Here is a 248,253-nt window from a genome sequence, read left to right on the forward strand (position 1 = left end):
TCTTTTTACTTAAAGTTTTCCCTATGGTTGGACAGTTAGGTTTCTTTAATTTTATTGTTCTAAATTATGCCATAGTAAATATTTTGGTGCACGAATCTTGATCTGCATTATTATTATTATTATTATTATTATTATGCTATGACCGTTAGCTAGGTGAGAAACTAGTGAGTCAAAGGATAAGGACATTTCAAGTCTTAAGATGTCTAAGTTGCTTCTAGAAAAATTTCTTGACATGGGAGTGGCCTGATCAGATCCATGATTTTTACAGATAACTCAGGTTGCAGAATCTAGGGAATGGATAATTAGAATTTGAACTGAACTATGGCAATGGATATTGAGAGGGTGTGGATATAGAGATGGGAATGGAGTTTGGAAATATTTCTAAAATAGTGTAGAAAGGAGTTGGTAACTGGGTATGGAAGATGAAAAACAGCAAGGAACTAAAGACAAATGCCTAGCTTTCCAGCTCCCCTAACTGGAGGAATACCAATGTTGTTAAAACAGAAAAAGAAGATGGCGGAGGGAGATGGGGGCTGGGTGGCTCAATTAATTGAGCATCTGACTCTTGTTTTCTGCTTAGGTCATGATCTCACAGTTTGTGAGATCAAGCCTTGCATCGGGCTCTGCGCTGACAGCACAGAACCTGCTTGGGATTCTCTCTCTGTCCCTCTCTCTCTCTGCCCATGCCCTGCCTTCTCTCTCTCTCTCAGGAAAAAATAAACATTAAAAAAAAGAAGATGGCAAGGTGCGTACAAGTGTAGAAGACAATTTGGTTGGAGACTTATTTTACTTCAATTATATACCAGTTTTTAGAGGCTTTAGGTGAAATCTAGCCAAGTATTTGAAATATGGTTGCTGATGGACAAAATCTGTTGCTTTGGCATCTGGGCCTATCTGTAGAATTGTTTTAGAGGAGGGTATTTGGGTGGCAATCTGTTAGAAAAAGTTTTGTCTCAAAGATGCGTTTATTTACCAGACACCTGTTATTTTTCAAAAATTTAGATTGCATGTGTATTTAGTTACGTAAGTGGATGTTGGGTAATACTAAAGCAACAAGTCAACCCTGGGTAGCCACTGCTGGCTTCCATTCCTTCTTATTCTGGTAATAATGACTTCAATTTTCCTTGGGAGCATTAACCCTCTCCCATTCTCCCCTCCTATGGTTTTAGCACACTTGGCACTACTCTATGGATCCAGGTGTTGGGCACGTATCTAAACTCAGCCAATCGGAGCCAATGAGGCTGAAGTCTAGGAGTTTCCAGGGGAACTGAAAAAAAAAAAAAAGCTCTTTCCATAGGGACTGCTAAGGGAATATGTTGTAGAATTGGAGCTGTTGGCAGCTATTTTGCTTGTCTGGTAATGGAGTCAACCCAAAGGAAAACAGAACAGATGACCTGGCTCCAAACACGTCACTTGAGCCCTAAGATCCAAATGCATTGATGCCAGTTACAGTTTCAGTCCTATGTGGCATTAAGATTCCTTTTCTTAAGCCATTTTGAGTGGGTTTCTGTCATATACAGCCACAGAAGTGCTGACAAATATGGTATAGGGGATCAGAAGAAGGTTCCAGTTTTCAAAAGTTTCAACAATCAAGATAAAACTAAGAAGAATCCTATTGTGACTACACAAGTGTTCTCTTTTATATTTAGTGGCTGAAAAGTATGTATGGAATGTCTACTGTAGAGCCAGGCACTGTGTTAGGCTCTATACATACAGGTTAATTATAGGTTAATTAAAGGTTAATTATACAGGTTAATTAAAGGTATAGTTACAGAAATATATTTATTACAGCTTATTAAAATATGAAAACAATTCATAAATGGGCTGAATTAGCTAGCGACGATTAACATAAATTTTGACTTCTGTATTTTGTATATTTTGCCTTATATTTCTTTTGTAAACCCGAGGGTAGTTCAAATCATTAGCCAGCAAGTAATTTGTTGTTTACTTTAATTTTAGAAATATTTCAAATATTTGGAATATAAAGCTCCATACTAAGAACTCAAGTTTTGTGACGTAGATTACCAAAGGGCATGGGAGCTTTTATTTAAAATGTTTAATAAATGTCCACTTGTTGATGTATAGAGTTTTGGGGGTCGGTCTTTCTCTTGCATTCTTATTTGTAGTACCTTCAAAAGGTACTGATGGTGTGGCATCTTATCTAGTAATACAAGCTTGATTGAGCTTTATGATGTGATATTAGTGAAAACAGATTATATAAAGTTGTAGGAGTAAGAACTAATCAGGTTTGGGTTTTTTCCTGTAATATCCATGAAGGTTTTTTTTTTTTTTTTTTAGCCATCTTTGTGCCTCAACTGTCTCTTTTGGTCTTCAGTTGTCAGTTGAGGATGCTTTAATTAAGAATGTTTTTGGGGTGCCTGGGTGGTGCAGTCGGTTAAGCGTCCGACTTCAGCCAGGTCACGATCTCGCGGTCCGTGAGTTCGAGCCCCGCGTCAGGCTCTGGGCTGATGGCTCAGAGCCTGGAGCCTGTTTCCGATTCTGTGTCCCCTCTCTCTCTGCCCCTCCCCCGTTCATGCTCTGTCTCTCTGTCCCCCCAAAAAATAAATAAACGTTGAAAAAAAAATTAAAAAAAAAAAGAATGTTTTTGCTTCACACTCCACCCTTGGGGTCGTTAAAAATTGTTACGGAAAATATGATAATGGAAAAATAAATTATTTAAATCTGTTATTAATATGAGTATTTAAATATGTAACACGGGATCCATAAGACATTGTACTGAAAAATCTGAATCAGAACAAAGTACTTCTTATTCTTCACCATGCTGCATCTCATAAAAATTACATAGAACTAGCAATTGATGTACCACAAATATAGAGCAAGAAAATATTTCGTCTTTTCTAAGTTCACTGCTTAAATTTAGATAATCAGCAAGTTTTTCTTTTTCTCAACAGGGGTTTTCAGGGAACTCACTAGTGAGTTAGCAAACATATTCCTAAGAAAAAGACAAAAACCAAAAAACAAATACAGGCGATAAAGAGAAATTGTATGTGCCTTTGTCCAGAGAACCTCATAGAGGACTTTTTATGGCTTCAGAGCTACTTCTCAGGCCTGAGTTCTCTTTTCTTTCCAGCAGGTGCTCAATCTGAATTCCTCTTCTCTTTCTGCTGAGATTGTTGTTATCTGAGTCAAAAACAAGCTGTGAAGTGAGGCTCATTTCCCCCCAAGCTTGCTCACCACCCCCTTTTAATTTTTGGCTGCTCCTGGAAATTAGGACAAGGGCCCATTTCATTACAAAAGTTTTATAGCTAATCACTCTGAGAATAACAAAAATAACAAGCTTGAGGACTTCTGAAAGCTCAGAAACTTTATGAAGTCCTTACAGTGTTTCTTTCCTGCATCACACTCCCTCACTACCCTATACATATCGTGAAATACAGGGGATTTGATTTTTACTTCCAACCTTTCTGGGGGAGTTCACAAATCTGCTCAACCTTCAGAATTTACTTTTCATGAACTTTATGTAAATTCCTTGCTCTGAGATGGTGTTTCCCTGCCTGTATACTAGAAGTCACAACCAAAAGGTGGAAAGGTATCTCTTGTCTCAAGTTGGTAATTTGCATCTTTGAAGAAGCGGAGGAAGCAGGTAACATCCATTCCAAGGTACAGGTACCCTATAGGAAACACCTTTGTGTAGACACATTTCTTGAAAGGATACTAGTTTATTATAGTTCTTGTCAGATTTTCAAGTTTTGGTATTTCCCCGGGAAACCGAAACTGATTTTTTTAGACATAGAGGACTCATATTAGTATGAGTATTTTTTGTTATAAACCTTGTGGCTATCATCCTGCACTTAAAACCTTTAAAAGTATGGATTTCAAATTATTTTTACAAGTATTGTAATCCTGTGAGAAGGGGGGGGCACTTAGAAAACTGAGTAGGAGAGGAACTGACATAGTGAGGAATTCATTGCTTCCAGTGTTTTTGTTTCAGTCACATTCTCCATTATCACAATACTCAAGCCATCTTACTTCACCATTGCTACAATGCAAGAAATATCAACAGTTTATTGGTATGCAAAATAGGAACTAAAAAATAAATTCAGGTACCATAGCTATTTATTAAGAAATCGGACCTAGTGTGTCATTTTATGATCTACATCAGTTTTAAGGTCACCTGCACAAATAAGAAAATGTACACTTAGAGAGTCAGGTTTTATCTCCAATGTCTGGTATAGTGAGCAGCGTGAAGCAGTAAGAAACAAACAACACGCGCGCGCGCGTACACGCGCTAAGTACCAGGGAAAAAATGAGATTAGCATCCTGGGGTTGATCCTCCCAGGCAAAGACCTAGCCCAGACAGGGCCTTTGGAGACAGGCGCTTCCCCTACTCCCAGTAGTAGGAGGCGGAGGGTCGCCAACGGTCCGCGCGGGGTCTGGGCAGCTTCGCAAGGGCTCAGCGCGTGAAGGAGGCTGGGGAAGCTCGGGTGCTAGTCGCTGGGGAAGAGCGACCCGGCTGAGGTCCCCCGGAGCTAGCGGTGCCCTTACGGTCCCCAGCTGAGAAGGGCGGGGCGAAACGGGCGCGGGCGGCGACGGCGGCGGCGGCGGCGGGGGGCGGGGCCGCGCGAGGCCGCGCCGCCGCTTTTCTCAGCTCGGGGTCGCGCGGCGCGGGCCCGCCGGGCTGGGGAAAGAGGCCGCGGCCGGGCGCGAACGCGGCAGGTGACCCGGGCGGGGAGCAGGCTGCGCGGGCGGCTGCTGAGGAGTGAAGGCGGGGGGCGGAACCTCGCTCGGCTCCGCTCACAGCCTGGGCGCTGCGGGCTGCGGAGACGAGCCGAGCTGAGGCGGGAGAAGGGCGCGAGACACCCCACTTGACGGCCGGCGGCGCCCGCGGCCCTCAGAATGTTCCGCGAGGCGAGGGTTCTCCTCCCGCCCGTGGGCTGAGGCGGCGGCGGCAGAGGCCAGAAGGAGCGACATGCACCTGTCCGGCGCGGCTTAGAGGTCGCGGCAGGCGGGAAGTCCCGGCCGCCAGCGGGAGGGCTTTCTTGGCCGGGCCGCGGCCGCCTGCCGCTGCCGCGGGCCCAAGCCGGAGCGGCGGGGTGGGCGCCCCGACATGGCGGCCCGGAGCGCCCCGAACTGCCACCTGCGACTCGAGTGGGTGTACGGCTACCGGGGCCACCAGTGCCGCAACAACCTCTACTACACGGCGGCCAAGGAGATCGTGTACTTCGTGGCCGGCGTCGGCGTGGTGTACAGCCCGCGGGAGCACCGGCAGAAGTTCTACCGGGGCCACAGCGACGACATCATCAGGTACGGGGGAGGGGGGCGGCCGTCGCCCGTGCGACCCGCTCGCGGAGTTGGCACTTGCGCGTCATTCCGGGTGCGGTGACCCGCTGCTGCAGGGAGCATCACCCCGGACGGAAACCCACCAGTGTCTTGTCCCGGATCCACCCTGGTGACACCCGGCGAACCCCTTTCCGTCTCGGTGTTCTAGAGTCTCTCCCTTGCGTCGGTGCGGAGACACCGGGCGTTCGGTTTTATGGCTTTGTGCCCTTCTCCCTCCTTCGAATTTATGAAAACTGCAAAAAGGTTATTTTGGTAGCGGTTTACTCCTTTAAATCCCGTCAGAGATTTCTTATTAAACGAATTCCGAAAGGGCCCGGGAGAAATCCTTTACCTAACGGGAAACTGATAAAGAAAGGCACCGCAAGCTGTGGGCTCTAAAATACTGGTCCTGGGAAGCGCCCCCAGTAGCATCCAGGAGGGCACTCACCTCCTGGCCATAATGATTAGTTCGGGTTTCACTGCCTCCTGTTATCAGATAGAAGAGAAACCCCGGCAGCCTTCAGGTGATTCATTGGAAATTAAAAATCTGCACACCTAAGGGCACTTTGGTAGGGGTTCAGCTGAACAAGCAGCTGAAAGTGAGTCTACTGATTTCCAATTCTCATTTCCTCTCAAGGACTCCTAAATAGATTTAGTGTTTTTTATTTAAATCACTTTTTTTTTTTTTGCATTGTAATTCTGTTTTCAATGCTTGTTTACATTTTAGTGAGCCGGTATATTTGAAATGTAATTTCCAATCAGTGTCTCCGCAGGACTTTTCCGACAAAGTTAAAAGCTGCAGAAATTCTCCTAGGCCATCGGTTATGCTTCAAGCACAGCATTTTTGTCCTTGACAGGAGAATACCTTTTAAAAGATTCTGGGAATGTGTTTGTGGGCTGCTGCTTGGTTTTTTTGTTTTTTTTTTTTGTTTTTGTTTTTGTTTTTTGTTGTTGTTGTTGTTTTTAAACAAGAGATTCTGTGATTTGACTTGGTTACTAAGTTATACTCCCTTCTTTATGTTCCACAGGATTTAAATCGGGCATTTGAAATCCAGTAGCTTGGTTTGATGTTTTGTAGGCAAGATGCTCTGGCACTTGAATTCTGTAAATAACAGAGTTGTACTGCTAGTTTGCGTGTCTGTGCCTGTGTGGTTTGTAAATGGGAAAAGGGGGCCTAAAGGTAGAGCAAGATGTAGTAAAGATAAGGAGAGCAGAAATTGACATTCTGGAATAGGGAATGAGGTGGTATTTTTGTTCGTTGGTTGTGATTCACCTCAAGAGTAGAATTTGCCCCCAGTTCTTTGTCGTTTTCCCTAATAGTTTCCGCTTTCTCTCTTTTTTCTTGTGTTAGGTCCCTCGCAATACAGGGGAGGGTAGCTTTACTCAGCTGAAGCAGCCTCAGCTGAAGCCCTCTTCCAGATAGTATGTTTGTTGGGTTGAATTCAGTAGGTGTGATGGGTGTGAAGGATTTTGAGGTCTTCTCAGGGTGCACTTCTATTGTTTTTACTTCTTGGTAGTTGAGAGAAGGATGGTACTAAGGCCTTCTGAGACTAGATATGGTTTATTTGACGGGGATAAATGATGTTGTGTTTATCCTGCAGCAATTAAAGCTATATTATATGTCACACTGCTTGAGTTTTTATAATTGTGTTTCAGTAAACATATATATATGACTAATTTTTGCCATAAATGGATGCATGCTTATGATTTTATGCAAATGATTCATCCTTAAAATAATTTCTAACAAGAAGGTTTCCCCAAAAATTGCAGTGGGGTACTAAAATCTGAATCATGTAGTATCTTGAAATTGGTGGCGTATATTTAATACAGTATCAAGATTATAACGTAAACATCAGTGAATGAAAGGGCTCTGGAAATTTTATTTCAGCCAGTAATGACACAAATCATTCTTGTGAAATAGATCCAACAGATTTTCAAACCTTTCAATTTGTTTTCAATTCAATGTTTGAAGTAGAAGTATAGAAACTACTCCAGTAACTTTTTAATTATGTCATAGCAGAAAATGTAATACTCATAAATGTGACACATGGTGGAAAACAATGTTCCTGCAAAGTTAGGTTTAGTAATAAAAAAGCCAATACTGTTTTTACCATGTTTTGTTTCCATATTTGGTTGAAACTTGTGTAGAATTTATTGGTCAACTAGGACTTAGTCTGGGTCTAAGATTATTCCAGAATGAGCAGATTGTTCTTCTTAGATTTTGAAAACGTAGGTGCTATAGTAATTGTAAAGACTGGTTCATGACCAGTCTGTCATGTGCTAACCAGTTCTCTTACCATTTTACTACATCTAGTATGGCCAGTGGTGGTGCCATGTGACTTGTCTGATTTTATCTGTGTTGCTTGTAATTGTCTTCTTTTTGCCATATCTCTATATATACTTCTCTGGTAATTTATTCTTTAGTTGTATTTATTTTAGTACTACAGATTTATGTAGAAATTCATTTCACTGTCAGAAATCATATAGGAGGGGCACCTGACTGGCTCAGGCAGAAGAACATGCGACTTTTGATCTCAGGGTTGTAAGTTTGAGCTCCACGCTGGGTGTAGAGATTACCTAAAAATAAAATCTTAAAAAAAAATAATACAGGAATTTTAAGGTCACTTTTTCTTTCTTTTTTTTCCCTCCCTACTGTGTCTCAAGTTAAAATGATAATGATAAAATTCTCCAGCTGTTAACTGTTTATTACAGGTTTAAATTATAAAATAAAATAATTATAAAATATTCTAGACTACTGCCAGTTTTAGCACAAGAAGCACATCTATAGCTTGGTCTATATTTTGAAACTTTTCCCAGTTGTCTTCCCAAAGGATGAAATGACTTTAAAATTTTATTTTGCTAGTTACTTCCCAACACTTTTTGTCACGTTTGTTCTTGAAATGAATATTATTGACAGTTTTCAAATCACTTATCACCAGTGAAGACCACTCACTGATGGACTATAGTTCGCATGGTGCATTTTGTTACTTGATTCTGGTTTTCTTGTGCACATGAGCCTCCACATTGAACAGCCTATGCCCATTGTTTGTATTTTTCTAGGTACAGAATTGAAGTTTTTTTTTTTTCCTAAACATGGTGAAAGTATCTCACAAGGTGATGATGAGACCAAATTACATAATGCATCCGAAATACTTTGAAGGGAGTACCATATTATATGGTTGCAGGTTAGAATGATAATTATTCATTGCTTCTAGGTATGACTTTTTTTTTCTTTAGACAAAATGAAAGGTGTAGTAGCTCCTTCCTTCAATTGTGGTAGGTGGTGTCCTTAAGAAAGCAAACTGACCAACTGTGACCAATAAGAACCTGGTGAGTGAGGAGAAGCCTGGCCTTAAAGCTTTCCCTCCCAAATGGTGGCTGAGCAGTGGACTCTGATGGATTGGGAAGGTGGGGGGGTGGTGGGGAGGGGAGAGAAAAGGAAAAACTGATCAAGCCTCACCGTAATCTAGTAAAAGTAGATAACAGCTCTGTATTTATGGTATAGAAATTGAATTTATTCAGGGTGCCTGGATGGCTAAATTGGTTAAGCTTTCGATTCTTGACTTAAGCTCAGGTCACGATCTCAGGGTTTGTGAAATTGATCCCCACATGGAGCTGAATGCTGACAGTGCAGAGCCTGCTTGGGATTCTCTCTCTCCTCTCTCTCTCTGTCTCAAAATAAATAAACATTAAAAAAAAGAAATTAAATAATACAAGTTAAATTCTTGTTGGAAAAGCAGTTCAGAATGTCTGATCATTTTATGGTGGATCAGGGTTTTTTTTGTACCTTTACATGGGTTTAAGATACAACTTTTTAAGGTCAGGAAGGAATTACTACAAATGTACCTGTTGTCTGCTTATGTGTTTTCAGATATACGGTCAATATTTCTCAAACCAGGCTGATTATCAGAATCCTTTAAAGAGCTTTTTGCCAATTTTTTAGACTTTTCCTTAGGTGCACTAAGTCAGAATCCTCTATATATAGTTGGAGCCCGGAAATCTTTTTAAAGTGCCCCAGATAATCCTGTTTGGGAAGCAAACTGCCAGTCTGTATCCTAAAACATGTATGACTGGAATTCTCAACAAATAAGCAATTTGAAAAATGAGTATAAACCCTCCCTTCAAAGCTGGTACCATAATTTTCTTAAGCATTGTGTAATATTTAGAAGCAGTAATTCCAAAAATATTAGAATGTATACAGAATATACACTAGAATATATACAGGACATAAAATATCCCTGTGTTTAAGTTACTAGAATTTGGTGTTTAACTTTCACAGACAGTATGATGATTCTATTCTGCAAGATTTCATGTTCTGTCTCTGAATATAAAAATATTTATGGTTGTTTTACAAATACTGCATGGTTTAAGGGATAACATTAAGAGATGTTTTCAGAGAAAGGTGAAATTATCTGGGGGCACCTGGGTGGCTCAGTCAGTTGAGTGTCTGACTTTGGCTCAGGGCATGATCCCACAGTTCGTGAGTTCAAGCCCTGCATTGGGCTCTGTGCTGACAGCACGGAGACTGGAGCTTGCTTTTGAGTTCTGTGTCTCCCTCTGTCTCTGTGCCCCTCCCCTGCTCACGCTCTCTCTCTCTCTCTCAAAAATTAAAAAAAAAACATGAAAAAAAATTAAAAAGAATTATCTGGAATAACAGTTCAAGATATCATAAATGTAAATTAAATGTATTTTTATTGTTTACTTAAAGGAAAAGTCAGATTTTTAGGTTTGCATTATAATAACTATTGTTTTATAATGCCTCATTGAATATGCAGGGAACTAACAAAATATATTTTGGATATAAATTAAGGAAAACATGGAATAATAAATTCTTAGAACTATTAAGAACTTACTGTTCAAGGCCTTTTCACACCTCAAAGAAATACAGGTTTCCTCTGCTATCTTGAAAGTAGCATGTTCCTATGAAACCTTTTATAAGCCAGAATGACATAAAGTGAAGAAGCAGTCACCATTCATTTATATGGAAAAATTTTTGTGCATTCCTAGATCCCAAAAATAACTTCTCTTTGCTTTTCTGAAGCAAAGAGAATAACTTCTCTGCTTTTCTGTGCTTGGGACACATCTTGCTAATGGATGCACAAGATAAATTAAGATATAAAGCACAAATGCTCCCAGTCACAGTTCAGAACTATGACAGCTTGATGCTAGGATGCTGAATGTAGTTCCAAGCAAGGAGCTTGGTGGAGCCACTCTCCCTGGTTGGGGTACATGCTCTGTAACAGCTTGCAGTAAAACAAACACTGAATGCTGTTTTGCTTCTTGCCTTTTTTGTAAAAGCTAAACTCCTTTTCGGATTTCTTCAGTTAGCGGAAACAGGTACTAGTGTAGGTCTTTTGTGAGAGAGAGGTGGTGTAATATGAACTTTCAAAAAGCGGGAGTACCTGTATTTATTGAGCATTAGTTTTGTGTAAAGGTCCTGTCTTAAGATAGTCAGAGTTTAAAGACAGAGTCAATTAAAGAATTACTTAAAATACTATGTGTACTAGGGGTAGCATTGTTGTACCTGTAATCTGGTATGCACATGGGGACATAACAGTTCACAGTGATGTTTCCTAGTGAATATATTACCTAAACTGGGTCTTTAAGGAAAACAGGAGGACATGTCATCAGAAGAAATGAGTGAAGGTGTAGCATTATGGAAATAGGTAATATCATGTACAGTGGTCTCGTGTTAAGAGAGAATATTTGAAAGAGTATTTGTACTCGCTATCTTTAGTTCTTTTTCTGCCATTCAGTCCTGGCTCTTTGTTTCACTGTAGCAGCTCTTGTCAGGGTCACCAATGATGTCTACATTGCCACATTCAGTGGCTGGTTCTCTGTTCTCAACTTTTGATTTATCATCATCATTTGTCACAGTTGGTCACTCTCACCTCTTAAGACACTTTCTTCAGTGGCATTTGGGACACATCTTAGTGTAGACATAGGTATTTCTTGGTTTACTTATTCTTTCAGCAAATATTTATTGAGTACCTGTTATTTGCCAGGGACTATTCTTTTTTTTAAATGTTTATTTATTATTTTTGAGAGAGAGAGCACGAGCAGGGGAGGGGCGCGCGCGCGCACACACACACACACACACAGAATCTGAAGCAGGCTCTAGGCTCTGAGCTGTCAGCAAAGAGCCCAACATGGGGCTTGAACCCAGGAAGCATGAGATCATGACCTGAGCAGAAGTCAAACATTTAACCGACTGAGCCACCCAGGTGCCCCTAGGCTCTGTATTTTAACATTCTCAGGTAGTATGTGAACATATTAAAATTTGAAAAGCGTGCTCTAGATCATTGGTTTTCAAAGTGTGTTCCTTTAACCAGCAGCATTAGCCTCACCTGAAAACTTGTTAGAACTACAGATTCTCAGGCTTCATTCTTACCTAATCAGGAACTTTAGGTAAGACTCAGCAGTCCATTTTAGTCACGTCCAGATGATACTGATGTAGTTTAAGTTTGAAAACACTGCTCTAGATTCCTGATTCTCAGCCCTGGCTGCATATTAGAATCACTTGGACAGTCAAAAAACAAAGCAAACATAATAAAACCACCAATGACTGAGTCTCATCCCTGCAAATTCTGATTAATTTGTTTAGGATAGCTCCGAAGTATAGTTTCTTTGTTGTTGTTTGCTTCTGTTTAAAAATTTTAAGCTTCCCAGATGATTCTAATGCAACCAGAGTTGAAAACCACTGTTCTAGGGGCGCCTGGGTGGCGCAGTCGGTTGAGCGTCCGACTTCAGCCAGGTCACGATCTCGCGGTCCGTGAGTTTGAGCCCCGCGTCAGGCTCTGGGCTGATGGCTCAGAGCCTGGAGCCTGTTTCAGATTCTGTGTCTCCCTCTCTCTCTGCCCCTCCCCCGTTCATGCTCTGTCTCTCTCTGTCCCCCAAAAAATAAATAAACGTTGAAAAAAAAAAGTTAAAAAAAAAAGAAAACCACAGTTCTAAATATAGTAGTAATCCATGTTTAGCTGGTGGGCTAGGGAGTCAACCTGAAAAAACTTAAGGTCTGGTCAGATTTATTCACTTACTATTATGTATCATATAACGATGTGGATAATTTGCTAGATATTGAATTCCCTTTAAAAACTTCAGACCTCTTCACTCTTACCATTACTATTTAACATAGTGCTGGAAGTCTTAGCCACAGCAATCAGACAACAGAAAGAAACAGAAAGCATCCAGTTGGGCAGGGAAGGAGTCAAACTTTGACTATTTGGAGACAACGTGATACTCTATATAGAAAACCCAAAAGACTCCATCAAAAAATTGCTAAAACTAATAGTTGAATTCAGCAAAGTTGCAGGATATAAAATCAGTTTGCAGAAATCTGTTACATTTCAATAAATCAATAACAAAGTAGCAGAAAAAGAAATCAAGGAATTGATCCCATTTGCAGTTGCACCAAAAACAGTAATACCTAGGAATAAACCTAACTAAAGAGGTAAAAGATCTGTACTCCGAATTCAGCAAAGTCGCAGTATATAAACTCAATGTACAGAAATCTGTGGCATTTCTATACATCAATAATGAAGCAACAGGAAGAGAAATCAAGGAATTTATCCCATTTACAGTTGCACCAAAACCCATAAAATACCTAGGAATAAACTTAACCAGAGAGATAAAAGATCTGTACGCTGAAAAATAAAGAAAGCTTATGAAAGAATAGAAGACACAAAGGAATGGAAAAACATTCCAGGCTCATGGGTTGGAAGAATAAATATTGTTAATATGCCAATACTACCCAATGCAATTCCTATTAAAATAACTCCAGCATTCTTCACTGGAATTCACCAGAATTCTTCACAGAGCTAGAACAAAAAATTTTTAAATTTGTATGAAACCAGAAAAGACTCGGAATAGCCAAAATTATGTTAAAAAGAAAACTAAAGCTGGAGGCATCTCAATTCTGGACTTAAAGCTGTATTACAAAACTGTAATCATCAACACAGTATGGTACTGGCAGAAAAACAGACACATAGATCAATGGAACAAAATAGAGAACCCAGAAATGGACCCACAAATGTATGGCCAACTAATCTTTGACAAAGCAGGAAGGAATATCCAATGGAAAAAGGCAGTCTCTTTAGCAAATGGTGTCAGGGAAAACTGGATGGAAATGTGCAGAGGAATGAAAATGGATCGCTGTCTTACACCATATACAAAAATAAATTGAAAATGGATGAAAGACCTATGTATGAGAAAAGAAACTACCAAAACCCTAGAGGAGAACACAGGCAACAACCTCTTTAACCTCGTCTGGAACAACTTCTTACAAGACATGTCACTGAAGTCAAGGGAAACAAAAGCAAACATGAAGCATTGGGACTTCCTCAAGATAAAAAGCCTCTGCACAGCAAAGGAAACAGTCAACAAAACCAAAAGGCAGCCTATGGAATAGAAAATCTTTGTAAATGACATATTGGATAAAGGTTTAGCCTCCAAGACCTATAAAGAACTTATCAAATTCAACACCCAGAAAACAAATAACCCAGTTAAGAAATGGGCAGAAGACATCAATAGACAATTTTCCAAAGAAGACATCCAGATGGCCAACAGACACATGAAAAGATGCTCGACACCACTTATCATCAGGGAAATACAAATCAAAACCACAAGGAGATACACCTTATACCTGTAAGAGTGGCTGAAATTAACTCAAGAAACAGCAGGTGTTGGTGAGGATGAAGAGAAAGGGGAACTCTCTTACACTGTTGGTAGAAATCCAAACTGGTGCAGACCCTCTGGAGAACAGTGTGGAGTTTCCTCAAAGTTAAAGATAGAACTACCCTATGATCCAGCAATTGCACTATTAAGTATTTATACAAAGGATACAAAAGTACATATTTGAAGGGGCATTTGCCCCCGATTGTTTATAGCAGCATGATCAACAATAGCCAAACTATGGAGAGAGCCCAAGAGTCCACTGACTGATGGATAAAGAAGATGTGGCATATATATAAAATGGAATATTACTCAGCCATTGAAAGAATGAAATCTTGCCATTTGCGATGATATGGAGCTAGAATGCATTATGCTAAGTGAAATAAGTCAGTCAGAGAAAGAGAAATAACATACGACTTAAGTCATGTGTAATTTAAGAAACAAAATAGATGAAGGGTGCCTGGGTGGCTCAGTCGGTTAAGCGTCCAACTTCGACTGAAGTCATGATCTCACGGCTCATGGGTCTGAGTCCTGCATCAGGCTCTGTGCTGACAGCTCAGAGCCTGGAGCCTGCTTCAGATTTCTGTATCTCCCTCTCCCCCTCCCCTGTTCATGCTCTGTCTCTCAAAAATAAATAACATTAAAAAAAACAACAGATGAACAAATGGGAAGGCGGGGAAGAGGAGAAAGGAAAACAAACCACCAGAGACCCTTAGAGGACTACAGTAGAGAACAAACTGACGGTTGATGGAGCAAATTGGGAGGGAGATGGACTAGATGGTGATGGTTATTAAGGAGGTCACTTGTGATGAGCTGGGTGTTGTATGTAAGTGATGAATCCACTGAATTCTCCTGAAACCAATATTGCACTGTATGTTAACCAAAATTTAAATTAAAAAACAAAAGAAAACAAAAAAACTCCTGACTTGTTGCCTAAGGACCTCCCATGCTGGACAGTATAAATCTGTATGTTTGGAGATTACCAAAAAAAAAAAAAAAAAAAAAAAAATCCTCAGTATGGTTTTCTGTTTATTGATGGATCTGGTCAGTATCATCAGGGACTTAAAACATTAAAAGGAAGATATCATACATCATCAGTTCAGAAAAATGCTCACTCACTGGGGACCTGAAAGCTTCACTTAATGGGCAAAGTTATGTGCATCCTGGATGTATCAAGATGATGTATCAGATGGTGATTTCAACAGACTCCAGGAATAGTTGCAGTGGGTCTGCCTGAGTAATTTGGGCCATGGAAAGACCAAGATTGTCCACTAATAAATTCCATTTTGGAGTCAGAATCTGCACTCAGAAATAAACCAAATATTTTAATATTTGATAGGACATATAACTACATCAAAAGGACAGATCATCCCTACCCTGTGAAATTCTAAAGTGGATGTATTTGCATAGACAGTTCAGATAGCACAATAGGTACATGTCCAGTCAGAAAAGTAGTGGAATGCTGTGTTTTGAAGGGCTTGAGACCACATGTTGCTGTTAACCAAGCATAAAGCAGCCACTAAAGAGCAGTCAGACTGGCTTCAGTCTGTAAGGCCAGCAAGTTCTGCATTGTGTCTCAGCATGGATCAGTATTCTGAGGCAGCATAGCACACTGGCAAGGGGTTACACCTAACCAGCATAAACAAGCTGCTTTGGTTACTGTGGTATCTGTTCTAATTACAGGTAGATCATGGCATCACCATATTGGCCAAAGACTGCAAGAATGGGTACAAAGGCCTTCATAGCTCCTGGATTTCCTATCTAAAGTATTACCATCTGTTGGCCAGTGTGATTTAAAGGTGAATTGGATTGTTAAAACGTCAAGTGAAATATAGTGCCTGTCTTAAGACACTGGCATGCATATCCATCTGAGGTAGTAAGCATAGGGGAAAAACACTAACTTCTTGGTGTTGGTTGAGTACTAGAATGAGGGGATAGGCATGGGACAAAAGATTGGAGTCCATACGCAGGCTCAATTCATTATAACACCACAAAATTCTTAATTTATTTTTCTTCTGGGATGGACAGCTCATAATGTTGGATTGGCAAACAGGAAGTTCTGATTGTAGGAGTTGTTAACTCAGATTTCACTCTAAAAGTTACCTTGTTATTCACAACTGGGGGGAGAATATCTGGTTTTACTTTAATCCAGAGGCTGGGGAAAATAGGGATAAAGCAGAGAGACAGATGGGACATGAAGTGAGAATTCTGGATTATAACATTGCTATGGATGGATGGTGTCAACATCTTGACGGAGCCCAAAAAAGGGAGAGATCATTGTCATGGATGCTTAAAAGCATGGAATATGAGGCATAACAGAGAGTACCTGATTGAAATTAAAGAACCAGAAATAAATTGTTGGCAAGAGAAGTGTACATAGCCTATTCCCCAAATCAGAAGAACTGAGCTGTGCAGGTTCCTTGTCAAGGAAATGCTCCTGCTCTTCCTGTGAATCATGTACCTAGTTCACCTCCAACAAAGAGGACAACCATTTTCTGCTTCAAATCCATTGGAATCTCTTTTCAGTTCTGTGGGAGACTGACTTTCTTAGGAGATACAGTACTAGACACCACTGCCTCCGGTGGGGAAGCTCTCATTACATATTTATTTCAGTCTGTGGAGCATAATTAAAATTGCCACAGGCAGTTGCTCTTAAGAATTTTTCAGTTTTTGCTTGGAATGATGTTGCTCGTGATATTATTTAAATTAGCCACAAGATGATGATGTAACCAAGTCTAACCACCTCAGTGTCCATATTTTTACAGGTGGTTGATCAGGGTGCAAGGCATAATACCCAACCAGGAGTGGAAAGTGAAAGGCCATTCTAAGTCTTGTAACATAGGTGATGACTAACTACAGACTCTATAGATTAGTCATCATTACTTGGTTGCAGTGTGACTTTTCTAATTATTAGTTAACTTGTGGATAATGTTATTTAGCAAAGGTGGCACTACTAGCATGGTAAGAAATATTACCGGTAACCTGGATGTTAGATTCAGATGGCATGCACTTGGAAAGGGTAATATTTGTAACCCCGAAGAGACTGTGTAAGAGAGTGAGGGTGACTTGATAAGGAGTATGAGAGGGGCACCTGGGTGGCTTAGTTGGTTAAACATCCAACTCTTGATGTCAACTCAGGTCAGGATCTCACAGGTTGTGAGAGCAAGCCCTTTGTTGGGCTCTATACTTAGTGTGGAGCCTGCTTGGGATTCTCTCCCTCTGCCTCCCTCCCTCCTTCCCTCCGTCTCCCTCCCTCCCTCCGTCTCCCTCCCTCGCCTCTCTCCTTTCTCCTTTCTTCTCTCTCCTTCTGCCCCTCCCCTGCTCACACACACTTTCTGTCACTCTCAAAATAATAAACTTAAAAAATCAGAGTATGAGAGGCTTGGTAGGCGCCCCCCTCAACGAGTTGTTGTTATGTTTTTAAAATTAGTGATATACACTATAGAATACAATTATAAGAAATTGAAAGGTGTAGAAAAATATTTACCCACATCTTGTAATCTGGAGATAATACTACTGTGTTTTATTATTTTTTTTAAGTTTATTTTGACAGAGGGAGAGAGCGAGCCAACGAGAGGCAAAGGGAGAGAGAGAATCCCAAGCAGGCTCCATGTTGTCAGTGCAGAGCCCAACGTACGGCTTGATCCCAGGAACTGTGAGATCGTGACCTGAGCCAAAATCAAGAGTCAGATGCTCAACTGACTGAGCCACCCAGGCGCCCCTAATATGTGTTTTAAATTGGCACCCCAATTTATTTCTGGTTCTTTAATTTCAATCAGGTACTCTCTGTTATGCCTCATATTCCATGCTTTTAAGCATCCATGACAATGATCTCTCCCTTTTTTGGGCTCCGTCAAGATGTTGACACCATCCATCCATAGCAATGTTATAATCCAGAATTCTCACTTCATGTCCCATCTGTCTCTCTGCTTTATCCCTATTTTCCCCAGCCTCTGGATTAAAGTAAAACCAGATATTCTCCCCCCAGTTGTGAATAACAAGGTAACTTTTAGAGTGAAATCTGAGTTAACAACTCCTACAATCAGAACTTCCTGTTTGCCAATCCAACATTATGAGCTATCCATCCCAGAAGAAAAATAAATTAAGAATTTTGTGGTGTTATAAGCCTTTTTTTTTTTTTTTTTGGTAAGCTCTATGCTCAATGTGGGGCTTAAACTCATGACCCCGAGATCAAGAGTCACATGTTGTACTGACTGAGCCAGCCAGGTGCCCCTTCTTTTAAGCCTTTTAGATACATATATTCCTTTTTAAAAAGTCTTTGTGTTTTTAGAGCAGTTTTAGGTTTGCATCAAAATTGAAAGGAAGGTACAAATTTCTCATATATTCCCTGCCCCACACATGCATAGCCTCCCCAATATCCACATCACTCACCAGAATGGTACACTTTTTACCAAGGATGAATATACATTGACACATCATAATCACCCCAAATCCATGGTTTACCTTAGGGTTCACTCTTGGTGTTATATATTCTATGGGTTTGGACAAAAATGTACAGTGACATCCGTCATTATAATAACATATTTTCACTGCCGTAAAAATACTCTGTGCTCTGCCTGTTCACTCCCTAGCTCTACCACGCACAACAGGTAACGTTTTGCCTTTTCCAGAATGTCATGTAGTTGGAATCATACAGTACGTAACCTTTTCAGATGGACTTCTGTCATTTAGTAATATGCATTTAAGTCTCCTTCATGTGTTTTCATGGCTTGATAGCTCATTTCTTTTTAGTGCTAAGTATTCCATTGTCTGGACGTACCATTTATCCATCCGCCTACTGAAGGACATCTTCCAAGCTTTGGCAACAGTGAATAAAGCTCCTGCAAACATCTATGTGTAGGTGTTTGGGTAGACAAAAGTTTTTAACTATTTTGGGTAAACACTAAGGAACACAATTGCTGGATTATATGTCAACAGTATGTTTAGTTTTGTAAGAAACCATCAAACTGTCTTCCAAAGTTGTACAATTTTTGCATTCCCACCAGCAATGTATGAAAGTCTCTGTTGCTCATCCTCCTCAGCATTTGGTATTGTCAGCGTTCTGGATTTTGGCCATTCTAATAGACATGTAGTGGTGTCTTGTGATTTGCATTTCCCTGATGACATGATGTGAAGCATCTTTTCATATGCTTATTTGCCATCTGTATATCTTCGTTGATGAGGGGTATGTTAAGGTCTATGGCCTACCTTCTCTGACATTACCGAGTCTGCTTTGGATTCTCTCCTTCCCTCTCTTTCTGAACCTCTCCCCTGCTCGCGTGCTCTTTCTCTCTCAAAATAAATGAATAAACTTAAGGGGATAAAAAAGGTCTTTGGCCTAATTAGTAATTGAGTTCTTTATTTTCTTATTGTTGAATTTTAAGAGGTCTTTTAGATAAGAGTTCTTATCAGATGTGTCTTTTGCAAATGTTTTCTCCCCATCTGTGGCTTGTCTTCACATATTTTTGACATTGTCTTTCACAGAGCAGAAGTTTTTTATTTTAAGTAAGTCCAGTTTATCAATTATTACTTCATCTGTCACGTATATGGTGGTGTATCTAAAAAGGCATCACCATAACTGAGGTCATCTAGGTATTTTCCCATGTTTTTTTCTAGTAATTTTATAGTTTTATGTTTTGTATTTAGGTCTATTATCCATTTTAAGTTAATTTTTGTGAAGGATGTAAGGTCTTTGTTTAGATTCACTTTTTGCATGTAGTTGTCCATTTGTTCTAGCATTATTTGTTGAACAGACTTTCTTTTTCTATTGTTTTGCTTTTGCTCCTTTCTCAAATACCAGTTGATTATATTTATGAGGGTCTGTTTCTGAGCTGTCTCATCTATAAGTGTTTTTGAGTTCCACTATATGTTCAGCAATATACTAGGCAATATGTGGAATACAACTTAACTGTAATATTGACTCCAAGAATACTAGGAAAATACTCATGCTTTCTTTCTCATTAAGAAAATTGGAGGGCACCTGGGTGGCTCAGTTGGCTAAACGTCTTTCAGCCCATGGTTTGTGAGTTCGAGCCCCATGCTGGGCTCTGTGCTAACAGTGTGAAGCCAGCTGGGATTCTGTTACTTCCTCTCTCTCTGCCCCTCCCCTGCTCACCCTCTCTGTTTCTCTGTCTCTCTCTCAAAATAAATAAACTTTAAAAAAAAATTTTTTTAAAAGAAAGAAAAAAAATTTGGAGTTGGTCTGGACTGAGAATCCAGATGCCCAGGGTATAATGTAGCAGCAAAATAAGTTCCAAGGCCTACAGCTCTTTCATTCAGATGTTTCCATCTGTGCAGTTGCAGATTTCCAACATCCTTTTTCAGATCCATGACAAGGTTATTCTAGCAGAGAAAGAACACTGCATTGGGAGACAACCTGGGTTCTAGTCCTGACTATCATTAACTAGTACGGAAACATTAACCAGAAGATATTGAAGCTGGAGAACTTGTTGTGGAGTTCACATTTTTTGTAGGCAGCTGCACAGCCAGGGTCAAAGAACATTAGCACAGTGGAGTCATGTATTTTCATCTGCTTACCTGGTATGCCCAGCTTAGCTCTAAGCCCAGCTCTAAGCTGGCAAACAGACCCACTCATTGGGGCGGCTTTATCTCAATATAAATAGGCTTCTAGTAACAATAAAGGTGGTTCAGATTTCTGTCTGTTCCTTATATTATGTGGTCTGAGATGAAAGTACCTGCAGCCATGAGTAGAAATCCATTTTTAGTATTTTGTCATTTACGGATTCTTTATTTTTTAATGCTACACTCCAGGCAATAAATCTTTGTGAGGAGGGAAAGTTCCTTAGCTGTTTAGTAATGCTGATGAATTTGATTGCTTGGAAATTAGTATATGAACAGTGAATTAAGGATGTGAGATTGTTAAAAGTAGTCTAAGGTTAATTACTTATGGGGGTGTTGGTACAAATAGGAGTTGTGATTATGGTAGATATTCCAGAATAAATCTACATTGTCACTTCAAAAAAAAAAAAATTGGGGGGCGCCTGGGTGGCGCAGTCGGTTAAGCGTCCGACTTCAGCCAGGTCACGATCTCGCGGTCCGGGAGTTCAAGCCCCGCGTCAGGCTCTGGGCTGACGGCTCAGAGCCTGGAGCCTGTTTCCGATTCTGTGTCTCCCTCTCTCTCTGCCCCTCGCCCGTTCATGCTCTGTCTCTCTCTGTCCCAAAAATAAATAAACGTAGAAAAAAAAAATTAAAAAAAAAAAAATTGGAACCATCAGAACTGTCAGATTTTACCTACCCATCAGCAGTACATCCCGCTCCTATCTCATAGTAATCTCTCCATGTGTGAATGAGATCCTGCTCCAGATCTCATTGCCTGCTCCAGAGTTTCTCCCTGGTCACCTATATCAGTATTGTTGATGATTCTTCTAAGTTGATTCCTGTTAGCACATAAAATATGCTTAAAAGATAGTCTTTTCAAGAAACAATATTAAAAACAAATGAATATCCACATGGGGAAAAAAATGAACCTCACCATATACAAAATGTAAGTCAAATTAGGTTATATACCTTAAACACCAAAGGTAACACTATAAAATTTCTATTAAAAAAGTATAGGAAATAGGGCATAAAAAGGATAACGTAAGGAAAATTATAAATAAATAATATAAAATTGTAATAAAATTAGTGTAAATAAATAATATAGAATTAAAACTTTAGACTTTCAGGTAACTGAAGACAGTGGTGGGTATGTAGTAAGTAACCTTCCAGAGTGTCATCCCCAAATAATTCAAAATCACTTCACAAGTATGCAGTTTCTATGCAAAGCCCTAGCCTTGCCATTACTTAAGCAGAGAATACCAAAACTGTAAAATAACTGTAAGTAAAAAGAGAAAAACAAATTCTACCTACAGTTTTATAAGCTCTTTCCTCCTTATCACTGAGCTCTGAGCAGGGAGCACCTTAACCAAAAACAAACAAAAAACAACAAAAACCTATGAAAGCAGTATCTTGATTGAATACTGTAAGAATAAAAACAAAAAGAACTATAGATAATGCTATAACCTAGTTAGTAAAATTGTTTCCTACAGGGCTAGCAATTCTGAAACAACTTTGTGTATATCATACTTAAATAGACTTGAGGTTATGAAAGACTAATTTCTCACTCTTGGAAGAAGTTATACATAAAGGAAGAAGTCTTCAGTGAACCCTGTGGTTTTGGATTAGAATCAGATGTATCAATATGAACTCATGGTTTTTAGATATATACACCCAAAGATACATAATATAGCCATGTGTATATACATGGGTTAGTACACTACATATATTTCTCAGTTCTGTCTGCAGCCTAGAAGGAATAACACTCCAATAACAATGGCCACCTCTGCTGCCCAGATCTTGTTCTCTAAATACCATTTGCCAATAAAAGGCTTCCTAGAGAAGCAGTTAATTACAGGGCTGGAGCAGGAAAAATGCTAGATGAGCCTGGAATATATTGTGGTTCCTCAAAGTAGGTCAATGCAAAACAGATGTTGGCTTGTTGAAAAAATAAGGGAGCCAACCTGAAGGATCTCCTGAAGGTCAAAGATGCAACAATTTGAGCTACAAGCTAAATAATGATAGTACTGAATTTTAACCCATCGAATAAAACAAGACTATCAAACAGCAGACCCTGGGCTAAATATGGCCTGCCATCTATTTTTGTAAATAAAGTTTTATTGGAAAACAGACATGACTATTTGTTTTTGCAGCCTTTTTTTTTTTTTAATAGTCCCTCTAAGGAACCCTTTTAGGTATTTTTTTCTTAATTGCCCCAACCCACCACAAAATTTTATTACCACAGATATACTATATATCAATTTATGTACCATATATGTATCTATACTTTCTTCATAAAAAGAGTAAGACCCACAAGAACCAGTTCTTAACCCCATGGAAGTGATGTTGCTCCCAATGAGAATGCATGGTTTACATATCATCAATGGCTGATTTGGAATTATAACCATAAAGTTGAGTAGCTGTAACAGAGGTTGTATGGCAGGCAAAGCTTAAAGTATTTACTGTCTGTCACTTTACAGAAAAAAAATTGTTATTAAAATACCCATGGGGGCATCTGGGTGGTTCAGTTGGTTAAGCATCTGGCTCTTGATTTCGGCTCAGCCCATGATCTCACAGTTTGTGGTTTCGAGCCCCACATTGGGCTCTATGCCGACAGCACAGAACCTGGTTGGGGTTCTCTGTCTCCGTCTTTCTCTGCCCTTGCCCTGTTTACTCTCTATTTCTCTCTCAAAAATGAATAAACATTTTTTAAAAATCTTAAAATTCCCATGAATTCAACTGTATAAACAATGGATTAAATAAAAGAGAGGGGTGCCTGGGTGGTTTAGTTGGTTGAGCATCTGACCTTTGATTTCCACTCAGGTCATGATCTTGCGGTTCGTGGGGTGGAGCCCTGAGTTGGGCTCTGTGCTGATAGCACGGTGGAGCCTGCTTGGGATTCTGTCTTTCTTTCTCTCTCTGCCTCTACCCTGCTTTCACATGCACTCTCTCTCTCAAAATAAATAAATAAACTTTAAGAGAGAAAATATAGTTCTTCCTATGGCCAAAATAAAGACAAGAATTAAGTGTTTGTGAGGATGTGAAGAAAAAAGAACTTTTGTGCACTATTGGTGGGAGCATAAATTAGCCACTGTGAAAACAGTATGGAAGATTCCTCAAAAAATTAAAAATAGAAATACCATATGATCCAGTAATTCCAGTAGTAGGTATTTACCCAAAGAAAACAAAAATTCTAAGAGATATACAAAACCCTATGTTTATTACAGCATTATTTACAGTAGCCAGTATGGAAGTAACCTAAGTGTCCATTGATAGATGAATGGATAAGGAAGATGTAGTATATTTACACACACACACAGACTATACTATACAGCTATAAAAAAGGATGAGATCTTGCTACTTGCAGAAACATGGATGGACCTAGAGGGTATTATGCTTTTTTTTTTTTTTAATGTTTGCTTATTTTTGCCAGAGAGAGAGTCAGAACATGAACAGGGGAGGGGCAGAGAGAGAGGGAGACACAGAATCTGAAGCAGGCTCCAGGCTCTGAGCTGTCAGCACAGGGCCCAACGTGGGGCTTGAACTCACCAACCTTGAGATCATGACCTGAACTGAAACCAAGAGTTGGATGCTTAACTGACTGAGCCACCCAGGTGTTATGCTAAATGAAATAAATCAGACTGAGAAAGACAAATACCATATGATTTCACCCATGTGAAGCATAAAAAACAAAGCAAATGAACAAAAAGCAGAACCAGACCTAAAAATACAGAGAATAAACTGATGGTTGCCAAAGGAAAAAGAGGTAGGGGGGTAGGCATACTAGGTGAGAGGGAATGAGGGATACAGGCTTCCAGTTATGGATAAGTCATGGGAATAAAAGACACAGTATAGGGAATATAGCCAATGATACTATAATAGTGTTGTATGGTGACAGATGGTAGCTACACTTGTGGTGAGCATAGCATAACATATAGAGAAGTTGAAACACTATATTGTACACTTGAAACTAATGTAACATTGTATGTCAACTATACTCAAAAAATTAAAAATTAAAATTAAAAAACTTTCCTTACGGTAGAATTCCAATCAATAAATGTAGAAGAAAAGAGGAAATAGGAGGATCGCATAAGGCAAATAGTACAGTAGCAACTGTTTCAGGCAAGGCCTAGCAGTGGATGCTAAAATTAGTGAATGAACGTTTGAGGAGAAACAGGATCTGCATGGAGTCAAAGCATCTCCCCTAAAATACATATTGACAACAAAGAGAAGCTTTGTAGTAACCTTACAGTGGAAAAACGTGGCAAGCACCAGCTTATCTAAGGAATTGAGGTAAACATCATCAGTAATAATGCATATTGACATCCTTGATATGATGAACTAAGAAGAACAAATACAATTTTTGTGGTATACTTGCCAAAAATGCATGATCTCACTCCAATTAAGGAAAAATGTGTTACAAATCCAAATTGAGGGACATTTTACAAAATAAGTGATTAGTACTCTTCAAAAGTATAGCATCATATATTCTCTCTCACTCTCTCCCTCTCTCAAAATAAATAAACATTTTTTTAAAAAGACTTTAGGAGCACCTGGGTGGCTCGGTCGGTTAGGCGTCCGAGTTCGGCTCAGGTCACAACCTCATGGTCCGTGAGTTCGAGCCCCGAATCGGGCTCTGTGCTGACAGCTCGGAGCCTGGAGCCTGCTTCGGATTCTGTGTCTCCCTCTCTCTCTGCCCCTCCCCCGCTCATGCTCTGTCTCTCTCTGTCTCAGAAATAAATAAACGTTAAAAAAAAAAATTTAAAAAGACTTTAAAAAAAAAGGGGCGCCTGGGTAGCTCATTCAGTTGAGCATCCAACTCTTGGTTTCTGCTCGGGTCATGGTCTCACTGTTCATGGGATGGAGCTTCAGATTGGGCTCTGTGCTGATAGCACAGAACCTGCTTGGGACTCACTCACTCCCTCTCTCTTCCCCTCCCCTACTGGCTTGCACTCACGTGTGTGCGTTCTCTGTCTCTCAAAATAAATAAACATTAAAAAAAAAAGGCTTTCAAAAGTATACCATCATGAAAGACAATCAAAGAAACTGTTACAGAGATTGAAGTTGCTAATGAGAATTAAATGCAACTATCCTACCCTGGATAGGATCTTGAAACAGAAAAACTTCAGTGAGAAAACTGGTGAATTTTGAATAAGTAGTTTAGAGGGGGTACTAATGTTAATTTCCTCTTTCTTATTGTACCAAGATTATACTAGAGCAGTGGGGTGAGGGATTTAAGAGAACTGTTTATACTATTTTTGCAACTTTTTGATGAATCTAATTAGTCTAAAATAAAAAGTCTCAACAATTTTTAAATCTTTTGGGGCACCTGGGTGGCTCAGTCGGTTAGACATCCAACTTCAGCTCAGGTCATGATCTCGCGGTTTGTGGGTTCAAGCACCATGTGGGGCTCTGTGCAGACAGCTAGGAGCCTGGAGCCTGCCTTAGGTTCTGTGTCTCCCTTTCTCTCTGCTCCTACCCCACTCATGCTCTCGCTCTGTCTCTCAAAAATAAATAAACATTAACAAAAAATTTTTAAAAATTAAAATCTTTTGCTGTTTAAAAGATACCATTAAGAAAATGAAGACAGTCCCCAAACTGGGAAACACAGTTCCAAAACATATGTTTGAGAAAAGAATTGTATCCAGAATATATCAAGAACTCTTACAATGCAGTAATAGGACAACAGACCAATTAAAAAATAGACCAAATGCTTTTTGCCCAGAGTCCGACCCAATTGTAGGAAGAGCACGACAGTGTCCAGAGGCTCATACTCTGGACTTTCTAGTCATAGTACGATGAAGTAGAGCCCCTGGGAGATTGAGAGTTGGGGGAGTTTATGGAGAGCAGGGAGATCTCATAAAGTTACATTTGATGTCCTAGACTCTTACGCTGCACATGGTTGGAACTAATTAGAAACAGCGTATCAAAGGCTTTGAAAACTGAACTATAATCATCCAGCTTCCAAATTGGCCCCTGTGGTGTGTACATGTGGTAATACTACAAAGGCTTTAAAAGTTAAACTAACGTTGGGACCATAGAAGGAGAACTGGGACATGTGCCCTGAACCTAACCAGAGTGCTTGCCTGCTGAAACACAGCATTCTCTAGAGGATTTTAACAGGGCCCAGGGTTTATAGCACAGTATCCCAAATGTCCAGGATATAATCCAAAATGATCACACAAAAAATTAGGAAATTCTGAAGAACTTATAAAAGACAGGGGGCGCCTGAGTGGTGCAGTCGGTTAAGCGTCCGACTTCAGCCAGGTCACGATCTCGCGGTCTGGGAGTTCGAGCCCCGCGTCGGGCTCTGGGCTGATGGCTCAGAGCTTGGAGCCTGTTTCCGATCCTGTGTCTCCCTCTCTCTCTGCCCCTCCCCCGTTCATGCTCTGTCTCTCTCTGTCCCAAAAATAAATAAACGTTGAAAAAAAAAATTTAAAAAGACAGTAGTTATCAGCCCCACAATGAAGTAAGTGTTGGAATTATCAAAGAATTTAGAGCAGTTGTTATAACTATATGCCGTGAAGTAAACGGGAATGTTCTTGAAACAAATGAAATGTTTTAAGTTCTCAGCAAGGAAATAGAAGCTGTAGAAAAATGGAATATTTTTGGTGAAGTTTTGGGGTGGTGGGGGTCTGGAGCCAATGACCAAGAAAGAATTCTTGAGACTTCTTTGGTGCAAAAAGGTGATTTTATTAAAGCACGGGGACAGGACTCTGGGCAGGAAGTACGCACTGCAAGTGTGGGAGGTGACCGTTTTTTGTGGGGGGAGGTAGGAGATAAAGTCAAGAGGGAGTTTCCAAAGAGACTTTCACGTGCTAAAGACTTACTAGAGGCCTAGCTATTGTCAAACTAAGGTTGTTTTTCCCTCTAGCAAAGCATTAACATTAAAATAGTAGGGAGTTCCTGGACTTTAGGACACTGATGGCCTTTTTCTGGTAAACTGTTGGAGACTTATTTGTTTTTTGTCATTTCCTGTTTTTGGGTAGCTGGGAGCTACTGATCAATTTAGGAAGTAATGTCATTTTAACAAAATTGCAGTATTACAATATTATATATAACATGTTGTAATTATATTACAGTGTATCTTTCCACTTATTTAGATCTTTTAAAAATGAACGATGTTTTGTACTTTTCAGTGTACAAGTCTTGTACTTTTTTGCTAAATTTATTCCTAAATGTTTTGTTGTTTTTGATGCTATCATAAGTGAAATTGTTTTCTTAACTTAATTTTCAGATTGTTCATTGCTAGTGTATAGAAATATAATTGCTATTTTATATTGACCTTATATCCTACCACATTGCTTATTAACTCTACTTGGGATTTATTTTGTTGTTGTTTGTGGATTCCTTAGGATTTTCTTTATACGAGATTATATCATCTATAAGTAGAGATAGTTTTACTTCTTCCTTTTGTTTCTTGTTCTTGCCTAATTGTCCTGTTCAGAATATCCAGTATCATGTTGAATGGAAGTGACAAGAGGTGACATCCTTGTCTCCTTCCTGTACTTAGAGGGGAAACTTTCAGGCTTTCACCATTAAATGTGATAATAGCTGTGGGTTTTCATAGATTCCCCTTTATCAAGTTGAGTAAGTTCTCTTTAATTCATAGTTTGTTGTGTATTTTTATCACAAAAGGGGTTGGGTTTTTGTCATATGCGTCTTCTGTGTCTATTGAGATTAATGTATATGGGTTTGTATTTGTTTTACTTTTCTATTTTTTTTAGGATTGATTTTTATTCTATTACTATGATATATTGGTTGACTTTTATATGTTGAGCCAACCTTCCATTCCTACTTATCTTCCCTCCCTCTGGTTACTCATTTAGTATTCCCTGACTTGATGAATACCATCTAAGCCATCCAGATGCTCAAGCCAGAAGCCCAAGAGTCATCTTAGACCTTTCTTTCCCCCCACTCACTACATCCAATCAGTTGATTCTGTCCTAATACCCTCCTAACTTTTCCCACTTTCAACTCCTCCTTGACTCTGAGGCCAGGAGTGATTTTTTTTCTCCTAATGATGAATCTCATAACCTAAATCTATTTGTAGAAAAATTTATGAAGGAGAAATTTGTATTTACTTCGTGCCTCCTGCTAATGTACATAAACCATTACCAACTGTTTGGTCTTTGTCTTGTTTTTAAAGACTCAGACTACTTTCTGTGAACTATGGGTGACTTTTCTGTTTTTTGAAATGATATTCGTGCTATAGTAACCAAAACTATGGTATTGGTATAAAAACAGACACATAGATGGGGCGCCTGGGTGGCGCAGTCGGTTAAGCGTCCGACTTCAGCCAGGTCACGATCTCGCGGTCCGTGAGTTCGAGCCCCGCGTCAGGCTCTGGGCGGATGGCTCGGAGCCTGGAGCCTGTTTCCGATTCTGTGTCTCCCTCTCTCTCTGCCCCTCCCCCGTTCATGCTCTGTCTCTCTCTGTCCCCAAAATAAATAAAAACGTTGAAAAAAAAAATTTAAAAACAGATACATAGATCAGTGACGCAAAATTGAGAGCCCAGGAATAAACCCACACATGTATGGACATTTAGTTTATGGCAGTGGAGCCAAGAGCATAAAATGGAGAAAGGACAGTCTCTTCAAAAGATGGTGTTGGGAAAACTGGACAGCCACATGCGAAAGAATGAAACTAGACCACTATCTTACGGTGTACCCCAAAATTAACTCAAAATGGATTTAAAACTTGAACGTAAGACCTGAAACCATAAAGCTTCTAGAAGAAAACAGGTGGCAAGATCCTTGACATCAGTCTTAGCAATGTATTTGTGGATCTAACTCCAAAGACAAGGGAATCAAAGGCAAAAGTAAACAAATTGAGGGACACTTGGGTGGCTCAGCTGGTTAAGTGTCTGACTTTGGCTCAGGTCATGATCTTGTGGTTTGTGACTTCCAGCCTGCATCGGGCTCTGTGCTGACAGCTTGGAGCCTGGAGCCTGCTTAGGATTCTGTGTCTCCTCTCTCTCTGCCCCTTCCCTGCTAGTGCGCTCGCGCTCTCTCTCTCTCTCTCTCTCTGTCTCAAAAATAAATAAACCTTAAAAAAAAAACATATTGAAATACATCAAACTAAAAAGCCTCTGCATAGTGAAAGAAACCATCATCAAAAGGAAAAGGCAACCTACTAAATGGGAGAAGATATTTGCAAATTACATATTTGCCAAGGGGTTAATATCCAAAATATATTAAAAAATTCCTACAACTTAACAAAAAACAGCTCAAATAAAAAAATGACCAGAGGATCTGCATAGACATTTTTCTAAAGGAGACCTATAAATGGCTAACAGACACATGAAAACATGTTCAGCATCACTAATTATTAGGGAAATGCAAACCAAAACTATAATAAGATATCACCTCATATGGGTTAGATTGGCTGTCATCAAAATGACAAGAAATAACAAGTGTTGGAGAGGGTGTGGAGAAACAGGAGCCCTCATATGTAAATGAAACCCTGGGAATATAAATTAGTGCAGCTGCTGTGTAAAACACTATGGTTATTCCTCAAAAAGTTGAGAATAGAGCTGCCATACTATCCAACAGTCCCACTACTGGACATTTATCTGAACATGAAAACATTAATACAAGAAGATATATGCAGCCTGATGTTCATTACAACATTATTTACAATAGTCAAGATATGGAAACAACCTAAATATGCATCAGTGGATGAATGGATAAGGAAGGTGTGGTATATAGACATTATGGAATACTATTCAGCCATAAAAAAGAATGAAATCAGATGTTGACAACATGGATGGACCATGAGGGTATTAAGTGAACTAAGTCAGAAGGAGAAAGTAAAAAATAGTATTACTTCACTCATATGTGGAATCTAAAAAAATAAAATATAACAAATAAAAACAAACTCATAGACACAAACAGATTGGTGGTTACTACAAGGGTAGGCAGTTGAGGGGTGGGTGAAGTGGGTGAAGGGAGTCAAATGTATGGTAATAGATGATAACTAGACTTTTGGAGGTGATCACTTTGAGATGAACACAGATATTTAATTAAAATGTTATATAATTAAAACTTATATACCAATTTTACTTCAATTAAAAATGGGGTTTATAATTTATTACCATAGGAGTGTTACTAAGTGCTATTTTTGGATGCTAAGATTTTGTGTAATGTCATGTAATAAAAGAGTAAAATAGGAGAGAGGGCTTAAAAACAGATGAATACCAAAAGAGAAAGTGGCATGTGGTAAGGCTGCTACTAATTTGTTGCTGTGGTGCAATTGATCCATTGTGAGAATTCTTTTCTTGCAAAGTTTACACACATTATATCATATTACAGAGATTTTGAAGTCTATCATCATCTGGTCATAACATACATATACTAGTCAAGTAATAACTCAGTATGGATTTTTGTAGAAGTTATTTTATTTTATTTACAAAATTTTTTAATATTTATTTTTGAAAGAGAAGGAACATGAGCGGGGGTGGGGGGGCAGAGAGAGAGGGAGACACAGAATCAGAGGCAGGCTCCAGGCTCTGAGCTGTCAGCACAGAGTTCTGAAGCGGGGCTCGAACTCAACAAACTGTGAGATCTTGACCCGAGCTGAGGTTTGACACTTAACCAACTGAGCCACCCAGGCGCCCCTAGAAGTTACTTTAATTTTTTTTTTTTTTGACATTTACTTGTTTTTGAGAGACGAAGTGAGACAGAGCATGAGTGAGGGAGGGGTAGAGAGAGAAGGAGACACAGAATCCCAAGCAGGCTCCAGGCTCTGAGCAAGCATTCAGCACAGAGCCTGACGCGGGGCTCGACCTCACAAACCATGAGATCATGACCTGAGCTGAAGTTGGACACTTAACTGACTGAGCCACCCAGGCACCCCCACTAGAAGTTATTTTAAATCCAAATTATATTAAATGGATAAAGTCTAAATTTTGCATTTGTATATATAAAGTTTATGTATATCAAATATAAAAGCTCTATAAACAGTTTTAAGCCAGTTTATTTATTTATTTTGCAGCCTTGCATTGCATCCTGAACGAGTATTGGTAGCAACGGGACAAGTTGGGAAAGAGCCTTATATCTGTGTTTGGGATTCATACACTGTGCAGACCATATCAATTCTAAAGGATGCTCATACACATGGTATAGCTTGTTTAGCATTCGACTTAGACGGGCAGGTATGTGATTTTTTTTCTCTTTTTCTAAACTACATCTTATAAACGTGTACTATAAGAAATGATTGCAAATCTATAAATATTAAATTGGAAAGCAATTGATGAAAAGTACCTGTTTGTTCAAGGGTGGAAGTACATCGGGTGGATAGTTGATGAATATAAGAAAAATAAGAACAATAAGTGGCCTTTATTTCACATATCACAAACTTTTTAATTGAATTAATACTATTATAAAAGCCAAAGAGATTCTGACTCAGTAGAATATTACCTAATTGTCCTAGAAATTTTACATATAACTTTTCCAGGTAGTGTATGTTGATAAGACAGATGAAAGACGTCTTAGGAAGACATTTTAGGAAAACTAAGTCTCTCTAAGTAGAGCTGTATACATTTTAATTTTCAGTTATTTTAAAGGTTTCTGTTGAAGTTACATTTTTTATTGAAAATAAGGAGGTTGTTCCTATAAGAGCTATTTTTATACAAAATCAAAGTTGAAAACAAAGGATATAATTATCAGTTCCCAAATTATCATCTACTTCTAGTGAATGATTATTTTAAAAAATTAAACAGGCCAAGAACTTTTTTATGGTGTTTTCATGGAACTTGTTATACCTAAAACATATTTAAGAAGTGGTAAGAAGTTGAATTTTGCAGGTATGGTTAATTTGTAGTCTTTAACAGTTTTATGTTAAAATTAGACTTTAACAGTCATTTTAACTTTTAGAAAGATTTTAGTTGCCTGCTTTTCAGTTCATAAAATTAATTTTATAGGTTGAGATTTTATAAAAACAGATCACATTATGTTTTGTTCTCTTGAAAATGACAGATATTTTATTTATAACTAAGGAATAGCTTCTTTGAGTAGCATAGATTAATATGCCTTTCTGTTAAGAGTCTGTTAAGAGATCTTTAAGACTTAATTGGAACCTTTCATTTGGGGAAAAATGTGCTTCTAGGTTTAACATTAGTATTGTAGCAGTGATTGGCAATTACAGAACCTTAATTCATGTCCTGTTATGCTATTTTTCAAGTCCCTTACTGTCCTCATATCAATTTTATTTTCTTTTTTAAAAGGAAGAGAATTACTCTTAACCTATCTCTTGGGAGATTAAATTTTATGAAACAAACGTACATGGATTTTTTTTTTAGTCATTTACTAAAGGTGTTATGAAGTCCACGATGTATTAACTATAAGTATCTGTATTCTTTCAACATAGATGTTTTCTTCCTAATTTTGAAATTGCTCTTTCTAAATGTTATGTGTTGCATTGCTGAGGAATTTCTTTTGTGTATATAAGGAGAAGTCATGCCCATAGCTCTTCCTAGTTGAAAGCCTTTAATTTTGCTTATTTTGTAGAACTTATAAGAAAAGCCTTTGGTACATGTATTTTATTATCACAAATCTTCATGAGGATGTGTTACTTAAAAGTTTAAGCTTATAAAAAACATAATAATAGCTAAAAGTTACTGAGCACATACTAAGTACCAGGCATTGTGCTGAGCCTGCATTATCTTATTTAATCCTCACAGCAACCCTATGAAATAGATACTATTATTATCTCTATTTTACAGATAAAGAAACTGAGACTTAGAGAGGTTAAATAACTTGCCCCAGGTTACACAGCTAGTAAATGGAGCCAGAGCGGAAACCCAGGTCAGTCACACTCCAAAGCTCATGTTTTTAATCACAATGCTCTCCTGCCTCCCAAACATGGAACTTAGGAAGTAGTTATTTATATTTCAGAAGAAATTCAGCCATCTTAAAAACAATTAAAGCTTATAAGGAACTGCTGCCGACTAAAGATTAAGTTAAGAAGAGTATCTCTGAAATTCTATTGAGAAAATGCCTTAGTTAAAAAATATATTTGAGAATATATTCACTAATATCTGAACTGTTTATGAGCTATCAACTAGGAAATAATTGTGATTTTTGCATTTTATAATAGTGCTCTATTAAGATTTATCCAATGAATTTCCCTGTTAACAGTAATGCTGAATATTATTTTCCCAGAGGCTTTCTTCTAAATGGACTGAATATCCACTCTGACACCAGAAGTCTGCCTTACTGAGAATAATTAGGGCCTGAAAAGTCTGTTTCTTTTTTTTTTTTTTTAATTTTTTTTTCAACGTTTTTATTTATTTTTGGGACAGAGAGAGACAGAGCATGAACGGGGGAGGGGCAGAGAGAGAGGGAGACACAGAATCGGAAACAGGCTCCAGGCTCCGAGCCATCAGCCCAGAGCCTGACGCGGGGCTCGAACTCATGGACCGCGAGATCGTGACCTGGCTGAAGTCGGACGCTTAACCGACTGCGCCACCCAGGCGCCCCCTGAAAAGTCTGTTTCTATAACGCACATCAAACAGGGACTAAAATTTCTAAGTGGGAGGAAGGGAAATTTGATACTTTATCTTGCAAATACAACAGTACACTGCAAAAACATTTCTCATGTTGAACAAAATCTAAGCTGTAGTTACAGCTCTGGTGATTTACAGAATGAACTAAGAATAAAGCATTAGTTTTTAACTTAATTTTGTCAATTATATGATGGTACAAAATAAAAGGCTTTAGTGTACCTTAGCCTTTTGGCACATGATTATCAAGAGAGTAATTTTTGCAAAAATATTAGGGGAGGTCACTGGTTTTTCCAAGTGCCTTTTAGCAGTCTCTTGCTAACTTGACATATCTCAAGTGCCTATTGTATTATTCTTGTATTCTTATTTCTCTGCCAGATCCTAATTTCTCATGATTTTATGTAGATTTTACCAGTATTTATTCCATCAAGTCCTGCCTCTCTTGCAAAATTTGTGATTTTACTTTGTGACATTGTGATCATTAGTTCTTGTGTAATGAACATTGAGACCACAAGGACCCACATACTAACATCTTTTAAGTATAATTGTTTGTTATTTGAATATGGTTTACAGTTGCAGGAACTCATGGGATGCGTCTCGCTGTGTCTGTTAGGATAGTTTTCTTATTTGAGCATTGAGTGCACTAGAATCTTTTAGTAAATCCAGTTCAGTTAATGGACACAACTAAGATTTTGTTGGGATCAAGGAGAAATTCGAGAAGCTGGTTTTCTTTTTCCCTTTCTGACTTTTACTTCTTAATTAAAGGTGCCTTTCCTTCTGTCTGCTTCTTAAATGTCAGTGTTCTTTAGGAATCTGTGGCCTTCTTTTCTTTTTACTTATTCTCTCTAGGTGATCATCTAGAGCCATGATTTTAATGTCCATGTCAGTTAACAGTGAGGCCCCAGCTTCTCTCCTCAACTCCAGATACCGCCCCCCATCCCTGCCAAATGTCATACAAATATACTATGTATGATACCTTTAAAACTGAATCTCTCTTTATTCCAACTCTCTTAAAAGACAAAGTTGACCCTTTCTCTGGCTTTGGCCTGCTTCTCCAGCCTTGTCTCTGGCCACTTTCCAGTTGGCACTCCTCCCCTCAGCTACCCTGAATTAGGCTTTTTCCTGAAGGCACCATGATCTCTCTAATCTTGCTGTCCTTTGGTCTGAAAGGCACTCTTACTTTTCTACCCAACTCTTACATGGTTAAAGCGTTACTTTTACTGGAAAACTTTATCTTCTTCCTCACCTACCCAGGCTGGGTAAATGTGAGAAAACATGATACAGTAAAAAATGATAGAAAGCTAGGAGAGGAAGCAGTATGGGCTTGGTTATTTCTCTCTTATCCTCTCTGCTGTTGCTTAACCTGTGCTGAGGGAGGTTGATTTTGGCCATGTTAAGTTTATCAGGGCTACAGAGGAAGTGCTCCCAGATCTCCTTTTTTTTCACTGTCTGTACAGAGCTGGATGCTTCGAGGCTCTATGGAGATACATGGAGTTTTAAAGCTTTTGGCCCATTGTGGTTTGCTTTGTGTGTAGGATGAGCCAAGTCAGAAGAAGCATCAATAGAATGGGCAGTCCCCCTCTGACTATTCCTCACTTTATATTTGTTTTGTGAAATTTTAATCTCTACACAGTAGGTAGATTTCTTTTAGCTAGATATTTACTGATACCCTGTAATTCCCAAGACTCTCAGGAAAAGTAAGTCCTCTCCTCTTGTTCCCTTGGTCTTTCTGCCAGAGTGATTTGATGGAGAGCCACAACAAACTATGTACTGTATCTTTTCATGGGAGCCATTCATTCTGCCCATTTGAGGGTTTAAATAGTAATTCTACTTTGCAGAATTTGTTTCTGAGTATTAGATGGCATTTCTCATTCAGACAGGTAGAGGGCATAGGTTCTTAAAGCTAGTTATGGTTGTGGTAAATTAACAATGATGATGATAACAAACATTTATGTAACATTAACCACATATTAACTTTTTTGTGTATGTATATATGTTAATTCTCATAGTAACCCTATGAAACACTTTTATTATTCCCACTTAATAGGTGAGGAAACTGCGGTTCAGAGAGGCTACATAACTGCTGAAAGTAATCTAATTAATTAATGAGAGATGGAGCTGATGTTCAAACCTAGGTAGTCTGATACCAGAATCTATGCTTTAAATCAGAGGTTAGTAAACTGGTGCACTTTCTGTAACAACTCAGTAAATATTTAAGCCTTGTAGACCATACACAACGGTCTCTGTTGCCACTCCTCAGCCCTGCATTGTGGTAGGAAAGCAGTCATGGGCAGCTTGTAAAAGAATGGGTATGGCTGCACTCCAGTAAAATTTTATTTACAAAAACAGGATTCAGGAAGGATTTGGCCTGAGGGTTGTAGTTTGCTGACCCCTGCTTCTAACCCAGGGCAAAAAATCTGTGTTGTGGGCTGATCCTTGTGATTTCTTCTTTATCCCTTTCAGTTACTTCCAAGTGTATTGTTAATTTGCACACATTTGGAGGATTTTCTGCACAACTTTCTGTTACTCTAATTTCTGTTTTTGTCAGAGAACATACTCTGTATTTTAGGGTTTTTTTATTTGGTTAGGCTTATTTTGTGATTCAGAATTTTGTGATCTTCATGAAGTTTCATGTGCACTTGGAAAGGATGTGAAAAAAATATATTCTGTTTCCTTTCTTTCCTTCTGTTTACTGTACTGTCTTCATTCATTTTACTTATATGTATTTTGCAAATCTCATAATAACTATTGTTATTTTTGCCTTAAACAGTTTAAAAAGAAAATTAAAAATAAAAGTCTTATTTACATATTTACCATTTGGACGCTTAATTCACAGGTGTATCATTTCTGTCTGGCTGAAGTAATTTCCATTATCATATCTTCTAGTGCAGGTCTCACCTTCTGTTTACTTGAAAAAGCCTATTTTGACCCAATTTTCCAAAGGTAATTTTGCTAGGTATACTGTTCTATGTTGCCTTTTTTCCTCCTTAGAATTTTTGAAGAGGTTATTCATTGTCATCTGACTTGTATAGCTTTAGATGAGAAATCTAGAATAACTTTTTTAATCTTTGTTCCTCCATACTAAAATTGTCTTTTTTTCTGACTGCTTTTAAGATTTTTCTCTTTAGCACTGGTTTTAGCAATTTGATTACCATTTGTGTTGATGTATGTTTTCTCTGTGTGTGTGATTATTCTGCTGGGAGTTTATTGAACTTCTTAGATTTGCTGGGTTTATGAGTTTCATCACATTTAGAAAATTTTAGCCATCATTTCTCTGATTTTATATTTTCTTTGCCTCCATCTTCTCCTTTTGGAACTACAGTTACCTGTATACTAGACCACTTGATGTTTTTCTAAAGTTAGCTGAGGCACCATCAATTTTTTTCCTTTTTTTTTTCTGTGCTTTATTTTGAATCATTTCTCTTGCTGTATCTGTAAGTTCATCTATCTTTTCTTAATTTTCTAAATTGCTGTTAATCCTATGGTGTGAATTTTTATTTCACATAATTCAACATTTATTTTTACAAGTTATGTATGTTCTTTCAAATCTTCCATTTCTCTTTTTATTCTTTGTATGTTTTAAAATAATTCTTGGGGCACCTGGGTGGCTCAGTTGATTAAGCATCCGACTACGGCTCACAGTTTGTGAGTTCAAGCCCCACATCGGGCTCTGTGCTGACAGCTTGGAGCCTGGAGCTTGCTTTGGATTCTGTGTCTCCCACTCTCTCTCTGCCCCTCCCCCACTTGAATTCTGTGTGTATGCTTGTGTGTGTCTCTCTCTCTCAAAAATAAATAGGGGCGCCTGGGTGGCGCAGTCGGTTAAGCGTCCGACTTCAGCCAGGTCACGATCTCGCGGTCCGTGAGTTCGAGCCCCGCATCAGGCTCTGGGCTGATGGCTCGGAGCCTGGAGCCTGTTTCCGATTCTGTGTCTCCCTCTCTCTCTGCCCCTCCCCCGTTCATGCTCTGTCTCTCTCTGTCCCAAAATAAATAAAAAACGTTGAAAAAAAATTTAAAAAAATAAAATAAAATAAACATTACAAAATTTTTAAAAATAATAAAAATAATTCTTGAGCATCCTGAACATTTTCATTTTAATAGCGAATGTCTCCTAATTTTAATCATTTCTGTGATTCTTGGGTCTGCTTCTATTAACTGATTTTTCTCCTGGTTATTCATCACATTTTCTTCTTTGTTCACATGTCCAATAATTTTTTTTATTGGATGCTGGACACTATATGTGTTATATTCTGAATTCTGGATTTTGTTGTATTCCTTTAAAGTATTTTGCACATTAAAAAAAAATAAAGTATTTTGTACATTGTTCTGGCAGGTAGTGCAATTCCTTGTGAATAAGTTGAATCCTTGTGAAAGCTTGCTTTCAAGCTTTTTGGGGGGCAGGGCTAGAGTAGCTTTTCCTCTAGGACTACTGGTTTAACTTTGCCACTAAGGTGCAACTCTTCTGGGATCCCTACTGAATACCTAGTGAATTCAAAGAGTTATCTCCATTCTGGCTATTGGGAACTTGAGTGATCCTGACCCTTTATGATCTCTGGGAATTTTTTGGCTGTAGCTCCCCAGTAATTGCTTTTTGTCCACAATTTGTTCTTTGCATGGCCTCACGGATTTCACCCTGGGCATGAAAAGATTGGTGTTCTCAAGGGGACCCATAAACAAATTTTCTGGAGCTCTTTCTCTGCTCTGCAAATCCTAGCCATGACATCTGAACTCTAGGCTTGCTCTGTCTTCTCAAATCAGCAAGTCTGCTGGGCCCTGTTTGGATTCTACCTTTCTGTGCTATAATATGGAAATTGCCTCCTAGATGAAGGCTAGGGCAAGTACACGTCTCACCTTGTTTGTTTCTCCCCCTTTGAGAGTTCACAGTGCTTCACTTCCTGTTTTGAATGTCTGAAAATGTTTGTTTTTGCACACTTGTGTAGTTTCTGGTTGTTTATGGCAGGGGGGCAGGTTCAGACCCTGATACTTCTCCATGGCTGGAATTCCATCTCTCACGTTTCTTAACCTCTCTCACACTTTCCATCTTGCTAGCTCCTCTTTTTAACTCTGTATCTTCATCTCCCTCTACTTGCCTATGTAACTCTTCCACTGAGTTTTAAATTTTATTTATTTTATTTTTCATTTCTAGAAATTCCATTCGCTTCTTCAGATATGCTTGGATACTTTTTATAGTCTCCTATTCCTTCTTCATATGAAGATATTTTGAAGCCTTAATTTTATATCTGTTCACCTGATAATTCCAATGTCTGATGTTTTATAGGACTGATTTTGCTATTTGTCTTGATTTGCTGATTCTTACTTGTTGTTTCTTATTTCCCATGGTTATGGGGGTTAGAGGTGTTTATTGAATTGCTACTTGTAGGAATTCTTTGAGGGATGGATTGAAGTGTCAGTTCTCCAGATGGGATTTATATTCACCTGTGTTTGCTACATTGTTGAAGATGCCTGAAGACTGCAACCCTTAGGGCCACTCTGAATGAAATTTTCCGCTTGAGGGGTTTATGATTAATGTGGAGTTAGGCCCTACAACCAGATGAAAGCTGCTTATATCTATCCATTTGCCAGGAGGTTTCTCTTCCCCTTCATGCATGCCACCTCTTTTTTAAAAAGGGCTGGGGTGCCTGGGTAGCTCAGTCGGCTAAGCGCCCATCTCTTGATTTTGTCTCAGGTCATGATCTCACAGTTCCTGAATTTGAGTCCTGTGTCAGGCTCCATGCTGATAGCAGGGAGCCTGCTTGGGATAGTCAGTCATTCATTCATTCATTCATTCTCTCTCAAAATAAATAAATAAACTTTAAAAACAGGGGAGGGATGCTTTCTTGTTTTCCCTTTCTCTGAGCAGTTCACTGCTTTAGATATCTGAAATTCAAATCTATACCTTGGGTTGGCCCTAAACCTTATCTCCCTCCCATTCTTGTTCAGTCTACAGAACAAACATCAGGCTTACTAAGAGTTAGCTGGTGCCTTTAGAGTAAAGTGGATGTGGGAGCTTTCTTACCTTCCAGGATTCCTATGTGAAATCACTTTGTTTTTGTTCCAGATTTCTTAATTCCTTGACAGCTCAGCAGTGCATTTAAAAAGATGTTTTTACATTTTATCTAGCATTTTTAGTTTTTGGCAGGAGAGATGTTTTAGGGTATTTTGTCAGTGCTACTGTTAGAATGGAAGTCTCTCTTCTGTTTCTTAATGTGAAGAACTACGCATATGTGAATATTAACAAGATGAAATACATCCAGCCCTTCTCTATTAGGTCTATAAAACATAAATGTGTAAGTTTTGATGTTTTGATGCCCACGAGTAGAATTTGTTTATAATTTGCTTCCTTTTTGATTTGTTTGCTTTTTATTCCCTCATGGACTTCTTGGATATAATTCAGCGCTTGGTTTCAGTTGGACTTGATTCAAAGAATGCAGTTTGTGTTTGGGATTGGAAAAGGGGAAAAATGTTATCTATGGCCCCTGGCCACACAGACAGAGTAAGTATTCTCCTTTGGGGTTTCCACTGGGTACTGGATGGGGGAAAAGCCAGAGGAGAGCCAGAGGATTTTGTGTTTCTGTACTTTGTTATTGCCAGGTAGTTCATATGTAACTAATAATTTAAAGTACAACTGTAAATACTCAAAAAATTTTAGAACGTATATGTATTGTAGTACTCAAAAATATGACTCAGTATGCATAGTGTTAGCGCTAAACTTTTAACCATTGTTTGCTTCAGGATAAATGATGAATGGTTCATGCCTATGGTCTATTTAGTATGGTTTATCACTAATTTGTTATGTATATATCACAAAGTGAAAAATGATATGTATGTGTGAATTTGAAATTATGTATTCATATTAAAAATCTTAGAGACCTAACATTTTTTACTTTGGAAACTTGTTAAAAATACATTCCTTGTTCTAAGCTATATAAAGTTAATCATAAAAAATACTTTGTAGTCAACTTTTTAAATTTACTTTTATAAACATACATCAAAAACGTTGTTATAAGCCTTGTAAAATGTCTCATTTGTGTGTGTGTGTGTGTGTGTGTGTGTGTGTGTGTGTGTGTGTGTAGTAAAATTATGACCTGAAGCAGCACAGGAGATATAGTGTTTGATTCTCTTGAGGGGGTGGGGGCGGGGGTGGAATCTATGAATGAATCTATAAAAGTAGCATAGAAAATTTTGTGTGTATTTGCATTTTGGAAAATAAACTTGTCTTTTAGCAGATTCTCAAAAGGGCCTGTTACACACTCACAAACACAATTTAGATAATTATTAAAGTGTAACAGATCAGATTTGTATATTTTAATTAGGTAATTGCATATTCTGACTTAAAGCATTACACACTTTGGATTTAGTAAATAGAGTATTATGAAGAATGGTGCTGTTGGAATTTTTAAAGTATTTTTGTAGTTAGTATTTAAAGTTGCATCAATATGGTTTTCATATAATCTGTGTATGGTGACTTGTTAAACATTAATTTATAAGATGTAATCATTATTACTGAAGAATATAATTTTATACATTTTTAAAGGTAATAAGCATCTTAGGTGATTATGCAGGGTGTTAAAAGAAACATGGTGAAGAGTAACAGAATTGTTTTTTTCTGCTATGAAATTATTTTTCAAGAGCTTTTCTTTTGTTATTAAAGTACATGTTTCTATTGCATATTTTCAGCTGGGTTTTTTGTCATTTGCTATTATAACAAAAATGGTTATAATTTTGGTTAGAATTTAGAATTTTGGCAATCTTAGACAAGAACAAAGCCTGAGATCTCCAAATTTTAAGTATAAGGTAATTTTGTTTGACCCATAAACAATAAAGAAAGCTAAAAAATAAAAACAATTTTCACTGTGAAATAAATATTTGGATTCTTTAAGTAGTTTTGTATGGTAGAAAACTATAAAAACATTCCCTATTTCAATTGCTTAAAAAAGTTCTCGGGGCACCTGGGTGGCTGAGTTGGTTAAGCATCTGGTTCTTGATTTCAGCTCAGGTTGTGATCTCACAGTCAGTGAGATTGAGCCCTGCGTTGGGCTTTGTACTGACAGTGTGGAGCCTGCTTGAGATTCTCTCTCCTTTCTCTCTGCCCTGCCCTCTCTCTCTCTTTCTCTCAAAATAAGCAAACATTAAAAAAAGTTCTCTGTTTCTAGCTGTGTTAAGTGTACATTCCATTCATTATGTTTTCTGTGCAGAAATTATGTAGGTACTTGCCTCATGCCCTAGTTCTGTTGAACATTCTTGCGACTTACGAAATTTTTTATTTTTTTTAATGTTTACTTATTTTTTTAGAGAAAGTGAGAGAGGGAGAGAGGTGGAGAGAGAGGGAGAATCCCAAGTAGGTTCTTTGCTGTCAGCCCAGAGCCTGACACAGGGCTCCATCTCAGAAACCATGAGACCATGAGCATGGCTGAAATCTAGAGTCAGAAACCTAACCGACTGAGCCACTCACATGCCCCTGGACCAGATTTTTTAAAAAATTAAAAAGAGGCATTAATTTTCACTTCACTAGTTGTTTCATAAAGTTCATAGAAGCTAAGAAATAATTTTTTATTAATATTTTATTTTTATTTCAAATTTTTAAATTCTACTTAATATATATGGTAAAATTGGTTTCAGGAGTAGAATTTAGCAATTCATCACTTACATATAACATCCAGTGCTCCTCACAGCACCCATTACCCTTTTGGCCCATCCCTCACCCATTTCCCCTCTAGCAACCCTAAGTTTGTTCTACATAGTAAAGAGTCTTCTATGATTTGCTTCCCTCTCTTTTTTTCCCCCTTTCCCCTATGTTCATGTTTTGTTTCTTAAATTCCACATATGAGTGAAACCATATGGCATGTCTTTATTTAAGAAATAATTTTTGTTCATATCATTTACATATTTATTTCTCATGAGATTGTGAAGTGTGGGATTCTGATTATTATTCATTGAGGAATATTGTTTTATGATAGGTAGGGTGTTGGGGCATTTGGTCTTTTGGATGGATTCTTAAGTGATTCTGAAAATAAGTATTTTAACCATGAATCTGATTTGTTTACAGATATTTGATATCTCTTGGGACTTGTACCAGCCAAATAAACTTGTCAGCTGTGGTGTAAAACATATCAAGGTACTAGAAAGGTCTTGTTTTATAATAATAAGTCATGTATACTTACTCTCTGCCCCTAAGTACTCACCACACTATTTACAATTTAGGGGAGTCTTAGGATTTTGACAGTACTTATTTTTAAAATGTCAACATTTTTAACGTTCTGTTGTTCAACCTAACAGGCATTTACTGTGTCATTACTGTGTGTGAGGCACTGTAAGGAGTATAGGTATGAGTAGGGAATGAATAAAACACTTTCCATAAAGAAATTTATAGTCTAGTGAAGTAGGTTTTACTACATCCATCTTGTTTTCTCATGTTTCACCTACAGAGTAAAATGTGAGCATAGGAAGCCAAGCAAAGGAAGAGATTTCCTGCACAGAGATAAGTTGGTGTGACGGAAGCAGCATGGACAGAGTTGGCTTTGCCACTTACCAGCTTAGCTGTTTGACCCGGGATGAGTCATGTAGCCTCACTGAGCTTTTTTCACATCTTAAAAATATGGCTGCTGTTATGTTATATAATCTATATAATCCTTGTAGATTGGATTAAGTAAGGCAGTGTTTATTCAAGTGCTTGTCAGTTCCTAGCACATAGCACCTGGTCATCTTTCTGACAGTATTATCTTTTCCTCTCTCTATATTTACTCTTTGATTTGACCTCACCCTTTGGTAGCCACTGTTTATTATGCTTATGAAAGCTCTGAATTTTGTTTTATAATTATAGTTCAGGTTTTGAAGCCCATATAGTCAGTGGTGATATTCATTCTTATGTTTACAATTACTTTTAAATCCCTGGTGCACATTGGAAATACTTGCTTCTTCCCCTCTCTGATATAACAGTTCCTTACAACAGTTAATTCCTAGTAAGTAAGGTTCTGTGTTTACATCCTTTCTTTTGGTATGCTTACTCCATCTGCATTTTCTCCAAAGCATCTTTAGCTGCCACTGCAATTCTGGTTTTGATATTCTGGTACTGATTTGATAATGAGTAGTATTAAGTCTTTATTTCTTTAACAGATACTCAGCAAAAGTCTTTATGCTAGATTTAAGGTAGAAATCTAGCATAGATTTGTACCTTACTGCAAGGGTAGTACAAATACTGCAAAGGTAGACATTTTTGTCTTTTTCATCTGTGATGAACAAGATGGTGTTTGTTATTCTTGATATAAAATGCTTAATAAATTATTGGCAAATTAATAAACATTACTGTTTTGTATTATAAATAAAACTGAAAGTTCCATTTTCAGGTATTAAACACATGATTCTTCTGAATTAAACTATATTTTTACTGAGTGACATTTCTTTTCTTGTAGTTGAGTCAATGGAAATTATGGTAGATGTCTTTACAGGCAGTACACGTGAGGAAACAAAGTCCCAAAGATGATCTAGAACTTCACTGGCCAGTACAGTAGCAACTAGCTACATGTAGCTATTTAAGTTAATTAAAGTTAAATAAAGTTTAATCACTTCTTCTGTCACCCCAGTCATCACATTTCAAATGCTTAAGACCCACATGTATCCAGTGGTTACTCTATGGGACAATGTGTGTGTGTGTGTGTGTGTGTGTGTGTGTGTGTATATATATATATATATATGTATAGAGAAAGAATATTTTCATCATCGTGGAAAGTTCTGTTAGCTAGCATTGATCTGGATTATAGAACATGAGTGCTTTACTCTGAGCATCAAAAATTTTGGATACCTGGGTTTGACTCTCTGGAGATTCTGTCTCAGTTTATCTCTGTGGGGGCCCAGCATACTATGTTTTATCATTTCTCTCAGGTGAGGTCTCATGTGCAGCCAAATTTGAGAATCACTCCTAGATGAAAATAAATAGTAGGTTGAAATAGGGATTTGCTGATAGGAAGAGAACCAGCTATCCTTGTGCAAAGGGATCATGGGGCTTTTAGAATGAAAAATCATAAAAATTCATTGATTAAAGCATTCATTATTGAATGGATAAGCATCATAATTTTTTGAGGCTTCAGGTTTTTTTTTTTTTAATTTTTTTTTTAACGTTTATTTATTCTTGAGACAGAGAGACAGAGCATGAACGGGGGAGGGTCAGAGAGAGGGAGACAGAATCCAAAACAGGCTCCAGGCTCTGAGCTGTCAGCACAGCTGTCAACACAGAGCCTGACGCGGGGCTCGAACCCACGGACCGCGAGATCATGACCTGAGCCGAAGTCGGCCGCTCAACCGACTGAGCCACCCAGGCGCACCGAGGCTTTGGGTTTTAAACTAAGATCTTTAGGTCTTAAAATAAGATCTCAACAGATGAGGGGAGATGTTTAAGTATGTAACAATCAATGTTATTTTAAGTGGTAATTTACTTACTATAAAGTTGAATTTATTCTCTGGGCCAAATTTCTTTATGCAAAACTATTTATTCTGTATATCAATGCCCTAATCCATTTTTGTTTATTTCTTTCTACACACTATTAAAATTTACCTGAATTCACATAAAAGAATAAAAACCTTGGTCATGAAGATTTATGTTTGACTTCCCATTTTCTCCTAAGAATGAACTCATTATTCCAAATGTGTATCTTTTAAGCTTTACAAGTAAAAGAATTGCTCAGCTTTGAAAATATCAGTGAGAACACCATTTTCCCCCCATCTTTACTAACTTCATCAAAAATTGGACGTTAGGTTGGTCCTCTTTCCTAAGAGTGTCTGATGTCTTATCTTCATTTTCATTGCTAACCCATAGCCAAGTCTTTCAATGTCTGAGTTTCATGTAAATTTTTTTCAGAAACCGAAGGGGGGAAGCATAGCCTATTTTTAAAATAATCTAGTTCACCCCCCTTATTCTTACAGATAAGGATTGAAACCAGTGGCTTATCAGCTATAATATAGCTATTGACAACACTAGGATGAGGATGTGAACATTTGAAAGCTAATGTTTCATAAGGGAATTTCTTAGGTAATTTTTAGTCTGCTAATCTAATATAGCTTCAAAGTACTAGAAATATTTTACTTTATTTTATAAGCATTCTTTGGTAATTTGATTATACTGTGTACCTTTTAGTTCTGGAGTTTATGTGGAAATGCTCTGACCCCAAAACGAGGGGTCTTTGGTAAAACTGGTGACCTTCAGACAATTTTGTGCCTGGCCTGTGCAAGGGATGAATTAACATATTCTGGTGCACTTAATGGGGATATATATGTTTGGAAAGGAATCAATCTTATAAGGACAATACAAGGAGCCCATACTGTAAGTATATTTAAATATTTTAAACACTTTTCGATAACTGCTTACCTTCTTGTCGTAGAGCAAAAGATTATGTAATGTAGCAGACTTTCTAGTCAATTCAGTTACTTGAAAAATGTTGTTCTAACTGAATTAGCCTGTTTTCAAGATTTCAGTGAAGAAGTGTTATGCAATTAGACATGTAGATATTTATTAAATTAGTATAATTACTACCTTGTTCAAGCCATTGCTCTGGTATTTGTATCTTCCTCAGAGTATTATTGATAAAAAGCTTATTAAATTCAACAGTAAAAGTATTCTAGATTAACTACAACAGAATAAAGCTAGAACTCTTGTGGGTAATATTCTAGAAAAAATATACCTTTTTAATTTTATTATTATTATTTCATTAAGTGAGTGAGTGGCAACGGAATTTAATTTTTGTAATTCCTGAGATTTTCATATAGAAAAGTTATCAAACTGGGAAAAAATCTGTTGTTAAAACTTTTTAGTGTTTTTTGGATTAGGGATTTTTAGCAGTTGGGTCCCTCACATAATGAAGGGACCTAGAGAGCACAGAGCTGCCCCATGGTGAGCAGTAAGATCTCAAGTAGAAAAGTTATTAAATGTATTTATATGAACCACGATAAATATATAATATGTTACATATTAAATACATTAAAGAACTACTTAGAACAGGACTTGCTTTAAGCAAAAGACCAGAAATATCAGATTCTTTTGCACAAAGGTTGTGGCAACTTACATTTTCATCATCAGTATATAAAAATACCAGTTTGCTCTTCATATTCCTCAGTGCAGGATTTAACCACTGTTGTAAATTTTTGCTTGTTTTCTGGGTGACAAGTAGTAACTTCTTGTTTTGATTTTGTTTCCTAAATATATGTAATTTCATATATTTGTTGACTGCTTGAAATTCCTTTTCTATTAATTGGTTTTTCTTACCCTTTGCTCTTTTTTGTTATTTTTGTCCGTGGATTTTCTTTATTCATTTGTATGTTAGGGTATTAACCTTTCAGTGGTCATACACATTGCAGATATTTCCCCGATCTGTTTGCCTTTGCTTATGATATCTTTTGTCATATGAAAAATTTGTTTTCCTTTATGGCTTATGGGTAAACTTCCTTGCATAAAAGGTCTTTCATAGCTCAAAGTTATATAAATGTTCTTTTGACTCTTTTCTAACATTTATTTCTCACATTTAGAATGTAATGTCTACAATTCATTTTTATACGTGGTATAAGGTTTAACTTTATATATGTCTCTATATGTCCATATCATTGGTCATATATTGTACATAGATACATGTATACATAGATTTATTTCTAGATTTTCATTTGTGTTTTCTGTTGTATTTGTTGATTGCTGTCATACCAAAATCTTTTAAAGTGGGTTTCTGCCTACATTACAGATTTTCTTAAAGAGTACATATTGTTAAATTATTTTATTTTCTCCGCTAGGCAGGAATTTTTAGTATGAATGCTTGTGAAGAAGGCTTTGCTACTGGTGGCAGAGATGGCTGTATTCGCCTTTGGGATTTAACTTTTAAACCGATTACTGTGATTGATCTCAGGGAAACAGACCAGGGATACAAAGGTAATAACAAATGTGTCACTACTAGACAAATTCTAAATGTACCAAGGATTGTCTGTTTCTTTTAGTAAATATAAATGTAGATTTTATAAATATAAATGATATTTAAATTTGCCCGTTCCTACTGTATAGATTTAATTGATCTCCTTTTATTGAAGAGGAGAGTTTGCCTGAAGACAGTCTAGGTTTACTATTATGACATGGATTCTTGTATATGTCTAATGCTTATTAAAATGGGATTTACAGGGGCGCCTGGGTGGCGCAGTCGGTTAAGCGTCCGACTTCAGCCAGGTCACGATCTCGCAGTCCGTGAGTTCGAGCCCCGCGTCAGGCTCTGGGCTGATGGCTCAGAGCCTGGAGCCTGTTTCCGATTCTGTGTCTCCCTCTCTCTCTGCTCCTCCCCCGTTCATGCTCTGTCTCTCTCTGTCCCAAAAATAAATAAAAACGTTGAAAAAAAAATTTTTAAATGGGATTTACAGAGAGATGGGATAAGGGCTTGCTTAGGTAACCTTGGATTTTGAAAATATTTATCTGTTAGAATGCTAAATATAACTATTTAGCAAACTGTTGAAAATAAAACGTGTTGAGGGTTGAGGAAAGTTTTGTTCAATTGAGAGATTTTTTTCTTCTTTAGGGACTTAAAAAATTGATGTATTAAAACAGTCTTTCACAATAAAAATAAAAGTTTTATTCACTAGAGCGGTACTTAGGATTGGAAGTTGCAGAAGTCTATGGTTAAGCCTTATTTCAGTCAACTTACTAGGTGGGTGACCTTGGGCTACATATTTAATCTCCTCCATAAGTGAGAATAAGACTGTCTCCTAGGATTAAATGAGCTAATTTAATATGTATAAAATGTTTAGAAGACTGTCTGGCACATAATAATCATCTAGTAAATGTTAACTGTTACACTATTTTCATTCTGTTTTGTTGAGCATTATTGTACCTTAAAGTTTGCAAAATAATTTGACACTTTGTCCTATTTGACCTTTACAAGAACATTGTAAAGTTCACAGTATCTTTATGTTGGCCACATGATACAGATGAGAAAGTAGAGAAACACTAGCTTTCCTAAGGTTATAAAAGGGATTGTGGAATATACAGAAAAAGTAGAAGTCTCTCTTTTTTTTTTTTTTTTTTTTTTTTTTTTAATTTTTTTTTTTTTTCAACGTTTATTTATTTTTGGGACAGAGAGAGACAGAGCATGAACGGGGGAGGGGCAGAGAGAGAGAGGGAGACACAGAACCGGAAACAGGCTCCAGGCTCTGAGCCATCAGCCCAGAGCCCGACGCGGGGCTCGAACTCACGGACCGCGAGATCGTGACCTGGCTGAAGTCGGACGCTTAACCGACTGCGCCACCCAGGCGCCCCTAGAAGTCTCTCTTTTTAATGCTTTAGTGAACAGATGGAAGAAATGAAATATAGACACATGAAAAGTCAGATTATTATACAGAGAAAAATAGTACAATTACTTTGTCGTTCCTGCTTAATTAATTTTGAGATGGCTGAAGAAGTGGTCAGACTATGGAGTTGTCTATGAGGAAGAAGAACGTATGTCTTGAAGGATGGATAGAAATTAGGCATATAGGAAGAGAGAACTATCATTACAGATAGCAAACAAAATGGATAATTGAAGACAATGTGTAGATCAAAGACTTGGAGATTTCTTTTGTCTTACATCTAAGGGGTAAAAGGTACAAAAATTAAATTGATTTAGCAGATCGGCATTATGTTATTACAGCACTGATCTTAAATACAATTTACTTTTGACTAGGTTTGTCTGTGAGGAGTGTTTGCTGGCGAGGTGACCACATTCTAGTTGGAACACAGGACAGTGAAATTTTCGAAATTGTGGTGCATGAAAGGAATAAACCTTTCCTAATTATGCAAGGGCATTGTGAAGGTGAACTTTGGGCACTTGCTGTTCATCCTACAAAACCTTTGGCTGTGACTGGAAGTGACGATCGTTCAGTCAGGTAAGCAGATCATAGCATAATTGCATAGGCTGGAATTTTTCCTTAGAAAAACATAAAAACTTCATAAAAATACTTTGATTTAAATATTAACAGCTTACAGTATACAACTGAACATAATTAATTGGTATTTAATAGAATAAACAACTTACAAGATTTCTTTTCTCTTGATAACATAAGTTGAAGATTGTTCCATGTCAACATGTTCACAGATATCTCTGTCTTTTTAATAGTCATATAATATCCCACTGCATGGATATACTGTAATTTATTCAACTAAACTATTTTTTTAATTAAAATAGAGTTGACATATAGTATTACATTAGTTTCAGGTGTATAACATAATGATTCAACAATTATATACTTTACAAAATGCTGACCACAATGAGTATAGTTATTATCTGTCATCACCAAAGTTATTACAATATTGACTATACTCCTTATGCTGTTCTTTTCATCTTGTGACTTATTTTATAACTGAAAGTTTGTACCTCTTAATCTCCTTCCCTTACTTTTCCCATTTCTCCATCCTCCGCCACTCTGACAACCACGTTTGTTCTCTGTATTTATGAATCTGGGTTTTTTTTGTTTGTTTTTTAGATTACATATATAAGAGAAATCATATGGTATTTGCTTTTCCTGACTTAATTTGACTTAGTTTAATATCCTCTAGGTCCATTCATGTTGTTGGAAATGGCAAGATTTCATTCTTTTTTTATGGCCAATTCCATTTTGTATATATACCATACCTTGTTTATCCATTAATCTATTTTTTTTCTTTCCAAGATTTTATTTAAATTCCAGTTAGTTAACGTGTAGTACTGGTTCCAGGAGTTGAATTTAGTGATTCATCACTTACATATAACACCCACTGCTCATCACAACAATTGTCTTCCTTTATCCATCAACCATTTAGCCCATTGCCCTACGGACCTCCCACCCCCCACCAGCCAACCCTCAGTTTGTACTCTATAGTTAAGAGTCTCTTAGGGTTTGTCTCCCTCTCTTCCCCCCTTCCACCTCCCCTATGTTCATCTGTTTTGCTTCTTAAATTCCACATATGAGTGAAATCATATGGTATTTGTCTTTCTCTAACTGACTTATTTCACTTAGCATAATACACTTTAGTTCTATCCATGTCATTGCAAATGGCAAGATTTTATTCTTTTTGATGGGCTGAATAATATTCCAGAGAGTGTGTGTGTGTTTATGTGTGTGTGTGTGTACACGCACACACGCGTGTGTACACATCTTCTCTTCTTTAGCCATTCATCAATGGACATTTGGGCTCTTTCTATAATTTGGCCATTGTTGATAGTGCTGCTATAAACATTGGGATGCATGTACCTCTTCTAGTCAGTATGTTTGTATCCCTTGGGTAAATTCCTAGTAGTTCAATTGCTGGATTGTAGGGTAGTTCTATCTTTAACTTTCTGAGGAACCTCCAGAGCACTGTTGTCCACAGTGTCTGCACCAGTTTGCATTCCCACAAACAGTGTAAGGTTCCCCTTTCTCTGCATCCTTGCCAACATCTATTGTTTTCTGAGTTGTTAATTTTAGCCATTCTGACTGGTGTGAGGTAGTATTGATTTGTGGTTTGATTTGTATTTCCCTGATGATGAGTGATGTTGAACATTTTTTCACGTGTCTGTTAGTCATTTGAATGCCTTCTTTGGAGAACTGTCTCTTCATGTCTTTTGCCCATTTCTTCACTGGATTTTTTTTTTTTTTTGAGTGTTGAGTTTGGTAAGTTCTTTACAGATCTGGGATACTAGCCCTTTATCCAATATGTCATTTGGAAATATCTTTTTCCCTGTTATAGGTTGCCTTTTAGTTTTACTGATTGTTTCCTTTGCTTTTCAGAAACTTCTTATCTTGAAGAAGTCCCAACAGTTCATTTTTGCTTTTGTTTCCCTTGCCTATGGAGATGTGTCTAATAAGAAGTAGCTATGGCCAAAGTCAAAGAAGTTGGTGCCTGTGTTCTCCTCTAGGATTTTGATGGTTTCCTTTCGCACATTTAGGTCTTTCACCATCTTTTTTTTTTTTAATTTTTTTTTTTTAATGTTTATTTTTGAGACAGAGAGAGAGCATGAACGGGGGAGGGTCAGAGAAAGAGGGAGACACAGAATCTGAAACAGGCTCCAGGCTCTGAGCCATCAGCACAGAGCCCGACGCGGGGCTCGAACTCATGGACCGCGAGATCGTGACCTGAGCCGAAGTCGGCCGCTTAACCGACTGAGCCACCCAGGCGCCCCAGGTCTTTCACCATCTTGAGTTTGTTTTTGTGAATGGTATAAAAAAGGGGTTCTGTTTCATTCTTATGCATGTTGCTGTCTAGTTTTCCGAATACCATTTGGAAAAAGACTGACTTTTTTCCATTGGATATTCTTTATTGCCTCATCAAAGATTTGTTGACCATATACTTGTGGGTCTATTTCTGTGTTCTCTATTCTGTTCCCTTGATCTATGTGTCTATTTTTGTGCCAGTACCATACTGTCTTTATGATTACAGCTTTGTAATACAGCTTGAAGTCTGGAATAGTGATGCCTCCCACTTTTCTTTTTCAGTATTGATGTAGCTATTCAAGGTTTCTGGTTCCGTACAAATTTTAGAATTATTTGTTCTAGCTTTGTGAAGAATGCTGGTGTTATGTTGATAGAGATTGCATTGAATGCATAGATTGCTTTGGGTAGTATAGACATTTTAACAGTATTTGTTCTTCCAATCCATAGCATGGAATGTTTTTCCTTTTCTTTGTGTCTTCTTCAATTTCTTTCATAAGTGTTTCATAAGTGTAGTTTTCAGACTAAAGATCTACCTGTTTGGTTAGTAATATTCTTAGGTATCTTATAGTTTTTGGTACAGTTGTAAATGGGATAGAGGGATGCCTCAGTGGCTCAGTTGGTTAAGTGTCTGACTTCATCTCGGGTCTGGTCTTACAGTGTGTGAGTTCAAGCCCCACATTGGACTTCACATTGATGGTGTGGAGTCTGCATGGGATTCTCTCTCCCATTCTCTGTCCTTTCCCCACTCCCATGCCCTTTTTCAAATAACTAATCTTTAAAAAAGTGAATGGGGGGGCGCCTGGGTGGCGCAGTCGGTTAAGCGTCCGACTTCAGCCAGGTCACGATCTCGCGGTCCGGGAGTTCGAGCCCCGCGTCGGGCTCTGGGCTGATGGCTCAGAGCCTGGAGCCTGTTTCCGACTCTGTGACTCCCTCTCTCTCTGCCCCTCCCCCGTTCATGCTCTGTCTCTCTCTGTCCCAAAAATGAATAAACGTTGAAAAAAAAAAAAAATTAAAAAAAAAAAAAAAGAATCATTGTTCTAAAAAAAAAAATAAATAAAAAAGTGAATGGGATCGATTCCTTGGTTTCTGTTTCTGCTGCTTCGTTACTGGTGTATAGAAATGCAGCAGTTTCTATACGTTGATTTTATATCCTGCGACTCTGCTGAATTCATGTGCCATTTCTAGCAGTTTTTTGATGGAGTCTTTTGCATTTTCCATGTAGAGTACCATGGCATCTGTGAAGAGTAGAAGTTTGACTTTTTCTTTGCCAATTTTATACATTAGTATGTTGATGAGTACTTAAGATTGTTTCCATATCTTGGCTGTTATAAATAATGCAGCAATGAACATGGGAATATATGTATATTGTTGAATTATTGGTTTTGGTTTTTTGAGTCAGTACCCAGAAGTGCAGTTACTGGCTTATATGGTATTAATATTAATTTTGGGGGAACTATCCATATTGCTTCCTTATTGGCTGTACCAATTTACCCTCCCACCAGTAAGACACAAGAGTTCCTTCTGTCCACATCCTCACTAAGACTTGTTATTTCTTGTCATTAGACACTAGCCATTCTGACAAGGGTGAGGTGATTATGTTATTGTGGTTTTGATTTGCATTTCCCTGATGATGAGTGATGCTGACCATCTTTCCATGTGTCTGTTGGCCATCTGCAAGTCTTCTCTGGGAAAATGTCTATTTAGGTCTTCTGTCCAGCTTTAAATTGGATTTCTTTTGGTGTTGAGTTATATGAATTCTTTATATTTTTAAAATATTAACCCCTTATTGGATATATCTTTTATAAATATTTCCTCCCATTCAGTAGGTTGCCTTTTTGTTTTGTTGATGGCTTCACTGTGCAAAAGCTTTTTTGATGTAGTCCCAATTGTTTATTTTTTGTTTTTATTTTTGCTTCCCTTGCCTGAGGAGACAGATCCAGAAAAATATTGCTAAGGCTGATGTCCAAGGCCAAATTTACTTCCTGTGTTTTCTTTTCAGAGTTTTATGGTTTCAGGTTTTATATTTGGCCTTTAATACATTTTGAGCTAATTTTTGTATACAGTAGAAAAAGTGGTCCAGTTCTCAGTAAGTTCATCCAGTCTTCACTCAAGTCTGGTGAACATCCTTATGAGCATTAGTTTGAACTCTTTATCAGGTAGATTGCTTTCTTCCATTTTGTTTAGTTCTTTTTCTGAGGTTTTGTCTTAACTCTTTCATTTTGGGACATATTCATCCTTTGTCTCCTCATTTTGTCTGACCTGAGTTTATTTGTGTGTATTAGGTAGTTGAGCTACGTTTCCTGATTTTTCCTGATCTACATAGTGACCTTATGTAGAAGGTGTCCTTCAGGGCCCAGTAGTGCAGTCCCTCCCAGTCACCAGAACCAGACCCAGAAGTGTCCCCTGTGTGAGCCATGTGCACCCTGTTATTGTGATTGGGCCACAGTTGATCTGGGAATGCTGTTTGGGTGGGGCTGCCTCCCCTTTTCTGATGCAAGAGTCATTTTGGAGGGGTGGTTGTCTGGCCTAGGCTCCCCACCAGGTGTGGCAGGGTGGTTGTCACTTTGGGGAGACATCAGCCCTGGCTGAGGCTGCTCACCAGGAATGGTGGAGTAGGAGTCACTTCATCGGGGCACCTACAGGAGCAGGTAAGTTGGGTGAGGTGAGTCCACAGGGGAACCCTGCTGCAGGGCAAGGGGTGCTAGCAAGATAGATACAGAGTATCAGGCTGAAGGAGAGCAAGAAGATGGTACTCGCTAGCACTTCTATTCCCAGAGAAAGCTTCTACAGATTCCTGCCCCTCCAGCACGCACCCTAAAATTAGTCAGTAAATCTCTTTCAGATATAAATAAACCCCGGTGCTTTTCAAACTGCTACTTCTGTGCTGGGTCTCTGACCAAGTGATGAAGTGTGCTGGTCCCTTGCAGAGCAAAGTCTTAATTCCCTGTAGCCATCTGACTCTCCTGGAGTAAAGTCTTGCTGATTTTCAAAGCTGATGGAATTAAGCCCCACTTACTTTCAAAGCCAGATGTTATAGGAACTCATCTTTCTACCACACATACCAAGGGCCTGGGGTACTTGATATGGGGCTTGATCCCCTTGGTCCTCAGGGTGGATCTCTGTACCTGGAATATCCCTCCTGCTTGTAGTTTGTTGTGCTGGGGGTGTGGTACCCAACTATGTCTCTGCTCCCCCTACCATTCCCGTTTTGACTGCTACTTTATGTCTTTAGCCATAGTCAATCTGTCCTGTTAATCTTCAGGTTATCTTCAGAGTGAATTGTATTACATGTAGCTGTTGCCTCCATGTATACATGTGAGGAGGTAAGCTTAGGATCCTTCTACCATCTTCCTAGTCCATTATTGATGAGAATTTAGGTTCTTCCAGTTTTGTGCTATTAAATACAGTGCTTGCAATGAATGTCCTTTTACTATGCTATTTTGTACATGTGTAAACATGCATATCTCTGTGGAACTTCTTAGTGTTCAAATGATGTATGCATTTTAAATTTTGATAGATAATGTCTTATATAGAGACAATAACCATTTATATACCTGTGTATACAATAAACAGAAGAGATAATGTATTAAAATACAGTGAGTGTGCAAGTTAGCCAAATCCAGAATGTGGGGAGCTCTGAAAGGCAAATACTTAGTTTCTTCAATAACTTAAGAATAAAAAGGGGGGAGGGAGGAAGGAAGCTACAGAAAAAGATTTAAAGGACATATCAACAACTGTAGTATATGGACCTTCCTTGGAGCCTAACTCTAAGGATCCAAAGGAATGCTGTGTGAAAACATATGTATATAACCGTATATATGCCATATAACGTATGGCAGTGCCTGTTTTCCCATACCCGTGGCAGCACTAATTATCCCAAAAGGTATGAAATGATCTTTTGTTATGCTGTGAAAACACTCATTTCTCTCATATTGAGAGGTGTTGAGTATGTTTACTTATGTTTAGAGGACATTTGTATTTCCTTTTCTCTGACCTGTCTGTTCAAGTTCTTTGCCTATTTTCTATTAGCTCATTGGTTTTTCTCTAATTACTTTAAAATATCTCACATCTGTCTATATTTGAAAGAAATTAGCAGATGGTCTATGATAGTGGTTCTCAAAGTGTGGTTCTTGGACTAGCAGCATCAATATTCCTTATAAGAAATGCAAATTCTCATGTCTTAACCAGGACCTGATATCAGAAATTTGTGGTTTAACTTGGGGTGCCTGGTTGTTGATATGTCCGTTAAATCTTTTTCTGTAGCTTCCATCCTCCCTCCCCCTTTTTATTCTTAAGTTATTTGTTGAAGAAACTAAGTATTCACCTTCCAGAGCTCCCCACATTCTGGATTTGGCCAACTTGCACACTCACTGTATTTTAATACATTCTCTCTTCCCTTTATTGTATAAACTGATAAGTAGGTCTAGAGATTTGACGAGATGCAGTTACAAATTTTAACCAAGAATATTTCCTAGATGGTAACGTGTATCCCTGTTTGGTGGTATCTAATGTGTATTCTCTTTTTTAAATCATTTTAGCAGCCATTGATGGTTATTATCTACTTCACTGTTTCTGAACCTTTTTTGAATTGTTTTCCTAATGAGAATTTTTAGATATTTTTTCCCCAGATTATACCCCCTTCATGTGAAATTTTAACACCACAAAAAGTACATCTCTGTTTTTGTATTTTGGCCCATTAGAGAGCCACAAACCATTATACTATTTAAAATTTTCATCCCTAAGGACTAATTTTTAGCCCCCTTGGGAACCTTCTTACACTCTTGGTGGGAATGCAAACTGGTGCAGCCACTGTAGAAAACAGTATGGCATTTCCTTAAAAAGTTAAAAATAGAACTACCCTATGACCCAGCAATTGTACTACTAGGTATTTATCCAAAGGATACAAAAATACTGATTTGAAGGGACGCATGCGCTCCAATGTCTGTAGCAGCACTGTCAACAATAGGCAAATTATGGAAAGAGCCAAAATGTTCATCTGATAAATGGATAGAGAAGATATGGTATATACACAAACGTGCGTGCGTGCACACCAATATTATTGAGCCATCAAAAGGAATGAAATCTTGCCATTTGCAATGATGTGGGTGGAGCTAGAGTGCATTATGTGAAGCAAAACAAGTCAGAGAAAGACAAATACTATATGATTTCACTCATGTGGAATTTAAGAAAAAAAACAGATGAACATAGAGGAAGGAGGAAAAAAGGGAAAAAAGAGAGGGAGGCAAACCATATATGTTTCATATATGGTATTTTAACTTCATCACTCATAGTCATTAGTTAGGTATCCTATCTCTATAAAAAGAATTTCTCCTCATCAACTATTTGGTTATCTTGGGTATAATTTGTACAAGAAAACAGGAAAGTGCTTAATTCTTTCTCATTTACTAGTTTAAAACATTGTTGGTTCCCTGGAATCCTTTGTGTAATCTATTCACATTTCTTATCATTTTTTGTAGGATTGTAGATTATTTCCTCCTTTATAGTTAGCAGTTTTTTATATGTTATAGATATTAACTGTTTCTGATGTAAGTTGAAAATAATTTTCACCAATTTGTTACTTGCTTTTTACTTTGCTTAGGTTTTTTGCCACACAAATGGTTTTTTTTTGTTATTTTATGAACTGAACAATATTTTCTTTTATGATTTCTGAGTTTTCTACCATCGAGAAATCTGCAAAGTTAAAAAAGTTTTCAGTATATGCTTCTGTGTTTTAATGGCTTTATTTTGTATGTTTAACTGCTAACCTGTGTAAAATTTACTTCAGTATAAGAAATAAAGTGGAATATGCAACCTAATCTTTCTAGATAACAGTGTTAATCCATCCTGTTTTTTGCTGTCATTGCGCTACTCAGTTCTCTGTGGATGGGAAATGCCATAGCTCTGTGTCCACCTGGAAATTTAGTGTGGGATTACACTTACCCATGTGCTTTGTTAGGAACTATCTTAGAATTCATTTTAGGAGAACTGCTATTACCAGTTGCATAGCTGTTGGAAAAAAGGCAGCTTGTCCTTTAGAAGTAATTGCTCAGTCTTTGGTTTCTGTTTTGTTGGGGAAGTTATTGGGAAGGATCTCTTGCATTGAAAACAACTAAAAATGTTGGTTAAAATGTAAAATCTTCAAGGAATAGTCAAGATATTAAAGAACTATTATCCAAATTGTGAAAGAAAATGGGAATTTAGGAGCACAAGCAGGCCAATGCCACTTTGCCTTGAGGGCATTTGTCTTCCTTTGACTGAACTTGACCTTTGTAGCTTTCTCCTAGGGCATGGGGGCAGATGTCAAGACCCAGGGCCCGTTCAAAAAGAATGAAATCTTGCCATTTGCAATGAAGTGGATGGAGCTAGAATGTTTTATGCTAAGTGAAATAAGTTAGAGAAAGACAGATCCCATATGATTTCACTCATATACGGAATTTAAGAAACAAAACGTTATGAACATAGGGGAAGGGAAGGCAAAATAAGATAAAAACAGGAGGCAAATCATAAGAGGTTCGTAAATACAGAGAATAAACTGAGGGTTGCTGGAGAGGTGGTGGGTAGGGGGATGGGCTAAATGGGTGATGGGCATTAAGGAGGACACTTGTTGGCATGAACACTGGGTGTTATATATAAGGGATGAATCACTAGGTTCTACTCCTGAAACCAGTACTACACTGTATGTTAACTAACTTGAGTTTAAATAAATACATTTAAAAAAAGAAAAAGAAAAAAAACCTCAAGGCACACCCATGGAATGTAGGCCAGCATACTCTGCTAAAACACCTCTGAAAAAAATATCCCCTGTAATTTGTGTGGGAATAGAGATCTTGTTTCAAGTTTTGATAGCACAGGAAGAGTAGTATAATGCTGCTTGATGATGTTATTCAAACAACATTAGTTATTGTCAAAATAACTTTACCATGGTATAAGTTTTACATAAAATTGCTTCTTTTACATTGTAACTTTAGATTGAATTCATTAAGAAACAGCATCAAATCTTCAGTGAAAGCTAATTTCCAAAGCTGTTAAGTTTTTATAATAGTAATTGAGGGCATTTCTGGTTCTGAAAAATTTCATTCTAGACTCTGAGATCAAAATAGCATAATAATACTTTACCACTGTTAATTAAGCCATTAACTGCTGTGTGGTACAGCAAGTCAGGATTTTGAGCTTCTGTTCCTGACAAAACTTCAGAACTATTGGTTCAAAACATGATTCAGTTTTTTTTGTTGTTTTGTTTGCAAAATACTTGCTAAAGAATAATATAGTGAGGGGTGCCTGGGTGGCTCAGGTTGCTCAGTTGAACATCTGACTTTTGGTTTGGTGATTCTCACGACATGGGATCAAGCCATGCCTCCAGCTCCGCACTCAAAGCACAGAGCCTGCTTGGGATATTCTCTCTCTCTCTCTCTCTCTCAAAATAAATAAACTTAAAAAAAACAGTGAATAATTGTAGGCTTTTTGAACAAAACCTTACATTTTAATAGGCTTTGTAAGTTTGCCATGGCTGTTTTTTTCTATCCATGTTTTTCAGCCCCATCTAATGCCACTTTACATTGTATTGGTTTAGTGCTTTTTCACTTACGTCTTTGAAAATATTCTAGCTTGTAGTTGTTCCACACCGACTAGTGACAGAAACTAATTTTTCATTGCTTCAAACTTGGCATTGACTCTTCAAATAAATAACCGAGTAGTATTGTTAACATCTGTTGACTCACCAGAATTCAGGGAAACCACTGAACATTGTTTGTCTTGTTTTTAGTTAACTGTTGGTGGTTTTTCCAACACCTTCAACTCTTTGAGAAACTCTTCTGACCTAAAAGCTAATAACCTTAAATTTATTTTCTCTGGACACATTTCTTTAGCCACTGCAATTTAAAATAATATAATTAATCCATTACCAAGAAACAGCTTTCCTTGTTTGGCTAACAGGCCACTTAGAAACTTAACTTTTGTTGACATCACATTTTAATTTTTAAATTTGAATTTTTCTAATCATTGCTTTCCTGTGAGTCAAAGATACCGTGATGAGTACTTAGTCCAGTAATGTTAATCTGTATTTGTGTTTTTTTAGAGCAGCTATAGTGTTATTGCATAATACAGTGCTGTACCATCTAAATCAGTAACGATATAATTCATGCTCCACTGTGCCTTAAAAATGCAACCTGTGAAGTTCACTTTTCTCTTTTTCTTCTTGTTTTGACACAATAGGTATATGTGATTAATACACCTAGCACTGAAATTCTGTCAGCTTGTAACTCTGTCACTGCAATTTGTAGTGCATGGAAGGGGCAGTACAAAGTGATATGAACATCACATACCATCTGCCGTTCCTTTGGCAACAACTCCACTCTGCCTCTGCAGTATGAAAGCAATCATGTAAACAAAAAGTGTGGCTGTGTTTCCATGAAACTTGATTTACAGACACTGAAATTTGAATTTCCTAGAATTCTCTCATATCTCAAAACGTTGTCATTTAAAATTTTTGTCCCAACCATTTAAAAATGTAAAAACCATTCTTACCTTTCCAGACTGTACAAAAACAGACAGTGGTCCTGGTTTGGCCCACAGGCTGTGGTTTGCTGACCCTTGTGGTAGAGCATAAAGTCTTTGGTAAATATAATTGTTATTGAAATACTGAAAGTTTTCCTTTGGAATCAGGAAGAAGACAGTGATGTCGACTTTCACCATTATATTTGTCACCATTATATTCAGCTGTAGACTAGAAATCTTTGTCAGCACAGTAAGGCTATATCTGTGTAATATATTTATATAAAGATATTTGGTTTGGAATGGAAGAAACAACTGTCATTTGCTGATGTTATGATTATATATGTATAAAATCAAGAAAATGCAGAGAAATTATTGGAATTAAAAAGATAGTTTAACAAATTTCCTAGCTATAAAAGCAATATACAAAATCATTTTTCCTATAAAACATCAACAAATAGAATGTTTAAAAAAAAAAAAACTGCTCAGGGGAAGAGAAGGCACACACCAGTCTGGCTGTGGCCCCAGCGGTGGGCTCAGGCAGACATCAGGTCTGACTGCGGCCCTGCCCACCAACGTAAATTATTCAAGACAGCACAGGGGAAGTGACCCGCAGTCCCGCACCGCTCCAGGGACTATCCAAAATGACGAAACGGAAGAATTCCCCTCAGAAAAACGTCAAGGAAATAACAACAGCTAACGAACTGATCAAAAATGTGTGAATTTAGAATAATAGTCATAAAATTAATTGCTGGGCTTGAAAACAGTATAAAGGACAGCAGAGAATCTCTTGCTACAGAGATCAAGGGACTAAGGAACAGCCAGGAGGAGCTAAAAAATGCGATCAATGAACTGCAAAATAAAATGGAGACAACTATGGCTCGGATTGAAGAGGAAGAGGAGAGAATAGGTGAACTAGAAGATAAAATTATGGACAAAGAAGAAGCTGAGAAAAAGATAAAAAAATCCAGGAGTACAAGGGGAAAATTAGAGAACTAAGTGATGCACTAAAGAGAAATAATCTACGCATAATTGATATTCCAGAGGAGGAAGAGAGACGGAAAGGTGCTGAAGGTGTACTTGAAGAAATAATAGCTGAGAACTTCCCTGATCTGGGGAAGGAAAAAGGCATTGAAATCCAAGAGGCACAGAGAACTCCCTTCAGACGTAACTTGAATCGATCTTCTGCACGACATATCATAGTGAAACTGGCAAAATACAAGGATAAAGAGAAAATTCTGAAAGCAGCTAGAGATAAATGTGCTCTAACATAAAGGGAGACCTATAAGACTCATGACTGATTTCTCTACTGAAACTTGGCAAGCCAGAAAGGAATGTCAGGAGATCTTCAATGTGATGAACAGAAAAAATATGCAGCTGAGAATCCTTTATCCAGCAAGTCTGTCATTTAGAATAGAAGGAGAGATAAAGGTCTTCCCAAACAAACAAAAACTGAAGGAATTCGTCACCACTAAACCAGCCCTACAAGAGATCCTAAGGGGGATCCTGTGAGACAGAGTACCAGAGACATCGCTACAAACATAAAACCTACGGACATCACAATGACTCTAAACCCATATCTTTCTGTAATAACACTGAATGTAAATGGACTAAATGAGCCAACCAAAAGACATAGGGTATCAGAATGGATAAAAAAACAAGACCCATCTATTTGCTGTCTACAAGACACTCATTTTAGACCTGAGGACACCTTCAGATTGAGAGTGAGGGGATGGAGAACTATTTGTCATGCCACTGGAAGTCAAAAGAAAGCTGGAGTAGCCATACTTAGACAAACTAGACTTTAAATCAAAGGCTGTAACAAGAGATGAAGAAGGGCATTATATAATAATCACAGGGTCTATCCATCAGGAAGAGCTAACAGTTATAAATGTCTATGCGCTGAATACAGGAGCCCCCAAGTATATAAAACAATTACTCACAAACATAAGCAACCTTATTGAGAAGAATGTGGTAATTGCAGGGGACTTTAACACTCCACTTACAGAAATGGGATAGATCATCTAGACACACGGTCAATAAAGAAACAAGGGCCCTGAATGATACATTGGATCAGATGGACTTGACAGATATAGTTAGAACTCTGCATCCCAAAGCAACAGAATATACTTTCTTCTCGAGTGCACATGGAACATTCTCCAAGATAGATCACATACTGGATCACAAAACAGCCCTTCATAAGTATACAAGAATTGACATCATACCATGCATACTTTCAGACCACAATGGGATGAAGCTTGAAATCAACCACAGGAAAAAGTCTGGAAAACCTCCAAAAGCATGGAGGTTAAAGAACACCCTACTAAAGAATGAATGGGTCAACCAGGCAATTAGAGAAGAAATTAAAAAATATATGGAAACAAATGAAAATGAAAATACAACAATCCAAACGCTTTGGGATGCAGCGAAGGCAGTCCTGAGAGGAAAATACATTGCAATCCAGGCCTATCTCAAGAAACAAAAAATCCCAAATACAAAATCTAACAGCACACCTAAAGGAAATAGAAGCAGAACAGCAAAGGCAGCCTAAACCCAGCAGAAGAAGAGAAATAATAAAGATCAGAGCAGAAATAAACAATATAGAATCTAAAAAAAACTGTAGAGCAGATCAACGAAACCAAGAGTTGGTTTTTTGAAAAAATAAACAAAATTGATAAATCTCTAGCCAGGCTTCTCAAAAAGAAAAGGGAGATGACCCAAATAGATAAAATCATGAATGAAAATGGAATTATTACAACCAATCCCTCAGAGATACAAGCAATTATCAGGGAATACTATGAAAAATTATATGCCAACAAACTGGACAACCTGGAAGAAATGGACAAATTCCTAAACACCCACACGCTTCCAAAACTCAATCAGGAGGAAATAGAAAGCTTGAACAGACCCATAACCAGCAAAGAAATTGAATCAGTCATCAAAAATCTCCCAACAAATAAGAGTCCAGGACCAGATGGCTTCCCCGGGGAGTTCTACCAGACGTTTAAAGCAGAGATAATACCTATCCTTCTCAAGCTATTCCAAAAAATAGAAAGGGAAGGAAAACTTCCAGACTCATTCTATGAAGCCAGTATTACTTTGATTCCTAAACCAGAGACCCAGTGAAAAAAGAGAACTACAGGCCAATATCCCTGATGAATATGGATGCAAAAATTCTCAATAAGATACTAGCAAACCGAATTCAACAGAATATAAAAAGAAATATTCACCATGATCAAGTGGGATTCATTCCTGGGATGTAGGGCTGGTTCAACATTTGCAAATCAATCAATGTGATACATCACATTAATAAAAGAAAAGATAAGAACCATATGATCCTGTCAATCGATGCAGAAAAGGCCTTTGATAAAATTCAGCAACGTTTCTTAATAAAAACCCTCGAGAAAATCGGGACAGAAGGAACATACCTAAAGATCATAAAAGCCATTTATGAAAAGCCCACAGCTAACATCATCCTCAATGGGGAAAAACTGAGAGCTTTTTCCCTGAGATCAGGAACACAACAGGGATGCCCACTCTCACCGCTGTTGTTTAACATAGTGTTGGAAGTTCTAGCATCAGCAATCAGACAACAAAAGGAAATCAAAGGCATCAAAATTGGCAAAGATGAAGTCAAGCTTTCACTTTTTGCAGATGACATGATATTATACATGGAAAATCCGATAGACTCCACCAGAAGTCTGCTAGAACTGATACATGAATTCAGCAAAGTTGCAGGATACAAAATCAATGTACAGAAATCAGTTGCATTCTTATACACTAATAATGAAGCAACAGAAAGACAAATAAAGAAACTGATCCCATTCACAATTGCACCAAGAAGCATAAAATACCTAGGAATAAATCTAACCAAAGATGTACAAGATCTGTATGCTGAAAACTATAGAAAGCTTATGAAGGAAATTGAAGAAGATATAAAGAAATGGAAAAACATTCCGTGCTCATGGTTTGGAAGAATAAATATTGTCAAAATGTCAATACTACCCAAAGCTATCTACACATTCAATGCAATCCCAATGAAAACTGCAGCAGCATTCTTCTCGAAACTAGAACAAGCAATCCTAAAATTCATATGGAACCACAAAAGGCCCTGAATAGCCAAAGTAATTTTGAAGAAGAAGACCAAAGCAGGAGGCATCACAATCCCAGACTTTAGCCTCTACTACAAAGCTGTAATCATCAAGACAGCATGGTACTGGCACAAAAACAGACACATAGACCAATGGAATAGAATAGAAACCCCAGAACTAGACCCACAAACGTATGGCCAACTCATCTTTGACAAAGCAGGAAAGAACATCCAATGGAAAAAAGACAGTCTCTTTAACAAATGGTGCTGGGAGAACTGGACAGCAACATGCAGAAGATTGAAACTAGACCACTTTCTCACACCATTCACAAAAATAAACTCAAAATGGATAAAGGACCTGAATGTGAGACAGGAAACCATCAAAACCCTAGAGGAGAAAGCAGGAAAAGACCTCTCTGACCTCAGCCGTAGCAATTTCTTACTTGACACATCCCCAAAGGCAAGGGAATTAAAAGCAAAAATGAACTACTGGGACCTTATGAAGATAAAAAGCTTCTGCACAGCAAAGGAAACAACCAACAAAACTGAAAGGCAACCAACGGAATGGGAAAAGATATTTGCAAATGACGTATCGGACAAAGGGCTAGTATCCAAAATCTATAAAGAGCTCACCAAACTCCACACCCGAAAAACAAATAATCCAGTGAAGAAATGGGCAGAAAACATGAATAGACACTTCTCTAAAGAAGACATCCGGATGGCCAACAGGCACATGAAAAGATGCTCAACGTCGCTCCTCATCAGGGAAATACAAATCAAAACCACACTCAGATATCACCTCACGCCAGTCAGAGTGGCCAAAATGAACAAATCAGGAGACTATAGGTGCTGGCGAGGATGTGGAGAAACGGGAACCCTCTTGCACTGTTGGTGGGAATGCAAATTGGTGCAGCCACTCTGGAAAACAGTGTGGAGGTTCCTCAAAAAATTAAAAATAGACCTACCCTATGACCCAGCAATAGCACTGCTAGGAATTTACCCAAGGGATACAGGAGTACTGATGCATAGGGGCACTTGTACCCCAATGTTTATAGCAGCACTCTCAACAATAGCCAAATGATGGAAAGAGCCTAAATGTCCATCAACTGATGAATGGATAAAGAAATTGTGGTGTATATACACAATGGAGTACTACGTGGCAATGAGAAAGCATGAAATATGGCCCTTTGTAGCAACATGGATGGAACTGGAGAGTGTGATGCTAAGTGAAATAAGCCATACAGAGAAAGACAGATACTATATGGTTTCACTCTTATGTGGATCCTGAGAAACTTAACAGAAACCCATGGGGGAGGGGAAGGAAAAAAAAAAAAGGTTAGAGTGGAAGAGAGCCAAAGCATAAGAGACTCTTAAAAACTGAGAACAAACTGAAGGTTGATGGGGGGTGGGGGCGGAGGGTGGGTGATGGGTATTGAGGAGGGCACCTTTTGGGATGAGCACTGGGTGTTGTATGGAAACCAATTTGACAATAAACTTCATATATTGAAAAAAAAAACACTGCTCTAAAAACACTTAAAAAATCTAGTTTTGCTGATCTTTTCCTAACCTCTTGGGGTAGATTTCTGTTCATTAAATTGTAGCATTTGTTTTTACAATATCTGTATTTAAAGTTCCTCCTAAGTACTATTTCAGCTGAATCCCACAAGTTTTAATATGAAACATTTTATTATAACTTGAAAATATTAACTAATTTTCATTTGTATTTTTTCTTTGAATCCCACAAGTTTTGATATGAAACATTTTATTATAACTTGAAAATATTAACTAATTTTCATTTCTATTTTTTCTTTGTCCTTTAGGTTATTTAGAAGTATAATTCTTAATTTTTCAAACAATGGCCTTTTCTACTTACCCATTATAGATTTCTAACATTAGAGTCTGGAACAGACTCTGAATTTGCATAGTCTTAAATGTTACTCTTAAGTTTAAAGATTATAGGGACGCCTGGGTGGCTCAGTTGGTTAAGTGGCCGACTTCGGCTGGATCATGATCTCGCGGTTTGTGAGTTCGAGCCCCGTGTCGGGCTCTGTGCAGACAGTTTGGAGCCTGGAGCCTGCCTCGGATTCTGTGTCTCCCTCTCTCTCTGCTGCTCCCCTGCTCATGCTCTATTTCTCTCTGTCTCTCAAAAATAAATGTTTAAAAAAAATTTTAAGACTATATATATAGTATATACCGTATACCGCTATACCACACGCACGCACGCACCCCTTATATATACCATATGTATGTATGTGTATATGTATATCTACATGTGTGGGTGTGTGTATCCCCTTTGATCAGAGTAGAAATCATCTACCTAAAATGAATGATTGGAAAAACTTGATGTCATTACAATTGGAATTCTTATCTTTTAAAATATGAACAGTATTCCTATTTTCATAAATAAGATCTCCTTCTGACAAAGCAAAGTGTTAAAATTCTAGATTCATATTACTTAAAATGAGATGATTATTTCTAATCAAAATCTTTTCATAGAGTTTTTTTAAGCACACAGTGGTTAATTACTCTTTTAATTAAATGTTACAGGATATGGAGTCTAATAGATCATGCACTAATAGCAAGGTGTAATATGGAAGAACCAATTCGTTGTGCAGCTGTAAATGTAGATGGAATCCATCTTGCCCTTGGAATGAAGGATGGCTCATTCACTGTACTTAGAGTAAGGTATGATATTGGAGTAGAAATAAAAACAGTAATTTTTTTTAAGTGAGACTATATAATACTCATTGTTTTTACCCATTTCCTTTCCTCCCTCCCTTCTTATTAATATATATACACATACACACATATATATCAGATATTACTTTTATTGAATATTAAGTATATTAATAAAAATGGCTTTGTCAGAAAGTGGTTAACTCAAAAACCTTGGTTTTAGGGGTTAAGAATGTTTAGTGAATTAATGGCTAAAATTTTGAGCTACAAATTTGGGTTTTGACTTCCATTCCTTGGTAGTATTGATTTTCAGTAGTGATCCTCTGCCATTACTGGTGGGTGGGGGGTAGCCTTGGGGCAGTTAAAAATGGGTGAAATGTTTTTTGTTATTTGTAGCTTTATTCTTTGAAAAAAAATGCCTACTTTTTTTTTGTTTGCATCATTAGAAAAGTTGAAAGAATTTGTTAAAGCAGTTAACATCCTGTGTTGAATTGTAGTTATGGTGCATTCAACTGAATTCTATATAGCTATTAAAAACTTTGCTGTAGATCCATGTGTGTTCATAAGCATATATACTTACAGAATCCTTCTCCTTAGCCTAGTGAGTGGTAGGACCACCTTTTTAGTTGCCCAGTCCAGAAATCATTAATTCATTTCTCTCTTTTGCCTCCCTTGTGTAGTTAATCACAGAGTTCTGGAGAATCTACTTCCTGAGTAGTCTTCAAATTAATCTGCTTCCTCCCATTCTCACCATTGTACTCTTGTATGGGCTTCTGCAATCTCCTAACTGGATTGGTGCGATAGTGTCTCAGCAGGTCTCCTTACCTCCTGTTTTGCTTCTTTCAAGACTTTTTCTTATTCACTCTTCAGTTCACTATTTTGAAACACATTTGTTTGCAGTCCTCCTCTTCCTAAAATACGATAAAAGCTTAGCACTGTCCTTAAGTGGAAGTTCATAATCCTTAACATAGCCAGTAGTGCCCATCTCCAGCCTGTTTCTTTCTACCTCAGTCTCTTTCTTTCAACTGTATAAAACATCTTTTGCTTCTTCAGGTACCTCGTGTTCTCTTGTACTTCTGTTTCTTTTTTCTTTTTCTTTCTTTTTTTTTTTTTTTTTTTTTTTTTTTTGTACTTCTCCGTTTCTCTAGACACTGACTCTTTTCTGGGACAGATTTTTACAATGAGATATGGTAAGATTTTTCTCTTGTACTGCCTTTTAAATTGTGATAAAATATGTGTAATATAAAATTTACCATCTTAACCATATTTCAAAATTCAATGGCATTAAGTACATTTACATTGTTTTGCAACCAAGAATTTGAGATGCTTGGAAAATGTCTAAGAGTTCCTCTTGTTTAGCTTGTATGCATTAAAAATAGTGATTATTTTTGTTAATTGTACATTTATTTCACCTTTCAATTATTTGCAAGTAACTGGGTGAATAAGTTCTTATTTCTAATAAGTCAATGTTTAAGCAACTGAGTCCAACATTGCTGACAGGATCACTGGAGTGGTGATTATGACTGCTGCATGCCTTTGTAGTTTAACCACAAAACTTTAACTCAATATTCTTCTTCTTTTTTTTTTTACTTTCTATAATTTATTTATTTTTATAATTTACATCCAAGTTAGTTAGCACATGGTGCAACAGTGATTTCAGAAGTAGATTCCTTAAGCCCCTTACCCATTTAGCCCATTCCCCCCCCACAACCCCTCCAGCAACTCTCATTTTGTTCTCTAAGAGTGTCTTATGTTTTGTCCCCCTCCCTGTTTTTATATTATTTTTGTTTTTTATTATTTTGCTTCCCTTATGTTCATCTGTTTTGTATCTTAAAAGTCTTCATATGAGTGAAGTCATATGTCTTTTTCTAATTTCGCTTAGCATAATACCTTCTAGTCCCATCCACGTAGTTGCAAATGGCAAGATTTCATTCTTTTTGATTGCTGAGTAATACTCCATTGTATATATATACCACATCATCTTTATCCATTCATCCATTGATGGACATTTGAGCTCTTTCCATACTTTGGCTATTGTTGTAACTCAATATTCTTAATCCTAAATTCACCTGGTCACTGTTTCTTCTTGGTTTGTGGTATATATTCTCTATACCATAAAGCAAAATTCATTAAGTGTAGCTGTACTAACGTACCCTCATATTATGACTGGAGGAATATTGAATAGATTTGAATCTAACGCACTGGTTATTATTACTATTTTTTTTTTCAGTAGGCTCCAGGCCCAGCATGGAGCCCAATGTGGGGCTTGAACTCACGACCCTGAGATCAAAACCTGAGCTGAGATCGAGAGTTGGATGCGTTTAACCAACTGAGCCATCCAAGGTTCCCCCTAATACACTGATCCTTTTTTATTTAAAAAAAATTTTTTTTATTAGAGAACGAACACCTGCATGAGAGCATGTGCACAAGAGTGCGTGGGCGAATAGGGGAGAGGGGCAGAGGGGAAGAGAGAGAATCTTAAGCAGGCTCTATGCCCAGCATGGATCCCCATGCAAGGTTTGATCCCATGACCCTGGGATCATGACCTGAGCTGAAATCAAGAGTCGAATGCTCAACCAACTGAGCCGTGCAGGCACCCCCACACTGATTCTTAAATTGAGGTACAAGGTGATGTGCCAGCACAAAGTTACATAACTTCTAGAGCATCTCTTCCTTGTGATAAAAACTGTTACCAATTTTATATTAAAATAAACATTAATATCGTGGAATTAAATGAAAAAAGTGCAAATATTTTTAAAATTAGAAGATATATACATGTAAAACTTTGACTTATGGTGGGCTGCATGGTGTGATGCACAGCAGACTCCTCAGAGGCACTCATTCATTCTCATGAATAGTTAGGAAGACTTTAGAGGAAGAGCTTGATAAGCACAGTTAACAAATTTCCTGGGGGATAGAATAAAGTTTCTTGCAGGGTATGGAGTAGGCTTTGGTTGTAAAAACATTGTCATTTTAGATTCTGCCAGTGGCTAGCCATTTGTCTCTTTCTGACCATGTCTCTACCACATTATGTCAACCTTATAAGGATTAGGATAGGGGTTGCCTGGGTAGTTCAGTCGGTTAAGTGTACAACTCTTGATTTCGGCTCAGGTCACCATCTCATGGTTTGTGGGATCGAGTCCCCGGTCTGGCTCTGCACTGACAGCACAGAGCCTGCTTGGGATTCTCTCTCTCTCTCTCTCTCTCTTTCTCTCTTTCTCTCTTTCTCTTTCTCTCTTTCTGTCTCTCCCCTGCTCATGCTGGCACATTCTCTTTTCTCTTTCTCACAAAATAAATAAAATAAACTTTAAAAAAGAAAAAAAAGAAAAAAGCTTTTGCTAACACTACCCTGTCTCTAAGGCCAGGAAACATCAGTCTTCATCTAGGTTGATACTCAGCAGTATTTGGCCCCCTTAACCACCCCCTCCTTTTCAAAACATCCTCTTCCCAGACCTTGAATGTTAATTCTCTTTCACTTTTCAGCCTACTTCTCCTGCTTCCATTTTCTTTATAGGCTCATTATCTTCTGCCTACCAGTAGGTATTGGAGGACATCAAAGTTCATGCCTAGGCTTGTTGTTCTTCTTACTGTGTTTTCTCCCTTAGATAGTCTTATCCTGCCTCCAGTTTCAGTTTCCAGCCGTAGCCTGATGGTTCCAAATACGTTCCAAGTTCTCACTCTCATCTCTCCTCTGAACTCCAGCTGTGTATTTCCAGTTGTTTATTTAAAATCACTTGGATGTCTCAGAGGCATCTGCAATACAGTGTGTCCCAAACTAAAACTCAGTTATAAGGTATCATTGAAAAAATTGTTTAACTTTACTGGTTGAAATGGTCATTAATTGGGAAGAATTTGTACTGTATTAAAAAAGCTCGAAGAGGTTAAAATAAAAATAATTAGCGGTGCCTATATAAAGATATACATTCAAGTGTCTTACTGAATACAAATCAATTCCTCTTTTCCTTATTTCTTGAATGTAATTTTGCACATTTGTCTGATTATAAAAATTTATTTGAAAATCAGTGTTTGTAATTAAGCATTTTTCATAAACTCAGTATTTCCAAGGAACTTCATCATAAAAATCTGTGATTTTATTTCCTTTATTGTATGAAAATTTAGTATGAATCTTTAAACTACCTTAAAGTAATTAAAAAACTAAAATTCAGCATTTTCTTCTACTTCCAGCATATTTGGTCCTCTTATATTTCTGTTCAACAAAGTAATTATTCCTGAATTAATATTTGTATCATTTATATTTGTTTTATAATTTATAAATACTTGATAAGCCTCATAGTCATTTTAGACACATTTGAAAACTGAACTGATTCTCAAATGACTTGTTTTCATGTGGTCTCATTTTTTCTTTACAGAGATATGACCGAAGTTGTACATATTAAAGACAGGAAGGAGGCAATTCATGAGTTAAAATATTCCCCAGATGGAACTTACCTTGCTGTTGGATGCAATGACAGCTCAGTTGATATCTATGGCGTTGCGCAACGTTATAAAAAGTTTGGGGAATGTGTTGGGTCGCTTAGTTTCATCACTCATCTTGACTGGTCCTCAGATAGTAGATATTTACAGACAAATGATGGAAATGGTAAAAGACTTTTTTATAGGATGCCAGGTAAAAGTTTCTAATAAATTAATATTATTATTTATGGATTTTTAGTACCTGTAAAATATTTTAGAATTTGATGAGAAATAGAGTATAAAATACATTTGATTACAGGAAATTAAAGAAGATCTGAGCTCATGTTTCAGGCATTATGATCTTTTCCATCAGGCTGCCCTATTGAAATCTTTTTGGTTCTTCATTAAAACTTCTTTGCTTGGAGGATCTAAAACCTACTTGATGTTGAATTCCGTGCTATGTGAGGAGTATTTGGTAAAGTCCTACTCTGTGTTAGAAAGTCAAAGTGCCATTTTTATGGGTGGAACTAATTAAATATAATTGCTAACAATGCCTGACCATAAATTGTTTGGGTTTTTTTTGTGGTTACCTCAAATAAATTTTGTAAATATCCATTCTATAGCTAAAACCCTAAATTTGAGAGAGTTTCCACCAAAGATTTGTAAAAGAGAGCAACCATCAAAATGTTATCTCTCAGTACCTCAGTTAGTTGGATGCTTAATGAATTAGTCACTATTTCCCAACAACTTATTTAATAAAACTAGCTGCATAATTAAATTAATGCCTCTCCCTAAAAGTTTTTTTTATTACCAGTGTGTGTGTAATTAGGACCAAATCCTAACGTCCTGATCCCTAATATAAATGTATTACTCCCTGGCCATCCTTCCTTCATGGTCCTTCAGTTTTCTTTTTTTCTCTCAACCACGTATATTCTTAGGTTTCTCATTTAAAAGCTGATTTGCCACTTTCTTACAGCTTTTACTTGTTCTTCTGACTTACAGTGTTGTGACTAATCTGGCATGATTTTAGTAGGATTAATGTTTATTCTCCACTTGAGCGAACCTGCTAAGCTACATCAGAATCAAATCTGTGTGTCTCTAATTTGGGTAGTGGCTTTTTAAATAATTTCCTTTCGTTTAGTTTTCTTCTCTCCTTACCGTATTCACCTACCTATTCATGCTACTCTCCTTTAACTGTAGTGCGAAGAAATTTTGGAGTTTACCATGTTATCAGTATAATTTATGCTTGAGAAAAAATAAAATGAAATAACTTCTTAAATTAAGACTATTATTTATTTTTAGGAGGAAAAGAAGTGACAAACAAAGAAGAAATAAAAGGTGTTCATTGGGCTTCATGGACATGTGTTTCAGGCCTTGAAGTAAATGGAATTTGGCCCAAATATTCAGATATCAATGATATAAATTCAGTAGATGGAAATTATATTGGCCAAGTTTTAGTTACAGCTGATGACTATGGAATTATAAAATTATTCCGATATCCTTGTTTAAGAAAAGGTATTTTTTTCTTTCAAAATACTATTAAGTAGCTCGTCTGTTATAAAAGACTTTTAGGAGCACCTGGGTGGCTTAGTCAGTTAAGCATATGACTCTCAGTTCGTCTCAGGTCACGATTCATGGTCCTGTGAGTTCGAGCTTTGTGTCAGGCTCTGCGCTGACAGTGAGGAAGCTGCTTGGGATTCTCTCTCCCTCACTCACACTGTCTGTCTGTCTCTCTCAAAACAAATAAATTAATTAGAAAAATTGTTTTAAGTAAAAGACTTTTAAGTTCTTGTAGAAAATTAGTCGAGATGAAAGGGTTTATATTTTTTTAAATATGTATACTAATTGGTGAAGGGTTGCATGAAAATGAACAGAATTAGCTACATTTATTTTGCTAATTTAAAAATTGTTTGTTACCGTTATTTTGGACGTGAAATTTTTATTAGAAGATTATTTTTGAACTCACATTAAGAATTTACTAATACTTTACCTCTTTTTAAAGAATCAATTTCTCTCCACTCCCAGAATTATTTGATAGAGTCAGACTATACAATGATAGACACACTTTTCTTATTTCTAATTATCTTTACTCATTTAACTTGTTAAACATGTATCTTTTAGAAGACATTTTTTCTCATGGCTTTTTCTCAAGAATCTCTCAGGTCATAATTTGGAACCTGTTGGTTTCTTGGTTGGTTTTCATGTACAGGTGTGTTTTTGTTTAAATCCTTAACATATATTGTTTTGGCATTTATATACTTTGTGTAAACAGGGTAAGATAAATAAGAGGTCTTATCATTGTTTATTTTCTACACATTTTATGTATCACCTTTTTTTCTTGGATCTCTACTTAAATGATGATATTAAACATTCTGTTCATAGACTTGGGGATAATTAAGTGAAATACTGTGTATTACTGTGTGGAACAAAGCATGGGACAAATAAATATTTGAGTTAGCTTATAACAAGTCCATAAGTACTAAAATAATTATATGAATAGACAATTAGTATCAGGAAATTAGTTTCCTGGAAACCAAAAATAAAACAGGACACAAAATAATTTTCATCATAAGTATTTTAAGCCTTTTTTTTTAACCCTTTTAATTTGAGTGTAGTTGATATACATGTTTTGTTTTTTTAAGTGAACTTGTCTCATCATGGGGCTCAGATTCATGACCCCAAGATCTAGAATCGTGTGATCTATCAACTGAGCCAGATGTTTTTTTAAAAAGTGTTTTTCACTATTCAGGGAAAGCAGAGTTTTTTTTCCGAGATTTAATTTTCAAAGAATTCTCTCATATAGTATGGAGCTTTAGATTAGGTGCAGTGAGTATATTGCTAGGGCATTAATATCTGTAGCAAATGTAGTAATTATTTTTACCTGGTCATTGGTAAATGCTTTTAGATACATGTTAAAATGCAGTTCAGTAAAAAGTGAACAGCTGAATAGTTGTGTTTAAGTAGGTAGTTCAGATATGTCATTTGCAAAGGAATGGGAGAAGATATTTGCAAATAACATATCGGATAAAGTGTTACTATCCAAAATCTATGAAGAACTTATGAAACTCTACACCCCCAAAATAAATAATCCTGTTAAGAAGTAAGCAGAAGACATGAACATTTTTCCAAAGAAGACATCCAGATGGCTAACAGACACATGAAAAGATGGTCAACATCAGTCATCATCAAGGAAATACAAATCAAAGCACAATGAGCTACTACCTCACACCTGTCAGAATGGCTAAGATTAACAACTCAGGCAATAACAGAGGTTGGTGAGAAATGTGGGAATGCAAACTGGTGTAGCCACTCTGGAAAACTATATGGAGGTTCTTCAAAGGTTAAAACAGAACTACCCTATGTCCCAGCAATTGCACTACTAGGTATTTATCCAAAGGAATCAAAAATACAGATTCAAAGGGGCATATGCACCCCAATGTTTATAATAGCATTATCAACAATAGCCAAACTATGGAAAGAGCCCAAAAGTCCATTGACGGTTGAATGGATACAGAAAATGTGGGAATATATATATACAGTGGAATATTACTCAGTCATCAAAAAGAATGAAATCTTGCCATTTGCAATGACGTAGATGGAACTAGAGTTTATTAAGCTAAGTTACATAAGTCAGTCAGAGAAAGACAAATACTATATGATTTCACTTGTATGTGGAATTTAAGAAATAAAACAGATGAATATATGGGAAGGATAAAAAATATAGAGAAGGAACCCATAAGAGACTCTTAATTATGGAGAAGAAACAGGTTTGATGAAGGGAGGTAGGAATGGGGGGGTGGGCCAAATGAGTGATGGCTATTAAGGAGGGCACTTGTGATGAGCACAGGTGTTATATGTAAGTGATGAATCACTAAATTCTACACCTGAAACCAATTTTACCATATATGTTAACTAGAATTCGATTAAAAACTTGAAAAAAAATAGGTAGTTTATGTTGAACTTAAGGGCCCAATTTTCCTAGAATTCTATGCTAGCGTTTCTGTTGTGCCTTTACACTAAAATGGTAAATTCCAGATCGTGCCACCTCTGGGGTGTTGTCGATTCCTACTTGCAGGATTTCAACTTCCTAGCTGAAACTGCGTCATCCATAAGTAATGCTAAGTGTGTTAATAAAGCCTAGCTAAATCTCTAGTAATTAAAGTATCCTGTTTCTGGATCCCACCACGTAGCCAGGACATGAGAGTCAGTGGCACAAAAGATTTTATTATGGGGGCGCCTGGGTGGCCCAGTCGGTTAGGCGTCCGACTTCGGCTCAGGTCACGATCTCGTGGTCTATGAGTTTGAGCCCCGTGTCGGACTCTGTGCTGACCGCTCAGCGCCTGGAACCTGTTTCAGATTCTGTGTCTCCCTCTGTCTCTGACCCTCCCCCATTCATGCTCTGTCTCTGTCTCAAAAATAAATAAACGTTAAAAAAAAAATTAAAAAAAAAGGTTTTATTATGACTCAAGATGAAACTTGCTTAGTTAGAAGGTGTGTGGAATCAGTAAGATTAATCATGATGGTCTTAATCTTAGACATTGATTCTGCACACTGTTTCGTATACTGACCCTATGCAAAAACAAAAATAATTTTCTGAGCTTTCTTAGTCAAGTGAATTGGATTTATTGACAGTTTTTATCTTTTGTAACAGGGAAGGATATTTCTGTTGCACAGTTATTTCATTTTTACAATGTATAGTATTCTGAATTTTGGGAATATTTTACTGAAGTCTTAGAAAAATTAGTCTTATTCAGTCACTGCTTCAAGAATATAAATTGTTTTCCTTATTTTTCTTTTTGTGATATTTTTATTAGAAATTTTATGGTAAAGGTTTTTATTTCTAGGCACTTGTGAGTTAGCTTGAGACTGGGTAAGTAATTGGGGGAACAGAAGATAGGATATAACTGCTGCATCTTTTTAAAAATATATATATTATTTTTAGAGGAAGACAAAGAGCGTGATTTGGGGAGAGGGGCAGAGGGAGAGAGAGAGAATCCCAAACAGGCTCCATGCTCAGTGCTGAGCCCAACTTGGGGCTGGATCCCATGACCCTGGGATCATGACTTGAGCTGAAATCAAGAATCTGATGCTCAACTGACTGAGCCACCCAGGTGCCACATAACTACTGCATCTTTAATGAATTAGTAGAAATATTTTAAGATTCTGCGTTTATTGAATTTATATACTTACATAAAGTTAGTATTACTAGAAAAATTCTCTTTTAGATTAGTTATGAAGTTTTACATTCTTTTTTTTTAATGTTTATTTTTGAGAGAGCGCAGGTAGGGGTGGGGCAGAGAGAGGGGACAGAACATCTGACTCTTGATTTTGGCTCAGGTCATGATTGTTGTGGGATCAAGGGTTGTGGAATCAAGCCCCGTGTTGGGCTCCACACTGAGCATAGAGCCTGCTTAAGATTCTCTCTCCCTCCCCCTCTTACCTGCTTGTGTTTGTTCTCAAAAAAAAGAAGGGGGGGAGGGTAGGTGATGGGCATTGAAGAGGGCATCTTTTGGGATGAGCACTGGGTGTTGTATGGAAACCAATTTGACAATAAATTTCATATATTAAAAAAAGATACATTTCATGCGTTTATTCTTCTGTGGTGGACATTTGAATAATTTCCAGTTTTTGCTATTATATGCAAGTTTCTCAAAGATGTATACTTAGGAGTGAAATTGCTGGGTCATAGAGAATTTATAAGAAAATGCCAAATTGTTTTCCAAAGTGGTTATACCATTCTTAAAACCCTGTTGATCCACATCCTTTTCAACACTCGGCATTGCTACACTTTTTAATTTGTGTAAGTCTAATTAGTTTAAATGGTGTCTCACTGTGGTCTTAATTTTCATTTATCTAGTGAGATGGATCATTTCCCCATTGTTTTTGGTTTTCTTCATTTCCTTTTCTGTCAAACATGGGCTTAATATCTTTTGCCTATTTTTCTATGGAGTTGTTTTTTTTATTAAGTTATTTTCTACTCTAAATACAAATGATTTGTAATTTTTATGGGTTGCAAATGTGTTTTTCCAGTTTTTTACTTACTTTTATAACAATTACAATAATTACTATTATTGTGCCTTTTGTTGACCAGTTCTTAATTGCAACGTAGTCAAATCTGTCTCTTTTTTTTGATGAATAGTTCTGTTTTGTGTATTAAAATAATATTGTACTAGGATCAGATAGTGTCGTATTTTATAAAAAAAAGTGTTAAGGTCATTAAAACATAGTTAAATAGGAAAATATCTTTTGTCATATTGCTACAATTTATTGAAGGGATTAGCTCATATTGATTTTATACTAAAATATACTTTAAAACAATTAGAAAAGAAATGGGATCACCAAAAAAATTTTTCAGTGTATTGCTTTAGCCTCATCAAGAATTGTCTTCCCCTTCTCCTTGAAATCAGGAAGTTCCTATGACCATTCTATCTTGTTCCCATAAATCTTTTCTCTGAAACATTCTAATTGATGACATACTATTTAGGCCTTACCTATTCTTCTGTCATTTCCTGTCTTAGGCCAGGGTTTTCATAGTGAAGGAACTTTGAGAGCTTATAATCTAACTTCTATCAGAATGGAAATGGAGTCCAAGAGAGGTTACGTGATGTGCTCAAGCTCCTGTGCTATTAAGTAGTCAAGCAGACTCTTTAGCAAGCTGTAGTCTTTTTATTTCAATTTCTAATATTCTTTACATCACGTTTTGTCCCCTTTTGTAAGGGTTGGAGTCATGTTCATGCCCTCTGATTTCCTTCAATATTCTTCCCTCTTCTATAACCTAGTATTCTAACTCAAGTGTACATAGTAAAGGGAAATGTGATCTTTGTTTTTCTTTCTTTTTCTTCAAATAGTTAATGAATATTTCTTGTGTTCCAGGCACTAGGGGGATATAGAATAAACAAGATGCTATCTCTGTCCTCAGAGAGCTTATAGTTTATTAGAGGAATTAGCAAGTAAATAGATTATTACATTTCAGTGTTGTAAGTGTAATTACACAGGGTAATCACAGGGAATTCTGGAAACATGTAGGATGATACTGTTGGTTTTAGTGAGTCAGAGTCACTTTGTGAAAGGTGGGACATTGAGGTTCACTTTTAAGATACCTGTTTCTCATAGTTAAATAAGCAGTGCTGATTATTAAATAATTATTAATATTGTCCATTTAATTATAAATAACTAGCTTCCCTTAGACTTATTCTATAACTTGTTAAGCTGCCATGGTTCTTTCTTCCAGAGAGATTGATCTTTGAGTAGTTGTAGAATACAATTTGGAAGGGACTCAGAGGGTTATCTATAACTTAGAGAGTTATTTACAACTCTCTTGGGGCTATTGCCCATTGCAGTTAATTAGAATACATGCTCATATAACTTCCTCATATGCCTAAATATGACAATATTAGTACATCTTAAAAACTCGGAATTTTGGGGGCGCCTGGGTGGCTCAGCCGGTTAAGCGGCTGACTTCGGCTCAGGTCATGATCTCGCGGTCCGTGAGTTCGAGCCCCGTGTCGGGCTCTGTGATGACAGCTCAGAGCCTGGAGCCTGTTTCAGATTCTGTGTCTCCCTCTCTCTGACCCTCCCCCGTTCATGCTTTGTCTCTCTCTGTCTCAAAAATAAACGTTTAAGAAAAAATTTAATAAAAAAAGCTCAGAATTTTGTTTGCTGGAATCTCTGGCTTTACTTTCTCTTTTAGTATATATTTTTTTCTTTTTGAGAGAGAGTGAGCAGAGAAGAGGCAAAGAGAGAGGGGGAGAAAGAAAGATAGAATCCCAAGCAGGCTCCATGCTGTCAATACAGAGCCTGACACAGGGCTTGATCTCATGAACCATGAGATCATGACGTGAACTGAGATCGAGAGTCAAACACTTAATGACTGAGCCACCCAGACACCCTTCTGGCTTTACTTTTTTAAGACTCTGGTGGCTAAGAGTACTTAAAGGACCCCATCAAAGAAAGTAATAGCCAAAGTCCTCTCGATGATTAAATTATGCATTCTCATATGAGAGAGATGGGACTAAATCTTACCGTATTGGACTTTCCTGGGTGAACTGTGGCAGGTTACCTATCTAGAAAGTTACTGACTTGTATTTAGCTACATAAAAAAAATTGGTTCCTAAAATTTAACAGCATTGCTATTAAGCAGCAGTAAATTGTAATTTTAGATGAGTCTTGGTCAAATCTTTTATGCTTTCATTAAGATGCTATCCCTAAATTCATAGCCAAGGTAAAAGTCCATCTCCAGATTTTAATTGATGGAGCTTTGCCATCCTGACATACAGGCCTTCTGTAACTTAATTTAAAAATTTTAAAACATTGGGGCACCTGGTAGCTCAGTTGGTTAAGCTTCCGACTCTTGATTTCGGGTCAGGTCATGAACTCATGGTTGTGGGATCTAGCCCTGCATCAAGCTTTCCACTGAGCTTGGAGCCTGGTTGGGATATTCATTCATTCATTCATTCATTCATTCATTCATATTCTCTCTCTCTCTCTCTCTCTCTGTCTCACACACGCACACTTGTGCATACTCTCTCAAAAAAAAATTTTTTTTAAACATTGTCAAATGAAGCCAAACATTATTGTATCCAATGTACTCTAATAGGGATGTGTATATTTTGCCAAATATTAGGTTTAAGCAGGATGTAGAGAATGTTTTTTGAACTTAGAAACACAAAAGCGGTTCTTATAATCACACACATTATTTTTAAAAAATCGCCTACAGGGGCTTCTGCACAGCTTAGTAAGTGTCTGTCTGGCGATCTTGGCTCAGGTCATGATCTCTCAGTTCATGAGTTCGAGACCTGTGTCAGGCTCTGCGCTGGCAGGATGGAACCTGGTTGGGATTCTGCCTCTCCTTCTCTCTCCCCTTCCACTACTCATGCATGTGCTCTCTCAAAATAAATAAACTTAAAAATAATAAAAATAAAAATTAACCACAAAGTTAGACAGTTCCTTTACAGTTAGAGAAATCTGGTGTATAATACCTTAACCAAATGATACAGCCTATCCCTAATGATAGAACTTTGCCCCTTGAAATGATGTATCCAAAAGGATACATCACTTATGCCAAAAAAAAACACATCATCTGAATCTAATCATGAAGAAACATTAGACAAGCTTAGGTTGAAGAACATTTTAGAAAACATATAGGTTTAAGGAATTACTATAAAGGATAGTTTTTGGGACAACTGGGCATATTTTATTTTTATTAATATGGGGTTTTGATTTTTGAATGTTGAACCAACATTGCATTCCTGGCATACATCCCATTTGGTCATGCTGTATATTCCTTTCTGTATGTTGTTGTATTTTGTTGATGGCTTAAGTTTTAGAAGGATCCTCTGATTGCTAGGGCTAGGAGGGATGGGGGTCGAGTAGGCTAGTTGAATTTCACTTAAAAACCAAAGGGTTCAGGTCATAACATTCAAATTTTGTGATGTGGAATCAGTTGATGCCTTTGTGGCTGCAGGCTTTTCTTTGAGCAGTAAGAAAATGCCTCACAACCCTTGGGGTTCCTACCAAATTCCATTGTGAATCAGTAGAGCAAAGACTTACATCCCTTCATGTAGGCTCATTGATTTAATTCAATAAACTTTTGAATTAATATTTTTACTCTTTGATCCTAGTTAAGATATTGGAAGGAGGATGTATTTGTTCAGGTATAGAAATTGTGGTTTGAAGTGGTATTTTTGTGTGTGTGTTGGCGTTTGTTTATCAATTTAAAGGCATATTTTTTTGTTTTAGGAGCCAAGTTTAAAAAATATATTGGCCATTCGGCTCATGTAACTAATATCAGGTGGTCACATGACTATCAGTGGGTTATTTCTATTGGTGGAGCAGATCACTCTGTCTTCCAGTGGAAATTTATTCCTGAAAGAAAACTAAAAGATGCTCTTCACATAGCACCCCAAGGTGAGTAGTATACACTGCCTGAACAGTAACCCTAAAGTAGTGATTTTACTGTTGAAATGTCATTAGTCTTAGTAAGTTAACAGTATAGTTTTTTGTTAGTGGAAATGTTAAAATCCTAGCTGTATGTGTTTCGAGTCAGATATCAGCATGGAATACAAAGTACTTTTGAGTGTGTTTTAATCCATGGACGGATGAGTGAAATAAGTTACATTATCGAAACAAACATTCAGTGCATTCTTGGGGAGATAGATATCTAGGTTTCATATATAGTTATATATGAACATGATTATCTAATGTTAATTCATTTGTTGCATATAGTATTTTCTAGATATTTTTCATGTTAATTATAGGTCATATTCACTTACATTTGCCCAGCATTCAAGTTCGATGCAGCAGTTGTTGTGGCACCAGTAAAGGCATTTAAAATTTTTTTTTCAACGTTTATTTATTTTTTGGGGGACAGAGAGAGACAGAGCATGAACGGGGGAGGGGCAGAGAGAGAGGGAGACACAGAATCGGAAACAGGCTCCAGGCTCTGAGCCATCAGCCCAGAGCCTGACGCAGGGCTCGAACTCCCGGACCGCGAGATCGTGACCTGGCTGAAGTCGGATGCTTAACCGACTGCGCCACCCAGGCGCCCCAGTAAAGGCATTTAAAGTAGCTGTTGAGTTTATGGTGAGGTGGAGGGGAAGGTGATCTGTGATACCATTTACTGACATCTGTGTTTCTTGAATAGATCATGTCATGTGATTGTTTTATGGCTTGTCACCATGTCAGTTGGCACAGGCAGCTCTAATCATTAATTTTACAGTGCTGTTTTGAAAATGAATATTCTTTAAACAAGTAGTGTTTCATTTTTAAAAATTACAGAAAGTCTGGCTGACTCTAATAGTGATGAATCAGATTCAGATCTGTCTGATGTTCCAGAACTGGATTCTGAAATTGAACAAGAGACACAGCTTACCTACCGTCGGCAGGTAATTTTTATTATCATGTGATTTTTTTCTGAAAAACTCTAGTTTCTTTTTTATCTTGCTCCCTGTTGTTTATTGATTTATTGTTATCTTTTGTGGTTTTTAATTTTCCAAGGAATGTTTTTCTATTGCAGTTTTTCTCCTTTAAGAGTTAAAGTACACTTGTGTAAAATGTTCCTTTATAATGAGTGCTTGATATATTAAGTATGCCTGTAATTCTGTTTGCCTATAGCTTTTTGTCGCAGTAAAGTTGCATTTATCTTCTTTAAAATATTTTCTTATGAAGCATTAGAGTTTTGGGGTGCCTGGGTGGCTCAGTCTGTTAAATGTCCAACTCTTGATTTCGGCTCAGTTCATGATCTCACTGTTTGTGGGATCGAGCTCCTCATTGGACTCTGTGCTGGCAGCACAGAGCCTGCTTCGGATTCTCTATCTCCCTCTCTTTCTGCTCCTCCCCGACCTGTGTGCTCATGCACATGTGTGCACACACATTCTCTCAAAATAAGTAAACATTAAGAAAAATAAGACATTGTTAAAAAAATAATTTCATCCCAGCTAGTATCATCCTCACTGGGGAAGAACTGAGAACTTTCCCCCTGAGATCAGGAACATGACAGAGATGTTCACTCTCACCACTCTTGTTCAGTATAGTACTGGAAGTCGTAGCCTCAGCAATCAGACGACAAAATGAAATAAAAGGCATCCAAATTGGCAAAGAAGTCCAAGTTTCACTTTTTGCAGCTGACAATATATACTACATAGAAAGCCCAAAAGACTCCACCAAGAAATAGTGTATAGAAGTTGGTTGCATTTCTATATACCAATAATGAGGCAATAGAGATATCAAGGAAAAGATACCATTTACAATTGCACCAAAACCCATAAAATACCTAGGAATAAACATAACCAAAGAGGTAAAAAATCTGTACACACTGAAATCTATAGAAAGCTTATGACGGAAATTGAAGAGGACACAAAGAAATGGAAAACATTCCATGCTTATGGATTGGAAGAACAAATGTTGTTAAAATGTCAATACTACCTAAACCAATCTACATATTCAATGCAGTCCCTATCAAAATAGCACCAGCATTCTTTACAGAGCTAGAACAAACAATCCTAAAATTTGTATGGAACCACAGAAAACCCCGAATAGCCAAAGCAATCTTGAAAAAGAAAACCAAAGCTGGAGCTATCACAATCCTGGACTTTAACCTATATTTCAAAGCTGTAATCATCAAGACAGTATGGTATTATCACAAAAAGAGACAAATAGATAAATGGAATAGAGTAGAGAACCCAGAAATGGACCCACAAATATATGGCCAAATAATCTTTGACAAAGCGGGAAAGAATATCCAGTGGAAAAAAGATAATCTCTTTAACAAATGGTGCTGGGAGAACTGGACAGCAACATGCAGAAGAATGAACCTGGACCTCTTTCTTGCATCATACATAAAAATAAATTGAAAATGGTTGAAAGACCTAAATGTAAGACAGGAAAGACATCAAAATCCTAGAGGAGAAAAAAGGCAGCAACCTCTTTGACCTCAGCCACAGCAACTTCTTACTTGACATGTCTCTGGAGGTAAGGGAAATGAAAGCAAAAATGAACTTTTGGGACCTCATCAAGATAAGAAAGCTTCTACACAGTGAAGGAAACAGTCAACAAAGCTGAAAGGCAGGGGCACCTGGATGGCTCAGTCAGGTAAGCATCTGACTTTGGCTCAGGTCATCATCTCATGATGATTCGTGGGTTTGAGCCCCATGTCAGGCTCTGTACTGACAGCTTGGAGCCTGAGCCTGCTTCAGATTCTGTGTCTCCCTCTCTTTCTGCCCCTCCTTGGCTCATGCTCTCACTCTCTCAAAAAATAAACAAACATTAAAAAAAAAAAAAAGCTGAAAGGCAACGAGTGGAATGGGAGAAGATATTTGTAAATGACATGTTGGAAAAAGGGTTAGTATCCAAATACTTATCAAACTCAACACCCAAAAAACCCAAATAATCCAGTGAAGAAACAGGCAAAAGACATGAACAGACACTTTTCCAAAGAAGACATCCAGATGGCAAACAGACACATGAAAAGATGCTCAACATTGCTCATCATGTTGAAATACAAATCAAAACCGCAAGGAGATACCACCTCACACCAGTCAGAATAGCTAAAATTAACAACTCAGGAAACAGATGTTGGCGAGGAAGGGGAACCCTATTGCACTGTTGGCGGGAATGTAAACTGGTGCAGCCACTCTGGAAAACAGTGGGAGGTTCCTCAAATAATTAAAAATAGAACTACCCTACGACCCAGCAATTGCACTACTAGGAATTTATCTAAAGGATACAAAAATGCTGATTCAAAGGAGCATGTGCACTCCAATGTTTATAGCAGCACTATCAACAATAGCCAAATTGTGGAAAGAGTCCAAATGTCCATCAACTAATGAATGAATTAAGAATTCAAGAATTATATGCATATATATATATATATATATATATATACACACACATATACATACACACACACACATACATACATACATGTAATGGAATATTACTCAGCAAAGAAAAAGGAGGAAATCTTGCCATTTGCAACAACGTGGATGGAACTGGAGGATATTATGCTAAGCGAAATAAGTCAGAGAAAGATACATGATTTCACTCATGTGGAATTTGAGAAAATTAACAGATGCACGTTGGGGAAGGGAAGGAAAAATAAGATAAAAACAGGGAGACAAACCATAAGAGACTCTTAAATACAGAGAACAAACTGAGGATTGATAGGGGGGTTAGTGAGGGGTTGGGTTAAATGAGTGACGGGCATTAAGGAGGGGACTTTTCAGGATGAGCACTGGGTGTCATATGTAAGAGATGAAACAATGAGTTCTGTTCCTGAAGCCAAGACTACACTGTATGTTAACTAACTTGAGGATAAAAATAATAATAATAATTTCATGGAACACTAAATATGTATTTGTCAGTGCGATACACAGAAAATGTAAATTTGTTGTTTCCAAGGAAGAAAATTTCATAAAATGCCTTCTTATTTAAGTGTTAAAACTTTACTAAGCGTTAGTAACAACAATGTCTGAAAGTTACATTAGGAACCTGTGAACACCTTTATTAATTTGTATTCTAAGATTATTTTTACTTCTGTACATTATTTAAAGGTTTACAAAGAAGATCTACCTCAGCTTAAAGAACAGTACAAGGAGAGACAAAAAGGCGGTACTTCTAAAAGAAGAGAGCGGGCTCCAGGAAATAGCCTCCGACTGCACTTTGTTCATGGGTATGAAACAACTATTATTCATTTGTGTGTTTACATATTGGTTCACATTTAGTAGCTTTGTGACTTTGAGCACACTTTGGTGACTTAGAATATTGTCTGGTGCATGATGAGCACTATATAAGTGCTTAAGTGTTGAAAATAAATTTGTCTTATTAAAGTTTAGTATTACATTTATAGAAATGGAGTTCTTTAAACAAATGAAAATAAGTAAAATGTAAGAGATTATCATTTCCCCTAAATATTTCTGATTTGGAATTATATTGTGCCCCCTTTTTTTTTGGCCTGCATTTGGCCCTTGTATTTTAATTTCAATAAGATACAGTTTCTGAATTTTCTTAGAACATCTGGCAATACAAGTGTCATATTTCATCCTGAAACAACAGACTCTCCATTCAGTCCTTCCCTTCTCTGCTACCCAGTAATCATTTTCTTACCTGACTGATAATGCTGTCAGGAATTTGAAAAAGGATTCATTTAGTAAGAATATTGTATCTCTGGTGTTAAAATAGGAAGTATTTCTTTGTAGTTATATATTATATATTGAGTTTCTTTGAAGCACAAAAGAAGGGTTGCTATAAATGGAATTATATTGACTATTTAAAAAATATTCAGCTATTTTTTCTGGATGTGTATAATATTTTAGAATTGTTTGAACATTTTTGGGGTATACTCATGATTCAACAATGTGTACAGAAGGGTACATTTTGAAAATCCTTTCCCAGGGAGCTCCCCTCTACTTGCTAGGTGGGATACTGAGTCATGAATCTTTTAATAAAACCAATTAGATATTCAAAAAAACAAAAACAAGAAAGAAAATCTTCCCAGCTCTGCCCTTCCAGCCATCATTTTTCACCTTCCAAGGGCATTTTCTTCCCTTTCACTCGTAAAAAAGTAACAACTTTTGTTTAATGGTACACAAATTTAGTATCATGCAAATAGTAGTATACTATATATACTTTTCTGCACCTTTCTTTTTCATTCAGTATTATATCTTGGATTTAGCTTTTTGTAATCAGAACAGTTCATAAACGTTTATGGAATTTGAGATGCTTGTATTTTGTTTTAGTTGTGTAGTATCTTGTAAAACTGGAAATTGACCTAAAAGGTACCTATTTCTTCTCTGTATAGTCCATATTGACCAGATATAAGTCTAATGTTAATTTTATATGATATGTTTTCTATATTCAGTTACAGAGGTTATGACTGTCGAAGTAACCTTTTTTATACTCAAATTGGTGAGATTGTGTACCATGTCGCAGCAGTGGGTGTCATTTATAATCGGCAACAGAACACACAGCGCTTTTACCTGGGTCATGATGATGATATTCTTTGCCTGGCTCTTCATCCTTTGAAAGACTATGTGGCAACAGGCCAGGTAAGGCCTTTGAAAGACTATATGGCAATAGGACAGATATGTTAGACCTTTGTTTGGGTTTACAGTTAGGTTAGTCCACTTTTTAAAAAAAATCTCTCTTGTATTCTAGGAAATGAAGAATAAAGAATTCTTTACAAATAAAATTTACCCCCAATTTTTTCCTACTGTTTTCCTTAGAGTTTTATTGTTTTGATTTTTTCTTTTTTTATTTGGAACTAAAAGTTTTGGCTTGTCATCCTCCTGTCCGGATATATATTTTTTAATTAGTAGAGTAAACAAAGCAACATAAAGACTAGAAATCTTCTTTAAGTTGAGTTAGCTAAAATAATGAAATTAACAAATGTTCTGTGACAAACAGGATGACTACATTTTTGTTTTACAACCATGATGGTAACCATTCAGGTTTACCAAAGTACAAAGCAGAAATGTTGAAATAGAAGACTGAGAAAAGTTTTGACTGATACTTCTCTATGTGGGTATTCTTAGAGAAGGAGGAAAAGGGTGATGTTTATACATTCTTTCTATATGTAAGCACCTTACTAGTTTCTTAGTATATATGGTTGACCCTTGAACAACACAAGTTTGAACTGCATGGCTCCACTTACGTGTAGATTTTTCACAGTACTGTAAATGTGTTTTCCTTTGACTATGTTGTCAATAAGGCTTCTTTCTGGTCAACAGTTAAGTTTTTTGAGAGTCAAAAGTTATACGTGGATTTTGGACTGTGCAGGGATTGACACCTGAACCCCCACGTTGTTCAGAGATCAACCCTATTTCACTCTTGTCACCTCTTTTACAGGGAAACCATTTCCATTTACAAATGAGGAAGTTTAGGTTTGAAGAAATTAAATAATTTTCTGAAAGATCTTAGAGCTAATAAATGGTAAAGCTTAAAGCTCCCTTAGTCTGTCTGGCTTTTTAAACTGTGTGTAAATCTACCTTCTAGGATACATTGAGGTGTGGAGGTCAGCAACTTGCATCACTCTGTAGAGCTTTCCTGAAAGCAGAAAACACTCTTTCTTTCTTCTTTCCCCCGTCTTCCTTCCCTTCGTTTGTGCCTCCCTCTTGCTCAGTCTTTCCTTCCTTTTTCCTCCCTCCTTTCTTCCATTTCTTCAAAAACATTCATAGAGCACATGCTGTGTACCAGGAAATGTGCTGTGCTGGGAATATAAGGATAAATAAGGCATGGTCTTGCCATGGTAAACATACATATTCTGAGGGGGAAGGCATACATGCAAGAAAAGTCGTGATACAAGGTTATAAGTGTAAATAAAGCAGGGTTTCTTAACCTTGACACTATTGACATTTTGGGCCAGCTAATTCTTTGTTGTGAGAATAGTTGCATTGTCGCGTACAGTGTAATCCTATGTATTGCAGGATGTTTAGCAGCATCCCTGGCCTCTACTCACTAGATGTCTATTAACACCACCCACCCAATTGTGGTAACCAAAAATGTCTCCACAATGTCAGATGTTTCCTGGGAGGCAAAGATGGACCCCTGCTGAGAACCACGAATGAGGAGATATGCATAAATTCCTTTTGCAGTGTAACAAAGGACTGATTAATTGTGCCTAATAGAATCAGGGAAACCTTCATGGAGATGATGACATTTGCACTGAGCAGTTTACCTGACAGGGGAGGTTGGAGAAAGTATTCCAAGTATGTTATTTGGAAAAGTGGGGCAAAAATCCCACAAAACACAGCTTATTTAAAAAACTGTGAGTAGCCTGAAGTATTCAAATCTTAGGGGCATGATGAAGAACTAATTAAAAGGATTGGTGAGGTCCTCAGGGGCACTGTTTATCTTTACCTTTAGTTTATGTAAAAGATTCCTCTTAAAGCACAATTATTTACCCATTGCATTTGGCAAGGAGTTTCAGTGTTAAGTTGTTCTGGCAGTACTCTAATGAAAGCTGTATAAAAACTGGTCATTTGCTACCATGATTCTGGGATTGGAGAGAATTCAAGTTAGATTAAATTAAAAGTCATTATGCCCACAGGACATCCCTGGATACCTACTGTAGGGGAGGCACAATTTTAAGTCTAGACGTCCTAGATTTTCAGCTGGGGCTCTTTAACAAAAAAATCAATGTAAAAAAGAAGAACAAAAAGTTTATTAACAGGTGTAGTGCATATCACGTTGGAGAAATCTAAACCAAAGTAACTCAGAATGATGGCTTATATTTCCACCTTGTATAGAAAACAGCAGATTCTTAAAGAAATGACAGGACAAAGGAAAGCAGTTTTAGGCTTCTAAGGGCCACAGGCTGTGGGAAGGTATATATAGGATGAAACTCCTGGAGTAAGGTTTCTTTGGATTCCTCTTGTGCTGTCTCTGGGCTGAGTCTGTCTCCAGTAAAGGGAGAACTTACATAATCAACCGGTTGTATAATGTCAAATGTATCTCAATATAGTTGAAAAAATTGTGTATATATACATATATATATATATACACACACACACATATATATACACACATATATGTATAATTATCATATGTATACAAATATGTGTATATCTATATATTGCATTTATGCAGAAAAGGAGGTGGAGTTTGGGGGGGGGGCTGTTTCTTTATTGCCCTCAGCTGAAAATAATTTCTGTGTCAAAGAGGCATATTTTGGGGTGATATATTCTGGTTTCCTTCACCATCAAGCCATAGGTCTTTTGCTTCTGGCTTCACTTGAACAACAGTACTCTGCTTTAGGCATTGCAGAGTCCAACCCTTTCTCCCAAGGCACAGGCTTACACTGCCTTCCCTATTTCTCCCAGTGCTTTCCGCTTCTTTCCTGTATTACATTTCAACCAGCCAGTCTCATTTCTATAATTACAGACTTTTAAAATAAATGTTTCTTAAAACTGTTAAAAATGAAAAAAATATATCAAAAGTAAAAGTATTTCTGAAGTGTTTTATCTGAGGGCTTTGAAATTTAGATGACAAATCTAAATGGTGTTTTGTTGGAGTAGAGTACAAATAATGCTCCTTTGTCATGAACTGTGATTGTAATTGGAGGTGAAAGAAACTGAAAGAATATTACCTGACAACTTGAATATGTTGACTATACCCTAATTTTAAAATTTTAATTCAAATCTGTTGAGTGCTTCTTATTTGAAAGCATTAAATGTCTTGGGGAAACACGAAGATAATTCAGCGGCTGCCACTGTCAAGAGCTCACAATCTAATATGAGTTGGAGGAATATACAATTCACTAAAAATTTACCTAAAACACACTCACTTAGATATCTTGTGGGTAGCTCAGATTCAGCGTGTCCAAAATGGAGATAAATGAGATTCAGCTTTCCTTTCAAACCTGCTTATCCTGGTATTTCCTACTTAGAACATGACGTTAAATTAGCCTGGTTGCCTAAGCCCGAGAATCTGACTTGTTCTCTTCACCCAATAGAGCCAGTCAGTCCCAGAGCTGCATCCAAGATTTGCCCTGAATATAGCTTAGTTCTCTACCATGACTACATCTGTGCCTTGTTGTTTTGTTTTTGTATTTTACCTTATCTCTGCTGGCCGTTCTTTGCTTCATAATTTCTAATCTGTTGTTATAACCAACCAACTAGTTTTACATCTTCAGATTTTTCCCCCTAACCATTTTCTCAATCCACTAATAATCTTTCTTTGTTTATCAGTAGCTTTTAAGCTAATGTGTAAGTTTATTAGCATGTAGCTCATGATATTTAACCTAGGCCAACTCCAGACTCCTCTTTTTTTTTAAATTTATTTTCTTTAATGTTTACTTTTGAGAGAGAGAGAGAGAATGAGAGAGAGGCAGGGGGAGGCGGTGCAGACAGAGGGGGAGTCACAGAATCCGAAGCAGGATCCAGGCTCTGAGCTGTCAGTACAGAGCCAGATGTAGGGCTCAAACTCATGAACCATGAAATCATGACCTGAGCTGAAGTCAGATGCTTAACCAACTGAGCCACCCAGGTGCCCCCCAGACTCCTCTTTTTATCTCTTACCAATTATTTCCTGGTAAACTATGCTCTTGTCTTTTGAGCTATTTAGAATTTGTCTATGTATAATACTGCTTCACATCTTTTACTTAGTTGCCTCCTCTGGAAAATTCTTACCCTCCATTTCTGTTCACTCCTCCAACTTCATCTAATTCCTATTCCTTTTAAAACTTAGGTAACATCTGAAAACTTGCCTAACCTCTCCCCTCATCCCTGACTGCCATGCCCCACATGTGCCCTAATAGTACTCACTCTTTTATCTTCACCAGCACTGAACATGGTGTTATTCAAGCTTCTCCACCTATTAGCTGTGGGAAAATAACCTAGCCTCTCTATGCCTTAGTCTCTATATGTTTTAAAATAAGGATATTGTCATTGCCTATCTCTTAGAATTGCTGATTGTTACATGAGTCCATCCTTGTAAAGCGTTTAGAACAGTTTCTAGGACATAAGTCAGTTCTCAGTAAATGTTAGTTAACCTTTGCCATCATCATCATTTCCATGTGAGATGTCCAATAGGCAATTGGAAATATAAGTCTTAAATTCAGAAGAAGAGTTTAATATTAGAAAGTAGAATTTGGGAGTCATTTGTTGATTTAACCATTGAAACTGAAAGTGAGATACCCCAAGGCAAAAATGTAGAATGAAAAGACCGGAATATTAAAGACAGAATTTGGGGGGAGTTTATATTTAGGGGACAGGTAATGAAATTGTGAAGGAAACTCATTAGTAAGAGTCCAGGAGATCAAACAACTAGGAGACAGTGCTACTGTGAAATTATCAAAAGTGTCAAACTCTACGGAAGTTAAACAGAAGACTTAATGGTCCGTGGGAACGTTTGGCTGAAAAACTTCAGTGAAATATTGGCTGATGGCAGTCTTGTTATTTGTTATGTCTTTATATAAAATCAGTCTCAAAATTAATAATAACTGGCAGCTATATCCTTTATTTCAGGAGTTGCCTTTACAGGCAAAGCTATTCTAGCTCTTTATCCTTGTAGTTAAAAGTGATCACTGGAGTCTAAGAGAATAATTACAAATTGATAGTTTACCTGTGCATCAGTGAACGTCTAAACCAAGTAAAAACCTAAGTGATAGCATCTATTCAGAGTCTTAACTGCTTAGTACTTTGTTTAAGTACTTTGTTTTAAGTACTTGTTTAAGTATCTCTGTATCTTTGTTTATAGCATTATCCTAGCCTAGAATGTACTTGCTTTCTTCTCTTTTTATCTGAGAGTGCACTTTCTGAAGGCCAGGTCACGTATCCTCTCTTCCATTTCTTTACAGCCTTTCCTCTTCATTAAGCATCTGTTACCAGATATTCTGATTTAACTGAAAATGTCTTGTTTTCCTATTGAGTCTGCAAAATTTACCTGAATGTCTTAGTGCTCGTTGTTCTAGCATGGCAATACAGCTAACTATAGGTGCTCAGTGAGAATTATCTTTATTGATGAAGTATAGGATAAGATTTGTGAGTCACACAGAACAGTCCTAGAAACACTGAGCTTAGCCTCATTAGCATTTTACCAAATGTAAGAAAGAAATGTCAGTCACATATACAATCTGCTTTATATTTATTTGATAAATGCCCATAACAAATAAGACTGTAAAATCCCATTTTATTTCCTTTTAATACATATGAAAATAAAAAATTTAACTGTATGACTTTTATAATTCTTTCTATTGTAGGTAGGTAGGGATCCCTCAATTCACATATGGGATACAGAGACCATTAAACCATTGTCAGTATTAAAGGGCTGCCACCAATATGGTGTCTGTGCTGTTGATTTCTCAGGTAAGGCTGTTTTCTGTCTCAATAAGAATGGTTAAAATGCAGAGGTGATATATAGCATTATAGTTGAAATCAGTGTTGCTTAAACTTGTCATGTAGCTATGACCTACACAGTTGTTTTAACATTTATTTATTTTTGAGAGACAGCACAAGCAGGGATGGGCAGAGAGAGAGAGGGAGAGACAGAATCTGAAGCAGGCTCCAGGATCCGAGCTGTCAGCAGGGCTCGAACCCATGAACCGCGAGATCATGACCTGAGCCAAAGTCGGACGCTTAACCGACTGAGCCACCCAGGCGCCCCTACACAGTTGTTTTCAAATGTACATACTATTGTCCTAACCAGTCAGGGCAGAGAGTGTGGGTTTGCGGGCTAGCTTATAATTTAACGAGTGTTATTTTTAATACCCATTAATATAAATATGTTTCTGTTAAAACAGAAAATGTTTGTATAACATCTAAAACCATCTGAATTATTGCTCACTCTATGTACCTCTTGCTTTGGGAAAACCCCAGTCTCACTTAATATTTTTTAGCCACAGAGTAAATTGAAAATGTTTACGGTGAAAGCTAAGAAAGAAAGAGGTGAATACTGAGATACTTGTTTTCTAGCATTTCTACAAAGTGATAATTCCAGGCTATCTTTTTTTTTTTTTTTTAATTTTTTTTTTCAACATTTATTTATTTTTGGGACAGAGAGAGAGCATGAACGGGGGAGGGGCAGAGAGAGAGGGAGACACAGAATCGGAAACAGGCTCCAGGCTCCGAGCCATCAGCCCAGAGCCTGACGCGGGGCTCGAACTCACGGACCGCGAGATCGTGACCTGGCTGAAGTCGGACGCTTAACCGACTGCGCCACCCAGGCGCCCCTCCAGGCTATCTTATAAGAATAATTTGAGACCATTTTAGCTCTTTGCTTTATATTTTACACTTTAACAACTGCATGTAGATCTATAATGAAAGCTAGGATGTGGATTGGGGAGAGGGGAGAAATGCCATTAATAGAGGATTTTATTTCAAGAAACGGCAAATTTGTGCCTTCTGCTGCTCCAACTGAAATGAGAGTGAATTATTGGGGGGAAGTGTAAATATGCCTTTAGGGACATGCTGAATGTCAAGAAACAAGAAGATTAATGGCAAACAAGGGAGTCAGCAAGAGAAATTTCACAGGTAGTGATAACGAACTAATTGAGGTTTGCAAAAAGTGGCAGGGTGGTAAATGTTTAATTGTAGTTTGGGCCTTTGCAGCCTATAAACATGTGCACACCTGTCAGCATGACTGACTTAGTTCAGTCATTTGTGTAATACATTCATTACTTGTTTGATAATAGTAACAACTAATATAATTGACCTTCACTACAAATGGTCATATTAATGACAGTACGAGGTTGTAACCTACATCTTTTTCATTCAGTTAATTTTCATAATCCCTAGGAGTTGTTATATCACAATAGAGTTCTTACAGTAAATTTAATTGAAGTAAATCTTTCCTTCTTTCTTAATTTTTTCTTTTCATTTAAAATCTCTTTTTTCCACTTATCTACCTCCTCCCCATCCTAACCTGGAAATGAGGCCAGAGAAAAATAACAATGTTTAGATGCATTGAGAAATTACTCTTTCCTTGCTTACAAATTCTGGTTATTTTATAGCTATATATATGCATGCCTAACATTTAACATCATTTTATAAAATTTTAAATATAGTACTGTGGTTTCAGAACATGTACTGAATGTTATTTATCTTCTGAATGTTAATGGCCAGTGTCTCTCTGATTCATTTTTATAGCGGATGGGAAACGTTTGGCTTCAGTTGGAATAGATGATAGCCACACTATTGTGCTGTGGGACTGGAAGAAAGGAGAGAAACTTTCAGTAGCAAGGTGGGGGAAAAACTTGATATCACATTGGCAAAGTACTGAAATCACTTAAAATTTTTTTTTAATTAAAACAGTTTTGAAATCAAACATGTAACCTTTTTTTAATTGCTACCATCTTTCTTACCACTGAATAAATAGTATAATCATGGTAAAAAGACAAATTAAGGATTCATTTGTAGGTTTATCCCTTGTGTACCTACTTTTACTGTAACTGTAGTAAGACATTGGAAGTAGCTATTATCTAAAACTCTGCATTTATAGGTAGAGTGAATTCTGTTGTATGATAAACTATTATATAGCCATTGGAAATGCTCATAGCATATATTTGAAGGATGAAACATACACATCTATATCATAAAGAAGCTAGAGATTATTTTTATTTTCTGTTACATTTTCCATTTTCTAAATTTTCTACTATGAGTGTGTATTTTATAATAAAAACTATTAACAATTGCTTTAAAGGAGGAAATAGTCAACAGTGTCAGAGATTATTTTTTTAATGTCTTACTCCTTAAAATGAGACATTAAAGCACTTTAAAAATACAGTTAAATGCTTCTTTCAGCACATAGATAATGGCCAAATAAAAAATAGTTTAAGAGGAACTTTGTGTTTGGAATGGCTATGTTAAACTATAACAAAGTATTATAAAAGTTTTTTCTTTAACTGATTCATGCCACAGTTCCCTATGCACAGTACTATAGTAAGTGCTATTCAAAAGTTCTCTTCACACTGTTCCTATCTCTTAAAATTCCATTGAAAAGAGTTAAGAAATTAAAATTATGACAGAACAGCAAATGTGCAAATTCATGATTATATAGCCCAAACCTGAGAGATAAGTGGGTCAAAGGTTCAGTAATGGAGTAATCAAGGTAGGGTATGGATTAGGCAAAAGATTATTATAGGAAAGATTTATCTTCAGAGTTAAAACGTTGTTGTTGTTTTTTTTCAGAGGAAGTAAAGATAAGATTTTTGTTGTAAAGATGAACCCCTACGTGCCTGATAAGTTAATTACAGCTGGAATTAAACACGTGAAGTTTTGGCGTAGAGCAGGTAAGGAAGTTCTTCTTTTTACTCCTTTGAAGCAAGAAATTATTACTTTTTTTTTCCAACTTTTTTTTTTTTTTTGGGGGGGGGGACAGAGGGAGACAGAGCATGAACGGGGGAGGGGCAGAGAGAGAGGGAGACACAGAATCGGAAACAGGCTCCAGGCTCTGAGCCATCAGCCCAGAGCCCGACGCGGGGCTCGAACTCATGGACCGCGAGATCATGACCTGGCTGAAGTCGGACGCTTAACCGACTGCGCCACCCAGGCGCCCCAATAAATTATTACTTTTAAAAGTGATTTAGCTAAGTACAATGCAGTATCTGAGATTGGACCCTGGAACAGAAAGGAGATATTAGTGGATAAACAGGTGAAATCTGAATGAGGTCTGGAGTTCAGTTAATAGAAATGCATTAAACATGTTGGTTTCTTAGTTTTGACAAATAGTCTATAGTATGTAAGATGTGAAACTCAAGAATTCTGTTACCCTTGAATCTTTTATGAAAATCTAAAATTATCCAAAATGTTTTTTTAAGTGATTCACAATTGTCTTGATATATTATAAACAAATAGAAGATTGTTTTTATTGTATTTATTGACTACATTGATGTAGTATTCATATTTTCAAAAGGGTTTAACTTATGAGATGAATCAAGTGATGTCCAAACTCCTTTCTTCTGCTAAACCCTTTTTTTTTAGTATAAACTGAAAATGAAAAATTTTGTAAAAATTCTTTATATGCTATAAAATGATACAGAAGCGGAAAATCGTATTGCTTGAGTCATTTGTAACTGTAGATTAGCAGCTGTGAAATAAGTTTGCATTTTAAAATAAAAAATGTCTCCTTTCTAAATAAACTAGTAGTATAAGTAGCATACTTATAAATTCCACCAGTTTGATATCTAAGTCTCAGCCCACTTAAACCTTACAGATAAAATACATGAATAATAGAAATAAAACCTATCTAAGAAAAAAAAAGTCTTAGTGAGGACATTTCCCAAGTTCAGGTTACTTTCAAATTGTAAACTACATAGAACGTGAATTGGTTTTCAGACTTGGGTTTTCTACTTTATCAGAAACTCATCAGATCATAGTGTATATACGTTTACATAGTAAAAAGAAGTATTTTCACATTTTCATTCCTATATATTTAAACAAAATTTTAGAGTATCTTATTTATTTGGAATTGCAAATACCAAACAAGTAGTACTTATTATTTCTGTCTTGGAAAAAACCAAAAACCTTTGTAAATTTCTTTGAAATAAGAGACTTAAAGGGGCGCCTGGGTGGCTCAGTCGGTTGAGCATCCGGCTTCGGCTCAGGTCATGATCTCGCAGTCTGTGAGTTCGAGCCCTGCGTCGGGCTCTGTGCTGATAGCTCAGAGCCTGGAGCCTGCTTCAGATTCTGTGTCCCCCTTTCTTTGCCCCTTCCCCACTCATGCTCTGTCTCTGTCTCAGAAATAAATAAACATTAAAAAAAAATTAAAAAAAGGAGACTTAAAGTAAATAGTTTTGGAATGAAGAGATTTACAATTGAATACCTTTTTCCTTAAGTTTCATTAGTCATATAGTAGACCTGAAACTGAACCATATGGGTAAATGTTAAAACTTTGATGTGCCTTCCAGCCTTCCTCACTTTTGGGGTTCTGATCCATGGAGTTCACTAGCCAAGTGAGAAATAAGTAACCACTTTATTCATTGGAGTAAGTGCTAATCCTCTAAATGCATAGCTTTATGTAAATTAAGTAGTCGTGGCGTAGGCCTGAGTCTAAAAGGGAGCTCTGACCTCCTGTCTCAGATCTAGGCTTTGAGAATTTCAACTTATGAATTATTAATCTGTCCTCGAAGGAATTTGAGCTCTGTTTCATGGTTGGTAGGGGCAGGGAGCCACCAAGAGTTTTTTGAGTGCAATGATGACCTGGTACAATAGGAATATGTTATGCTGTGCCTGTCAGAAAACCCAGTTGATTATTATCTAAACCAGGAGTGGCAGACTATTTCTGTAAATGGAGAAATAGCAAATATTTTAGACTTTCTAGGCCAAGGGACAAAATCAAGAATATTATATAAGTACTTAACAGAACAAGAGTGAAAACTGCTACCCTGTTTTATACCCAGTTGCCATTAACTGGGGAGATTCTCTCCAAGATCAACTTGCTGTAGTGAAAGGGCCTGGCAGTTTGGGCTGGGGGAACCATGGTCAGTCTTACTCCTCCCCAGTGACACATAAGTCCTAGTGTGTTCTCCTTCTGGAGAGCCCTACCTTCTCACCTTGAGGAGCTAGCCAGAGTTGAGGCAGCTCCTAGACGGAATTCCACTGCTACGTGCTCAGCGGTTGCCATTAGCAGAGTCCTCAACTTGTCAATGGTAACAAGCTTAGACCTTGAGAAACTACTAGTTGGCAGCCAAAAGTTGGGGAGACAGTTTCTGGGAGCAGAGAAGGAAATAAGCATGGCCTGTGTAGCTCCCAGTGCTAACCTGTTCCAGTGGGCTCTGTACAAAAACAGGTGGTGACAGGGTTTCGCCCACAGCCTGTAGTTTGCCTCTCCTGCTCCAGATGACAGTCTGTGCTCTCCTGAAAGCCAGTCCCTTCCCTTGTATACTAGATCCTTTCTCTTCTCGCCCACTCAAGGACATCACTGCAGCCCTTCTTCCCTTTCTCTCCTGCATCCTCACTTTTCCCTCTTACTCTTTCTCTTCGGCATACAAATGTGGGGTTATTTTTCTATCTTAAATAAATAAAACCAAACAAAAACCTTCCTTCAACTCGACCCTTGAGTTGCTAATCAATTTCTCTTCTTATCTATGTACTTTAACACCTTTAGACCATTGTTTAAATGTTTACTTTGCAATTTATCTTCTTCTTTCCCTTGAGGGAATTCTGACCTATTTTTCCCCCTCATGAGTCCACTTAGTTATTCTTACAAGTTCCTAACAACTCTGACTGCCATGTTAAGAAAAGTCAGTCTTCTGAATACATTTGGAATATGCCCACTTTTTAAAAAATTATTTTTTATTTATTATCTTTAAAAATTGTTTTAAAAAAAAATTTTTTTTCAACGTTTATTTATTTTTGGGACAGAGAGAGACAGAGCACGAATGGGGGAGGGGCAGAGAGAGAGGGAGACACAGAACCGGAAACAGGCTCCAGGCTCTGAGCCATCAGCCCAGAGCCCGACGCGGGGCTCGAACTCACGGACCGCGAGATCGTGACCTGGCTGAAGTCGGATGCTCAACCGACTGCGCCACCCAGGCGCCCCTAAAAATTGTTTTTAATGTTTATTTATTTTTGAGAGAGAGAGAGAGAGAGACCGAGCATGGGCCAGGGGGAAGGGCAGAGAGAGAGAGAGGGAGACACAGAATCTCCAGGCTCCAGGATCCGAGCTGTCAGCACAGAGCCGGATGAGGGGCTCAAACTCTTGAATCGTGAGATTGTGACCTGAGTCGAGGTCGGACACTTAACTGACTGAGCCACCCAGGCATCCCCATATGGAATATGACCACTTTTCATCATCTTCCATCCAACCACCCTGGTCCATGCCACCTTTATCATTTGCCCAGATGATTGAAATAGACCTCTGACTCCTTTCTTCCTTGCTGTTCTCTGATTTACTCTCAACCCAGAAATCAGAATGAACCTATTAATACATGATATGCCAGATTTCATTCCACTAACCATTTCCCATCTCATGTAGAGTAAAATGTAAATCCTTACAATGGCCTGTAATGCTGTCTTTGACCTCTATGACCCCATCTCCCATTACTTCCTCCCTTATTTTCTTTGCGACACCATACTGACCTCTATAGCTGTTCCTTGAAGGTTCTTGTCACATTCCTGCATTGGGCCCTTGGTGATCCCTCTGCCTTAAACCCTCTTCTTGCATGGCTTGCTCTTGCTACCTCCTTCATTTAACTTCTACCTTCCCAGTGAGGCCTTTCTTAACCACCCTACTTAAAACGGGCCTCTCCCATTTCCTATCTCCCGTTTATGCTCACATTTTCTACATAGCACCCATCATCATCTGTTAACATACTGCACATTTTGCTTATTTGTTATATTTATTGACTGTCTCACCAGGAAACTCCATGAGAACAGGGAGTTTTGTTGTCTCTTTTGTTCATAACTTTACCCCAGTGCCTTGAATGCACATTAAAACCATAGTAAAATTCAGTTGGTATTTCATATCCCCCAGTCTAACAATACCAAATATTCCTGAAAGGTGGGAAGCAACAAGAACTCCTTTCACTATTAATGGGAGTGTAAATTAGTGCCTCAACTTTGTAAAATAGTTTGGCAACAGATGATACCTCTCATTTATATGCTTTCCCTTTTGTGAATACCCTGTGGTCATTCCTGGGCATTCCTAGAGAATCTCTTGTACTTGCATAGAAGAGGCCTTTAAAGAATATTTAAAGCAGTGTTGTTTTCAATAGTAAAGGCTTGGAAGCAACTCAAGTGCCCATTAATAGGAAAATGGATGGACGGTTATGTTCATATAATGGAATGCTTACAGGGTTACAAAAATGCATTTTCTAGATGTACAAATCAACATATATAAAACTCCAGTACAGATCGTTGGTGATAAAAGCAAGTTGCAAAGGAATATAGTTGACCCTTGAATAGCATGGGAGGTTAGGGTGCTGACCCTGCATATAATATTTGACTCCCCAAATACTTCTAATAGCCTACTATTGACCCAAAGCTTTCCCAGTGACATAAACCATCAATTAACACATATTTTATAAAGTATATTATGTAGTATAATTTTACAACAAAGTGAATTGGAGCAAAGAAAATGTTAAGAAAATCATAACGCATGCCCCTGGGTGGCTCAGTTGGTTAAGTATCTGACTCTTGATTTTGGCTCAGGTCATGATCTCACAGTGCATGACATCGAGCCCCATGTCATGCTCTGTGCTGAGCCTGCTTTGGATTCTCTCTCCTTCTCTCTCTGCCCCTACCCCACATGTGTGCACATACACTCTCACTCTCAAAAGTAAACGTTTTGGGGTGCCCGGGTGACTGAATCAGTTAAAGCATCCAACTTAGGCTCAGGTCATGATCTTGTGGTTTGTGAGTTTGAGCCCCGTGTCGGGCTCTGTGCTGACAGCTCAGGTCCTAGAGCCTGTTTCGGATTCTGTGTCTCCCTCACTCTCTGCCCCTCCCCCTCTCGTGTTCTGTCTGTCTGTCTCTCTCTCAAAAATAAATAAACATTAAAAAAATTTTTTTAATAAACATTGTAAAGAAAGAAAATCATAAGAGAAAATCCGTTTATTGGACTGTATTGAAAAGTATGGTGTAAAAATAGACTTGTACGCAGGTCAAACCACTGTTGTTCAGGACAAACCACTGTTGTTCACGGTACATACAGGATGGTATTATAGAAAATCTTAAAACATGGATAATCTAACATTGCCTAAGAATTTACAAATAAGTAGTAAAAATAAACATTACAAGGTTGCTTTTTCCTGTATTTTAAGTATGCTAATAAATGTACTGCATTTTCCCAAACCACTCAATTTAAAGGAATGCATGAGAATAGTCAACATCACTTTCACAATAGTAAGGGGTGAAAAAGGGAGATGGGATTGGCATCATGTTTTCCTTGTTTTTACAATTTTATGTAGGTTGTTAGGGGATATACATACATTCATTGTATTGAGGTTTTTTGGTACTCTCTTGTTTTCTTAAATATGTCATAATAAAAAATTTTGAAAACCAACCAAAAGTGCTAAGGACTGATTAAAGCCAACTTAGCATATATGTTTTTATCCAAAAAACTATGGCCTAAAAGGTGCTGTGGGTGTGGCTGTCTCAGCCAGGCAAGTTGCTGATTGAGAGACTTATATTTTTCTTTTTAAGTCTCTATTTAAACATTTACAGTAGGAAAGAAATTTTATCATTTTATACATTTTAAAAGTGGTACTTCTGTGATATTTTTTTATGAACCAGGGGGAGGCTTGATTGGAAGAAAAGGCTACGTGGGCACACTGGGGAAAAATGACACGATGATGTGTGCAGTATATGGATGGACTGAAGAGATGGCTTTTTCTGGAACATCCACAGGAGACGTGTGTATCTGGAGAGATGTCTTTCTTGTAAAAACAGTTAAAGCACATGATGGGCCAGTGTTTAGTATGCATGCATTGGAAAAAGTAAGTATCCTGAAGATATTTTTACATTAAACATAATTTGATCATGGATTGTAGAGCATTTTCACAAGTAAAGGAGTATTGCCTTTCTGCGGAGCTGAGCCACCCAGTAACTGTAACCCAGGCTCTGTAAACTAGAGCCTTTCTACCTTCTTTTATTCCTCTTTCAAACTTCTGAACACAGAGTGAAATAGGTCTGCTATTAAAAAAACAGTTTTAACTCAATACTTCTTAATCTCTTCCTGTGTGTCAACAATGGCTTAAGTGCTTTATTATCACCATATCCTGTGAGGTAACTACTGTTCTTATCCTCTCTTTTTGAAGGATGGGATTATGAAGCATCCAAGAGAATATATGTATCTTGCTAAAAGTGGTAGAGTTACCTTATGGTTCCAAATTACAAACCTTGCTCTTAAAGTCCTGTCCTAAAAGTAGAATGTTTAGTGTTACTGTAAATATTTTTGTAGTTTTCATGTTGATGTATAAAAAACATAATAGATTCTTATGCTAATTTGTAAGCTGTAATTTTTAGCTGTAAATGTTCTTTCCTCTAGAGGTTTGCAACATAAAGTTATTTTTTTCAATATTTAGATCTTTATTAACTTGAAGCTTTTACTTTCAAAGGGATTTGTAACTGGAGGAAAAGATGGGGTAGTAGCTCTTTGGGATGACTCCTTTGAAAGATGTCTCAAGACCTATGCTATAAAAAGAGCCGCTTTGGCACCAGGATCTAAAGGTGATTTGAGATTTAATTTAATTTGAGCAGTAAAAGGTTAATTGCTCATTAACATGCATGGCCACTGAGGTGGAGCACACGGAATATATTTTTCCATCTTTACTAGATAGGCATCAGAATTCAATGGGAAAAGCTGTTTAACTGGGTGCCAGAATCATTGCTGTCCTTTCATAATCTATTTTCTGTGACACAGATAGTAAAGTATTAGCCAAATGCAAGATTGTTAGTGATAATTTTATCATTTTTAATTTTTCAAAGAAAATTGCCCACATGGGCATCACATTTACCATCAGTCAGGAATTTGTGTTCAAGCTTGGCATTTTGTTTCATGTTCGTGTTTTGTTGACCTTGCCTGTGTATCCTTGCAGGCCCTTCCTTTTACCCTTGCTCTCAGTGTATTAAGGCATTACACCACATTCTCTGTGACCTCCAGGCCTTTCTATATGCTATAGCTTTTGCCTAGAATTTGCCCTTCTCTTCCCTCTTGCCACTTCCAATTATCTGACAATATACTCATTTTTCAAATCTCAAACATTATTTCTTCTAGGATGATTGCTTCCATTCCCATCTCCCTTCCATCCCCTCAAAAAAACTAAAATTCCCTTATGTTATGCTCCTGTTTCACTATGTTCCTCACACAGGGCCTGTTTTCCGCATTATATGCTCTGTGAGGGCAGGAGCTGGCCCTGTTATGTTTACAAATATATCTCTGAAGCCTTCCTAGGACATAGTAGACAGAAAAGCATCAATCTTGAATTGAATTAAAAGTACTGACTGGAATATTGTAGGTGCTCTAAGAAAGTAAGGATGTGAATGAGGAGGGGCAAATATAAGAGGAAACGGTTATTGGAATAGTAGTAGGAGAGCTGGGATAATAATTGTATATAGGTGGTACTTTTTTACTTATTTATTTTGAGAGAGAGAGAGCGGTAGCAAGGGAGGGGCAGAGAGAGAGGGCAAGAGAGAATCCCAAACGGGCTCCACCCCCTCAGCACCAAGCCGCTGTGGGGGGCCGATCCCATGAACCACTACTACACCATGAGGTGAGCAGAAATCAAGTCAGACGCTTAACTGACTGAGCCACCCCTGCACTCCTAGGTAGTACTTTTGAGATTAGTAAATTGAGTGGTATGGGAAAATGCAGTGCATTTATTAGCATACTTAAAATACAGGAAAAGGCAACCTTGTAACGTGATTTTCATTGTCAAAGTAGCATCATCTGCAATATGTACATCCTTGTATTCTAGTGACTTTATACCTAGAAGAATATCTCCACTTAACATTTCAGGTCTTCTCTTGGAAGATAACCCATCTATACGTGCCATATCATTAGGACACGGTCATATTTTAGTTGGCACAAAGAATGGTGAAATACTAGAAGTGGATAAAAGTGGCCCAATAACACTTCTGGTCCAGGTAATTTGAAAAAAATTAATATATTTTTTTCCATTTATATGCAGTTGATTAATATGTAAGAGCCAAAAGGTAACAATAGTGAAAATAACGTTAAATTAGGGAAATATATCATAATATATACCAAAAATTTTTAATTTAATTATAGCTAGATGAGTAGATATCAGTAAATAAACATGCACATTATCTGTGGAATAATTGCCAATATTTTAAGTAATTTCTTATCACAAAACAAGAAACCAATGAAAAGAAAAAACAGTTGTAATTAATTTAACCAAGTCAATTTATTTCATGTTCAATTTTATTTCTTTGAAGTACATTTGTTGAATCTAAGGTAGTTGTTTTTCTGTGAAACTCTTCATTTTCATCCTTAAGTTTCTAATTAAAAAAATTAAAAATGTACACTAAAATTTTATTGCTGAAAATATTTGTCAGTGAAAATATTAATAAATGTTAAAATAATAAAACAATACAAAAATAATAGCAATACCAACACTTGTGTGGTAGAAATATAAAACGAAAGAGCAGGATCACCTGATCCTTAACATTTTCATCAAGAATGCTGTATTGGGGCGCCTGGGTGGCTTCATCAGTTGGGCGACCGACTTCAGCTCAGGTCATGATCTCATGGTCTGTGGGTTCAAGCACCGTGTCAGGCTCTGTGCTGACTGCTCAGAGCCTGGAGCCTGCTTCAGATTCTGTGTCTCCTTCTCTCTCTCCTCTGCGCCCCCCCCACCTTATGTTCTATCAAAAATAAATAAACATAAAAAAAAAACTTAAAAAAAAAACCAGCTTTGCCTTTAAAAAAAAAAAAGAATGCTGTATTAATTTTTTAGGTATACATTTCCTATATATATTATATCTTTCTGAAAAGTATGGAGAGCAATAAATACTTTAAAACACAGTAAGTGAGGTAGGATCTACCTAATGAAAAATTGTCCTCCAGCTTTATATGGTAGGACCAATTTTAAGTTTGCCTTTTATTCTGAAAAAGAATTATGTTCTTTCTTATTACAGACTTATTTTTTTCTCCAACCCCATTCCCCCCCACCTCACTTTTGTTAAAACATCAAAGAGCACACTTAGAGGAGAGCACTGCACATGCTTTAATGTTAATGTAATATCCTGATGTACCAAGGAGAATTTGTAAGCAAATAAATACACGTATTTACAAATATACAAATATGTACAAATATATATATTTGTATATATTGTATACAAATATATACAAATATATATATTTGTATATATTGTATACAAATATATACAAATATACATATAAAACAAAATGTTTTATATTAAATTTACTGTCAAAATTTGGTGTCTTGGGGCGCCTGGGTGGCGCAGTCGGTTAAGCGTCCGACTTCAGCCAGGTCACGATCTCGCGGTCCGTGAGTTCGAGCCCCGCGTCAGGCTCTGGGCTGATGGCTCGGAGCCTGGAGCCTGTTTCCGATTCTGTGTCTCCCTCTCTCTCTGCCCCTCCCCCGTTCATGCTCTGTCTCTCTCTGTCCCAAAAATAAATAAACGTTGAAAAAAAAATTAAAAAAAAAAATTTGGTGTCTTACTCTTTAACTTCAGTTACATAATATTCCTTTTAAAAAATTTTTTTAAGTTTATTTAAGAGAAAGAGAGCGAATGGGGGTAGGGCAAGGCAGGATAGAGAGAATCCCAAGCAGGCTCCACGCTGTCAGCACAGAGCCCAACAAGGAGCTCAGTGTCACAAACTGTGAGATAATGACCTAAGCTGAAATCAAGAGTTGGACACTCAACTGACTGAGCCACCCAGGTGCCCCACATAATATTCCTTTGAAGTAGAAAGATGGTAGAGTCATGGTATTTAACATTTTTATGATCTCTTGGAAAATACTAACACAAGTACACTTTTACAGGTGAATCCACAGACAGAACTTTCAAAAACACAGACAATTTTATAATTGTAAGAAAAGATTTTGAAGTGATAAATGACATCCTGTTATTTTTCCTATTTATTATAGAGCTTAAGATTTCAGATGTCTGCTGTCTCCTAAACATCAGAAACAAAACAACGATGTTGGGTCTCACCATTATTGTCTAGCATTGTGTGTGAGGTCTTAGCCAATCTAGAAAAACAACGCAATATAGGTCTAAGTGTTGGAAATAAGTGGAGAACACTGTCAGTATTTGCAGATATTTTAACCCTATACTTTGCATATTCAAGAGAATAAACTGAAAAATTACTAGAATTAAGGAGTCTGGTAAAGTGAGATTCAAAATCAACATCTAAAAGCCAGTAGTATTTCTATATATCAGCAATAACCAATTAGAAAAATATGACATAGAAATAGTACTCACAAAGAAAACTATACAATAGCCAGGAATAAATATAGCTAAAACTATGGAAGATCAGTGTTAAGAAAGCCATAAAGTTTTACTAAAGACATAAAACATCTAAATAACTTATGAATTCAGTATGATCATAAACCAAATCCAAACGATATTTTTCAAAAATTCTGGAAAGATTTTTAAAAAATCATCTAGAAGAAACAATACTCAAAAAGAGTGCAGAAATTTTTGAGAAACTCCATGTGGGAAATAAGATAAAACTTATAGTAATTAAAAGTGTGGGGGGAAAAAGTGTGGAGATATACAGGGAAATGCAAATCAAAACCACAGTGAGATATCACCTCATACTTGTCAGAATGGCTAAAATCAAAAACTCAAGAAATGACAAGTATTGACAAGGTCGTGGAGAGAAAGGGTACTCCTGCACTGTTGGTGGGAATGCAAACTGGTGCAGCCACTCCGGAAAATAGCATGGAGTTTCCTCAAAAAATGAAAAATAGGACTACCCTGTGATCCAATAGTCACACTACAGGGTATTTACCCAAAAATACAAAAACACTATTTGAAAGGATACATGCACCCTATCTTTTTTGCAACATTATTTATAATAGCCAAACTATGGAAGCAGCTCAAGTGTCCCATCAACTGCTGAATGAATAAAAAAGACGGGTGTGTGTGTGTGTATAAAATGGAATATTATTTTGAATATATTATTCAGCCATAAAAAGAATGAAATCTTGACATTTGCAAGATGGCAACATGGATATAGCTAGAAAGTATGATACTAAGCAAAATAAACCAGTCAGAGAAAGACAAATACCATCTGATTTCACTTGTGTGGAATTTAAGAAACAAAACAAATGAGCAAAGGGAAAAAAAAAGAGACCAAAAAACCAGACTCTTAACTGTAGAGAACAAACTGATGGTTACCAGAGAGAAGGTGGGGGTGAGGGATGGGTGAAATAGGTGATGGGGATTCAGAGTACACTTAATCTTGATGAGCACTGAATAATACATGGAACTATTGAACCCCTATATTGTACACCTGAAACTAACATTGTATGTTATCTACAGTGGAATTAAAAAAAAAAAGTGTGGAGATATATGTACATAACCGGGCATTCAGAAGAACACAGAAAAAAAAAAAAACATGTACAGCAGTGTTTGTAGCAGCATTCTATGGGTCAGTTTGAGGAATAGCACCTCTTAACAATATTAAATTGTATCCATGAACATGGGATCTTTCCATTCAGTTAGATCATCTTTAACTTTTTTCAACAGGTTTATAGTTTTTAGTATACAAGTCTCATAGTATAATGGACCTCATTTATTCTAATAGTTTTTTAGTGGATTTTTAGGATTTTTTATATATAAGATCATGTGAATTGCAAATGTAGTTTTACTGTTCCTCTTCCAATTGGGATGCCTGTTATTTCTTTTTCGTGGCTAAATATCCTGGCTGGAATCTTCAGTACAATGTAGATTAGAAGTAGAACAGACAGAGGAAGTATTCAATCTGTACCATTTAGTATTAACTGGATTTTTCATAGATGCCCTTTATCAGATTGACAAATGACACTTCTGTTCCTAGTTTGATGCAAGTTTTTATCATGAAAGATTGTGTCATTTGTCAAAAGCACTTGTCAAAGGCTTTTTCTTTGTCTATTGAGAGATCATGTGGTTTTGTTTTTTATTCTATTGATATGGTGTATTATATCAATTGGTTTTCATCTTTTTTTTTTTCAATGTTTATTTATTTTTGGGACAGAGAGAGACAGAGCATGAATGGGGGAGGCGCAGAGAGAGAGGGAGACACAGAATTGGAAGCAGGCTCCAGGCTCTGAGCCATCAGCCCAGAGCCTGACGCGGGGCTCGAACTCCCGGACCGCGAGATCGTGACCTGGCTGAAGTCGGACGCTTAACCGACTGCGCCACCCAGGCGCCCCGGTTTTCATCTTTTAAACCAACCTTGCATTCCTGAGATAAACCCCACTTAGTTATGGTGTAGAATTCTTTTTGTATATGTTAGAATCAGTTCGTTAGTACTTAGTTGAGGATTTTAGCATCCACATACTATGTATAAGGGATCATGGGTCTATAGTTTCCTAGTGATGTCTGATTTTGGTATCAGGGCCATTTTGGCTCCATAAAATGATTTGGGAAGTCTTCTCTCCTCTTTGATAGTCTTTTTCCCTGACTACACCCAGCCGCTGAACTCCATTCAATTGCTGACTGATGCTGACTAAATTGCTACTGTTTTCAACACTTTCCCTAGAGCACAAATCGCTCAGCCTCCTTAAAGGGGACACCCCTTTCGTAGGTTAATGTTTGAGATTTTGACTTGAAGCAGTATCCTCCCAGCAATCTCTGAGATTGCCCTGGTTCTGTTGAGCAAACTCACTAGTCTTCAGAGTAGCCTGTATGTTTAAGGAGTACCAGTCAGCTCCCATTTGCCTTTCGTCACAACCTTCATTGTTTTCGAGAGCACCTTTAGACTTGAACTTTTCTACACTGTGAAGCAAATGAAGTCATTTCCTTTGAGAAGACATTAGGAGCTATTTTATGGCTTGCTTTTTCTTCCAGGCACACTGTCTGATCCAAGGCTCTGAAGTTGAGTGTTTGGATAGTGATGACTCTTTTCTGAGTGTCCCTTGCTTTAGAAACTGAGTGCTCCATTTTGGGGAAGGGGTAGTAGGGAGCAGTAGCCTCAAGTCTTCTTGGGTTGAACTGAAGCCCCAGTATTCTTAGTGGCATGACCCCCAGTGTAGAACCTCCATCTCAGAATAGGGATGGCAGAAGGGAGTTCCCACCTGTGTCCAGCACTCATCAAGGTTTCAGCTTTTAGCAGGCATTGAGGGCAGGATAAGAAATGCAGTCACCTACCCCTTCTGGGAAGATAGCCCATTAGAGTAGGGAAAGGAGAGAGAGCATCCATACCCTGTGTTGTTTACATCAGTCTGGTGTGGAGTTTTCAGGTCAGTGAGGTGGAGATGGGGAGGAAAGGAGTGGGTCTTGGTTCAAATACTGCAAAACGCTCATTGTTCTTACTAAATATTAGCAGACTTTCTTGAGTAAATGTTTCTTCATTTGTCATATTCCCTTGGAACCATTTCCGGAGACCTTAATTTTTTATTATTATTAATTTCACCAGTTTCACTGGGGAGCAGGTCTGCAGCACTCCTTGTTCTCACATGCAGGAACTTCCTCCTCTGTGGCAGTTATTAACATTCCAAGGCAGCCAGTTCCTATTCTCCTCACTCAGTGAATATTTTAGGATTTTAAACTAGTTTAAATAGTAACTGATTGTAGTGTAATTGTGAAGATAAAGTTGTTACTGGGGTATTTTAAGGTATATTCCAAAGAGAAAGTTTTAGATTAATCTATTATTCATTATCCTATCGTATATTATCAGGTGTTGTCTTTAGTTTTCTTTTAAAAACACATATATTTAGGTTAAATTTATCTTAACTATGTTCTCTTTGTAGGGACACATGGAAGGAGAGGTGTGGGGTTTGGCTACACATCCCTATCTGCCCATCTGTGCTACTGTCAGTGATGATAAAACCTTAAGAATATGGGATCTGTCTCCTAGTCATTGTATGTTGGCTGTCCGGAAACTGAAAAAGGGTAAGAGGCTCTCAGACTTGAGCACAGATTAACATGTTAGTCACATTTAGTCACAATTTTGTAACTCTTCACAAATCTAAGAAAGCTACAGTAGGTGTATAAAAAAGGCTTAACATATTTATTCTGTGTGCACTTGCTCATGATGCTATATAAAGAAAATTAATTATACCCAGTCTTTGCTTTGTGAGACCTCCTGTGAGCATACCTATCCTGAACCTGTTTGCAGTGTCATGTTGGAATTAAAAATACAGGAAGAAAACAAGTTATCTACCCTTTATGACTATAGAATATATGTAATTCAGAATCAAAAACGAAGAAAGAAGGCCTTAATTTATAAAGGAGTAGCAGAATTGAGGGGAGAATATTTTAGGGTGAAACAAAACTAAGCACATTTTGTAGGAGGCAAATGAAGCTAGCCTGTCAGTATAGAGAGATAAGGGGCTCAGTTATTGCATTAAGACTGATATTATTAACCTAGGGCAAATGAGGATGTACAGATAGCTTCACATTTCTTAGTGAGGTGGTAGGGAATGTTATTTTAGAATATGGAGGTATTGAAGGAGGAACTCTGGTTGAAAAGGTTGGGAATTGGGAATGTAAGAAATGTGATAGAAACAGCAGATGAAAGGATTGTCAGGCCATAATAAGAGCCAAGTTAAAGTTAGGTAACATGAATTTGTAATTCAGTCAGTTAATTTATTTTTTTCTTCTATTAAAAGAGTCTGTTCTTCTAGGGTTACTATATTCAACATTTGTACTTAACTAAAAATCTGAAACTAATCACTGTCTCTAGAATAATTGAACTCCTGTCACTGTCTCTTCTTCTTTTTTTTTTTTTTTTGAGTTATTGATGGCCAGCATTTTCATTCTTTAGTTGTTTTTTCCCCCTGAGATCTAGAGATTACCAAATGTTATATCAGCATTTCTATACTGAACTTTCTACATGAAGGGTTACAGTAAGATCACAAAACCATAGTCACACCTCTGTGTACACAGGAAATCACAGTATCAAATACTCTTCTTCACAAGGCCATAGGAAGCTGATCAAATTTGGAACATACCTTTAATAGACCTCAGATTTTCTTTCTTTTTTTTATCGAGGTATAATTGACACATAGCATATTAGTTTCAGGTGTACAACATAATGATCCAACATTTGTGTATATTGTGAAATAATCACTATGATAAATCTAGTTAACATCCATCACCATACATAGTTATAAAATGTTTTCTTTTTATGATGAAAACTTTTAAGATCTACTCTTTTAACAACTTTCAAATATGCAATATAGTATTAATTATGATTATTATTAATATAGTGATTATTAATCATAGTCACCATGTATGCCCATGACTTACTGATTTTATAACTGGAAGTTTGTACCTTTTAACCCTGTCACCTACTTTGCCCACCTGCCACTGGCAACCACCAGTGTTTTTTGTATCTATGAGTTTGTTGTTTTATTTAATGTTTTTAAATTTATTTATTTTTTTTAACGTTTATTTATTTTGAGACAGAGACAGAGCATGAATGGGGGAGGGGCAGAGAGAGAGGGAGACACAGAACCAGAAGCAGGCTCCAGGCTCTGAGCCATCAGCCCAGAGCCCGACGCGGGGCTCGAACTCACGGAACGTGAGATTATGACCTGAGCCGAAGTCGGTCACCCAACCGACTGAGCCACCCAGGCGCCCCTAAATTTATTTTTGAGAGAGAGAGAGAGAGAGATACAGATACAGAGTGTGAGCAGGGGAGGGGCAGAGAGCGAGGAAGATACAGAACCCGAAGCAGGCTCCAGTCTCTGAGCTGTCAGCACAGAGCCTGACACAGGGCTCAAGCTCAAGAAACGTGAGATCATGACCTGAGGTGAAGTCAGATGCTTAACCAACTGAGCCACTCAGGCGCCCCTGTTTTTGTTTTTTTAGATTCCACATATCAATGAGATGGTATAGTGTTTGGCAACATGTCATTCATTTTTATGGCTGAATAGTATTCCATTGTGTATGTGTATTTACACACCATTTTCTTTACCCATTTATCTGTCAGGCGCTTAGGTTGTTTCTGTATCTTGATTATTGTAAATAATGCTGCAGTGAACATGGGGGTGCATATGTCTTTTTGAGTTAGTGTTTTCATTTTCTTCAGATAAGTACCCAGGACTTGCTGGGTGGACTTGCTGCATCATATGGTAGTTCTATTTTTAATTTTTGAGAATTTGGTTTTTTTAATCCCTCTTCAATTGGACATTATTATTGTTTAATGCAGTCAGTGTTTACTTTGGCTTATCTATGCTTATTCACTTCTTCACATTTTCTTCTTGTATCTCAGACATTTTTTCTTCTATCATTTTCTTCTAAAATGTAGTCTTAGAGTTTCTTTAATAAAGACTTGTTGGCAATTCCATCAGTTTGCTTTGTCTGAACCAGTGGAATTCCAAGTATAAGATGGTGGGAGTGGTCTGTTCCAGTAGCAAAAGTATTTTATCACTGACATTGCAATTCTTAAAAAGCAAACTGATTTTTTTAATTGACATGTAGTTGATGTTAGTTACATTTTCTGTTTCATCATAATTCAGTCTTGGTAGGTTTTACGTTTTTAGGAATTTATCCATTTCTTCTAGGTTGTCCAATTTGTTGGCATATAATTGTTCATAGTAGTCTCTTATGATCTTTTGTGTTTCTGTGGTATCATTTGTAACATCTCTTTCATTTCTGATTTTACTTATTTGTATCCTCTCTTGCTTCTTAGTGTAGCTAAAGGTTTGTCAATTTTGTCTTTTCAAAGAACCAGTTCTTAGTTTCATTAATTTTTCCTTTTATTACTTTAGTCTCTGTTTGATTTATTTCTGTTCTAATCTTTGTTATTTGCTTTCTTCTATTAACTGTGGCCTTCAGTTGTTCTTTTTTTCCTCTAGTTCCTTGAGGTGTAAAGTTAGGTTGTTTATTTGAGACTTTATTTCTTCAGGTAAGCGTTTATCACTGTGAACTTCCCTCTTAGAACTGTTTTTGTTGTATCTCATAAATTTTGGGATGTTACATTTCCATTTTTGTTTGTCTCGAGGTATTATTTGATTTCTCTTTTGAGTTCTTTGATCCATTGGTTGTTCAGTAGCATACTGTTTAATCTCTGTGTATTTGTGAATTTTCCATTTTTTTCATGTAATTAGTTTCTAGTTCCATACTGTTGTAGTTGGAATAGATGCTTGATATGATTTTAGTCTAGACTTATTAATACTTGTTTTGTGGCCTAACATATGATCTGTCTTGGAAAATGTTCCACGTGCAGTCAAGAAGAATGTGTATTCTCTTGCTTTTGGATGGAATATTCTGTAAATATCTGTTAAGTCCGTCTGGTGTGACATGCCATTTAAGGGCAATGTTTCCTTAATAATTTTCTGTCTAGATGATCTATCCATTGATGTGAGTAAGGTATTAAAGTCCCCTACTATTATTGTATTGCTGTCTACTTCTTCCTTTAGGCCTGCTAACATGTGCTTTATGTATTTAGGTGCTCTTCTGTTGAGTGCATAAATATTAACAAACGTTACATCCTCCTGCATTGACTCCTTTATCCTTATGTATTGACCTTCTTTTCTTTGTCTCTTATTATAGTCTTTGTGTTAAAGTCAATTTTGTCTGACAAAAGTGTAGCTGCCCAGCTTCTTTTGGTTTCCATTTACATAGAATATCTTTTTTCATTCCTGCACTTTGTGTGTGACCTTACTTCTACAGTGTGTCTCTTGTAGGCAATAGATAGATGGGTCTTATATTTTTATTCTTTCAGCTACTCTGTCTTTTGATTGAAGCATTTAATACACTTTCATTTAAAATAATTATTGATAGGCATGTGTTTATTGCCATTTTGTTGTTTGCTAGCTGTTTTTTGCAAACCTGAGTTTTTTTTTGAGGAAGAAATGTTTTTACTTTATTTATTTTTTATTAATAATTTATTTTTTAATTTACATCCAAGTTACCATATGGTGCAACAGTGATTTCAGGAGTAGATTCCTTAATGCCCCTTACCCGTTTAGCCCATCCCCTCTCCCACAATCTTTCTGGTAACCCTCTGTTTGTTCTCTCTATTTAAGAGTCTTATGTTTTGTCCCCCTCCCTGTTTTTATATTATTTTTGCCTCCCTTCCCTTATGTTCATCTGTATTGTATCTTAAAGTCCTCATATGAATGAAGTCATATGATATTTGTCTTTCTCCAACTGACTAATTTCACTTAGCATAATACCCTCTAGTTCCATTCACGTAGTTGCAAATGGCAAGATTTCATTCTTTTTGATTGCCGAGTGATACTCCATTGCGTGCGTGCGTGTGTGTGTATACATATCTTCTTTATCCATTCATCCATCGATGGACATTTGGGCTCTTTCCATACTTTGGCTATTGTCAATAGTACTGCTCTAAACATTGGGGTGCATGTGCCCCTTCGAAACAGCATATCTGTATCCCTTGGATAAATACCTAGTAGTACAATTGCTAGGTTGTAGGGTAGTTCTATTTTTAATTTTTTGAGGAACACCATACTGTTTTCCAGAGTGGATGCACCAGTTTGCATTCCCACCAGCAGTGCAAAAGAGATCCATCTTTCTCTACATCCTTGCCAACATCTGTTGTTGCCTCAGTTGTTAATGTTAGCCATTCTGACAGGTGTGAGGTGGTATCTCATTGTGGTTTTGATTTGTATTTCCCTGATGATGAGTGATGTTGAGCATTTTCTCATGTGTCAGTTGGCCATCTGGATGTCTTCTTTGGAGAAGTGTCTGTTCATGTCTTTTGCCCATTTCTTCATTGGATTATTTGTTTTTTGGGTGTTGAGTTTCATAAGTTCTTCATAGATTTTGGATACTAACCCTTTATCTGATATGTCGTTTGCAAATACCATCTCCCATTCTGTCGGTTGCCTTTTAGTTTTGCTGATTGTTTCTTTTGCTGTGCAGAAGCTTTTCATTTTGATTTGGTCCCAACAGTTCATTTTGCTTTGGTTTCCCTTGCCTCTGGAGACGTGTTGAGTAAGAAGTTGCAGCAGCCGAGGTCAAAGAGGTTTTTGCCTGCTCTCTCCTCGAGGATTTTGATGGCTTCCTGTCTTACACTTAGGTCTTTCATCCATTTTGAGTCTATTTTTGTGTATGGTGTAAGAAAGTGGTCCAGGTTCATTCTTCTGCATGTCGCTGTCCAGTTTTCCCAGCACCACTTGCTGAAGAAACTGTCTTTATTCCATTGGATATTCTTTTCTGCTTTGTCAAAGATTAGTTGGCCATACATTTGTGGGTCCATTTCTGGGTTCTCTATTCTGTTCCATTGATCTGAGTATCTGTTTTTATGCCGGTACCATACTGTCTTGATGATGACAGCTTTGTAATACAGCTTGAAGTCCGGGATTGTGATGCCTCCAGCTTTGGTTTTCTTTTTCAAGATTGCTTTGGCTATTCGGAGTCTTTCCTGGTTCCATACAAATTTTAGGATTGTTTGTTCTAGCTCTGTGAAGAATGCTGGTGTTATTTTGATAGGGATTGCACTGAATATGTAGATTGCTTTGGGTACTATTGACATTTTAACAGTATTTGTTCTTCCTATCCAGGAGCATGGAATCTTTTTCCATTTTTTTGTGTGTCTTCTTCAATTTCTTTCATAAGCTTTCTATTGTTTTCAGTGTATAGATCTTTCACCTCTTTGGTAAGATTTATTCCTAGGTATTTTATGGTTTTTGGTGCAATGGTAAATGGGATCAATTCCTTTATTTCTGTTTCTGTTGCTTCATTATTGGTGTATAGGAATGCAACCGATTTCTGTGCATTGATTTTATATCCTGCAACTTTGCTGAATTCACAGATGAGTTCTAGCCGTTTTTTGGTGGAATCTTTCAGGTTTTCCATATAGAATATCATGTCATCTGCGAAGAGTGAAAATTTGACCTCCGCCTGGCTGATTTGGATGCCTTTTATTTCTTTGTGTTGTCTGATTGCTGAGGCTAAGACTTCCAATGCTATGTTGAACAACAGTGGTGAGAGTGGACATCCCTGCCTTGTTCCTGACCTTAGAGGGAAAGCTCTGTTTTTCTCCATTGAGGATGATATTAGCATTGGTGCAAACCTGAGTTTTTAAGAGGATTTTTATGTTTTAATTATGTAGTATTATTCCATGTCTTGGCTCACTTCATATTTTCTCTCTCTGCAGTATTCTGGAAATTTTAAGATCTTATTCTAGTTCTTAATTTTCTTTTTAAAAGTTTTTTTATTTAAACTCCAGTTAACGTACAGTGTAATATCAGTTTCAGGTGTACAATTTAGTGATTCAGGGCTTACATACAATGTCCACCCAGTGCACATCACAACAAATGCACTCTTAATACCCATCACCTGTGTCACTCATCTTCCACTCATCTCCATTCTGGGAACCATCTGTTTGTTCTCTGTAGTTAAGAGTCTGTTTCTTCATTTGCCTCTCTGTTTTTTTTTTTTAATTTAACTTTTTATTTTTTTTAATTTACATCCAAATTAGCATATAGTGAAACAATCATTTGTTTTTAACAGTTTTATTTATTTTTGAGAGAGAGACAGAGCATGAGTAGGGGAGGGGCAGAGAGAGAGAGGGAGACACAGAATCTTAAGTAGGCTCCAGGCTCTGAACTGTCAGCCCAGAGCCCAATGCGGAGCTCGAACCCACAAACTGTGAGATCATGACCTGAACCGAAGTCGGACGCTTAACCGACTGAGCCACCCAGGTGCCCCTGCCTCCCTCTTTTTATATCCCTTCTCTCATTTGTTCTGTTTCTTAAATTCCACACATGAGTGAAATCAGATGGTATTTGTCTTTCTCTGACTAACTTATTTTACTTAGCATTATACTCTCTAGCTCTATCCATGTCATTGAAAATGGCAAGATTTCGTTTTGTTTTTTTTTTTTTATGGCTGAATTATTAGCTCTTTCTCTTTCACATCTGCTGTTTAACCTACCTGTTAGGTGTGATAATTCTTATTTTTAGGAATTTTATTTTCTTTCAAATTCCTTAGATTTTTTATAACATATTAATTCTTTGTGTTTTAGCTTTCCTTTTTTATGTCTTTAATCTTTACTTATCAGATAAAGATTATGAAATTTAGTTATCTGACATCCTTTGGGATCTGACTATGCAGTGTTTTTTTTCTGCTGTTTTGGTGTTATTTTTCTGCTGACTCCTTCCTGGTGTTCTATTTTCTTTTGTGCTTGAATATTTGGATTATAAATTTATGTTTAATTGGGCTTTCTTTACTTGTGGGGTTTCTCTGAAGTCTGGATCAAAGGTGTATTTCCAGAGTGATTTTGTGTTTCCTTCTCCCAGGTGCCTGGGTTGCTACTATCCAGAACTACTAAGGATTTTTTTTTTTCACTAGGATTGCATAGATCATATAGTTAGTATAACTTCAAATCTAAGATCTGCATAAGCTATGCTGCATTTGTGAATCTTCAGTACAATTTTTCCCCTCTGTCTACAACCCAAGTCAGGATATAGAAGTCTATTTCCTGATGTCTTTCTCTACTGCCAGGCATATTTTTAAAACTTGCTCTTCCCTTGAGATATCATTGTAGTACTCAGTTAAAGGACAGTACAGGTATTTGGAGGTTTTGGGGGGTGGAAGGGGAAGAAACTGTATGTAGTTAAATCTGTATTTTCTTTCTTCATATATTTATAAAAGAAATGTTAAAATAAAAATCATTGAAACTAATAGTATAATTAAGTACAAAATTTGTAAATATAAATCAAGTGAAATGACACAATTATAAAAATATATCTGTATTACCTTATTTTAATTAATAATTTGTTTAAAAATAAATACTTCATAAAATGGAGAAACTTTCAGCATGGAAACTTGGAAATGCAATAATCTTTCTTTTTAAAGCAGTCTTAACAAGAAAGCCCATTAATGGTATTGTTATTGAGTTGCAAAAGTAATTAGTCTTGTGCAAATTTTCCCAGATGTTCAAAAGGCCCTATATTATACTTCATACTAATCTGAGTAAGGTGAAAATATATAAATAAAATCCAGTTCCAAATTTCCTCTGACTCATCATATACTGCTCTCTCTTATTTGAGGACATCTTTTTTAATAACTTTTAATTTTTTTTAGTAGGGACTATAGCCCTTTTATTGATAACAAGCTATAATGTTTGCTTAAAAGGAAGCATTTCCAGTTTTCTTTGTCCTTAGATTTGAGATTTATAGAAGGAAATTCTAATTTACTACTGTCATGTCTAATGTGGATTGAATTGTGTCCCCCAAAATGATATGTGTAAGTCCTAACCCACTTACATTTGAATGTGACCTTATTTGGAAATAGGGTCTTTGCAAATGTCATCAAGATGAGGTCATACTGAATCAGGATGGACTCTACACTGAATGACTAGTATGTGTTCTTATAAGAAGGCTGTGTGGAGACACAGACACAAAGGGAGAGTGTGATGTAATAACAGGAGGCAGAAATTGAGGTGATGAGTCTACAAGCCAAGGAACATCAAGGATTAGTGGCAAACTCCAGAAGCCAGGGAGAAGACAGGAAGGATCCTTCCTAGAGCTTTCAGAGGAGCATAGTCCTGCCTACACCTGGATTTCAGACCCTAAATTCCAGAAATGTGAAAGAATAGGTTTCTGTTGTTTTAAGCGACTCAGTTTGTGGTAATTGTAATAGCAGCTCTAGGACACTAATACAGTGTTCACATTTGACTTGTAGAAAAAGTCTTTGAACTAGAGGAAGAATTATTCACGCAGTCAAAGCTTTGCTTAGTTGATTGTCACCTCCATAAAGCTTGAGAGAAGTAGGAAAATATTCTGGATGCCTTAAGATGCGAATGATCCAGATACCAGATTATTTTTAAATTTGGAAATAATGTATTACACCTTCAGTATTGGTATTTTGGAACTTAAAAGTAACCTAGAACTTGAAAACCAGTACTGGATGACTACATCGACTGTATAACCCTTCAAAGATTGCAGTTTTATCCAGGAAGCCCAGGAGCAAGACCTCTCCTGTACCCTCAGAGCAGCTGTGACTTTATTTTACTACTCTTGTTTTTTTGCCCTTTATTTAGTTTTCATCCCTGAGAGGGTTTTTTTGTTTGTTGGTTGGTTTGTTTTTAGTTTTTAAGGAGCTCAGCTATGCATTTAAAAGGATGCTTATTAGGTTAATGTTTGCTTAAACTCAACTTTCCCCCTGCTCTAAGCCTCCGTTCAACCAGCTGAATAGGGTTGAATACAGTGTGCAGTTGTGATGACTAGTCTCACTACCATTTTGTTTCTCTGCTCTCCTTTGTGGCAGAACTCCTCGAAATGGGTGATACTCAAAAGGCGATACTGTCTTCTCTATTTTCACATGACATTTGCTTCACAAACCTTACCCCAGTTAGGCTTTTGTTTCTATTTGTCCATTGAATCTGCTGCCAATCTCTTGGTCACCTCTGGGTCCTCACTCTACCTCACAGCAGTTTTTGACATAACTGATCATCCCTTCTTTTCTGAAATACATTTTTCACTTGGCTTTGGAACCCATGCATGTCTTTCTCCCTCTCTATCTTACTGACTTCTTTTTTTCTTCTTCCCTTAACTGGCTCTGCCTCTTCTTCCTACTCTCTACATATAGAAATGCTCCTGGGTTCTCCCTGGCTGTTTTTATTTCATTTGTACACTTGCACTTTGTGTGACTGTATCAGTCATTGTCCAGTTAGAAGACAGACACTATACTAGTTATTTTAACATGGAAATTTTAATAATAAGAATTATTAACTAGTAGAAGGTGTTTACCTACTGAAGGCTATAGAAAGCAGCTACTAGGCCTAGTTAGCTGAGGGATAATGAACAAAGAAAGAAGTTAAAGGAGATGCAGAGGTGTTTGGAAAGGGTGTAACTGCCATCATAACAGTCTGTCAGTGGTGAAGAAGCTTGCCAGAGAGTACAGGCCTCCCTCAGTGGAACAGAGAGACAGCGGTCACTAGCTAAAGAAAAAGCTTGCCAGAGGGTACAGATCAGAACTGAATGGCAAGTGGGCTTTTTGGAGAAGAACTTAACCCAGGGCAAAGTTGACTGTTGACTGGTGAGGGCCGCTGCTGTCTTAGCAGAGCATCTTGCTAGAGACTGCAAACCACAGCTGAATCGTTAGGCCCATTACTGCGACAGCGGGAAAATTTGCTGAAATTTGCTGCCGCAGTGGGGACAGCGGGGAGGGGGGGTGCTGCCACAGTGGGGGGGGGGTGCTGCCGCCGTGGGGGTGCTTCAGGCTCCCTACACACCAGTGCTCTGGCTCTGGCTCTGTAGGTAAAATCCAACACTGGAGGCCTGAAGGAGAGCCCCTTTCTCCTGCTTTGGACTTGTAGTGTCTTTCCAGCACCCTCTATTGGCAAAGCTTTGTATCAGCGGGCAAAAGAGAGAAGTCTACAAGGCCCAAAGAATGGTAGATTTGGAACTAAGAGGCAATAAATAATAACTGGCACAGACTACCCCTTTGTCTAATTAGCGTCCCTGTACATCTTTTACAAACACTTGAACTTCGGTATAACCACAGAACTAACCTTATGTTTATGTTCTACCCAAAAAGTTTCTAACCAAAGAGATGCAACTATTCCTGGTACAAGTGAAGAAATTCTCACCCTCTCCCCCAAATTCGAAGACATACAGTTCCCACAGTTATTGTATTCATTCCAACATGATTCTACTCATGACTCTCAAATTCATAGTCTTACTGAATATTCTTTTACTTCAGACTAAATTGTAAAGTTAACCATCAACAAACTTATGTAAAGTATTAAAAAGAAGAGAGAAGGAAGCAAAAATAATATAAAAACAAGGAGGGGAACAAACCATAAGAGACTCTTAAATACAGACAACAAACTGAGGGTTGCTGAAGGGGTGTTGGGTGGGGGATGGGCTAAATGGGCAAGGGGCATTAAGGAAGACACTTGGGATAAGCACTCGGTGTTATATGTAAGTGATGAATCACTAAATTCTGTTCTTGAAACCATTACGCTGTATGTTAATTAACTTGGATGTAATTATTTAAAAAACAAAAAATAAATAGCTTATATATACACAAGCATTTATGTCTAGTCCTTATTTCTGTAACTGGCTATGGGCTGTGATTGATAACTCTTTTTGTTTGTTTTTTAAATTATTCTTGGTGCCCTAGCCCCCTTTTTTTCCTAATGTTTATTTTTGAGAGAAAGAACAAGCAGGGAAGGGGCAGAGAGGGGGGGGAGAGAGGATCCGAAGTGGGCTCAGTGCTGACAGCAGAGTGCCCGATGTGGAGCTTGAACTCATGAACCATGAGATCATGACCTGAGCTGAAGTCGGACACCTAAGCGACTGAGCCAGTCAGGCGCCTGTGGTTGTCATCTCTGACTTCCTTCTTCTTCTACCCATTTCATATTTTCTTTGTCCTGAGCCAGAAACCTCAGGTGGTTGGAGTTACTTAGCTCATGAGTAACCCAAACCTTCATTGCTAAATTAGGTGAAATTTCAATATTTCTACCTGTTTTTTTCCTGGTTTTCTATTAAGTTTCACTATTGGTCATAGAAGACTAAGGGGCATCCTAATGAACCCTCCAGGTCCCAGATATAGTCTCCTTTGCCCTCAGTGTGTAGCAGTAACTCAGTTTCCCCTCTATAATTGCGATCAGCCACTCCAGCAAGAAGAGTAACAGCCCCTTTCTTTGCCTGTTGTTTCACTGTCATAAGGAGCCCAACATGACCAGGTGGCAGTCTACATTCCCATTCAGAGGAATCAGTATGTTCCCTGGTAAAAGAATTGTCCCTGCTCTTAGGAGTCAAGACTAAAGAAGCAGAGCTCAGATTTGCCAGGATGCAAAACAAAATAGTGCAAGTTGGTTATTAGATTTAGTACTGAGAAGAATCACTCCCACTTCTTGATTTTCCAGACCCATGTAACTGGCCATGAGGTAGACAGCACCATGTAATGAACTGTGATTCAGAGTATATATTGCATTCTGTAAGACAAAAGCCCAGTCTTTCAGGGTGTTGTTTCCCAGATGGTGACATCCATTAGTTTTCAGTAAGCCATACTAGCTTTCTTGGAGTAGTGGGAGTTGTGATAAAATCATTTAATTCCATGGGTATGAGCCTAATGCACATTTTTTGCCTGAAGTTCCTTGATCAGAAGCATGGAATTCTATGTTAGTGGATAGGGCATCCATCCCATGTGTCCATGGATGATGGTGCTAGATGAAGCATAATGGTCAGTCAGGTAAGGCAAATCCAGGATTCACATCTATTCTCGTGAAGATGAATCTTTGCCTTCTCCAAAGTAGAAGAGGTCCAGTATAGTCAACATGCTACCCGCTGGCTGGCCAATCTCCCTGGGGAATGGTGCCATATCAGAAGTTCGGGTGCTCTCTACTGTTAGAGTAGACACTCAGTGGTAATGGTAGTGGTAGCAAGATAACCTTGGAAAAGAGAGTTCATGTTTTCTAACTCAAGCATAAACTCCATCCATGCTACTTACCACAAGCCCACGGAGTAAGTGCTAGCTGCCTAGGAAAAGAGGCTGCTCTGAGGTCCCTGGAGCATTTATTTTGTCTGATTACTGAGAGTCTCCTCTGTAGTGGATGCTTTTTGTTGGGCATTCCCTGAGATGCAAAAATCTTCACACCTGTGCCCTTTCTGAAAGTTCGATTTTCCAGATTTCCTCATCTCTAATCTTCTAATCCTGAAAGAATTCAGTTCCTAACTGATTATTCAGATAGTTCACAGTTGCTAATGAGTCCATGTAAATCTGTTTATCCTGTCTTCTGTCACTACAAATGTGGAAAACTAAATGTACCTGCTCCAGGTGCTGCCTGTTGTGAAATGTTACTTCAAAGCTGTCCCTCAGGGCTACCGCCGAGTAGGGCTCTAGTGCTTTCAGGTGGGTGCTGACATATACTGCATAGAAGCATCTGTAAATATGGCTCATTGTTTTTCTTCCTCATTCAGCTGATAATCAATGAATACCCTTGAGGCCATAGGTATCAATAGAGAGAGACGAGGTATTGCAGCAGGAATTATTGATGGATCCTGAGCCACCTGTTCATTACTTCTGACTTCCAGATCTATCCAAGGCTCATCTTTTATATCCCTTTTCCACTTGACGATAGATTGCTGTTGTGCATACCCAATCTGTGACTAGGTTGGTCATGTAACTTTCGGTTCATGATGTTCCGGAAGCTTAAGATACACAGTCACTTGATATCCCATAGTTAGGCATTTACTGTCTACCAAGGCCTAGTAGCAAGGCTGAAACTCCTTCTGAAAAGAAAATTAGTTATTTGCAAAGGAGAGTATGGATTTTCTCCCAAATCTAAGAGATCTGCAGTATGATTCTCCTTTGGTAGCTTTCCAGAGGCATTCTTCTGGAAACAGCATTTCTGTTTACCACAGACGTTTTGAGTATCATTAGATTTGCTAGATGATAAGGGCCCAATGGAAGATCAGCTTGCCTTCTCTTGTTCTGGCCCCAGGGAAGCCTTATAGTGACTTGATAGTTGGGTAGAAACAGCTCACTCAAATGTGGTGTAGGCTTCCAAAAAGGTATACCAGGCATTTTGCTCCTTTTGTTTATAGTGGGTAATGGAAAATACAGCAATTTGTCTTTCACCTTAGAGGAAATATCTTAATATGCTCCCGATCATTGGATCCCCAGAAGCTTCACTGAGATGGCAGGTTCCTTAATTTTTGTAGGAATTATCTTCTGTCTCAGTTCACTTAGGTCTTACTAAGGCATCTAAAGTTGTTGCTTCCTGTTCCCCAGATCCATTCTGCATAATGTCATCAATGTAGTGGACCATTGAGATTTTTTGTGGAATGTCCAGACGCTCAGGATCTCTGTGGACTATATTATGGCAAAAAACAGGAGAGTTGAATAGCCCTGAGGCAAGGCTTTGAAGGTATACACAGATACAAGCCAGGTAAAAGCAGACTGCTCTGGTGGTCCTTACAAATCGGGATGGAGGAAAAAAAAAAAAAAATCATTAACCAGGGCAATAGCTGCATGCAAAATGCCAGGGATTGTGTTTGTTTTTTCTGGTAAAGTTCTGGAAGAGTAGCTTCAGTTAGCATTGCTACCTGATTAAATTTGTTATCCGTAGGTAGTATCTGAAACCCATCTTATTTCACACAGACCAAACAGGCAAGTTTAAATGTGATAGGTATTCTTACCACTGCATATTTCAAGTCTTTGGTGGTATCGCTGATATTTGTAATTTTGTAATTCTGAGGCTTGCAGTTTTGCTTCTGATTTATTGTCTTGATAGAGGAATTTCCAGGGGTTTTCACTTATTTCTTCCTGTTATAATGACTCTTACCCATGGATCACAGAGCCAGCCTAGTGGATTCTACAAGTTGCCAGGTATATGTTATAATTCACGAACTGGATGGAATCCACAGAATTAGCGTCAGTTCAGAGCCCCTGTTTACTAACTCCTGATAGTATGGGTATTCTTTTCATGGAAATAATCATTCTTGGCCACCGATTGTTAGAGGATATATTTTATACGATGACATTGCTATAGGTTCCTCCTCAGTGTGACTTAGCCTTCGCTTTTTAACCAAGGGGCTCTGAGTATATGAATTGACCTTGGACTGAAAATAGGATGAGAATTTAAGTCTGGTTTTTTTAGCCACCAGGTCTGGGGTTTTTTCTGTCATATAGATCAAAGACTAATTTAGTAGCCTACTCATCTATTGAATTCCTGCAGACACCATGATTGATTAGTCACCAAAAGAAATCTCCACAGGCCAAAACATTCTGATTATTAGTGTATTCCTGCTGCCATTTTCGGTAAAGAATCTGCCCTGTCTTTTAAGTGCTGCTACTTGGCTTCTGCATTTCCTGGGTTATCCCTGTTGAATCAGGGAGCCCATATTATTGGGGACAGCTCTCATTCCTGATCTACATAGGAGGACATCAAAGAACTTTTCAAGGATGTAGATGCTGCCCTTAGTTAATGTATTTCTAAATGCTCTTGTGAAGGAACTAGTTTTTAGACTTTTTGGGGGATGTAGTTGGTGGGTGAGTGTACACGTTGCCTATGAAAAATCTACTTCAATGTTCTTACCTCCCTAAACTTTTTGATTCCTCCCTCTATATCAGAGGTCAGCAAATCCAGCCCACCTCCTGATTGTGTACATGTCATTGGAACACCACCATGTCCATTCATTTATGTATTGCCTAAGATCTGTTTTTGCACTATAACAGAGTTGAGTAGTTGTGACAGAGATCATATGGCCTGCAGTGCTGAAAATATTTACTGTCTGGTCCTTTAAGAAAATGTTTGCTAACCTCTGCGTTAGAGCACACAGAGATTTGATCCAAGCTGAGGATCTAGTGACAGCAGAGAAATGGTTGTAATGGCTCTTCTTAAGGTTAAATATCCCTTCAAGGCATATGCACCAGAAGGCCAGTCTTCCCAGACACAGGAGAGCAAACTATTTGCACTGGCTGCGAGACTCTGAATAATACAGAAATTAAAGATTTTCAGTTTTGTCTGAATCCAGTCAGATGCTCCCATTCCACAGTCCAAATTTCTTCCTTTACCAATCAGAAGAAATTTGGTGAGTCTGGGAATTCAACTCACATTGTAAATTTGCAACCTGCACAATTAAGTTTTGTATTTAATTTTCAGCCACATCAGCCCTGTCAGAGATTCTTCTAGGTCTGCAGTGTAAGCTCTCTCTATTCAGACCATGACAGATGCTGAAGGGTTAAGGACCAGAGCATGTTACCATGTTACATCTTTCTGTTAAATGTCCCATGCACTCGGAATCTTTTGCACAGCACAGTCCTTGTGGTCATCATTATTTTTGTGATGGTCAAAGGCAGCAGCCTCTTGGACTCCCAGGGCATTTTACTTCAGTAGAAGTGACAGTTAACTGCGGGATGTAGGAGACAACTTGATTGTTATGGCAATGCATACCTTGATTACTAACATCCCATTTCCCTTTGGCAAGGGCCCAGCACTGTGCTTAAGCCCAAAGGCATGACTAAGCCAATTCCAAAAATCCCATCTTTAGTGATCTGTCTCCTGTGACTACTTCAGTATCAATTCTGTATCAATCAAGAGACAGAAACCACCCCAGGAATTGGAATAGGGAAAATTTAATATGAATAAGTGTTAACTAATGAAAGGTGGTATTCTAAGGGGTATAGATATAGCAACTGCAAAAAGCAGCTACCAGCTGTAGGGCTAGTGGATGGTGATTAAGGAATGAACCCTTCCCCTCTTTTCCCAAGCTGAGATTCAGATCTCTTTAGAAAGGATGTGGGTGCAAGTGGAAAAGAAGCTTGCCAAAGGGCTGATCTAGGAAATCTTTTGCTATGGGGGGCAGAGAAAATCTCCCATTCCCAACTGCATCCCAACATCTACCCCTACCCCTTCATGAATCTAATCTACTGGTTCTAGCACACCAGAGGAAGGAAAAATCCCTTCCTTCTTCTTTGGCCTTGTAGGGGCCCTCCAGTACAGTACCCTCCATTGGCTAAAATCAAGTTTAGGAAAAGGAAAAAATGTCAGCAGGGCTCAGCTGTATTGTATAGCAGGAAAGAAAGGTTGGATTTGGAGCTGAGAGTCAATAAATTAATAACAAGCTCTTATCCAGTTTCATGACTGTGACTACTACCTACCATGCTACGTCTTCCATACTTATATCTCCAGTTTAGCCTCTCCCTTGGACTCCAGAGAAGTATAATTATATCAAACTGGCTTATTGATATCTTCACTTGAATTTGTCATAGGTATCCTTAGCTTCATGGGTACGAAATCAAACACATGTACCTCTGCTAGTTTTTTCCATCTTGGTAAATGACATCATCATTGAAAAAAAAAATAGCCTTGACTTTTATCTTTTTCTCCTATTCTGCTCCCAGTTAGTCAAAGTCCTGCCAGCTCTATCTTCAAAGTATACCTCTACTCCAGCTACCCTGCTCCAGACCACCATCATCTCTTACTCCTAAATCTCAGAAATCATCCTAGATTTATTCATTACCAATGTATTCTTGATAATTAAATGATAATACATGACTTATTCTCAATTTATTCTGTAACTTTTCATTTTGTTAGAGCTGTACCTCATCCCTCCCTCTCTAAATGTTGTGCAAACACTATGTCTGCTGTATCCTTTGCTGTCAGGGTAACCCCATTATTGTTTATTTCCCAGTACATATTAACCCTGATTTTTAAAAATTAATATTAGCATTATTATTTCTTCATGCATGGTTAGATCTTCCATGCATTAATAGATCTTCCTAGTTTTGCCTAATAATTGTTTATTGTCATATTTTTTTTCAAATTTGAAAGCATATTTATAAAGATGGCCTTTTTTCTTAAATTTCTGATTGTAGAATAGAAACTACAGAGGTAGCAACCACTTACAAAAAAATATTTCCACATATGTCATTGGCTTTTTATGTTAGCTAAAATCTCTCGTTCTTTCTCATCAACTTGGTTTTTTTTTTTATTTTATTTTATTTTTATTTTTTTAACGTTTATTTATTTTTGGGACAGAGAGAGACAGAGCATGAACGGGGGAGGGGCAGAGAGAGAGGGAGACACAGAATCGGAAACAGGCTCCAGGCTCTGAGCCATCAGCCCAGAGCCTGACGCGGGGCTCGAACTCACAGACCGCGAGATCGTGACCTGGCTGAAGTCGGACGCTTAACCGACTGCGCCACCCAGGCGCCCCTCAACTTGGTTTTTTAAGATAAATATTAGTCCTTACTTTAGTTATGTCCAGAAGAGAAGATGGTTTGTATTAATTATTGCCTAATTACCGCTGATTTCAGTAGAAAACTTTGTTGCCTGCATCCTGTGACTCCTTTTGAATATTGATTTGAGATCATAATGAATACAGGAATTCTCTTTGACAATAAAAGTTCCTTAACATGATTTTTTTAAATAGAAGAAAATCACCCAATATATATGCTCTCTTTTAGGTGGGAGATGTTGCTGTTTTTCTCCTGATGGTAAAGCTTTAGCTGTAGGTCTGAATGATGGAAGTTTCTTAATGGCAAATGCAGATACTCTAGAAGATCTTGTGTCTTTTCATCACAGGAAAGATATTATTTCAGACATTCGATTTTCACCAGGTAAGATATCATTGAAATCATATTTGATTATTAACTTGAGTCAGACAATGAGTAAATATATCTATATGTAATTTTTATTAACCATTATTTTATCTTGGAATTTTAATTTTTTGACTAGAAAAGACAGTATGGTAAGAAGTAAAATTCCTGTATTAGATAAGTGGCAAAATATCTGGCTTAGTGCCAATTCTGTCACTAAATTTTCTATGTGATTTTCTCTGAGTTTGAGTTTCCTCATTTTTTTTTTTAATTTTTTTTTTCAACGTTTATTTATTTTTGGGACAGAGAGAGACAGAGCATGAACGGGGGAGGGGCAGAGAGAGAGGGAGACACAGAATCGGAAACAGGCTCCAGGCTCTGAGCCATGAGCCCAGAGCCTGACGCGGGGCTCGAACTCACGGACCGCGAGATCGTGACCTGGCTGAAGTCGGACGCTTAACCGACTGCGCCACCCAGGCGCCCCTGAGTTTCCTCATTTCTAACATAAAAGGGATTAGATGACAATCTTCATTATATTCTTAATACTTTTGAAATTTTGCATTAATTTTGCTTCATCAGTTTCTGTGTATTCATTATCTCTGACAAAACCCACTATACTCTGGGAATTGCTAATGTTAGGGCAAAATTTACTCATTATTTCACTTTTATTTTTTTCTACATATAAAGGGTTATTTTGTTTTGTTTTGTTTTTAGTTAAATACAGTGTATTGGATTACATTGTATATAATTTTTTGGCCTTTTCTATCCACTGAACTATCTCACTATGCTAAAGAGGACATTTTCTTTTGTTAAGCATAATGTACTTGAAAAATATAGTTACTGTTTGTCATTTTATACACATTTTGTTATAATTTTCAAAACACCTAAGTGTTCTTCCCAAAAAATGTTAAGAAAATTAAGTCTAGTTGTAGAGTGTAAAAAAACATTTCTAAAGAGAGACAATCTCAAGCAAATATGTTTCTATTCTAGGTTCTGGGAAATATCTTGCGGTAGCATCCCATGACAGTTTTATAGATATATACAATGTGATGAGTAGTAAAAGAGTAGGAATATGCAAAGGCGCTACCAGTTACATAACCCATGTTGATTGGGATATTAGAGGTAAGAATTTAAATAACTTACTATTTGGTAAAAGTTTCATTTGATTTAGTATAGCTCCTTTAAAGAAACTTTAAAAAAGTGATTCAACAGATGAGTTCAAAATCATTGTGAGACACATTGTTCTCAAAATTATTTTCCACTACTTTATTTCACATCTGAAGGTGAATGCTGTGAGTTAAAACTTTTCAATACTTCCAGTATCATAATTCACATGATAGAATGGTAAGTGATAAATTCTTTAATTTGTAAAGTAACTTCAATATTATATAAAAAGCTTTTCAGTTATTTGTCCTATTTTTTAATATAGTTTTTTAAAGTTTATTCATCTGTTTTGAGAGAGAGAGAGTGGGGGAAGAGCAGAGAGAGAGGGAGAGGGAGAATGAATCCCAAGGAGGCTCTGTGCTGTCAGTGCAGAGCCCACAATGCAGGGCTCAAACTCACAAACCATGAGAGCATGACCTGAGCTGAAACCAAGATTTGGAGGCCCAACTGACTGAGCCACCCAGGCACCCCTGTTTGTCCTGGTTTTTGTCAGATAAGCTTAGTGTAAATAATAACTGAAAATTTGGAAAATAGATATGTTAGTGAGGATATTAATGTTATTTCCCCATCATTCGATCAAACACATTTCTTAAAATCAGTCACGGTTGTATAACATACATAATTTAATGAGTGTCTTTGTTTTTTCAGCAGAACGCATTGCATATGGCAGTGTTAAATAATTTGGATAAATGCTAAGTGTTTTAAATGCTCCATTTTTAATGATTTTTGTTTCATGTCTTCATTTATATAAATCTAGTATTAAAGTTTTTCCAAATATAATTAAACAAAATGCTTTAAAAAAAAGTTCTCAAATTTCTATCTAGGGGTTTTTTATATGCATGATAACAGAAATAGTTTTTATGTATATACATACACAAAAATTAAATAATTTATGAATTCATTATGTGGTTGTGGAGGAAAATGGTTTTCATGTTTAAGCTTAATTTTTCCCATGAAAGTTAAACATCCTCATTCCAAGGAAGATGGCAGAGTAGGAGAATGCTAGACTCACCTTGTCTCAGATACAACTAGGTAACACCCACATCAGGGTAAATAACCCAGAAAATGACCCAAAGACTGGCAGACCAGATTCTCCAAAGCTGAATGTCAAGAAGAGTTCATGTGAAGAGGGTAGGAAGGGTGGAGATGCCGTTGGGAGCTAAAGGGACCCATGGGACTGTCTGCAGGAGGGAGGGACACTGTGAACATGAAGAGGGGAGAGAAACAGACTCTCACGCTGGGGAGCCCACAGGGGAAAGACAAAACATTTGGCTTTGAAAACCAGAGGGGTTGAATTCCGCACATTCTTAGTCAGCAGGGTTTAACACCTGGAACTTTAAAAATCAGCCCTGGAGGGGCAGGGGCACCTGTGTGGCTCAGTAGATTAAGCATCCAACTTTGGCTCAGGTCATGATCTCGCAGTTCTTGGGGAGAGAAGATAACAACACACACGAGTGGGATGGGTACAGGCATCTCATCTGACTGCAAGCCCTGCCCACCAATGAAAGCTTCTCAGGGGACAACACAGGGAAAGTTCCCTGTAGTTTGGTGCCACTACATCTCTGGCAAATACCTGGTCTGACTCAACTTAAGCCCAAGGTGGCCCTAGACTGGTCCACTAAGAACACAGGGATAAACCCTGCCCATAGTCAGCAAAGAGAGCCATTGCAGATGACTGGATTGAGGGCAAAAGCTGCTCAGCAACCATAGCAGGGCACAGGCAACACACACAGGAGATGCTCCCGAAGTAAATGGACATTGCACTGCAGAGCACCACAGGACCTCTTTTTCACAAGGCCACCTCTCTTTCTTTTCTTTTTTCTTCTCTTTTCTTTTCTTTTTTCTTTCTTTCAGAGCATGCGACCAGAAAAAGGGCAGAGGGAGAGAAAGAGAATCCAAGCAGGCTCCACGCTCAGCACGGAGTCTGACATGGGGCTCAGTCCCATGATCCTGGGATCATGACCTGAGCCAAAATTAAGAGTTGTGTGTTTAAACGATTGGGCCACCCAGGTGCCCCTAAGACCACTACTTTCAAGAGCAGGAGGTGTGGCTGACTTTCCTAACATGTGGAAATAGACATAGAGAGTTAGACAAATGAGAAGAGAGGGATATGTCCCAAGTGAAAGAAGGGGACAAAATCACAACAAGAGAGCTAAATGAAACGGAGATAATGAGCATGGCTGATAGAGAATTTAAAGTAATGGTCATAAAGATACTCGCTACACTGGAGAAAAGACTAGATGATCTCAATGAGACCCTTAATAAAGAGATAGAAAACATAAAAAACCAATCAGAGATGAAGAACTCAATAACTGAAATTGAAAATACACTAGATGGAATAAATAGTACAGTAGAGGAAGCAGAAGCATGGATTAGTGACCCATAGGACAGAATAATGGAAAGCAATCAATCTGAACAGGAGAGACAAAAAATAATAAATGAAAATAGACTTAGGGAACTTAGTGACACCATCAAGTGTAATAACATTTGCGTTATAGGGATCCCAAAGGAGAAGAGAAAGAAAGAGTGGTATAACATTTATTTGAAGAAATAATAACTGTAAACTTCTCGAATCTGGGAAAGGAAACAGAAATCCATATCCAGGATGTGCAGAGAACCCCCAACAAAACCAACCCAAAGAGGTTCACACCAAGACACATAGTAATTAAAATGACAAAAAGGAGTGACAAAGAATTTTAAGGGCAGCAACAGAAGACAGTTATATACCAGAAAAACCCCATAAGGCTATCACCAGATTTTTAGCAGACACTTTGCAGACTAGAAGGGATTGGCATGATATATTTAGAGTGCTGAAAGAAAAAAAAACCTGCAGCCAAGAATACTGTATCCAGCAAGGCTGCACCTCAGCGTAGGAGAGTTTCCCAGACAAGCAAAGGCTAAAGGAATTCATTATCATTAAGCCAGCCCTGTAAGAATTATTAAAGGGGATGTTCTGAGTGGAAAGAAAAGATCATAAGTAAGAGTAAGAAAAGTAGGAAGCACAAAAGCAGTAAAATTAAGCATATTTACAAAAATCAGTCAAGGGATTTACAAATAAAAGGAAGTCAAGTATGACACCACGTACCTAAAATGGGGAGAAGAGTAAAGTGGGGAGAAGAGTAAAGAATGGATTCAAACTTAAGCATCCATCAACTTAAGATAGAGTGCTAGAAGCATAAGGTGTTATATACAAACCTAATGGTAATACCAAATCAAAACCCAGTAGTAGATATGAAAAAAATAAAGAGAAGGGAATCTACATATATCACTAAAGAAAGCCAGCAAACCATGAGAGAAGAGAGCAAGGGCAGAAAAGAATAGAGAAGAACTACAAAATCGACCATAAACAAGTAACAAAATGGCAATAAGTACATACCTATCAGTAATTACTTTGAATGTAAATGGACTAAACACTCTCATCAGAAGACCTAGAGTGACAGAATGGATAAAAAAAAAATAAGACCTCTCTATATGCTTCCTATAAGAGACTCATTTCAGACCTTAGTACACCTGCAGATTGCAAGTGAAGGAATGGAAAACCATTTCTCATGCAAATGAAAGTAAAAAGGGAGCCAGGGTAGCCAATACTTACATTGGACAAAATAGACTTTAAAACAAAGACGGTAACAAGAGACGAAGAAAGACAGGGTATGCTTAAAAAGGAACAATCCAACGAGAAGATAGAGCAACTGTAAATATTTATGCACCCAACATGGGAGTACCTAAATACATACAGTAGTTAAATGCATATAAAAGAGGTAATCGATAGTAATAAGATAACAGTAGGGGACTTTAACACCCCACTTTATTTGTGGATACATCCAAACAGAAAATCAACAAAGAAACAGTGACTTCGAATAACACTGGACCAGAAGGATTTAACAGATACATTTAGAACATTCCATCCTAAAACAGAATACACATTCTTTTCAAGTGCACATTAAATAGTCTTCAGAATAGATCACATATTAGGCACAAAACAAGTCTCATCAACTGAAAATAATGATTGGGTCAACCAAGAAATGAAAGAAGAAAGAAAAAAAATACTTGGAGACCAATGAAAATGAAAACAGAACAATCCAAAATCTTTGGTATGCAGTAAAAGCAGTTCTAAGAGAGAAGTTTATAGCAAAACAGGCCTGGAGCAAGAAAAATCTCAAACAACCTAACCCTACCTAAAAGAGAAAAAGAACCGACAAAACCCAAATCCAGCAGAAGGAAGAAAAAAACAAAGATTAGAGCTGAAATAAACAAAATAGAAACTAAAGAAACGATGGAACAGATCAATGAAACCAGGAGCTGGTTCTTTGAAAAGATCAATAAAACTGATAAACCTCCAGCAAGATTTATTAAGGGAGAAAAAAAAAAACTCAGAAACAAAAGAGGAGAAATTACCAACACCACAGAAATAAAAGACTTGTAAGAGAATAGTATGAAAAATAATATGCCAAACAAATAATAAGACAACCTAGAAGAAAAGGATAAATTCCTAGAAACATACAACCTATCGAAACTGAAACAGGGGGGCGCCTGGGTGGCTCAGTTGATTAAGGGACCAACTTAGGCTCAGGTCATGATCTCACAGTTTGTGAGTTCAAGCCCCGCGTCGGGCTCTGTGCTGACAGCTCAGAGCCTGGAGCCTACTTCGGATTCTGTGTCTCCCCTCTCTCTACCCCTCCCCTGCTCACTCTCTGTGTCTCTCTGTCTCTCAATAATAAATAAATGTTAAAAAAAATTTAAAAAAAACTGAAACAGGAAGAAATAGAAAATTTGGAGGAATCCTGGGAAGATGGTGGCGTAGGAGGACGCTGGGCTCACCGCACATCCTCCTGATCACTTAGATTCCATCTACACCTGCCTAAATAACCCAGAAAACCGCCAGAAGACTAGCAGAACGGAGTCTCCGGAGCCAAGGCAGACGAGAGGCCCACAGAAGAGGGTGGGAAGGGCGGAGAGGCGGTGCGTGCTCCATGGAATGGGGGGAGGGAGCCGGGGCAGAGGGGCGGCCCACTGGCCAAGCAGAGCCCCCGAGTCTGGCTTGCAAAAGTGGAGGGGCCAGACAGAGTGTGTTCCGACAGCAAGCGGGACTTGACATCTGGAAGGTTATAAGCTAACAGCTCTGCTCGGAGAGCGAGAGTGAGAGGGCTGGAGGACAACGGGAGGGAGAGTTGTTGAGCCTCCCGACGACAGAGCTCAGCTTGGCGGGGAACAAAGGCGCTCGCCAGCGCCATCTCCCTCACCCATCCCCCAGCCAAAATCCCAAAGGGAACCGGTTCCCATCACGGAACTTGCTTGCACCGCGCAAACACCCAACGCTGTGCTTCTGCAGATCCATCCCTCCGGCGGGTCTGACTCCCTCCCTGTGCCGCAGGTCCCTCCCGACGCGGATCTCCAAAGGAAAAGCGAGCTGAGCCTTTCCCTCCCGCCCCTGTAAACCTTGCCAATCCACCCCAGCTAATATGCCAGATCCCCAGCACCACAAGCCTGCCAATGTGCAAGTAACCCGGACGGCCACACCACCCCACAGTGAATCCCGCCCCTAGGAGAGGGGAAGAGAAGGCACACACCAGTCTGACTGTGGCCCCAGCTGTGGGCTGGGGGCAGACATCAGGTCTGACTGCGTCCCCACCCACCAACGCAAGTTATTCAAGACAGCACAGGGGAAGTGCCCCACAGTCCTGCACCACTCCAGGGACTATCCAAAATGATGAAACGGAAGAATTCCCCTCAAAAGAATCTCCAGGAAATAACGACAGCTAACAAACTGATCAAAAAGGATTTAAACAATATAACAGAAAGTGAATTTAGAATAATAGTCATAAAATTAATTGCTGGGCTTGAAAACAGTATAAAGGACAGCAGAGAATCTTTTGCTACAGAGATCAAGGGACTAAGGAACAGCCAGGAGGAGCTAAAAAATGCGATCAATGAACTGCAAAATAAAATGGAGACAACTACGGCTCGGATTGAAGAGGCAGAGGAAAGAATAGGTGAACTAGAAGATAAAATTATGGAAAAAGAAGAAGCTGAGAAAAAGAGATAAAAAAATCCAGGAGTACAAGGGGAAAATTAGAGAACTAAGTGATGCACTAAAGAGAAATAATCTACGCATAATGGGTATTCCAGAGGAGGAAGAGAGAGGGAAAGGTGCTGAAGGTGTACTTGAAGAAATAATAGCTGAGAACTTCACTGATCTGGGGAAGGAAAAAGGCATTGAAATCCAAGAGGCACAGAGAACTCCCTTCAGACGTAACTTGAATCGATCTTCTGCACGACATATCATAGTGAAACTGGCAAAATACAAGGATAAAGAGAAAATTCTGAAAGCAGCTAGAGATAAACGTGCTCTAACATATAAAGGGAGACCTATAAGACTCATGACTGATTTCTCTACTGAAACTTGGCAAGCCAGAAAGGAATGTCAGGAGATCTTCAATGTGATGAACAGAAAAAATATGCAGCCGAGAATCCTTTATCCAGCAAGTCTGTCATTTAGAATAGAAGGAGAGATAAAGGTCTTCCCAAACAAACAAAAACTGAAGGAATTCGTCACCACTAAACCAGCCCTACAAGAGATCCTAAGGGGGATCCTGTGAGACAAAGTACCAGAGACATCGCTACAAGCATGAAACCTACGGACATCACAATGACTCTAAACCCATATCTTTCTGTAATAACACTGAATGTAAATGGACTAAATGAGCCAACCAAAAGACATAGGGTATCAGAATGTATAAAAAAACAAGACCCATCTATTTGCTGTCTACAAGACACTCATTTTAGACCTGAGGACACCTTCAGATTGAGAGTGAGGGGATGGAGAACTATTTATCATGCCACTGGAAGTCAAAAGAAAGCTGGAGTAGCCATACTTATATCAGACAAACTAGACTTTAAATCAAAGTCTGTAACAAGAGATGAAAAGGGCATTATATAATAATCACAGGGTCTATCCATCAGGAAGAGCTAACAATTATAAATGTCTATGCACCGAATACAGGAGCCCCCAAATATATAAAACAATTACTCATAAACATAAGCAACCTTATTGATAAGAATGTGGTAATTGCAGGGGACTTTAACACCCCACTTACAGAAATGGATAGATCATCTAGACACATGGTCAATAAAGAAACAAGGGCCCTGAATGATACATTGGATCAGATGGACTTGACAGATATAGTTAGAACTCTGCATCCCAAAGCAACAGAATATACTTTCTTCTCGAGTGCACATGGAACATTCTCCAAGATAGATCACATACTGGATCACAAAACAGCCCTTCATAAGTATACAAGAATTGACATCATACCATGCATACTTTCAGACCACAATGGGATGAAGCTTGAAATCAACCACAGGAAAAAGTCTGGAAAACCTCCAAAAGTATGGAGGTTAAAGAACACCTTACTAAAGAATGAATGGGTCAACCAGGCAATTAGAGAAGAAATTAAAAAATATATGGAAACAAATGAAAATGAAAATACAACAATCCAAACGCTTTGGGATGCAGCGAAGGCAGTCCTGAGAGGAAAATACATTGCAATCCAGGCCTATCTCAAGAAACAAGAAAATCCCAAATACAAAATCTAACAGCACACCTAAAGGAAATAGAAGCAGAACAGCAAAGGCAGCCTAAACCCAGCAGAAGAAGAGAAATAATAAAGATCAGAGCAGAAATAAACAATATAGAATCTAAAAAAAACTGTAGAGCAGATCAACGAAACCAAGAGTTGGTTTTTTGAAAAAATAAACAAAATTGATAAATCTCTAGCCAGGCTTCTCAAAAAGAAAAGGGAGATGACCCAAATAGATAAAATCATGAATGAAAATGGAATGATTACAACCAATCCCTCAGAGATACAAGCAATTATCAGGGAATACTATGAAAAATTATATGCCAACAAACTGGACAAGCTGGAAGAAATGGACAAATTCCTAAACACCCACACGCTTCCAAAACTCAATCAGGAGGAAACAGAAAACTTGAACAGACCCATAACCAGTGAAGAAATTGAATCAGTCATCAAAAATCTCCCAACAAATAAGAGTCCAGGACCAGATGGCTTCCCCGGGGAGTTCTACCAGACGTTTAAAGCAGAGATAATACCTATCCTTCTCAAGCTATTCCAAAAAATAGAAAGGGAAGGAAAACTTCCAGACTCATTCTATGAAGCCAGTATTACTTTGATTCCTAAACCAGACAGAGACCCAGTGAAAAAAGAAAACTACAGGCCAATATCCCTGATGAATATGGATGCAAAAATTCTCAATAAGATACTAGCAAACCGAGTTCAACAGCATATAAAAAGAAATATTCACCATGATCAAGTGGGACTCATTCCTGGGATGCAGGGCTGGTTCAACATTTGCAAATCAATCAATGTGATACATCACATTAATAAAAGATAAGAACCATATGATCCTGTCAATCGATGCAGAAAAGGCCTTTGATAAAATTCAGCAACGTTTCTTAATAAAAACCCTCGAGAAAATCGGGACAGAAGGAACATGCCTAAAGATCATAAAAGCCATTTATGAAAAGCCCACAGCTAACATCATCCTCAATGGGGAAAAACTGAGAGCTTTTTCCCTGAGATCAGGAACACGACAGGGATGCCCACTCTCACCGCTGTTGTTTAACATAGTGTTGGAAGTTCTAGCATCAGCAATCAGACAACAAAAGGAAATCAAAGGCATCAAAATTGGCAAAGATGAAGTCAAGCTTTCACTTTTTGCAGATGACATGATATTATACATGGAAAATCTGATAGACTCCACCAGAAGTCTGCTAGAACTGATACATGAATTTAGCAAAGTTTCAGGATACAAAATCAAGGTACAGAAATCAGTTGCATTCTTATACACTAATAATGAAGCAACAGAAAGACAAATAAAGAAACTGATCCCATTCACAATTGCACCAAGAAGCATAAAATACCTAGGAATAAATCTAACCAAAGATGTACAAGATCTGTATGCTGAAAACTATAGAAAGCTTATGAAAGAAATTGAAGAAGATACAAAGAAATGGAAAAAACATTCCGTGCTCATGGATTGGAAGAATAAATATTGTTAAAATGTCAATACTACCCAAAGCTATCTACACATTCAATGCAATCCCAATCAAAATTGCACCAGCATTCTTCTCGAAACTAGAACAAGCAATCCTAAAATTCATATGGAACCACAAAAGGCCCTGAATAGCCAAAGTAATTTTGAAGAAGACCAAAGCAGGAGGCATCACAATCCCAAACTTTAGCCTCTACTACAAAGCTGTAATCATCAAGACAGCATGGTACTGGCACAAAAACAGACACATAGACCAATGGAATAGAATAGAAACCCCAGAACTAGACTCACAAACGTATGGCCAACTCATCTTTGACAAAGCAGGAAAGAACATCCAGTGGAAAAAAGACAGTCTCTTTAACAAATGGTGCTGGGAGAACTGGACAGCAACATGCAGAAGATTGAAACTAGACCACTTTCTCACACCATTCACAAAAATAAACTCAAAATGGATAAAGGACCTGAATGTGAGACAGGAAACCATCAAAACCCTAGAGGAGAAAGCAGGAAAAGACCTCTCTGACCTCAGCCATAGCAATTTCTTACTTGATACATCTTCAAAGGCAAGGGAATTAAAAGCAAAAATGAACTACTGGGACCTTATGAAGATAAAAAGCTTCTGCACAGCAAAGGAAACAACCAACAAAACTAAAAGGCATCCAACGGAATGGGAAGATATTTGCAAATGACGTATCGGACAAAGGGCTAGTATCCAAAATCTATAAAGAGCTCACCAAACTCCACACCCGAAAAACAAATAATCCAGTGAAGAAATGGGCAGAAAACATGAATAGACACTTCTCTAAAGAAGACATCCGGATGGCCAACAGGCACATGAAAAGATGCTCAACGTCGCTCCTCATCAGGGAAATACAAATCAAAACCACACTCAGATATCACCTCACGCCAGTCAGAGTGGCCAAAATGAACAAATCAGGAGACTATAGGTGCTGGCGAGGATGTGGAGAAACGGGAACCCTCTTGCACTGTTGGTGGGAATGCAAATTGGTGCAGCCACTCTGGAAAACAGTGTGGAGGTTCCTCAAAAAATTAAAAATAGACCTACCCTATGACCCAGCAATAGCACTGCTAGGAATTTACCCAAGGGATACAGGAGTACTGATGCATAGGGGCACTTGTACCCCAATGTTTATAGCAGCACTCTCAACAATAGCCAAATGATGGAAAGAGCCTAAATGTCCATCAACTGATGAATGGATAAAGAAATTGTGGTTTATATACACAATGGAGTACTACGTGGCAATGAGAAAGCATGAAATATGGCCCTTTGTAGCAACATGGATGGAACTGGAGAGTGTGATGCTAAGTGAAATAAGCCATACAGAGAAAGACAGATACCATATGGTTTCACTCTTATGTGGATCCTGAGAAACTTAACAGAAACCCATGGGGGAGGGGAAGGGGAAAAAAAGAAGAGGTTAGAGTAGAAGAGAGCCAAAGCATAAGAGACTCTTAAAAACTGAGAACAAACTGAGGGTTGATGGGGGGTGGGAGGGAGGGGAGGGTGGGTGATGGGTATTGAGGAGGGCACCTTTTGGGATGAGCACTAGGTGTTGTATGGAAACCAATTTGACAATAAACTTCAGATATTGAAAAAAAAATATTTGAACAGACTGATGACCAGCAATGAAATTGTACCACTTATCCAAAAATTCTCAACAAACAACAGTTTAGGATCAGATGGCTTCACAGGCGAATTCTACCAAACACTTAAAGAAGAGTTAATATCTATTTTTCTCAAATTTTTCTAAAAAATAGAAGAGGAAAGAAAGCTTCCAAATTTGTTTTATGAGGCCAGCATTACCTTGATACCAAAACCAGATAAAGATACCACAAAAAAAGAGAACTGCAGGCCAATATCTCTGATGAATATAGATGCGATAATACTCAACAAAATATTAGCAAACCAAATCCAACAATATATTTTTTAAGTTTATTTATTTTGAGAGAGACAGCATGAGCATGGGGGAGGGGCAGAGAGAGAGGGAGAGAGAGAATCCCAAGAAGGTTTTGTGCCCCCAACATCCGTTCATAATAAAAACTTTCAACAAAGGTTTGGAGGGGATATACCTCAACATAATAAAGACTATATATGAAAACCCCACAGCTAACATCATAATTAATGGTGAAAAATTGAGAGTTTTCCCCATAAGGTCAGGAACAAGACCGGGATGTCCATTCTTACCACTTTTATTCGACGTAGGACTTGTAAGTCCTAGCCACAGCAGTGAGACAAGAAAAAGAAATAAAACACCCAAACTGGTAAGGAAAAAGTAAAACATTCACTCTTTGCAGATGACATGATACTATATATGGAAAACCCTAAAACTCCACCAAAAAACTGCTAGAACTGATAAATGAATTTCAGTAAGGTCATAGGATACAAAATCAATATACAGAAATCTGTTGCATTTCTATACACTAATAATGAAGGAGCAGAAGGAGAAATTAAGAAAATAATCCCATTTACAGCTGCACCCCAAAGTAATAAAATACCAGGGTGCCTGGCTGACTCAGTCGTTAGAGCATGTGACTCTTGATCTCAGGGTTGTAAGTTTGAGCCCAGTGTTGGGTGTAGAAATTACTTAAAAATAAAATCTAAAAAAAAATACCTAGATATAAATTTAACCAAGCAGGTGAAAGACCTGTACTCTGAAAACTATAATGAAAGAAATTAAGGGGGCATCTGGGTAGCTCAGTCAGTTAAACATCTGACTCTTGATTTTGGCTCAGATCATGGTCTCCATGGGTCATGGAATCGAGCCCTGCATCGGGCTCTGTGCTGATAGCATGGAGCCTGCTTGGGATTCTCTTTCTCTCTCTCTGTCCCTCCCCCATGCTCACGCTCTCTCTCTCTCTGTCTCTCTCTCTCTCTCTCAATATAAATAAGTATTAAAGAAAAAAAAATTAGAATGACACAAACACATGGAAAGATATTCCATACTCACAGATTGGAAGAACACATACTGTTAAAATGTCCGTACTACCCTAAGTAGTCTACAGATTCAACACAATTCCTATCGCAATACCAACAGCATTTTCGCTAACCTAGAACCAAATAATAGTAAAATTTGTATGGAACCACAAAGGACCCCAAGTAGCCAAAGCAGTCTTGAAAAAGAACAAAGCTGGAGGTATCACAATCCCAGATTTCAAGATATACTACAAAGCTGTAGTAATCAAACCAGTATGGTTCTAGAACAAAAACAGACACATGGATCAATGGAATAGGATAAAGAGCTCAGAATAAACCCGTGATTATATGGCCAATTAATCTTCAACAAAAGAGGCAAGAATATGCAGTGGGAACAAGACAGTCTCTTCAACAAATGGTGTTGGGAAAACTGGACAGCTACATGCAGAAGAATGAAACTGGACCATTTTCTTATAACCATACACAAAAATAAAGTCAAAGTGGATTAAAGATCTAAATGTGAAACCTGAAACTAAAAATCCTAGAAGAGAGCACAGGCAGTAATTTCTCTGACATTGGCCATAGCAACATTTTTCTAGATAGGCCTCCTGAGGCAAGGGAAACAAAATCAAAAATAAACTATTGGGACAGCTTCAAAATAAAAAGGTTCTGCGCAGCAAAGGAAACAACCAACAAAACTAAAAGACCCCCTATTGAATAGGAGAAGATATTTGCAAATGATATATCTGATAAAGGGCTAGTATTAAAAAAATACAAAGAATACACATCTCAAGGTGCTTGGGTGGCTCAGTTGGTTAAGTGTCCAACTTTGGCGGAGGTCGTGATCTTGCAGTTTGTGAGTTCAAGCCCCGCATCGTGCTCTGTGCTGACAGCTCGGAGCCTGGAGCCTGCTTCAGATTCTGTGTCTCCCTCTCTCTCTGCCCTTCCCTGCTCACGCTCTGTCTCTGTCTCTCAATAATAAATAAACGTTAAAAAAATAATAAAAAAAAAGAATACACATCTCAACACCAAAAAAATAATCTATTAAAAATGGTCAAAAGACAGGGGCGCCTGGATGGCTCAGTCAGTTAAGCATCTGACTTTGGCTCAGGTCATGATTTCATAGTTTGTAAGTTCAAGCCCCACATCGGGCTGTCTTTTTTCAGTGCAATGTCTGCTTTGGATCCTCTGTCTCCCTCTCTCTCTGCACCCCCCCCCCACTTTCACATGCTCTCTCTCAAAAATAAATAACATTAACAAGACTTTTAAAAATGCGCAGAAGACATGAACAGACATTTCTCCAAAGAAGAAATACAAAGGGTCAACAGACACATGAAAAGATGCTCAATATCACTCATCATAGGGAACTGCAAATCAAAACCACAATGAGATATCATGTCACACCTGTCAGAATGACTAAAATCAAAAACACAAGAAACAAGTGTTGGCGAGGATGTGGAGGAAAAGTAACACTCATGCACCGTTGGTGGGAATGCAAACTGGTGCAGCCACTGTGGAAAACACTATGGAAGTTCCTCAAAAAATTAAAAACAATTACCATATGATCCAGTAATTCCACTACTGGGTATTTACCCAAAGAATATGAAAACAATAATTCAAAAAGATATGTGCACTCCTGTGGTTATTGCATCATTATTTTTAATACCCAAATTATGGGAGCAGCCCAAGTGTCCATCAATAGATGATAAAGAAGATGTGGTATATATACAATGGAATATTAGCCATAAAAGAGAGTGAAAGCTTGCCATTTGCCACAACATGAATGGATCTACTAGAGTGTGTAATGCTAAGTGGTATCGTCAGAGAAAGACAAATATCCTACGATTTCACTTATATGTGGAATTTAAACAACAAAACAAATGAACAAAGGGGAAAAAAAGAGACCAAAAAACAGACTCTTAACTATGGAGAACAAACTGAGGGGAAGTGGGTGGGGGAATGGGTAAAATAGGTGAAGGGGATTAACAGTATACTTCTCATGATGAGCAATGAGTAATATATGGAACTCTTGAGTCCCTGTATTGTACACCTGAAACTGCTGTAACAGGGTATGTTAATTACACTGGAATTTTTTTAAAAGAAGGAACTTAATGAGAGAAAGGTGGTAATGTTCACTGAATGCTTTTAAATAGGATTAATTCTATGCAGTTTTACGTATATGATTATAAAACAATTTAAATGTCATAATAAACCATGAAAGAAAATATTTTAAAAAGTTAAACATCCTGACTACATATATATATATTTATATTTTATGTATGTTTATTTTATTTATTTATTTATTTATTTATTTATTCATATATTTATTTATTTTTAAGGAAAGCTTTTACAGGTCAACACTGGTGCTAAAGAACAATTATTCTTTGAAGCTCCCAGAGGGAAAAAACAAACCATTCCCAGTGTGGAGGTAGGAAAATAATAGTGTTTGCAATGTTGTGAATATGACTAGGTGGTTAGAAAACTGATGCCTGACTTTTATTGTTTACATATGAAGCCTGTTCTCAAATTATTCAAATCACGGATGTTCTTTCCGTGAGTTTATTTTACTGGCCTAGACTATTAGATGAGTAGAAGAAGAGGTGCTGTATTAAGAAAAGGAATAAATACTTTTATGTCTAGCTGTGCTTCAGTTGCTTTTCTCAAAGAGAAGCAAACATAGACACGCTATCTTAGGTGGGAGTATTGCATGTCTATCAAATCTTTTGGAACCCACATGCCTAAGATGTTTGTTGGCAAATTTAAAGAAAAAGAAAAAAGGAAAAGAATGTGTTTGGCTTTTTTTCTTCAATGATCTTTTTTTTTTAAGTTTATTTATTTATTTTGAGAGACAGCGAGAGTAGTGGAGGGGCAGAGAGAGAGAGAGAGAGAACCCAAGCAGGCTTTGTGCCATCAGCATGGAGCTAGATGCAGTCTTGATCCCACGAATGGTGATATCATGACCTGAGCTGAAACCAAGACCAGATGCTTAACCAACTGAGCCACCCAGGCACCCTGTGTTTGGTTTTGTGACTGATGGTATTAGCATAATTTTTTGACAGGGCTGAAGAAGAGAGGCTAAACACATTTAATACTAAAGTGGCTTAATAAAGAGAAGGTCTGTCAGTAAAGTTCTTAATTTCCAGGAATGATTAATTGGAAAACATGCCTCTAAAGTATTAGAAATTTAGACATGAGGTATAAACTACTTGATTATTCTAAGAGCAGAAACTGTCTTATTATCACTGAATTCTCAACATGTAAAACATACAGGTGTATAATAAGTACATGTTGAATAATGTTATGTTAAAATTTTTCTGCAGGGACAAGTGGCCTTGGGAAGGTACAAAAAACAAGAAAACTAATAATATAACTATTTTTGTTAAAATTTTAATTTTACTTGTGATATATATAATTATAAAGAAACACTCAGATTTTTGTTGTTAATTTTTAAGGTTTAGATATTACAAAGTTACAGCCTTTTTTTCCTTTTTAGGTAGAAAAAATTTGTTGGGCATCATGGACAAGTGTGCTTGGTTTATGCTGTGAAGGAATTTGGCCGGTAATTGGAGAAGTCACAGATATAACTGCCTCTTGCCTCACCAGTGACAAAATGGTCCTAGCTACTGGGGATGATTTGGGATTTGTGAAGTTATTTAGATATCCTGCTAAAGTATGTGTTTTTCTTTAACTTGCATAATGATCTTAATTATAAAAATGGTTAAGGTCGTGTGCTTTCATAGTATTTCATTGTTGTAATGAGTATTATATATGTAATATGAAAAGTTTAGAATCCTATTTTTGACATCATATTTATAGCTTTTTAAAAAATGTTTACTTATGAGGTGCCTGGGTGGCTCAGTCGGTTGAGCATCAGACTTCGGCTCAGGTCATGATTCCATGGCTGACGAGTTCGAGCCCCACGTCAGGTGCTATGCTGACAGCTCAGAGCCTGGAGCCTGCTTCAGGTTCTGTGTCTCCGTCTCTTTCTGCCCCTCCCCGCTCATGCTCTGTTTCTCACTGTCTCAAAAATCAATATAAACATTGAAAAAATTATTTTAAAAAATGTTTACTTATTTTGGGAAAGAGAGTGCACACACATTTGAGTTGGGGAAGGGCAGAGAGAGAGAGAATCCCAAGCAGGCTGTATGCTGTCAGTGCAGAGCCCGACCTGGGGCTCGATCCCATAAACCCTGGGATCATGACCTGAGCCAAAATCAAGAGTTGGATGCTTAACCTACTGAGTCCACCCAGGCACCTGTATAGCTTTTACTTAGAATTAGTATTATAATTTATGATTTCATACCTTAAGTTATATTGTACGGTGTTTCTCAATATCGAGTAATATAAATATCCCTTTTAGAAAAAACATTTCTTGGGGCGCCTGGGTGGCGCAGTCGGTTAAGCGTCCGACTTCAGCCAGGTCACGATCTCACGGTCTGTGAGTTCGAGCCCCGCGTCGGGCTCTGGGCTGATGGCTCGGAGCCTGGAGCGTGTTTCCGATTCTGTGTCTCCCTCTCTCTCTGCCCCTCCCCCGTTCATGCTCTGTCTCTCTCTGTCCCAAAAATAAATAAAAACGTTGAAAAAAAAAATTTTTTTAAAAAAAGAAAAAACATTTCTTTTATCCCTAATATTAAATAATTTTAGTATTCTTTTGGTTAAATATATACCATTAACAGTAAATACAAACTATATTTATAGCTTTAAAGTTCAAAATGTTTTAACTATTAGATACAAGATACTATAAAATACCTATAAAATTAAAATAGACCTGATTCAATGTAATGAATGATGTTATGTTGCTAAAACTAGATTGTACAGAACCTTTGGAGTGCTATATGCCAGTGCTGTGTGAAGATTGAATTCTCTTATTGCTTTCTCCTCTTTTCAAACTACTGGAAAACATTAGGCTTTCACTTGGCATAAAAATAAAATTCATATATCAAGCCCAGATGCATTAATTCTTAATTGTTACTAATTCAGATGCACATTTGGCCCTTGAACAACGTGGGGGTTGGGGTGCCAACCCCCATACAGTCAAAAGTCCACATACAACCTTTGACTCCCCCAAAACTTTACTAATCACCTACTGTTGACTTGAGGCCTTACTGATAGCATAAAGTCAATTAACACATATTTTGTATGTTATGTGTATTATATACTATATTCTTACAATAAAGTAAGCTAGAGAAAAGAAAATGTTATTACAAAAATAATAAGGAAGAGAAAACATTTATAGGACTGTACTGTGTTTATTGAAAAGTATTTGCATATAAGTGGCTCTATGCACTTCAAACCCATGTTGTTCAAGGATCACTTACATAGTATAACCTAAACATAAACATAAATTTGAAATAGGGCACTGAAATCTTATGATATTGGTGGTCTTAAGTAACTGCTCATGTTAATATAATAAGGCATTTATTGGTCAGAAACTTCACTTCTAACATTCTAGATGGTATAGATGCCTTAAGCATAGGTTCTAGGATAATCATCTATGGATTCCTGCTTCACTTCTGTATAACAAGAACCACAAAATCTTAGAGAAAGTATCTTCTTGCAGTGTTTCGGTGACAGATCCCCCCTTCTATTTGAGCTAGCATTTATTAGGAGTCTTTTCCAAAGAATTCACTGTTTTAGCTATCACTATATTTTAAGACACTTATTATTTTAATACCTTTGAGAAGATGTCCATCTAAAACTTGCTTATAATACATTGATCTGAAATTTACTTACTTAATTTGTTAGCGTTATGCTAGTGGTCTAGATTTAAAAGTTGTCAGTGTCTATTACTTCTGTTTTTCTTGATTTTTAAAATAAAAAATATATTTTTGTGGGTACTGCTTATAAACAAAAACACTAATGAATTGAGATGAAAGATATTTACATGAGTATATTCCAAAAGGGTTGATAATTACTTTTTGTTAATATGGCCATGCTGTACATAAGCATTTATATCCTTTTCAGTTATTGTGTCTGTTTCCAGCAATTATATGTCTGCAGAGCCATTTTTTTGAACAGATATGTACTTTTCCATAGATATCTACTGTAGTTAGCTATTTATTGAACATTTAAGGTATTTACATTTTTTCACTGCTGTGGGTACTGTGGTGAAAATTTTTTGCACATGTAGAATTTTCTTAGCATAGACCCCTGGAAGTGGGGGGATTGGTGAGTCAAAGGTCAGGACATTCTTATGCTTTTAATGCACAATACCAAGTTGATTTTCAAAACAGTTGTGCCCGTAGTACTAACAATGTGTGGGACTACTAGTTTTATCCTGTTGTCAACAGGTTTGGAAATTGTCATTTTTTATTCTAGTGAATTTCAGTATTTTCTGTTTTTTTTTTTTACAAGATGACTTTGTGATGATTAATTTCCAATCATATATTAAGAAATAAATTCAAAATTATAACTGACCATTTTCAGGTAATAACATTTTTGTTTTCATCTTTAGGGAAAATTTGGAAAGTTTAAGAGGTATGTGGCCCATAGTACACATGTCACAAATGTTCGCTGGACCTACGATGACAGCATGTTGGTTACCTTAGGAGGTGCAGATATGTCTTTAATGGTTTGGACAAATGAAATGGAGGGCTATCGAGAAAAAAGACCTTGTGATAGTGAAGAATCTGATACAGATTCTGAAGAAGATGGGGGTATGTCATTTTTAAATATTTTAACAAAAGTATAGAAACAATTTAGCACCACGGATTTAAACTACAGCAGTTAAACAAGTAATAATAATGTTAGAATAATTGTGGTTTTAGTGTTTGTCATCTGTTTAACACCAAAATTGATTTTATAACTCAAAAATAACATGCTGGCATGTATTGATGGCTTAAATATATTCTTTATCTACAAATGAAAGATAATGCTACTTCAAGTAAGTACTAAAGTAAATTTTGTAGTATTGAACTTAGTATTTTCAAATGATTTTCATCTTTTCCTGATATACAAATAAGACCAGCTCATTATAGAAAAGTTAGAAAATACATTTTGCAAAAAAAAATAAACACAGTATCCATAATTTGACCACTCAGAGGTAACTTTTGTTAACATGTTGAGGCATTCTGTTTTTTAACAAAAATGATATTATATTGAATTTATGTTTTGTAGGCTAATATTATCTCTTAGTAATATTTCAAAAACATTTGTTACGTATCATTAAAAATTCTACATCATTTTTTATTGGCTGTATATTATTTCATAATTTGACTATAACACAGTTTATTTAACTTATTTTATACTGTTGAACATCCTTGAATCCAATTTATAAGATCATAATAGAGCTCCTCAGTTGTAACTTAGAGAATAATTCTTATGTTTTGATGGCAGGTTATGATAGTGATGTTACAAGAGAGAATGAAATCAGTTACACCATTAGAGCCTTATCAACAAATATCCGCCCAATGTTTGGAGTCAAGCCTCATTTGCAACAGAAGGAACCCTCAGTTGATGAGAGGTAACAGTCAAATTTAAAACTAGATGAAGAAAAATATATTGGTTTTGAAAATTGAATTTAGGGGCACCTGGGTGGCTCAAATGGTTCAACTTCCGACTGGCTCAGGTCATGATCTCACGGCTCATGAGCTTAAGTCCCACGTCAGGCTCTGCTGACAGCTCAGAGCCTGGAGCCTGCTTCGGATTCTGGGTCTCCCTCCCTCTCTCTGCCCCTCCTCTGCTCACACTCTGTCTCTCTCTGTCTCTCAAAAATAAATAAACATTAAAAAATTTTGTAAAAAATTGAATTTACTGTTTGAATTTTTGCAAAAACTAAGTAACAGTGGTACTCTTGCATTTTACAGCTCCCAGCACCTCTTAGAAAATATATTTGTTCTTAAATACTTTTTAGTGATGTCACTGTCTCTTGCCAATAGTGTAGGGAATATATAAAGTCTATATGATTAAAAGAATATTATTTGCTAACTTCTATTAATATATGTGAGGGGATTGTAGGAGATAATAAAAATTGAATCCAATACCAAGTATGTTTTAGGAAGCACATGAGCAGAGGTAGGATTAAAGTTTGAAAAGGCGTTTTTATCCATGCACCTTTAATCAAGGATAGAAAATCATTATTTAAAAATTTTTTTCTGGGGCATCTGGGTGGCTCAGTCAATTAAGCATAAGCATCCGACTTCAGCTCAAGTCATGATCTCGCGGTTTGTGCTGACAGCTCAGAGCCTGGAGCCTGCTTCGGATTCTGTGTCTCCCTCTCTCTCTGCCCCTCCCCGGCTTGTGCTCTGTCTGTCTCTGTCTCAAAAGTAAACATTAAAAAATTTTTTTAGTGTTAAAAAAAAAATTAAAAAATTTCCAGAAGGCAAGTGGAAGTAGCGTCCCATTAGAGAATGGGAATTACTGGTCTTAGTCTGGAAGCAGCAAACCAAAAATAAAGGCTGTGCACACAGCAATTTTATGAGGAGAGAGAATTTTTTAATAAAGTCTCTGAGTTGGAGGACAGGTCAAGAGAGGGATTGTGAACATAATAATCATTAGGGAATATGGAGAACTGTGAAGAGGTATATGGATCAACGAATGACATGGATTTCAAAAGTGAAGTTTTTAAGAAATGATAAAGGAAAAATTATCCAGAAACTGCAGTGAGGAACCAAGGAGGAGTAGGAGGTGGGAATAGCAGTGACGTCTTCTGTCGAAAACTGTGTTGAGGAAGACTGTTATGAGAAGTTGGTAAGAATATTTGAGGGAGAAGTTAAAATGACAAGGGAGTTCACTCACATTGGACAGAATTTGTAGAAAATTCGAGTAAATGTCTAGTCAGTGAGGGTAGTGCTGAAGGCCCCTGGGGCTCAGCTGGATAGAAATGACCAGAAAGCATTGGCAGAAGGGTTTGAGCTTGCACTGCAGCTGATGTTCAGGGAGAAGGATGGGAGGATGAGGGGCATGTTACTGATGGAGAGGGGGGAGCTAGAGATCTCTGAACTGACGAGCCGCAAAGTTCCCGCCGAAGTTCTTGGGAGGTGTTCAGTCATGCCTCCACAGCAGCTTTTCCAGGTGCCCATTTGCTGATGAATTCTCAGATAATTGCATTGGCGTCCCTTATGGATAGGGGGACAACATGGTGAGTATCCATTTTGGCATCACATATAAAGAGGCACAGTATTAAATTAGAGATAGGTTTGGGGCTTCTGGGTGACTGAGTTGGTTGAGCGTTCGACGTCGGCTCAGGTCATGATCTCATGGTTCATGTGTTCGAGCCCCTGATGGAGCTCTGTGCTGACAGCTGGGAGCCTGGAACCTGCTTCATATTCTGTGTCTCCCTCCCTCCCTGCACCTCCCTCGCTCGTGCTCTGTCTCTCTCAAAAATAAATAAACATTAAATTTTTTTTTAAAAAATCACTAACTTATAAAGTATTTAAAAATTTTTTTAAATGTTTGTATTTACTTTTGAGACAGAGAGAGACAGAGCATGAGCAAGGGAGGGGCAGAGAGAGAAGGAGACAGAATCTGAAGCAGGCTCTAGGCTCTGAGCTGTCAGCACAGAGCCTGATGCAGGGCTCAAACTCACAGACTGGACTGTGAGATCCTGACCTGAGCTGAAGTTGGATGCTTAACCGACTGAGCCACCCAGGCGCCCCTAGAGTATTTTATAAAATGAAAAATAATGTATATAAAGAATTTAGGTAGTAAGTCTTCACCACCCCTCCCTGGGAATGAAATATAGAATCACCTGAGGAAGATACCTGGTTAGTACTAAAACACTCCCTGAAACTAAATATCCACAAAGCAATGAACAATACCTATATAATCCATTAATTAGAGAAATACATAGAATTGTGCAAATGTAGATGTTCCTAGTGAGGATTTGTGCAGTATAGTGTTTAATATTTCTGAAATTGTATTTTACAGGTAATGAAAAGTAAAGAGTGTACTACAAGGAGGAAGGAACTCTAGACCTTCCCATAAATCTTTTTTATTTATTATATTGATTTTTAATAAAAATACTATCATTTATCAGATAAATTAGGTCTATTAGAAAATGTGACCTAATTTTAATGATGTAGCCCATCGTTCACAGTAAAACACTTAAAATTCCTCCTTTATTAATAAAGTGACCCAAGTTCTGACAGATGTAAGGATTTTACTCCTCATGAAAAATGCTTGATGGGCGCCTGGTGGCTCAGTGGGTCAAGCATCCAACTCTTGATTTTGACTGTCATGATCTCACAATTAGATAGAGCCCCGCATCAGGCTCTGCGTTGACAGTGAGGCATCTGCTTGGGATTCTTTCTCTCCCTGTCCTCTCTCTCTCTCTCTGTCCCTCCCCTGTTCATGCTGTCTCTCAAAATAAATATACTTTTTAAAAAATGAAAAAAAATATTTGACACTTCATAATCTTTGCTGTTAGCTTATTTTTTTTACAGCTAAATTTTTCAAAATTATTTTTGAATTGTTTTGCATTTGTTCTCAGTTTGTTTTATAATTTCAACTCTGCTGAATTCTTTTGAAAATGCCAAGGCCAAAGACAGAAATGACTCCTAGTTAGGAGCCTTCGTTTTCATAAAATGAGAGAATCAAAGGAGAAAAAAGGAAGACATTTCTTTTGCCAATTTTGTATATATTTGTGAGATAATGTCTATATAATTGTTTTTGTATTTTAAATAAAATATATTATTGTTATCAAATAAGAAAACATTTAACTATAAACAGTTAAAACAAATACTTGTCAAGTATCCACTTAAGAAAATGTTTCTGATGACAGTTGATAACTACTCTACTTGGTCCATACTTTTACAGGGCCTTTTTTCCTAAATGACTGTAATAATTTTATGTTTTTCTTTTTGTAGCAAAACTTGTGTATTTAAAGTAGTCATCAGTCAAATTTACAATATTTTTTAACAAAAATGTTCCGAACAGTGTAGCATAAAATTTAGGCATTTTTGTGTTTCTTTAGAATTGTATTGATGTTTCCCTTTCTTCTGTTTACTTAACTGCTACCTTTTAATCATCAGTTTCCATCAATTATTCATCATCAGTGTTTCTTTTTTTCCTCTTGCTCCTTTCAAAGGCAGGGGGTAGTAAGGTAAGTGTTTTATTAAATAAAATATTATATTCCATTATTTATTCTTTGTTCTGTTTTGATCTTTATAGTATTTTCAGGTATTGATTTTTTCCCTATAAAACATTGAACTACATTTGTCAAGAAAATTATAAAGTGAAATAAATCCTACAGAAAAATTGCATTTGTATGTGTAGTATGTGGGTGTTGCTGAGGTTCTTCTTGATGGTCATTTGGTTTTACACATGACTATTCACAAAGTGCAGATAGTTTGTTTCTCTGTAAGTGTCGGAGGCTCATAAAAATAGTTAACCACACATATTTATCAGTGACAGACTATTCAATTTATAGACCTGTTAGTTTTGTTTAATGTATATTTATACATTCATTGAAAAATATTAACATAGGGCAGTGATGATATTTGTATGTTTAATAAAATGGTATGTGCACAAAAGGACTCTCTGGAACACTTTTACAACTCCCTTTTAGTGAGATGAAAATGTCTTCAGGCAGTTTCTGAAACAGGACCGTGTGGAAAAAGCCAGTCTATTTTAGAAGTAAAAAAAAGGTACCATTAGGAAAATGCTGGGAGATAAGGATGAAAAAAATAGATTTGAGACCAGATTGTGCAGAAACTCAGGTATTAGGCACTCCTTAACTTATTTGGTAGACAGCAAAAATTCATTATTTGTTTTAAATGAGTGATGCGTGGGGGGCACCTGGGTGGCTCAGTCCATTGAATGTCTGACTCTTGATTTTGGCTCAGGTCACAGTCCTAGGGTCATAAGATAGAGCCCTGCATCAGGCTCCACACTAACCATGGAGCCTACTTAAGAGTCAGCCTCCCTCCCTCTCCCTCCTCCCTCCTTCCCTCTCTCTCTCTTCTTCCCTCTCTCTCCCCCCCTCTCTCCCCCCTCCTCTGCCCTTCTCCCCAACTCAGGCTCTCTTTCCCCTGCTCATGCTCTAATTAAAAAAAAAAAAAAGTGAGGGCAAAGATAGAAGTCTAGAGTGTGATGTAACTTCTACAAAGCCCCACACTATCTTAGCAGAAATAAAACATTCAGATCTAGCCTCAGATCTGAAGTAACTTATTCAGGACTGATCTCTGCATTTTAAAGGGACGCTGACAGTTTACAGTGGAAGTTACTTGTTTCAAAACAAAGCTAAGTGGAGATACAGTTGTTGTCTTGGGTGTTAATGGAAGGGAGAAGTGACCTTCCTTTCATGAGCAGTTTCCATGCAGAGTTTAGATGACCATTTGTCATCGGTGCTACAAAGAGATGTTCTAGACATGTGAAGACTCCCTGGTTTCAGTAGGAGGATGGATGAGATGACTTTTGTGATCTCTTTCAGTTCTGTTTTGGTGATTATATTATTAAAGGGATTTTTTTTAAAGTTATCTCCTTTACTAGAAAAATCCTAAATCTAGCATGATCTTGAGTAACTCACATTGCCCGCTGGTTTGGACTGGCTGACTGGGACACCCCCTTGGGTCAGGAGGACCTACTTCACCTCCTTAGACAATTTCCTTAATAGCATCCCCAGTGCTACCAGCCTTTTAAGTTGGTTAACATTTTAGTGCCCATTCTTAAGAACAAAAATAAGCATCAGTGTTTTGTTTGAAATTCAGAGTACACTGTAGAAAAATATGAATGGTAAGCTTTAATATTTACAACACAGAACGTGTTCAATGCCCATTTTTCTGTTTTCACTTCCTTCTGATTTTCCTGCCATTCATGGAGTAACTGGAGCTTTTCTAATAAATAACAATAGGCCTTTAATACATGCAGTATGGTCTGCATTAAACTTGTAAAAATATTTAGTACAGAAGTATTTTTACTAGTGTTTTAAATTCAAATTTGTGTTGTAATCTTTTCCCTTTTTCATCTGCTGCTGAAAAGAGGTTCCAGGTAATCCCCTCTCTTTGCTATATTTTACGAGACCTAATTATGTATTTTTATCATCTTTCATATTTACCATTAATGAGCTGTGTTGCTTGGTGTTAACAGTTTTCCACGCTTTTCCCCTTTGAAATAAGTATCACTGAAATGAGCAGCATCTTAATTACCGGATTTCTGCTACATAAACAACTGCTTTACCAAAACTTTATTTGTTTAACTTGTATAATTTCATAAGTTGTATAGCTTTATTTAAACAGTAATTATATAAATTACTTGAAAAAATTAAGATATGCTTAATTGTTACAGAGGCTTATGTAGATCAAAATTACCTGTTTGTTGTTTGGATTACAATTAAAGCTGTCAGGTGGTAACACCAAATGAAGTTCACCAACAAAACTGACTTGGAAGAAAAGCCAAGCCTGCTATTATTCTTTAAAATGGTCCTAAGAAAAAGTAAATAAATAAAATTTTTAAAAATTAAAAAAAAAATAAAATGGTCCCTAAGAGAAGCTTTTCAAATGTTAAATACTTCAAGTTGAACTCTATTTATTACTTATGGACACCCAAAAAAGTACATGAAAAAGGTTCAAAACCAAAATTTCTGCGGTAATTTGAAAAGTTCTTTGTGCATGTCATTTTTATGTCACCAGCCACAGTTTCTGTACTTCTGCATTCTACTTTACATTACATATGAACATATGTACTTCTTTTGTATTGTGTGTTCACGATAGAACATTTCGTTTACTTTTATAGATGTGTAACCTGGAAATTGTGAAAATATAAATATGTTGTCAGCCTTTAAATTTATACTCTTTATCACACATGTTGGATTTTTTTCCTACGGGAAAGTCAGTTTGTATCATTATCTGATTTAGTTGTTACAAATTGAATACTAACTTAAAATTTGGACAGGGGAGTTGATAGCATGATTGATTTGTATCCAGTGTTCAGATTATTAAATATTTAACTAATGGTTATCTGGGATAAAAATAAACCAAATGAGGTGGGTTTTTTAAATTAAACACACAAATTTAGGAAAAGAGCCTCCCCAGTTTTGTTTTTGTTTTTTTTATTTGGGTATAGTTGGCACACAGTGTTACTTTAGTTTCAGGTGTGCAACATAGTGATTTGGCAAGTTTATACATTATGCTCTGCTCACTACAAGTGCAGCTACCATCTGTCCCCATACATTGTTATTACAATATCATTCACTGCATTCCTTATGTTGCGTCTTTTATTCTTGTGACTTATTCATTCCATAATGGGAAGGCTGTATCTCCCCCTACCCTTCACCCATTTTGCCCATCCCCATATCTCCCCTCTGGAAACCGTCAGTGTTATCTGTATTTATAAGTCTCATTATGCCTTTTGTTTGCTGATTCATTTGGGTTTATTTTTTTAATATTCTACATATGAGGGAAATCATATGGTATTTGTCTTTGTCTGATTTATTTCACTTAGCATAATACCCTCTATGTCCATCCACATTGTCACAAACAAATATCTCATCCTTTTTAATGGCTGTGTAATAGTCCATGGTGTGTGTGTGTGTGTGTGTGTGTGTGTGCATGCACGCACACCTGTCTTATCCATTTGTCTACCAATGGACATTTAGGTCTCTTCCGTATCTTGGCCATTATAAATAATGCAGTAAACATAGGAGTGCATATATCTTTTTGAATTAATGTATTCATTTTGGAGGGGGGATAAATATCCAAGAGTGGAATTGTTGGATCGTATGGTATTTCTATTTTTAATTTTTTGAGGAACCTCCATACTGTTTTCCACAGTGGCTATATCAATTTACATTTCCCACCAACAATGCACGAAGGTTCTTTTTTCTACATATCCTTGCCAATGCTTGTTATTTCTTGTCTTTTTTGCTTTAGCTGTTCTAACAAGTGTAATGTGATATTGGGGTTTTGATTTGCATTTCCCTGGTGATTAGTGATGTTGAACATCTTTTTATGTATCTGTCGGTCATCTGTCTTCTTTGGAGAAATATCTATTCAGGGCCTCTGCCCATTTTTTAATCAGGTTTTGTTTTTTTTTTTTTGTATTGAGTTATAGAAGCTCTTTATATATTTTAGATATTAACCCTTTATCGGATATATCATTTGCAGATGTTTTCTCCCATTCAGTAAGTTGCCTTTTTGTTTTGTTGATGGTTCCTTTTGCTGTGCAAAAGCTTTTTATTTTGGTGTAGTCCCCAGTTTATTTTTGCTTTTGTTTCCCATGCCTTAGGGGACCATCTAGAAAAATGTTGTTATAGCTGATGTCAGGGAAATTAGTTAAAAATTGATCCAGTTCTTTTACATCTAACTGTCTGGTTTTCCCAGGACCATTTACTGAAAAACTGTCTTTTCCCCATTGTATATTTTTGCATCCTTTGTCATAGATTAATTAACCATATAACCATTGGTTTATTTCTGGGTTCTTTGTCCTGTTCCATTGATCTGTGTGTCTGTTTTTGTGCCAGTACCATACTGTTTTGATTACTATAGCTTTGTAACATAGCTTGAAATCTGGAATTGTGATACCTCTGGATTTTTTTTTTTTCTTTCTCAAGATTGCTTTGGCTATTTGCAGTCTTTTGTGGTTCCATACAAATTTTAGTATTATTGGTTCCAGTTTTGTGAAAAATGCTGTTGGTATTTTGATAGGAATTGCATTGAATCTGTAGATTGCTTTGGGTAGCATGGACACTTAAACAATATTAATGCTTTCAATCCATGAGTATGGAATATCTTTCCATTTGTTTGTGTCATCTTCAGTTTCTTTCATCAGTGTTTTATGGGTTTTCAGAGTGCAAGTACTTTACCTGTTGGGTTAAGTTTATACCTAGGCATTTTAAGAGCCTCCACATTTAAATTCACAATGGGAACTCTGTACACCTATTGGGATATTATTAAAAGATCCTAAACTAGTAGTAGAAACAGAGAGGAAGGGGCTAGATATGAGAGCTCCTCCAAAAGTAAAGTTGATGTTTAGTAAATAGAATGGAGAAGAGAAAGAGTTGAAGGCCATAGTAATAGTAATTATCTTTTACAGAGTGTTGTATGGTTTGTAGTGCTATGTAACTATAAAATGTTTGTTTGACTAACTGATGGTGATGCCATTAACCTTACTGTAGACTTGAGGAGGAAGGAAAGGTAAAGGGCCTGGAGGAGAGTAAGTAATGAGTACAAATTGGAATTCGGACATGATTTATGTTGCCAACAGTATAGAAAGTTCACAGAAATGTTTTCAAAATTCAAGAAGAATGTATCAGATACCTGCCATGTGCACAGTACTGTGATAGAAACTTTAGAGCAGTGACTCAGGCTTTGTTATAATGCATTCCAACAAGAAGTTTTTGAGCCATTAAACTAATATTTGTATATTTATAAATAGTCTGTTCTTGTGTTAATATATTATTTACATTATGAAACATACATCAAAGAAGTTAAAATGAATAAAAGCTCTCATATCTTCTTTCCACCTTCCTGCCTTAGAAAATGTAAAGAGGCCACAGTATAGTGAGGAACACAGATGGGGTTCGTTTTTGTGAAGGCGTGTCAGATATCTCTCTTTGGAGTGCGGGTGAGGGAGGCTCAGTGAAGGTGCACAGTGATGGATGCCTTTCCTCATTCCCACTTTCCCATTTCAGGCCCCCCGTGAGCAGAGCCCCACCAAGGCCAGAAAAACTCCAGACAAACAATGTTGGCAAGAAAAAGAGACCCATAGAGGTAAGGAGAACCCACTCCCCTGTGTTACCTTGTGCTTTAAAATGTATTCAGAATTCATTCTATTTCCTTCTTGTAAGACAGCCAAGTGTTGTCATTAGTTTGTAAGAAAATAAATATATTGAATAATCTTTTTTTAAGATTTCATTTTTAAGTAATCTCTACACCCAACGTGGGGTTCAGTCCCTCAGATTGAGTCACATGTTCTACTGACCAAGCCAGCCAGGTGCCTCTGAGTAATCTTTTTTGTTTGGTTGTAAAAACTAATTGTTGACTGTCAAGTCTGAGTTTTGGATTGATATCCTTCATTTCTTTTTATTTTTTATCTGTCTTTTTTTTTTTAGTCTTCCGTGAATAATATTCTGAATTGAACTGTCTCTCAAAAAACTTCTAAATGTAAATATATGTGAATGACCTATGGCTTATAGAATCACAGGTGCCTTAGCAGTGTCTTAAGCTTAGTGTTTTGAATTTAGAAGTTGAAGTTTGTCCTTCATGTGATACATTCACTGGGTTCATTGAAGGGTTCTTTGAAGGCTCTACTTCCAAACAAAGAAACTTTCCACAATAATTGAGCAAGAAGGAAAGCTCTCCCAGACATTTAATTAATTCCAATATCAGTAGCCACAAGCAAACTGTGCTGAATCAGGTCAAAAATGAGGCGTAAATCTGCGAGACAATGATTGTTGTACTCCTCCCCCTTGGGAAGCCTCACAAAGTCAAAAAACCGGACATTTTCAGTGGCAGAATTATGTGCTAGAACTTTAGCATGAGTTATCATAGATGATGTACTTAGTTTTCTGTGCCAGTGTCTGATGTACTATTTGGCTCCTCAAAAGTACGTCACTTGGACATAATGTATCCTGAGTTATATGTGCAGATTACATATTTTTACTAACAACACAAATCGAAATACTCTTTTGGACATAAGTATCTCAGTGTTTAACACATGAACTCCTAACAACTAAAATTTTTCAAATCAGATGACTTTGTGATTCCCGTTTCCTTTTTATATATGTAGAAAAGTATGGAGTGTTTCAGCTGCCCAAAGCAGGTCTAAATTTTGTATTCAAAGATTGTAAAGCATCAAAATGCATCCTCCATTTTGACTGAAGATACCAGTCCTGTATACAAAAATAATGGTGAACATTTAGACATAAGGAATTATATAATGGTTTTATTGTTATAGGACCTTGTGTTGGAGCTTGTTTTTGGCTATCGAGGAAGAGACTGTAGGAATAACGTTCATTATTTAAATGATGGTGATGATATAATTTATCACACTGCATCCATTGGAATTCTGCACAACGTTGCTACCGGTAGGAGACCCCAATTCTCCATCTCCCACTTTTTATTTAGAATTTTGTTACTTATAATCTTAAAATTTTTGTTAAAACTACAAATAAATTACATGAGTCCAGAATGTTCTTCATACTATTGAATTTTCTAGTAATATTTCAAGTAACCAAATTTACAGTCTTAAGAGAGTATGATATAGCAGAAAAAGATTTCATAATGCAAAGTGATCCTAGGTCTCTATTAGAAGTGAAGGCTTACTGTATGTTGAAATCATGTTTTATAATGAAACCATTTCTAACTTTATTTCCCCATAACCTTAACATGAAATGGATGGGTTGGTGGTTGTCTCTGATAGGTAGTGATTAAAAGTAGCATGTTGGGTGAGTGGTTGCTGGAGAGTAGGGTGAAGGGGCAGTGTTCTTACTGAGGCCTCTGAAGGCCAAGGAAGATAGTGAGAAAGCTGCTTCCCTCTGTCTCTGCTGTGTTGATACTTTTGTTTGATTCAAGGTGAGAAAATACTTCTTGATGTTAATTTAACTGATTGGATTGCTGCAAAGCAAATAAATTCTCATAGCATCTTCTAATGATGAATGACATCATAATTCTCCTAGTGACATTCATTATTTAATTTTGAATTTTCTTATGTGTAATTATAAACCTCATAAAGTCGGAAAGTTGGAAGTAAAATTAGAGACTTTTTGGCCCAAACATTTCTGGCTTTTTCCTCTGATGGTTCATTCCGAACAGGCAAAGAATGGCTTATGTGAGTCCTAATCCCCCGTGTCTCCTCAGTATTAATCATTAATATGATTGTCCTATTTTGGTTTCCTAAAGAAAAGGATTCACCAAGATCACACAGAAATCAGTGGTGATTTTCGATTTAATAATTTTGGCCATTTAAAAAATATTTAGATTGGGGCGCCTGGGTGGCTCAGTCGGTTGAGCGGCCGACTTCGGCTCAGGTCACGATCTCACGGTCCGTGAGTTCGAGCCCCGCGTCGGGCTCTGTGCTGACAGCTCGGAGCCTGGAGCCTGTTTCGGATTCTGTGTCTCCCTCTCTCTGACTCTCCCCCGTTCATGCTCTGTCTCAAAAATAAATAAACGTTAAAAAAAAAATTAAAAAAATAAAATAAAATAAAATAAAATAAAAATAAAAAATACTTAGATAATCCTCTTTAATTGAGGCTTCACCAAAGAAAATAGAGAAGAGTAAGAAAAGATGATCTAGAAAGGAATGTGTAAATACACTTTCATGTTTATCCTTGTAATATTCTTTAATTTTATGATTTGTCCTTAATCATTTTTCTACTGAAGGGGTATATAGAGAGAGGGCAGAAGGGAGACTGGGTATCTCTCCACTTCTCATTATTTGTCCTCTCTAGTTTGGGATACATTGCTGTGTTCACAGTCTAGGAAGTTTTGCCCTATTAGCTGATCTTCGAACTTAGCCAATAGCACATATACTTGCTTGTTTGTTGTTCTCACTAAACTGTCAGCCCTGGGAAGTATGAAGCACATTTCACTTTGAAGAGAAGTTTTAAAGTATTAGATCTGGTAAATGTCATCGTTAAATTGTTTTGTGTTGCTTCACTTTTGGATGATGTCGTGTGGGTGGACTAGATCACCCTGTAATCCTGGGTCCTCTGTAATCTGGACCCAACCTACGCCCTATCCTCCTGACCTCATTTCCCACCTCGCCACTGTACTTAGGCAAACCCACCTTTAGTATGTCTTGCATGATCACAGGTCTAAGGTCTCTTCGCTGTAAGTCCTATTAGGTAAATCACATACCTTCTTTGATCAGAATTCTTCAGTACCTCCCCACTGACTACATAATAAATATGAAATTTAATAGGTTGGCATTCAAAATCCTCTATAATTCTAGTTCCAATTTGCCTTTCCAACCATATCTCTCACATTTATCCTTGACCCTACATTTCAGCCAAATGAACCATATATATGCATACTTAGTACTTTCCTGTCTTTGTACCTTTGCTTAAAGTATTTCTCTACCTAGATTGCCTTTCCCCACCCACCTTCACTTTAACAAAATCCGTCGTGTCAGTCCAAGAGTGCCATATGCCCATGATAAGAAGAATCTTTTCTGCTATGAATTCCCAGAGCAGGCCCCTTCACTCTCTTGTGGTGCTTGATGTCTTTAACCTCATGTTAACTTTCAGGACTCTATCCCTTTAAAGATTTGGGTTATTTTTCCATCCTCATGATAACATGTGCACATTCAGTTCTCAAAAAATATGTATTAAGTTAAACAGAGCAATTTTTTATTGTTCTATATAAGTGCATTTGGCTGTTATGTCTTAAGGTTTTCTCAAAAAAAATTTTTTTTATAGGGACTCAGAGTTTTTATCAGGAACATAATGATGATATACTGTGCCTCACTGTAAATCAGCATCCCAAATTTATCAACGTAGTGGCAACGGGCCAAGTAGGTATGTTTCTTTATTTTAAAAAGAAACAGTTTAAGTAATCGTATTGTTCAAATTAATTCAGTATCCTAGGGAAAAAAATATATATTTGGGTATTGTTGAAAATGCGTTTGTATATAAAACACATACCGGGGTGGCTCAGTCATTTGAGCTTCGGACTTTGGCTCAGGTCATGATCTCATGGTTTGTGGGTTCGAGCCCCGCGTCAGGCTCTGTGCTGACAGCTCAGAGCCAGGAGCCTGCTTCAGATTCTGTGTCTCCTTCTCTCTCTGCCCCTCCCTCGCTCGTGCTCTTGTCTCTCTCTGTGTCTCAAATGTAAATAAATGTTTAAAAAAAACAAAACAAAAAAACATGCACCCAGTTTTACCATATGATTTGCTTCCAGGTATCTTTCTCTCGCTTTGGTTATCTTATTGGTTCAGACAGTTTAGAATTAAGAATAAACTATTTTATGGTGATTGAAGTAGTTGGATTTAGTCCTTTAGCAGATATTCCTAATTGGCAGAAAGGTTTAATTTAGCATATAAAGCAAAAAGAATTTGGAGAGGAAATTGTAAATAAAGGGGGAGCCAAAAAGTAACCAGACTGACAGGCAGAATGTCTGTGGCAACTAGGACTGAGCTAGGAAGGAGAGAAAAGCTCTGTCTGTTGTCTGTTCCATGCTGCTAAATCCTTCTGCCTTTTTCTTTTCTTTGGCATTGATTTAAGTTGCCAGCTGTTTTAAAAACCACTTGTCTTGCTGTCTTCTTTTTAACCCTTTAGAAAACTTAAAGGATGAGAGGATAGCGGGTCTAATTAGAACAAATACATCTACCAATTAGTGATCACTGTGAACACCACATCATAGATTTGGTCAGTTGAAGCTTCATAAGCTTGGTGTACTTTGTAAAAATGATCGATGTCATTGGGCTTGTTGGATCTTGGTGGGCCTCCGTTGCTAAGCCAACTCTCCAGGTGTCTTTTTCTCCTTGGATAGAATAATTTATGCTTTTAATATCTTCATTTTTCATACAAGTACTAAATGGATCAGTCAGAAACTCGATCTCTGGTTTACAGAGTTCTACAGTTGTACCACAAAGGTGCTTGTGATCTTCCTTTCTGTAAATTTTTCTATTTTTAACAAGAAGTAGACTGATCTTCATGCATTACACACAAAGATTCTAATCTTTGAGTATAAATAGGTCTAGGTCCTTTTTTAAAAATGAGTCTTATTTTTACTCTGAAAAAAATGAGATCACGTTACCATTTTGGTTATAAAAGGGCCTAGTTCAGTGCCTCTTGACATATAGTTATTGTTCAGTTAATTTTTTTGAGTAGATTCATTTATTCAACAAACTTATTGAGCACATGCCATGCACAAAGTATTATTCTAGGTGCTAGGGATATAAGCCTACCAAAAAAAGATAATATCTCTATGTTAATGGAATTTATATACGGTGAATAGAATTGTAGAAGATACGGTTCTTCCATTTCCCAACTTTGCTTTTTTTTCTTTCCCCGTCTCTCTCTTTGTTAAGCAACTTTGCTTTTAACATATTAGTGCCGCAGTTTTGTCTTTTGATTAAGAAATGTTGTAGTCACAAATATAATCTTTCATTAAATTTGACCCTCTTCTCCTTTTCCTTTTTTTATTGAGTTATAATTGACATAGAACATCATATAGGCGTACAACTTAATAATTCAGTATTTGTGTCTGTTCCTTTTATTTCGAAAAGTGACACTGTAGGGAAATGTAAAATGGCTAATTATCTTCCAAGTCAAAGTCCAGGCACTACAGAGGTGAATTTTAGATCATATATGCAGTCCTGTGCCTTGCCCCACTGTACCCTTGCACAGAATGGGTACAGAAATTTTTTTACTGATGACTAATGGCACGTAGGATAGACTTGAGAGACCACCAAAGAGTGAGCGACTTTTTCTTTTCTGAACCCCCAGAGTTGAATCAGTAGTAACTTTGACTGCCAAGCTTGTATCATACCTGCAAGTCACAAACAGTCTAAAATGTTTATGGCTCTCTTTGTTAAAAATTGTTTAGGTCAGAGGGGAAATATTTGCTTTTGTGGTATTTTAGCCAGTTACATTCAAACTTTTTTTTTTTTTTTCCCTTTGTCCCTTGGCTAGAATCTTGGACTCTCAGGGCCAAGCAGAGGTGCATTAAAACTCCAGTCTGTTACAGGGCATTTTGTAAACCAAAATAAGAGTTGTATTATTTAAAACATGTCATTATATTTAAATTGTTAAAATTTCATGTGACTCATTAAATAGAAAGAAAAAAAAGTTTTTATCCAGTAATTGGAAGGTCATATACGTGAAATGTTAATATATGTGTATGATTGAAATGAATGGCTTCACTTACAGTCTACTCAATTTAACATCATAAAACTAATTTTATATATGACCATTTGTGATTTATATAAAAATTATTTTATAATTAATTTTTAAAGTATTTTAATAAGTATACTTAAGAATGTACTCAATAAAAATATTTTTAAGTATTTATGTTATTTATGGACAGTTGTTTTTCTGCTGTTTTTCCATTGTAGGTGATTTAGCAGACATGTCAGGTAAGAAAAATTCGGCATTTTCTGTTTTAGTTATATTGTTTAGTATTGGTAGTCCAAATTTTTATTGAGTAATAAGATACTTGAACGTATTTTGAATTTTTTTAATGAAAAATCTATTCTTTTAATGTCATGATACTGAGCTCATTCAGCAGTAACAATGATAATTATTTTTAAAACTAATATATTTTGACCTTTTTAGTGTCCAGCACAATTGTAAGCACTTTCTGTGTATTACCTGTGTAATCACTGCAAGGATCCTCCGCGGTAGCTATTAACTTGCCAACATCATGTAGCTGCTGAGCGTGCAGCTGGGGGAAGGGCACCTGGGCGGCTCAGTCAGTTAAGCTTCCGACTTCGGCTCAGGTCATGATCTCCTGGTTTGTGAGTTCAAGCCCCGCATCAGGTTCTGAGCTGATAGCTCAGAGCCTGGAGCCTGCTTTGGATTCTGTGTCTCCCTCTCTCTCTGCCCCTTCCCGGCTTGCACTCTGTCTCTCTCTCAAAAATAAAAATTAAAAAAAAATCTTTTTTCTTAAAGTGCAGCTGGGGGGTAAAAGTAATCTTAAATGTGAATCAGTCGGTTGTGTTGCCTAAAAGTGAAATTTTTTAATTGCTATTTTTATATGTCCAATAATTGCACATATTATATCAACAGATCACTTAAAGATATAGAAATAGCTTTCTATTACTGATCTTGACCATAGCTTTGTGAATCTAAAAAGCTACTGGATAATGTGTGTCCATTGTTTTTACATATTTACTAGGCTTTTAAAATTTCCTTTTCAGTTTACATAGGAAAAATAGCAGTTTGATAGGAAAATATGTCATGATCTGTGTCTGTTTCCCTCTTCTCCAGGGTAAAGCAGGATTCTGTGATTTGACTGTTAAACTACAAATGTATCCAACACAACAGGCAATATTTTTGCTCTCTTGGTTACATTCAAGAGCAGGAGTTGGCAAACCAGAGCCCTTGGGCCAAACCTACCTGTTTTTGTATAACCCATGAGCTAAATATAGTTTTTACTAAGTTAAATAGTTAGAAAAAAATCAAAAGAAAATTTCACAGCATATGAATATTATATGAAGTTCAGATTTCAGTATCCAGAGATAGAGTGTTGGACACAGCCAGGCTCATTCGGTTACATATTGTTTGTGGCAGATTTTGTGCTACAGCAGCCTTGAGTAGCTGCAACAGAGACCTCACGTGACCCTCTGGTTGCTTTGCACAGCTGTTTGGCACACTGGAGATGCAGTGATGCTGTCATAACTTGACAGGTTTTGAGCTAACCCACAATTAATTTTGTTATTTAAGCAATGTATATCCATCATGTCGAAACAAGGCAAAAAAAAAAGGAAAGTGGACTTTGTCACACTTCTAAGGCACAGTGAAATGTGGATTATATTGTTATCAAATTATATGGTAAATTCGACACTATAGCTGTGCTAAAATAATACAATATATTACATTTTCACACTAAACTTGACAAAAGTATTCCCAGTTCATGGGAAACCCAAGAGTCAGAAAAATTAGAAAATGTAAAAGAATATTTGCGTGAGTATCTCATCACAACAGAATTTCTTCACAGAAATAAAAAATAAAATGAGGCTGCAACCAAGTTTTCTGAATGTTTCATTAGTTAATCAAGAAGAATTTACTGTGAGTTAGTTAAATCATGTTTGATTGCAGCAAACATGTGTCCAGAGAAAATAAACTTGTTTAAACCCATTAGCTTTTTGGCAAAACCTATTGCTAAAAGAGTTGAGGATGTTGGGAACAGCATCAGTAGTCAATTAACAAGACCCTAAAAAAAGCAAATAATTCTGAATGGTTTCCCTTGGCTCTTCATGGATTGACAGTTGTTGCCAGTTGCTTATTTGAGGCAATCACTGCCAACTTTGAAGTGACTGAAGAGTTGGCCTCTAGGACTAGTCTTCATGGAGCAACTACAAAAGATAGTATTTTCAGAGAAGTTAAGAAAACATTAATTCAGTACAGTCTGAAGTGGAATCTGCTAAGATATGTGCCAACTGATGGTGGTAAAAACATATGTGGAGCTGGAGCAGAAAAAGGGTTAATGGGTTAATAAGTTTACAAAACTGGTGAAAATTTAAGGTGTTTAAAGCCTATGATTCATTAGGTAGTTTGTGGAAGACATAGCAGTGTATCATGTGTTATTGACAACCTCACTTTGTCTTTGAGAGTCAACAGTTAACTTCATTTGTTCTCATGGAATTAGCCATCATCAGTTCGATGAATTCATGTTAGAAATAGAAGCTGAGTGTCCTAACTCACCCAGTGGTTTAGCAGTAGTAGCTTTATTGCAGTTTTTGGAGCTCAGAGCCAAGGCTGAAATTTCTCTGAATGAGAAAAGTACTGCCGTCAATCTCTATTATGGAAAACTTAATGGCCTTGGAAATTAGTTTTTGCTGCAGACTTGATCATGTTTCTTAATGAATTCCACCTGAAATTACAAGGAAACTACAGTTACAGTAACAGCCTAAAATTACAGTTAAGGTGAAATTCTACAGTCAGGTCATTGATGGCGACTAATGTTGAATCACAAGTAACATCAGACTGCATGATACACTTCTCATGGTGCCAAACATTAAACCAAGTGAGAATCCCACTTGCCGCAAATGTATTTTCTGGTCTCAGACTGCAGTTCCAGCAGCACTTTTCAGATCTTGATGCAAGTGAAGGAAATTTCCACATTTCAAAACTCATTTGAACTGAAGTTGAAGAACTCCATGTAGGGTTCAGTTCGTGGTGATTACTCTGCAATGGAAAACATGCTAAAAAGGCAGATATAAAGACAACACTCTAACTGAATCCTCTAAATGCCTTCCACGCGATTAATATGCTCAGTTAAGATCTTGTACTTTTGGATCAATATTTGAATTTGTCAGTAACTATCTACATGAGACATTTTCAAAGTTGAAATATTTTTGTTGTAAATATTTTTGTATTTGCTTTATATAAATATTTTGTATTTACTTTATGTATTTACAACTTTATGTAAAGTTGTAAAATTTTTACAGGCAAACATTTGCAATTGATCTTGATGAGAAAGAACTCTCAATTGGAAGCTTACCTTGTTATCTCCAAAGAATTTTACTCTTCTCATAGTGAATCTTTATTATAAAAAGTTCACTCTCCAGGCGCCTGGGTGGCTCAATCAGTTGAATGTCCGACTCTTGATTTCGGCTCAGGTCATGATCCCAGGGCCATGGGATGGAGCCCCGTGTTGGGCTTTGTGCTGAGCTTAGAGCCTGCTTGGGATTCATTCATTCATTCATTCATTCTCTCCCTCCCTCCCTCTCCCCTGCTCATGCTCTCTCTCTAAATTTAAAAAAAAAAAAAAATCACTCTGTGATTTTCATCAATAAAAATGTAATGGAAATTTTTTTCTCATTAGATAAGTACCTGCATAATGTCTTCAGTTTTGTGGCTTATCTGACCCTTGACAGAAAAGTTTGCAGCCTCCAGCTCTAGAGGCAGAGAGGCAATAAATAAGTAAACTTTTTAAAAACTTTTTTAATTTTTCAAAAAAAATTTAAAACATTTTTATTTATTTATATTTAATCTTTATACCCACTGTGGGCCTCGAACTCACAACCCCAAGGTCAAGAGTGTACATGCCTCTGACCGAGCCAGTCAGGCACTCCAATAAGTAAACTTCTGAAACTAACATGACCTGAGATGGTGATACGATAAAAACAATAGGATGATGTCAATAAAACTAGATGTTTGTTTTCTTGAGGTGGTAACATTCAGCTGGGCCAAGAATGAGAACAAAAAAAATGACAGCTGAGGGATGAACTGGGGGACTCCAGGCTGAGGCTGTTTTGGGGAGTCCCAAGACCCACCCATACATTCAGTGATTCACTAGTAGGCATCCCGGGGCCCAGAGATTGTTAGGGCTATAGTTTCTTACAGTAATCTGCAAGGGAAAAAGACACACTAGGTGAAGTTTAGACGCTACAGGATCATAGGTGCAGTGTTTTGCCCAGGGACACCCACTTAAGCCTTAGAGTCCAGGCCTTTTGGGGTAGAAGGGCTGGTCACATAGGCACAGATCAGCCACAACTACTGAAATACCAGGAGAAAGCAGGTGTTCAGTACCCCAGGTAGACAAAACAGCCTTATTAACATAGGGACCATTTCAGAAGTCAAGTTCTCACACACTTGCAAGCAGGCCCTTCTAATGATAGCAACTTCAGGCTTGTTTATGTTAACTCTTTACTGTGCAAGCCTTAAATCAAGAAACAGGAAGGTGAGTGTGGAGGAGTAAGGCCTGTAAGATGAACTTGGAGAAGGAGAAGGGGGTTAGGAATCAGGTGCATGGGGCTTTGTGCATGGGGCTTTGCAGATCATGGAGAGGAGTTTGGATTCGCGCTAAGTGCAGAATCCATCATGGAGAGTGTTAAGGGAGTGAGTTGATCTCATTTATGCTCTGAGAAAATCACTCTGCACTATTAAGGATGCAGAAGAGAAAGAGAAGTAATCAGAAAGTTGGGAGGCTGTTATAATAGTCCACGCAAAAGACATTTTTAACTGAGGTGGCAGGAATGAAAATGGAGAGAATGCTAGACAAATACAGGATGTATTTTGGAGGGAAAGCCAGTGGTCCATTCTGATGAATTGGATGTGAGGGCATGACAGAAAGTGAGGAATCAGGCTGTTAATTTTTTGCTGGAGCGGCTGGCTCACTGAGACGGGAGAATACTTCCAGAGAGACAGTTGAGCAGGAAGAAATTCAGAGACCTGAGGATTAAAGGGAATGCAAGAAAACTGGTAGGTTTGGGGGTGAGAAAATAAGCTCGTGTCTGGTAGCTTCTATGTTGTTCATTTCATCAGCTGAGGGTGAGGAGGTGGCAAAGAAGGTGGAGGATAAAGTTTTGAAATGGTCAGTTTGGGATGTGGGAGAGTGAATACATAACAGAAAATACATAATTACCCTTTGAATCCATTAGACGTTTTGTGAGTGGACACTAAGGGGACATCTTCTCTGTCTGACAAAGCCTGCCTAAGACAGTGGTAAGAATTTGACATTTTTGATCCTTAAGGCAATTCAAAGGGAGAATTCTCTGTACCCCCAAACCCCCCCCCCCATTTGTAGTTACTGTTTGTCACAATGGTTAGTTGTCCATTAAGTGACTTTAAGGATCTTCCGTGTTGTCCTGTATGACAGAAAATCAGGAAATATATTCATCCTAAGGTTGGTTGCATTCATGGTCACAAAAGGGCTGCCAGTACCAGTTAGAACTACATGCTTCTTTGCTTTCATCTAGTTGGGAAGCAGATAAAAACCCTTTTTCAGAACCATGAGCTTAAAAGTCCTTCCGTTTAGCCTGATTGAGTCATTTTAAGACACAAACCAAACCCCAGACTAAGAAGACCTGGGGAGTACCATGTGCTGATTGGCTCAAATCTGGGTTACTGAACTAAATCACTGCTGCTGGAGGCAGAGAGTGGGGAGTGTGAGTGTGGGTGGCTGGGGGTTCGGGGAAGTCATCAATCACAGCAGGCTTAGACTGGTGAACTGAGCAAGCAGGGTCTCTCCCTGAATCACTTGCTCTACATAAGGGAGGAGGGGATTCCTGAATAAAAGCATAACTTTATTAAGAAGGAAGGAGGTAATGGATAGTGGGTATGCTGCAAGGAGTTGTCCCCTGCGGAAATTAAAGAGTGAGATACAGTTGTTACACTTAATGGCCCATATTAAAATTTTGTTAAAAATACAGTTTTTATAATACTACACCAAAGACTAAGTAGAGGATGGAGAAAGAATATCCTTTAAAACTTTGGTTCTTATAAGATCCAACTAGTAATTGAAAGAGACCCTTGTGGCATCTCTATACTGGAGAGTAAGAGTCAGGAATGCTTATAAAGTCAGTGGGATTGGGGCGCCTGGGTGGCTCAGTTGGTTGAGTGTCTGACTTCGGCTCAGGTCATGATCTTATGGTTCACAAGTTTGAGCCCCACATTAGGCTGTCTACTGTCAACATGGAGCCCACTTCAGATCCTCTATGCCCCTCTGCCTTTTCCCAGCTTGTGCCCTCTCTCTCGCTCTTTCTCTCTTAAAAATGAATGAACATTAAAAAACAATAAAGTCAGTGGGATTGATTTTCCAGAGATAGCTTGATATGATGGAAGGAGCATGCACAGAACCTGGATTCCGAGGACAGCACACTGAAGTACGTGTGACTTAGGGCCTGGCTGACTTCATAGGAAAACACACCTGCCTAGTAGTGGAGCTTTGATGTGTCTTCTGTTACAGACCTAGCCCGTGACAGGCACCCGTTAGCTGGTGGCATGTAGGAAGGGAAAGAGTGAGAAGAGTGTCTGTGTTACTCCAGCATCGTGAATGACCCTTTTTGAATCATAGAAAATAAAATGTAATGAACATAATTTAATCTTTCTTTAGTAAGTTAGAAAAGCCTTGAAAATTTGTAGTGATTGGGGCGCCTGGGTAGCTCAGTCAGTTAAGCATCTGACTCCTGATTTTGGCTCAGGTCATGATCTCACGTTTCATGAGTTCGAGCCCAACATCGGCCTCTCTGCTGACAGTGTGGAGCCTGCTTGGGGCTTCTCTCTCCCTCTCTCTCTCTCTGCTCTCTCTCTCTCTCTCAAAATAAACTTTATTTTTTTTTAATTTTTTTTTAAACGTTTTATTTATTTTTGAGACAGGGAGAGACAGAGCATGAACGGGGGAGGGCCAGAGAGAGGGAGACACAGAATCCGAAACAGGCTCCAGGCTCTGAGCTGTCAGCACAGAGCCCGACGCGGGGCTCGAACTCACGGACTGCGAGATCATGACCTGAGCTGAAGTCGGCCGTTCAACTGACTGAGCCACCCAGGCGCCCCTCAAAATAAACTTTAAAAAAATTTTGCAGTGATTTAAATCTTAAATACTGTCACTGAAGGAAGTTTAGAACAGTCTAAATATGTAGCAGTCCCATGTCATGCTCATACCTGAATGTTGTAAAACATAAATTTCAGGTATACTGTCCTTACCATCTCATTTAACTTTTTATGAAAGCCTGAAAAGCTCAGAATTCAACTTTCTTAAGATTACTTGCTATTTAATTTTTAGATAAATAAAAGTATTTGTAGTTTTGACATATTAAATTTGGAGGCAAAACTGAATGATGTTTCTTAAAAATCCATTATCTGCCTCATCACATTTAGGCAAATAAAGTCTGTGGATTGCCCCCAGGTGCTTTTTGTAAACATATACAAAAGTTTGAGGGCACCTGTGTGGCTCAGTCAGTTAAGCATCCAATTCTTGGTTTTGACTCAGGTCATGGTCTCACGGTCCCTGGATTCGAGCCCCGCATCGGGCTCCACGCTGACAGCGTGGAGCCTGTTTGGAATCCTTTCTCTCCCCCGTCTCTTCCCTTCCCCCACACTTGTGCTCTCTCTCTCACCCTCCCTCCTTCAAAAGTAAATACACTTAAATAAATAAGTTTCTATATTATAGATGACCTATATAATATTTATTACTGGCAAAAAAGTATAGACTGATCTAGTATATATTTACACTTTAAATCTAAGCCACCTAACATTATTCATTGACATTAAGTTTACCAGTCCCTCATATCCTTTGACTTTTATTGAATAAAGAACATACTAACTTTTGGTCCAGTACTTAAATTATTGTGCTCAGTTTTTCACACATAAATACCATATGTTAATACATGGTAAACTGTTCCCATACAGTTTTGATTTTTTACAGTTACATCTTTGAACAAGTTTTACTTAATGACCTCCAGTCCCTGGTTTACTATATTGTAATTACTTTGAAGGACTGACAGATTAATCATTGTATGCTATAAATTGTAGATTGTATACAACATAGTTTAAATTTATCAGAATGTTTTCTTTAGAGATCAAAATGTCTTTCTTCATCAAAAGATACCAAGACAGCTTATCTTATTAAACTGTCTCTGGGCACCTTGGTGGCTCAGTCAGTTAAGGGTCTGACTCTTGATTTTGGCTCAGGTCATGATCTCATGGTTATGAGATTGAGCCCTGCGCCAGGCTCTTGCTGAGTGTGGAGCCTGCTTGAGATTCTCTTCTTCCCCCCTTTCTGTCCCTCCGCTGTGTGCTCTTTCTCAAAAATAAATAAATAAAAATGTCTCTATTTTTGCATTATTTGTAGCGGATTTATAGTTTGAAACAAACCCACTCTCATATTTCAATTATTTTACTAAAAGTACTTACGTTCTAAGACTGAATTAGCTGCTGAAAATTAATACATTTTTATGGGCTGCAGTTCATGAAGAAAGGACAATACAAATCCCTGATTTTTAAGTTGGAAAATACAGAGAACTGGGAAAATTTTTTAAGCAGCAGAAATGGGCTACACAAGATGAATAACAACAAATACAACTTTTTTTATAAAGATTAGCAATTTGGGGACACCTAGTTGGCTCAGTCAGAAGAGTATGCGACTCTTGATCTTAGAGTCATGAGTTTAAACCCCACGTTGGGTGTAGACCCTACTAAATTTTTTTTTTTTTTACTTTTTAAAAAAAATCTAAATAAATAAAACAGATTAGCAGTTTGGGGGTACCTGGTGGCTCAGTTTTGTAAACAAGCATCTAGCTTCAATTGGATCATGATCTTACAGTTCTTGGGTTCAAGCCCCACATTGGGCTCTCTGCTGTCAGTGCAGAGCCTGCTTTAGATCCCCTGTCTCCCTCTCTCTGTGCCCCTCCTCCATGTGTGCACTCTCTCTCTCAAAAATAAATAAACCTTTAAAAAAAAAAGTTTTAGTTCTTCCCTGAAATCTTGTTTAAAAAACAAAAATTGGCACCTGGGTGGCTCAGTCGGTTAAGCATCCAACTTTAGCTCAGGTCATGATTTCACAGTTTGTGAGTCCGAGCCCCGCGTCAGGCTCTGTGCTGTCAGGGCAGAGCCTGGAGCCTGCTTTGGATCCTCTGTACCTCTCTCTCTGTGCCCCTCCTCCACTTGTGCTCTCTTTCTGTCTCTCAAAAATAAATTTTAAAAATTAAAAAATAAAAAAACACTGTTTTATAAAGTGATGTGGGGGCGCCTGGGTGGCGCAGTCGGTTAAGCGTCCGACTTCAGCCAGGTCACGATCTCGCGGTCCGTGAGTTCGAGCCCCGCGTCGGGCTCTGGGCTGATGGCTCAGAGCCTGGAGCCTGTTTCCGATTCTGTGTCTCCCTCTCTGTCTGCCCCTCCCCCATTCATGCTCTGTCTCTCTCTGTCCCAAAAATAAATAAACGTTGAAAAAAAAAAAAAAAAAGTGACGTGAACTTGGCTTTTTACCAGATATCTGTCTGTATGGTTGAAGATTTCTTTTGAGATCTATTCACATGGTGTCCTTCCTACCTGTTGCCTTTCTCAGTTTGTGTTTGCTTTTCATCTCCCCTTCAGATGAGATACTGAGTAACAGTAACTAATGTTCAGAACTAATGTTCAGATAGCAGATAACTGAATATACTCTGATATTTAATTATTGTGTAATATTTGTGCATTTCTCCACATAATTATATAAAGATTTAACATGTATCTAAAACGTGTATTTCTGAATAATTTAAAGTTTGTGATTGCCTAATTTTCTTGTATAAATGTTATTTTCTCAAAAATGCAGTGTGAACTGTAGCCTGAAGAAGTATTCTGTATTTTTGCCTTTCCTTCCTCTTTCCTTTTCTTTCTTTCTTTTATTATTTTTTTAAATCGAGGTACAGTTGACACACAATGTTACATGAGTTCCAGGCGTACAACATCATGATTGGACAAGTTTACATGTTCCGCTGTGCTCACCGTGGGTGTCGCTACCATTCATCCCCATGCGATGTCATTCCAGTCCCATTGACTGTATTCCCTATGCTGTGCCTTTTATCCCATGACTTATTCATAACTGGAAATCTGTATCTCCCGCTCCCTTTCACCCATTTTGTCCATCCCCCTCCGCCCTCCCCTCTGGCAACCATCAGTTCTCTGTATTTGTGAATCTGTTTCTTTTTTCATTTAGTCTTGGTTTTGAGCTATTTTTTCTTAAGTACACAGTCATTCTTTAGTACATACTTTTCCGTGTTTCAGAAAGTATGCATCAGCTGTAGAAATGGAAGCATCTGTAACAGGTATATTACAACTTTTGGATTTTATCATTATTTAGCTACGGCTCCTTCTATCCACATCTGGGATGCAATGAACAAGCAGACTTTATCTATACTGAGATGCTACCATTCGAAGGGAGTGTGTTCAGTCAGCTTCAGTGCTACCGGCAAACTCTTGCTGTCTGTGGGGCTGGACCCAGAACATACGATTACCATTTGGAGATGGCAGGAAGGTAGGGTTCTTTTTTCTTGGTGATTTTTAAAACTAAGAATACCAGGGTGATATAAACTCTGTTTCATATTTGCTTTAACTTAGTGACTGAAATCGTTCTTCATTTCAGCCCTGCAACACACACAGTACACAGCTGGTATCACTCACTGTATGTTGCACTTTAAAAACTCAGTGAAAGAAGCTCACGAAATAGAAACATATGCAAGTTACTAATACTATACATAATTCACTGCTCTTTCAGTAAGAAACCATATGTAAGTCTCCTTGTTAATTCTTATTTGCTTGGTCATGGAGGGTGTTAAGAACGGAAATGAAATACCAAGTGATAATGAAAGATGAACAGGATAATATTGCTTACCATACTTTAGATAAAACTTTCCAGTTACGTGGCTGCTACAAAAAGTGAAGTTCACAGAGCTACATAGGAGAAAGTAAGATGTGATTTCTAAAATCTAGAATGGCCCTTCAATGATAATAAAGCTCCCATTAATACACATGTCACTTGAGAAAGTATGTAAAAAGGACCTTCTCCGCCAGTAATCGTCTGTCATCTGGCGGCCAGGTAGCGATGCAGAGGACACGCGCAAGTATTTGTTTTTTGAATGATATATTTTGAGTAGCTGTTCGATCTGGCAAAAGCTATCTTAGTTCCTCTGCTAACTTAGGTAATTTGTCGTCTCTTTTTATCAGGCGCCAAAATTGCCAGCAGAGCCGGTCACAACCGACGCATTTTTGTGGCAGAATTCCGACCAGATTCAGATTCCCAGTTTGTCTCTGTGGGAGTCAAACACGTGAAGTTCTGGACACTGGCAGGAAGGGCTCTTCTTAGCAAAAAAGGGCTCGTGAGCACCCTGGAGGATGCCCGGATGCAGACCATGCTTGCTGTGGCGTTTGGTGCAGTATGTCTCTTAAACCGCGTGTGCTTGTGGAACTCAGTCACGGCAGTTGGACTGCTTTGAATTTTCTTGCTTCAGATAAGCCACATTCGTGTTGTCATTCATATGGCACCATGACCCACTAACCATTCCATATGTCCCAGTCCTGCATATACTCCACCTTTCAATATCTGGTACTTTCAGAAATCAGGGAGTAGGAAAGAAAATTAATGAGGGAGAAGGATTATAATGAAACATTTCAGTCCTTGGGCCACTGCCAGCCATGCTCAAAAGCCTTCATTAATTTTGTAATTGTCACCCTAAGTCCCCTAAAATGTCTATCCTTCTAGTAGTTCCTCATAATCCTAAAAATTTGTCAGAATGAAGAAAGATGAATCAAGAAATGTAATTTTTCTAGTGTTTAAGGTGGTACCTGAGTTTAGGATTTCTTTTGCTCTCTATCAACTTAACTCACTGCTTATCACATAGTTGGAAGTGCTCTGGGCCAGTGCAGCTCTTTCAGAGTAGGAAGGAGAGCAAGATTCCCAGTCTTCACAGAGGGTGTTCCAGAGCAGTCCCCGCCCCCACATCCCATTGGGCTTGTGGTTTACAATCCACATCTCTAATACCCTGAGCCCTGGCCACACTTTTTAAATCCTTTGGTACATCAAAAACCTTGGTGGATTTCTGTACTAAAGTGTTTATGGGTCTGGGAGTGTAACGCACGAAGAAAATTATACTTTTAGAACCTTTAAGCACATGATTTTAACAAAAAGATCATTGAAAATGTTGGTCATACCATGTCAAACTTCCGTTAAACATTTTGGGGATTCATAATATAAGATGGGTAGGGTAGTTCCTTTCCAGAAGAAAAACCCACACCTTCAAATGCTTCTGGCATTTAATTTGCCTGTGTTGACTTAACTTGTTTCACGTATAAAATTCCTTATGTACCCAGTTGCCTATTCCCAATAGAAAATAAACTTGAAGACTAAAATATTAGTCCTGATTGACTTCCGGTTAAAGCAGCAGTGAAATCAGAATGTTTTGTTACATAGCAAGATGGACTGATGTTCAGTTTAGGCCTGTTTGAACACCCTCCATGCCTAGGGTTACAAAAAAAAAAAAAGCAAGGGAAGTAAAATCTTGGTTTCTACGCCTAGAGCATTTACATTCTGATTGAAGATAAGGCATGAATTAATGATGCTCCTAGATGACAAGTATAATTATTGTTATCCAAATAGGTACAGAGAATATGCATGACTGCATATTCAAAGTAACATTAAATTGTTGTAGGCAGGGGCGCCTAGAGCATGCGACTCTCGATCTCTAGGTTGTGAGATTACTTTAAAAAAATTGTAGGGAAATTAAACATAGAAACTATGTTCTTGTCAGAAAGATTAAAGAAAATGTTTTGTTGTAATTCAAAATCTTACTTTCCTATTAGTTCTTTCCATATCATTTTTGTTGAAAGATCTTGGACCAGTTGCTCTGAAAGTGAAACTAAAATGGATGAAAATATTGCACATGATGCAGAATTTAATTTCTCCAGTTTCCGCATAAATGAACTCTATCAGGATTGCATTCTCAAAGTGATCTAAAGCACTATTACTTTGGGCACCTTATCAAATTTATCTTATGTTGTATTGCAGAAATGCACTGATTTTTGCCGTTTTGATTTTGAGAAATCATGGCAAATGTTAATTTCATATATAACCTCATGAATTAGTGAAATTTAAACTCATACAACATTGCTATAAGTTGTGTACGTAGTTTTACTTTCTGTGGCAAAATACTTTATCAAAACTAGTGAAATGTTATTTTCACTTCCTGTTCCTACTCTTTTTTTTCACTCTCAGTTACTGATGACCTCAAGTTATTTCTCAGGCAGCTGGAGGGAAGCAGCCTAAAGGGACGATGTAAACAGAATTCTAAAATTTTGCATTGGAGGGAAACTTGGTGCCTGAACTCCCTCGTTTTACACATGAAAAAGCTGATAATCCTAGAGATTAAAAAACCTCACCGAAGGTTATTCCAGCAAATAAGCAACAGAATAGACTAAAAGCCCCTGACAAAACTAAACCTCAAGTTCAGACATGAACCCGTTTGCTGGGTCCATGGTTTCTCCCACTGTATCATGTTCTTTGTATCTGAGAATGTGAGGTAGGCCACACTTATGGTAGAGAATTGCGTCTGTTTCAACTCTATTTGAACTTTTGATGAGTTTGTCTCCCCCTTCCCCGCTCCTTTTCAGAATAACTTGACGTTTACAGGTACCGTCAGTGGAGATGTCTGTGTGTGGAAAGATCACATATTGTGTAGGACCGTGGCCAGAGCTCACAACGGGCCTGTGTTTGCCATGTTCACCACACTGCGAGACGGACTTATTGTGACCGGAGGCAAGGAAAGGCCGTGAGTCCTGTTCCCACAGCCTGACCACACGTTCATGCACTGGGGGCTGCCTGCAGTTTGCAGTGAATTATTCTAGTTATTTCTAGACTACACGGATCATCCTCTCTGACCTTCTTCCTCATGTGCTTCACCTTTATTGCCTTTTATGTGCCTTCCTGTTGACTATTAATTTCTTAAGTCACTTCTGATTTATTTCACAGTGTAAAGACACCTTAACCCCAACAGTTGGGGCGATAGCTTATTTCTCTGAGGTATGGTTTAGGTGGTTATCGTGTAGGCAGAGAACTGATTTCCCTCATGTCTGTATGCCTGGATAAGTATTTGCTGGGGAAGAAGTGACCCATGGGAGAATCTTTGCCCTCAAACCCAGGACGTATCTTGACTGCCTGCTCTCTCCTTTTTGGCCCAAACAGACACTGAGGGGTAAGGTGCATACAGCTGGCGGCCTCAGAAAGGTGTGAGGACACTAGAAACAAACTGCCTTGTTTGCTTTTGCTTGAGGCAATCTCGTTACATAAAATACTTGTTACATAAAATTGTGTAAAACAGCCTTCAAAATTTAAGTCTAACGAAAGACGTTTTTCTGAGTGATTTGAAAACCTCCCAGAAGAAGCCAGATACTAATGGATTTTCTGCCAACATACTCCTATGCTTGTTAAAATGTAGTGTTTGCGGGGCCAGGAAGCACGCACATGTCCATCCAGGATGAGGGAACCCACCTAATCAAACACCAGTGCAGCGGCTTTTGTGTTTCACAAAAACGAACCCTGTATTGTGGTCCTGGGCGTGCTTTTCTCCTAAGACAAGCAATTCATCTAACAGAAAATAAAGGAATACATTTTTCAGTTCTCCCAAGAGAAAAACCATAAATGGGCTATGTTTTCTCTTTTCTGTCTTACCCTGACGCTGGTGTTTCCCACACGCCTTCTGTTCACACCTCTGCCCATTAGTAGCCTGCTGAATGGTTTCAGTGGGTATTTTAACAATGATACGAAGGAAAGCGCACCCCTTTTGGCCATTAAAGATCTCTTCTATAGCATAGCACCTGTAATCCTGTTATCTAGCCTTACGTTTCCATTGTCATTTTAACATTAAACATCATTCTGCACATTTCCTTAATCAAGAGGATACATTATATGGGGGCGGGGGGATGTGGAGAACTAAGGAAGATTACACTCATGTCAGAAAAATGAATTTTCATCAGGTAAAATTTGCTTCAACTGAATGGCTGAAATACAGTGTATCTTAAAGTTGCCACAGAAAGTTTAGAGATTACAAAAAGTGAATATTGGGCTCCCCCCCCTTTTTTTTTTTTTTTTACTGTTCTGCTTGTATAATTTAGTATTTGTTTGTAATAAAAGTGATTTGTAATAGCTCATAAAAATGCTTATTTGGCTTGGGTTGCTCTTAGGTCAAGAGAAGGAGGAGCGGTCAAGCTGTGGGATCAGGAACTGAGGCGGTGCCGAGCCTTCAGGCTGGACACGGGACAAGCCACGGACTGTGTCCGCTCCGTATGCAGGGGCAAAGTAAGATGTTCCGAGAGCCGTTCCGGTGCAGCCAAAAGTAGAGAACGGTTATTCTTGCAGTTCCCTCGCCCTCTGCAACTTGACGAGTGACACTTGCAGAGGAGTCTGCTTGCTGGCTACGCTCTGCCTTTTCCCGGCCGCCCCCGCAGCCCCGCGGGCAGCGCCCGTGTGCCTTCTGCCTCCGGGCCACGCTTAAGATGAGAAGCTACTCCCTGGTCTCAACACAGTATTTAAACCTCCATGTTTTCTTGAATCTACTAATTCAACTGTGGTGGGCAGAAGTGAAATTTCTTGCCAGTTGAATCAATTTTGATTACAGCAAAATTTTGTTAAATTTTATTTTTAAATGTACATTTCTTTTTTTTAATTAAAACATTTTTTTCATGTTTATTTTTGAGTGGGAGAGAGACAGCACGAGCATGGGAGGGGCAGAGAGGGAGACAGAATCCAAAGCAGGCTCCAGGCCTTGAGCTGTCAGCACAGAGCCCAGCGTGGGGCCCGAACCCACGAACTGTGAGATCATGACCCGAGCCGAAGTCTGATATTTAACCGACTGAGCCACCTAGGTGCCCCAATGCTCATTATTTTTGAGAGAGAGAGAGAGAGCGCAAGAATGGGGAGGGCAGAGAGAGAGGAGACAGAGGATCCAAAGTGGGCTCCACACTGACAGCACAGAGTCCGAGGTGAAGCTTGAACTCATGAAATATATCATGACCTGAGCCAAAGGCAGACACTCAAGTGACTGAGCCCCCCAGGCACCTTAATTTTATAAGTACTCAACCCCCCCGCCAAGCATGGGGCTCAAACTCAAAACCCCCAACATCAAGAGTCGTATGCTCTACCCAGCCACCCTTTTTTTAAAAAAACATTCATTCCTATAAAAAATTTGGACCATGCATGCACTGGCAATAAGTGTATTTATAAATTATACACATGTATTATCTTCAGTCCATATATTAATTAGGCTTTTATTTATACTTCTTTTTTGTTTTTTGAAGTTTAGTTTGGAGAGCAAGCGAGACATGAACAGGGGAGGGGCAGAGAGAGAGGGAGACGCAGAATCGAAGCAGGCTCCAGCTGTCAGCAGAGAGCCCGACACGGGTCTCAGACTCACGAGCAAGGAGATCATGACCTGAGTCGAAGTCAGACGCTCAACTGACCGAGCCACCCAGACACTGCTATTTATACTTTTTAACTAAAATGTAATACTTTCTTCCTGTATCCCAGCGCACTTGCACCTCTTTGGAGATCGTCAGATTAAAATATAGTCGAAGTCAGGGCTCTGTCTTAGAGAATAGTTCTGTTTTTTGGCAGACTCGGGGCTCTTGCAGATGCGCCTCTAGTCAAAGAAAAACCTCATGAGCTAATGATGGGCTTGCTACTGTGTTAGTTCAAAGCAAAAAGTTCTCTGAAAGGTCAGTAGGGTCCTTAAGTTACTAAAAGACATTGCTGTAATTACGATAAATATATCAATCCCCTTGTGTTTCAGGGCAAGATCCTAGTTGGGACAAGGAGTGCGGAGATCATCGAAGTTGGAGAGAAAAATGCAGCCTGCAATATTTTAGTTAATGGTCATGTGGATGGGCCCATATGGGGACTAGTGACACATCCCTCCAGGGATTTTTTTCTTTCTGCCGCAGAAGATGGGACAGTGAGACTCTGGGATATTGCTGATAAAGTAGGTACAAACAGTTTTTGGCTTTTTTTCTTTTAAGTTACAATTTCTAAGGAGAGTGTAAGTCCCAAATTGCTAGCACAATTTGAGAAGAACTATTTGAGAATTATGTTGAAAAGGAACTGGTTTACTTTGTAAGTACTTAATGTAGTTTTCTCTGGCTCTTTTGGTTCTTATGCAGAAGATGTTAAACAAAGTGAACTTGGGACATGCTGCTCGGACCGTGTGTTATAGCCCTGAAGGGGATATGGTGGCTATCGGAATGAAAAATGGAGAATTTATTATTTTACTGGTGAGCTCCCTAAAAATATGGGGAAAGAAGAGAGATAGACGATGTTCAATCCATGATATCAGGTTAGTCAACAAATGGAATAGAATTTCTAGTATATGTATTCTTAAATGACCCGGGTTGCATTTGAAAACAGGTCCTCATTAGTGCCTATAGCATTTTATCACATCATCACTTGTATGCTGAAATATGGCTGTTTGTGTACTTCTTGCCGAATTATTAATCTAGTGGCATCAACCACAGTGCCTTATAAGAGCACGTACTCAGGGAACGCTTGACGATGAAGCGTCACACTGGACAGGTCCAGCAAGTTCATCCTGCCAAGAATGATCTTCTGCTGTACCGAAGAGAGCCATCTGTCCTGTAGACGTCAGCCTGGAAACTAAAGCTGCAACCCCAACCCTCAACTGCATAGTTACTCGTTTAATTAACACCCATCAAACATCTATGCCCCAGAATCTGAATTAATTAAACTTTAAACTTTTCTTGAACCTTTATATTCCAGTGCTTAAGCTTATCTGGACAGTGGCTACCATTTACCAAGTGCCTCTGTGTGATCAAGATGGATTACTGAATCTGCTTGCACCCTTCACCGTAAAACCCTTTTACAAATGTAACCGTCCTCAGGACTTCACTATATAAACTTCTTATAGGTCCCCCATTCCCCTCAAGAACCTGCGTTGTCCCAGATCATTTCCCATGATCACTAGGCATATACTTGTGTCTTCAAGTAACTTCTTCCAAGCTTCAAATAGTGTACCTTCACCAGATAACCTGAGGGGACTTAAGCAGGTCTGTGTCCTTTGCTGTTAAGATACCATGATTCCAGATGAAAGAAACCTATCTTGGTGAATTTGGCGAACTATGTAACTTAGGAATTATGTAATTGTTAGTAGCTTTTTCAAAACCTACACTTTAAAGGGAATTGGCACTTGAAATAACATGTAAATTTTGTTCCACGTAACACAAATAGAATCTCCATACACACAAATCAGTTGTGTCCACCAGGTAAATCTGCTTGAGGCCAGATCACACACATACTTGTTTTTGAGGTAGAATGGAAGTTACTGGTCTTAAATATTTATGATTTCATGTGTGCTGATGTATCTTTCACATATTTTATTACCTCTCCAGATTTAGTCCGGATTCCCGGTTTCTGGCAGTGGGTTCTAGTGAGAACTCGGTGGATTTTTATGACCTAACATTGGGCCCCACCCTTAACAGAATCAGTTACTGCAGAGACATTCCCAGCTTTGTCATTCAAATGGACTTCTCTGCAGATAGCAGATATCTCCAGGTACAGTACCTGTGTCCTACATCCAGTTCACAGTAGCTGTTTTTACATTGTTAAGTGGATGCATTTAAAACTCCTGAGTTTCAGAGGGGCACCTGGCCGGCTCAGTCAGCAGAGCATGGGATTCTTGATCTCAGGGCCGTGAATTCGAGCCCCACATTGGGCGAGAGCTTCCTGAAAAAACTCCCGAGTTCCAGAGCTTCTGAACTCTTGCCTTTGTTTACTCTTCACTGTTTCTGCATTCTTTAATATCCTGTTCTTCTCAGATCTTTTCTCCATCTTCTTCTGACAGATTTTTGTAGTCATTAATGTTCTTAATGTTGGAAATGTAAATGAAATAGCACGCCTTGCTAGTATACTCTAGCCTTCTGATGTGTCTCTCGCATTAATGGAATTCTTGTCCCATTTTAATACGCTGAAAGGTCTCCACTGGTTGCTATAAACGACATGTCTATGAAGTGCCTTCAGGAAAACCTGTTCTGGATCAGGCCACCATGGACAGAATTACTTGGGCCACATGGACTAGGTAAACTAGAAAATCCTGCTTCTGAACAGTTAGAGCCATTCCACTAGGAAACAGTGGTCAAGTTCTAAGTTTGTTACTGTTTCCCGAGTTCTTCCTAAGAGAAGAATGATATGCTCATGCTGGGACTCCTTGTGACCGGACATATTCTCATGCTTTATCAAGGTTAAAAGCCTTTGAAGATACCCTGATATTTTCCTTAACATATTAGGTTTAGTAACCAGCAATAAAAACACATACTGGGTACTGTTAAGCAATCCTATCATTTCTCTACCTAAAGGAATGCAATCTTGCAGCTGTTAGAAATGAAATCCTACAGATTTGCTGTGTAACAGATAACCATGAGTATCCATCTTTTTAATCCATCAAATTCCTGTAGCATAAGCATCTTTATTAATTTTAAAGAACATAATTAAGTAGAAATTAATTACCAAAAACCTTTTTCAGTGTAGTACATCTGTGTTTGCTATTGTACATTTTCTTTATTCCTTCCCTCTAGTATTCTAGGAGATGAAGTTCTGGGAATCTGGTCCAGACATGCTGAGAAAGCCAATGTCAACTGTGCCTGCGTATCTCATTCAGGAATCAGCCTTGTAACAGGAGATGACTTTGGGATGGTTAAGTTATTTGACTTCCCATGTCCTGAAAAATTTGTAAGTTTGTGTTTGGTTTTGTTTTTGATGTAGTTTTCTAGCTTAGACATCTGATCATTAGTACTTCTTCCATAATTTAATAGCTAAACATGTTAGTCTCCTGGTTTAGAAACACTTAATTTTCGTTCCTAAGGTTTTTTCAAAACGAAAAATAAAAGCTTTTAGAAATTATCTCCCCGTGCCCAAGTAACACCATCTTTGCAAACTATCCTAATAGAGCTGTGATTATTAGACTTTTATTAAACCTTTAATCTATTTCCAAGTTTCAAATTCTCTTCCTCAAAGGAAAATTTTCAGAGTGCCTGGAGACATCTGACTGCTCAAAACGCCTGGTCTGTTAAGGTGCAGATCCATTACTAACTCTGAAAAAGCAATGTTTATTTATTTTGAGAAAGTACTCAAGCAGGGGAGGGGCAGAGAGAGAGAGAGGGAGAGATTGAGAACCCCAAGCAGGCTCCACACTGTTAGGACAGAGCCCAATAGGGTGCTCAGTCTCATGAACTTGTGAGATCATGACCTGAGTCGTAATCACGAGCTGGACGCTTAACTGAGCCACCCAGGTGCTTGTAAAAAAGCATCTAATAACGCTGCGTGTGGTCTGAAGAGCCTACTCTCTCCGCAGCCCGTGATGGAGACGGGGTTCCGGACAGGAACCTTTGATTTTCACGTGCCTCACACATCCTAAGCTTTCTTTTTTGTTGTTTTTTCAGGCAAAGCACAAAAGGTTCTTGGGTCATTCACCTCACGTGACCAATATTCGATTTACCAGTGGTGATCGGCATGTCGTTAGCGCAGGAGGTGATGACTGCAGGTTGGTAACTTTCCTAGCCAGAGAAGAACAGACTATCTTTAGTTTTATGAAGAGATCTAATATCACTATATAACTGGGTAGCTGGTTCTGTGGAGTCACGTACTATGAAAATACAGAATAAAATGAATTAATGAGAATTTTTATACATGTCATGATTTGAAAGCTCATTAAAAAACTGAAAATCTAGAAATATAATGAACTCACTGCATTTTTTTTATTGCAGTTTATTTGTCTGGAAATGTGTACATATGCCTCACTAAAAGATACGGATGCTGAGAAGACTGTATAAACTAACAGCCTTGAGAGACCAGAATTACAGACGAGGAAAAAAAAAAAAGGCAAACAGAACCAAACCCTGCATGGGCAAGTGGTGCTAACTTAGGATTGTAACAGGGATAATGCCCAGAGTCATCAAAGTAGAAGACAGATAAGTTCAAGATACTTGCTGTGTGCACTGGGAGAACTGTCCATAATCCACACACTGCCAGACGGTTACATTTCAAGGAAGGATGGAAAAAACACTTGGTGAAAGCCAGCCCCGTTTGGGGGGGGGGGGGGAGGGTGCAGACTTGGCAGACCTGCTGGGGAGGTTGACAGGACCGCGCTTCTCAAAAAACAACAACAAAGCAAGACCTTAAAAACCCAACTTGCATAGTTTTCATCTTTTTAAGCAAACAGTTTTTCTTCTTTAGAATTTCTAGTTTATTTTTAAGGTTCATTATTTAATGACTTATTCTTTTCCTCGTGTTTACATAAGGAAAGGAAACACACCATCACCCTAAAGGATCACAGCTTTTAAAAGGTGAACAATTATTTTCCCTAAGGAAACACACACAAGCTTTACCGGAGAAGATAATGCTACTTAAGCATCAATAAACCTCTTTTTATAAAGGACACTTTTCTCCTGACAGTTTTAAATTCAGGAACAAATCCAAAGTTAATAGTATATGAGCACTACATTTTCATGGTTGAGCTGTCGATCCTTTAATGTTCACAAGTCCTCTCTCTAGCTGAAAAACTAGAACATGATTATAGCTTCATCAATGAGAAAGTAGTATGCTGAACAGTCCTTTCCAGTGGTGTACAGGTTAAAGGTTTAGAGAGCAGTAGTAGTTAACCGGGAGAGCATACTGAATATTTAAAGATGTAGTCTAGTAGAAACACCTGTTTAACATGTACACTGAAATGTTCAAGGTCACATTTACAAAGTTAAACAATTTAGTAGCTCTTGGAAGTTTTTATAGCTTTTGTTTCTATTTAAAAAATTTACTAATTAGCTGTATGCCACCCCATAGGCTGACTTCCAGAAGGAATGAATACAGGTCCACTTGTAACACTTGTCTATTAAAATTCCTTTTTGGTGGATTAGGGCTGAACTGTTAGATCTTTATCCCTATTCACTTCAATGCTGCCAAAGATCAGTACTTGCCGTTCAGGAATTTGCTGTTTAGCCTGTCTGTAGTTTCCTGAAGATTGGAGATTATGTAGATTGCTATTTAAAAATATATTTTTCTAAGTGTGAAAAAGTTTAAAATGCTCTACTGGTCATATGAATTTTTATTTTAATGTGTTAATTATCTTTGTAGCATAATAGACCCCTTCAGGTTCTGGAAATCTCAGTTTGGCCTGAGCTCGATTTTGTATGCCCAACACCTTGGAAATACTAAAAACAGAAATAGCTGAATCATATCACAGAAAGCCTAACCGGTGATTGAACATGGTCAGTTTTAAAGCTCTGAATTGTAGCTGTTGTCTGAAGGACTGATTAAGGCATGATTAAGCTCGAAACAAGCTCATAGTCACATCAATGGATTCTCCTAAATTGAGCCAAATTTTAGAAATATGCTAATATTAAATTTCTATCCATGTAGATTATAAAGGGGCTCAATAAATTAAAGAAATTTCCCTGAACCACCCTCTCCCTTCCCATTTTTGAGCCTGTTGCACTTTCAAACTTTCCTTCTGAGCCAGGTTTGCTAGCTTTTGGCTAAAGAGAAATCCCATTTCGTGGTACAGGTAGAAACTCTAGTAATAACCGTAACAAAGTATAAGGCATAGAGCACAAAAATGCTTCCACTGCGTTTTTGTTCCAGCGGCCAGCCTACTAAGCCAGCCTTAATCCCTGCTGTCAGCTTCAGGACTCAAACTGTGGATTTTAAGTAGTTACCCCACAACCACCTTGTTTGTACCAGCCATCAGCTAAGGGAAGGTGAGTAACCGTGGTAGGTTATGAAGATTCTGCCCTGTGTTATTTTTTTAACCCAGAGATTTACTTTTATGTGCAGTATTTGACTAAGCTCCCGAATTTGTAACTTGAGAGTCCTGGCACGTTTGGTCCTGTTTCTGTGTATAAACGCACGCCAAAGCACACTGTGCACGCTCGTGCCACTCGCTGCACACCACCGGCCACAGGTGTTCCTTTCCTTCTGGTGGTTCTTTTTCATGGTGGTTCACGTTAGACCAAGTTATCCAACAGATGTAGAGTCAACCTCAGCTTGCCTGTAAACCAGAGCAGCTGAAGGTAACAAACTCTTAAATGTGTTCCCAGGCAGTGTTTATTAAATGGCAAAAAAAAAACAAAAACAAAAAAAACCTGCTTTTAGCGCGTCACTGACTTGTGAGATGGTTGAACCAAATCACTTAGGCCGTTTCCCGTTTGTTCTTTGTAGTGAAATTAGGAAAATGCAACTATATGCCATTTATAAATGATGTTACTAAAAGTCTTAAAATTTCTAGAAATACAACTTAAATTTCTTCTGCAAAGACATAAAGCTCAATCTTAAGTAGCACTGGAATGAACAAATGCCTTAAATTCAGAGGAGTCAACTTTTTAGACTGAAGCAGAATGGTCATTTCACCCCAGCCTAACTACGTGAGGGCTCTGTCTTTCCCTACCAATCAGCACAGCGAAGTGCAACTTACAAATGGTTTAATAATTGGTTCTTTCTTCTACCCATGGAAAAGCAATGGCCTCAAAACAGACTGGTTTCATGCTCTTAAACATGGACTTTTTACACATGCTGTTTTATTATCCCTTGGGTATATAACTAATGAACTTTTAAGTTAGTTTAATTTGGTCCTGAGAATGTTTGGGTCTTTATCTCTTTTGCATTAGTTCACTCTGTTCCAACCAACTTTTAGCTTTTTTTTTTAAAAACTGCTGTACATCAAGTCTTTAAAATCAGTGATCCGTTATTTAATTCTAAAGCATCTGACACTTCTTGCCTTAACTATTTTAAAAACCACACACAGAAAACTGGGTGTTGATTCAATAGTCCAAAAGTTTAGTCCTACTTTGCAGTTTACCCATCTGATTTCTGTAATTAGTCATTGAAAATATACTATTTAAATCTAATTTTTACATTAAAAAAATTTTCTGTGGATTTCTGAAAATGTTATTTTTCAGAATGTGAAAATACATGTATAATCTTGTGAGTTTAAAGTCTGTTTTCTGATACCTTCTGTATATAGAACTGTAAAAAAAAAATTTGTATAATTTTGTGATAAAATGCATTCCCAAAATATTTATTTAAAAAGTGTATGTTAACAGTAAAGCATTTGAAGGAACTGTTCCTGTTGTTTTGCACTTGCCATCGCAGCTGGCTTTCCCGGACACTGGTAAGGGACCAGCTATTTGGGAACCATTCACCAAAGCATCACTCAAGCCCAAAAGCCATGCTTTTCAAACTAAATTCGCTTGAAATTAAAAAGGACTGAATGACTTTTTTCAGCTGCCTCCACACTTCTGGCCACTCCTGTTTTCACAGTGGATAGCCCTTGGGAAAAGTGAGTGCAATCCAACTTTAGAGTTAGAATGCTCCTCTTACTAAACATGTATCAACATCATAGCCCCGGAGTGGATTATCAGCACTGACAATATCACCACACTGTAAATGCTGAGACTGAAATTGCAGTGTACAAACAAGCCTCAAAGGTTTTAATGGAATTTAGCTTTTCCTTTAAACTGTCTTTTCACAGTCAAAACAAACAAAAAACACCCAATGTTAAAACCACTTAATAAACTTACAAACTAGAAAAATTAGACACTTCAGATAGGCAATAAACTTCATATTATGAAAGCAATATATATTCCAAGTTTCAAAGGTTTGACAAGTTCTGCAGAGTATCTTTCATCAGTAGATGGAAACTTTCAAACTCCACAATCTTCTCCCAAGTAGCACTGTCATTCACTGAATAAAAAAAAAATTTTAATTAATGCCTTACATCCATATATACATATATACACACACCTAGTTGTTAAGATGATTTTCACACAATGAACATCTGTTCGACAGATTTACAATATAAGTACCAGATTTTTTTTACAAAAAATTCAATCGTATAAGGTAATGACATGTATTTAATTTCACAGGCCACACTAAAACTCTGTGAAATAATGCTAACAAAACGGATGTTAGATTTGTAAGCAGTATATATTCAGAAGGCAAATCTCAGCTGGAGATTACCTAAGTGAATAAGCAACCACTGGTAAAACAATTTCCAAAAGACCCTGTGTAATGAAACAGCAGAGAAAAAAATCAAAGTGATCATTTCTCCCAAATCTGTAGATTTCTAATCTTTACCTGGTTTGAGGTCGAATCCATTTCAAGGCATGTCGTGGCGGTACAGTGATGGTGGGATGATAAAATGTGCAGTCAGGTCTGGTACACTGAGTGTTAAATCTGCAGTGCTAAATACAGAGTTTCAACATTTTTTAAAAAAGGCAATTTGAGAGAGACATATAGTCTAATAATATTTTAATACGGAAACCTTGAAAAATGAACCTCCCTCCCCCAAGACACAAAATCCTAGTCAAAGAGTAACAGTAAGTTATCCGGCAGATGATAAAAACTTCTAATCACCCTGCACATCTGACCCAACATCCCTTACAGTATCCATCCTTCACTGGACACCCTCATTTATGGCCCAAATGCAGTTGGGGGAAGTGAAAGTCTTTCATAATGGCCTTCAGGGTTCAATTTCAGAGAGATCATTTCACCCTGAGCAACTAAACAGGTGGAGATACATCGATCTTTAGCACACAGAGTGAAAACCGTCAGGACAAGTTTGGATGGTATTAAGTGGCACCACCAATTTCATCATTGCAGTTTCTGACACGAGGTGGGAGAAAAACACACCCATAGGCTTCGGGGCAGAGAAGAATGGAAACTAAGCAAAGGGGAGCTTCACTCTGAGAGCTCACAATACTGACATTAGTTTCAGACCACTTGTCCTAAGGAGCCAAACAGTGGCTCACCCGACAGCCAAGAAAGAATTGAAATCATGACCTTAACAAAAATGAGGATCCAGGGAGTGTGGGTGGGGGGACCATGGATACCCAAGACATTCAATTTGCTAGTGATCTTGCAGGTCTCAGAATTAAGAGTTATCACTGAATCATTTTTGGGAAAATGAAAATTCTTACTTTTGGATGATAGAAGGGACATTCCATTTTCTTACAAGCAGGGAAATAACGGCACAGCTGACTACTAGAAGGTGGTGCTGGTGTTGTAACTGCTGACAAAGATAAGAACAAAGACTGATCGAATTTGGCAAAATAATCTGTCATGCAGTCTACTGATGTTTTTATGGCAACAGTTATAAAATTAAAATGAGGTGGGGCTGGGGCGCATGGGTGGCTCAGTGGGTTAAGCGTCCGACTTCGGCTCGGATCATGACCTCTCCGTTCCTGAGTTTGAGCCCTGTGTCGGGCTCTGGGCTGACAGCTCAGAGCCTGGAGCCTGCTTCGGATTCTGTGTCTCATTCTCTCTCTGCCCCTCCCCCACTTGCGCTCTCTCAAAAATAAATGTAAAAAAAAAAAAAATTGAGGTGGGGCTCAGATGGTTTAGCGTTGTCCAACTCTTGACTTGAGCTCAGATCATGATCTCATGGTTCATGGGATCGAGCCCCCTGGCAGGATCTACACCGACAGCAGAGCCTGCTTGGGATTCTCTCTCTCTCTCTTTCTCAAAAGTGATTTATATATTAGAGAAAATACTTCAGAATGCTACTGGACAGACACACTTGCTCTTTGAAGACTGGTTAAGTGATTCTGGCACAATTCCTAAAAATAAACTCATATAAAATCACAAATGTCATCTTCCACCTAAATGTAGTAGTGCACAGGGTCACATACCTGGTTTTAGAGGCAGTACTGGAATTCTTCTACTCATATGAGTGAAGGGACAATCTGGTTTAGTACATTTTGCATCATATTTACAATTTGGATGAACAAACAAACACTTCTCAGCAAATTTACAATTGGGGAAGGCTCTATAAAACAAAAACAGTCACATTTACTTTTCTCAACGCATGATCAGTTTTTTTGTAGAGAGGCTCCTTATACCCCATCACTACTTGTTTTGAGAAACACAGAATAGAAAAAAAGGGAAACTCAATTTTTTGAAGTAAACTCTACACCCAACATGCGGCTTGAACTCACAACCCCGAGATCAACAGTCACACTGCTCTTCCAACTGAGCCTGCCAGGCTCCCTGGGAAACTCAACTTTTAAGTGAGCACAGATTTCAAAACAGAACATAGAAGTTTATCCGAAAGCCGAGGGTAATAACAGATTTTCGACTCAAGCAAGCCACCACCATGAAAGACAAAACAGTTTCTTATGGTAAGAATTCACACCACATACTCTGTCAGATCCATGTCTACAATCTTTTATGAATAAACTCCATATACTGGGCACAATATATGTGCAAGGCATTGCTACACAAAACAGACTCCTTCTCTGGTCTCCCTCTATGGACATCCATATCATTCTCACATCAAAATTTCCTTAAAGAAGTTAAAACACGGAGGAGCGTCTGGGTGGCTCAGTTGAGCATCCAATGCTTGATTTCGGTGCAGGTCATGATCCCAGGGTTGTGGGAATGAGCCCTGTGTTGGGCTCGGTGATAAATGTGGAGCCTGCTTAGGATTCTCTCTCTTCCTCTGCCCCTCTCCCCCCACTTGCAGTGTCTCTCTAAAATAAATTAAAATTGAAGTTAAAAAAAATTACATGGAGAGATTCCACCTCTAGGGCCAAAAAAAAATTTTTTTGTTTTAATCTAAAAGCCACCTCTCAAAGCTCATGACACTGAATCAGCCAACTTCTAAGGAAAAATTATACCCAAGTCCAAAATGTTTTATCATTGCCTGTGACTATTTTTTTCTCCAATGTCTTAATAGCGGTGTATGTACACAATGCGTACAAACCAGGGCACTTACATACCTATCTCTTTAACGTGCAGAAGACTTCTCCCCCATCTCTCTACTCTGCCAAACACACACACACGTATGCTATTCTGGGAGGGCAATGGTTAAGTGTTACTGCAGTTAGTTACAAAGGTCAAACTTGTCCACAGGAAAGAAAAAAACCAGAATAAGCTCTAAGATCTAGAATTAACCCTGAAAATCAGCCATCAGCTTGCTGCTACTCACTTGCAAGGTGAAACAGGATGATGGTAAGCACACTCATCCCCATTTTTACAGGCAGGCCAGTACTTGCAACGCTCCAGAAGTTTTTCTGGTTTCTGGGCCACACTCAGTTCACTCATCTCAGCTAGAACCGGGAAAAGAATTAAAAGTATCTCATTAATTATGATCAATTCAGTACACAGCACCTTTAGTACATTTCCCTCAAAACCCAGGCTCAAACTCTTACATTCCTCTAGGTGCAGAGTCAGAAAAGAAACGAGTCCGATAATCTGGTTAACACAGATGACAGCCTGCTATGTAAGGTCACCGGGAAGTAGGCTGAAGTTCTCACCACGAAGAGCAAAGTACTCAGGGGTGCTAAGTACCCCCAAACCCCAATTCCCAGTATTATTTCAGAGCCAAATTAAATGGGAAAGAGAGGGAAGAACGTCAAGTAGGGAGCCAATCAAATGAAAGGAAAACTGGAAACACAAAGTGATAGACAATGTGAACAAATTCTCACATTCAGACAAGACCAGGTGTAGTTCAAACACGGAAATCTTCCCACTCACCGAGGTATATACGCAGTTAGTTCTAAGTCCAGTTAATAAGAAACTCACATCAACGTGAGGAGAAGTTTTTGGCCTAAAATGGGTCACAAATGCCATTACCCACGGGGGCCTCGCAGACCACTGACAATGAGCCTGGCTGGGTGTGAGATGCACGGTGGCAGAAAGCCTTGGTGTGAAGGAAACAAAGGTGGGGAAGAGCAGCCTGGAGAGCAAGTGCTTGTGCCATTCACGGGGCTCCCTGCCATCCCTTGTGAGGTCATGTCCAATGACCATGTCAATCACTAGGGTGTGGGAAAGTGAGCCCCGTGTTGCCAGATTATCTCCTGATTCAGAAAACCAAAAACCTTTTTATGTGACATAAATTTTAAACGCTGGCAACTAACGCACATTTAAAACACAGAATAGCCAAATAAAATTATACCTAAAGGCCGTAATAACCTGCCAACTCCCAGCCCAACACACCCTAGCTTTAAAAAAAAAAAAAAAAAAAAAAAAGCCTCAAAGCCTCATGGATGGATGTTACATGTTATGGTTCACATTCTCATTTATGAAAGCAAATACCACTTCAACCACATTGCTCTAGTCCTCTTGCCCGAGGTCAGGCAGTTCAAATGTGGCTCTGTAACTTAGCTGAGCCAGACACTTGCGGCAAGTCTTACCTAGTACAACTTCAGTTCCCTCATTTATGCAAAAAGAATATAATGTCATCCTTAAGAGTTTTAGATTGAATGAAACAAAAATGCCAAAGAGGCAACCAGTCAAACCTGAACAGCGCAGCAGCTAGTATCCTATGATACTAGAATTTAATGACCCAGTGACCCAATCTCAGTCTTCATTACAGGAGAACAAGGCACACAAAACCAGTCCTGGAGCCCAGAGAAGGACCGTCAAAGATAAAACTATGCCTAATATATAGTTTCCCATGCTACTTTAGAAGTGGTAAAAGCCACCAGTATATAAAGGTATCCTTAGTCTGGGGGCACCTGGGTGGCTCAGTTGGCTGAGTGTCGGACATGGGCTCAGGTCATGATCTCACGGTTTGTGAGTTCGAGGCCCACAACGGGTTTGCTGTCGTCAGCGCAGAGCCTGCTTCAGATCTTCAGTTCCTTCTCTCTGTCCCTCCCCATTCATACTCTCAAAAATACAGAAAACATTAAAAACAAGAAAGGTATCCTTAGTCTCAAAATCTCGTATGGCTGGAAAGAGCAGTTTTCTCCAATTTCAAGTGTTTCTAGCCTCCTGTCTGCAGAGAATGCGTCTTACCCTCCTCCTGAAAAAACATACTTTACACTATGGTATATACGTGAGAACCCAGGCCAAATGAAGTCAATTTGGCCCAGGTCAATTGAAGAATACCCAAGAGCAGAGTGGCTGGAAAATGCAGTAGATACTCATGGGCTATATTAAAGAAGTTAAATACTTTACAAGGAAACGTGATCTAATGGAAACGTTAAGTCACATATACAGAGGTCACGACTCTGGTTTTCCCCAACACCTACTTCATGATCTGTTAAAACTTTTCCTGTTTGAGATTAGGCAAATTCACTTTTTATTGCAAGCCATAATATCTGTGCTGCCATTTAATGGCTAGGGGCAGAGGGGGACTGCGGTTGACAGCATCCTTGAAACACTGGACAAAAGCCAGCAAAAGAAATCACAAAAGTTTCAAACTCCCTGCTTAGAGTGGGGAGAGCAAGAAAGACCAGAGCCTCTCTGCGAGGCCTCACTTCAGTTCTAACTACTACAAAGATTCATCCTTGAGCAGCAAACACTTGAGTCCCAGATCAAAGCAGCGGTAAAGGAGGCTCACCGCTCATCACAGCTGTCTCCATAATGGCCATGGCACTTGTGAAACCTAGGCAAGAAGTTTGACTAACATGTTATTTAGAGCGTCACTGCTATGACATATACATCAGTAAAGCCTCATGTGGACATCTACATTTAAACAAAATTAGACCCTAACGTACATAAGCTACCAATTTTTCTCTCATTTTTAGACAAAATACACAAGGTCAATAAATCTGTACTGCGGGACTACGGTAGTTCTTAAGCACCTTGGTACCATTAAAAATTTTTCTTTCTTTTGATAGGGTCAGACTTTCAACTCCCTCCACTAATCAAAGCCATGACATTACATTATTGACTCGGCAGAAAAAGCATTCTCTTCAACAGTAGTTACGTCCTCCCTCACTCATCATCTCCCCCTAAAGGCTATTATATTTCTATCGACTGAAAAAGAGATTTAATACATCTTCATGTCTCTGCCAAGAAAAGGATTAACTTGGAAGAATATCAAAACCCATTACACTGTTTTTACTTTGATGCTATTCATTTTACGTTTCAGTAATCGTCTCCCCTACCAATGAAGGTGTTTCTACAAATTTCAGAAGACAGGAGGAACACGACTATCATTCCCTGTCACCAATGACAGCGTTCGGCAGCGCGTGCACTCGCCACTGGATCCAGCGAGAGAAGGCCAGTGAGTGATAGAGGTTCATCTGCCTGAAAGCGTACTGTTACCAGCACTGTTCATTTCACTTCTAAATACTATGCTTTGATATTAACTTAAACATAAGGTTTTTGCTAAACCTCCAGGAAGTATCTTGACAGAGTAGGTGAGAAACTCCTTTCAAGGGAATTTCATTGAGGTAAAAAATAGCATCAACATCCTAATTCATTTTTCTGTCAAGTTAACTACAGGAGAGACTACTGCTGTTACAAAGGGAAAGTAACAGGTACAGTTTCTACAGGGAAAAAAAAGCGCACCGGGTAGAAAGAGGGATGGTTCACCCTTTCGCGAGCACAGCTGAGAGACACTTTTTGCCTCTCACGGCCGAGCTCCACTGTGGCCCTGGTGTAATAGCCCACTACCAGACACACACACAGGACAGTCTCAAATTGAACTAGTATTTTGTCTGAGAGAAGAGACTAGGCCACTACTGGATTACAAATAAAAGCAAGGCCTCCAACCAATATGCATTCAAGGTAGAGAGACAAGCCCCAGATTTCCTTCACAATGCCAGCACCCTGGAAAGGGAAAATCTGAGCTCTCAACACACCATTTGCAAAGCTACCATTTGGGTCATCAAGCTGCCTGCTCATCAACTGCAACTGCTGTGGGTGGAGGAGACCTCTGAGTCCCTTGCTCGCGGCTGCAGTTTGGTTTACAGGTTTCATTCCTTCAAAGCACATGTCCTCCTCTTGATCTGACATGTATCCTGGGGGGCTGGGGACACCATCCAGCGTCACTATAAACTTGGGACTTGCAGGTTTATCTGGTTGTACAAGATCTCTGCCAGACAGATAGAAAATACCAGAGAATTAGGGAAACAAACACAAAATGCTGAGCCTCCTACAGTGCTCTTCAGCAGAACTATCGCTCCCTTACTTGTTGGTTTCTTCAGTTAAAAACGAAACAAAAACAAAAACAAAAAACAAAAACGACTTGGTAGGACTTCCAGGTACAGCCCTGATGAATTCCGCTAACACACAATGGCTACGGCCAATCGCGGCGGCATCATCCAGGCTGCACTAAGGACAATCTCCCCTCCGCCCTAAACATCGTCCTTTTGATCTTCATAAGGTCTCATGGAAATAAGCTGAAAAATCAGCATCTGTGTTCAGAACACAATGGCCAGCAGTTCTGTATTTACGCTAATTTTACTATCTGTAGGTTTGTTCCTTTATCGAACAGTCCATTTTCTAAGGGAAGAATCATCCCAACCCGATCTGCTAACTTTCTGTGCAAAGATTTCCTGGTTTTGATCACCTGGCTTTTAAATTTCATTTCCTGGATGTGCATAAAGAAAAGAATCTTATTTACGGGGCTAAATCGTCGACTGACTTATCTGCAAGTTAATGGGCTTCTGAACAAGAAAGATGAACCAGAATCCCTGAAAACTGAATTTGGGTTACCATGCCCAGCCTAACTTCTGACTCAATGAAAGCACTCTACACTGGGGGCTAGGATGGGGAGAAGGGAGCTGGAAACTAACGGTCAACCTGCACTATCTAATCAACACAAAAAAGCTACACAAGAAAAAGAAACCATCTACCGTGTCTGCATAAGGTGTCCTGAAAGTACCCGAAGGGTATCTGCAGTCTTCATCCCCGACTCCTGGTTTGGTGCCACTACTATTTCCTCAGACAGCTTTGGCTTCTTCAGAATAAATGATCTTGTGTCTGCATGGACCATGGATTCCATGTCATAGTAATCTGAGCCAAAAAAATTGGCCATAAATGTTTACTTTTGAATATACCTTGCATTCCCAACATCACACAAGTGAGAAGAATGTCAATCTTTTATATATTTGTAATTATTTTCAAAGGAAAATCACAACGGTTCTACCCCAGAATAGTGCTGCAATTCTGTGCCAAACATTTTTTTAAGGAAGTATTCCTCTCCTCATAACAACACATTACCTGGGACTTTGAATGAATACATCCTGCCTACAGGACAGAAAGGTTCTTATACGAGGCATCTAATGGGATATGAATATAAACTTACTCTAAGCACAATATTTTCTGAAAATACATAGAAGAATCCTCACGTTCCCTAGAATTATGACACAAAGACTACTTGAAAGTCTAGAATCTGTTTTGTTCATTTTGCATAGTACCACTTACAGAGAACACATCCTGATGAAAAGAATTCACCTGGCATAATTTCTGCCTGGTTGTACAGAGAAGACTATATTGAAAAGGAATTTTAAGATGAAGGGGCACTTAAAAAAAAATACAGCACAGAAAACACTGACCGGCAACGCTAATAACCAGAGTTCACATCATCTACAATATGCTTATTAAGCCTGACTACTTTATAAAATACGCTACAAGCACAGAGATGGTTGATCTATCAATATGCCATCAAGTGACGAAAGTTAAAGAGCTGCACTTAAGGTTAACAGGCAAATGACAGAGAACAAAATCCACACCATTCAACCAAACACTGTGCTAAGTACACAAAGAAGATAGAAAAACAGATGTACATAAAATTTCAGAATAGCACATCCTAAAAGCTGATCCAAAAGGAGTGGGAATAAAGCATTGGGAGAATACAACCAACCTATTCCAGCTGGGGAATCAGGACAAAACCTACAGATGACGGACATTTGAAGCAGATAATAAAGGAATGAGTGGGAATAACCCGGGGGGAGAGACTTGGACAATAAACAGAACATGTCCGGCAGAGGAAACCACATGAAAAAAGGCAGAGGCTTTCCTAAGACACAAGGAATCTAAGACCCGCTGAGAAATGTGGTGTGGCTGGAAGGGGTGTGTGTGCCGGGCTGAGCGGCAGGGAAGGCAGAGGCCTGAAAGATCTTGTATGTGTCAATGAGTTTGGATTCTGATCTAGAAGTCATAAAGAATCACGAGAGGTTTCTAGGTAGGGAAGTGACACGATCAAACTAGTTTTCAGAAAAACAGGTAGTACTAAGAATGGACTGAAGTCCTAGATCTCAGCTACCAGGTTGTTGCGCCCAGAAGAGATGGTGAGGCTCTGAATGAATGAAAAGATTCTCACCCTTTGTCCTATTTGAACCCATAAAAGAGGGAGAGGAGACCCTTTCCACACCAGCAGCACCGGTCCTTCACAGAAGCTGCACCTGCAACTCCCATGCTGGGAACCAAGCAGAGCCGTCCTCCCTGCAAGGGTGGTGGAGGGTGGAGAGAGATGCAGATTGGAGGGGAGTGAAGGAGAAACCGGACCCAAGAGAACAAGGACGGGACAAAGAGCATAGTGAAAGGGGAGCGAAGATAAATGTCAATTTCAGATTTATTTAGTTTGAAGTCTTCGTGGAGCTCTCAGTTTCGAAGTTGAAATAAGAGGAGAGAGAAGAGAAACAGCATCCAAACTAAAGGTGAACTAAGCGTTTCATTAACAAAGTGTCACAGTCAGTGCCAACATCCCCACTGCACCCTCACAGGGAGTGGAAGGAGCGGATTTCCCTCCCTCCCATGTCACGGAGACCAGCATGCCCTCTGCTGCTCTTCAATGGCACGAGAGGTGCCCAGCTGGCAAAGGCAGAGTACAGAACTCAGTCCGAGGCTGCCGCCTACTTCTCACCACCCTGCACTTGGCAAAGTAGCTCTAACAGTTTGCATCTTGGAAGAAGAGAGAAGAGATGAAGATAATGCTCAGGGCAGGACACAGGAAAAAGTTAACATTTTAAGGGGCGGGACAGGAGGAGAGGAGATGAGAATGGAGAATGAAATGGAATCAGTAGAAGAACAGAGATGGTGAAGTCCTGGAAGCCAAATGATCAAAGACCAAAGGAAACACTGGAGATGACATGTCACATATGACAGGGTTTAGAAAAGTGGGCACTGAAAACTGAGCTTTCCGTCCTACAAGCGTCACCAACCTCCTCTGCAAGGTTAACATTACCACCTGGGTCAAGCAGACAGACACGAGTTAGGGACATCTTCTGTGAAGACCACAGGCTGAACCCATGCATTTTGTTTCCTCCTAAAATCCCAAAGAAATGTCAATAAAGGGTTAGATTATTAAAACATAAAGTCACAAAGAAAATAACTATAAAAGGAGAGACAACCACATTTTGCAAGTCAAAAGCTAAGACCTGCAAAAGCTGAGTCTTAAGCCAGTAATGAGACATTCCAATGTGGATCCCCAAGATTCTCCAAAGGCTGAGAAGCCGGTAGCACAGGGACTCTGGGAAGGGGTGGGGAGAAAGACAAGGCAAATACAGGTATGTTTAAGTGTCTATTTCAGAAGCAGTTATTTCTTCCTAAACTATAAATCTGTTCTGTCATTTCTGACCCTTACCACACCTGTTGCCCTAAACTGAAGTTTTCTGGACTCACTGGAGACGTGCTTTCTCACTGGCCAGTATCGGAGAGGCCTATAAATGCAGCATCGTGGTCTTTGACAGAATGGTGCTACAACAACAACTAAATGTATAGTACTGAAATTTTAAAAAGCAGTTAGATTTCTTGATAACCTTTGACTATTTTCTCCCTTGGAGACAGGCAGAACTTAAGACTCTTGGAAAGGCCAAACCAGAGGGTCTCTAGACCAAGAGATGCCGGCATGTTGAAAGAAACACCATTCTGAAAACAGGGAGGAGGTGTGAGCAAACATTACATAGTAATTAACATTGAGGTACCTCCCCTAGCCTCTTTTCCTCACTTCGCTTCCAGAACACTGGCACCCAATCCACTATTCTGAGAGATCTTTCTGTGGAGAAGCTCACCAGTCTAAGAGGAAAGGCCTAAAAACAGCGACATCAGGGCATCCCTAACTAAAGAGACAAAACAAACGAGTCTCCACTGCAGGATCTATATTCAAATGTGAAGTCACAAGCTCTCCATCCTAACTAATGAACCCAGAATGTCTATCAGCTTTTTGAGTGCCCCACTCATAAATATAAGACAACCAAGGATCCCCAGACATCTGTGGAAAACCTGTCATGAAAGACAGCAGTCAAAACAAACAACCTGGAGAAAATAAGACCAAGAAGGGAGGGGAGAAAATACCCAAAATTATCTTTAATATCCTCAGAGAAATAAAAGAAACTGTTGCATACATGAAACAAAGTCAGTATATGAAAAATAAATAAGAGGAATATGCAGAAACAAGAGGGCTCCCAGAAATAAAAACCACGACAGGAGATAAGCAAAGGCTATAGTCCTTGTAGGACTAGATGCTTCAAACTGTATGTGCACCATGGAGAAAAGGAAAAATTGAAGAAAACAAAAAGAATGCGGAAATGTCAGTGAAGTGGATACAACACACACAGAGCTTAGCTGCCAAATATTTTGAAAGAAAATACCCTTACGTGGAAAACAGGATGGAATGTTGAGAGATGACAGCAACATCAAGGATGGGGAGTATTTAAACACTTTCACAGGCAAAAAGGAGAAGCCAGGAGAGGGGCAGGATTAAGATTATAGGAGTATGGGGACACTAGTGTTCATCGACTGGGTAGGATCTAGCATCTGGGTGGAAGGGGACCCTGAAAGAAGACAAGTTCTTCTTGCTGAGACAGAGGTAGGTGGGGTAAGGAAATATACCTACTGACTGTGGAAGCCTGAGCAAGGGGGAAGAAGCAAGAGCCACAGGGAGGGGTCAAGGCACCACCAGAGCTTCCAACAACGGGCAGGTTTGGGGAAATAAAAGGAAGCAGGAGAAAAGAAGGTTTCTGAATTTAAGGCTGCAGGTGACAAATGGCCCCTCTGTTATTCAGTGGACATTTACTAGGGTCTGCATATGCATCTGGCGGGGCGGGCACTGAGAACATAGATAAGTAAGGCACTAGTCCCTGTCCTAAAGCAGACCGTGGCATGTGTGTCTGTTTGTGGGGGGTGGAGGAGACAGGAAAACAATGAAGTTACAGTGGCTCTAAGAACAACAAATTCCAAGTGTGGCCCTGGTGAGGCAATTCTAAAGTGAAGTGGAAGAGAGGATAAGGCAGAACAGGCTAAGGAACATAAAAGCAGCTCAAGACAATGGCAAAGCAGGGCAGAAAGGAAAGAAGGTTAGGGATTCAAACTGTCCCTGGAGCAGGAAGTGACTGCCAGCAGATTCCAGGGACTCAGGTGAAACGACATCAAAGCAAGAAAGATTCTGAATGAGACGAAACATACGAACACCATATAACATGAAGAAAATGCAGATCTTGTCTCCTGGCCCTAAAATATTTTCACAGATCTAAATATAGCATCTTAGGGCAGGATCTAAGATATACAGAATACACTAAATGAGGTGTAAGAAATGGAAATAGCAACTGAAAAATGCTAGATTACGATGAAAATTTAAGATGATTACCAACCTTGACTGATCTGCAGAGTTTCTGCCATTACTGGGTCGATTTGTAGTCGGGATAACAACTGCCTCTGTGGAGCTCCTAGGATACAAATTTTCAAATTTTACTAAGTTTTAAAAACAAACAATACATGTATATTTCCAGAAATGAAGCCTAAAATAATCTTACTAGGTTCTTAAAGTCTTTTAAAAAAAAACAACAACAAACTTATAGCTTCAACATGGCAATTTAATAATATTTATAGACCAAATTCCTTGTTGTTCTTTTGTCTGGAAGCCAGTTTTCTTGGACCAGAGGTAAAGCCTCAGAATAAAGGTAAAAGGCTGGAAAAGCCAGGAGGTGGTACTGTGTAGACGCACAGCTTGAGCCATAGTTGACAGGCGACAGCCAACTGCAAGATCAAAATAAGAAACATCTCCCTCCATCGCCTGGGCTCTCACCATTACAACCCACTCCCCCACCCCTGGAACTGCAAACCAAAACACAGCAGAGTTATCTGATCGTTTCCAAAAGACAAACTATAAGCATGGACCGAGATGAAGAGAACAATGAGCAAGTATGACGTTCAGAGGTCTAGAGCCCAGATCCTACAGCAGCATGAATCTCCTGTGAGAAAACATACTTAGCTGGAGTATTATTTCGTAAATGGGTTCATAATCTCCTCACAGTTACACTTCAAAGATAGGATGGAAAGAAGTCACACTTCTCCAAACTGCCCCCCGCCACCATAGTGCTTAGGAGGTTATCAGGCGCACACCTGATCTAAAACTACAAAGTGTATCGATAACGTATTAACATAATTATTCACCATGAGCAAGTGGCATTTATTCCAGGAACGCAACGATGGTTCAATGTCCACAATCAATCAACATGCCACACCACAGTAACAAAACAAAGATTAAGAATCTTATGATTATCTCAAGAGGTGCAGAAATAGCATCTGACAAAATCTGACATCCATTTATGATAAAAACTCAACCAGGGGCACGTGGCTGGCTCAGTCTGTTGAGCGTCTGACTCTTGATTTTGGGTTGTGGGATCTAGCCCCACGTTGTACTCCACACTGAGCATGAAGCCTGTTTAAAATTCTCTCTCTCTCCCCTCTGCCCCTCTCTCTGGCTTGTGTGCGCTCTACAATAAAAAAATAAACAAACCTTCTCAGCCAAATGGATATAGAGGGTTCCTCAACATAATAAAGGACAAACTCACAGCTAATATCCTAAAGTGAAAAGCTACAAGCTTTTCCTCTGAGATGAGGAATAAGCAAGGATGTTCACTCTTGCCACCTCTATTTAACATAGTACAGGAAGTCCTAGCCATGAGACAAAAAAAAAAAAAAAGGCACCCACACTGGGAAGGAACAGATGATTAATATACAAAACACTAAAGACTCAACCAAAAAACTATTAAAATAAATGAATTCTGTAAAGTTGCAAGATATAAAATATACAGAAATCTGTTTCTATCCACTAGTAACAAAGTAGCAGAATGAGAAATTGAGAAAACAATCCCACTTACAACTGCACCAAAGAGAATAAAATATTGAGGAATAAATTTAATCAAGGAGGTAAAAAAACCTATATTCAGAAAACTGTCGGATGAAAAGAAAATGAAGATGATACAAATAAATGGAAAGATACAACATGCTCATGGATTGGAAGAAATAACAGTGCTAAAATGTGCAAAGGACCCCATTAATCTATGATAAAAAAAGGCAAGAATCTACAGCAGGAAAAAGAGTCTCTTCAATAAATGGTATTTAGAAAATGGGCAACTACATGAGAATAAAAGGAACTGGACCACTTTCTTCCAGTAATGCAAAAATAAATTTGAAATAAACTAAACATCTAAATATAGGACCTGAAATCATTAAAAAAAGGGGGGGGGCAGTAAAATCTTGGGTATCACTCTCAGCAGTATTTCTTTGGATTTGTCTCCTTAGGCAAGGGCAACAAAAGGAAAACAACTGGGACTCCATCAAACTAAAAAGCTTCTGCATAGTAACAAAAAGGCAGGGCACCTGGGTGGCTCAGTCCATTAAGGGTCCCAACTCTTGACTTCAACTCAGGTCATGATCTCATGGTTCGTGGGTTCAAGCCCTGCACTGGACTCCACGTCAGCGTGGAGGCTGCTTGGGATTCTCTTTCTCTGCCCTTCCCCTATTTGCTTGAGTGCATTCTCACTTGCTCTCAAAATAAACTTAAAAAAAATAAATAAAACAATGCTTCTTACTGAATGGAGATATTTGCAAATGACCTATTAAGGAATTAATATCCAAAATATATAAAGAATTCATAAAACACCAAAAAAACCCAATCTGATTTTTTAAAACAAGGGCAGAGGAGGGGTTGCCTGGGTGGCTCAGTCAGTTAAGTGTCCAACTCTTGATCTCAGCTCAGGTTGTCATCTCATGGTTCATGAGACTGAGCATGGTATGGCTCCATGCTATAAGCATGCAGCCTGCTTGGGATTCTCTCTCTTCCACTCTCGTGCATGCCTTGCACTCTCTCAAAATAAATACATGAACATTAAAAAAAAAAAAAACAACACCCAAATCTTTAAGAAAAAAAAGTGAGCACAGGAGCTGAATCAGGTATTTTTTAAAGACATAGAGATAGCCAACAAATGGAAGATGTTCCAACATCTAAACCAAAATGAGATACCACCTCACACCTGTCAGAATGACTAGTATCCACAAGGCAAGAAATAACAAGTCTTGGCAAGGATGTAGAGAAAAGGGAATGTTCACATACTGCTGGTGGGAATGGAAGTTGGTGCAGCCACTGTGAAAAACAGTAATTAAAAATTAAAATTAAAACTACAAATACCAACAGTACCCAGGTGGCTCAGTTGGTTACACATCCAACTCTTGATCTCAGCTCAGGTCATGATCTCACAGTTCATGAGACTGAGCCCCACATAGGGCTCTACACTGACAGCAGGGAGTCTGCTTGGGATTCTCAGTCTCCCTCTCTCTGCCCCTCCCCTGCACACAAATGCTCTCTCTCAAAATAAATCCATAAAGTTAAAAAAAAAAATGTCTTAAATATAGAAATACATACACTACACTAGATACCATAGGATCCAGTTAATTCCACTTCTGGGTATCTGCCCCAAGAAAATGAAAACACTAATTTGCAAAAATATATGCACCCTTATGTTTACTGCATTACTTACAAGAACCAAAATATGCAAGCAATCTCAGTGTCCACAGACAGATGAATGGATAATGATGTGATACACACACACACACACACACAGACACACACTCAGGAACATTACTCCGCCATAAAAAAGAATGGTATCTTGCCATTTGCAACAGATGAACGGTACTAAGTAAAGTAAGAGAAAAACAAGTACCATATGATTTCCACTTATATGTAGAATCTAAAAAACAGTATTAATGAACACAAGACAGAAACAGACTCACAGATACAGAGAACTAGTGGTTGCAGTAGGGGAAGAACAAATAGGTAAAGAGGATTAAGAGGTTCAAACTTCCAGTTATAGTCAGAGATGGTACTACAAATCATGGTGACAATTTCATAATGTATGTAAATGTCAAATCACTATGCACACCTGAAACTAATACTGCACTGTCAACTACACTTCACTTAAACTTAAAAATCAAAAAAGTAAAACAAAAGTGGTACAGTACAGTGTAGAAAGGGATGTGATTGACAGAGTTCCAAATACTAAAATATAGTAAGATAACTGTTACTACTTTTTAGTGTACGTATTACTAGTAGTTTCATAAGGACAAACTTTGCTCACTCAGTACATGTACATAAGTTGGCAACTGCCTGCCAACTACCATGTTTCGCTAAAAGGGGTTTTTCATTTTAAAAACTATACTCCATTCAAAATTCTATCAGCTATTTTCTTTTAAAATAGAAGTTAACATAATACTCTTTAGTGGTATGCCAAAAAGAATTCCTTCCAAAATTATCATAGCAAAAACACAGCAAATCCTGGTAAGTTGACCTCAAATACAGATGTCATTTGGTCAAGTTGTACTCTGTAGGACAGCTTGGGAAACTGATAAATATTAGGGTTATAGGAAGCTCTTCCAATTGTAGTATTACTACAGGTCCCTTTAACACAATGAACAATGAAAGAATTACACGTTTTAAGAGATTTCACAAGACAGATACATGAAAGAGGACTATTCTCTCACATTTCAAGTTTTGTTTCTCTATGTTCATCTCTCCTGAAAACATTTTACAGAGATCCACTAAAGAGAATACTGGTAACTTCCAGGCTTCTAAATTATTCATACAGACTCCAACTTTGCTGTTTAAAGGTCCGTGAAGTTCAAGTTTTGTGACTTGCTGCCTCTATATATAGACAACTAGTGAGTTGTCTCAAAGGTTATCTATAAGATATCACATACTAAAAATTTACCTTTTTCAATGTTTCTAAGGAAACCAATTATTTTTACATCAGTAGTCCTTGACTGTGATTCAAAATCTACTTCCTCTTGAAGATCTTCAAACTGTTTATTGCATTCAGATGTTGATGTTGAGCATTCATTCATTTTAACCTCCAAAGATGAGATTTTTGCTTCATTCTGTGACACTCTAACATTTAAATCAGAAAGATTTGCTTCCACTGTCAAAACTGCTGCTTTCATTCCTTTAATTTCACTGATATCAGTTGATATTTTCCTTAAAAGATGGGAAATATTGTCTAGCTCATTCAGTGAACAAGAGGAACTTGTTACAGAACCTAAGTCAATTGGCCCAGGTGAGAAGAAAATCGGTAAAGATGGTGATGGAAACCTTAAAGACATTTTCATAAAATTCTCTCTCCCTCTTAATATTTGGCAATTTTTCCTTCACAGCCCATTATATTTTTTCATAAAAATAAAAAGTGATTAAGGCTGTTATTAAAAAGTATTAAGAGTGAATAACATCTTAAAACCTACAACTAAAAAGATAGGATTGTACATTTCTGGAGTCAGAACTCAAAAGTAAACTTGAAAATGCTAAACAAACCAGACCAATGTTCTCTCTGCTACAACTAAGAAGCCTTAATTAATATGAAGCCACATATATCTTGTAAGCCCTATTTAAAGCTCCTCTCCAAACAATAAACCCTATTATTGCCTACAAAATAATTCTGGCTTCTGATTGGCTGAAAGCAGACATGTGACACACAGAGAATTCTCTATTATTTACCTCATCTGACAAGGAGCACTGAAGATCTGAAGTCAAAATTATAATATTAAGTACTTTATACCTGGATATGACGTGAATTTAACATATTTCTGTCCCTTTATTAAACTATAATTTTCAGGATTGAAATTATTTTTAAGTTATTTTATTTAGTATCTTGAGTTTCATTTACCCTTGAAATAGTACAGCACAGTTTTTAGCATATCCTTTATAGGGAGAGGGTTGGTAGGGTGTTAGACCCACAATCACAGACCTCTTAAAATATATATGGTAATACTGCAATTCAGCTGCATGAATATGGTATGGTAGGAATTTATAGATAAGAGAAATGAAGACTTGGCCTTGGTTTGATAACAGACTATTATTAGATGAGTGATTCTTCTCCCACTGTGTGGGTTATCTTTTCATTTTGATAGCATCCTTTGAAACACCAAAGTTTTTAATTTAGATTAAGTCCAATTTATCCATTTTTTTCTTTGGTTGCTTGTGCTTTTGAGTGTCACATCTGAGAAACGACTGCCTAATCCAAGCTCATTTAGATTTACATGTACTTTTTTCCTAAGAGTTTTATGATTCTAGCTCTTACATGTAGGTCTTGGATCCATTTTTTAGTTAATTTACATAAGGTAAGGGTCCAACTTCATTCCTTGCCTGTGGATATACAGTTGTCCAGCACCATTTGTTGAAATGAGTGTATCTATTCCCCACTGAACTCTGTTGGCATTCTTGTTGAAAATCAACTTACCAGAAATGTACCAGTTTATTTCCAGACTCTCAATTTGATTCTACTAATTTGTATGTATATCCTTAGGCTAGTGCTAGTCAATTGCTCTGTCATAGGTTCTCCAACTGGAAAATGTAAGTCCTCCAACTTTCTTATTTTTTAGTAGTTTTGGCTATTCTAGGTCCTTTTGGTTTCCATGTGAATTTTAGGACCAGTTGCCAATTTCTTCAAAAAAGCCAGCAGGAATTTTAACATAAATGGAGTTGAATTCATATATCAATTTGGGGGAGGATCACCATCTTAACGATATTAAAAATCTTCTAATTCAAGAACATGAAACGTCTTTCTGTGGCTTTAGTTTTCATTTTTACTTTGGTTACTAGCCAAGCAACAAGTTGTACAAAGATGCAAGATGGTGGACATGGCTCCCCATAGCCTCTACAAAAGAATTCTTATGATGAGTTGTAACCTTTGGTTTCCCAGTTAAAGAGATGGTGCTCACAATAACTGAAAAAAGAAAAAGTACTGAAATTTATAAAAGAATCTTTATTCATTAGTCAACTGTATCTGTAAATTTAATCTAACTCCTTAAAATCTTTAGGTAGAAAGTAATTTTCACAATTTACAATGCTTTGGACTCACAACAGAATTAAGAGCCCTAGCTGACAGGTCTCTGTAGTATAAACATTAGGAAGAACAGCACATCCTTAGCCAAACGCTAAGAAAACCAGTTGGCTCACTAGAGGGCAGCAAATTTCACTTCAAAGAGAGAAGCAGGAAAGGGCTCTAACAGAAGAGTAACAAAATGTCTAAAAAGAGCTCATTTGAGGCTTCCTATTATCAACTATTGTTCCCGGCCCAACTTTAGAATGCAAAGTAAGAAAAGATCCTTCCACAGATTCCAATGTAAATATCTACCAGCAGAGGGCATTTACATATTCTAAGGAAAGTGGAGTACAGAAAGGTTAAGGTCACGGAGTAAGCAGCAGTATCTGGATTAACACCTAAGCAGTCTGACTCCCTCAGTCCATACTCCTAATCACCATGTCATTATACTTTTCTCCAGGCATACGAAGTAGAACAAAACATGTCACTGAGAAACTCATGTGATGTATTTTATACGTACATATATGGTGTGCATATAAATATACATGTAATTCTATTTTCACAGAAAAGACATACATGTACACACATATGAAAAAAATGCCAAGACGACTACAAACTGTTTTACGTGCAGTGCTTACCTCTGAGGAAGGCAACGGCAGAACTAAGGGGAGATTTTCTTTTTGTCCGAATATAAACACTCCTCTCTTTGCTAAGACTCCTTCAAAATGCTTTTAGTCCAACATGATACACTGGGCATATGCATTCATAGCCTCTCCTTCTGGAGAGTCCATAAAAATGAAGTAAAGAACTTAAGAAGGACAAAATCCTAACAACATACAACAGTGGCCTCCAAACTGAGTTTCTAAGATTACCCACTGAGGTAGAGGGAGAAATAACCAGAAACTTTACTGCATTAGAAATTCTTATATCCCTATCCTCCTTAGGGTCCTATTTTAACATGTTCTAACATACTTACCAATCAATAACAGTGGGGATAGATGTAAATCAAATACTTACAGAATGTACACAGTAAAAAATGATTTCAGTACACAAAAAATTTATATAATCACAAATTATATCACACATTTAAAGACATGGGTTAGGAAGGGGATCACAGCAGATGAGATTTCAACAACCTCTGGAAAACAGTATATATGGACAAGTACCGTCTGTGAGGCAGAGCAGAAAAGCCAGAAACCCTGGGAAAGCTGCGAGATAACACGTTCATTAAGACACAAGGATTTACTGAGCTCCTACTGTCTGGTACCATTCTGGGCACTCAATCACAGCAATGAACAACACACACACACACACACACACACACACACACACACACACAAATCCCTGGTCAGAGAACTTACATTCTGGTGGGGAGGGGAAGAAGATGAACCTCAAAAAACCCAAAATGTATGTTAAAGTATAACATGTTTTATGTTGATAACCTGAGCTTGGATAAAAAATATCTGAACTATGAAAGCATGAAATGCCTTTTAGATAAGAAGTACTATGGTGAAAAATAAAGCTTTAGAAAAAGTGGGTTATGGAGTGGGGGGCTAGAGAGCACTTCACAGGGATGACTTCTGAGTTATATGGACATAAGGAAAAAAATATGCCAGGGTAAAAGGTGAAAGCATCTCAGACATGCTGTTCTTTGAGTGCTCTGGAAGAGGAACACACCAAGTATATCTGGTGGATAGCAAAGAAAAGCAGCCGGAGGGAGAAGGTGGTAGGTGACAACATCAGGAAGGAATCTTACTTTTATACGTGGTGTGTAATGGGGAGCCACCAGAAGGTTCTCAGAAGGGGAGAAGCATGATCTCACTGACAGTTTAAAAGAAACACTTGCTACTGTGTGCAACCGACTGTAGGAGGCCGAGTTTGAAAGCAGACAGACCAGTAAGGACACTATTCTGATAAGGCAAGTCACGGATGACGGCTTAACCTAGGATGGTAGAGGCAGAACTGATAAGGAATAGGTAAATTTAAATATACTCTGAAGGTAGACGTGGACAGGATTTGGTAAAGGTGGAAGGAAGAAGGAACATAAAAGGGAAAAGGAAAAGAGAGAGAGAGAGAGAGAGGAAAGGAATGGTTCTAAGCTTGAAACAAAGAACAGCATTAGGTTTCTGGCTTGAGCAACTAGAAGAGTGGTGCTGCCATTAACTAGAATGAGGAAGACTGCAGGAAATAGTAATTAGGTTTCAGATAAGCTTAAAATAATTTACAGTAGATCCAAGAAGAAATGTAGAATAAGCAGTTGCACAGGAATTAGGAATTCAGATGCAAAGTCTTAGCTGGAGATATAAATTTGGGAGTTGATAACGAACATTGAGATATTTAACTTGGATGACATGTAACAAAAGAGCATCCAACTGTGAGAAGTGAGGAACAAAGAAGACTACAAAGGACGTGAAACAGAAAACAAGGTTTACGAATGATACAGCCTCAGACATTTTTTAAAAAAATTAAATGTTTTAGGGTGCCTAGCTGGCTGAGGAGAGTATGAGACTCTTGATCTCAGGGTCAGGAGTCCAAGCCTCAAGTTGGGCATGGAGTCTACTTATAAAAAAAAAAAAAAAAAAAAATTAAATGTTTTAAAAAGGAATTCAACAAATTATCTGGGGAGAATCTAGACAGCTAGCAGGAGTGTAAGCACTTCCAAGGAAACGCCTCTACAATTTCAAGGCCAAATGCAGCTCCTTGTAAAACACTTTTCTTTCTTTTTTTTTTTTTTTTTGGGAGAGAGAGAGATAGAACACGTGTGCTGAGGGGCAAGAAGCAGGGGGTGGAGAGAGAGAGAGAATGAATCTCAAGCAGGTTCCACTCAGCATGGAGCCCGATGCAGGGCTTGATCCCATGATCCTGGGTCAGGATCATGACCTGAGCTGAAATCAAAAGTCAGACACTCAACAGACCGAGCCACCTAGACACCCCACTGTTTGCTTTATTTAAACAAAACCCACAGCAAAGCTTTAGCCCACACAATTCTAGGTAAGCCTCTTTACTGCCTTTTCTTAAACTAGGAACTGTGTGTGTGCAGACATTTTTATTTTTAAAAACTTTTTTTTTTTTTTTTTTATTTATTTTTGGGACAGAGAGAGACAGAGCATGAACAGGGGAGGGGCAGAGAGAGAGGGAGACACAGAATCGGAAACAGGCTCCAGGCTCCGAGCCATCAGCCCAGAGCCTGACGCGGGGCTCGAACTCACGGACGGTGAGATCGTGACCTGGCTGAAGTCGGACGCTTAACCGACTGCGCCACCCAGGCGCTCCTGTGCAGACATTTTTAAAAAGAGCCTACACATAAAAGAGAAAAAAACAAAACAAAAATGGACTCTGAAGGAAACCATCAATTAGGGCACAAAATATAATTAAAAAAAAATCCTCTAATTATGTTCAGATAAATTTGAAGTAATACTGAATCCACAAAACAAGATACATAAACGGAACAAAGAGCTTATAGAAATTTTAAAATATGTTTGCCTTAAAAAAAAAAACAAAAACGGAGGAAGGTAATAAAGTCAATAAAACATCCCAAAGTAGCATAAGATCAAGTAAAAAATGAGGAGAGAAAAGAGAAAAATCAAAGCAGGAAGTTTATCATCCAACTAGTAACAGAATTCCCAAAAGAGAACAATGAAAAAAGAACATGGTTTTAAAGAAATAATTTATGGGGCGCCTGGGTGGCGCAGTCGGTTAAGTGTCCGACTTCAGCCAGGTCACGATCTTGCGGTCCGGGAGTTCGAGCCCCGCCTCGGGCTCTGGGCTGATGGCTCAGAGCCTGGAGCCTGTTTCCGATTCTGTGTCTCCCTCTCTCTCTGCCCCTCCCCCGTTCATGCTCTGTCTCTCTCTGTCCGAAAAATAAATAAACGTTGAAAAAAAAAAAAAAAAAAAAGAAATAATTTATAAAGAGAATTCCCCAGACTAAAAGCATGGATTTTCAAATTAAAAAGGTACAAAAGGTACCCAATCCAAAAGTGACTGACTAGCACCTATGTTTATCACAGCAAATTTCAGACCTCAAGAACACAAAGAAAATCCTAAAACTTCCCAGAGAAATGAATCCCAGGTATTCTATAATGGAGTAAGAATCACATGAGCAACCAACTAACTCCTCAGCATAAACATGAGAAGCCTCAAGATAATGAAGCCATGCCTTCAAAGTTGTGAGGAAAATTCAATTTGGAATTCTGTACCTATCCAAAGTATCAGTTAAGTACAAGGATATCTTTAACAGTTCTAAGTACTCAGAAAAATTTACCTGTCATTCTTTTTAAGTTTCTTCATGATGTGGTGACAAAATGGAAGAATATACAGAGAAGACAATGAGATCCAGAAAATGCAGGGAAAACTCAGGGGAGGAGTTAAGTCCTGGAATGACAGCCTTGAAGCAAACCTAGTAAGCAACCAGTCAAATAAGCAAAAAAGGACAGAAGCTTGGGGCGCCTGGGTGGCTCAGTCGGTTAAGCGGCCGACTTCAGCTCAGGTCATGATCTCGCGGTCTGTGAGTTCGAGCCCCGCATCGGGCTCTGTGCTGACAGCTCAGAGCCTGGAGCGTGTTTCAGGTTCTGTGTCTCCCTCTCTCTCTGACCCTCCCCCGTTCATGCTCTGTCTCTCTCTCTGTCTCAAAAGTAAATAAACGTGAAAAAAAAATTAAAAAAAAAAAAAAAAAAGGACAGAAGCTCTAAGATGAAGGTCCCTAAGAAAAGGGGAACCCAAAGACTTAACAGCATAAAATGACAGATTTTTTGGCCATAATAAAGGTAGGCAATATAATAAGGGGGGAAGGGGGAAGAACCTAAGAAAAACAAAAAATTGTCCAAGAGTGGAAAAAAAAAAGACTCTAGGGAACCCCTAGCAAAGAGCTGCAGACAAAAAGTAAATCTGGTCCTCTATGAAGTAATATTCATATAGTCTCAATAATGTAAATATGCTGCTTATTGGTTCTCCACTTTTAGTCAATTTACAAAGAGTCGTCGTCTTAACTAGGAAAATACAACAAAATGTGTATCTGATCATCCTTAGCAATATAAAAGTACAGATGGCAGAGCTTAGAAGGTGTGGTGAGAAAAGACGTAGTTTAAAAAAGATATAGTTTAAAAAGGCATATAAATATCCTTATCTTCTGGGAGTCAAAATATACTGAAATATAGTAATCTCACAAAAAATAAATATTTAGATGTACTCCTTAAAATAATAAAAGTAGCCAATAAATGAACCAAAAGACAGTGATTTTACTGTATGGGCCTAAAAAGCAGGGAAAAGTGTTAGATCCTGATATACCGTAGCAAAGAACTAAAAGATACCACCTACAAGTTAGTGAATTAAGAAACAGTGGTTATAAAACATATTATAGACATGAAAAAAATTAAAGACATAAACATAAGCTTTTAAAAGCAGTAGCCCTCTGGGGTGCCTGGGTGGCTCAGTCGGTTAGGCACGTGACTCCTGATTTCCATTCAGGTCATGATGTCACAGTTCATGGATTTGAGTGCTGCATCAGGCTCTGCACTGACAGTGTGGAGCCTGCTTGGGACCATCTCTCTTCCTCACTCTTTGCCCCTCCCCCACTCACGCACACACTCTTTCTCTATCAAAAATAAATAAACTTAAAAAAAAAAGTGGTAGCCCTCTGGGAAGAACCAGTGTGGAGAAGAACAGAGCAAAGAATGTTGCTTTTTATGTTAAATTTTTCAATGCTAGTTGATTAATTTCTAATCTATCAGCAAGCATTACAAAGATTTGTTTTTCCAAATTTTCTATGGTGAATGTATATTTCATAGCGTAAAATATTTTATTTAAATGTTTTTTATACAACACATACAAAATAGGGAAATAAAGGAAATCCATGCCTAGACACATCGTAGTAAAACTGCAGAACATCAAAGACAAAGAAGATCTTGAAAGCAGCCAGAGAAAGGACAGATCACCTACAAAGGAACGACAGACAATTAGAATGACACAGGTCCACTCAACAATAATGGAAGCCAGAAAACAATGGAATAATATATACAAGATGTTGAGAACAAATAACTGTTGTTACCCTAGATTTGGGTATCCAGCAAAATTACTGCACAAGGGGGGAAAAAAAACAGATAAACATTCTTGGCAAATTTAGACAAACAGACCAATTCTTAAAGAAACTTCCAAAGAATACACTTCAAAAATACTTGGAACATATTAGAAGAGGATGACCCCCAAATAACATTCAAGATTTCAGAACAAAAAATGATAAACATGTAGGTCAAATCTGAACAAACAATGCCTGGGTAAAATAGTGATAATGGTGCCCAACTTACACATTTTAAAAAAGACCAAAACAAAACAATGGAAACATTATGTAAGTAAAGACTGAAGCATAAGTATTCTAAAGTCCATTTACTTTGGAAATGGGGTCAGAACATTAACTTTCGAAATATGTGATTAAATTTGCATGGTAAAATTCCAGTGCAAACCACTAACTGAACAGAAATGGAGTGTTCTCATTTAAGCTAGTTAAAAAAAAAAAAAAAAAAAAAAAGCAGAGCTGGGGCAATCAACAATAGTAACTAATGAATCTTTAAGGCAAAAGAGAAAAAAATGAAAGGCCATTATGAATCAAAAAAGATGACAGAAACCAGTCCAACTACATATTAGAAATCTAAGAAATGTGAATGTTTTAAACTTTCCAGTAACAGGCAAACTCAGACTGGGTTAAAAAACAATCTAGCTTTATAATATTTAAGATATATATTTGCCTAAAACTTTAAAAGAGAAGACTGAAAACAAAATCAGGGAAAACAAATGCTGATAGAAGTACAGGAAAATTAAGACAAATATATCAATCCTAGTGGGCAATCTCAAGACTTTCCATCAATGACTGATAGATAAATCAAGCAAACCAAAAACTCAGTAAGATCAAGATTTGAACAATGTAACCATAGAGCTTTATCTACTAAATGCAAAATTCTCAATCCAACAATTAATAGTCCACTCTCTTCTAAAATGCACATGGAAGACGTATAAAATTGATGCCTTCAGTCTTAACAATTTTCAAAAAATATGTATGACACAGATCACAGTGACACAATGCAATTAAGTCAACGGTACATATAAAAAAATAAAAGACAAAAACAAATCCTCCATATACTATAAATCAAAAACATTTCCATATAACTCATAGGTCAAAGATGAAGACCATAATACTAAGATGGATAATGAAAACATTATAAATTTGTGAATATGCAACAAAAGTGACACTCAAGAGAAATTTACACCTTAAATGTTTACATCTGAAAGACAAGCTAGAATAATTACAAATATAGATGGATATATATTAAAAGAGTAGAAACCAATGAAATAGAAAATCAAGTCATCAAAGGAGAATCAATAAAGCCAGAATTATTGTTTTTAAGTCTTTGAACAAATTAACAAAATAAACTTCTGGTGACAGACTAATCCAAGACAAAAAGAGAAATAGCACGAATATTGTGAGGTGGTAGGCTAGTAAAAATAGAGGCCAGAGAGATGAAAGAACACTATCAACAACTCATGCCAATACATGTGTGCATATTTAGATTTTAAAAAAACATGTCAGAAAGCTGTAAAACAGTAAGCACAGTAATTAATGGCTGTTTGCAGAATGTCACTTTTGTGATTGTGAATAAATCAATTCAGTAAGAGCAACGGTAATCTTAAGATGTGTTTGATACCTTTTAAAATTTTTAACCTTTTACTTTAAAACAAAACAATGATACAGAAAACAACACAACACAAACAGTAGTTTAAGGAATTTTAGAAGGCAAAACACCCTTATAACCACCATCCGGTCAAGAAAATAGAACTATGCCAGCTACCCCAGAAACCTTTCCATGTGCTCCATCCCAATCAGCCCTCTCCAAAAGTAACCATTTATGCCATTTATACTAATACCTAAATTTTCTTTGTGGCTTTATCACACAAGTGTGCATCTCTAGATGCTACAGCTTAACCTTGCCCCTCATTATTTTGTCTTTTAGGTCTTTTAATCTAGAATTCTCAGGCTGTTTGACCTATATGGTGTCCCAGAGGCTGCTCTTTGCCTGTTGCACACTCATGATGTAACAACCAACATATTCCTCTGGCCTCTGTACCTCTGCAAGTTGACTGCTGGATCAAATCCTCTGGCAAGACTAAGGTAGTTTTATTCTTTCATCTGGAGGCATGAAATGGCTTTCACTTTTTTCGTAGACATTAATCACCAGTGCCTACATTCGTTAATCTACTGAGTTGGGGGAAAAAAAACCCAGAAACTATAATTCTATCATTCTGTTTTTACTTACTAAAGTAATTTTTAAAAATGCTTTCCTAGGAGTGTGTGGTTGGTTCAGTCAATAGAACATGTGACTCTTGATCTCAGGGTCATGAGTTCAAGCTCCACATTGAGCACAGAGTTTACTATAAAAAAAAAAATGCTCTTCCCATCTACTATGTAAAGAATTGCAAACATTTTCTATTTTAGGTTGGGGGAGCTTTATGGTCTCCTGCAACTATTCAACTCTGTGGATGTAGTACAAAAGCAGCCAATACGTACATGAATGGGCATGGCTTGGTTCCAATAAAACTTTACATACAAAAACAGATGCTAACTCCTATACTATTCAGTTACCCAGGGCTACCACTCTTTAAAGACAAGATAAATGCTCAATTATGTATCCAGTTTTCAAGACAATGGATTAGCATCTATTATCCTCCAGAAGCTAATTAAGGATTTACTTCAAAACATATGAAATCATGGATTTAAAACTGTTTGATGTGCTTTGATAACTGCAATGCTTACCCTTACTGAAGATCAAGTGTCAGTTTCAGTTGCTCTTCACAAATTGGCCCACTTACACTTTCCAGTTAGTACCTACAGGCTGTTTTGGAATTTTTCTGTTCTCAGGTCCATCGTTTACTGGAACTGCAAATAATGCCGACATGGCAAACTGCACAATCCAAAGATTTTTTTTAATGTTCATTTTTGAAAGAGAGAGACAGAGCAGGAGCAGGAGAGAGGCAGAGAGAGACACACAGAATTCAAAGCAGGCTCCGGGCTCTGAGCTGTCAGCAGAGCCCGACGCGGTGCTTGAACTCATGAACCGTGAGATCATGACCTGAGCCGAAGTTGGATGCTCAACCGACTGAGCCACCCAGGTGCTCCACAAGAGTTTTTTTTTTTTTAAGAGAGAATGAAGAAACAAACATAGGATGAAATCACTAAAGCTTCATGAAATGTTTGAACCTAGAACAATTTCAAGAACACAGTTAAGGAAAAATGAAAAAAACATATGCCAACATTAGAAAGGTGTAAGTCAGAAATAATGTGATGAGCATTCAGTTTGGGTGGGTTGTTAAATTCAGATCTCAGTAGAAGAGGAAAAGGAAACTAGAATCTTTCCTGATAGGAACAGAAGGAAAAAAGGTTGGAAAGCAGTAGAGAATGACTGGACAGGCCTAGAGGCCAGATATTGAAGCTGTGTAAACGCCAGGTTGATGGTGTCAATCCTGGACAATGCAGGAGATGGAAACATTAGAATACTCTCAGAAAGGAGTCACATGATGTCATATTGTATATTTTTATAATAGAGTTTTATTTTTTAATTTATTTTTATTTATTTTGAGAGAAAGAGAAAGCGCACGATGTGCGCACATACAAGTAGGGGAGGGACAGAGAAAGAGAGAGAGAGAATGAATATCCCAAGCAGGCTCCACATTCAGCACAGAGCTTGATGTGGGACTCTAGCTCACAACCCTGAGATCACGACCTGAGCTAAAATCAACAGCTGGACCCCCAAATGACTGAGCCATGCAGGCACCCCCAGAGGCACACTTTAAACAGGAAAGTGTTTGTACTTGAGATTGGGGTGGTGGGATTGAGAAAAAGGAAGCAGAAAGGTCAGCTCAAGGCTAACCACAGTATGCCAGGCACAAGAGGATAATAAAGTAGGGCCACTGGGACAATAGGGCAGATCTGGCAGGTAAGACACAGAATGCTAAGAAAGAGGAAATTTAAAGATAGGATTTCAAGTTTAAGAGAACAGGGGTAGGATTAACAAAAAGAAAAAAAGAGAAAATGTAGGCACCTATGTATCTCTAAATACAAGTTTTCTTAAAACCAGCAAAACACTGGTAATTATTAAGGTGAGGTAACTGGATTCATGGGAATTCACTGCACTATTCTTTCCACTTTTAATAACATTAAAAATTTCATAATAAAAAGACTTAAAATTCTGAAAAGTATAGGTACAGACTTTTCTCATGGTCCCTTCTCATTCTATTTTTGGGCCTAATGAGCACTTTTGTCATAGAACATTTCATAAATATTGAGTGGCAAATATTTAATGTCTCATGAAAAAAGTATAATAAAGGATGACGTATCATTTAAATTATTACCTTGGCTTTTTTCTATATTATCTCCTTTTGCTTCCTCTTCTTTAATGGGAGGACTTATCCTGGGGGTCCTGCTTTGCCCCTGGACCATTTCTGCCAGCAATTCTTCTTGAGAAGTTCGAGTTCTGGGAGCAACTGGAAGTGTCTGTTTCTGTGAGACTTTTATACAAAAAGGAAAAAAGATGAGAAATGCAGATGCAGTAATACATCAAAACTGAACAGTGAACATGTCCTATTAAATATAAATGCTTCCTCAGGTTTAGGACATATGAAAAGTTTGAAACCGTTCACAGATACCAGCTTTTTTCTTACAATATTCCAGAGAGACCAATAACGGATCTCATCTCTACATTTTAAACCATGTGCCATAAATACACTGCCACGCAAACGTATTCATTTTTAACCAAAAGTAGTTTATAATTTTTTTAATATTTATTTTTGAGAGAGAGAGAGAGAAATAGAGTGTGAGCAGGCGAGGGGCAGAGAGGGAGACGCAATTCAAAGCAGGCTCCAGGCTCTCAGCTGTCAGCACAGAGCCCGAAGCAGGACTCAAACTCACGAACTGTGAGATCATGACCTGAGCCAAAGTTGTGGACGTTTAACCGACTGAGCCACCCAGGCACGCCCTAACCAAACAGTTTAGATTCTGCTTCATGATCACATAACAATTTCAAATTGTAACCTACATAACAGAGGCCAAGAACAAACTCCAATGCTATTTCTCAAAAAACTAGGGAAATCTCTCATCATTATAAAAACAGGAAATTTCACAATGGAAATTTCACGTGGCAATGAGAATGAATGAAATATGGCCCTTTGTAGCAACGTGGATGGAACTGGAGTGTGATGCTAAGTGAAATAAGCCATACAGAGAAAGACACATACCATATGGTTTCACTCTTATGTGGATCCTGAGAAATTTAACAGAAACCCATGGGGGAGGGGAAGGGGGAAAAAAAAAAAGAGGTTAGAGTGGGAGAGAGCCAAAGCATAAGAGACTCTTAAAAACTGAGAACTGAGGGTTGATGGGGGGTGGGAGGGAGGGGAGGGTGGGTGATAGGTATTGAGGAGGGCACCTTTTGGGATGAGCACTGGGTGTTCTATGGAAACGAATTTGACAATAAATTTCATATACTGAAAAAATAAAAGAAAAAAAAATTGCCACAAGTTAAAAAAAAAAAAAACCTTAATGTAAAAATAAATAAAATAAATAAAAAATAAAACAGGAAATTTCAAAGTCACAAAGAGTAAAATTCTCTACAATTCTCAACACTCAATAGTGTGCACAGGCAAAAAGAGGGAATGTAAATAGATTAGGTCTAGTGCTGGCCTTTGCGCAATAACCCAGATCTGGTATGGCAAAACCCATTTTATGTTCGAGGTTAAAGTAGAAGATGAGAAGCAGGGGCGCCTGGGTAGCTCAGTCAGTTAAGCGTCCGACTTCAGCTCAGATCACGATCTCTTGGTTCATGGGTTCAAGCCCCATGCTGGGCTCTGTGCTGACAGCTCAGAGTCTGGAGCCTGCTTCAGATTCTGTCTCCCCCTCTCTCTAAAATAAACATTTAAAAAATTTTAAAAAGAAAATAAGAGGACAGATGCCTATGAGGTTTAAAAGTTGCTAACTTACAATTTACTTCACTTTAGGAAGAGGTCACAAAGAGATGCAAAGGAGAATGAAAAACCAGAAAAATGCTAAAAGAATAGTCACCAAATCCATAGCAAAAGTAAAATTTTTTAGAGGCACCTGAGTGATTCAGTCGGTTAAGCATCTGACTCTTGATTTCAGGTCAGGTCATGATCTCACAGCTCATGAGTTGGGGTCCTTTGTCAGGGGCTCTGTGCCTTCAGTGCAGAGCTTGCTTGAGATTCTCTCCCTCTCTCTCCCTCCCCACCTCACTCTGTGTGTGTTCGTTCACTCAAGAAATAATCTTTAAAAAAATTTTTTTAGAGTGGGTAATCACAAACAATGCAGAGCCTGCTTGGGATTCTCTCTCCCTCTCCTTGTCCTTTCCCAACTCTCTCTCAAAAATAAACATTAAAAAAAGAAAACACTTTACACAATGGCTATAGCACATGGGACAAAGTACAGAATTTAATGGCAATATGGCACCTATCACTTGGTTTGCATTTCAGAATAAGCTTTCTGTAAGGTCAGATTACAGAACTGACTCATCTCATTTTAAAAGCCTGCAAAACCTTTACCTCCTCTCATAAAATAATTTAGAATTTCTACTAGGACTGAGGCAGGAACATCACAAATGAATCAATTCTCTGCTTTATATTCCATTAATGGGTTCTACTGAAAGGAAAGAGACCAATATGCTCATACACCAACCATGTCTTTCTAACTCTGGCCTCTTACTACCCAATTGTGCTCCCTTTTATACATCATAAATTCCTATCAAATGCTGACTCCAATGCCAAGAATATTGAAGTCCCATCTTTACCAAAACTCCCTTTAAAAATTCTGTATTTCATACACACTAGAAAGAGGAAGGAAAAGGCATTATACATGGCCCTAAGAACTAAATTCCACCAATAGCTGCAAGTTCCTCAGACTGGTCAAATCTCTTTTTACAACCATTATTCCCTGAACCTCCTCTTGGTCTTGACATCTGGCAAGTATCTTTTTTTTTAAATTTACATCCAAATTAGTTAGCATATAGTGCAACAATGATTTCAGTAGATTCCTTAGTACTGCTTACGCATTTAGCCCATCCCCCCTCCCACAATCCTTCCAGTAACCCTCAGCCTGTTCTCCATATTTACGAGTCTCTTATGTTTTGTCCCCCTCCCTGTTTTGATATTATTTTTGTTTCCCTTCCCTTATGTTCATCTGTTTTGTCTCTTAAAGTCCTCATATGAGTGAAGTCATATATTGGTCTTTCTCTAACTTCACTTAGCATAATACCCTCCAATTCCATCCACATAGCTGCAGATGGCAAGATTTCATTCTTTTTGATTGCCAAATACATACATACATACATACATACATACACATACACACACACACACACACCACATCTTCTTTAACCATTCATCCATCAATGGGCATTTGGGCTCTTTCCATACTTTGGCTGTTGTTGATAATGCTGCTATAAACATGGGGGTGGCATGTGGCAAGTGTCTTTATTATACCACAACTTGGGGAGCAATCAATTCTAGCTTCCTCAAGAGGTACAGAAAACTAACTTAATGTAAATGTAATACACTTAAATTACCTGTAGAATAGTTAGTTGTTTTTGTTACAGATTCTTGAGCTTCAGATATAGCCTTCAAAATTAGATTCTTGTTAGCTTGTTTAGAAGGTGGAAGTGAAGGTCTAAAAAAGTTAAAGGTATTTTGATTAATTTTTAGATTTCAGCTCTTCGCATGCTAGCCATCCATTAGGCCTTTACTATAGCCTTTTCTTAGGTTTGAAACAGACTAGCAATAGTTCTTAGGAAATGCCAACTAGATGGGAAAGTTTTAACTTTTTAAATAATGAATCTGGATCACCCCTCCTCCCCACTATATTACAGTTTTTAGCATTCTCTGCAATCTTCTCCAATTTTAAGCAATTTCTCTGATTAATGTTTCTCAAAAACCAATGGAAAAATCTTACGTCATTAAATTTTTATTTTCATGATCTCTAACAAACCCAGGAGCTCCATCAGCCAACTAAAGATTTACAGACAATGTTCAGGGTACCTCCTTTCAGGCTTTGCTGGCACTGACACACTGCTGGAGATGCTTCCTGTACGAGACCCACAATCATCATCTTCCTCCTCCTCTTCTCCATCATGATTGAATTTTTTTACTTTAACAACTGAACTTACCACAGGCAACTTTCTCTTCCGAAAGTTTTCTTCCTGCAATCAGATAAATTTACGCTTACCTAGTCTCAGAAAATAACAAAGATCTACCACAGTATTTCTTCCTTTTCAAGAAAAAGCCAATCATATTTAGAATTCACAGGCTATTTCCTGGTTTCTTATAAAAATATAAATATCCCTAGTAGCCAATCTTCAGCTAAAACAAAAACTAGTGCTTTACAATCACTTATAAACAGCAGCATGTAACACTGTTGAAGAAACTAATAAAATGAAATTACTTGTTTACTAGTTATTGCTGTGGAAAAATCTAATAAAATTGACCTAAAATTCTACCAAAACTGTAAGGTAAGGTTAAAAATATCTCAAATGGGGGGAAAAAAGGTTACCTCAAATGCTGGCATCCCAGAAAAATAAATAAGATGTAAAATATCTGTAGAAGCCAGTTGTGAAGAGGAAAATCTGATGTAGTATGTTCAGTAGCAGATATATCAGTTTAAAGTAAACCTGCAATACATGTGTAGCTATTCCACACATATTTAGTATTAAGAACTGCTAATTTTCAGCCTAACAAGCCAGAATTTAGAAGTATATACAGGGATGCCTGGCTGACTCAGTTGGTAGAATATGTGATTCGATCTCAGGGTCACTGAGTTCAAGCCACATGTTAGGTGTGTGGCCTACTAAAAAAATAATAATAATAAAATAAAATATATACAAACCTCAATACTCATTTTTTCTGAGTTGTTTCTGAAGAAGGGACTATAAGTCTCTTCTAAGCTGTTAAGCACTTCCTGTTCACACAAACGTCCTGTTTCATATACCCGGCTGTTCTGTAAATCAGGTTGCTTGGCAGCATGAATATTGTTTTGTTGCTGCTGAAATTGCAACCTGTTTAAATGAGCACCACTATCTGCATTTCGACTTGCAGGTGGTCGATAAATTTCAATAGAAGGGCGAGAAGAACCATACGTAAGTGTCACTGTCGGTTTTTTCTGAGATAAGGGATTCTCCTGCACAAAATTGAGGTCTTCATCAATGAGATCATCTGGTTCTGGCTTAATATCAATCACATCTTCAGAGGGTGCTGGCTCCCTCAGAGGCTTCACAGTTGACATTAATCGGGTTGCAGCTCCATCATCATAAGTCTGTCTATTTTTTTAAGAAACACACAAAGAATTATATCCAATTTAGAGCAGTATCTTTAAATCTTCAAAGAATATTTAAATTTTAATGAAACAAGGTAGACACTCCCTTTACAAATTCCATTAAAAACTACTCTAAAATTGCATTCTATTTTAAAACTTTGATTTACTACATTTGAGGTCAAAGATAATCATACTTTGGATTTTATTATTTTATTCAAAAAAATTGCTCATGACCACCTCCGTATTTCCAAAACTTTCTGAAAACAGAAATTTAAAGATATAAAAACCAATGTAAATGTCACATACACACACCTACCTACCCACAGAAGGTCTACAGAGGATTCTCACCTAACATTAGTGGTTTTCTGCTCCTGTGAACTAGTAGAAACCCTGGAATCTCTTTTCTCAGGTCTTGTGCTACCAACTGCGAGGGGTGGCACTGCAGCTTCATGTCTTCTCTCGTCTCCCCGACCGAAACTGCTCTTGTTTGAAGACACGTTATTATCAAAGATGTTGGTATCAGAAGACTTGAGACTGGAGGGATCTGAAAAGAAAATCACATGGTCCTTTTAAGCTGTTATTACTTTGAACCTTCCCCGTCTTCATCACCAATTTAAAAGCAATACGTGTTCTTCCACAACATTTTTAATGGCTGAATGTTATTCCATACATAGTAATATAATTATTTCGATTTGCTATTACTAAACTTTTAAGGAATTTTCCATTATAAAATACTAAAATATCCTTGAAGCTAAATCACTGCACACATGTACAATTACTTCCTTAACATAAATTGCATAGTTTCCCTTCCTTTATTTAAGTTTATTTATTTATTTTTGAGAGACAGACAGAAACTCCCAAATAGGCTCTGTGCTGGAGCACAGAGCCTGACACAGGGCTCAAACTCATTACCCATGAGATCATGACCCAAGCCAAAATCAAGAGTGGGGAATTTAACCGACTAAACCATCCAGGCGCCCCTCTCTTCCATCCTTTAAATTATCTTTAAATTATGTTAAATTTATTGCTCTCAAATTCATAATTCATAGGCTTCCTAAGAAAGTTCAAGTGAACCACTGTTTTCAAATTTATGGAATTTTTCCCAAAGCAATATACATGGCTTTAGAAAGAAAATGCTATAGTAAATTCCAAAAACCCTGAATTTTAATGAATCTTACCAGTTGTAACAGAGCGAAGTTTATCTAATACACCGTGAAGCCTGAAAGAAAAAAAAATATATTTTAAAGCTTCCTTTAATCAAGAAAGATTTTCTCAATTGTCACTTGAAATTTGATGACATTATAGAATTTACCTTCAGATATAATGGTACTAAATGGTATTTAATAGATAAACAGTACTAAAATTAAAGACTCAATGTACCTTAGGGTAAAAGAAGATAAAACACACAAGTATGTAATACAGCTTATTATTACAATCATTTAAGCAGTTTGTTTTATCTATTAATATGGCTTTTGGGACAACTTAATTCCAAGAGTTGAAAAAACTTCAAAATAATCTTAAAATATATCACTTCATTGTAACTATTACTTACAAAACTAGTCACATAAACAAGAATAGACTACAACCTTGCTTATAATATAACCTGTTTTAGTAGTTATGTACAAGGCAAATGTACCTTACAATCCTTTCAGGAGGCTTCATGAAAACACCAGAAATATCTCATTAATAATGTTTCAACCAGAACCCAGTCACATGCCACTGTCCCCTTGGACACAATTATTGCAGAATAGTCCATTTCAAGCTGGTGAATGAACATTTAACTTAAGAAAATAAACTGCCAAGACAGTGACATCGTAACTTGTATCAGTATGTGTTAAGGAACTAAATTTATGGCAAGATGAGAAAGGTGAATTAATATGATTTTAAATTCAAATTCATGTAGTCCTTTATGTAAGAAATTTGTCTCAAGCATTCCATCAAGTTAATTAAGAAGGATCTACTGAGTCAATCTCCCATATTATACTAGTGGGACTCCAACCCAAAGTGATACCAAGGATGAACCAAAAAATCAAGTCATAAAACATGTATATGAAAGAAAACAAATACCTGGACTGTAGATTTAAAAAAAAAAAAAAATCATAGTTTCCCCAGTCAAAAGTTCCACGGTCTTTTTTTTTTTTTTTTTTTTTTAATTCTAGGGACTAAGTGTAACAAGTGGGTTAGATCACCCACGTTACGGTAGTGGATGTTCCAAAACATCTGAGGATCAACCAGTGTACTGAATGTTCTTCAAAACTATGTAATATAATCAGAGAATTCTATTTGCAATTTCAAGAAAACTTCACAAGACTGATAAAGCATATAGTAGCCCACTGGGGCAAAAATACCTTCAAGATAAACTCTGGTTTAAAAGCAAGAAGTAGAAGTTAACCAGTTTCATATCCCTCTTTAGCGCCTATTAACCTCTCCCAGTCTCCTGCCATAAAAAGTAAGCAGGCCACTCTACTAGCTCAACTTTTGCTCCATTATCAACTTGTTCTGTAATTGGTGGTTCCCAGAGTGAGGGCCTTTTCAGAGTACTTCCTGATCTATTCTCAGCCACATCATTACCTCCCCCTACCCTCACTCTACCTCAAACATGGTACCAGAGCCTGGCCTGCCTTCTTAAATGAATCTTATGCTTTTTCTCCATATTCTCAACTGAAAGGCCTCTGTTGGTTTGAAAAAGGACACTGAAAATAATAACATGAATTTATATTTAAACATAAAATTGTCTTTTTACAATCCCAAACTTCAGAAGGTTCCAAACTTTTAAAACTCATTTGAAATTTTGTCCAAAACCTTTGCCCCCTAAAGGTTAACTCACTAGAGAAAGCAATTTAGGAAGTCAACCCGGCCCCCAAAACATATGTAACTGGTTTGGGTTCAGGGAAAGGAATAAGAGATCCAAAGGTTTACAAAGAAACACAATAACCTACAGTTAACACAGACTAAAGACTTGCTATGGGCCAGGCACAGATATAAGTACCTTACATATATTATTTCATTTAATCCTTACAATGTCCTATAAAGGGAATTTATTAATCCCATTTTACAAATGGAAAAACCAAAGTAAGAAGCAGATCCAGGATTCAACCTCAGCAATCTGGCTCCAGAGGCTGTGCTCTCATGCATGGCTCACTACCTGCCTCTCCACAGTGAATCTGCCTCTCCTGTCAAGAACCTCTTTTCAGACAGAATACCTACTCTGATTTGTGCCAAACTTTGGTCTAAGGGGTAAAAATTCAGAAACATACCATACGGTGAATCGAATTGTGTTGTTCCCTAGAAACAGGGACAGGTCCTCTGTCATTTGGTCCTGACTTTTCTTGTTGGCCACCATCACCATAATGTAATCAGGAAGTTCTTCATCTAGTTAAAAGGAAAAGTATATAAAAACTTTTTTACGTTTTCCTCAATATTGACTTCTAAAAAGTTAACGTACTTGAAAATATAAATATAGCTCTAAGAATTAACATCTCAGCTCTACTAGAATTATGTTGGACAAGAAAGTATAGCTTTTTTTTCCTCTTCATTACATAGGTATTTCAATTATTGGTAAGGATGGAAATTAGAAATAACTAACAAATCCTTATAAAACTAGGTGTTCTGAATTACAGTATCAAACTTGAGTGTATTCATTTCCTTTTTATCTTTTTAATTAATGCTCATCAATTTCAGCAAAGCTTCCAAAAAGCAAATGGATATTCCTCAAGAATAATAGAGTTTTGTATGTTTTATGTTTTATTTAAGCTTCAAAATTATACTCCTTTCTCAAGAGAACGTCTTTATCCTCAGTAAAGGCAGATTTCTATTATCTCAGGGTAATAAACCTCAACATCAAATGAACTAAAACCACCCAAAAACTCTACATGGTTTAAAAAATTTAATCTTAAATTTAAATAATTTCAATTTCACTGTTTTATCCTCACTCTCCTACATAATGATTATGAAGGTGAGGTCTAGGACCAAAAAGAAAAACAAAACCACCACAGTAAGAAGATAAGGAAGCAAAAGCCATTTATCAAGAACTCTAATCCCCACCAAAAAAAAAAAAAATCCTTCAGATTTAATACCTAAAATATTCCTATTTTTAAGTAGGTAGAAAGGCTCATTTCAGAAATACGCTTAGGCCAAGACAAACAAAAAACCTTTCATTTGTTTCAAGGAGAAATACCAAAAATCCAGTTCAAGAAAAGCACAAACATACTCAGAAAGCCCGATCTACAAATGGAAACAGAGAAATCTAATTATTATTTTTTTTTTTTTTACTGCTCTAGTAGTATGAACACACAATTGATTTATTCACTTTATATTAATGGACATTTAAATCTCTTGAAATTTTACACTAACAACAACAACAAAATGTTGCCAAGAAATTTTAGGAAACTAGGTGGCAACCCTGCCTGAACATTACGATTACTGGGAGAGTTAACTGAAAATCCAGAGGCTATGTGCTATGCAAGCTATTCTGTTTCACATCATGACAGACCTAGAAGAAGTAGTATTTATAAGGTGCACTGGGGTAAAAAGTTATTCATAGTCAAAGTAAACTAGCCACTTCTGCCTTACCAGTTACCTCAAGTGCTATGAAAAATCAAATCTGAACAGAATGAAAACTGTTCCTAATTTCCAGTATAATAACGTGCAGATAACACTAGCTAAGCAGCTGCTATAGAGGAGAGATTCTCAAATTTAATTTCACGTTAGAATCTGCTGGGGAGCTTTAAAAAAATCTGCTTATGTCCAAGCTCCCTCTCAATTCAATTACAATACTGGACAGGAGGATCAAAACATCAGCGTTTTATTTTATTGAAGTATAATTAATATACGTTATATCAGTTTCAGGTGCACAACATACTAATTTGACAATTCTATACATTACTCCATGCTCACCACGGTAAGTGTAGTCGCCATCCATCACCATACAATGTTATTACAATACTATGCTCCCTATGCTGTACCTTTTGTTTATGTGACTTATTTTAGAGCTAGAAATTTGTCCCTGTTAATCCCCTTAATCTAGTTCACCCATTCCTCACCTACCTCCCCTCCGGCAACCACCAATTTGTTCTCTGTATTTAAGAGTCTGGGTTGTCTGTTTTTAATTTGTTTTTTAGATTTTATTTCAAGTAATCTCCACACTCAACATGGGGCTCATATTCACAACCCTGAGATCAAGAATTGCATGCTCTACCAACTGAGCCAGCCAGGCGCCCTGCTTTATTTTTTAGATTCTGCATGTAAGCTAAATCATATGGTATCTGTCTTTCTCTGTGTGACTTCATTTCACTTAGCATAATACCTTCTGGGTTCATCCACATTGTAAATGGCAAGGCCTCATTCTTTTTTATGGCTGAGTAATGTTCCATTATAAACATATATACACGTGTATATGTTTACACGTATTACATCTTCTTTACCCATCATCTATCAATGGGCACTTAGGCGGCTTCCATACCTTGGCTATTGTAAATAATGCTGCAATATAACATATAGGTGCATGTATCTTTTCATACCATTCTTTGGGTAAATACCCAATAGAATTACTGGATGTGGTATTTCTATTTTTAATTTTTTGAGGAACTGCCACACTGTTTTCCACAGTAGCTGCACCAAATTGTATTTCCACCAACAGTACACAAGGGTTCCTTTTTCTCTATATCCTTGCCAAGCTCTTGTCTCTTTGATTCTAGCCATTTTGACAGGTATAAGGTGATAGCTATGGTTTTGATTCCCATTTCCCTGATTAGTAATGTTGACTATCTTCTCATGTGTCTGCTGGCCATCTACAGGTCTTCTTTGGAAAAATGTCCATTTTTATTTTTCCAAGTGTATTTCTTCTGACAGAGAGAGAGCAAACAGGGAAGGAGCAGAAAGGAAGAGAGCGAGAATCCCAAGCAGGCTCCGCGCTGTTGGTAGAGCCTGAAGCCAGGCTTGAACTCACGAGCCGTAGAGATCATGACCTGAGCCAAAACCAAGAGTCAGATGCTCAACCAACTAAGCCACTCAGGCGCCTCCCTCTGTCCATTTTTAAAATGGATTTGGTTTTTGAGGGATTTTTTTTTGGTGCTGAATTGTAAGTTTTTTACATATTTTGCATATGAATCCCTTATCAGATGTATCATTTGCAGATACCCTCTTCCATTCAACAGGCTGCCTTTTCGTTTTGTTGGAGAAATCTGAGTATTTAATGCAATTATGCAATATGATGTGAGGAGATACAAGAGAGAACAAAAAACCAGTCATTTATTTTCTTTGCAGAGTATCAAAAAGTTCCCACTGTTTTCTGGAAATTGCAGTAAATAAGCCTGGTAGCTTATTTATGTGAAGTGTAAGGTTAACAAAGAAGTTAGAATGCTTTGTCAGCCTTCACAGATCTTCTCCATCATAATGTCAATGGTGAAGATGTGCTTTCCTGTCACTATCAGTTTGCATCTGCTAACCCAGCCATCCACCTGTGTGGATCAGTTGGTTGAGTGTCCAGCTGAGGTCATGATCTCATGGTTCGTGGGTTAGAGCCCCATGTCAGGCTCTGTGCTCACAGCTCAGAGCCTGGAGCCTGCCTTGGATTCTGTGTCTCCCTCTCTTTCTGCCCCTCCCCCGCTCATGCTCTGTCTCAAAAATAAAGATAAACTTAAAAAAATTTTAAATAAAATAAAATTCTATGTGAGATCAGTTGTTGCTTCAGTACAGGTCCAAGCAGAGAAAGGTGGGAAGGAGAGATACAAAGAAGCCCAAGGCAACTTTTGGGAGTGATGAATACATTCATTAGTCTGATTATCGTGTATATTTGTCAAAACATACCAAGTTGTACACTTAAACTATGCACAGTTTAACGTACACCAATTACATGTCAACAGAGTCACTAGAATTCATACACTGTTTTCTCAGTTTACAAAACAGGAAGAATCTAATGAAAAATTAATGTGTTCATGATATATTTTTACCAATTCTGATTTCTCAAATTTATTTGAAGTCTATACAATAGGGGGAAAAGTGAGTTTTGAAGGTTTAAGCTCAGGCTTCTACAATGTGAGTAAAATCGTCAACTATACTTAAATTTTTTTAAGTAAAAAATAAAGAAAATAACACGTGAATGACTTAGAAATTGTAGTTGCCATCCCACTAACATGCTCCATTTCAAACAAACACAAATGAACAGTTATCATTCTTAACAAAGACTTGTTCTCCTTTGTATCCCACCCAATACGTTAAAAAAGGATACTCAATATTTATTAAAGGACTGTTTCTATAACCTTAGAAGTTTCCAGGACTCTTTCTAATACCAAAAAAAGAGATTAGAAAGTCACCCTTTCCAGAAGGACGACATATAAACATACAATTAGGTAGTTAACTGTAAATCTAAATTAATAATGGCAGGCTCCAGGCTCTGAACTGTCAGCTCGGAGCCCCACACAGGGCTCAAACTCATGAACCATGAGATCATGACCTGAGCTGAGTCCTACGCTTAACCAACTGAGCCACCCAGCCCCGCCCCCCTCCAGCTCCCCCCGCAATTTCAGTGGAGTTCCAGAAGACCATACAGGAGTGACTGACTCCTGTTTTTAGCATTAAGGACACAGAAGACCTGAGTTCTTTGGTCTTAAATCTGATACTGACCAGCTAGCTCTATTTAGCCCAAGACTCCATTTCTTGATTTGTAAAAGGAGTAATACTACCTGCCATTCCCGCTATTTTCAGGAACAAATGGAACTATATGAAAATATTCTGAAAATCATAAAATATATACTTTTACTACAATTACATTTTATATTAGACATTAGGCTTATAAACCAGGTTTTAATAGGCTCAAAATCCTTGGTTTGAGATTTTTGCTAAGTGATAGGAATCATCAATAAGACTGAATTCAGACTCAATGAACACATGTTTGTGCTTTCATGTGCTAGAATTAATAAAGTTCACATCATAGGTTTTCTGTAGATTTCTTTTTGAACCAAAACAAGTTCCTGACACATAGCTGGTGTATCCATTAAGTGCTGAGCAAATAAAAGAAAAAATGAATCCTGGTTCAGCTTCATCTTCACTTCTGAGCCTCAATTCCTCTTACCTGTTAATGACTTCTAACAACCTTGACAACAATTTACAAAATGTGTCCAGCATGTGTTAAATTAGCAATTCTCAAACTGTTGGATCTCAGGTCCCTTTTACGTTCTTAAAAAAAAAATTTTTTTAATCTCTATTTTTGAGAGAGAGAGAGCAAGCAGGGAAGGGGTAGAGAGAGAGGGAGACACAGAATCCAAAGGAGAATCCAGGCTCTGAGCTGTCAGCACAGAACCTGATGTGGGGCTCGAACTCAGAGACTGGGAGATCTTGACCTGAGCTGAAGTCAGATGCTTAACCGATTGAGCCACCCAGGCTCAATTTATTTATTTATTTATTTTTATTTTATTTTTTTATTTTTTTTAATTTTTTTTTTCAACGTTTATTTATTTTTGGGACAGAGAGAGACAGAGCATGAACGGGGGAGGGGCAGAGAGAGAGGGAGACACAGAATCAGAAACAGGCTCCAGGCTCTGAGCCATCAGCCCAGAGCCTGACGCGGGGCTCGAACTCCCGGACCGCGAGATCGTGACCTGGCTGAAGTCGGACGCTTAACCGACTGCGCCACCCAGGCGCCCCATCAATTTATTTATTTTTGAGAGAGAGAGAGAATGAGCGAGCACGGGCACAAGTGGGGGAGGGGGAAAGACCAAGAAAGAGACAGAGAAAATGAAGCAGGCTCCAGGCCGTCAGCACAGAGCCTGACACAGGACTCGAACTCATGAACTGTGAAATCGTGACCTGAGCCGAAGTTGAATGCTCAACCGAGCCACACAGAAGCCCCCTAAAATTATTGATGACCCCAAAGAACTTTTATTTATGTGAGTTACCTATTGGTAATTACCAGACTAGAAAAACTAAGAATTTAAAAAAGTATTAATTCATTTAAAATAACATACCACGTGTCAATAAACCCATTTATATGACGTAAATCAACATTTTTATTAAAAACCTACATTTTCCAAAACAAAAATGCAAAAAGTTGTATTTTTATAAATCTCCTTAATACATGGATTTTAAGAAGACAGCTGGATCCTAGTTTCTCCTTCTGCATTTAAATGTTATGCTGTTCTAATTGAAAAACATGAAGAAAATCTGGCCTCACAAATACATAGTGAGAAAATAAAGTATAGATGACCCTTGAACAACATGAGTTTGAACTGCCTGGGTCCTATTATACCTGGATTGTTTCTGCTACAGTCATCAAAAATGTATTTTCTCCTCTTTATGACTTTCGTAATGTTTTTTTCCTATAGTTTATTGTAAAAATACAGCAATATATATAACATACAAAATATGTGTTAATGGACTGTTTATGTTACCAGTAAGGCTTCTGATCAACAGTAGGCTAGTAGTTATATTTGCGGAGAGTCAAAAGTTGTATTTTCGACTGTGTGTAGGGAGGGGGAGAGGGAGTATCCAGCAACACTAACCCCCCAATCGTTCAAGGCTCAACTGTATTTTAACAGCCTTTTCAGATAATGTGGATATTCTTTTGTGATACTATACCAAAACTCAACAAGTGGTACTTTCTTAAAGGTTAGCAGCAACATGGAAACTAAAACTCTATCAACGACCTTTTTACACTTATTACGTGAAAATCCCTTGATCCATCTTCCACTTTTATTTTTTTTTAATGTTTATTTTTGAGAGACAGTGGGGAAGGGGCAGAGACAGAGAATCTGAAGCAAGCTGCCAGCTGTCAGTACAGAGCCCCCAACACAGGGTTCAAACTCATTAACCGTGAGATCATGACCTGAGTTAAAGTCAGATGCCCACTGACTGAGCCACCCAGGTGCCCCCATCCTCCATATTTAATGCATCTTTTTTCCCCTGTGTAATTCTGTATCATCACGCATTGGTCATGTGAAAGAATAGTGGCTAAGGGCGCCTGGGTGGCTCAGTTGGTTAAACGTTTGATTTTGCTCAGGTCTTGATCTACCTGTCTGCGAGTTCAAGCCCTTCATGGGGCTCTGTGCTGACAGCTCAGAGCCTGGAGGCTGCTTGGGAATCTGTGTCTCCTTTTCTCTGACCCTACCCTGCTCGCACTCTCTCTCTCTCTCTCAAAAATAAATACACATTTTAAAAAATTACACATTAAAAAAAGAAAGAAAAAAAACACTGGCTCACTGAGCTATACAAATCACTTGACATGCTGATACATTTCATTATGAGACACAAAAGAATCATTTGTTAATATCATTAAAAATCTTTTGTCTTAAATGTTTGAGAGAAAGTGAGTGCACAGACGAGCAGGGAAGACGCAGGGAGGCAGGAAGAGAGAGAGAATCCCAAGCAGGAAGAGAGCCACCCAGGTGCTCCAGAAATTCTTTTACGTAATGGGAAGCTTTCAAGTTCATGAAGGCAAACACAATTTTTCAGAATTCTAATTTTCATTTGAAAGCTCAACTTTTGTCACTGGCAACAAAGTGTATCAGTTTTTTCCTTTGCTCACTTTCAAGAAAATGTCTGCCAAATACCCAAGTGTATATATCTAGCTTGTCAGAATATAAAAATGATGTTCCCATGGGGTGCCTGGGTGGCTAGGTTAAGCGTCTGATTCCATTTTGGCTCAGATCATCATCTCACCATTCAGAGCCCCTGCTTATTAGGATTCTCTCTCCCTCTCTGCTTTTCCCCGACTCATGTATGCAATGCACTCTCTCTCAAAAATAAACAAACGCTAAAAAAAAAAAAAAAAAAAAAAAAAAAAGATGTTCCATAAAAAAGGTGGCTGGGTTTAGTTCTCAACTCAATTCCACAAATCCTTTCCATTTAGACAATCCATCCTGCTTTAATATACAGCACAAGTATTTTATGAGTAATTCCTACTTTCTCAGACCACACATTAAAAAGATGTAGTCAAGGGCCAGGGTTTATAAACGATTTTTACTGCTTCACTAATTACATATGTATACATACATATTTTAAGCAGGCTTCACACCCAGCACAGAGCCCAATGCGGGACTCAAACTCACGACTCTGAGCCGAGATCAAGAGTACCACACTTAAAACGACTGAGCAATCCAGGAACCCCCCCCCCCCTCCTTAATTATATCCTTAAATGAAACTGGCTTTAAAAAAAAAAAAAAAATTCCAAGCGGAAGGGTGTGAATATGATTGGTCATAAGAGTTTGGTATGAGATCTCAATTTAGGGTAAGGTACCAGCACTTTAACTGACCACTGCATTTGCCCAATCCAAATGTCAGCACAGTGAAAAGAGCGAGTACCCTATCAGTATTACTATGAAAACAGTTTTGACTTCACAAAAACCCTTGCCGTCTCTCACACCGTAAGAACCACTGTTGTAAATGGTAGCTATTACTTTTACAGGAGTCACCAGCGTTAGAGCCAAAGAGATCTAGGTCTCAATCCATAAAGCACTGCTCAAGTAAGCACTCAAAACCTCAGTTTCCTTGCTTGTACAGGGAGGGTTATTACCACTTACCTCTCAGTGTTCTCCCGGGTATTACTGTGACCTAATGCATAGACAACGGTTAAACACACTGCCTGACCCACAGCAAACACTCAAATTATAAATCGTAAACGAATAAAGAGAACGCATTACTGTATGCGGTAAGACAACACGGGACAGGAAAAAAGAAACATCTGAAAATAAAACTCACTGAACCATGACAGAAGCAAAGGTGAGAAAACATTCATATGCAAAATAATGGTTCTGAAACCGGAAGGTCAAAAAGAAAGTAAGGGAAATAGGAAAAACAAAGTAAGAATCAGATAAACATTATGGAGAATACGACAGGGCCTCAAGAGAGAGGAAGCTAAACAATTTTAAAAACACCATGGGACTTTTTTTGGGGGGGGGGTGGGACAAAAACAAAAACCAAGGTTGCATATAGATCCTTCAAGAAAAGGCAGTAAGTAAAAGAAGTAACCAGGGAGTACCGGATTTGGAAGTAAAACGGGATCTCTCCAAAGTCAAAAGTACGGTGGGGGAAAAAAAAAAATGCATTCACTAAAATTCAATTAGCAGCAAACTCTAAATTCTACTAGGCTAGCAACAAAAAACTTACCAACATAAGCTCCTAATTCTTGCAATTTCCCCTTAATGGCACTCTGAGGGAGGGAAAAAAAACAAGCGTGCGTGTGAGAAAGGAGGAAAAATCACCGGGCTCCTTAACGCAGAGGCAACTCAGCGGCTGCGTGCACCTCCCGCCCCTCCGCGCCCAGGTGGGGGTGGGGAGGCGCCCGGGCCCCCTCCCCCGTCCCCGCGACTCCTCCCCTCCCCCTCCCCCTCCCCCTCCCCCGTCCCCGTCCCCGGGCCTCCCGCCCGGCCCTACACGCCTCCTTCCGCTCCGGGCGGCTTTCTCCAGCCGCGGCCCCGCTCGCCCGCCGCTCTCTCCGGGGCCGCCTCTGCGCCCAGGCCCAAGGCGGCCCAGGCCGAGGTGAAGCCGTTCGCCGACCCTACGGCCCGACCAGAGCCACCGGCGGCGACTAGGCCGCGGCGTCCAGGCCGGGCCCACAGTCCCCGTTACTCCTGACAACCGCGCGCTCGCCTGCCCGCTGAGGCCCGGGTTCCCGTCCACGCTCGACGCGGGCCTCACCCGGATCTTGCGGCTAATCTCGGTGCCGATCTCCATGGCTCCACGGCGGGCGGCGGGCTCAGCACTGCGCGGCTCTTCGCTTACCCAAGAGACCCGCGCCGACTCCCGGCCCGCAGCTCCGCCGCCGCAGCCGCCAGCGTCGCTCCCGGCCGCGCGCTCTGCGTGACCCGCCCCCACCGGCCCGGCGCGCCGGGGTGAGCGGAGTCGAGCGCGCCTGCGCTTGCGCCTGCGCGCACGTGGGTCCCGGGAGTCTGTGTTCGAGCGACCTCTGCTGGCGACAAGTTGAGCAGCGGCGTGAAGATACCCTAGGCTTCTCTCCGCCCCTCTCCGCACCTGGAGAACTCTTCCTTTTCCTTGCCCCCATTTACTCATTTTACCCTCTTTTGGAAAATAAGGATGAATTAAATGCGCAGCAGAAAGATCCCTGGTTTTGGAGTGATATCTGAGTTAGAATCCAGACTTCACTTGCTTTTAGTGTGATATTGGTCTAGATAATTTAAACCTTCGGGTCCTTCGTTTTCCTACCTGTAAAATAGACTGTCTCCTAGCCGTTGCATTATAATTACACTTGGAGGCAAAGGAATATCCTCCGCAACAGAACCAATCAATCACAGTTCTTTCTAATGACCACAACTGGCTCTCGGGTCTGGTTCTGCTTTCCTTCTCCCAGGCCCATCAGTGGCTCTTCCCCAAGACCTATCCTCACTCTTCTGCTCCTTTCTGAAGTCCCTCCCCTTAGAGTTTTTTCTGTCAGCCCTGAGTTCTCCCCTAAACCCCACTCCCAAATTCCAGATGGCTTTAGGCATTTGTATTTCCCCTAAAATGAACATCAAAACTGAAGTCTTCCTTATCTTTTCCTGATCCCCACTCAGACTGGTTTCTACTCCTGACAGCCCAGTTTCTATGAATAGCGGCTTCATTCTCCCTGTCCGTAATCACAAAATCTTGGAATTAGAGTAAGCACAAAGCGATGTCTCCTTTCTCCCCCATATCCACTAAATCTGGAAGTGGTCCCTATTAGTTACCCATTGCTGGGTAACAAATGACCACACTGACCAGCTTAAAATACATGCATTTATCATCTCATGGTTTTCATGATTCAGGAATCTGATCACAGCTTAACTGAGTCCTCTGGTCAGACTCTCACAGGGCTGGAGGTGAGATGTCAGTCATGCTGTGTTCTCATCTGGAGGCTTGACTTCTCTAAGTTTTTTTTTTATGTATCTGAGAGAGACAGAGGCAGCATGGGTAGGGGAGGGACAGAGAGAGAGAGAGAGAGAGAGAGAGAGAGAGAAAATCCTAAGCAAGCTCTGTGCTGCCAGCCCAGAGCCCGATGTGGGGCTCAAACCCACAAAACCACGAAATCACAACCTGAGCTGAAACCAAGAGTGGGATACTTAACCAACTGAGCCACCCAGGTGCCCCAGAGGAAAACTCCACTTTTAAGCTCATTGGTGTTGTTAGCAGAATTAATTCTCTTGCAACTTTATGAGTGAGGGCCCCAGCTTTTTCCTAGCTGTTGTCTTGAGGCCACACTCGGGCCTTAGAGGTTGCCCACAGTTCCTTGTCATGTGTTTCTTCACTCTGGCTACTTACTTAAGCCCTCCAAGACAGTCTCTCAGCTCAGGGAGGAGGACCCAGCTCCTCTTCTAAGGGCTTTCATTTAATTTAGTGACTTAGGGCCACCCAAGTCCTGACCCCAAAATCAAGTGATTTAGGGCCTAATTACATCTGAAAAATCCTTAATTTATTTTATTTTATTATTTTTTTCCATATTCATGAACTAAAAGCAAGTCATAGGTGCTACCCACATTCAAGGGGAGGAAATTATACAGGGTGTAAACAGCAGGGGCAGGAATCATGGGGCCATCTAGGATCTGTCTGCCACACGGCCCTTTATCTGATATATTTTTTTTTCTTCTGAATTCCTATAGCATCTATGTGGAAGCTACTCGTATGACACTTAATATGCTCTCTGTAATATTAATTGTGTGTGTCCTCTCTAGCAAACTTACAAACTCTTAGTTCTGCATTTCTCCAAAATTTCTTTCAGGATACTAGACACATAGGAAGCAAATATTTATAGGATATTTGTAGGATATTTTCTAGGCTATCAAATATTTGTATGATAAAATATATTAACTACCTAAATTAACAAAAGCATTCCTCATGGATTAATCCAATGATCATGCACTCATCCAACATTGATGAGAAGCAGCGGAACAGAGTGACTGAGAACAGGGACACCAGAGCCAGACTGTCTGGGTTTGAATCCTAGCTCTGCTACTCCCTCCAAGACCGTAGGCAAGTTGCTTGTCCTCTCAGTGACTCAGTTTCCTCATCTGTGACATAAGTATGATAGCAGTTTCTCCTTCATAGGGTCATGAGGGTGAAATAAGTTAATATTTTGGGAAGCATTTTGAACCATGCTTGGCTTACAGCAGCACTGTGTTGATTAAAAATTAAATGCCTTCCCAGAACCAGACACTGTGCTGGAAGCCAGAGCACAGACATGATCAAAACTGAGTCCCTGGTGTGACTGGGTGGCTCAGTCAGTTAAGTCCGACTTCAGCTCAGGTCATGATCTCATGGTTCGTGGGTTCAAGCCCCCTGTTGGGCTCTGGGCTGACAGCTCAGAGCCTGGAGCCTGCTTTGGATTCTGTGTCTCCCTGTTTCTCTGCCCCTCCCACAATCATGCTTGCTCGAATGCTCTCTCTGTCTCTCTCAAAAATAAACATTGGAGGGGCGCCTGGGTGGCGCAGTCGGTTAAGCGTCTGACTTCAGCCAGGTCACAATCTCGCGGTCCGTGAGTTCGAGCCCCGCGTCGGGCTCTGGGCTGATGGCTCAGAGCCTGGAGCCTGCTTCTGATTCTGTGTCTCCCTCTCTCTCTGACCCTCCCCAGTTCATGCTCTGTCTCTCTCTGTCCCAAAAATAAATAATAAAAATGTAAAAAAAAAAAAAAAAAAAAAAAAAAAAAAAATAAACATTGGAAAAAAAACAAAAACTGAGTCCCTGCTTTCATGACACTCTCAATCCAAAGGATAGTACATTCTTTCTATTTATTTACTCATCATTTCAGAACTAAGAATGAAAACACAGGATTTTGTATCCATTACTGATTACAAAATCCATAGTCAATACTTAGATAATACTGAAAGAACATTTTAGAAAGAACAGAGAATGTTTTCATTAAAATGTATTTAGAATAGGGAAATTTTTATTAAAATGTATTCAAGAGGCGCCTGGGTGACTCAGTTGGTTGTGTCCGACTCTTGATTTCAGTTCAGATCATGATCTCAGTCATGAGTTGGAGCCCCAAGTCGGGCTCAGCACTGATAGTGTGGAGGAACCTACTTGGGATTCTCTTTCTCCATCTCTCTGCCCCTCCCCTGCTCGCTCTCTCTCTCTCAAAATAAATAAACATTTAAATAAAATAAAATAAAGTGAAATAAAATAAAATTCCAGAATGGGTTAACTTTCAGGACAATCTATTTAAAACCATGGAGGAAGAGATTTGCCAGCTGCTTAAGAATTCACACATTTATAATAACAAAGAAGATGAAAAGAAATGTTTTTACTTAAAAAAAGGGTAGAGGGTGTCTGGCTGGCTTAGTCAGTGGAGTGTGTGACTCTTGATATCAGGATCGTGAATTCAAGCCCAACGTTGGACCTAGAGCTTACTTAAAAAAAGAAAAAAAAATTCACACATTTAGACCTCAGGAGTTACAGTGTCTGGATCACAGGGGACAAACCCACTAAACCAGTGGTATTCAGTGGTCCATCACTGTTCGAGGTGCTTCCCTGTGAGATGAAGCTTCATAAACCACATGACATCCAGAGGAAGATGATCATGATGATGGTCAGAAAGAAACCATGAAATTTACAAAGGGTATTTCTTTCACTTGAAAAAGACTAAGCTGGACCAAGAAAATTCTTTCTGGCATGCAAGAGCTCTCCATTTTAGGAGGAATGACATATTTTGCTCTAGGGGCTAGAATGAGGACTAGATTTCAACAAACCGCAATGCAGCCTAAGAAGGTTCTGGGCTGTCTTTCAAAGAAAGATGACTAAAAAATGCATTGGCTTTGAAATCAGAGGGCCCTGAGCACTAAGCCCAAATCCATGGATCCGGAGTCCTCTGACACTGGCTTTGTAGTATCCCCAGCCTCCTCTCAGGATAGCATTCCACCTGGATGTTGCACGTGCACATCCTTTGCAAGTGTAGTGGGGAGAGCACGGAGGGGGTGGGGGGTCGGGGATGGTTTCTTTCAGCTTGCAATGCTTTCCTCTTCTTTTCCTTGAGTTCTTAGTGAGCTTTTTTGTTTGTCCTTCCAGACTCAGCCAGAAGTTGATCATAGTGATAAAACAGACATTACCACCTCACTTAAAATGTATAATTTTTAAATGTTTTATCTAGTTTTGAGAGAGAGTGCACACGTGCGTACGTGCACAAGTGGGGGAGGGGCAGAGAGGGGGGGACCACAGATAAAGCAGACTCCTCACTGACAGCAGTGAGCCTGAAGTGGGGCTTGAACTCAAGAACTGTGAGATAATGACCTGAGCCAAAGTCGGCGCTCAATTGACTGAGCCACCCAGGCACCCCTAAAATATATTCTCATTGGTATATTCCCCTTCTATAATATACACACACACACACACACACACACACACCCCACACATATATAGTACTGGAATGTGTGTGTGTGTGTATATGTATATATATATATATATATATATATATAGGCCTAAGTCTTTGAAGACACAGCCATGCGTCTTATTTATACTGCTTTTTGTGGCCTCTGGCTTGGAATAAATGCAGGATGAGTGCAAGTTTTTCAATAGTGAATATCATGTGGTTTGTCTGTCCTTGGATCAAAAGCCCAAAGTGTTGGGAATTATAGTCACAGTGCCACTTTGCTACTGAGGCTGATAAACGTTTTTCCATTTTCTTGTCCGTTGGAACAAATATACTGCCAGCACCATCATTTTTCTATATCCAGGGGAATCTATGCTCTATATTCTCACACTTTTGCAGCTGAAACGTTGCTGCACCTGATAAAGTGCTGAATGTGGTAGGCAGAGCACACAGTGAGGATTCAGACTAAAGGAGATTTCACCTTTCTGGCTGTGGCTCCCGCTACAGGAATCATTATCTCTATGTGGTGGGAGGAGGGAGGCATTCATTCAGATTTCTGCAGAAGATGGTAATTTACCCAGTGAGGTTTGGTAGATACTCACCAAGCTTAATCTCTTAACTCCTAATATTAGGAGATTAATTTCTTAACTCCTAATATTGGTCAATGGAGCACCAAACCCACAATTTCTTTCCTTTTTATGGAGTCTCTTTTTAGTACAAGATTTTCTTTTTAAAATTTTATCTTTTAAAAGATTTAAAGTGATCTCTTCACCCAACCTGGGGCTCAAATTTACAACCCAGAGATCGAGTTGCATGCTGTACAGATGACTGAGCCAGCCATGTGCCCCTTAAAGTTTAATTTAATAAGAATTATCTTCACGCGGGTAAGTATTCACACTATGTCACTTTCTGGGTAACAAGAGGAGGTAAAGATACAGATCTGTAATGGCTTATTTATCCACAAAATATCTCTAGATGGATACATAAGGTTATGGTAACACCTGTTACTGTCAGGAGGAGAGCTGCGTGTCTAGAAGGCAGGGTGGGAAGGAGACTTTTCACTTAAACCTTTTTTTATCTTTTGAGGTTGAACCATACAAATTACTTCACTTCCTTTCATACAAACATAAACCAGTAATAAATCATGTCTGACACTTTAAAGGGGCTATTTATGTGGCTTATCACTGGGGTGTTACTATCAAATTAATATGGTTGAGGGAAAATAGTTTAAGTACTTGGTCAACAAATGACACTTGTGCTGTGTGAGGGAGAAAGTTCAGATCTGTTGTCTAATATTGCTTGGGTTTTATGGTCATTTTCTATTTTTAAAATTCTTTTATTTTCTTCCCGATTCAATTAACACGTTTTTATTTAGTGCCTACTCTCTGCCAGTAGTGTCCTAGGAATGCTAGGAGATATAAAAGAAGCCTTCATGAAATAGTTTTCAAAGTTCTTGCCAAGTGTGGAGATCACTGTGGAATGGGGTGGCTAGAAAGTTGTCTTGGAACCAGAGCTTGCAGAGAGAGGAAAGGCTCAGACGAATGAAAGGGGGGCAGGGCAGGCGGTGCTATAGGCCAGGAGAAACACTTGATTGGGGGATTCAGGGGGAAGAGAGAAATTAAGGATGGCCAGAGAGGCTAAGACCAGTTTAGAAAGGCCTGAACGGACAGGCAGAAAAGCTAGACTTGGGGGTCCATTAGGAGTGATAAACCCAAGGGAGAGGTAAGCTTGGTATTAGCATATAAAGGAGAGAGAACTGAGAAACCGGATGCAAGACCACCCTTGTTGCAATAACCCCCGGACGTAAAATGATGGGGGTTTGGTTTAGAATTGTGGGACAGATAGGAGAGAAGAAATCATGAGGCATTACAAAGGAGGAAATACCAGGTCTTGATGGTAGGCTGGAGAGGAGAAAGGTATTAGAATCTCACATAATTTCAATTTTTCTAGCTTGGGAGACCAGAAAAGGGACTCATTTTCATGCCTCTTTTCTTTCCTCACACACAGTTTGACCCCCTCAAGATGTCCTGTTGAAATATCAGTTATAAACAGAATTAATTTTCCATTAGAAACACATGTGATCTTATTTGCTTTTAGCTCTGTCACCAGACTTGAATCTTGCCCAGGCTTTGTTCTCTCATAGCACTCATGCCTCTATGATGTATGTGTGATGTGTAGGTGTTTTCATCTTCCACTAGACCAGGAGTCTCCTGTGTGCAGGGACCATGACTTAGGTATTGTAAGTACTCATTGTCTGCTAGTTGTTGAAGAAAATGAGAGTTAAATAAAATGTAACACAAAAAATCTTTCCAGAAACAATGCTATTAAAAAGAAAATCATTTAGAGGCACCTGGCTCGCACTGTCCTTGGAGGTCAACTCTTAATTTCGGGGTCGTGAGTTCAAGTTCCAAGTTGGGCCTAGACATAAAAATTTTAAAAATCATTTAAATTAAATGTACATAATAAAAACGTCTCTGCTTCAGTCACTCAAACCACATGTCAAGTAAAGATGGAAAAACCTGGGATGCCTGGGTGGCTCAGTCGGTTGGGCGTCCGACTTCGGCTCAGGTCATGATCTCACAGTCCGTGGGTTCGAGCCCCACGTCAGCTCTGTGCTGACAGCTCAGAGCCTGGAGCCTGTTTCAGATTCTGTGTCTCCCTCTTTCTCTGACCCTCCCCTGTTCATGCTCTCTCTGTGTCTCAAAAATAAATAAATGTTAAAAAGAAAAATTAAAAAAAAAGATGGAACAACCCTACTGTGATGGTGTTAGGGTCACACAGTTTTGTTCCTCCGCTTAAGTGTTGCAATTCAGGAGTAATGCAGTGTAAAAATACAGTATTGTGTAATAATAAGCACTGCTAATAGGGCCGAGGATTAAATGAAACACTTCACATATATTTTATACAAGTTACTGGAAGGTGACTATCATTCTCCCTATAGAAGAGAGGAAGCAGGTAGAGAGAGCTTAGGAGAGTTGCACAAAGTTACCCAGCTAGAAAAGTGTTGGTGCTGAGAATTGAACCTAGACAACTTTACCGTGGAGTCTCCATCCTTAATAGCTCTACACTGTATTGCATATACAGCTCTTTTGGAGACTGAGAGGTTATTTGAGACCTTATCAACCTTTTTTTGGGGGGGGGGGCGGGGAGGAGACTTTTCCATCCAGTACTAATCAATGTTTTCCCTTTTTTATTGGGTAGATCTTTAGACGTAAGCATGGAAAGAAGAAATAGAATATTTGAGTCGTTTTCAGAAATATACAACAGTAAACGGATAACTCTAGCGATTACAGCATATTACGGACCACCTAACAACAAAGTAGTAAAACCCTGTACCTGGAACCGAAATAATATCCCCCTCCCCTCATTTTTATTAAAAGGCTTGCTTTATTTGGAAACTCTTAAAATAAGTGGTCATATGATTAAAAAAAGCAGCGGCGCGCCCCCTCCCCGGCGGCCGGGCGCAGCTGTCCGCACCTCCCCCGCGCCCCGCCACCCGCATTCCAACTCTCTGAGGTCACGGGCCGCCGCCGCCTCCCCAGATCCGCCCGCCCGCCGGGCCCTTGTGGGGAGGGACGCCCGGCCCCGGCCGCTCCGCTGCTCCGGCCGCGCGTCCCGTGCGCGTCCGTCCGTCCGTCCTCCTGTCGCCCCGACCCCCGCCCGGTTCCTTTGTGCGGCGCTCCCGGCCAGTCCCACCTCCAGGCCTTTCCCGTCGCCGCCGCCGGACTCTGCCCAGGGGAATGGTCTGCGGGCCGAGGTTTTGGAGACAGGAAGTGAGGCGCGCGAGCCCCATGAGCGCGCCGCGCCGCGGGCTGGCGTGCGGGCGCGGCTGCGGCTGCCGCGCGGCGGGACCCAGGGAGGCGGGCCGCTGAGCCGGGCGCGCGGCCCTGAGGATGCGGGAGCGGGAGCAGGTGAGGGCGCGGGTCCCCGGCCGGCGGGCGGACGCTGGGGCCGAGCGGTGGGGTGTGTCCGCAAGCGGGGACTTCGGAGCGCGTCGGCCAGCTCAGGCGTCCCGGAGGATGGGTCCCGGTTCCCAGACCCCTGGCAGCAGCGTAACAAAGAGAAAAGTCTTCCGTTTCCAGGTTCTCCGTGATCTATTTGGGTTCATTTCTAAAGGGGATCTTGAACTTCTATTCTGAACTCGGTTGACTATTGAGGCTAAATTCTGGATCACGGTTTTAAAAGTCTTAGGCATAGTTGCGTCTCTCAGAATATTAAGTGCGAAATTTGCCGGGTAACTTTGGCGAGAAGGCGAGTAGGGAAGGATTGTTTGGTGGTGACTTGTTTTTGGAGTAGAGTGTTTACTCTGGAAAAAAGAATTCTTGGGTCTGCAAATTCCGACTTGTGATTTCTGCAAATCCTGATTAGATTGGCTTGCTCTTGGCATACGCGTCTTATTTTCTTTTTTGCTGAGAAAGCCTTATAATAATAGCGTACTCGCAAACACATTCAAAACACTCCGTGTGCTCTAAGTTGACAACCGCTGTATGCCTAATTAGTTGCTGACAGATTTTTTTTTAACTTGGGGATATGACAGTAATTTTAATCTGATAATAGTTGTCTGTTTTGTTTCTAGGGTATGGTATTCTCGAGTATCTACGCATAAGTCCGTGAGAAAAATGTTTGATTTAATGCTGTAGATTTATGTATTACTCTAAAGATGTCATATACTCTTAGTGATTATTTTACTTTAAAGTATCATTGGCAAATTTACATGTGGGGAGGATCTTAGCAAGGGTGGAAACGACAGTATTCAGAGTGACTCTATTTGAAAAACTTTTGAAAGAGGATGTGAAAACATTAAAATGATTTCACAAATAGACTGCCTTTTGAAAAGTGGAAAAGAATTTAACATGTAGCTATTATTACATAACAGAATGGTTTTGTAGAGAAAGTATTTCCTAGTTTCTCCTTCAAAAGCGAATTATGAATTATTTGTTTAGTAGAGAAGTTATAATCTCAGACCTTTCAATTTACTGCATATTATTCTACACCTGAAACCCCCAAAAAGCAACTTATATTTCTACTCCATTTGCTAGTGAATACTATATGTAACTGAAAATTAAAATGTGTTAATCATTGATAATTTTCTAAATTATTAAACAGTATTAACATAGGTTTTCTATAAATAAGCAAAAAGCAAGCTATTCTTGTGGATAGATCTTGGGGAAAAAGGTATCTGACATAGACATGCACACCCACGTTGACCCCTCAACTTTCTCAATTATAACATCTACCAAAATAAAGAACATTGACTTTTCTTTATCTCTGATGCTGTACATTTCAAATCTCAGGGACAACTGAAAGTTTTATTCTGCATCTGCTTAATCAGAGCCTTAAGTTAATAATTAAGCTATATAGAGTAATATCTACTGCCTTCAAGGCTCTTAGGTCTGTCTTTGTAATGAAGTCTACCATATTTGAACACTCTTAATACACATCTTTCCTCTGTATATATGCAATATCTTGTCTTTTCACAATACTTAATTTGTCTTACTTTCAGTTATCATAATTTGTATATAAAATTGAAATCCACCACCTCATCTCATGAAAGGTATTTATGTAGTATATGTGGTATTTTATGTACATCTAATCTTTTTTAAAAATATGTATTATACAAACACTGATGGCCCATCAGGCAATTTTTTAGTTAAAAGTTTATTATTTAAAATTCTCATTTCTTGATTTTTTTTTCCCTTTTGCCTCAACTATCTATCTAGTTTATACCCTGAGGTAGGAAGCATTGAAAATCGCAAGTGGAGACCATATCTTTTTATATTTGTATTTCCCCCTTTTAGTATGGTCCTTTTACCTACAGAAAGTACCCAGCAAAAATTTTGTTGTTTAAAACAGCACTTTATGTAGTCCCGGTTGCCCTTTCTCCTCTATTGCTTGTTTTTAGCTTTTATTTTTTGGCTACCTGGGCATAACCAGAATTCCAAAGACAAAAACCAAACCAAAGCACAAACAACAGAAAACAAAACAGAGAGAAAACCGTGGCTCCGTCCTTACTAGAGATACAGCCATGTATATAATTATAGCATGCATGTAATCTCCTTAAGGGCAGCGACGGCTTAGGGTTCGTCTTAGATTTCTCACACCGTCCACTACACCGCGTTGTACTCCGAGATGCAATACACTTTTGTGGAACGGAATTCTAAATGTTAACTTTGGCAAAGCCTAGTGAAATAGCGAAACCCTGTTCTCTAGCTCTGCCGTACCCCAGCCCTGTGTGCCCATCACCTCTGAAACCGAGACGCAGTCAGGAAAGTGGGAAAGAGCAGAGGACGGGGAATGAGGAATCTGGGATCAATTCCCAGTTCAGCCCATCCCAGTGTGAAGCTGAGAAAGCCGCTTCTTTCGAGGCCTGGGTTCTGTCTCCCAGCTGAGAGGATTGGGGGCGGACCTTGCCCCTCCGCGTGGTTCCCCGCCCAAGTTCAGGGTTGCGAGCCACGGCCGAGCCAAACGTTTCGTCCTCGGGGGCCGTCTCCACTCAGAAGAAAACAAAGGGTGGGAACCGTCCCGGGATTTTGTTGACTCCTTTAGGGGAAAAACTCCCAGCCGCCGCTCACGCTCAGTTTGCCCCAACCTGGAGTTACCATCAACAGGTGTGTTTTAAAATGTTGTAAATAGCGTTGGGGTGGGGGAGGGGGAAAGTGTCCTGAGGCTCCAAATCGGGAACCAGATGGACCCCCACCCTGACTTCTCCAACCTCCAGCGGGGCTCGAGCTGGGTTCTTTAAACGTTCCCTCCGGGAGCGTAGGGGCCGGTTCTTCCCTGGCGCGTCCGTCCGGAAACGTGGCCGCAGACGGAGAGTTCCGGGGCTTCTGAGGCAGCGCGTTGGCCAGGCAACGCCGCCTGCTTTTCCGCTGGGAGGACTCGATGGGAGTCCGAGTCTGAGTTCTCCGCTTGGTCCCCGGCCTCATGGGCTTGCTGAGCCGCGTCCGCCACTTGTTAATTCAGAATGGCATTTAAGGCCTCGCCCGCCTCGTCCGCTGGCCCGAGGCCCTGCTTAGGTGAAGGCCCACCGCCTCTTCGGGTGTACCCTTCCGGAGGGAAGCCGGGGCCACCCTTTTCAGAATTTACATGCTTCTGATGGTCATCGGATGACAAGCATCTGTAGGGTCTTTGCCTTGTTTATAAACAAATCAATTTGGTGACGTAAATATTTATAAACTACAAACGGCGCTACAAATGCTTGTTAAGCGTTTCACCTCGCTTGAACCTCGCGACTGCCATATGTTCCAGGAGATTATTCCTCCCGTTTGGGTTCAGGGTTAATTTGTTACGTAGTGCTTTTGGAGGTGTTTTGCAGTGTTCTTCCTTAAGGGCTAAAAGAACCCTGACCTCGGGTGTTTTGGGTGAGCCAAAAAGCGACTAAAACAAAACAAAACAAAAAAAAACCTTTTAACATAGAGCCACTAATACGAGCTACTAAGCTACTAACTTTGGCGTCATCTTCGTTGCCAACCATTATCTC

At 38.3% G+C, this 248,253-nt stretch overlaps 2 protein-coding genes across 9 annotated transcripts; one reads left to right on the forward strand and one right to left on the reverse strand.

The window, feature by feature from the left end:
- The first annotated feature begins 5,068 nt into the window (after positions 1–5,068).
- On the forward strand, positions 5,069–185,231 carry EML5 (EMAP like 5). 4 transcript variants are annotated; one of them, XM_047080248.1, is made up of 44 exons: positions 5,069–5,265; positions 31,501–31,660; positions 40,401–40,499; positions 43,053–43,121; positions 46,134–46,319; positions 47,774–47,909; positions 49,681–49,882; positions 67,293–67,430; positions 71,792–72,048; positions 73,137–73,349; positions 81,573–81,740; positions 82,611–82,717; positions 85,883–86,001; positions 87,190–87,376; positions 93,028–93,133; positions 94,913–95,006; positions 95,954–96,054; positions 101,999–102,201; positions 102,823–102,934; positions 104,223–104,350; positions 110,155–110,296; positions 128,249–128,401; positions 129,371–129,502; positions 143,891–143,979; positions 145,045–145,221; positions 148,006–148,207; positions 148,887–149,013; positions 152,578–152,592; positions 154,470–154,478; positions 158,119–158,197; positions 159,384–159,513; positions 161,845–161,943; positions 164,484–164,504; positions 174,653–174,826; positions 175,516–175,724; positions 177,955–178,112; positions 179,524–179,638; positions 181,128–181,316; positions 181,495–181,667; positions 182,737–182,899; positions 183,319–183,422; positions 183,919–184,072; positions 184,783–184,883; positions 185,107–185,231. In XM_047080248.1, the coding sequence occupies exons 1-44, from the start codon at positions 5,069–5,071 to the stop codon at positions 185,141–185,143; spliced, it is 5,934 nt and encodes a 1,977-aa protein (XP_046936204.1). In that variant the 3' UTR covers positions 185,144–185,231. The 4 variants fall into 4 exon arrangements, with proteins under 4 accessions (XP_046936204.1, XP_046936203.1, XP_046936205.1 ...); XM_047080247.1 differs by lacking the exon at positions 154,470–154,478; XM_047080249.1 differs by lacking the exons at positions 152,578–152,592; positions 154,470–154,478; positions 164,484–164,504.
- Positions 185,232–188,791: 3,560 nt separating this feature from the next.
- Positions 188,792–236,271, reverse strand: ZC3H14 (zinc finger CCCH-type containing 14). 5 transcript variants are annotated; one of them, XM_047080252.1, is made up of 17 exons: positions 236,138–236,271; positions 235,607–235,649; positions 226,765–226,879; positions 224,686–224,726; positions 223,856–224,051; positions 223,082–223,511; positions 222,238–222,398; positions 221,769–221,869; positions 218,551–218,706; positions 201,658–201,732; positions 196,921–197,080; positions 195,925–196,157; positions 192,318–192,438; positions 191,020–191,156; positions 190,309–190,397; positions 189,467–189,573; positions 188,792–189,073 (listed from the first exon to the last, which is right to left on the reverse strand). In XM_047080252.1, exons 1-17 carry the CDS (start codon positions 236,171–236,173, stop codon positions 189,067–189,069), a joined length of 2,208 nt encoding a protein of 735 aa, XP_046936208.1. In that variant the 5' UTR covers positions 236,174–236,271; the 3' UTR covers positions 188,792–189,066. The 5 variants fall into 5 exon arrangements, with proteins under 5 accessions (XP_046936208.1, XP_046936207.1, XP_046936210.1 ...); XM_047080251.1 differs by having other exon boundaries at positions 190,309–190,400; positions 236,138–236,270; XM_047080254.1 differs by lacking the exon at positions 235,607–235,649 and having other exon boundaries at positions 190,309–190,400; positions 236,138–236,221.
- Positions 236,272–248,253: the final 11,982 nt, after the last annotated feature.

The sequence above is a fragment of the Lynx rufus genome, unplaced genomic scaffold (genome assembly GCF_022079265.1).
Source record: "Lynx rufus isolate CCGP_SWC_20201006 ecotype Redwood Valley unplaced genomic scaffold, mLynRuf1.p SCAF_17, whole genome shotgun sequence".
Classification (NCBI taxonomy): domain Eukaryota; kingdom Metazoa; phylum Chordata; class Mammalia; order Carnivora; family Felidae; genus Lynx; species Lynx rufus.

Coding starts and splice junctions, on each gene's coding strand:
- EML5 (XM_047080248.1), top strand. CDS start 5,069: ATGGCGGCCCGGAGCGCCCCGAACTGCCACCTGCGACTCGAGTGGGTG. Junction 47,910..49,680: donor AACAGACCAGGGATACAAAG/GTAATAACAAAT, acceptor ACTTTTGACTAG/GTTTGTCTGTGAGGAGTGTT. Junction 159,514..161,844: donor TCTGCACAACGTTGCTACCG/GTAGGAGACCCC, acceptor TTTTTTTTATAG/GGACTCAGAGTTTTTATCAG.
- ZC3H14 (XM_047080251.1), bottom strand. CDS start 236,173: ATGGAGATCGGCACCGAGATTAGCCGCAAGATCCGG. Junction 235,650..236,137: donor AGATTAGCCGCAAGATCCGG/GTGAGGCCCGCG, acceptor TCCCTCCCTCAG/AGTGCCATTAAGGGGAAATT. Junction 226,880..235,606: donor AGAATTAGGAGCTTATGTTG/GTAAGTTTTTTG, acceptor CCTTTTAACTAG/ATGAAGAACTTCCTGATTAC.